Below are 280,720 nucleotides of genomic sequence, written 5' to 3' on the forward strand. Positions count from 1 at the left end.
CTCCCTATGCCGAGGCTCTGGTAGCAGCCTTGCCAGCAGAGAAAATATTCGTTAGGAAAAGAAGCTAAAGTGATGGATGGAGTCAGGGTCCAGCCAGGGTTTGGGAAGAGGCGGTACAGGGGGTATCGATTGCAGTTCTCAGGAGGAGAGAGACGGATCAGCAGAGATGCTGCAAACACCAGCAGCCTCGGGGCCACCCCAGTTCCGGGCTTGGCTCTGGCTCGGAGATAGCCTTCTGTCATCCTGACAGGTGATCTTGGTCAGCTCAGCTAGGTCCTCCCAAACCCAGATAACGCCACTCCAACCCTCTGCTCTGCATCAGGGCAGTGTGGGTTTCCCACACAGGAGGCACCACCCGCGAGTTGAGGACCCTCCCCCACTCCAAGCCTTGTGTCCTTCAGCACATCCTACAGATCCCCTCCCTTTGCCCTTCTGATTCACAGCGCCCACCTCCCTGCACCTACCCTATTCGATCTACATGGAAGCGAAGTCGCTTCGTGGCCGCCAGCCCGGGAAGGGGCGCCAGCCAGCTGGCGGACGCACGGCTTAAAGGGGCATCTTGGGCAGAGAGAGGTTTGGTACTGGGGTTTGTGTGCAGGGAACTTAAGAGAGTGGACTGGCAGCACAAAGAATGTGTTCACTAGGGTTAGGAGCGGAGATCCTAGGGCTTTGGTCTCTTTTTCCTCGGCAGTTGTGCATTTTGGAGGGGCTCTCGCGGCAAGCTCAGTAGGCAACCTCACTACCTCTAAGACTACATTTCCCAGAAGGCTGTGCGGGAGGGAGAGTGAGGGACAGGCGACCGATGCTGCGCTTGCGCAAAGAGTGAGCTGGAAAGGTGGGAGGGAGAGGGGAGGCGTGCCCGCGGCAGAGATGGGGGGAGGGGGCCGCGCGGCGGCGGCGCCGGGGCGGGCGCGCGTCCGCGGCGGTGATGGCGGTGCGTGAACGCGCGGCGGCAGCAATGGCCGCTCTGGAGCGGCGGGTGCCGAGTCTCGATGACTTCGCGGGACAGAGCTGGAGCTCGTGGGTGGAGCGGGCCGAGCTGCCCGTGGCCGACGGTGAGTGAAGCTCCCCTAGAGTCTGAAGACCCCATCACTGTCTCCCCTCCCCCTCTCCGGGCCCCCGCCAGCAGAGGGGAGCCGCCGACGGGAGCCGCCGTCCGGCTCCCCGGCCCCCCAAACAAAGGACCCGCCGGGTCCTAGTGCCCGCCCGTTCCGTCACCTTCGCGCCTCCGGGTCCTAGCGCCGGCTCCCCGCCAGCAGCCCACCCTGCCCACCTCTGCCTCTGCCGTTGCTCAATACTTGCCCCCGCATCTGCTTGCCTTTATGTTTTTTCTTGCATGCTGTCCTCCAGCTTCCGCCCTTCTTTGCACCTGCCTCGAGCTTTCCCCATTCGCAACAGTCCTCTCCACGTGTTTCCCACGCACCCCACTTCTGTGCCCCCCTCCCAACCCCCCTTGTTCCTTCGCCTTCTGCCCCACACCTTCTGCTCCTTTTCGGCGTTTGCCTGTCGGCTGCAGTGCCACTGGACTCCCGCCTCCTCCGCATTAGTTCGTCGGTCCATCCATCTATCCATCCTCCCTTCCTCCCTCCTTCCGTCCATCCATCCATGCCTCCAACCCTACGTCCTTTCCCGGGCCTCTTGCCCTGCCTCCTGGGTTCTCTCCCCTGACTCCCGCCTTCTGTAGGCCCCTGAGTGCTTTTGGTGAGCGGGCTGACAGCCCCTTCTCCTGATCTTTGTCTCCTGGGCCCCAGGGGGCATCTGGCCTCGTGGCCTTTGGGGTGACAGCAGGCATCGCGCCCCTGAAGAAGTTTGCAAGTGAGAAGAGGTGGAGGAGGAGACCGCATGGAGCGGTCTCTGATGACACTTGTTCTCCTCTGAGACGTCCAACTCCCAGCTCAGTTCTGTCCATCACTGCGTTTTAACGGACTTCAGAGTGGGAGCTGCCCCTTGTCTCTGCATGCCTCACCCACCACCCCTCATATCTGGAGATTATATAAGACTGTCAGTATTCTTCTCATTCTAGAAAGGGCCACGTCTGTTAGTAGGTGTCAGAAGCAGACCTAAGTGGGAGCCTCAGGCCACCCCAGAACTGCCCCATGCTGGGTGGGCACGGATGGGGCCATTGTCAGGGTCTGGGTGCACTGAGAACCGGAAATGGAATCAGACGGGTTTGGTGACTCAGAATTGATTTTTTTTTCCAAGGGACAGGGAGGGGGCGTAGAGGAGGGAGGGGAGAGGAGTAAGGTAGGGGGATGGGGAAAGAGCTGCTTTGCACAGCTAAGATGTTTTTGTCATCAACCCAGAAACTGAGGTACAAGGGCAACCCTTGCCCAAACCCCCCCTTAAGAGGAAAAGGGCTTGCATAGCTGACCAAGGGAACTTTGAAGATACTGAAGGGCCCTAAGACAGCAGTTTCTCTGCTCTGTGGCCATCCTATCAGTGCAGGATCTGAGAAGCTGGGTGTAATTTTGACAATGCCATGGCACCCCAGGTGGAACAAAATTGGGGATGGGCGCCTGGGAGGGTATCTGTTTGGGATGCCACAGATGAGCAGAAAGGACCTGTCTGAGAAATCTCAAGAAGGGACTCAGGGATTAAGGACTGTTTCCCATTTAAATGGGGAAACAGGCCCAGAAAAGAGATAATTACCTATAGTCACTCAACTAGTCAGCAGTGGAATCCTGAACTGCACCTTGGAGTGAAGGATCCGTAAGAAAGATGTCTGGATCCCTCCTAATGGAGCCAGCTCATTCCAGAGGTAGCAGGTGAAGGAAGAATGGGCACTTGAGAAAGGTTCTCTAAGTGGTCCTGAGCACCAGGTGCTTGTCAAGAAGTGAGGGCTTCCTCCTGCTTGGCCCCAGGACCTGGTTGGATTGGAGATGGGGCTTCTGGGATGGGGGTGGTCCTTCTGAGTTGTGTTTCTCCTCCAGGGGCTGAGTTGGAGGAGAGTAACAAAAACCTGAAGAAGTTGGATGCCATGACCCTCATTAAAGAAGGTGGGAGTTGACACACATAAGGACTGGGGCGCAGGGCAGACAGGACCACCTTCCCCTCTTCCAGCACAACCCAGGAGGTGGCTGCCTAAAGCAGTAGGTCTGGGGAGTCTCACTTTGATAGGTTTGAGTCAGCCTATTCCCCTGGATCCTGTGACTTACTGAGGGAGATCCTAATCACTGGTGTTTGGTGCCCACTCACCTGAAAGCCTGCATTCTTAGGGACTGGTTAGATGGAACTCTGGAAGCTGGAAGCGTCCAGTATACAGCCTGTCATATCAGCTGGGAGGGGACGTGTCCTCCGAGTGGGGGGTGGGAGTGTTCTCTGATCTTACAGGGAAGCCCTGGTGTCCCCAGCCCCAGTGATAAGGGCTTCTGTCATTGCAGACATGTCCATCTTCGGGCACTGCCCTGCCCATGACGACTTCTATTTGGTTGTATGTAACCATTGCAGCCAAGTGGTGAAGCCTCAAGCTTTCCAGAAGCACTGCGGTGAGGGGAGCCCTAGGGAGGCGATAAGAGGGCACAGGGGAAGGTGGAGCATGGCCCTCAGAGGATAGGGCCTTTGGGGGGTCGTGGGTAACGGAGGGAGGCTTTGGGAATAGGAAGCTGGGGGCGGGGGGGCTTCAGAGATTGTGGTTGGTTGGGGTTGTTGTTTAAGCAAACTTCTAGCATCTGGAGGAGTGAAGTGCTAGCGTCTGGGAAGAGCTAAGGTTCAGGAAGCTGGGTCCTAGAATTTTGAGTCCTGAAGGCTCAAATTCAAATGGAAAGGAGGTAAATTTAAAATCCAAGCTTTGAAAATTCCAGATTGTCTGTTGTGAGTCTGTGAGCAGGTTTAGGAGGTTGGGGAAGGAGGCAGTTGATACCACTCACCTCGATTGCTCTCTCCACCTCCTGGTGACAGAAAGAAGACATGGGCCCCTCAGCAAGCTTTACGCCCGGGCCCCACCCCCACCTCCAGCCCCTGCCAGCTCTCAGAAATGCCATGTAGTGAATGGGCAGGGCCCAGCTTGTAGGGCCCCAGGTTCCACCAAAACCTCCTCCAGGGAGAAGGGCCAGGGGTCCCGGAGCCGTGGCCACCAGCCTCCTGAGAAGACCCAGAAGGACAGCCTCTGGTAAGGAAAGGCCGGAGACTCCCTGCGACAAGCCCTGACCCTGGCCCCGGGAGGGGTTGACACAGATGGAGGCAGCAGTGGCTATGGGCACTGCTCACCAGGGCAGGCAGCTAGCTCTCTCTGCGCCTCTCTAACTCCCGTTCCAGGGAATACGGGGTCCCCTTTTCCCATATTCTGCACCCCTGCAGGAGCCCACCCACGCTCCAGGGCTGGGAAGGGAGATGGCTCTGGGCTAGCGTCCGGGGCCCAGACCCAACCTCCCTACCTCCCAGCCTGCACCCTTTCTCCACGTATAGCCTTTTCGTGCCTGTGGTGAACCTGGAGAAGATGTCCAGTCTCCCAAAGCCCGATGGACACGGAATCAGGGTGGCCCCACCCTCTGCTTTCCTCAGCCAACCGGGTGGCCTCAACAAGGACTCCCCTGGAAAAAACCCCATGGCATCCCCTTCTAAAGAACTTCCTGGCAGAGAAGGCATCGAGATAACCCCCATCGAGGGTCCCAGTCAGCGGGCTGAAGGCAGCCCGTCTGAAAAGGAGCCTGGTGGGGCCAGGCTGCCCCCTAAAACCCACCGGAAGATGGCTCGTGAGTAGTCATGGTCTTGGGGGTCAGGAAGGTAGAGCGGGGACTGCTTTGGACTGCTTTGTCCTTGGGCATGATGGAGAGGGGGTCAGGAAAGAGTGGGCTTGGCCATCAGAAGGTGCCAGGGTACAGGAGCCCCTGGTCGTCCACTGACGTGGACATTCACTTGCTCTCTTGGAAGATTTTCTTCAGCCTGGTCTCCTGATTAAGGCTATGGGAGCCTGTGCCCAAGCAGGTGAAGGTATTCTTCCTCACCTTGGACTATTGGCTTTTACCACTTTTCTCACCTAGAACCTCCCATAGCTGGTTTCCCTGGCATCCCAGGTGCCTGTAGCTGCTTTTGTTTCTTCATACGTGTTGCCTTATTTGGGGCTTGGAGCCCACCAAAGGAGTGCCTGGGATGAGATGGTTCTTACACCCAGCAGAGAGCTGCTGATGCCCAGAGGAGTTTCTCTGGATGGCTGCAGCTCCAGACTTGAGGGCCAGAGGCTCTCCTGCCTTAGGCGCAGCTTTTCCCAGGCCTTTGGCATGAAGACGCCAGGCCCTCCCATGGGCCTCCTGGAAATGGCCTTGGGGTTCATGGGAACTGCTTTCCCCACAGGGAAGGAGTGCGACCTCAACAGGCAGTGTGGGGTAATAAATCCAGAGACCAAAAAGATCTGTACCCGCCTGCTGACCTGCAAGGTAACCCCTACTCCCTCTGCATAGTGAGGGAGGACAGCGCAGACGCAGGGCCCTGGGCAGGGAGAGGAAGTGAGATCTTATCCAAGATCGAGCTCGACGGATGGGGGTTAAGTCCAGACGAGGGAGGGGAGAGGAGGCTGCCCCCAGTGGGCCCAAGGTGGGGACAACAGGCAGGGGGTGGATTCCAGATCCCTCGCTGCAGAGGAGGGTTCTGGCCCTGTCAGGACCTGCAACAAAGACACACAAACACACCCGCAAACACACTCACACGCCCAGTCTCTCCGCTTGCCCAGGCCAGAGCACACCACTGCCCCTTACCTCTGCTCAGCTCACACCCACTCCCCACCCTCCACCCCGCTGTGTTCTAGATCCACTCGGTGCACCAGCGCCGGGAGGTCCAGGGCCGAGCCAAGGACTTTGACGTGCTGGTGGCAGAGCTGAAGGCCAACTCCCGCAAAGGGGAGTCTCCCAAGGAGAAGAGCCCGGGGCGCAAGGAGGCAGCTCTCGAGCGCCCCTCCCAGGAGCCCCCCTCCTCAGCCCAGGTTGTGGCAGCAGCGGCCGCTCCCAGCAGCCCCTTCTCTGCTCGTGCCAAGCAGACCTACTCATACTGTGCACTGCCCAGGTACGTCCAGCAGCCAGCGCCCCTCTTACCCGGGGACACTCGGCCCCAAGCCACCAGGGACCCCTGGAGACAGGCCCAGGGAGTGTCCAGGAAGCTGCTCCTCACGCCACCCTGAGTGTGGGGAGAGGGGCCACTGGCAGTGGTGTGGGAGTGGGTGACGCCCGTTCCTCACCCAGCATACTGCCGTGCCCCAGCCTCTCTGTAATGTTCCAAAACCCAGGAAAAAAACATTTTTCCAGCTGCTTCCAACAGGCCAAAAGTCGTACCTGGGGAGCTGAAAGGGTCAGAGTCCTGGGTGAGGCAGTCCTACTCTGTGTTTATTCACTGGGCCCTTCGTGTGCAGAGGCTGCGCTGGACCTGGGGGAGAGCCTGCCTTGCCGAAGGAGACACACACGCATCTCTGCCTGTAACACGAGGGGGCAGACACGAAACACAGGCTCAGCTCACAGACAGGCTCACAGGAATATGTGATGCAAGAGGGGGGTTGAGAAAATTGACTGGGCTGACCAGTTATACTCAGAAGATTTTCTGGAGGAGGCGAATCTGGAGCAGATTTTTCCCCTGAGGAGGCAGGGCCTGGGAAGTGAAGGGGCTGGGGAGAGAATCCCTTGGGAGCTGTGGCCCCTGATCTTTCTGGCTCTTACTCTGTGAGCTCCGTTGTTCCCTCCCTTCCTGTCCTCCTTCCTCTTTGTCTGATTGCCCAGCAGGGTGTCTGCCCTGGCTTTTTGAGCTTGGCGGGTTCAGGGACACCCCCACCCTGACCCACTCCCGTCACATCACCCTCACATCCCCTTTGGCCCTTCCAGGTCCCGGGCCTCCTCTGAGAGTGAGTTGGATGATGAAGGCCCTTGTGGTGGTGATGGGGATCCAGGCCTGTTTCCCTTCCCCCTGCCCCGGGGTGGTGCCCAGGCCTCCAGCGAGGAGAGTGAGGAGGAGGGGACATCTGATGACCTCCACCTCCCCACTGACTGCCATTATGCAACCCGGCCCCCTCGGCCACAGGCGGTAAGGACCCGGGGCAGGGACCTGGTGGGGAGAGGGAGCAGCCCTCCTGGCCCACAATGTGGGGAGGAGGTCAGATCCTGTGTACAGGTGCCCTCCCTGTATTTCAGGCCCCATTAACCATATACCTTCCTTCTGCATCCAGTTCTGCACCTTTGGGAGCCGGCTGGTGAGTCCAGGATGCTACGTGTTTAGCCGCCGGCTGGACCGGTTCTGCTCGGCACTGAGCTCCATGCTGGAACGGCACCTCAGCTCACACATGTGGAAGTGAGTCCCTGGACCCTAGAACTTCTCTCTCCAGGCCCCAGGCATACAGGGGCTTCAGAACCCCTGGTTCTTCATGCACACCTATAGATGTGGCTAGGCTGTTACCAGGAAGACCCCAGGTAGATTGAAAAGGTGGGGAAACTTGGCAGCCTAGAGCTGGGCTAAGGCAGGGCCTGAATGGGTCACCTGGGAGTGAATCTTAACTCTCACCTATCACTTCCAGTACCTTTTGGGTAAGTAGGGATAGGGTATGTCCAACCTGAGATTTAAAGTGAGATTTTTAAAGGGTCTGTATATTAGTTCATTCCTGCCTATCCCCGTGCCCTCTTGCTGTTCCTCAGTTCCAGCGTCTCCCAGCAGAGGGCAGCACTGCCAGCGCGCTGTGGGCCATTTCTAGGTGGGGTGGAAAAGACCGTTCTGTTACATGTTGGTGGGAAGGCCCTCTTGCTTGGCATCACAGTGGGGCTCTCTTCTTGCCACAGGAAGATCCCACCGGCGGCTGAGCCTCCGTCCCACCTTGTCGGCTCCCCGCCACCTGCTCCCCTGAGCCCATCCTCTACGGGCAGTTGCCCCCGCCTTCCAGGCCACCCCCCCAGACCCGCCTGCCCAGCCTCCACGCCCCCCGCCAAGGACAGCCTTGTCCCCAGCTACCCTGCAGGCTCCCCCAGCGTGGCAGCCGCCTGCAGCCAGGCGGAGTGCATGGGCGGGAGCCAGGCTATCACCTCACCACTGCCTGCCAACACACCGTCCCCGTCCTTCAGCAAGCTCCCGCCTTCCAAGGCCAGCAAGTCGTCCAAAGGCAAGGACGGACTTGAGGTAGAGGCTCCTTCTCGAAAGCGCAAGTTATCCCCTGGGCCCACCACTTTCAAACGGACCTGCATCCTGGAGCCCACTGGAAAAGGCAAACCCTCTGGCTGCCGCGGCCTCTCGGCCAAGACTAAAACAGCTCTGGGCATGGGGCTTAATGGGACGGTGGGGCCAAGAGTGAAGCGCGCAGGGCCCCTGGACTGTCGGGGCTCCCCTCATCAGCCCCCCACACCGGTCAAGGCTTCTCAGCTGGACAGCCAGGGAGCGGCTGGACACTCGGCCAAGGCTTTGCCGACCGCCTGCCTCTCTGAGGAGGAGGCGGCCAAGAAGCGGAAGAACCTGGCCACTTACTGCCGGCCGGTGAAGGCCAAGCACTGCCAGGCTGGTGCCCCTGCCGACGCGGCCTGCTCTGTGCGCCGCAAGAAGCCGGGTCCAGCCCTGGCCTTTGAGGAGACGTGTTCTACACTGAAGGTACCAGCCCAGCTCCCTGAAGAGCAGGGGCAGGGGAGGGGCAGGATGGATGAGGCTGGAGTGCACAGCAGGAACCTGACAAAAAGAGGTGCTTAAGTAAATGTTTGTGCAGGGACGGGAAGACTGGGGAAGTTGAGAGGGAGTTCCTGGGTCATCTTCTCTAGGGAGAGGTGACCCCAGCTTTTGCTTGGTGGGCCTTCCCCTATCCCCAGCCCCCTCCCTTGGGCTAGGGAGATGTTGCCTCTGCCTCTCCCCCTTCCCCCGCTTTTGCTTTAATCAAAGGGCCACTTTCTGAATTGTAGCCCTCACTCCAGGAACTGGAGCTACCTCTGTTCCCTGAAGGAAAGGAAGTTGGACTCCATGAGCTCTGATAAGAAAGGTTTGGGCAGTGGGGTTGAGCTTGGGTCCCTGAGCCGTGACCTAACACGCTGGGCACAAAGTGGGTGGGCTGGTCTTGTTCATTGGTTTTGCCTCCAGGCATCAGGGCATGAAAGGGCAGGGACCCAACTCAAGGTCCCCACATGCATGTCCGCCCACCTTGCACAGGTACCCACTGCCAGGTTTTCAGGTACAGGGCAAGCTCTCCAGGGTTTCTGGTAAAGCCAGCAGCCAGGTTTATTTGCCTTTTCTGATGGGAGCCCTGGAGTAGCATGCTATGAGCTGTCCACACGACCTTAGCTGGGAGGAACGTATTGCAGGTGGGAAGGGAGATGCCCTCCTGGTTTAGGCACTGGCCATATGCATACCAACACCTTTGGTGCTCATATGAGAGTAGTAAGTTTGACAGTTGCCCAGGGCCTGAGTGTGTGTTTGTCACACGTGCACATGGGTGATCTCCAGGCTGTCTCTGCTGGGCCAGCATTCATCTTCCCCCTTGCCCAGCTTTACTCACCAGACCAGCAGGAGGAAATCAAGCCTTAGCTTTTATGGCCCGCATAGTTCACTGGATAGGAGGAGAGGTAGACCCCCAGCTTGACCCTGTCTCTTGCCTCTTGTCTTCCTGCAGTCAAAAGCCCATTAACGAGAAAGTGCCTGCCCACTGCGATGGAGCCGCCAGCACCTCCTCCCCTCCAGATCCGGGCCCCAGGCTGCTGCCGCTTTTTATAACTTTATATTATTTTTTTTAAGAAAAAAAAAAACTCTTTAAAATACCTCAAGACTGTCTCCCTGTTCTGTTGCTGCTAAGAAAATATAAAAACAGAAACACAGAAAAGGAAGGAAAGAAATGTAACAAAATGAGTGTCCTTACTGTCCCCAGCTGCACCCCAGGAGGCTGAGATGATAGGCAGCCAGACTCCCATCACTTGCCTGCAAAAAAATCTCTTCTGCTCGTATCTTTTTGTCCTTTTCATCTGTGGAAATGGCTGAGGGTTGTATCACTGGGGGAGTCTTACCTTGAGGAGGCATGTGGCTCTGGGCGAGCAAGGGGACCACAGTCCCGTTGGGAAAGGAAACTTGATGGAGGAGGGGAGCCACACTTCTGGCTCTACTCTTGCATCTTTGCCGTGAAGGTCTGTGGGAGTCAGCCTGTGGCCCTTTTCTGGTCTTCCAGCAACCTGGGGCCTCCATCCTGTCTCTGAATTACTGCCTCAGTTTCTTCAGCTGTTCCTGCCCTTCCTGCCTCTTACTAGTAGTAGCCTTACTTTCTCAACCACTGGAGCTTGAGTTGGTAATTGCACTCAGGATGTCCCTGATTTCTGTGGGACAGCCTGTTTGGGTCTCTCTCTCCATGGCCTGTGGGTTTACCCTTAGGGAAGGGGTACAGCCTCTCCCAGATAGGCCTCTTTAAGCTGAACTACACCTTTTTGGGAGGCAGGAAGGGAAAAGGTATGATCACTTACAGAACTTCCCTTGGTGTGGGAGGCAGCAGGCCTGTGGGAGGCCCTAGTCCCTCAGGATCACCTGGCTCCCCAGGGCTGAGCAGATGGTGTGGAGGCGGCAAGGGCTGGAGTGCCCTAGTTTTTCCACTTGTCTCACTGGGGAATACAACTACTGTGCAGATAGGGAATACGACTGTTGCATGTCCCTCCTTTGGTCCTCAAACCTGAATTCACCAGGCACAGGGCACTAGTTTTTAGCCTTATCCTTTCCTTTCAGTCTCCTTGCTTTTAGGCAGGGAGGAATCTTATTCCCTTAACAAGCCAGAGGAAGGGGTGGCAGGAGAGAGTGGGCAACCAGGGAAACCCAGTATTTCTGAGAAACTGCTCAAAGCACTGGTTTCACACTCTTGCTTCAGTATAACCAGATTTGTGATTTGGGTGAAATCAGTTGTGGTAAATGTAGTTTCCACAGGCTGTTTGAGACATAAGCCCCATCAGCGCGTGCAGACCTAAAGATGGAAAAGAGTTTGGCAGAAGAAACAAGGTGGGCCCGGAGCCGGTCCGCCTCCTTCTGCCCTCGGGGCTCTCCAGGACCGATGCGCTTGCCCCCAGCCCCCAGAGGGCGCTGTGGACGAGCCGCCGCATCGCCGGCAGCGTCCTGGGGAGGAGCCTCTCCCGCAGCCACCGCCGCCTCCGCGATCGCAAACCCGGAAGACGTGCCCTGGCAGCTGGGAGTGTGCGGCGGCCCGGCACCGCCATGCAGTCCCTGGAAGTAGGTCTGGTTCCCACCCCACAGAGGGAGCCGAGACTGACCCGGTGGCTGCGGAGAGGCAGTGGGATCTTGGCGCACCTGGTTGCTTTGGGCTTCACCATCTTTCTGACTGTGCTGTCCCGGCCAGGAACCAGTGAGTGTGCGAGGCAAGGTGGGGCGGGGCCAGGGAAGGGGGCGGAGCCGAAATGCTGGAGGGGCAGCGCTTGGGAGAGCTGAGACGCGGGGAGTGGGGACCCTAGCAGTGGGTGGGCGGAAGGTGGAGGGGTAGTAAGGGTGTGGTGGGGCGTGGCCCTGGGGGTGGGTCCTGGAAGGGTGGGGCTTTGGGTGCTGCGAGGAGAGGAGACAACTGAAGCGAACTAAACTCCCTAGTTCATGGTAAGCAGAGCTTCTCATGGATGACAGAAGCAAAGGAGGGAGGCCAAGGTCTATTCTCGGACTGGGCTGGCAGCTGCGAGGTGCTGAATGGGGAACCCAGGCCAAACTGGTTATGTTTGTCCTGTTGGTTGCTCACCCTAAGGCACTTTGGCTGCTCCACTTTGCCCGGAATTCCTGATGACCGATTAAGGTTGGAGATACTACTCTCACCTTTCCCCTCTAGCCAGATGCTTTAGGCTCCAGCCAGCCATAGGGGTAGAAACAATGGTGCCCAGCCATCAGTCTGTTCTCTTTGATTCTTAGGTCTTTTCTCCTGGCACCCTGTATTCATGGCCTTGGCGGTGAGTTTGGGCTTCTTTCTGCAGGTGATTTGTTTGAATATGCCCCTAAGGAAGCATCCAGCCTTCAGAAGGCTTAGCCTTTCTGAGGCTCAGAGAGGTGGGGGAAAACGCACAGGGCCCCATCTTTCTCTGCAAACTATGAGATCAGGAAACATGGAGGGCTGGGCTGTAGGTAGTCAGCTGGTTTAAGGGGATGGGAGGGCATAGAAGATACCATTTTCTTCTCCACTACGGCCTCAAAGGAGGAAGTAGAAGGGGTGTTATCCAGTTGCTCCCTACCCAAAAGTTCAGGAGGAAATTTAACATTTGCTGTTCCATTGGTAATGGGAAATGAGGGTCATTGTCTGTGGAGGAGGTGAGGGGAGGCATGATGTCAGCCTAAATGATGAGACTTCCACTCAAGCATGGATTCCCAATTCTGCCCACAAATGATGACCTGTGAGGCGGGTGGTCCTGGTGAGACCCCTTTAGCCCCCACCCTTTGTCCTCCTTGTTTGGATGTATCAGGGTACCTCCTTTTTTTTACGGCTCCACGCTGGGCCTGAGGCTCACTGGCCCTCTCCTGTGTTCACAGTTCTGCCTCTGCATGGCTGAGGCCATCCTACTCTTCTCGCCTGAGCACTCCCCGTTTTTCTTCTGCTCCAGAAAGGCCCGGATCCGACTCCATTGGGCGGGGCAGACCCTAGTCATCCTCTTTGCAGCCCTGGGCCTGGGCTTCATCATCTCCAGCAGGACCCGCAGTGAGCTGCCCCACCTGGTGTCCTGGCACAGCTGGGTAGGGGCTCTGACACTGCTGGCCACTAGTGGTCAGGCACTGTGTGGGCTCTGCCTCCTCTGTCCCCGGTCAGCCAGGGTCTCAAGGGTGGCTCGCCTCAAGCTCTACCATCTGACATGCGGACTGGTGATCTACCTGATGGCTACAGTAACAGTGCTCCTGAGCATGCACTCCGTGTGGTTCCAGGCCCAGATCAAAGGTGCAACCTGGTACCTGTGCCTGGCGCTACCCCTGTATCCAGCCCTGGTAATCATGCACCAGATCTCTAGCTCCTACTTGCCAAGGAAGAAAATGGAAATGTGAATTCCTCCAAACTCTGAATCAAAATGGGACACTTGACTTGGACTTCAGTGGTTCCTTTGGTGACTTTCAGGGATCCACTTCAGAAGTGGTAGGGTTTTTGTATTTCTTAGCTGGGCTAGGGGCTGCAGAAACTCAAACCGACGTTGCTGACAGATGACTCAGTGGGCCAAAATGGGGAAACGTATGGGGTGCAAGTGAAAAAGGATGAGGAGCTTCATCCTGAAGCCTCCACTCTAGATGGGAGACAGAAGTGTTGGGTGGTGGTGGTGGTGATGGTACTGGCAGTCATTTCTTGCTTGCATGCCTGATGAAAAATTGGATTCCTGTAACAAGAATGACAGCTATGGCTCTCTGGGTCACTTTGAGAAAGCAGTGTAATGGAGAGAGCCAGTGGGTCTTGTTTACAGGGTATGGCCCTTGTAGGCTCTTTTGTGCGAACTTATGCGAGTCACATGTCTCAGGACCTCAGTTTCCTCATCTGTGTAATGAGTGATTGTTTCTAAACAATCTCTCCTAACATTCAGTGTCTGTCAAGTTGATGTCACAGAACACCCTCCTAGCTCTGAACCATTGGCTGGACCACTCAGCAGACTCAGGGTGTAATTCTTACATTCATTGTCCCCTTACCCCTCTGGAGGGACAGATCTGCTCTCGTGGCCTTTCAGGAATCTGTGCCAATTTGGCCCCTGCAGCAGGGGACACAGGGTCAGGTGCTGTGGGGAGAAGGGGCCCAGGTGAGGATCTCCAGAACATCAAGACAGTAAAGGCACTAGAGTCACTTTAAAACTTTTGGAGGAGCAGAAGGGCATTGGTTCAACCAAGCCTTGGCTCTTGGCTGGGCTTCTTAGCCCAACTAAGAACTTCCTTCAGCTCACCTCAGGATCTGGACTTGAGGGCCACAAGACATCCATTCTCAGTGGCAAAGTAGTCCTGAGCATCTCATGTTTTGCCCTTCTTAGGGCTCCTTGCCTTAGCACATAGCTTCGTGGAGCTATTCCAAAGCTTTTAGAACAAAATAAGAGCTGAGGAAATGGGACAGGGCTCTTCTGATCTAGAGAAAACAAAGTCTTCCTGGTTCCCCGTCTCCCTTCGTCAGCTAAGCTTTCTTCAGGTGTCTTCTCTTTCCAGCTCTTTGGCCCGGGAAGGGGCTGAATTTGGTGCCAGCTGGTAAATGAGGGCTGGGCTCTCTTCCCTGCAGAGACCCCTCCTTGTTCCAAACTGAAAATATCAATAGTTCCCCAGACTGCCCTCGGTAATAAGGGCTAGATGCTAGGTTGGTTAACTGTGGTCTGGCTCCGTTGGGGAGTTGGGACCTCCATAGGCCGTGGCAAAAACTGAAAATGGCTGAGCTAGGAAACTGGTGTTGAGGCAGGTAGAGAAAGCTCAGTGGGAACTCTGGGAGGCTTGGGTTGTAGGGCCTGGAGCTCTAGGTCCCGGGAGCAGGGGAGGTGTTCCTAGATAGCAATGTTTTGGATATCCCAGGTCTTTAGAAGATTCAAGATCTCCTCTCTGGGTGGCTTGGAAGCAAGGAGGTTGGTATGATTCAACAGTACAGGAGTGAGAACTGCAGGGGCAGAAGGGTCCTCTGGGCAGACCCTTGCTGGGATCCTCCTGGGTCAGGTGGCATCTCCTAGGAGCTCTCCTGACCCTGAGCATCTCAAGGGGGGCCCCTGATATGCAGAGGGTGATTGTTCCTGTCCCTTTCATTGCTCTCTCTCCCCTCTCCAACTCCTCAGTGTGTTCTGAACTTGGGAGAGATGGTTACTGGGGCTGCATGGAGGAGAGTCTCACTTAGGGTCGCTTTGATCAGGGAGTCCATCTCCTCTCGCCCACCACAGGCGGTTCTGGGAGTCTCACTGTGTCTACAGCAGGGTAGGAGGGCTGGATGAGGTTCACCAGCTTGCTCTGGGAGCCAAGCAGGCAACACCATAAAGCCTGAGCCTGCCTGAGGTGTTGTCTCCTCCCAGGTGGTGCGGGGGCTGGTGGGCGGGCAGGCGGGCTGACAGCCGGCAGTTTGCGTGGGCAGTGCCAGCTGATGTCTATTCCCAGCCCCGGGAGGAAGGGGGAAGTCATTTATATTCTGCAGGAGGAAGGGGTCCCAGCTGTCACCTCCCTGACCGGTAGGCCTGGGGGGCAGGGGCACAGAGCAGAGAGGGGGGCGCAGGTGGTCTCCTCCTGCTTAGCTGATCTGATTGCAGTATAGGGAGGAGGTCACCAGGAGGAGCCCTTCTTCCAGCTGGCCAGATGGTGGGAGGACTTCACTCCCCGCCTTTCTCCTTCCATCACCACCTGCTCTTTCATCCTGGGGCAGCAGCTGGACAACCATTAGACCTCAGTGCCAGGGCATTCTTCCTCCAGCTGGGATCTCGGTGGTTGATGGCTGCATACGCCTCCTGCTTGTGTGTTTCCTCCTCCCTACACCCTCTATCGCCCCCACCTCCCTGTATCTCCCCACCTGGGATATTATCTGGGCTCCTCGGGAGTGAGGTGGAAGCCTTGGGGGAAAAGCAAATGGCTGCCCTTCTGCCCTTGCCCCCTAACTAGGCAAAGCTGCTAGTAGCCAGCCTATTTTGCCTTTTAAAATAAAGCCAGGGTGTTCAAGTTTGTGTTTTTTTTTAAATTCCGTGTCATTTGCACAAATTTACATATCAGGCTAAGTCCTGATTCCAAATATGATTACATTCAAACTCAACCTTGAGGACATTAGAAATATGGATGGTTTTTGTTTCCAAATCCAAATGGTAACTGGATTACCATTCTGGGTTCAGATACCACCCCCAAGCCCCCATCTTTCCCATAGCCACCCCTTCCCCACCCCAGCACCCCACCCCCAGCTGGCGGTGGTGTTGAATGCTATCTCTTGCCAGCCTGTGCCTCCTCTGGCCCCTCCCTCTCACAGGGCAGACTATCCCTGCCCAGTCCCTGACACTGGCCTGTCCCTCCTTTCTCATTGTCCCCACCCTTCCACTGTCGGGCATGGCTGCTAGGGTCTTGTTTTTCAAACCTCACTGTGGGAGATCCAGGCATTCTCCCTGAGCCAGCTGGCTGCTATGCCGAGGCCTGTTCGGAGTTAATAATAATCATTAGCTGAACAGTGCTGGAGCCTTTCAGCTCCAGATCTCTGAGCACTTGCAGGCTGAGTCAGCCAGCCCTCACCTTCCCCCTCTTCCTGGGCTGCAGAGGGAGGAGGGGTCAGGAGTCTCACCTCCCAGCCAAGCCTTGAGGCTTCCTTTCTCTGGGAGTGGGCCCTGAGCATCCTTTGAGTAAGCTAAGGCCTCTTCACCTGACAGAGGTCAAGATGTAGGGAACACAGTGTATACTCTGCTGACACTGGTGGTGGCAGTGGTGGCTGTTGACCTTGAACCTCTAGTAGTCCTGCCCTTCCTTCTGTTGACCTGTCTTGGCCTCCAGGGGACACCCCTGACTCCCCCAGCATTTCTGGTGGCCTTCTGCGGGCTCAGGGAGCAGGGAGGCGTCTGGTTTAGTGCTCTCGCTGTTCCTGTGTCTGGTTGGCATAAAGAGCCTATGTATCATGAAACGAAAAGTGCATCGACATGGGAGCTAGGAAACGTGCAGCCTGGGTTCACCCAGCCCCTACCACTGGTGTGGCCACAGGCAAATCACTTACTGCTTGCTTGACCTATCTCACAGGGACATTGTGAGCGCTAGATGACAGAATGCATGTTAACAGGCACTGGGAAGTTCAAAGCATTAAACGGATGGAAACAGGTGGCATTATGTTCTTGTCCTTCTCTCTTTCACTCAGCCCGGCTCTGGATTTTTTGCTTCTTTTAGGGAGGCAATAAACAGTTATGGATAACGATGCTCAGGGGACCCAAGTCTCAGAGGGGGTGTGTTGCTGGCCATCCTCAGAAAACACAGACCTATCCTCCCAGATGCAAGGTCAGGAATGCCACCAAGGCCATGACTCTACGGAAGCTTGCCCTGAGTGCTGCCAGCTGGTGTTTTCAAGTCATGGGGCTGATGGCAAATCTGGGAGTCAGTGCAGTTATCCCCCAGTCCAGCCTGAAGTTCCTGGAGTTGGTGTTAGTCTGGAACTCCTGGTCACAAGTCTATCTAAATTTCTCCTACCTAACTCTGCTTTTCTGAGGGAAAGGTGGAGCAGACAAGCCATGAAGGGAGGCGCAACAGCAACGAACACAGCACTGCCACACCAACCCTCAGGTTTCCAGCCGTAGCCACAGGCTGCCTCAGGCCCTTACCCAGGCACGGGGTGGAGGTGAGGAGCTGTGAGACACGGCCCCTGGCTTGTTCACAGGTTTGTTTCTCCTACCTTGTTTCGGGCTCTTGGGGTAGAATCACAGTCCCTTCCTCCTCAAAGGGCTTTATTGGAATTAAAACACAGAGGCACACACACACCTGCCATGAAAGCATTTATGTTTAAATTAGGAGAAGGATACTTTCCATTCCATTGGTCTGAGAACAGCCAGCAGTCTGTCTGGAGTGGACACAGAGAGGCAGGCACCACAGTAGCACAGAGGCTTCAGTATTTGTTTTTAAATCATGGTGGGTTATTTATTTTTTTCTCCCTATCCTGGGATTTAGGAATGAAACACTAGTCAGGCATCGTGGTCATGGCCTCAGCAACTATCACCAGCAAAGGCACAGAGAAGACACAGCTGAAAGGCAGGAGGACAGTGTCCCAGAACTGCCCTGGAGGGTGGTTTGATGTCCACAGTCTCCAGCACTAGGCTAAGCTTAAAGCAGACAGAGTCCCTCCATTCCCTCCAGTGAGACCACTGTCACCATACCCACCCACCCAGCCACCCAGAAGGCTTGACTAAGTTACCAATGTGCAGGGAATAAGTCCCAATTTTTAATCTACCTGTTATCATCAGAATTCCCCAGATTTTTTAAAACCTCTGTTGAAAGCAGATTAAATAGCTACTTCAGGCTATTATTCTCTGGTACCAGAGGATTCAACTCTTTGTCTCACTGAGTATACATGGGGGGCCCCTGCCCCCCCTCCCTTTAAAGCAGGTTCCCACTTGATCTCACAGTGCTTTCTAAGGATGGCCAGGGCTGAGCTAGGCCTTTCTGCTTAGGTCCACACCCAAAGCAAACTATGGCCAAGTGAAGGAGCAGTGGGAGGTGAAGGGAAAACAAAGTTCTATCCAGCTACAGTGCTCCCCGACCTGCGTGCATGTTTGTATGCGTGTGCATACAACTCCCCCCCCCCCCGCCCCAACTTTGGTGTCAGTGACTCTCACCTTAGGTATGCCATTGCTGTAGGGCACCTAAAGGTTCCTGCAGGGCCCATGTCCTAAAAACTGGTTCTCTCCACGCCGTCTGTGATTCTGGGACCGTAATCAGGCCGCTGTCGACTAGAAGGCCTCGGGGCAGGCCTAAGTATCTTTACCACTTCATGTTTTCCACACAACAGTATAGAAGCCTGATGAAGGGTCTTGCCATAGCAGTCGCTTCAGCTTTCCTCTCTTAAGCCCCAGGAGAGGACGCATCCAGCAGAGGCTCACTGTAGCCAGACCAGAAAAGCTAACCATACTACTGCATGGGCCTTTGCCTTTTCTGCAGTGTAGGTGGGGAAAGTGAAGCTTCACCAGTGGTTGCCCAGGAGACAAGATAAGGGGTACAAGAGCTACAACTGCAGAAAGGGAAGGAGTTGAGAGATCAGATGGAAGAGAGATAGGCTGGCCAATCCACTGAACTCTTATTTTCTGTTCTAAAAGGTAACCGTCACAATAACCTTCTCCATTCTCCTGCAGTGGCACCTAAGAGCTGAAGAACTGCAAGACGTGGCAGACAAAATTGCACATCTTGGCCAGAATCTATGGAACTTCTTGGGAGGTTAGGGAGTGGGGGAGAAGGGGAGGGTTGAAGAGATGCAGCTGTGGATTCTTTGGGATGATGGAGAAAGGAGTATCAAAACTTTCCAGGTACAGAGACAGGGCTTGGCACAGGCCAAAATAGAGGGGGAGAACTCTCAGTAGTTCTCCAGACCTATTCTCTTTATCAGCTCATCCTCTTGATTAAACTCAGCTATACCAAAAAGTGCTTTGAAGAATACTATATAAATGTAGACTCTGCGGGTGCTCTGGTGTTCACATCTATCATTTCATTGACTGCCAAGTTTGATTTGTCTGGTGTGGCTGGCTGTGAGGTGTCTCCATCCCTCACCACTTTAGTTGTTCCTCATGAAGAGAAAAAAACAACTTTTCAGATAGAGGGAAACTGCCCTTTCGTCAAGATTTTATCAATGTAAGAAATTAGGTAATTATTCAAATTGGGATTCTTTTATGTTTTGGCTGTACTTCTCAACTTGTGGGATCTTAGTTCCCCTACCAGGGACTGAACTGGGGCCCCTGGCAGTGAAAGCTCCAAGTCCTAATCACTGGACCACCAGGGAATTCCCCAAATTCTGATTCCTTTAATTTCTTTTTTCCTTATACTGCTTCCTCTTCCCTTTTGGAATCTACCATGACAGTCCCCTTCCAGAAGTACTAAGAGACTAGCCAAAGAAACTGCATGTTCAGAGTTAGTAGAATCCAGTCCAATTTCTGGTAGGTTGTCTTCTGTACCAAGAAAGTGGGCCTGCATTTCTGTGTTCTATGCAATGCCTACTACACATTACACTGTCAATGAATATTAACCTGCCCATTAGATTAATATACTTTAAGCCAAACTATGATGGTTACCATCCACAACATGAACATACACTGGTAATAACCAAAATACTGTGAAATCGAGCTACTCTCTGTCATTTCTTTTAACCCAGCCCAACCATTTTTCCACGGTATAGTTTGTAGGCTTGATCCAGACTTTTAAGAGAATCCTTCAGGGAGGCAACCCTGCTCCCCAGGGATCCAGAAAGCCTTCATTATCTACAGGCTCTAGCCCCAAGTCAAGGAATCTCTAAACTCTCTCCTGCTAAAGCATCGGTGACATTTCTTTTGAGAATACCTATCAGGCTGGCAAACTATGGTCCACTGGCCAAAACCAACCTGCTGCCTGATTTAGTGTGGTCTGTGAGTTAAGAGTTTTTGCATTTTTAAATGGTTGAAAAAACTCAAATACATGTTACAATGATATGAAAATCACATTTCAATGTCCATAAATAAAGTGTAACTGGAACAGAGCCATGGTCATTCATTTGTGTACTGTCTATGGCTGCCTTCCTGCCACAACAACACAGCTGAGTAGCTGTAACAGAGACTATATCGAGCTGCAAATCCTAACATGTTTCCTGTCTGGCTCTTTACAGAAGAGGTTTGCAGACCCCTGGTCTATATTAATGCCTAGATGTGGATTCTGCCCATGCCCTTATAAGATCATTTAACTATTCTCCCCCTAGACAGGCCACACCCTTCTGAGGTACAATGAACCCCACCCACAGGCTGAAAAGATAAATAAACCAGTCACAGACTATGTCAGAACAGAGACTCAAGCCAGGTTTAATGATCATTGTCTAGTTTTCAGAGCCCAGAGGCTTTGAAAGTTTTGCCAGCCTGGGAGTACATAAGTGGAAGGACTAGGATCCTGGACACAGGGAGGCCTGCTTGCTTCACCAGCAGGGCTACAAGGAAGTACAGAGGTAAGGACACACGGAAAACTGCAATCAGCCGGCTCTACTCTCCCCAGGTGGGGTATACCTGCTCCTGGCTCCTTCCTAGGAGCTTCATAAATACAGGCAAAGAAAAAAAAATCACAAATAATCACACAGACAGACTGTAGAGCCCTGTCATACTCTGTCTCCAGGGACACCTGCTTCCTGGGAGACATGCCTGGTTTATGGGGGTGGGGGTGATCGCGCCACCTTTTCCTATAACCAGACTTGGCGGTTTCCTACGCAGGGTTCTAGTGAGCTTACAAGTGCTGAGTACCCGGTCCCCCAAGTAGAAAGCTACCTTTGGGTTCTATCAACCGAAACCACAGGATGAGGCTAATCAGTTCAGTCTCTTGGTGGGGCAGTCAGGCACATCTACCAGTCTCTCAAACTGGTAGGTACTGGCCAACATAGTGGATATGGTAGGGAGACTTAGATCCTCAAGGCCTTTTATCAATATTATGCCCTAAACTGGGTAGGACGTATGAAGAAAATGGCCCTCCTAGTCCTCAGGAACTCACCTAGAATGCCCCAGAAGACCTACTTCATTTGATATTCACTTTAAAGATTTTCAGAGTCCTATAGATGGTGCCTAGAGCGGAAGCTGCAGCATGGAGGTGAGATTTTCCCATCCCCTGACAGACAAGTCTGAGGAGGGAGTCCTGGTTCCTACAGCTTCAGTATCAGAATCTTCAAAAGTCTCCGGAATGTAACCAGACGACGTTTCCCTCCTGCGCCTGTCTTACCAGGGCAGTTAACATAGGAAGAGCAACTTACAGCTGCTTGGTCCCCTGCCAGTGTTCTGGGCCTGTCACTGACCTAGTTCTATATTTATTTCTCACATACATCATCTTTAATCCAAGGAAGTTTCCTGAGGAGTCTTAAGAGCCAGCTAGCTCTTCATCACCCCTTCTCTCAAGGTCTTCAACCTGTAGTTCTCCTAACTCCAGCCTTTGTGGAGGTTATTCAGTGCCATGGAGATGTGGGTGAAGCTTCAGGCAGTTCAGAAATCAAAAGTACACAAGTTTGTATTTGCTTGTATTTGTGGAGCCTGGCATGGTCACTGTCTCCTACAGGGCAAGAAAACCGTGTGCATGAAGTTGTGCACATAGATGGAAACCACTCTGGAAGTGGACCTTAGTGGGGACTGAAGAATCACTGTCCTGATGGAAGTCAAGGTGCTAGGGTGCATGCAGACCTATAAGCATGCATCCTTAAGAGCATGCAAGTACTTGAGGGAAATGCTGCACCTCTCTCGACAAAACTAGGTTACTAATAAAGGATGGACAGCAGCCTTGACATCCCAGGAACAGACTAGGGAAAGATGTTGAGTTCCAGTCCCTTCCCAAATCTTAATAAGCAGCAGGAGTTAGGCCCTCCTAGCAAGCAGCTTTCACCCGCAGGTAAATGACACTTCTTGGAACCTAAAGAGAGATCAGAAAACTAGAAGGTCTGGAGAACTTCTGATGGACAGGGAACTTGGTGGGAGAGAGGGGAGAGACTGAAAAGACCAACATCAGAGAACATTTCCACCTCTGCCCTCCTTGTCCCCTTGCCAAAACTCAGAGCAACCAACTCCCAGGGTCTGCAGTAGAGTCAAAGGAAGAAGTCAAAGGGAGTGGTCATCCTACACCCAAAGTATTCCACAACTGGTTGGAATGGAATGTTGGGCCTGTTCTTAAGTTCCTCTGGCCTGACAACCACAACTGTCAGACCTCTGGCTGAGAGGGTCTCCTTCTGAAAGTTTAGTACCACTGACTGTCTCTGTTACAGGATTGCCTGGAACCTTGTGGAGAGGGCAGACCTCTAAGCCACACTCCAAACTGCCATTCTTCCGTGACAGAGATCTCTGGCTTCCAGCTCCTCGGATGATGAGATCCCATGCTTTGGCTTTGCAGCGGGGGTGAGATCTCTAAGAGAGGACCAAGGTGCCTTTGTCAACATATAAGAGATACATACCCGGTCCCCTCCATCCCCGAGCCCAATCTAATCCATCTGGGGCCAGACTTTCCGGACTCCTTCCTTTACAGAGCAGCATATTAGGAAACACTCAGAATCAAACCTGATCAGGAGACTGAATGAAGAGATGGCATACACAGAAAATCAGGTAGGTCCAGCTGGATGCTACATAATAGAGGCTGATTTACCCTCCTCCCGCTAGTGCAAAGAGGCCCCCATCCCACGTCTGTGGCAGGCATCCATAGAACCTCTGCTTTCAGCACCCCCCACCCTGGTCTGACACACAGGTGCTGGGAATCAAATGCTAACCAAGGGTTTCACCAACCAGGGAATTAGCCAATCTGGAGTTTATCCCCCATCTACAAGTTCTGTGCTGGCCTCTAAACTGTGACATGGACCCCTCGGTTCATGCTGTAACCCTCTGTGCCACTGGTCCCAGGACAAGGCACAGATACCACATCTCACATTGTTGCCGTATCTGACAGGCAACAGGCCAGGCTCCTGCAAAGACCCATCCACCCAGGGCTCATCCAGAAAGAGGAAGGCATTACTGGGAAGTCTTACAATAGCTTTGGGGAGTGTTACTGATTGAGGTCTCAGCCTTTTCCCGACTCCTTTTTCCAAAGGTTTCCAATTTCCCCAGCTGTGAAATGTGACTTCCTGGCCAAAGATAATATAGCTTTTCCCCAACATGGCTCCTGCGGAAGCTCCCCCCAGCACACACAACATCACAGGTGTGGGTGGGCAGAGATAGGAAAAAGTGATTTTTTTTCCAAATGATTTTCTCTTAAGGAACTAGGGATGACCTCAAAAAAGTTTAGAGAGTCTGCTCTTCCTCCCACCCCTTCCTCATTCCCACCAGCTCAGACACACTCCTCTTCCTCCACCACACTGAGAACTGTCAGGGCTCTGGGTGGGGGTGTAGCATTTGCCTGAGGGTTAGTGCATCCACACTTGAAAATCATGGCAGCCACACCCTGCTTGGGGTCTTGCCTGCTGTTGTACCTGTGACCAATTCCCTTGAGTTTGGGGGGACCCACTCCCTTGGGCAGCTAGCCCTCTCTTCCATCCCCTCATATCCCTCAGGGGTGCATTACCTCTCCTGGGGCAGAATCTCCCCACCAACCCATCCTGCTCACACCACAATGGGCGTATCAGAGAAGACCGAGCTGACCGATTCCGGATCTGACATCCTCCGCTGGCCCTTGCCTGTTGCCTCGGGCACCGGCAGGGTATTGCCTGGCTTGAGCTTGCCGTTTTGACCCTGCCCGGGTCCAGCAGGTTCCAGGAAGGCCACCCGCCGGTCAAAACCATCATCCTTGTCCCCGCCAGCCATAGGATCGTGGTTGGGTGTGGTACTAAGCATGGAAGAACTGAGGCTGTCTCCTTGATGGCTGGAAGGCTTCTCTACACCTCGGCACCAGCAGCGGCAAGGGGTGAGGTACAGGTATATGAGGACCAGGACCACACTGAGGATACAGCCCACGAGGGTGGTATAGGCTGTGTTGAGGGTGTCGTGGTGTCCGTGCAAGGTGAAATTATATACTTTCAACTCCACAGACAGTGTCTCGTTGAAAGCCTCCCCCATGGCATAGCAGGTATACACACCCCCATCCTCGACCTGCACCCGCCGGAAATGAAGACTGCCATCCTTGGACACTGTCACTGTGCTGTTGGCCACCTCATCTAGCACCCGTTCATTGCTTGGTGTCACCCACACCTTGGTCATCCCCTGCTGCTTGGTGTCACACTTGATGGTCAAAGTGTCACCCAGATGGGCCTCCCAGGCACGTTCCTTGTACTCGCTGCAATTGAGGAAACTCAGATTGAAGACATTGTGCAGCTTCTTGGAGCTCATGCAGTACAGGTCCTCCTGAAAGTCCATCACGGAGCTCAGCTGCCGGTACTGCCAGTGGGAAAAGAGCTGATAGAGCTCACAGTCGCAGTGCAGGGGGTTGTTGTGCAGGTACAGCCCATTCTTGATCCAGGCGGGCAGCTTCTGCAGGTCGGGCAGTGGTAAATTCTTTAGCTTGTTGGAGGAGAGGTCCAGGAGTGTTAGTTTGGGTAGCTTGGCTCCTTCCTTGACCAGTTCTAGAGGGAAGCGGGAGATCTGGTTCTGGCTCAAGTAGAGTTTCTGCAGCTGGGCCATGTCATCGAAAGCGCAGCGGTCCACCGCCATGATGTGGTTATTGTAGAGCAGCAGCACCTCCAGTGCCTGCAGTTCACTGAACAGGAACTCATCCAGTGTACGCAGCTGGTTGGAGGAGAGGTCCAGGTAGCGCAGGTTGGGTACCGGGGAAAAGGCCTCAGAGGAGATGAAGTTCAGGTGGTTGTGGCTCAGCAGCAGGGAGTGCAGGTGGGTCAGGCGTGTGGGGGTCCACTCGGCCCGCAGGCGGCTCAGGTTGTTGTGGCTGAGGTCCAGGAGTGCGGTGTAGCTGGGCAAGGAGTGGGGCACGGTGGGCAGCTGCTGCTTGGAGCAGCTGAGGATGTTGCTGGCGCACAGGCAGGCGGCAGGACAACTAACCACGGGACGGCCAGCTCTGGCCACCTCAAAGAGGAGCAGGAACAGGGACAGCAGCAGGAGCCAGAGGCCTCGCAGGTCACACTGGGGTTGCATAGTGTCACTGGGGAGGGCGAGGAAGGCCACAAGGAAGATCTGGGAGGAAGTCACCCGGGCATGTTCTGGTGGGGTACAGAAGGGTCACTTTCACTTCAGGCTTAAGAGAGAGAGGATGGGTTTGTGGTCACCAGGGCCTCTGGAGGGAAGGACCGACTCTCCCTCCTTCCCCACGCCTCCCATCGCCCCACCCCCGTTGGGCCAGAAGAGAAAGGAAGAGACGCTGGGTAGTTACCAAGCACTGTGCAGGAGGTGGGCTCAAAATACTGGGGCCGAGGAGGAGGTGGGCACAAGGGCCTACTGGGCTGGGGTCACAGGAGTGGAGGATGGGGACCTCCCGGGGTGCCTGGAACTGTTGGGGTCACAGGGGTTGCAGGGCCCGGGTCTGCAGGCGGGGTCCGCAGGGCCTTTGGGGAGGAGCTGAAGGAAGGTCGACCGAGCACAGGCTGGGTAGGGCGAGTCCCGACTGGGTTGAGGGCCCCCAGGGCCTGTCGGGGCGGGCTCCCCCCAGGACCTCTGGTCACTGCACCTGCTCGGCGAGGACGTGTCTCAGCCCATGGCGGGTCCGGGAGCTCCGTCGCGGCCTCCCCCGGCGGCGCCTCACCGGCCGGCCTGCCGCGGCGCCCGCCTCACGCAGGGGCCCGCGCCCGGCCGCATCGCCTCCCGGGGGCTTGCGGGGCTCTGCTCCGCTCCCCCCGCGCCGCCGCCTCGACCGCTGCGCCGTCGGAGCCCCCAGACCGCGGGCCGCCGTGTCCGGGTCCGCGGGGCCGGCGCGCAGCGGTGCTGGGAACCGGAGGCACCGCGATCAGAGCGCAGGGAGCGGCGTGGGGGCAGCGAGCACCGCGCGCGCGCCCGTCGCCGCCGCCGAGGCTCGGGGCGCGTGCGCGCGGCGGGGGCGGGGCGCACGTGCGTGTGTTTGTTTCGGAGCCGGACGGGCGGCCGCGCGCCGCTCATTGCCTCCCGGGATGTGTCGGGACCTGGCGAAGAAAACTGTCTGGAGGGAGACTCTGGCCCCTGTTACTTCTTCCACCTTCTGGCACCCCCCCCTCACTCCCCCACCCTTCTACCTCCCAGAACCGCTCTCGGGAAACGTAGGTCTGAGTGAAGTGAATTCGCTGCAGCTGACTCCGGGCCAAGACGTGTCACATGTCTTCTAATTTAACAAATTAGAGAAATCTGGCTCAGCTCCCGGCTGTCAACGTTGGCGGGAAATTCATCAGTCACGTTATGAGGTCCCCCCTGCCCTCTCTCTAGGGCTGTGAAGTTCCAACGTTTGGGGGAAGGATTTGGAGAAGGGCCTTTCTTTTTCAGTCTTGATGCTACTGTTCCACGACCCTTGGGGTACCACTGAAAGGGTACAGCTCCACAGCCTACAAGCTGGGTGGGCAGGACTAGGGGTACGGAAGGATCTTTGATGCAAGCCTAGGCCCCAGGATCCGTCCCCACACTTCCCAGACACCCTGTGAAGCAATCAAACACCCTCTCCCTCCCTCCCTCCCTCTCTCTCTCTCTTTCACACACACACACACACACACACACACACACACCCCGACTTCATACAAACCAGGAACAAGCTTCCATTCCTGGAAACTCCAAAATCTTCCCAGCCTGGGGGAAGTCATTCATCCTTTAGGCCTGGCCATTTGCCCTCTTCCTAAACCAGTATCAGCTCTTTCCCCTCCCCTTATGGAGCAATTAACAGCATAGTTTCTTTCTCTCTTTTTTGTTAGTTATTTTATACATGTTAGCATATATATGTCAATCCCAATCTCCCAATTCATACCCCAGCATAGTTTCTCTGTAACTTAATCCTCAAAATGAAGGGGGTGGGAGCTTGTCTTCTTTAGAGTGGTCCCTGAAACAGCAAGAAGCTGTTAACCAGTGTGTGTTTTGGGGGGTCGGGCATGGGAAGAAGGGGATGTAAGAAGAACCTAGACCTAATAATTCAGGACTTTAGCTGTTCTTGAGAAATTACCTGAAGGAGATATCCCCTTTTTATTCTTGCTAGTTTCTTACAACAGCAAGAGCAAGACTGAAATTAATGTCACAATATATTAGCCTGCTAAGAGTTTTCAAAAGAAAGAATTTATATCTGCCACATGTTTTACCATGAATTTAAGGGAATATATTATCTCTTCAAGGGGTATTAGCATGTTAATTCTATGCACAGTGTGAAAAGGTCTTTCCTTTCATGTTTATTTCAGGCATCAGTGATAAGGTAGGGAGGGTATTCAGGGAGTGGGAAATTCTGAAATCACATTGCTGCAGTTCTCTATTGCTGCATAACAAATTGCCCCAAAACTCAGGGGTTTACTACAAGAATGTACATTTATTATATTTCACAGTTTCTGTTGGTCAGAGATTCAGGAGTGTCTTGAAAGGCAGTTCTGCCTTGGCAGTTGCAATCAAATGGAGCTACAGTCAATGGAAGGCTTGACTGGGGCTAGAGAATCAACTTCCACAGAGACTCAGTTACACGGCTCACTCATATGACTGGCTGGGTGTTGGCCAGAGGGCTTGGCACCTCTCCATAAAGGCCTCTCCATGAGACTGAGTGAAAGTCCTCACAGCATGGTAGTTGGCTTCCCTCAGAGCAAGAGATCCAAGAGAGAACAGGGCAGAAATCACAACAACCTAGCTTTCTGAGGTCACACCTCTCACCTCCACTTTGGTCACATGGACCAGCCCTGATTCAGTATGGGAGGAGACTACACAAAGGTAAGGATACCGGAAGGAGATGATCTTTGGGGGCTATCTTGGAGTCTGGCTATCACACACATCATCTCTGAAATCACATCAATTTTTCAGTTTTGAAAAATCTCAAACATACACAAGAGAAAATAGTACTATGAACTCCTGTATACCCATCATCCATATTCAGTAATTATCAAGGAAATTCCATCATTTTATTTTGTACAGGTATCCCTGAGAAACTCATGTTCTTCCCACCCCACCCCCACCCCCATATCCTGTACTAACTTTCCTTAGACCCAGTGTTCCAGGCTCTTTCCTTTCTCTCCCTTTCCCCTTTCTGCTATGTTTAAAGGATGGATAAGAGATAGATACAAAGAAAGAAGGCTCCTTATGCTGGACACCGGTCTCACATATAGGTATCTGCAATTTGAAGAGGTCACCGATATGGTTCTCAGTCAATCCTTTTTTTTTTTAATTTTCAGGTCATTCAGAAATAACCTTGCCATTTTCAAATTTTAATGTGCATGCAGATCACCTGGGGATATTGTTAACATGCAGATTCTGACTTCGTAGGTCTAGGGTGGGGCCTGAGATTCTGCATTTCCAGCAAGCTAATAACATGATGAAGACACTGCTGATCTACAGGCCACACTTTGAGTACCAAGGGTATAGGGCTGTGTGGTCCAAGTCAGTAGCCACTAGCTACATGTGGTGATTTAAATTAATTAAAATTAAATAACATTATAAATCACTTCCTTAGTTGTCCTAGCTGTGTTTCAAGTGCTCAGTAGCCACATTTGGCTAGCTACCCTTTTGAACATAATCATGGAAATTTCCACTGGACGGCACTGGTAGAAAGAATTGACTCATGATAACTCTCCCGCAGCTGCTTTCTAGACCGGAACAACCATCTATTAATTTACAACAATAAAGAGGACCTTGGCAGGATAAATAGCAACAGGTTATTTATAGTGGGTGTTTATTTCCTCTTGCTGGAATAGATCAACCCAGCTTCCCTAAATACAATTTGAAAGGTTGTTTGGTCAGCTCAGCATTTGAGCAGAAAAGGTTGGATGTGTCTACCAGGTTATGAGACTGGATAAATTGCTTTTCTCCATATTAGAAGTTTTTTTTTTTCTTTTTCAGTAATTAGTGCTGGCCACTTCCGCTGGAGAAAAATACCCTGTTAGGAAGCTACCTTTTGACTCCTTTCTAAAGATTTCAGTCAGCTGGCCATCCTTGTATTAGGACAATCTAGTCGAATTTGCTGGGCACACTTAGGTGCTCCTTTCTGTGATTCCATTTCATGTTGTATATATGTCCTTATAGAACTTCTCATTTACAATTCTGTTTACACATCTGCTTCCCCATTAGACTGTAAGCTCCTTGAGAGCAGATTTACCCTGGGTCTGGTTCCTAATAGGCATTAAAACATGTTTGTTGAATTAATTCATTCATTAATAATTTCATTAAATTAGCACATTCATTATGTTAGTCTCAGTGCCTGGTGTAGGGATGTTGAGCCACAAGCCTTGTAATTGCCCAGCCGCGAGACTGAAGAAAGAGCCTGAAGACAGTGACAGGGACATCAATGGTTTATTTGGTATGGGAGTTTTACATGTCTGAAGCAAAGAATGTCATGGAGCCACACCCCTGGTGTACAGCAGATGTCAGGCAGGACATGGCAACTATCTTCGCTGCTCAGGGGAGAAGAGGCCACCATTTACAGGGTGAATTGACAGCAGGTTGGCTCATCAATTACCAAGGAAACGAGCGGCTGGGTCTGGGGCAAGCACATAGGCAGCTACTGATTAAGCCCTGTAATTAAGAGGATTAGATAGTCATGTGAGTGAAGCAGGGCCTGGTTGAGCAGGGCATATACAGAGAGAGAGCAACAGAACAGCCATCTTGAATGGCCTGACCACGCAAGGGATAAGCACGGAGCATAGCGTTTGGTCTTGGAGAAGTCACAGCTGTATACCGGCTGTGTGACTTTGGGTATTTCACTTTATTTTACTAAATCTCATTCCATTATCTGTAACATGGGGATACTAATAGCATCTGAACTTATTTCATAGGATTATTTTGTGGATCAAATGAGCTAACAGTTGTGAAAGTGCCTTATTATGTATAAGTATTATCTTTTTAAAAACCGAGTTTTCTCCATGGAAGTTAGGAGATCCTCTGGTCTTGATGGCCACATATGTACAGATCACCTTGCACAACTGTCTGCCTTGTTCCCACATTCTAGGATATGTGTTTAGGACATTCACTCATATTTTCAAGCGCTCACTCTCTAGGCTATCTTTTATAATTTAAGAATATTTACAAATTTAAAATAAAAATTTAAGTTAAAAATTTTTAACTTAAAAAACATCCTGCATTTTGTGGTGAATTTCAGTGGTATTACTACTATCAGCACAGTCTTTGTAGTTTTTAGAGTACCGCCAAAAAGAGGGGGTTCCAAAATGAAGCTATTTCTGGGAGGGGTAGCAATAAAGATGACTGCGTTGTTAAGTATTGCTCAGAGGGTTGAAATTGAAGCCCTTACCACTGGGTTGAGCTCTTCCTATATCTAGCAGTTCACCTATGTTTCCATTTTTAGTTTGTCCCCGAAGGTGCTCACTCTGAAGGATTTCTGTTGCCATCCTCCCACCTCCACTCCATAAACCATCACTCATTTCACTGATCCTTTTAACCTTTTAACTTGCCTTTTAGCATGCTCACCCATTATCTACTGTCCAGGAGACAAATATGTCCTCAACTGACATCCATCCAACTCCCTTTTGGCCGCTCCTTACTCTTTTCCACCTCAACTCTGCACACTTTCTGGAAGCTTCACTTGACCCGCAGGAACCACAAGATGTGGATACTAACCAGGGACAGAAGAGGAGTCACTGCTGTGGGCGGAGGGGTGCCATTGACGCCTTCCGGTGTCTTGTTCAATCTGCAGGACATGCTTTTGGTCAGGGTTATTCTGCTTCCACAGAGATGATCATTCCTGATGGCTAACTCATGAACATTTTCTTGGCTTTTGACACCCACATATGGACATCTCAAAATAGTCCTGCACTGAGTCATCAGATACATGTGTCTTTGAACTATTGCTGACAAATAAATTCACGGCTCAAAATGTTATTTTAGCCTTTAGTGGTGGGGTTCCTCCACCTCAGTCAGCCTGCAGCTGACCGGACATCCCAGAGACGGAAGACTTTTGTTCCAAGGCATTGGGACGAATAAGACGAGCCTGGAGCTCCTGCCTGTGAGTCTGGATAACCAAGAGATCCTCCAAAAGGAGTCTGGTGTTTTTTAATTAAGAAGTTTTGTCAAAGTTTTGGTATTTTCTTTTCCTGTACAAGCAACCCTCTCTTTTGATTTTTTGTTTTGTTTGTTTGTTTGTTTGTTGAATGGACGGAGTTTATTTAATTAGGTTCTTTGTAAGACGTTTAGAACACTACTTTGTGAGGGTAAATTCCGTTTGTAAGAGCAAACACTGAGCGGAGGTAGCCCCGGGGCTGAGGAACAGTTTTGATTCTTCTCAGAATTTGTGAGTCCACAGCTTTCTGATCAAGCTTGCACTGCTCTGTAATTTCATATTTCTCTCTTTCTGTGTCGAAGATCTCACCTTCCTGGTGCCTGGGCTTACACAGCTTCTTCTCCTTGAAGTAAGCGTCAGTGAGACGTTCTGGGATTTTCACACCACTGATATCAATTTTGGTGGAGGTGGCAATGACAAATTTCTGGTGTGTTCTATGCAGAGGAACTTGATGGAGGGACAGAGGCCCAGTCACAAGCAGCAAGCCACTGTTCTGCTGCTTCAGGAAAATAACCCTCTTGCCTCTGTGGCGCCCAGGGAGGATGATGAGAATGGTCCCAGGAGTGATGCTGGCGCACGGTTTTCTCCCGTGCTTACTGAGGCGCTTTTTGCTGTGACTCAACAGCTTTCGAGGCACATCTTCGGTAGGATAACACCTAGGCATTTTGCGAAGTTTAACCGCCCGGGTACCACCATTCTTGTCACCACAACTGCTTTTGTGACAGTAGCAAGAACCTTCACCTTCTTTTACTTTTCAACCTTGGATTTAGCTGCTGGGTATTTCCTCTCGTACAAGGCCTTTCTGGAATGCATAGCCGATCGGGAATATCTGCCAATTCCTCTGACCAGGACAGGTTTTCAGCTGCAGTGGGGCTTCCCTTCCTTGACCTGCTTCCCCTTTTTAACCTTGCCACCAGCATCAGCCTTCTTGGCTTCAGGTTTTTTCTCCCTTGTATCTGGCTTCTCAGCCTTTTCACCTGCTATCTTGCAAGATGGGAAAAAACTTTTGATTTTGAAAGACTTTATATCTAAAATTTAAATTTAGCTAATGTGAGACTTCTAAGCTAGTTCATATCGTATGAATCCTTGACTAGCTTGTATTATATTTAGAGAGTTAATATTCCAGTTTAGGAACTCAGTGCTTTTATGATTTTGTAAAGGATTATAGTTAAACTAAATGTTAAACTTGTAGTTAAGGATTTTTCTCACTTATCTAAGGCCTTTTGACTAACTTGACTAACTCTTTGAATTAATAGATCTTTTTCCGCTAATCATACTTTTTGAATCCTTACCTATTCCATTTATGGTTTTTGTTTTGTTTTGTTTTGTTTTGCTTTTGGCTGGGCGGCATGCGGGATCTTAGTTCCCCAACCAGGGATCAAAGAAGTGCCTCCTGCAGTGGAAGCACAGAGTCTTAACCACTGGACCACCAGGGAAGTCCCTATTCATTTATGTTTGAAGTTTCTACTCTTTGACTACTTATACTCTTCTTAGCCTATTCTCAGGCTAATCATAATGTCAGCTGGTCTGGCCCTTACCTATGATGAGAGAAATTTAGACTGCTACTGCTAGAAGATACCTTAGCAGTCAAATTCACAAGCTGGGTAATGGCAGAACTGAGTCTACCTGGAAAAGGGGTGTAGCTTTGTGGTTAAGACCATAGCCTCTGGAGCCAGGCTCCTTGGGATCAAATCCTGGCTCTGCCACTCACTGGGCGACCTGAGCCAATTACTTAACCTGTAAAATGGCATAAAATATCTACCTAATGGGGTTGTTGTAAGTATTTAATAAGTCCATGTACCTAACAGAGCCTCTAGCATGTGGTAGGCACTCTGTAAATGTGGAGAGATAGGAGTGGGCTGTGCCCTTCATCCATGTTTAGGGTTCTTTTCAACACAGGGTTATTTTCGAGGAGTTCTTTTCCAGGAGTAGTGCAGAGCATATAGAACTGGGGAAAGCTGCCGAGGTTATGGGCATAGCAGAGTTCTAAGTGTTGATGGTTGGGAGACTAGGATTAGGAAGCCACAGTAGAGGCTGAAGGAGTGAGGCGGCCCAGGGCCAGGAACAGAGCAGTCAACTTACATGCATTTCATGAGGGTACACGCCAGACCAGCAGGAAGGGCAAGGTCTGGCTCCCCAGAACAGGCAGCAGTTCCTGTAGAAACATGGGCAGAGGAGCTCCTGCTGTACTCAGTTTGGGTCAGACGGTCACTGGCATATCAAGTTCAGTTCTGGGCAGCTCCATTACAGTCTGGAGCACCGCTGGAGGTAGCTGATGGAGCAGTACACAGTCCAGCAATATACGGTGATGCTTTCTCTCACAAATATCAGTTGAGCCCCTAGGGCAGGCCACTGTGTTATATGGCTTGGGGTGAGGCTGGGTGGAGCGAGATGTAAATGTGCTTTATAGAAACAGTTTCTTCCCTCTAGAACCTGTGTGGATTCTACTGAGTTTAACAAATCTCTATCAATTGCCTGTTATGTTCAGGCCTCTATGTAGGTGGTGTGGCCTTTGTGACCCAGCAGAAAGAGCACTGGACTGAGTGTTGAGAGAGCTGGATTCTAGTCTCACCCCTGACATCAACTGTCTGTATGGCTGTGGATACGTTACTCTGGGTCTCAGTTTTCTCCCAGATTAAAATGCACGTTGATACCTGTCCTATTTAAAGTATAAATTTCAGAGCCTCTGATCCACGGAATCAGAATTTTTACGGGAGACGTCTCAGAGGCATTTCGATCATCAAGGCAGTTGGGAAACACTACCCTATAGGCCATGTTCTCTCTGTGTGGGCTTCAGACTACCTACATCAGAATCTCCAAGGAACTTGTTCAAACAATGGATTTCAAGGCCCACCCCAGACTTGCTTAGAACCTCTGGAGGTGGGGGCTTGGGAATCTGTATTTAAGGTGAAGCCAGGTGATTCTTAGTATCCAAGCCCCAAACTTGAGAACCACTATTCTAGGATTTTTGTGAGGATTTAATGAGAATGTGTGTGAATACTTACTTTGGTAGTCATATATGAAGGATACCTTAGCAATGAGGACCCTTTACTTTGGGAGGAAGTCATAATAACCACTTCTGAAAGTTGAAGGGTTGTATATTAGCCAGAATCTTTGGAATTGCAAAGAAGAGTCATACCTAATAGGTTTCAGGAAGAGAAGTTTATTGCAGGACCGCACGGAAGTGTATCGTGACTAGGGAGTTGCCTTATTAGCTGTAGTCACTATGAGCCCAGTGCCTCCAAGGCTTGGAAAATTGAAAAAGTGGTTTGAAATGGCAGAAAGAGGCTTGCAATCGAAAAGTTACCCATCTTCTGTGGGTACCACCAGGATGTTTATTTCCCCAAGGGCCTTTGAGTGAGTCAAATTGCTACCATCCAACATGGAGTACTCTTTTGATCAGAATTCCTATCAAGCTCTTTCCTTTGGGCTCCTGTGTGCCCCACCCATACGTGGTTAACGTCACTATGTGAATTAATCCCCACCTAATCATCTGTGGTTAGAGTAGCAGAGCTAGTTTTGCACAAGATATGTAACAACTTGGGGATGTGCTTTCTTTGGAAAAGTAAGGAGGGAAAAATCCAAAAAGTAAGCATTTTTGTGGACTTGATTTGTCTAGTACACATATCATGAGGAAGAGGGAGTAAACAAATGAAGTGTGGCCCTAGAATCTGGTAATACAGACTCCTTTGTGCAACTGTGGATTCCCTGCCCCTAAGCACATGTGTGTGTGTGCAGACACATACACGATTTTACACACATTTCTTGGGGGCAGGGATCTCATAAGGCTTCTCCATGGAATACTAGATTGAAGACCTCTGTTCTTCTAGGCCTCTGAAGGGCAGACCTGTTCTACAGGGTAGAAGTATCAGAAAAGCAGATTTCCATTCCCTGTCCAGCAACATCTTCAAACATTTCAACTGTCCAATAATGAATCTTTTCCATCTTGAGGTAATGAACTTCTCATCACAGGAAGCATTCAAGCAGGGGCTGGATGACTGTTCTTCTCAGATGTCCCTTCATCTGTTTGTTCATTCATTCTATCACACATACCCCCAGTCACATCTAGCAAGAACTCCTGTGAGTGTTTAGGAGCAGAAATGTGAAATACAAAGGTGGGCACATAAGAAGCTCTGGGGACTTCCCTGGTGGTCCAGTGGTAAAGATTCCACCTTGCAATGCAGGGGATAAGGGTTCAATCCCTGGTCGGGGAACTAAGATTCTACATGCCTCTGGGCAGCTAAACCTGCGTACCACAACTACCGAGCTCGCCTCAGTAGTGCCTCAATGAGAGAGCCCCGCGTGCTGCAAACTACAGAGCCCATGCACTCTGGAGCCCGTGCACCACAGCTAGAGAGAGAAAACCTGCATGCCACAACTAGAGAGGAGCCCGCCTGCCGCAGTGAAAGATCCCACGTGCCACAACTAAGACCTGATGCAGCCCCCCAAAATAAAACAATTAAAAAAAAAAAAACTAAAAAAAAGAAGCTGTGTCTGTTCTCAAGTGTCATTGTTTGGTGAAGGAAACTGAGACACAGAGGGTCACAATGCATGGTGACAGGTGCTATAAGAGCCTGTGTATAAAGGGCTTAGGAGGCCAGAGAAGAGAAGGGGGCAAACTTGTGGAGGAGTCCTGTGTAGGACCCAAGGTTGGCCAGATGACCCCTAAGTTCTCTTCCAACTCTGGGGTCCTATGCACCGGTGGGGCTAAGAAGTGGATTGGGAGGGCTTTGTCCACGCCCTCCATACAGATGTGTGATATGTGTAAAAAAAAAACCCAACGTACTTGCTATACAAATACAGCTTTAGTACAAATCTTCCAGTTCCCTCACTCACTGCCTTCCAACCAAACAGCAGCCTCTTAGCCTGCCCTGTACAGAAATTCTGGAACTGCTACTGATTCTAAGGTTCTATATTTTGCAAAGTTAGCAAGTCATAGGTCTGAGCCCTTCCCAGAGGTTGTTATTTGGGTCGAGTATCTTTGAACTACTATTTGGGCTGAAAAGGCAGGGATTGCCGATAAGAATGGGCTGGTGAGGATGAGGAAGGGGCCAGGAGGGAGTGCAGTTGAGCACGTCCTCAAACCCAGAGGCATCTCCCCATGGTTGTTCCAACAACTTTGAGGTTTGAAAGCATTTCCTTCCCTCCAGGTTTTCCTCATTTTCTTTGCCTGAGTCCACAGACGACAGTACACCCGCCCTCTCTCCCTCCCACCAAGGTCACCACTCAGCGGGCTTTGATAAATGTCATCTTTTTTCTGAAAGTCGCCTTGGAAAAAGGCAATTTGACTGCAGTGAGGCAGAACAGGGAGCTGAACGCCAGCCGCCCTTTATCGACCAGAGCCCAATCCCAAGAACAAAACGAAGTGGAGTGTAGCGCTGCTGCCGGGGCTCCCGGGGCTCCCCGGGCTCCCCAGCTGCCTCTCCCCAGGGATCTGTGCACTGTGCAGGGGTCGGCAGCGCCTGGGCCCTGTAGTCGGGGCTCTTCCTCCCTCTTTTCGTCTCCCCAGCCCTTTGTCTTCTGCTACTTGTTTCCTGGCTGGTAACTAAAGGTCCCTGAGAACCCCCACAGCTCTGGGGGCGGGAGCCCTCTCCACTGTGCAAGCAGTGGGCTGCTGATTAGTGCAGGGAATAAATAACAGCAAGCTAATTATCTCCTGATTGCGGCTTGCCTCACTAACAAGGCCGGGCTGGAGTGGTGATGCGGCAGTTGATGCTATTCCAAGCATGCTTCTGGGTTCGGGGAAATTTCCATGCCTTTCCAGTCTGGAGACACTTTCCCTTCCCAGATGTTCTGGAGTTCTAAGTGGAGATGTTCTCACTCCTGCTTCACCTTGGAATTGAGCGACTCACCCCAGACAGACTGTTTGTGTCAGACCCTGGTGGGTGATGGGAGCTGGCTTCTTGAAGGAGGGAAAGACTTTCAGGGAGGCTTGGGGGTTGGCCAAGGTCATGGAGAGATGTGTCCTCAGGGACCACGCTCTCCAGCACTTAGTATCCTAATTACATCTGCTTCTTCAACTGCTTGAACTGAGCGCTTCCCATCAGACCTGCGGCAAAGTAGAAAAGTGCTAAGAGCACTGTTCTGGGGTCTCGTCCTAGGCCTGATTACCTCTGTGACCTTGGACGTGCTCCTTAATCACTCAGGTCCTCAATTCTCTCTCTATGAAATAACAGTTAGGCATATTTCTATGAAATGAAGGCTAGGCAAACCTTGAGGCTTTGCCCAACTCTAGAAATATGACTTTGTGACTCTACTTGGAAATTTAGACTGTGATATTGAGAAAGCTTCCAAGGCCTCTCATGCCCACATCTCCAGCCTGAATTTTCCTTTCCCCCATATTATTGCATTGTTCCCACCTTCCCCACCCACTTGATCTGATTTCTCTAACTCTCTTGGTCTTGAAAACTTGTCTTGCCTGGAGAGAGGAAGGCAAGGAACACCCTCTTCAGGAAGATGTAAGTTTCTAGCAGTCTGAACTGCGCTGACATGGATGTAGAGGTGACCAGGAACTGCTGCTGACCTCCTGTGTCAGAGGAAGAAGTCAACTTGTCCCCCAAGTCTTTTGGACCACCCTCAGACTTCAGGCCCTGTCACCACCACCACACCAACCACAGAGTTCACTTGTGGGAAATTGAAGGGCTGTCCCCTTTTACCGGGGAGACCGGCTTCTACAGGGTGAGCAAGTCTCTTGCCAGAGGTCAGGTGTTAAGCAAACTAGGTGTTTTCATCTGATGAAGATGAATCCATGAACCAGCAAATGTGGGCCACAGTCCCCTTGGGATAGAAAGTGGGTCTAGTTTCATGCTTGGGCTAAGGAGGAAAATGTTACTTTTAACTTGATCTGATCTGATGGGAAGAACCCTCAGGTAGGGATCAGAAGATGGTCACATTCAACATAATGATTTATCACTTCTAAAGGGTAAACTTGGGCAATTCACTTACTTTCTGTATTAGTTAGGGTGAGCTAACTGACGTGGCTAATATCCCCCAAGTCTCAGTGGCTCACCACAATACAAGTCGACATCACCTTCACATAGGAGTTTAATGCAGATATTCAGCTGAAGGCCTTCCACAGGGTGATACAGGGACCTAGAACTGCCCATCTTGTGGCTCTGCTAACTGCTACAGGCTTTGGACTCCTCTGCTGGATCCTGTGTATTCAGTCAGCAGATGGGGACTGCAGACGGGGAGCCTGCAGAGTTGTGTCAAAGGTTTTAAGGGTCTAGAAGTAGTATTCATCACTTCTGCCCACATTCTGCGGGCCAGAACTCAGTCATATGACCACAACTGATTGCAGGGGAGGCTGGGAAATGTAGTCAAGCTTCCACCCAGGAGGTAAAAGGAAATGGTTTGGTAAACAACTATTCTCTGACATACCTTCTTTGAAAAGTTGTTCCTGAAATTATCAGTAGGGCAAAGGATCTCTACTTTGTCATCTTTACAAAGTTAGAATGAATATAAAATAAGAAAACAGATTATGCGAGAGCTTTAAAAATGTAGAATGAAGAACACACATATAATCTGTTTTTCAGATTAATCTAGAAATAACTTCATAAATACTGGCTCTATTACTCTGTCAGAAACATTAAAGATGCTCTGCTATTAGAACAGGTATCTTTAGGTTATACGGTGTGTCTGAATGACCGTGTAATTGATTTCAATATGTGACAAAGAGAAACTTCAATGAATCCAATCCTTTAAAAAAATTATAGAATGTGCCCTTCCTCTCTTCTTTGCCTTTGATATAGATGGAGGATTCAGCCAGCATAGCTGGTGTGGTCAGTGAGACTGGGGTCAAAATTTGGCCAGTGCAACCAGCATGTTTGGTAAGCCTGGGGCAGAGAAGATGGCCTGTATGGTTAGGATATTGATTGCAAGTAGAGGACTTGAGAAAATAGATAATATATTGAAGATAATGGGAGTCATATTTCTCATGGTTAGTGAAAGGAGTTACATTTATGGAAAGGAAATAAACCATCAGAATTGGGGTAATTAGTTTGAATCCAAGTTTTAAACAGATAAATAGATGTAGGTGTGTGAGTGTGTGCATGTGTACATATATGTTTCTAGCTCCATCTGTTGAGAGGTCCTATAGGCAATGATACCCAAATAGCAGTGAACACACCAATCACTCAGATCTTTGTTTCTAAATATTATTTTCCACTAAAAAGAACCAGGACTGATCAGCGTAGAAATTACTAGATGAACCTAGAGCATCTTGTGCTAGAAAGTAAGGAAGTGCTCAAAGAATGATGGGAACAAAAGGGTACATAATCCAGATTGAAGTGATACCTGCAGGCCAAGTCTGGGACAATTTAGGCATCAAAGTAAATACTTTTAATATTAGTATCCAGTATAATAACCCACTGAATAAAACAGGAATGGTTGAGTTATTACAGATATAAATAAATACGTGGTGAGAAGGGAAGGCACTACCTTACATTAGAATGCCAATTGATAAATACAGAAAAGAGATGAAATTAGAAAATTACCATTTGGCAACCATCATAGTAATAAATGACTTAGGCAAGAATCATCAATGGGTGCTACATCCTGTGGGTGCAAATTTGGTCAGGAACCCAATAGTTATATGGTTTCAATGTATCTCCTCACAAGTCCTGATTAATTGATAAGCATTCAATACTTATAATTGAATTTACGGTGGAGAAACTTGGCTAACATAATCTTAACCAACTGATAAAAGTTAACATCCCTGAAACGGGACAAATCAACATTGTGTGTCTCTTTGGAGATGAACTGAGAACACAGCATCATTTCTCTAGCATTCCTGACAAAAATGCATAACCTGAATCCACTCATAAGGCAACATCAGCCAAACCCAAACTGCGGGACATTTTACTAAATAACTGGACTGTAGCCTTCAAAAATACCATGATCACCAGCCTCAGATAATAGTATGCGTCTCCTAAGAGTGCCACGTGGCTTAAATAGTAATGTATGTGACAGTCTTTCATCAATTTATATTTACTAATATAAATCATTAGTAGTATCTTTCTCCCAGAAAACTACAGCTGATGAATGCAAAATTGTCCCTTCAGTCCTGACATTTCTCTCAGTTCTTCAACCAGTTACCATCGCAACGTTGTTATTCTGAGAGAGAGTACTCCCTTCATGGGCTGAGAACTGCGGAGGCCCAGCACCCAGGAAGGCGGACAGTTGATGGCAAAGTCGCGGACTGCCGTGGTGAGTGCGCCTGTGTCCCTGTGTGCGCAGGCGCATGCGTGCGCTCGCATCCTGCATGCTTCAATTCTGGGCGCTTTCTCTGTGAGCGGAGGGACCCTGTGGGGACTCATGAATGCTGTTATAGATTCATAAACATCTGCTGGTGGGGCCTGGGTAATCCCTTCTAGAAGGAAAGGCCCTTTGCTTCTGTCATTCCCGACTAAAGTACTTGTGTGCACAGTGTGGAGATAAAAACCACTCTCTGGCAACTTAGCAATCAGGGTCCTAATGCCGCACATCATAGAGGCGCTGACAGACAGCAGTGTGGGGTAAAGAAAATCATCATTCCTGTTGTGTACATTTTCCGAAGCCTCTCACAGACATCCGCCCCCCCCCCCCACCTCCGTGAGCCTTAAAGCTACAGCAACCTGTGTAGCAAATACTGCTCTCTGCACCTTGTCACAGATCAGGAAAGTCTAAAAACGATCAGAGAGACCAGGTCTCGCCCCAGTCCACGAGGCTAACAAAGGGCACCCATGTGGCACCCATGTGACACCCAGCCAGGACTCCGCTCATCGCGGACACTCTGACGGGAGGTGGCTCAGCGTTGGTGGCTCTCTAGCTCTCTTCCCAGCCTCAGGGAGGCTGATTCCTGTGCCCTTGGCTTCTCGGAGCTCTTCTGCCACAAGATCCCCACCCGAAGCAGCCTGTGCTAGGGTTCCCCCTCCAGGCTGTCTGGCCACCACCCCTTCCCCCTACATTCTGGCTGGAACCACAGGGGTTCAGCATCTCAGCCCCTGCTGCTTAAGGCTGTCACTCCCTGTTCTGGAGTCAAAGGAGAAGACAATGAGAATGAGACCATCCCTCCGATGGCCCCAGGAAGCTGGCCCCAGGAACTCATCTGTGTGCCCATTCTGATTCTGAGGCCAGTTGCTGTGTCATCTTCAAGTCCATGTAGACATTTCTTTCCTCACAACGCCAGCAGAAGGAGCAACACAATTTCTTCCAGTGTGCTCTATCCCTGTGAGTCAGGCTAGAGGAAGTTCAGCAAAGCCAGGTTATCACCAGACTCCCTCTGCCCTCAGCACCTCTCGGACCCAGACAGACAGATGGATCAACATCAGACACAACAGAGCCCAGCTGGTCTCTGCTTGATCAGATCCCTTGGTTGCAGCTGCTCCCAACCTGACGGAGGCTCATGGGAGAAGGGGCTGCTTTTGGCAGCAGTGATGACCAACCTGCATTCCGCCTGCTGAGAGGCCTGAGAAAGAGGGTGCACTCTGGGTCTGTTAGGGATTGGTTGGTTGGATTTGTCAGGACGTGTTGGATGGGTCAAGGGTGATAAACGAGACCTTGATCAGCGGCTTTTGGAACGTAGAGCCAAGGCCCTGTAGTGGAACAGCACCAACACTGATCACCTGGGAGTTGGCAAACCCAGTCTCAAATCTGCTCTAACAAGCTGACTGTCCTCGAGCAGATTGCTTCTGCTCAGTTTCTTCTTCCATAACGTGAGGAATACATTTTAAGGGCCCTCTGTCCTTTGTGCCCTTACTAGTTACCAGTCTGCTGGCTCTTTGGGGCTGGAGCCCAGCTTAGAAGTAACTCAAGCCTGTAGTTCAGGCCTTCTGACTCCCAGGCTCAATTCGCTGCTGATTCTGGAAACAGAGGCTAGGGTGAGACGTTTGGGGAGCAGAGGGCGTGGCACATCCTGGCCTCTGTTCAGCCCCATAGGGGAACTGCCCAGGACACCAGTAGCTGGACCCATGGCGGTGCTGGGGTGGGGTGGCATGGAGGCAGGATGGAAGGGAGCCCAGAATTTCCCGCAACTCTACTGGTGGCCTGAGGACATGTGACTGAGAGTCCCCAGGGCTGCTTTAGAACTCACACAGAACAAACAGGAAAGGAACAGAGAGAACTGAAGTGAAGCACTGATGGTAGTTGGCCAGGCATAGAGAGCTTAAGGCATGTTAGGGTTTGCTTTCTCTCTCTGTAAGCTGAGAGGTGTGGCTTGGGGTATTTCGGAGGCCTGGACACTTCCTAACCCCATATGAAAAAGCCAGCTCATTAAATGAAGCTGAACTCCCCTCTGAGAGTGGGCCTCCTGGGGTTAGGCCTTGTGTGGGCAGTTTTCCTCCTGTCTTAAGTCCCGCCCAGCTGACCTGCCTCCCTCCCTCCTACTACCACCTGCCATTCCCCAAGCTTCCGAGATCCCCTCCCATCTCCCCACCCCACAGGAAACCAAACCCGGCTAAGCCCAGGGGCACAGAGAGGTAGGCCCAGGGCCAGCAGAAACAGCTGCCTTAGGTGTCATCTTGCTGTGGGGGTGGGGAGGAGCTGCACTTTTAAGGTCTCTTCTGAGACCAGCATGGGTAACCTGAACCTCTTTCTTGCCCTTCTAATCCTCTGAGAGAGAAGACTCAGAGGGTCCCCACAGGCCAGATCAGGGTCAGGTCAGTCTGTATCTCCAGCCTCCGGGCTGGAAGGAGCTGAACTTTGTGTGTGAATTCCAAAGAGCTCGGCTCACAGGCAGGCAGCCCCAGAGAGAAACACAGCCCAGAGCTCGGAAGGAGGCAGCCACCAGGCGCTTCCCCCACAGACAGATGGGGTATTGATCCTGCTGGCATGCCCCCTCCCTCTCTCCACTTCATGGCACAGCTAATGGCCTGGAAAAAACTGGCCAGCTGTTCCCCAGCTGTGACATAATGAGCTCAGGGACGATCAATGCCCGTTCCGGTCTCTAATTAGGCCGGGGAGCTGGCTGGGGTGAGAGTGTGGCCTGTTTCCTGAGGGCACCACTTCCACTCCAGTCCCCAGCTGCTGTCTGCTGGCGGCCACCTGGGCCCATACATCTGTGCCCTGGAGGAGGCAGCAGGGCCATCGAGCGGCGCTGGGGAGTCTTCGGACCCAGAGCTCCTTCTCTAGCGGCGGAAGTAGGGACTCCATAGCCATGTTAGTGGGGTGGATAGGCCGGTGGGGAGGACCTGGCCTACACACGACGCTCCAGACCCCCAGCTTCCTGTTACATCCTGTTTCTGCCTGGGTCTGCCACTCTGTACAATGGCCGTCAATCCCAACCCTCCAACTCCCCGCCCTGGAGACCCTGCGTAGGACCCTCCCCACCACTTGTCCTGGATACCCAAGGCTGGGGCTCCAAGGAAGAAGCTGGTAGCAGTTTGGCTCCTAGCCCAGCCTCCTTCTGCTATTTATACCCTCAGTCCAGGGAGGGATGGATCAGATTCTCAGTGTACTTACTGCAGAGGAGGAAGTGAGGGTGGAGAGAGAGATGGGAAACGAAAGGTGTATGCTGAGGCAAAGAAACAGAGAGGTAGGGGAGCAGAGGCCCAGGGCAAAGAGGCTCTGAGACTTGGAGAGTTCTGAGAACAGGCTAGGGAGAGCAGATAAGACAGATCAAAGGAGGGAAGGCAAATAAGAGACAGAAAAGTGAGAAATGGGGCCATCAGGGAAGAAAGAGAAGATGGGATACAAGAAGCAGGACACATCCTGTGCTGGATAGAGTCAGGCCTCAGGTCCCGGATCGGATACCCCATCAGGAAGCTGAAGTGCTGGGCAGAGTGTGCCCAGGGGCCTGGTGTGAAATGACAGGAGTCAGGAGACACTGTCTGGGGACAAAGAGGCACAGGGAACAGGGCTGGTCCAGAGTGATAGTGGGTAAGTGGGGAGTCTAGAAATGGGAAGGTAAAGCAGGGACCCTCCCCTAGATTCAAGGCTGAGAGGTCTGTTTCTGGGGATGAGGGTATGGGCTGGAAGCAGGAGTCAGAGCAATGTGGGGAGAAGGGGAGGAGGTGACTGTTGTGGGGTTTGGAGTGAAAAGGTTAAGCGAAGGGGTCTAAGCTTTCTGCAGCCTCTGTTTTGGAACTGTCCAATCTGGCCCTGTGGCTTTTTGGGTAGCCTGAGCCTGGGAGGGGGCACTGTTCAGCCAGCCTCCAGCCCTCCTACCATTCACACAGTCACACAGAAACCAATCAGATGGAGCCCAAACCAATCTTTCTGGAGCCCAGCTGACCCCGGTCATCCCTTCCTGGGTCCCTTCCAGTCCTAGGACTGAATCTCTTTCTGTGGTTCCCAGAGGAATGGCCTGGCTTGTGGAGAGCAGAAGTGCCCACTGCTCTTTCCTGCACGCACCCCCTTTCCCCCAGGCCCTGAATCTCTGGAGCTGCCAGGGCCCTGGAGAGAGAAGCCACTTGAGGACAACAGCTGTGACTCAGACTCAAAATCTAGAGCTGCAAAGGACCTTAGAGAACATCTACAGGTCTAGTCCAAACCTCATTTGGAGCTTGGGCTCAGAGAAACGAGGAGAGTAGTCCCAAGTGCACTGCTCACTTATGCAGGTGCAGTCTCTGGACTCTGAGTTCAGTGTTCCTTCCAGAATGCCAGCCTGCCCATCTCTTCCTACTCATCTCCTAGGAGTAAGAGGGATTTTCTCTTGGAAGCCTTGGCCCTCTTGCCTGGCCCTCCAAGCCATGACTGTGGGAGGTCAAAAAGGTGAAAACTTGAGGCCCACAGGACAGCAAGTCCCCCAGGAGGAATAAAGCCCGGTGAGCGTTTGGAACTGAGAAGCCTCTACCTGGAAACTGCCGTTGACACTTTGCAGCTCTGTGAACAACACTGTCCCCTTGTGGCTGCTGACTGTCAGGGTGGCCTAGAGGCCTTGAAATGCAGCAATTGGTGTCTTCTCTCCTGCCCAGGTCCTCATCATTCAGGGTCTCCTGCCCCCAGGGCTGATTTAGACCCTCCGGGCCTACCCTTCCAGGCTAGGCCATTGCAGAGACCAAGCTTTCACACACCATTCTCCAACAGAGTCCTCAGGTAGGTGGTCGAGGGCTGACCATCGGGCCCACTTCCATCCCAAGGGGCCACTCACAGGCCATCTCTCAATCCCTAAGGAGCCCTGGGTCTGGGAGTCTGGCCCTTCCTTGGACGTAGGGGCATGAGTGTTGAATGGGGGAGGGGGGTCCTGTTTTTAGGTGGGTCAGGAATGCAGGGAGAAGACTTTGAAGGAAAGAAAACTGTCTGGGAAAGAAGCCACAGGGCCCGTATCCCTGTGCCCAGCTGTGCCCAGCCTGGAGAAGGAAGGAAGGGTCAAGTTATCCCAGGGCTCAGCTGGGCTGGTGGGGCCGAGTACACATCACTTAGGGGGAGCTGTCCCAGAGATGTAGAGCAGGGGCGCCCCCTAGAGTCGGAGACCAGGCACTGCTGGTACCCCAAGTTGGGGAAACCCAGCTCAGCTCTTTGTTCTTAGGTCAGAGCCAAGGAACTGGCAGTGAGCTGGGCAGCTGGGAAGCCCACACTGGAATGAGCAGCTGGGTGGTTCAGTGTGCCCTGTCCCTGAAGATCAGGCTGGGCAGCTTCTTATGACACCATGAATCTAGAAGGGAGAATTTCCAGGCACTCAAGTTACCATTCCACCCTTCGTCTCCCCCACAGAATGCATATGCAGGTCACGTGTGAGAGGCCCACCTGGGATGCATGGCTACCATTTGGTCTCTCTGCCACTTCATCTCTAACTGCCCCGTTCCTCTGAGTTCACTGTTGTATGTTCACAGGCACTATCTCTTTGATAACCTATGTGTTTTTTCTCCTCTCTCTAGGCCTGAATGATAAGGAAAAATCCCAGCCTTGAGTTCAACCCCTCACTCTGGAACTTGTGGGTTCAGTAAATGCTTATCAACAGACTCACTAAAAGACCAGAAATGGGCACATTTGTGGCCCTATGTTTCCCTGCTCAAAACATTTTTCTGTGGTAATTTTTTTCAGTCTGGCTTACCAGGCCTTCACAGCCCAGCCAATCTACTTCTCTATTCTCACTCCTTCCCTACACATGGGTTATTTTTCAGTCAAATTGGGCAACATATCATGCCCTGATATTCTATAAACCTGCCTGTCTCCATGTTTTTGCTAGACCTGCTCCTTCTACCTGAGCTACTCCCCTCCTCTCCTCTTTCAACTGCTCACAGTTTAAATTCTACCCCTCCTTTAAGATCCATGCCACTTCCTTCAGGAAGCCTTCCCAGATTTCCTGAGGGAGTGGTTCACTTTTTCCTTTGAATCTACACAGCACTTTGACTCTCCTTTGCAGGTTATAACCTGCTTCATCTCCATTCTAGATTGTAAGCACCAAGAGGGCAATGTTTGTACTTGTTTCACCTTTTTTCTTACTCCCTAAACAGAGCTTTGCATATAGTAGTTGCCCAGTAAACATTTCTTGACATGTGACATGAAGTGACATGAAGCCTGCAGTTTGGGCTGCTGGGAGCTGCAGGAGGTGGGAATAGGATGCTCTGAGGCTTCAGGTGACGATAGCAGTGTGCTCAAAATTGGGAGGCAAGGACTCTACAGGGAGGTGAGTGGGGAGTCTGGGCCTTCTTAGACCCTTGCCTGAGGAGGAGTAGCACTTTACTGAAGAAAACAGGCAGGTGGGAGGGCCTTGGAGATGTGGTGGGTTGAGGAAAGGGGCCTGATACTGGGGAAACTTCAGGTTTGCCCCAGTGCCAGGTATGACAGACCCCCAACTATCCTTGGTGACAGGCAAAAAAAAAGGGGTGTGGGTAGAAATCTGAAGGCTTAGATTCTGGTCACTTCTCCTTCGCCCTCTAGGTGTATAGCCTTGGGCAAGTTACTTCCTGTCTCTGGGCCTAATCATCTGTAAAATAGTTATCTGACCTCCTATGACCCTTGCAGCTCTGCTATTCTGACTCCAGGTGGAGGTTCTGAAGTAGAGGGGTAATGATTTATGGGGATTTGTACCTGACCTGCCTCAGGCCTGAGCACCAGGAATGACTCCATCTAGGTCCTGGACCAGAGAAGGTGACAGAGTCCAAAGCCATGAAGAAGGAGGCATGTGACCTGAGTCAGCTGTGGCCTGACTCAGAGGATGTGGAGGTGGGCAGCAGGGAGAGACCACACTCCCAACTCAGGGTAAGTAAAGTGTCTGGTTATCAGGCTCCAGGGAAGAGTTTTCAGGGACTCCCACTTTCCTTCACTGTGCTACCCTGTCCTCTTCCTTGTCCCATCCCTAGATTCAGTAAATAGAGATCTGGGATTTAAATCCCAGCTGCTTAGCTGTGTGGCTCTGAGAAAATCACTTAAACTCTCTGAGCCTCAGTTTCCACATGTGTAAATGGGGTTATTGAAACTAACTCAGGGGACTTCCCTGGTGATCCAGTGGTTAAGAATCTGCCTTTCAATGCAGGGGGTGCGGTTGGATCTCTGGTCAGGGAACTAAGATTCCCACGTGCCACGGGGCAACTAAGCCTGCATGCTGCAACTACAAGCCACAACTAGAGAGCCTACGTGCCGCAACTACAGAGCCCACATGCTCTGGAGCCCGTGCAGCCACAACTAGAGACGCCTGCGCGCTGCCACAAAGAGCCCTCACACCGCACTGAAAGATCCCGCATGCCACCACGAAGATCCCACGTGCTGCAACTAAGACATGATGCAGCCAAAAATAAAATAAACAAATAATATTTTTTAAAAAAGAAACTAATTCAAAGAATTGTTGTGAAATTTCTCCTGTGAAAGTGCCTAGTTCTGGGGCTACTGCTACATCTCCCTCCCTCTGGAGTCTGGAAAAGGACAACTGATACAGATCGGCCCTCAAGCCGCAGGGCAAATGGTTAATGGTGCTTTGCAGGTACACCAGGGATGGGGTGGGGCATGTGGAGGGGCAGGCCAATGCTGAGGAGGTTGGATGGGAGGAAGAAGAAGAGGAGTATTGCCCAAGCAGCCCCTGATGCTAGTGAGGAAAAGTCACTCTCCCCGGAGACCTATTTATTGTGCAATTATCAAAGGCCCAGCAGCTTTATGGGAATTTTTCTTTAGGGGTCTAGCACTGAGCCCCAGCTGGTGGGTGGAGGTATAGGCAGCATGGGGAAGGCTCCCCGGTCTCATGGCAGGCCTGGCCTGCACATGCACTGTGGGTGTTCCTGTCACTCTTTTGAGCCCGGTTCATCCAAGGCCCCCAGTTTCTAATCTGGTTGGGAAGGATTTATTTTTGGGTCCCTGTAACCTAGCAATGGGCTCACATGACCAGTGGCAGCTGCAGGCTGAATATACTGTCGGATCTTGGCTCCTGGCAGGGGGTGTAGGCCAGACTGTGGGGGAATAAAGGGAATGGAAAGGCTTTCACCTCTGCTTTCCTCCGACTCCCTCCTCAGCCCCTCAGCTTGGCCATAGATGGTGGGCAGGGGGCTGGCTGCCTGGGGAGCAGGCATGGCTGGTGCTGGCACAGGGCCTCTGGACAGCCGGGAGCTGAGCTGCGGTGGGGAGGTCCCAGCTGTGAGCCTGTTCTCCACGTGGGGAGGGTTGGGTGTTCATGTGGATGGTGGTGGGTGCAGGGAGGGCGCCAGGTTGGCATCCTGGGGGGCGAGGCCAGCCTTTGTCGTGGGATCTCAGGGACACCCCTGATCAATGCTGGAATCCCAACATCAAGCTTCTTCCCTTTGTTCCCTATTAAATTGTTCATATTCCTGGGAGAGAGAACACATTAAGCTGCTATCGGTGTAAATGTATTTATCAGCCTCTTTCCTGAGAGCAGGTTTTGACAGATGCAGAGAGAGCAGAAGAGGAGGGCAGTGGGTGCCACTAAGCAGGCGAGGGGCTACAGGGAGGCAGCTGTGGGCACATAAAGAGCGCTCAAGAGACCACTGAATACATGGATGGACGAATGAAAGATAAACTTGGTCCACTTCTAGGTCTCATCTTGAGGGGGCAGGAAAGAATGGAAGGGGGTAGACATAGCCCGGTCAAGAGGTGCTGGTGGGCAAGGATGGGGCAGGGCTGCACCAAGGAGGAAGTCTGGGATGGAGAAATCAGACCTCAGCACCAAGGGCCCCACCACAATCCTGAGAAGAGGGGTAGCCCTGCCTCCAACCTGTAATAGGAGCCCACTCCTGGGTATGCATGCAGCATGGCGGGCCATGGATCTCTGATGTGCTTCTCCACCTTGGCCTCCCCACCCCTTCCATTGTGCTAAGCTCTAAAAGGAGGGATTGGCAGGGTAGGGTGGGGAGAAGTAATGTCAATAGCTACTCCAAACCCTGATTGAGTTCATTTAATGAGGTACTGCATAAACAGTGCCTCCCCAGATTGGGCCCTCAAGAACTATATCATCATCATCGTTGTTATTATTATTATTGTGATTTATCAGCTGCCTCCAGGCCAGGATAGGCAGTTTTTCTTCCCCTTCCTCCTCTCCTGAGCCAAGATGACTTCCAGCAACTGAGAAGATGCTCCAGGATCCATTGCCTCCTTGCAACCATCATTCCCAAAGGCTCTCTGGGAGGGGCCTCAGGACCTGGAGACTTTGCACGCTGGCCACCACACCAATGGTCTGACCAGCCAGGGTAATGTACTAGCTCCCCCAAGCCTGAGAAGCAGGCTATGTATTTCAGGTTTCTATCCTTATTAGATAAGCTAGGAATTAAAGAATTTTGTCCATTTTATAGATAGAAAGATTGAGGCACAGATGGCCAACTCACAGGCTAAGGTCTTACTATCAACCAATAGAGTAAAGCCCAGTTAGAACAAAGGATTCCTGACCAATCCAGTGCTCTTTCTTTTTTCTTCTTTTTTTGGCCACACTGCGCAGCTTGCAGGATCTTATTTCCCCGACCAGGGATCGTACCTGGGCCCTCGCCATGAGAGTGCCGAGTCCTAACCACTGGACTGCCAGGGAATTCCCTCCAGTGCTCTTTCTATCATCCTGTTCTGATGAGCCCGCGTTCTCTCTGTTCTTTGGGAATCCTTGGAAGGGGGCCATGTCAGTCTGAGCTGGGCCCCTGCAGGAATGATGTGGGTGCTGCTCAGGGAGAGGCTCTACCTGATCCCAGAGGGTTTGACTAATGCCAGGATGATCTTGCCAACAGGATAGCACAAGCTTTGATAAAAATCACTTTGCTGTCTTCGGGTTCTAATTTGACATTTTAATTAGATTTGCCTGTACTCAGGTATATCTAATTTTGTTTTAGGCTGTTTCCTGGAAGGTAGTGGCCATTTCTCTGGAATTGGCTTTAGGGCCTCAGCCCAGAGTTTCATGTCAGGCCTCCAGAGAAGCCATGGGGGCAGGGGGGAAGGAGTAAATGTTTTGGCTTCAAACAAATCCGGGTTCAAATACTGGCTCTGGTATTTGCTAGCTATGTGACCTGGGCAAAGTCACTTCACCCTGGTACCCTTTTCCTCATCTGTAAAATACAGCGAATAATGGCTGCCTCATAGAACTGGTATGAGGATTGAAGGTCTTGTATGTAAAGGGGCTGGCACTCGTAAGAGCTCAAGAAAGGGTGGCTGGGGGACTTTCCTGGTGGTCCAGCGATTAAGAATCCACCCGCCAAAAAAAAAAAAAAAAGTCTACCTGCCAATACAGGGGACGCAGTTTCGATCCCTGGTCTGGCAAGATCCCACATGCCACAGGGCAGCTAAGCCTGTGCACCACAACTACTGAAAACCACATGCTCTAGATTCTGAGCGCTGCAACTACTAAGCCCACGCACTGCAACTAGTTAAGCCCGCGTGCCTAGAGCCCGTGCTCTGCAACAAGAGAAGCCACCGCAATGAGAGGCCCGCACCACGATGAAGAGTAGACCCCGCTTGCGGCAACTAGAGAAAGCCCGTGCGCAGCAACAAAGACCAAGCACAGTAAAAAAAAAAAAAAAAAAAAAATTAATTAATTAATTAATTAATTAAAAAAAAAGAAAGGGTGGCTGCTGGGATAGTGGAGATACAGTGTCAGGTCTGGGCTGGTCGTGGCCTCTTTGTTGTTGACCTGGGGCCTGGAGCAGCCACCTTGCCCCATCTGAGTTCTCTGGGTAATTCATTGTTCTTATGGCTTTTGCCATTGGGTCTGGTAAACAATTCCAGAATTCCCTTCCTTCCCTTTTAGAGACAAAGAAGTTCCTGTATAGGTGAGTCTCAGGGAAGAGGGCTCTGGAGTAGGTAGATATCATGCCTGAATTCCTTGTCTAGGCTCATGGCTCTGCCATACTGGCTTTGGGCAATCTCTTCACCTCTCTGGGCCTCAGAAATAAGGATGCCTTGGCCTGTAGGATGTCTTACAACTCTACAATGTTAGGATCCTATCCTTGGGTGTCAGTCCTAATCCTGGGAGAACTGTTTTCTTCATAGTTGGTGGGAAGCCATGCCTCTTCATCTCACCTCCAAAGGCTCATCACTTGGCCTTGGACCTTCTGCTGATAATGTCCCCCAGCTCTGTTCGGTCCCATAGATCCAGACCAATCAGAGCCTTTCTGAGTAGCCGCCTCCCACTCTGCCTTCAGGGAGCAGGGCTGTGCTGGTACCACAGGGTGGCTTATGAGGATGTTCAATCTCCCACCTCCACCAGCTCCCACAGCCCAACACCACATAAATATACAATCTAAGAAGACAATAGGAATGCACTTTTTGAGGGGCAAGTGCAGGGTTAGGACAAGGCCCTTAGCTCCCCTTCAAACCCTATGCCACTCCTAAACCTGTCCTCTCTATACATGCGGCACTTCCAAAGGAGCCAAACTTTGGGCCATGCCCTAAAGCCGCGGTCCCTGTCAGACCTGACCCTGGGGCCCTGAGTCTGCACTAACTGGCCTGCTACAAAAGCATATTGGTTCTGATGTCACAGAACCATGCAATGGCAGGGCTGTCAGGAAACTCAGGGATCATCTGTCCTATATTCCCTTTGAGTAAACAAGAAACCAAGGCCAGAAATGGCAAGTGACTGGCCCAAGGTCACACAGTTAGTAACTGCCAGAGCCAGGCCTTAAACCTGGATTTTCTGACTCTTGAGTGCTTTTTTTAAGTCATCAGGCTGGCCAGGAGGGTCTCCCCTGCCTGCCATCACCTGGTCCCACTAGGCTTTTGAGTTACTACTTCAGCAGCCTGAGAGGAATGGGAGGGGCTGGGCCCACTCCTGGGCGCCTTGCCTGGGGGCACTGGTGCCTGGCTCCTGGCTCCAGAAGTGGCTCCAGGGGGATGGGTGGGAAGCAGGAGGCCATTAGGACCCAGAAGCTCTCAGAGCATCCTGCTCTGCCGGCTGCCTCTCACTGATCACTGCAGTGGTTCAGGCTTCAGCAGCCTTGGAGAAGCATCAGCTGAGAGGAGCTATCACATGGGAGCCGGGAACTGCTTAGCAAAGGTAGGAGTTGCCGACTAGGCCAGGAATGGGGGCCAGAGCCAGGCCTGGTGGTGAATGCTGAGGTACCCTACAGAAGGGTATAGCTCACCCTATCTTATGGTGGGCAGTTTTGCCAGGGGATGGGCCCCCAGGTAACCCAAAGGCAATATTGGGGTGTGGGCATCTCTGAAGCCTAGAGATGGGGGTTGATCTCCTGCCAGCAGGAGTACCCACATCCTGCAGGCAGACAGGGTTCCCCATCTATCTTGCTCCATGTCATAGAAATGGGTCCCCTACATCCTAAGAATGGGTCCTTTGGCATCCAGGCCAATGGGCAACTCTGTGTCCTGGGTGTGGGCAACTCTGCTGGAGAGAGGTGCTGGAGCCCCTGAAAATCTTCCCTGGCTTAGGAGGGGGACACTCGTGTCTGAAGGAAGGCCAGGCTTGGGTCCTTGGGATGGAAGCTCTGTATCTAAGAAACAGGTGCACGTGAACACCTCTATGGCCTTGGGCTGGGCACTTATATACATCTTGCATCCTGAGACAAGGCTATTTGTAACTTGACCATGCCCCTGCTAGAGGCCTAGACCTCAGCCTCTAGGGTGGCAAAGCCTTCCAGGTACTGAGAGGTCCTGGAGGTGAGGAGAGGGTTGCTGGAAGGGAGCAGGGGGAGGAAAAGATCATCCGAGAAGGCCCTATGATATGAACTAGGAGTGGAGTGAGGCTCCCTGGGCTTTCCCTGTGAAACCGTTACCCCACATCCCTCCCAGCCTTTACCCTGGATCATTCGCGAGGAAGTGCTGGGGAGCAGGTATATTGGCTCTTCTGTTAGGAGGTAAATGGGAATCGTGGAATTTAGGAATCAGTGCGGAGATACCGGCAAGGCTGAGGGGGCTGTGAAAAAGAGAAATGTCCAATGCCTTCTTGCCTAGGGCTCCATCATGGCTGCACAGCACCCCTCCAACTCCACGTGGAAACCATGTCTGCTTCCTGCAGTCTGGGACCCTGGGTGAGCCCTGCTGGCAGACTCTTGATGTCCGTACAGACATGGTGGGCATTGACTCCTTTAGCTCCCAAGGCTTCAGAGTCACGTCTTCTGGGCCCCACTCCCAGGAAGAAGGGATGAGGGCGTCATGGCATAAAGAGTAAGGGGCAAGGTTGCCTCCCCTGGTGTTTCTTCCCGCATTCATTTTTTTCTGGCAGATTGTCTTATGAGAAGTATCTCCACTTCTGAGCCCTCTCTTCACCTTCTCTGCAGACCCTGCATCTATGTGAAATGAGCTGTCTGTTATCCCTGGGGAGAGGCACATCTCTAGGTAGTTGGCCAAAGTTAGGGCTGCCTCAAGTCCAGGAGCCCGAGTTACTTTTTCCAGAAGAGAGGCCCCTGGCTGGCACACAGCTGATGGACTGAGAGTTCTTGGAGGATGTCCTAGGGGGCAGGGATTCAACAGATCAATAAGAGTTTGATTCAGGTCATAAAATTGTATTGAGCACCTATAGCATTAATGGCATGCTAGAAGTTAAATTAGCGCAAGGTTGGTGGTAATGCCAAAAACCAAGGGTGATTGTAAGGCTGTAGCTATGGAGGGGCAAGGGGACCCATCTGCCCCAAGTGGACCTCTTTATCGCAGTCAGAGAAATGATGGGCTTTTAACTGAGCAGCCACTAGGCCCTCCGTAGCCCAGGAACTCACTGAGCCATCAAATGTTATCATATACGGGAAACTTGGAGGTCGTCCAGTCCAACCCTCCAATTTTACAGATGAGGAAACTGACCCAGGAAACTTCTGACTTGTCTGCAGAAAGCCCATCAGGCTTTGCATGTCCATAGTTTGCCTCTAATTCTGATACCTTAGTACATTATGCTGAGGGAATCTGGACTGCAAGAATGGCATATGGAAATCAAAAAAATGAAAATTATAGCTGACCTTTGAACAATGTGAGGGTTAGCGGCGCTGACCCTTTGAGCAGTGGAAGATCCAGGTATAATCTATAGTTGGCCTTCCTTCTCGCAATTCTTCCGAATCCGCAGTTCCGCATCTGCAGATTCAACCAACCGCTGATGGGATCCTGTAGTACTGTAGTATTTACTATTGAAAAAAAAATAGGCACGTAAGTGGACTCCTGCAATGCAAACTTATGTTGTTCAAGGGTCAACTGTACACTGGACAACGTACTTCAATTCTGTGCAAACTCAGCATGCATAATGAGACACATGAAACAGCTGTGAGCAGGAGAAATGAGAGACGCTGAACCCCCAGACTTCTTCCAGTTTTCCTCTCTGCTTTATGCTCACCCACCTCCACCCCCCCATACCTCTTACACAGATGCCTACTCCTCCCCCTTTCTCTGGGACTGTGGTAACAGTCCAGGAACAGAAGGGTTTTAGCCAGGGGTCCTGTGATGGTCAGCACCAATGACCCGAGATCCGGGGCCCTGGGGAGTCGGAGGTTAGGAGCAGATCCTCTCCCACCTGTGGGGGTACATTGACCTTGGGAAGTTAATGAGTGGTTGGAGAAGGGCAGCTTTCATATGATTTATGCCCTTCTGGCTTTAGGAGCAGTGGAGGCCGGATGAACTGACCTCGCAGTTTCCTTCCAGCTGGGATGTTTTCTTTTCACTGGTCCTTCTCAACACTCCCAAAGTGGCAGTTCTTTTGTCTTGGGGGTGGTGATGTCAGAGCAAACTAAAGCATAGTCCTTCCCCTTTTCAGGTGATCTCTTTCCAGTGGTAGTCCCTGTACAGTGAGAGACATTTTTAGAGACGACTCAAATTCAACAACTATTTACTGAGTGCCTATTATGTTGCAGCCACTGTGGAGGGCACCATCAAGCGCATCACGGCACCATGGGCTGGACAACTGGCCCTGGAGCCAGGCCTCCCGGATGCGTACCTGGACCTTGCCACTTACTAGCTGTGTGACCTTTGGTGAGTTACTTTGTCTTTGTAGGCCCCAGTTTTAGTGATGGCGATAAGAATAGTATCTACCTCATAGGGTTGCGTAAGGATTAAAATAAGTTAATATACGTAGAGTGTTTAGAACAGGGCCTGGCATGCTGAAAGCACCATGTATATGTTACTGCTTATTAGTAGTACTTTTATTAATAAATCCTGCAGCATCTGGCAAACACAATTGTGAAACAGGTATTATTCCTTTCATTTTACAGATGCCTTTATGAGGAAACTGAAGTTCAGAAGAGTTGCAGAGTTAGTAGTTCCCAGACCTGGGACTGGAAACCAGATCTTGTGCTCCTTCTTCTCCCCAGCTGGCTCCTGCCATTCTGAGGAGATAAGAAATCAGGAAATTTACATAAACAACCTTAAAACTGGGGCATTATCCTGGAGCTCAGCAGGACCCTGGGAAAGGCAGAGAGAGATTTAGAGTCTCTGGATAACAGTCCTTGGAAGGGGAGAAGGGTGTGGAGAAGAGAGGAAAGGAAGTGGAAAAGGAGCTGGAGACGACTCAGAAGATGGAGTGTTGAGTGGGTGAGGCTCTCGCGTCTCTCACCCTCCTGCTTCTTTGCAGTTACCAAGGTGGACCCAGAGCTGCCTCCTGAGCCCTGTCATTGGCCTTGAAGCCTGGCAATAAGAGCCTGCCTGAGAGACTCCAGCAGAAGGCGCTCTCTCCCCAACTGACCTCCCCGCCCCAACAAAATTGGGAAGCCTGGGCCTGGGCTTGCCAACCCAGGGTCACTGGACTAGGATGGGGGATGGGCCTGTGACAGGAGGTGCCCTGGGTGTCCTCTTTCGGCCCCATGGAGTCCTCGCCCATTCCCCCATCCTCAGGGAACTCTTCCACTCTGGGGAGGGTCCCTCAAACCCCAGGTCCCTCTACTGCCAGTGGGGTCCCGGAGGTGGGGCTGCGGGACGTGGCTTCAGAATCTGTGGCCCTTTTCTTTATGCTCCTGCTGGACTTGACCGCTGTGGCTGGCAATGCTGCTGTGATGGCCGTTATCGCCAAGACACCCGCCCTTCGAAAATTTGTCTTTGTCTTCCACCTCTGCCTGGTGGACCTGCTGGCTGCCCTGACCCTCATGCCCCTGGCCATGCTCTCCAGCTCCGCCCTCTTTGACCATGACCTCTTTGGGGAGGTTGCCTGCCGCCTCTACTTGTTCCTGAGCGTATGCTTTGTTAGCCTGGCCATTCTCTCGGTGTCGGCCATCAACGTGGAGCGCTACTATTATGTGGTCCACCCCATGCGCTACGAGGTGCGCATGACGCTGGGGCTGGTGGCCTCTGTCCTGGTGGGTGTGTGGGTAAAGGCCTTGGCCATGGCTTCTGTGCCAGTGTTGGGAAGGGTCTCCTTGGAGGAGGGAGCTCCCAGCGTCCCCCTAGGCTGCTCACTCCAATGGAGCCACAGTGCCTACTGCCAGCTTTTTGTGGTGGTCTTTGCTGTCCTTTACTTCTTGTTGCCCCTGCTCCTCATCCTAGTGGTCTACTGCAGCATGTTCCGGGTGGCCCGAGTGGCTGCCATGCAGCACGGACCGCTGCCCACGTGGATGGAGACCCCCCGGCAACGCTCCGAGTCTCTCAGCAGCCGCTCCACTATGGTCACCAGCTCGGGGGCCCCCCAGACCACCCCGCACCGGACGTTTGGGGGAGGGAAGGCAGCAGTGGTCCTCCTGGCCGTGGGGGGACAGTTCCTGCTCTGTTGGTTGCCCTACTTTTCTTTTCACCTCTACATCGCCCTGAGTGCTCAGCCCATTTCGATGGGGCAGGTGGAGAATGTGGTGACCTGGATTGGCTACTTCTGCTTCACTTCCAACCCTTTCTTCTATGGATGTCTCAATCGGCAGATCCGGGGGGAGCTCAGCAAGCAGTTTGTCTGCTTCTTCAAGCAGGCTCCAGAGGAGGAGCTGAGGCTGCCTAGCCGGGAGGGCTCCATTGAGGAGAACTTCCTGCAGTTTCTTCAGGGCACTGGCTGTCCGACGGAGTCCTGGGTTTCCCGACCTGTACCCAGCCCCAAGCAGGAGGCACCTGCTGTTGACTTTCGAATCCCAGGCCAGATAGCTGAGGAGACCTCTGAGTTCCTGGAGCAACAACTCACCAGCGACATCATCATGTCGGACAGCTACCTCCGTCCTGCCCCCTCACCACGGCTGGAGTCATGATGGGCGGCTGGACACTTGGAGATAGGGCTGGGGCCGTTATGAATGCAAGGAACTCCTTGTGGGATCACCTTTTCCCAGCTAGCTGGGGCTGGGGTCTCTGCACACAGCTTTTGCTTAGTGTTTTCTGAGTCAGGAACAGAGCCAACTGGATGGATATGTGGCAAAAGCCTTGGACACGGCTATGATCCTTGACTACTGGGGGAGGGAACCTGCTGAGATGGTGACGGGAGTAAAGGGTCAAGAAGGTGAGATGATGCCTTTCAACCAATGAACTTTCCATGCCTCAGGAAGCAGGGAAACTCTATGGGTAGGAGTTGGAAGATATAGGGCAACAGACCAGGCTTGGAGTTATTCTGGGGACCCTTTAGGATCTTTTATTTTTCAGTGTAATTGTCCAGGGTAGAAACTGCACCCAAGCAAGGTTAGAAAATGACCCATGTCTTCTCATTTCCTTTCTAAGTTTAAAAAGAACTAAATTACAGCCAACGGTTTCCGTTCGAGTTGATAGATCTTTTTCTAGTTTTAAACCTGAGGTTTCCTTAAAGTGAGAGGACCAGCTGGGTATTATTCCTTTCTTGAATTTGGTCAGAGCAAGGGGAAATAGCAATCAGGGCACACGGAGTAGAAGACGGGAAAGCTGACTGTAGCTCTCTCTCCCACCTTCCAGGAACAGCCGTTCTGCTGTGTTTTTCTGTTTCTCTCTTGGACATGGGAGATCAAGTTTGGGACTTGATCTTAGCAGAGGCAAGAATAAAGCAGGATGGTTCTTTCTCCTTGTCTTTAGGATGAAGAAGTGGAAAGATTTGGGGTTGGATGGCTGAAGGTGGGGGTTAGCAATTGAATCGCTAAGGTGGTTGGATACAGAGAGGCCTGTAATAACCCTGACCAATAATACTGCAAATCTTTTTTTTTCCAGAACTGGCCTCCCTGATCTCTCTCCTCATGGCAGTGACCCATCGCCAGCCCCCTGGACAATCGGGTACAAGAGACTAAGGTTGGGAATGGGAAAGGTGGGGTTTCCATGGTTCATTAAATGCCTCCCTACTCCCATTCGTCGCTCTCAAAATTAGCTTCAGTGACAAAGACTTAAATCTCTCTCCTATTTGCAGCCCTGGGTTGGGGAGGGGGTACAGGAGCTGGGCTCAACTGTTCACTGATTGAGACTGTAGGAACTGTGTTGGGTGGTATTGGTGGTGGTATATTCAAGGGAGGCGGAATAATTGCAAACTGGACAGGACACCCATCTGAGACTACCTGTCCATCCACTTCCCTCAGTTAAATCAGGTAATATTAAAGAGTCGAGGCAGCACCAGATGGTGGTGTGATCTGTATTTGAACAAATTCCTGGCTTACTGAGCATCAAAGGGAAAGATGGGTTGGTGGGAGAGGGATAGCTTCCCCTCCAAACAGTTAATAAATAATCTTTATTATAAAAAGTTATGCTGATATCAACATTGACTCCTTCAGTTCAACTCAGTGCATAATAGTTGAATACTCCATTCTCTGGGACTCACACAGAGGATTTAGAGTCACTGCCTTCAAGGAGTTCACAGTCTAATTTGATCAGGTACCTTGTATTTTGACAGAGCATTTTACATGTGGTAAAGCACCATGGAATGTGTTAGAGAAATGTATTGAGGAATATGTTCATGGTTCTAACTTCTGAGAGTTCAGCCCATTACAGAAAGATGCCTACATGGAGGCTTCCTGCAGATTCCAAAGTGTGGGGGTTGTAGATGAAACTCTAGTTGAAGAAAATAATTTATTAAATGAAACTGGCCATCTTTTCCTCCTTAAATCTAGGAAATTTTCCAGGTTTCTGTCTTCCTACTGCTAGACTTACTCTTGTCCAGTGCCTATTACATTGAGGAAATCCCTTAGGTAATATATACACCAAGGAGAGTCTTTTGTGATTGAAAAGCATGTTCTCCTCCTCTCTCTCCTCCCTTTTAACATAGATTCATAAGGGAGGAATCTCATTCCTAGATAGGGGGAAAACTTCCAAACATCAGCGATGAGCTAGTAGACCCTAAGCATTGCCAGCAGATGGCAGTGTGAGTCCAGTGGAAATAGGAAAGAGGCTTATAGGTGGGGAGGGGGAGGGGGGCATTAAACATTGCCTGGCAGCCATTTTGTTAATTTATTTTGCCTTTTCCTTTGACTTTGCTCTCCAACCCTTCTTTCACATACATCAAAGGAGAAAATCTTAAGTGCAAGAATATGGCTAATTCAGGCTGAAATTTCCTGACACTGTGATCTCACTGGTGTTTATTACAGAATTTGACATATACTGGTTCATTTGCCATTTATTTTTCCCTGAGTGGCCCATGAAGGAAATAAAAATTTCTCTACTATGCGCAGAACTTTCCCAACAATTTATCATGACCACCTTCCAGGGGTTTTCTAGTCACCAGGATCACTTGGTAAAGTTCCATATGTAATTCTTAGCTGTGAAAGCCGTTCCTGGACAAAATCTGACCTCTAAATCCACCGAAGAAATCAACAGGTTGAGAAAGCCGTGTTCTCAAGTTATTTTTTTCCTGCACCCTGATGGTGTTAGGGTAACTCTTAATCCTAGGTGAAAAACCTTCTGTTGTCAGGTCTCCCAGGTAACATCTTATAGTAGCATTGTAGAAAAGGAGTGCATTTGGAGTTAGATCTACTTACTGTGTGAACTTGGGAAAGATGCTTAATTTCTCTGAGCCTATTTCCTCATCTGTAAAAATGGGGATAATATTACCTACCTCACAGGGTTGTTGTGAGGAATAAAAGAGAGGACACATGGAAGCACCTAGCCATACCTGGCAAATAGGTACTCAATAAATATTGGTTTTTCCTCCCTTTCCTCTTGCCCTTTTCCCCCATAAGTATTGACTACGAGAAAGCAGTCCCTTTTATTCTTTTTTTAATAAATTTATTTATTTATTTATTTATTTATTTAATTAATTGGCTGTGTTGGGTCTTCGTTGCTGCACACGGGCTTTCTCTAGTCGTGGCGAGCGGGGGCTACTCCTTATTGTGGTGCGTGGGCTTGTCATTGCGCTGGCCTCTCTTGTTACAGAGCACAGGCTCTAGGCGCATGGACTTCAGTAGTTTGTGGCTCACCAGCTCTATAGCGCAGACTCAACAGTTGTGGTGCACGGGCTTAGTTGCTCGGAGGCATGTGGTATCTTCCTGGGGCAGGGATCAAACCCCTGTCCCCTGCATTGGCAGGCAGATTCTTACCCACTGCGCCACCTAGGAAGTCCAGTCCTTTTTATTCTAACAGTCACTTGGAAAAGAGTAGGAGACTTTGAACTTTTAAGAACTGGCATTGATAAATTATGGTGGATGAGGTTGTTTAAGGTGGCTCTCAAGAAATCCCTCTAATGATCATCAATCAACACATAGACCTTTCTGTTGGGACCTTATATTCTAAGATTTAGGTTCTGTTAGGGTAATAATATTAAATCATAGGGAAAGGTTCTGGGGGCTACAAGAGTACCCCTCCCTAGGATATATGTTGAGAATGTTTGTGGGGCTATTTGGAAGTAAAGGTAATTTAGGACTACTTTCACCGTAGTATCCAGGATTATGAGTAAAAAGGCTATCAGTTTGGGGGCTTCCATAGGGGATTTATCAATTTTCAGGTGATGCTACAGCTGAAAGGCAAATTTTACTAGAACTTCCCTTTTCGTGTGATACCACAACAAGAAATTTTAATAGGAGATTCACAAGGATGCACTGGTTTGTTCTAGGGTGTGGAACTTTGGTTGACGGTAGAAGTCGTAAGCCCTTAACGCAGGACGATATGTGAGCGCTAAAACTGGCTTATGTTGGGGAAAGGCAGCACGGAAATTTTATGGAGAAACTACACTCTTACCTTTCAAGTAACTTAAGATCTGTTAGCGATTCCGAGTGACCCTTTACCAACACAGTGGCTGCGCAACTCTCAAGCCCACTGGATACATTTTGAGAGCAGGAGGCGGTGGGCCAAGAGGAGAGGGCAGAAAAGGATCGATAAAGTCCCAGGCGTGGTCGGTCTTACTTATTTCAGATGTGGAGCGTGGCCGGGGCCCAGGCTCTGTACTTCTCATCCTACAGATCTGGCTGAAACGACGCCTGCAGAGAAAGCGTCCTACGCTTGGGCATGGGCCCCAGAGCTCCACAGCCAGAGTTCAGCTGGGTTTTTTGGCCAGTGAGAAATTCCCAGCAGAAATTCCCGAGCGGTCTGCGGGCTTTTATTTGGGAATTCCCATTCCCCACGCCAATCTGAAGCCGGCTGTGTGAACTCGGGAGGGTGCCTTGAGCCAGAGAAACCAGTCACTGATTTTTCTACACTTATCCAAAAAAGGCAGCCGAAAAGGTGAAAGGGGACTAACATCGAGCGGCGCCCAGCGAGCTCGACAGGGCGGCCCTACACCACGCAACTGCTACTCGGCCTCCCAGTCCGTCTCCGTACTTCCGCTTTCGGTTGCGCCTCCTTTACCCCAGCGAGAGAGGTCCGAAGAGTAACGGCCGCGGGCGTTGCCGGAAGTGTCGTAAAACGCCGGATATCCGGTTCCTCTGGGCGCTCAGGGAGCTGACGGAGAGGGCCGCCGCCCAGCAGTAGACGCTGTCTCAGCCCGCCGAGCCGCAGTTTCCGCGGTGTGTGAGTGAGCCCGGGCCCAGTCCCCTGTCCCACCGCCGCCATGGGCTGCACGTTGAGCGCCGAAGACAAGGCGGCGGTGGAGCGAAGCAAGATGATCGACCGCAACTTGCGGGAGGACGGAGAGAAAGCGGCCAAAGAAGTGAAGCTGCTGCTACTCGGTGAGGGGCTGGGGGCGGGGCTGGTGGGGTGTTCCAGAGGGCCCAGGCACTTGGGAGCCCTGAGGGGGGTCAGGCCGGGCTGGAGGAGAGGAGCCCGAAGAATCTGGAGGGCGTGACGGACGTGGGGCGGGGTGTGGGGTTGGTGGCTGAGGCCGGAGGGCGTGATGAGGGGGTGGGGTTTGGGGGTTGTAGGAATTAGGCTGGAGAGAGGGTGTGCCTCCATGCTGGAATTGCATTTAGCGAATAGAGCTCGGAAGTATGGTCCCGTAGGACACTGAGACTCTATTAGGAATATGGGAAAAGCTCATAAAGGAAGAGCTGATGTTAGGAAAGGTTTTGCAAGGGAGGGATTGGAGAGAGTTGGTAGCGAGGACGGGAGAGTGTGTTGGGTTTGTATAATGGCTTGTGAGTTTGGACTGTGGTGGTACTTTATGACAGGTTAGAGCTGGGAGGCTTGAATGATATAAATGGGGGGGGGGGCTGGGACAGAGTGGTCACATTAGGACCCTGTTATTTATTAGAGAGTGGGCATTTTGAACTGTTGGTAAGGTGGAGGAACCCTGGGTTATCCAGGAACATGAAGGTGTGTGGTTGAGATAAATGACAAGTTCTCAGGTATAAGGGAAAAGAGTTTGGGTGCAGAGGCTGTGTGTGCTTATCCACATTTTTCTATTATTTTTATTCTCTTAAGGTTTTATAACTGATTCCCTTGTGTTTGTAAAGGGGGAGATGGTGTGAGCTGAGGAAATTTGACTGGCTTGTTTGAGGTTTGTGGCATAAGACGTGATGATGACAATAGATTACACAGTGGGAGTTGCTGAATAGTTGCTAGGAATGATGTGCAGTGGGACTGCAGGTATCTTAGGATAAATTATGGAATTGGACATATTTACTGTAAAAGGTGTGGCAGTGACAGACTTCTCGTGAGCTGTGTTATTTTTTTTTTTTGCTTTATTCAAACTAAAAATATTGGCTTTAGGAATTACAGTTTATTCTACTTGACATTCGTTTTAAGTAGCTTTTACGCACAGTCAGATGCATTTTATTCAGCTTGGTTAATTTTAGAATTTTTGAGAGACTGGTTTGTAGAGGCTCAGTAAACCATATAAAGTACCCTGGCATCCGCTTACCAATAAATTCAACCATGTTTCTTCACTGTTAGTATTTTCTAGGGATCTGTTAGGGAAGAATAAGTAGCCATAATGGTTTCTGTAAGCGATAGAACTTTACTTTTTAAAACAATTAATTTTGGGGAAAAAGAAGTCACTTGAGGAGAAGTGCCAAATTTTTATGGTGTAAAACTCCAGAGGATGGAATGCACCACGGTAGCCCAGGGTTTATTTTGTACTCCAGTGTGTTCTGGGTGCCTGTGCTAGTCTTTTCATGTTAACGTGTTTGATGGTTTGTAGATTAGAGAAGCCCTGGTAACAGCTTTTTGGATAAAGAGGGAAAATTATGCATTGGAGCTTGAGCTTTCAGTTTGAATACCTGATCTTACAGAAGGTATGAAATAAAATTGAAATTCCAGACTGCCACTCTCCATATAACAGGTATCGTTTTGTGAACGAGCATGGTGCCTGGTACATAGTAGGTGCTTCTTAAGTATATACTGTTAACCGGCCTGTGCCACCTGATTTTGCACATTGCTCCTTGGGGCCTTTCAGCTGTTTGATATAAACCGTAATACTCAAGGCATTAGGATTGTCTCTGTTGATCGATTGGTTATGAAAGTAAAGGTGTATTTTCATCTTGTGATTTACGTTCATTATCAGAGAACCCCTTAGGACATTAGCTTATTGTGATACAGGATTTTATAAATAGTGTATTTAATTAAAAGCAAAATTAAGCATATGATCATTTAGGGAACTTCAAAAGCAGTAAGTAAAAAATCAAAGTACTAAAACATTTGCTTCTACTTTTTATCAATTTCATTGTTTTAAGTAAGATTTTTTTATGTTCTTGAGCAAGTTAAATCAACAAATTAAAATAGGTTACAGACAGAGATGCTCTTGCTTGAACTATAACATAACATATATGAAATTAAAGATATCTTCCTTGCTATTTCTGTAAGCAAAATGCACCCATCACAGTATACAAATAATTTTCTTCTTGCTGTAGAATATCTCCTTTGACGTACATGCAAGTCATTTTTACTTCATCACTGTAAAACTATCAAACTTGGTCTAAGTTGAGATCTATTTACTTACTTTTGTCTCTCCTGGCACATGATAGGTGTTGATTAAATATTACTGTATTTCCTTCCTGCGGGGATGTAATTTGGCATAGTGATTAACAACGTGGCTCTGAAGTCAGACTGTTTCAAATTCTAATTTCCAGTTACCAGCTATAACCTTGGGAAAGTTGTTTACTCAGTTTCTCTCTGCCTCAGTTTCCTCATATTTAAAATGGAAAAAATAGAGGTACTTCATAGGGTTGTTGTGAGGATTAAATATTATAATAATGTGAAGTAGAACATAGCCTGGCAAAAAGTATTAGTGTAATGAATATTAGCCATTATTATTATTCTATCAAAATGATTGTTATAGATTAAAGGTACTATAGAAATTAAGATAAATTAAGCAAGAATAAAGTATTATAATTTTTTGGTTACCTTTAGTTTAAGTTTCTTTTAGATGTGTTATTGAGAAACTCTTGGTATACCAAATTAGTGTTGAATCATAATATTCTATAGAAAAACAACATTGTTATGCAGGGCTTCCTAACCAGAGTGTAGTGTATGTAGGAAGGCATACAGTGTGCTGTTTGCAAATAAATGTTTTATGGTTTTGAAATTTAAATCATTTTTGTGAATTTATGATTTTAAATCATTTTATGATTAACTTTACAAAATTTTACAGCAGTTGGAATGATATTTGAACATTTTTGGTGTAATTCCACCAGTAAACTTTCTGAATTTGGCAATTGAAAATATTTGATCTGAAAGGTTTATACCAATAGTATTTAATATCATCTCTAATATTTTGTATTTTTCATGTCATAATTTTATAATATAAAGAAAATATATTTTTTTTCACCAAGTCCCTCCAGCTTACCTCAGTAAGCTTTACAAGTGTTATCATTTTAAGCATGCGATATGATGTGACCAAAGTTGGGAATCACTGGTATAATGGATAAGAGCACTGCTTTTGGAGTCACATAAAACTGAGTTCAAGTCCCACCTCCATTTACTAACTGTGAGACACACAGCATGTAACTTAACCACGTAAATCTTAATTTTCACAGATATAAAGTGGGAATGTGATGCTTATTTCAAAAGATCAAATGAGATAATGTATGTAAAATTCTTAGCAGATATTCACTGTTATTACAATGATGTTTGGAAACTTATTTTAGCTACTTTTTTCAAGGGTGTTTCAGACAGATAAGTGGTTATTTTTCAAATAGTAATGTAACCTTTTCAAAGATCTTCAAGGAATTTTAATATAACTTTTGTGGTAAAAGGAATTAAACATTATCATTTAGTTTTGTAAGTTATTGAATGATCTGTTCCTGTGCTATCTCTGTCCATTTCTTGGTAGTTCCTCTTAGCAGATCTTGAGAAAACTTTGTTATACAAAATGAGGTTAATGCTTTGTTCTTTAGGATTTGGCTGGTAGTGGTATGGCAGAAATTAAGTTGCATGCAGAAAATTGGAACCATCTAATTCACTTAAACCCTATATTCTGTAATTGATTATTTACATTTAAGTATCAGCATGTTACTGGCTGAATATGCTTATTATTGAAAATAAGACTGTCCTTTGATAAATATGCTATTATATTATACTCTTATAGGATGATATTCTTTATAGTGTTTGCTATTTATTTGGCATAAAATTCATGGACAGTTATTAGATTTCTTGTGTGGGTGCATCTCATGCCTGGGCAAAAGAAACTGGCATAAAAAAATAGAAATTCATACTGCAAAAATAGATTTGCTTCTTTTAAGTACTTATTATTTTTTGTCTTTTTTTGCATTCATCACTTCTGCAGTCTGAAAGTGTGGTATCCTTTTCAGGAATTGTAATATTGTAATCTTGCCTGAGTATGCTAATTCTGTAGTAAGTACAGGGATGACCACAGAGTTGGGTGCTTAACTAGATTTGACAGGGCACGTAACTTTTTAATTGGGGCTGCAACTGTGTGTCTTTAAAAATAATTTTTAGCCTGTTAAACGTATTTGCACTATTACAAAAAGCCTTTTAGTTTTGGGGCAGTTGTCTTTGATAAAAGTAGTTCATTCTTTTAGATAAGGTTGGTAAAACCTCAAGCACTGTGCTCTTTACTCTGTCCCTCCCCCATGGTGCTGAGCTGCTTCATCCTCTAGTTGCTTGGAAAGGAAAAGGGAGTGGATGAGTCTCTGCAGTTATTCCCTCTTTTTTCCCAACCCTCCCTCTCTCACAGCATCTTCCACATCATGCCTTTTTTTTTTTTTTTTTTAAACCTGTGGTGTATACACCCCTTCGGGCTTCAGAAGATCCATGAACTTTCTAAAATTATTAGCAAAATTTGTGGTTACATGTGTTTTTCTAGAGAGAAGAGCCATATTTTCATTAAGTTCTTCTTCCATGATACTGCTTAACCTCCTTAAAGTCCTTCATCTGTGGACCAGGAAAATCAGTAGCTGGGCAAAAATGGAATGTTCATAATACAAAAGAAAAAAGTGAAAAGTCTTTTTACCTCTTTAAAAGGTTTTTACTTGGAATTTTTGAGAAAACTGTTTTCTGTACTTCAGGTGGCTCCTCTTTCTCTAGTTCCTCAGTGAATTAATGAACTACTCACTGCTACTTGCCTCAAGTCAACGTACCCAGTACAGAACTTGCCTCCCCTCCTCACTTCTCTCCCCCAAATCCACTTGTGGTGGACTTTTCTGTTCAGGCATTGTCATTCTCAAAATCATCTACACTGAAAACTGAACTTGTTTTTTTAACTCTTTTCTTGCTCTCATCCGTACAAACAGTCAGTTGCCAAGTTCTATGACTCAGTTGTTACCAGATTTTTGTATTTCATGGACCAGTAAAATTATTTTTTTTATTGTTGACTGACTTAGGATTCCAACATTTTATTTTTCTTAGTAAATACATTTTTAAATATCCCAAGCTCCATCTGTTATGATTACTATTTTAGTTCCCTTTCCTCCATGAAACCTTTTTGATGTTCTGAATTGAATATGATCTGTCCCTCTTTCTGAAACCTCATAGTACTTTTTACGCTATCATCTACCTTGTATTATGGTTATTTGTATACTTAGCAACTCCTAACTATATGTGGTCCTTGAGGGCCGAGAAAACTAGGTATTTGTCATCTTTATATCTGCTGCAGCACCTAATATAATGCTAAGCTCTTTTGTCTGTAAGGAATAGAAACTCATTCATACTTGTTTCCAGTCAAGGAGGGCTTTGTTAAAAGGACCGGCAGGCACTTCATAGGCATCAGACATCCAAGGATAGGTAAGAAATGAAATACAACCAGGTTGAATGCACGTGGAATGTAATACATGTCCCCTCCCCTCATTTCTCCTAGAGTAGACTGGTTACTTGCTCTGCTTTATTGGTAAGTCACCTCTTCAGATCAGCTTTCTCTGCTCCCTTAGAGGACTTATTTGTCCCTACCCCCAGTCTTTAACTTTGACTTATTCTGATACCTCTGGCTCTCACACTGCCTAACCTGATAGTTCAGGTACTTCATGTCATCTGACTCAGGTTCCCAGGATTCGCATTCCAGGTTCCTGGGAAGGAATATTAGATTGGCCCATCCTTCACAGGTGCCTACCACAGTCTAGTCACCTGTGGTGGAAATATGGCAGGGGTTGTGGGGTATCATGAGTTTCATAAGGCTGTCCCTTTCAGGAAATAGGTGGGTGGTTCTCTATTAAAAAGGCATGGGTAGGGATTTCCCTGGTGGTCCAGTGGGTAAGACTGCGCACTCCCAATGCAGGAGGCCTGGGTTCGATCCCTGGTCCGGGAACTAGATCCTGCATGCATGCCACAACTAAGAGTCTACATGCTGCAACTAAGAAGTCCGCATGCTGCAACAAAGATCGTGTGTGCTGCAGCTAAGACCAGGCGCAGCCTAAATTAATAAATAAATGAATGGCATGGCATGGCTAGACAGTTAACGTTTAATAGATGACAGTGCCCCCCACCTAGTAGACACTCATTATATAAATTGAACTTAATGGAATGAGATGGAAATATTGAAGAACTAAACATATCATTGCTTTAGTTTTTCTTTAATTCACAAGAGCATGCCTGCTAATTCTCAATAAGTTGTCGTTTTGTATGATTGAGAGATGTCATTAAATTCAACTTGAGGTAGGTGCAGGATTTTAAACTCCCATTATCAACACATGCAACTCAGAATAGTAAGTCACCTGAATTTAATTACCTTCAATTTTAATTCAGGAATTAATTTTCTTAAATGCACATAATCAGTTCAGGGTCTATGCTTCATTGTCCCTGCTTTTTTCTGGCTAATTTCTCCCTCTATTTATGAGTATCAGAAAATTGTCCAAAGCTAAGGGAAGAGGTAAAATGGACCATTTTACTCCTTGTTAATAACCTTGCTAAGAGGTTTTTGTTAGGGAGTAGATAAAAACATTGGGCAAAGAGATTGCTCATAGATTTTACTTATCCATGCTGTGTCTTCTCCTTCTATTTAGTTTAGTTTTGTTTATTGAGGGGTGGGGCTTGTCGGGGGAAATGGGGAGGAAAAGATGCTTTAGGAGCTAGATATTGGCAGTAAAGACCAAAAAATTAAAATGTGGGTCTCATAAGAATTGTCTAGAACAGCAGACATAAATTTGTTCAGATTACTGAAGTTTGTTTTAAAATTTGTTTTGTAGTCAGCAGAATACAGTAGACTAGCACTAATAAAATCCACCTATTTGAACTAGTAACTCAAATTCAGAAATAGGAGATACCATGTAACGTGGGGCAAAGAGCAGAGACTGAAAACTGGGCGAGCAGTCCTAACTTCTCAGCTTCATTTTCCTTTTTCTGTACAATGAGATCTGACCTCAGGCGTCCCTTGTCTGTGAAGTTAATATTATCAACTAGGTGAAATATTTTAGCAAATTGTAAAGAGGGCGTTTTTTGTGTTATTTCTCTTGTTCTTGAGTTTGACTGACAGTAGTTTAACATAATAAAGCTGTTTAGGAAGATAGTTAAAAACTGAAGTTAAAAACCTGAAAGACATAAATTCACAAAGTACCCATATATAAATGTTCAAGAGAATATAAGGAAATTCTTCTAGTATTTGATTTCACCACCAATTTTAATTATCTTCATTTTGGTAGAATTCTTTATCAGTGTTGAGCAAGTTAGAGTGATCTTTAAGCCTTTATCTATCCAGGCTATCCTTTTACCTGCTTAGCAATCATCTGTATCATTTCTGTAATTCAAGCTGCTTGAACTAAATAACATTGTGTTAGGATCACTGTTTAACTGTTCTAGTTTTGATACAGTGCTGTATATAAATGAAGTATACTATTTGCAATGTCTTACTAGTAAGTGATAACAGAAATTAACATATCTGATAAGAACCAAGCAAAGAAAGGATACCAAAAAGGCCAAATAATTCGTTTGACTTATACCTGAATAACGACCTAGGTGATCTTAGAAACAATTTTTAGGAGGATACAGTCTTTTTTTCTTTTTCTTCTTTTTCTTTTTGGCCACGCTGCCCGGCTTGTGGGATCTTAGTTACTCAACTAGGGATTGAACCCGGGCCCACTGCAGTGAAAGCACAGAGTCCTAACCACTGGACAGCCAGGGAATTCCCGGATATAGTTTTTAGACATGAATTTCTTTTGATTTCTAAGTTAGGCTTGGAAGAAACTTAAAATTTAAGACTGTTAAGGATTAGCTGAGATTTACTGTATACATTGTTCCATTACTATTTTGCTGCTAGACTCACATCTAATTTTCAAATGGGTAAGTGTTTTAATGTTCATACAAAAGTCTTTTAGTTTTTTGAATGATGTTAGTATTTTACATCTCAAAAAGTTTTCGTTGCTTAAGTTAAAAGTAGATAGTACTCTAATTTTTTTCTAGCTGCTCATGTAAATCTACAGCTGGCATGTCAGGCATGACTCACCAGGATTAAAAAATACACTACTTGTATATTTAAATTGTTCTTATATCTCCTGCTTTTATTTATGTGGCCTGCTGTTAACACTTACAGTAGTAAGTGATAAAGGGTGATAAAGGGACAGTTTAAAAAATCAGACCTCTTTAAAATTAGCAGGGTAGCTTGATTCTTGTCATGTTGTAATTAGTCTTCCTGTAATGATTGATTGTGCAACCTCTTTACACTGGGTCACATACTCAAAATTTCCTTTATCCTTTCAAATTGGATTTTAAAACTAAAATAGTATTCCATTGAATTCTAAGAAGTTATGAAAATGTTACATTGTGTTTGGATTTCTGTTTTAGTCATGTATTGATATCCCTAGTTTTTATGTTTTTATTTAATGGAGAGTGTTGTATATATTGTGATATGACCTTGGAACTTACCAGTATGACTTCAGAATCATTAGGTTAAAAATATTTTAAAATCAGTTGAGAAACAGCAGAACTCTTTAGTGACTGCTCTTGAGCTAATGTGGAAATAAATTTTGCCCAGGACCTTGGATGTTATATTTTACACATTATAGAAGGGTTGTTTTAAAGTGAGATACCTTTGATAGAACATTTCCCCCTCTATTTCCTGCATTTAGAACATGGGAATCATTAACTGCAAAACAAGGCTCTGTTTGAGATAATGATATAAATACTACAATGATTTATGTAGATAATGTAGTTCTGATATATGTGACATGATAGCACAGTCCTAACCTTTCTATGCAAGTTATTTCAGTATCGTTACATATTTCTGAAAATAAAAATTGAACTACTTCAGTTTAATGATGTAAATCTTTTTCACCATTTTGCAACATTAATAAATCCTCACGTATTTTGGTTCATTTCAGATTATTAAAAATAATTTCCTTCCTTCCTCTACTTCTAAGAAGAGAAGTATATTTCTTATTCCTTTACTTTTGTTATTATGGTTGCAGTTAAAATCCACATTCATGTTCTCATTGGTATTTGTAGTTCTTTCAACTTTTTCTAGACTACTTAAAAGTTTTTTAGTAAGCTTTTTGTTTTGGAATAATTTTAGATTTGTAGAAAAGCCACAAAAATAATGCATAGAGTTCCTGTATACTGTTCATCTGATTTCCCTTAGTGTTGTTGTGTTACATGGCTGTGATATATTTGTCACTACTAAGAGATTAATACTGGTCCATTAAAGTTAGCTAAATTTTACACTTTATTTGAATTTCAGCAGTTTTTCCATTAATGTTCTGCTCCAGGATCCAATCTAGGACACTGCATTGCATTTAGTCGAGGCTACATTTTATTAAGCTTTTCAGTTTTCAGTGTTCAGAAGGAGGCTCATTTATTGACTTATTTATGATTAGGTATCTCTGATTGTCTTATATGTACACAGGTACTTTCCTAGCTTGGAGATATGAATGAGAAATAGACATAACCCTTAAGCAGTTCAGGTTGTGGAGATACACAAGTAAACAGTGGTAGTGGAATGTGGTTACAGAAAGAGTAGCCAGTTTTGGAAGGAGGAGGAGGAGGAGGAAGAGACAGGAAAGTCCTTGTAGAGGAGGTAACATTTGAAATGGACCTTGAAGAATAAATAAGAACTCTTAAGGCAGAGACTGAAGAGGAGCACATCCAGAGGGAATAGTACGTACAAAGACTCAGAAATATGAGTGAACAAATAGATTTGCCCTGGAATAAAGGGTTGCCATGGAGGAGTGTAGGAGGTAAGGCTGGAAAAGTATGTGGGGGGATTTGGAGAGTATTGATTTGAAGTTTTAGTAGCTGTATTTTAAAAAGCCACATTTTGTTATAGATCGATAGATATAGATATAATTGGGGGGAAATCATCTAGAGACTTTGCATTCTCCTTCTTCGTATTACCTGTCTTTTTTGCCATGCTGCTACTAATAAATGCTATAATAAAGGTTAGTAGAAGGAAATACATATATGAATCCAGACTTTTTTGGGTTTTGACTTGCATAATTGGTAAGCATTTATACAGTAAAGGAAATTGAAATTGTAAGCATCCTTAGGGATGTAGAACTGAATTTGAATTGAAACAATTGAAATTGTAGGCAACTGAATTTATAATATTTTGTTATTGGTGAATTTTTAAAGTTGGTATTAATTTACATTCAATTCACTAGGCATGTAGTAGGTGCTGTTTACTGCCATCAGTGTTTGCGACTTATGTACGGATATGATTCTGATATTTTTAAATGTAAAAATTCGATGAGTGGATTTAACATTACAGTTAACTTTGTAGGACATCTCCACTACATATGAATTATTTGTATGGGTTAAATGTGTATTTTACATTTCTATTTCAAGAGAATTTTGAGGCAGAGCTAGTAAGAAATGTACCTATTCAAAAATAGTTTTCAGTCAGGTCATATGTACATACCATGTAATAGCATTAACACCACAGTGACGTTTTGTTGCTCTGCTTTTAAAGAAGTAAAAGGAAAATTACTCACCAGAAGCCAAAATTAGAACATTGCGGCAGCCAGATGATGATCCCTCTTCTTGCTCACAAGTGACTGATCCCTTAAGCATTCTTTTTATATTCTACAAAAGTGAAGAAGAAATCTCACTTCTCCCTTTTAATTGTCCAGTTGCCCAATGAGAACACATGATCTTTAGCAACATTTGAGTTACCTTGTTCATATTCTTAAGTGAAAAGATTTTGAGGAGAGCTGCTTGGCTAAGTGAGCTGCTCCCCATTTAATCAAGCCAGCATCTTCCTTAGGTGACTTACGAATGTTAAAATGGCTATTAGCTTTCTACTTTATGGTTTATAAGGCATGTAAAATGATAGGATCATGTCCATGAAAGATGTGAAACTGAACAAACCATACACTACTACTGTGTAAGCTGGACATATTTTGGTTGATAGGGATTTTTAAAAATTCCTCCCCCTCCCTGATTGCATATTTACCTTCTAGAAATATTTAATGAAAAATTAATTGATATTGGGGAGGAACACATAGGTTACTTCAGAGATAACTGGTAAGGTTTAATTTTTTATATTGGATGATAGGTACACAGATGTTTGTTTTGTCACACACATGTCATAAATATCCCTTTTTGTATTCAGTATTTAATTGAAACAACTTAAAAAGTTTTAAAGGCCAAAAAAGGGTAATTGGTTCTAATTAAAGCCAGTTCCATTCAAGGTGGGTTTTGTTGTTTTTTTTGTTTTGTTTTATTTTGTTTGGTCAAAGGAATAGAAAAGTCACTCATAATATCTCAAAGAGTTGGAGAGGGGGGAATTATTGTTAGAATAGAGATAGGTTTTATGAGAATGCAGGAAGAGCTGAAGAATCGGGCTGCAGAAACTGAGGTAGCTCTGGCATTGGCCCAGGCTATTGTCTCTGCCTTTCTTCTGTTTCTGTCTTTCTTATTGTCATTATTCACTGTTTCTGCCCCTTTTTACTTTCTTGTCTTTACTTGTTCTCCTTTGTCTCTTCCTCTCTTTTTTTGTCTCCTTGGTCCCATGCATTCTCTCTTTCCTTACTCATTTTCTGTCTCATCTTTTGTGTGGACTCTCCTCTCATGACAGCTCTAAGTCTCTAGGTGCATTTGTCTATTCTGTTTTCTCTCCAGGTCAGCTTCCTCTGAATCCTTTCCTTTATGGTGTTGATGTGCATGAAGCTCTATAATGGTAGCCTAGGTTTTCACACATTGTGACCTTGTAGTTTAGGATGACTTTTTCTGTGTCTTCTAGTGCAGATTCCTCAGATTATCTAATTGGTCCTACTCTTCTTTTGGAGCTGGGTCACACAAGGTGTAGGCCCTCTGTCAGCCTGTGACTGGGTGACTCCTGTGTCAGGTATTTACTCATTATCAAGTCACAGAGAGGGGCATGGCCCAGATCCTGTAGCTGCCCCCCACTGCAGCCCCCATGAAATAGGGTTTTCTCCAGAAGGAGTTATGGTAGGCAGTACTCTAATATAGCAATTAAGTTTTATCAAAAATTTGATTGGTATGTGATTGCTTCCTAGAAAAATCTTTTTCTGAGAAGAGACCCATTATCTTTGTCCCAATCATAACCTCACTGCCACCTTTTATTGTTAACATATTCATTCATTCATTCACTGAAGAAATATTTGATGAGCACTCACAACGTTTCTTACACTCTTTCAGGTATTAGGATACAGAGTGCACAGGACAGATTCATAGCAGTTAATTTCACTGAAGCAGATGGTGGGCACAAGGGAGCTGGGACAGGGTTTGAGAGTAAGGTTTAGAGGGGAATAGGAGGCTTGTGAGTGAGTCCAAATTTATTGTCAGGTGTAGTTGTGAGGTGAGAGTTGAAGGCATAACCAGGAATGGGTGTGGGCTGACTAAAGATAGCAGAGGAATGGAAATCTTCTGTTTCTGTTAACTGCCCACATCAAAAATTCCATCTGTTGCAGCTGGCATTTGCAAAATGTAATTAGGCAACCACTGAATCTCATAGAAACTCAAGCCATTCATCCCACATTTATTGTGTGTCTGTTCTGTCCTAGATTGTGCTCTAGATTGGGGGTAGAGGCACAAAAAGAAGACACTGTTTTGTGCTTTCGAGGAGTGTGCTTTTGAGCTTAGGACTAGTGGATACTAAACAGGCACTGACCCAAATAATTAAAATAATTTTTATTTTTTATTTTTTTTAAGTTTATTTATTTCTTTATTGGCTACGTTGGGTCTTCGTTGCTGCTCACGGGCTTTCTCTAGTTGTGACGAGCAGGGGCTACTCTTTGTTGCAGTGCACAGGCTCCTCACTGCAGTGGCTTCTTTTGTTGTGGAGCATCGGCTCTAGACGCGCGGGCTTCAGTAGTTGTGGCTTTTGGGCTTTAGAGCGTAGGCTCAGTAGTTGTGGCGTGTGCGGGCTTAATTGCCCTGCAGCATGTGAGATCTTCCTGGACCAGGGATTGAACCCGTGTCTCCTGCATTGGCAGGTGGATTCTTAACCACTGCACCACCAGGGAAGTCCCTAATTAAAATAATTTGACCAAGTGTTAGGGTTGTGGTGTTTGACATTAGCCTGTAGGGTCAGGTTGAACCTGGTCAGAGTCTCCTTGAGAGAGAATTACATAAATGTGGTTTTCAGGTTGTACTGAAAAGTTTCATTACAATTTTAATAAAAATCAAGAAAACCCATTAGCAATTTATGAGATTAGGAGCTGGAAAGGGAGTAAAAAAAAAATTTTTTTTTTTGAGTAGCCAGAGCTGGCTAGAGATAAAATGAGGTGAGGTGACTGGGAAAGACAGATTGGGACTTAATTTTGGAAATTAACCTCTGGGACTAATGCTGAAAGGGAATAATCTGTGCCAGCCAACAGAGCGAGAGTATTAATTGTGTTCAGAAGGAATGGGGGAGGCTTCAGCAAAGAGTTGAAGTTTGAATTAAGTAGGGTTTTCAAGAATGTTTAAATGCAGAGGCTTGGCATGCTTAGAGGGACATCGGGCTGGGTGAAAAAATTATTCTGATATTTTAGGTTAAGGAAACTTGCTCATTTCACAAGAAAAATAGATTTAACTATTAATAGATCACACGAGATCATAGATTCCTAAACTTATTTGTGTTTGAAGTCTCAGTGTCTAGCAGTGCCAGGCAGTGCAAAATATGTTTGTGCTTTTTTGTTTTTTTTAAAAGGCTGAAGAACAATTTTTGTTTGCTCTGTGACATTTTTCCCATCTGTAATTTTGCTGTCCATTTCTTTCTGAATTAGGAAGCTGAGAGCTGGGTTTTTGTGTTAAGTATATTACCTTGAAAAGCATTTTGGATGAAATGTCATTTTTTACCTTAATCTGAATTTTTATTCTGTTAGCTACGTGTGCCTGAATAGAAAGGAATCATAGGGAACAATAGATTATCTTATTATTGGAAATAGCATGAACTGTGCTCCTGTGATCTTTAGTTACAGATATTCACTTTTTTTTTAATAATAACTTGAATGTTTTGCTAGTTTGAGACTGTATAAAATATAGAATATCCTTGAGCATGAATATAGGAACTTGGCTGCCAAACAATTCTTACTTCCTTGCTGTTGCTCCTCTCTTTCTTTCTGCTGTTTGTCCCTTCTTGATCAGGAGTGCGTAGTTGGAGAACATGCTGATTTGATCACTGTATGATGGTAGTGTTGTGGATTGTTGGATTAATAGGAAGATGTGGAGCCATGGTTTGATCTGAAGCCTCTGTGTGTCAAAATTAGAGAATTAGTCTGCCTTTAGTATTATAATAATTACAGTCATCAAATATTAGAGTACAGCCATAAAGCACATCTAGGCCAGAGTCCTTCATATTTTATGTATAAGGAGACTGGCATTAAATTAGGTGATTTGCCCAAGGTCACAAGCTAGTCATGGCAGAGCTAGGACCAGTCTCTCCTCCTCCTCCTCCTCCTCCTCCATAGAGTTTGTGACAACGTGGTATCCTTAACAAAAAAATCTTTTTAAGTGCCTGAGTTGTAAATGAAAGGTGAAAATAAGTTAGAAAAATCAAATTTACTGACTCAGCTTTCAGTCTGCTGTGGGAGAGAGGCTGCCATATGTCTGGTTATGGAGACCTGTAGAGAGACCATGAGCGTATCTTGCTCTAGCACTGGCTAGAGGGTTATCCAAAAATAGTGGCATATTGGGGGCTGTGCAGACCTCTAGGAAAGGGGGTGTGCTGTAGTTATTATTCTGGGCTTTTAGAAGTTTCACAGTTTCTCCCCAGAAACAAGTATTTAAAAGGAAAAGGAGATGTTTCAAGTGCCACTGGAGTAACTACTAGTACATGAGGTAGTGGTGCAGAGACCTGTGGGGAAACTTAAAGGGAAAGCTGCAGAGGTACAGATGGGTGAGAAGTGTGGGAGAAAGGTGGCAGACAAGAGTATCTAGGGCTGAAATAGTTTTAAGGAAGAAAGTGTTTTTGTTCTTCAGGGGCAGAGAAAATGACTAATGCTTTGATGTAGTTTGCTGTAGTTTTTAGGTTATAAGTTGCTGTTTATGTGTGTGAATCCAGGTTCTATCTATCGTATTGTGATTGTGAGACAGCAGCTAAGCAGTTATGCCATTTCTACTGAGGTTTTGAACCAACATCAGTATCCAAGAAGTTTTTATTAAATTAAACTCTTTGGGCCTTAACATTAGTTGGTGGTACTCGGAACAGAGAAAACAGCATTCACAAATAATGGCTGGTTAACATTTATTGAATACCTAGTATGTGCTAGGCACTGTTCTAAGAATCTCCTATTGACCTCTGTTTTACAGATGAGGAAATTCATTATGCCTGATGACACAGAAGTGTGAAAAGAGCATAATATACTCATGTACCTTCTTTGGGCTGGCTTTCAGTTTTGTTTTAGTTATATGAAAGAGAAAAAAGAGGAGGCATCAGGTGACATGGTGTTTTTGAGTATCAGCCATCTTTCAGGGTTAATTTTTAAATCAGTGTGTATGTGAGCCGAATGTGTCTATTCATATATAATTATTTATACTAGGAATTCACTGGCCTTAAAAAAAATCTTGCAAAGAAATCATCACCATCTCTTATTTTTCACACCCATAATGCAGTATATGTTTAGGAAGAAATAGGTGGGCCTGTGATATGGTACTTGCTTTCAAGGAGTTCTTTAAAAATAAAATTTATAATATATTTAGGTAAATACAGTGATTCATAGTAGAGTATATATTGGTAAATTGTTTTTTGTCTAACAGTGTTGGTGATTATGTGTGCTAACTCGTACACACATTTCTTTTTTGTTATATTTGACTGTTTATAACATGATTTTCTAAATTAATTCTGTTCCTTTATTCTCTGCAGATTGCCTTGTTTCTTTTTCTTGGGGGGGTTGGGGGCACCATGTGCTATGTGGAATCTTTGTTCCCTGACCAGGGATGGAACCTGTGCCCCCTGCAGTGAAAGCTTGGAGTCTTAACCACTGGACCATCAGGGAAGTCCCTGCTTTGTTTCTTTTATTGAGAACAAGACCATCTAACTCAGCCGCTTATCTTCCTTTTCTCTCAAAAATCTCTGTAGCTTCAACTGTCATCCTTTCTTCCTATTATAGGATGTCCTTTAGATACATATTGTTTTAAGGATAAATCTTTTAAGTCAAACTGATCCATCCTGTCTCTGGAAACTTTCAGACTTTTCTTCCCTATATATCCTGTTACCTGCCCAGTTCCACCCTTTCTACCTACAAAGTCATCTTCAGTTCCCTCCTCTCCAAGCCATAGAGTCTGTCTTTGCAATTCCTTCATGTCTACTCCATTCTTTATATCCTTACTATTGAAGATTGAAGATAGGCAAATGAATCTCTCCTTAAACTTGTGATGAATTTTGAAGGAAGATATGTAAAAAGATGTAGATAAAATTAGAAAGTTTCAGACACCACATGTGTATTGGGAGAGGAAGGTGAGACAAGGGAAGCAGTTTGGGGGAAACCTGAATCAGTTTGGGGAAAACCTAAGAGTGAGAAGTTATTAGAACTAACTTACTACTGAAGCAGTGGAGCACAGAGGATTGAGGTAAAGATAAAGAGTTCAGACCTAATAAGAAAGGGTTGTAGAAAATGTTAGAAGAATATGGAGAATTATTAGATAAACTGATTTTTTTAAAATAATGCCATTTGGAGATGATGAGAAGAAAGAGGGGCTTTGAGCTAGAAGTTTGAGAAAATTACAGCAGTAGCATACAATAGGAGTAACGTCAGGCTCAGACATGTGAGGAGTTGAAAGGATTAATTTGAGAAATACATGAGAAGAAGATTTTGTTACAGCTTGATGTAAGGAGAGAAGAGTGAGAGGGTTCCAGATGACTGTTAGATTTCGTACTTGGAAGAAAGGTAAGATGGTGGCACTTTCCATAGTGATCTAGAAGCTGAATGGGTCAAAGGCTTGGTTTAAAGCGGTTTGTTCTTTATTTGTATGAAATGCCATGGAACACCCACTAAAACAAACCCTGTACTTAGTTCTGTGATTAGTAGAGGTGCTTTCTTTTAAAAGGTAGAACTGGATGCCTTAATAAAAACTTGGGTGAATATATGTTGTGTGATAATAAAGAGGACAAACTGACGTTTCATCAGAGAGTCTTGGAAAGACATGAGCGAGATAGAGCAGCATTTTTTTTTTTTAAATCACCTTCAGAGGGTAGAACTTAATGAGATGGGTAGAAATTGATTCTGAGATTAATACTTATTATTTCACTCAAAATAATCCAACATCAGTGGTAGAAATGCTGTTTTCAGTATATGAAAGAATGATGCACATTACTTCGTAGTTAATTTTATGGTTGTTGCTAACTTGGGGTAATCTGGGAATTGTGTGTTTTAGACTATTGAAAATGTAACTGTTATGCTTTTGTATTCTCTTCCCCAAAATTGAATCATTAGGGTGTTTTTTTTTTTAGATATTCATGGGAGAAATCACTTCTAATACTATCAGTTATTGGAAAGTTCTTTGTGTGCTACTTGAATATTAGCTATTTTAGTGCTGCCCCTGATTATCAGTTAAGTGATAAGAACAGAGACAAAATCATATATGTGTTCCTTTTGATTCTGTAAAAATATAGATGTCTGGAATTTTAAAATTATTTGAACTTTATTTCAACTAACATTTTTGGTTAATAGACTTGAGAAATATTAATAAAGCGTTATGATTATTAAACAGTAGTCACTCATCTGTTCACCAGTATTTATCTATGTAACCAATTTAGGTCAGGCACAGTTCTAGGCTCTGGGAATAGAAGGATGAATAAACGTTCATGGAGCTTATGTTTTGTGGAGAAGATAGGAGATGAACAAATCTGTAATGTGAAGAAGTGATATGTGCTTTGAAAAATATAACATAGTAAGGGGAGAGAATGTGATCAGGTGGGGGCTATTTAGATAGATTAGTCAGGGAAGGCTGTTTTGAAGGAAGCAGAAACCTGGGTGAAGGAGATCGTGCAAAAACTTATTCCAGGCAGAGGGAATGGTAAATGTGAAGATCATGAGTCAGGATCTAGATCATTGAGAACCAGTTTGGTACGTTGGAGGAAAAGCAAGAAAGCTGGTCTGACAAGTGCAGACAACAAAGTGGAGAATAATAGGAGTTGAGGGTGACAGGGTAGGCAGGGGCCAGAGGATGGGCCTTATTGTCAGTGAATTTTGTTTTGAGCATAATTGGACACCATAGCAGAGTTTTGGGGAAGAGTTGTGATCTGATTCACATTTTACAAAATTCATTCCAGCTACTGAGTGGACAGCTGACCATAGGAAAGGCGAGGTCTGAAGCATTGGACCATTTAGGAAGCTTTTGCAGTGTTCTAGGCCTGTGGCTTCCAGTGTGCTCATGATCAGCCATCGTGGTGCAAGAAGAAACTGTTAGAGCTATATTTATATTTATTTTTAAAAATTGAACTTTACTAATTCAGTATACATATTGCTCCTGGCATCCACATTCCATCTGTATGTTAGCTGCATGTCACTATCAGTTTTGGCCTGAGCAGCTGGGTGAATGCTGATGTCTTTTACTGAGATGAGAAAACATGGTGGAGCAGGGTTTGAAGGTAAGGGTAGGGAAGCAGTAACTCAGTTTGGGCATTTTAAGTTTGAGATGTCTACTAGAAATAGGAGATTTATCAGCTAAGTGATTTAGATATATGAGTCTGGAGCCAAGGTTAGAAACCAGGGTTTAGCTTAGAGATCTAAATTTGGGAATCATTAGCATAGAGGCAGTATACAAGAACTTTGGAGCCAGCCTGTGTGAATGCAAATTTCAGCCATGCCACTTACTATGTTATGGTGGACAAGTTAATTTGACATCTCTCTATAAAATGGGGATAGTAATAATGTCTACCTCACGGGGTTATTGTGAGGATTAAATGAGTTAACACAAGCAAAGTGTTTAGAACAGTATCTGGCATGTAGTACTCACTAGATGATAGCTGTTATCCGTTTATGAGTGATGTTTAAAACCATGAGGTTAGATGAGATGACCTAGAGAATGAATGTAGATAGAGAAAAGGTCCAAGGAAGGAGCTCTGAAGCAATACAACCTTTAGAATTCAGAGACAGGAGGGAGGACACTGAGAAGGAGTGGGGTAGGAGTCACACCAGTAGGATGTGGGGTGTAGAAGCTTGCCTAGTGAAGAAATATTTCAAGAGAAGTCATCAACTTGGACAAATTCTGCTTGAGAGTTTGAGTAAGATGAGGACTGAGAATTGACCATTGGATTTGCTAAGAGGAAAGTTGTTGGAGACCTTGAGAAGTGGGTTCGGTAGAGTAGTGTATATGAACACCTGATTGGAGTGTGTTATGGAGAGAATTGGTTGGTACAGAATTGGAAAACATGTATATGTAGATAACTCAGAGGGGTTTCGCTATAAAGAGGGAGAAAAAAAATGGAGTGGTAGCTAGAGGAAGATTTGTGGAGTCAAGGAAAGATGGGAAGTGGGTGTGTTTGTGTTGATTTTAAGATGGAAGATAGTATCGCAAGTTTGTATACTGATGAGAGTGACCCAGTGGGTAGAGAAAACTCGATGATATTTGAGTCACATGGGATCATTGTAGCAGCCAAGACCTTCAGTAGGTTTGAGGTGGATAAGTGCACAATTGGAGGTGGTTAGTCTTAGACACTGGCAGAGATAGTTCATCCACTGATGAAGGTAGAGATGAATGGAGGTGCAGATAGATTGGTGAGTTTGGTTATGGAAAAATGAGATAATCTTTTCAGAGTGCTTTGCTTTTTCCAGTAAGAGGGAGGCAGGATCATTAGTTGAGAGTCAGAGTGGGAAGGGGTTTGTGAGGTTTGAGAGAGAGGAGGAGATATCAGATAGGCATTTTGGAAGGTTGGGAGAATGAATTGACTAGGGAAGTGTGGATGGAATGTCAAGGAGTTCAGGGGGCCGGTCTGACATTTGTGTTTGTTAAAGTGATTCCAGCTGGGTGAGGAGGGAAATGTGGTCTTGAGGGGGTATACAGCAGAAAAATGATAGGGACAATGCCTCCTCTGCTTCTGTTTTGAACTCTTTAGTCTCATGGCTGAGAGGATTGCTGCTTCTCGGGTCCATGGATATCAACAGAAGAATTAATAAAAGTGAAAAAGCCAAAAGATAATCATTTCATTTTTGCCTGTGTTCAGTGCCTATATCATGCATGATGTTTCATGTAGAGGAGGAGTTCCTAGAGGTGTTTATGTTGCTATATCTCCTTTATAGTACCTACTTTACACAAATGGTATCAAGATGGCTCTGGGGCACTTTCAGTGATTTATATTTGGTTGCTGAGTTATATAAAGAAAGTAAAATCTCTAATGGAGAAGCTTTGTAGTTTTTCCTGATAGATGGAAAACCTCACCAAAGTTTTCCTGAGGATCTGTGGTTTCCGTTAATCTAGAATTATCACTTATGTTGATTTCATACTTTTGAGCTGGATTACAGATGAATTCAAAGTCTGGTTTTCTTTTCTTTCAGGTGCTGGAGAATCTGGTAAAAGCACCATCGTGAAACAGATGAAGTAAGCTGAAACATGGTCTTTTGTAAAACTACGTTTCTTCATAATGCATAAAAGTCCATTGTGTCTTTTCATTTCAGGTCCATGGTAATGATTTGTGGTTTTCTTCTTTTTAAAGAATCATTCATGAGGATGGCTATTCAGAGGAAGAATGTAAACAGTATAAAGTAGTTGTCTACAGCAATACTATACAGTCCATCATTGCAATTATAAGAGCCATGGGACGGCTAAAGATTGACTTTGGGGAAGCTGCCAGAGCAGTAAGTGTTTTGCATTTCCTCTTTACTTGCTCTTTTTCAGTAGATGCAGTTAAGCAAAATTTGCTTCATGTGTTAGGAAAGTAAATGTAAGCAACAAGATAAGATGTTAGCAGAGTACTGTCTGCTCATTTGAGACCTGTTAGCAATCTGCTTTAGGAGATATTAGATTACTACCATAAAGATAAGTCTAGGAAATAGGATTCTGTGTATATACTGTAAGTTTTTGTGGTAACTGTTTTAGTCACTTGCTGCTTTTACAGCACTATTGACTTTTATAGTAGTAAATGGTAGTAAATTGAAATAATCTAAAAAAGGTTGTCATGATATGTAGCTCTGATTTCTGAGGTGTAGAGATTAAAGGCAGATATCGGTCTCCCACAGTAAACTTGGTGCGGACCTGAACACTAAGTCGATTTTAGAGGCAGTTTTCCGGTATTCAAGAAGACTGTATCCGTATACTACATCGTACTGTAAACTATAGAATTGGATTATACCATGTCCTATTTTAATTCTTGCACATGTTAGATATTCAAAAGTTGCGTTAATTGATTATAATACTTAGTGGGCACTGAATGTCTAATTTGTAAATTAGGATGTTTGATGCAGGGAATTTTTTATATCATCATCAGCTAAATTCCAAGAGAAGGCTGGGAATGTATAGAATACTTTCCTAGAACTAAGGGAGTCATCAGCTGTGTTCAGTGTCATACTTAGGTGCTATGGGCAATGAAAGGAAGTGACTTGGGGAGACTGCCTGGAAAGGCAAAGCCTGTATGTCTGTGAAGTAGCTTAAGAGCTCTTCTAAGCAACTCTCAACTTCTTAAATGCAAATTAATATTCAGTAATTAAGTGGGGAAATTGTTGGAGGGAAAAATAATAAAAGGATGGTTATAATTGGATAGTATTATGTTAGGAAATCTAGCGGTGCCATAAAGGAAAGGGAGCTAAAGTAAGGGTTGTAAAATGATTGGAGAGAAGAGGAGCAAAAGAAGTGAAGAGGAATATGTGGGGCATGACTTCTACATTTTTGTAAAAAGGTTCCATATCACAAACATTAGAGACTATTTTTCTGAGCCTCTGAACAGGAAAAATGTGATAGCTAAGGTAAGAATAAACAAAGTATTTTAGTCTTATTCCTTTCTATCCCTTCTCTCATCTGCCTTTGTTCCCCATACCCTCTTTCTACCAGCTCTTTTTTGTGTTCTTATTTTCTTCCTCTCTTTTTTCATTCCATCCTATCACCCAACTCTTTCTCTGTTGTACTTGCTGTATCCAATAGCTGGTTAGTAATGCTGTATTTATTCTCTTCCCTCTCTTTGTTGGCTTTTTCTCCTTCTCAGTTATTTACTTATTCTCTTAGTTTCCTCCTTTTTTATTTCTTACCCTCTGTCTGACCTCCTTTCTACCTCTTGGCCATCCCTCCTCTTTTCCTTTCTTTCCAGTATCAAATTAGTTGTTATTAATCTTGGAGTCCTATCATTCCTGTGTCACCAGATGCAGTTGACATATTCTGTCTTAGTCTGTTCAGGCTGCTGTAATAAAATACCACAGATTCAGTAGCTTATAAACAACAGAAATTTATTCCTCACACTTCTGAAGGCTGCAAGCCTGAGATCTGGGTGCCAGCATGGGTTGGTTAGGGCCCTCTTCCAGGTTGCAGACTTCTTGCTGTGTCCTCACTTGGCAGGAGGGGAAGGGATCACTCTGTGGTCTCTTTTATAAGGGCACTAATCCCACTCATGAGGGCACCACGCCAATGATCTAAGCATCTCCCAGAGGCTCTATCTCCTAAAACATCACTTGGACCTTAGGATTTCAACGTAGGAGTTTGAGAGGGACACAAACATTCACACCATAGTATCCCTCCTCCTTTCATTTCTTTCCTTTATCAAATCAATATCATTAATCTCTGGGTCCTAACACTGCTGTGTTACCAGATACAGTTGACCTTATTAATTCCTCTCAGGCCTCCTGAGTCATTTAGCCCTCCAGCATCTATTCATCCTAATCTACAACCTCATATAATTTTTTGAAGTTTCTCTTTTTTTCTTTCATACGTAAGGATTTATGTTTATAGCTCCTCTCTTATCTTTCTCTGGTTTTTTATAGTTGGCTGGAGAGTCAGTGGAAAAGCATAGAGCTGAGTGTGGGATAGGTTGCTTTCTCATATCTGCTTAAGGGTGGAGGTATGCAGTTCACTGTAAAGAGGGCCCTCTTTATAGACCTATAAAAGAGGGTTTATTCTGGGTAAGCAGGAGTAGGTCTGTGGAAGGGATTAAGTGGTAAGGGAAAAATACTGCATCCTAAAACTTTACGAAGTCAGGATAGCAAAAATATGTAGCAATAGCTCTCTCTCTATTTTAAAGTTTCTAAAATTAGAATCATGGTATTTAAAAAAAAAGTAATACTCATTGAGGTTTTGAATACTTGCATGAGTATAGGTCAAATTTCAGAACCAAGGGACTATAAAGTCTTTAAATGTTAAATAAAGCACCATACTGTATAAATAGAAGGACATGCCCACTGTTGAGTATGTTACCAATTTGTAATTTTCAGCTTTTCTCATTTGTTCCTTTATTTAAAATTTTTATCTCTGAAAAGAGAAGAGGGGAATATAGATATTAGATGAAGTTTCTTTGAGAGGATTGGGTCTAACGTATTGCTAGGAAGAATACTGGAAAGCATCTCAAAGGAAGAATATTACTCAGCAAAATCCATTAATGCTGAGGACCCGGAGTTTGGCAGAATTAATTGGAGTGCACTGTGCTTAGTTTTGGTTTGTTGTGCTTGGGTTGATGCACAAGTTTTGGGCATATACAAGTCTTAGGAGTTTTTGTTTGTGATTTCACCTATGGTCTGAAATGCTTTTTGCTTGCTAGTTTATTGTCTGATGACTACTCGTAATACAGTTGATTGCTCCCCGTCCCCCTTTACTTCTGCTTTACCCAGTATATGTTTTTTTTAGTAGTTGCATTTTTATAGTTATTTGGAAATCTGAGGCAGGTAAATATTAGATTTGAGGTGGGAAAATCATCCCATGAAACCAATGTTTATTTTTAAAGTACCTGACAAGCAGGGCTGGGTAGAATAAAGCAAAGCAATCACAATTCTCATAGCCCTTTCTGTCCTGTATACCTCTCACATATCTTAGTTTTAAAAACTACAAGCACTTATAAAGCTATGTCTGTGACTCACAGTTTTGATCAAATCTCCCTGTTACTTTCTTTTTTTCCTTCTGCTTGTCTTCTTCTCTTATTTAGTTATTTATTTATTTTTTTCTGGCCACACTGCACGGCATGAGGGATCTTAGTTCCCCGACCAGGGATTGAACCCGTGTACCCTGCATTGGGAGCGCAGAGTCTTTACCATGGGACCGCCAGGGAAGTCCCTTCCTCTCTCTTATTTAGAGGATTATTATACCTTTGGGGAACCTAGAGACTGTTTGAATTCTTCCCTTAGGGATTTGTTTCCTCCACTAGACTTCCAGACTTCTTAAATGCTTCAGTCTCTTCTTCCTGTTCCTCTGTCTGAAATTAAAAGGGGAAAAAGAGAACACTGATTCCTTAAACTTGATTAATGTTTTACTCCCTTTGATGTGTTTAGACTTTACCTCTTATGTGCTAGTATTTTCATTTCTATTTTTATTGTAGGCTTCCTTTAACAGAATAAGAATGGGTTACATGTGCCTGTCTCACAGACCAGTTTTTTTCTGTCAAAAAAAAATCATGAGTAACCAGGATGGAGGTTTGTAGGACAGTCAGAAGAGATCTTTTCAGGGGATGGTGGTGTGTGAAGTGGGAGTGGGAGTGAAATCATTCTTCAGCTCAGTTCTGCACTTCTAACTATAGTGATGTGAGAAGGGGGACAGACTTCATTGTAAATTCTGTCAGACTGCACTCTGTCAGAGACCCAGGAAAGGGTCTCTTTAATATCTCTTTTAAGTAATATAACATATAATGTATATCTGTGTGTGTGTTAAAAAGACTCTTAGTCTGTAAGAAATGGAGAATCATCTCTCTCTCTCCTTTAACTGCTTTCTTTAGGATGATGCCCGGCAATTATTTGTTTTAGCTGGCAGTGCTGAGGAAGGAGTCATGACCCCAGAATTAGCAGGAGTGATTAAACGGTTATGGAGAGATGGTGGTGTGCAAGCTTGCTTCAGCAGATCCAGGGAATATCAGCTCAATGATTCTGCTTCATAGTAAGTAGTTTTTCTCTGTGAAACTAAAACAGAAAGTAACTTGGTAAGCCTAGAGAAAGTTCAGTGCCCATTCTTAAGGAAATATTCAAGGAACAGACACTCTGAGAATTCTGTGGGATCCCCTCATAAAGATTGTTTCAGTTTAGGGTTATGGAGCCTTTGGCCATTGTGTATGACTTGGAGAAAAATATTTCCTCTTGGAATGTAAATGGGAGACTTGGCATCATGAAAGTAACTCTGGTCATTTACAGTAAACAAATGAAAGAGGAGAGATCTATTGCAGCTGAATCCTGGATCTCTTCCAACTCAGCAAATTCCCTTTGCATAAGGGCTTTGCATTGATTGCCAGCTAGCAAGGGAAATCAAAATTGTGATATCCCTTTTATGCACACAGTTGGTGGGCTGCTCTGTGGAGTTCTCTGATCCTAGTCACCACTTATAAAGTAGACTTTGTATAAAAAGAGAGTGTTGAGTCTTGGGATGAAGTTGAAGCATCCTTATTAAGGAAATTAGAGTGTTACATAGTTTTAGAGAATTTATAATTAATACTTCTGTTAAGCTATTTATTATATGTTGTCCTATATTGCTTCTTTTTTTTTTTAAAGCTCTTTATTGGAATATAATTGCTTTACACTTTTGTACCAGCTTTTGAGGTACACCAAAGTGAATCTGTTGTTTCTTTTACAGTGCATTTGTTTATAAGATCTATATTCAGAATGTGTTTTTTTTTCTTAATGTGCTTTTGGGGGGGCTTATTGAATTCTTGTTACCTATATCCATCTCTGTACTGAATGAAGACATTTGTAAGCATTAAGGTATTTTCTCCAGTATTATATTTTCCTACTTTTCCTATCATTCCAGCTTAAATTGTTATAAGAAGAAATTAAATGATATTTGAAAAACTTAGCTTGTTTTTTAAATGAAAACTTGACTTTAGAAACATTTCAGGATTCTTGCCCATTTCTTAATAATATTTTTTAGTTGCAGATATTGGTAGTTTAAATAATTCTCCTAGTAGTCATCAATACTAGATTATAATTTTTTTTAACATACATTCAGTAAGCTCTGCATCCTCTAACTACACCTGAAGACACGTGATTTATAGGTTTTTTTTTCATAATTGTTGATCTAAGCTTGACTGATTCCTTAACATTAATGATGGTACTTAGTTTTATAGAAGATCATTAATGATTCACTTATTATGGCATCACCTATTAAAAAAAATCTTTGGGAACACTGAAATTGTGAAGAATTTAATTTAGCTTTGAAGCAGTCTAAATTATTTCACTGGACAAATGAAGTTTTTTTGGAGGTATTGTTTTTGGCTTAGATTAAAAAAAATAAACCTATAACTTTTCTGTTTCATGAATGAAAACAGGAAATACTCATTCTTATTGAGCTTAGTAGTTCTTTTTAATTTTAGTAATTCAAACAGCATTTTCTAATGTCCTAACAAATGTTTAGACATACAAATGACCCATTAACTTTAAATGTCTGAGGGCTTTTGTTTTGGTTAGGTTTTGGTACTGTGCAATGCAGAGTTGATTTGGTTAGGTTTGGTACTGTGCAATACTGCAATTCTGCCGAAGTCAAGCTCCGGCGGGTCCAGGAGTACCCAAGGGATGAGGGGCGTCGGCGAAAGGAAGAGACGGGGAGGCCTGTGTCGGCTATGCAGGATCTCTCTTTATTGTCAGAGCTTTGTGTGTTTATAGAGTAAACATATCTCAGAAAAAATCTTTTATGGCAGAGCATATCTTCCCTCAGCATCTACCAGTTTCTTTCTTTCGTCAGTTTTGGCTTGCAAACCTTGTGACTCAGAGGTAAACATATGTAAATAACTTCTTAACCTTATATCTAAGCAAACTATAGCCCTTAGCACCATACCTATGCCTAATGTCTACGTCTATACTTATGCCTGGTGCAATCATGAGCATTACAAAAAGAGCCACCCCTCCCTTCTCTCCAGCATTTAGTAGCCTGAGGTGCCCGCCTTTTCCACCAAGGAGTGGTGGGAGGGGACTTGGTGGGGCAGACACGGAGGAAGAATGTGTCAAACCCTGGTTCTTTCCTGGGGACTTAGAAACAGGGAGGGGAAGTGGCTGGTAAGCGTAGTATTACAAAGAAACAAAGAACAGAATGTAAAATGGGTGGAGATGGTCTGGGGTCTGTCCTTGCAGAGCGGTGGCCTTGCAATCCTCCTGCTCCGAAATGCCCTTCCAAGGAGTTCTTGCCTTGCGGTCCTCCTTGGAGCCTGGTGACCTTGTCACAGCATTGGCTTGTCCAGACGGCTCCCGACACAATTCAGTATTAAATTTCAGGAATCTTTCTTTATTAAGAATAGCATTTCCATGTATGTTTGTTTTTAACTGGCTTTCACCATTTAGTTTTGGTAGAATTAAAACCATTTTTATATAGTGTATATGGAACCTACTTTAATTATCCTATGCTAGGTTCACATTTTTTTCTCGTTTCTGTGATACTGAAGATCTGATTTGTTCTGCTACTTTAGTGACAAGTTCAGAATCTGCTTTTGGCAACGAACTGGTTTAGTCTGTTGACTTGTGCACATGGTTGGCTGCACTAGGTGAAAATAAATGTGTATTTTACTTACTTAGTTACCTAAATGATTTGGATAGAATATCCCAAACCAACTACATTCCAACTCAGCAAGATGTTCTGCGGACAAGAGTGAAGACCACAGGCATTGTGGAAACACATTTCACTTTCAAAGACCTATACTTCAAGTAAGTCATTAGCCTTTTTCTAGATATGCCAAGCACAAGTATCTTTCCTTTAGTTAGTGTCTCTTAATTAAGGTAAAATTTCTCTAGGCAATATTCTTTGATTTAGAAACTTATAATTGTATTCATCAGCCATTATTTGACTGTTTTAACTGAATGGGGGCCCAAAAGTTTCTTCTTTCTCCAAATAGCATCAAATATTTTTTCTATCTGGAGGAATTTAAACGAAAATTAAATTGTAACTTATGTATCAATAAAAGTAATCATATAGTTACCAATTTATTTTATTTTTAATTTTATTCTTTTCAGCTGCTTTTTTATTGGAATCGCCAAAACAGGTATTGAATGTTTGTTGTTTAGAAGGGTAACAACAGTACTAAAAGGATAGAAAGCTAGTATTTTGGTTTAGTTTCTGTGGCTTTGTTCTGGCGTTTTGATATTAAAATAGAAATGCTTATCTCACCAGTGTCAGTCCTTTCTTATTGGATCACACTTCTCTTTAAGTTTCCTAGAATGAAGCTAATACTGTCATGGCCTTTGATTTGTGCACGGTATTATGCACAACATAGTCCCTAAGACAGTGCAGAATGGGATAGTGATCTAGGGGTGGAGAGGTATTTTGTGGAGGTATGATGACATTAAACAGTTGTTTTAGAGAGAGAAAATTCTAGTATTCTGATGCAGGGGATTTTCTCATCAGCATTAGTAATTCTAGAACGGGCTTCAGCTTGTCTCTGTGTTAATGATCTTTTGTAAATAATAGAACTTTTTGGTTCCTGTTTCTGCTTTTGTGACCTTTGAGATTAGGAGTAAACTTTCCCCCTTCAATATATGATGTCCTTTTTAGGTACTTCATTATGCTTGTATATAGAATGTGATAGTTACATGCAAATATAATTAACTTCTAACTCGGATTCTCTGTTTTATTTTCTGTAAAGAAAATTTCTTCATAGGATTTGCAAAGTCCACACAGGGTTTAGGTATTACTAGATACCAGTTGAGGTCTTGAAATCTTAATACACCAAAACAGATTTGAAAACCGTTGGAGAAAAATAGCAGTTCAGCTGAATATTTTTAGAATAGAGGAGCTGTTTATCATAGTACTGATGAATTTGTTTAACAAGAATAGCAGTCTCCATTGATTATCACCCATGAAACCATAAGAAAGACGTGTTTCTTTGTGTGCTATAAGATTAGTAACCCATTTATAATTATATGTCATGACCTTTATTTATTTAGTGTGGGAAAACTTTCTTGTTGATGTCATAGATTGGTCTTTAGTTAGGTAAATCCAGTTGGTCTTCTTATGTCAGGATCAATAGCCACATCTAATTAAGGTACTGCACCCACTTTATTGTTGGCTTGTAGATATCTTGTTATGAAGTACTATCACTTCTTCCTTTTCCTCTTCTCTCTAGGCAAAACCACTATCCATTTATTCAAACATTTATTGAGCATCTACTATATGCAAGGCATTGTGTAATTGCTTACTTGCCTCTCAGTTTTGAGGTAATGTTTATAAAATGTTGATCTGTTAGTGAATGATACTATAAATGTTAATATGTGTGAAAAGCCCACTTTGGGAACTTCAGAATGTTCTACCAGTTTTTTGGACTTTATAGAAAGAAATGCTGGAGCAGACTGAAATTATTGATGTACCAGTGTGTATCTGACCTTGAAAGGTCCATGGTGAAATATGTGATGTTAGCTTTCCTAAAACCTCTAATATGACCTTGTATTAGAACCAACTTGTGATTGCCTCATTCCAGGTGTCAGGACTAAAGGTTGAGAAGAATTGGGTAAGATCAGCCAAAAGAAAAAGTTGGGTCATGAAGAGATGACTATTCTCTTTCAAACATATATTGAGTAATTATTCAACTATCTCTTATTTCTCCCAGTCTCTAGGGGGAAAATTCTCTGGAAATAGACCCTTAGTCACTGTAGATCTGACACACTGAACCAGCTTGGCAGAGTTTAACGTTAAAACATTTTATCATTGTCATCAAACATGTATCTTAAGAGTAGCTAACCATTTGTATGCATACCTCCTCAGACCCTAGTACCAGTTAAAAGACAAAGCAGTGCAGGTCCTCCTTTTACTATAGAAGGACACTGCTGACAGAAGTTCAGCAGTTGATTCAGGATATCAAGTAAGCCCCCCAGAAGGGAGTAGCAGACTAAAAACTAATCTGAAGTGGAACATAAACTGTGTGAGCAGTTGAGACTTTGTTATTATTAATTAGGTTAAATAATACTTGGAGTTGAGAATTATTAGTTTTGTGTTTAGATATTGGGTCCTTAAGAGTCCTCCCATAAAATATAATTTACTTTTTTCCATAATTAATCTCTAAAATGTTTTCCTTAAAGTAAAAAAAAAAATGTATCTCAATTATACCTCAATTAAAAAAAGAAAAACAAAAAGTAAGGAAAACAAAGTTTTGAAACACTGTAGTTAAGGAAACAGAATGCAGTGTGGGGATTAAAATTTTTTCATTGTTCTTTTGTTTTTAAGTAAAGAGATAAACCATTTTGAGAGGTAGAATAGTGTTGTGGGTACCAGCTTGGGTGCTGGAGTTAGAGTTCCAGTCCCCATTTGTTAGTCGTATTCCCTTGGACAAATTATTTAACATATCTGTGCCTCAGTTTCTTCATCTGTAAAATGCAGGTGATAGTACTGACAGGAGTGTCATGAGGGTTAAATGAGTTAATATACTTTAAGATGTTTACGGTAGTGTCTGGCAAATGTTAGTTATTATAGTTACTATCTTAAGTTGTATTGTTCAGCTCTTCATTTTTCCTGTCTTTTTTTCCCTCCTTTAATCCATTTCAGTGCTTAGTCTGCTGATTTTTGGCACGTCTGACAGCTTTGATAGTGAGGAGGCTCAACTTTTTATCTAAAATGAGAATTTTGATTGTTCCTAAATTTTATTTTCACATATTGTTCTCTCTTACGTTTAACCACAGATAATTATTTTTACCACATTTTATCTGCTCCTTGTTTGTCTTTTCTATTGTAAATGGGGTTTTGCATATGCAACAGTGGGAAGTTCCCTAACCATTTCAGTTTAGGGGGGTGTGTGTGCGTGACCTTGCTGAAATTGTGCTTTCTTTCCCCATACTCAGGATGTTTGATGTAGGTGGCCAAAGATCAGAACGAAAAAAGTGGATTCACTGTTTTGAGGGAGTGACAGCAATTATCTTCTGTGTGGCCCTCAGTGATTATGACCTTGTTCTGGCTGAAGATGAGGAGATGGTATGTTGGAGCTTCTGGAAAATAAAAGACCTGTCTAATGCAGGCAGGAAATGGGAAATAACTCTCAGGAAGATTTTGTGCATCCATTTACTCATTGAACCAGAACTTAACATCCTTAATTTTTCTCCTCATCAGTGAGATTGGATTTTAAGAATATTCATCCATGCCCTATTAACCTTAGGAGATGTGACAGCACATTGAGTGTGTGGGCAGGATTAAGTCCTCTTGTTAGGCAATCCTTATTCCCAGCCCTCAACCTCCAAAAATTATAAAAATGAGGACTGACTCAGCTTTTGTGTTGTCAGTGTCTTACTTGTTTCCATGATTGCCCGTCAGTGCTTTTAAAACTTCTTGGTCTGGGATTTCCCTGGTGGTCCAGTGGTTAGAACTTCACGTTTCCACTGCAGGGGGCATGGGTTTGATCCCCAGTCGGGGAACTAAGATCCTGCATGCCCAGTGGCACTGCCAAAAAAAAAAACGCCTTTTTTCTGTTTTTCATTAACAGTTAATCTACTTTTGCTTTTTGCTTCTGACCTGTCACCCTTTGTTTCTTTTTCAGAACCGAATGCATGAAAGCATGAAACTGTTTGATAGCATTTGTAACAACAAATGGTTTACAGACACTTCCATCATTCTGTTCCTTAACAAGAAAGATCTTTTTGAGGAAAAAATAAAGAGGAGTCCATTAACTATCTGTTATCCAGAATACACAGGTAAGGGATCATGAAAGATTTTGTTGGAGATACACCTCTTGGATCAAAACTTTAGTGACCTTCCTACAACTGTCTTTGGTTTGAACATTGTGTGTGTCTCCTTATGGAGAGTGTTCACTGGTAGTGGTATCAACACGAAGCATGTGATTAAGACCCCTTAAGCCTAAAGTGTTATTCCAGACATAATCAAGTTTACATGTTTATTTTATATTTCTGTCCTCATTTTTTTTAGACAAAGTTAAAAATCAAAATTTGGTATAAATATATTTACAAAGTACAAGGATAAGGTGCAGTTATTACACTCAAGAAACTGACATTAGTTGTAGAAATAGAGGGAGATACACATGTAAAGAATTTTATTTTAGAATAAAATGTTCTATTAATAGAAGAGCAGAAGTGCTTACCTCAATGGGATCAGTGTAATCTTTTTCTAGAGGAAATGACACTTGGAGTGAGATAGTAAGAGAATGAACTAGAAATCATCAGGCAGATGGGGGAATAAAAACATTGTAGGAAGAGGAAATAGCATATATGAAAATATGGAGTTAAAAATGACATGATTTGTTCTGAAACCTAGGAGGAATTTGGTATTGCTGGAGCTTAAAGTGGTGAGAAGGAGTGGTTGGAGAATTGGGCAAGGATGCTCGTGGAGTGCGTTGTATCCCATGCTGAGACAGGGGGGTGCTTACATGATGTAGTAGAAACTGATTTAGAAAGATTATGCAATAGATAGCGATAGATAGCTATAAAAATAGATAGTAGGGGAGTTGAATTAGTAAGGACTCTCTTAGGGTACAAGTAGAAACTTTTGGTGAAGGTACAGGGATATATCGTAGAAGTCAAGGACAAGAATGCAGACAATTCTCAAGAATGCAATTAGAATTAGGAAGTATTTGTCAAGAACCCTGGAAGCACTTCTTTTCCCATTCTTTCCTCTCTGTGTCTTCTCTATTCTTCTTTCTCTGCTTACCATCTTTCTCTGTTGCTCAGTTTATGTGATAAAAGATGGCCCTGGCACAGTTTCTATATCTCCTCCATTTAAAAGACCAGGCTGGACTGGGATTGGTTGGCCAAAGGTTCAGATTCCTAAGAGAGAGAGATTCTGGCTAAGGTTAAGTCAGCCAAAAACCCTTAGCTCAATCAGTCGAGGTTAGGGACACAAAGGTCATGTGCCACTATGACCTTTACATCAGAATTGAGTATTTCGAGGAAAGGGTACCTCTTGTTAACTGAGCAGACACTGTAAATGCTTTATATAATAAGCATTTATTATATAAATGCTTATAAATGTGAAAGGGTGTAGCTAGGGTAAGGAAGTGGGAAGAGTCAAAGGTATTCCCAGAGTTCTGTCCTAATTGGGTGCCAGTACTGTGATCCGAATTCATATTTAAGAATGTGTTGATTTTGAGGTATCTGTGGAACATCCTAATAGAAATATCTAACAGATAGTTATATATGTGGCATTGGAGCTTGGGGAGAGGTTACAGATTAGTAACAGATACTGATTTGGGATCAGGTGTAAATACAACATGGAAATGGATGAGGTGACCTAGGGTGATGATATAGAATGAGGAGAGAAAAGAATAGAATGAGAGTGAATAGCAGCCTTTATTGGCAGGAGAGAAAGAAATGTTTGTATAGGATACAAAGAGAAGCTACAAAGAGAAGAGTCTGGAAAGCCAAAGTATCCAAAACTAAGAAGAGTTTACATAGTGAGGCGTGGTCAACAATGTCATATGCAGATAAGTAAATACATTTTGAAAAAATGGCCTCTGGAGTTAGCAGTCTGGAGATCATTGACTGTTATGGAGAGCATATCAGTGGAATGATGAGAGTAGAGCCAGGACCAGTGAGTTACTGAGTGGGAAATGAAGAAATGAAGACAAGTGTAGCTTCCTCTTGAGCAGCTTAGATTACAGGAGAGGGAGAGATCTTTAAATGTTTATAGGCTTAACAGATGGCCAACAAACACATGAAACATCACTAATCATCAGAGAAATGCAAGTCAAAGCCACAATGAGGTATCACCTCACACCTATCAGAATGGCCATCATCACAAAATCTGGAAACAACAAATGTTGGAGACGGTGTGGAGAAAAGGGAACTCTCCTGCACTGTTGGTGGGAATGTAAGTTGGTACAGCCACTATGGAAAACAATTTGGAGGTTCCTTAAAAAACTACAAATAGAACTACCATATGATCCAGTAATCCCACTACTGGGCATATACCCAAAGAAAACCATAATCCCAAAAGAAACATGTACCATAATATTTATTGCAGCTCTATTTACAATAGCCGGGACATGGAAGCAACCAAAATGCCCATCAACAAATGAATGGATAAAGAAGATGTGGTATATGTATACAATGGAATATTACTCAGCTATAAAAAGGGATGAGATGGAGCTATATGTAATGAGGTGGATAGACCTATAGTCTGTCATACAGAGTGAAGTAAGTCAGAAAGAGAAAGACAAATATTGTATGCTAACTCACATATACGGAATCTAAAAATGGTACTGATGAACTCAGTGACAAGAACAAGGACAGAGATGCAGAGAATGGACTGGAGAACTCGAGGTTTGGGAGGGGGCAGGGGGTGAAGGGGAAGCTGAGACGAAGCGAGAAAGTAACACAGACATATGTATACTACCAACTGTAAAATAGATAGCCAGTGGGAAGTTGTTGTATAACAAAGGGAGTTCAACTTGAGGATGGAAGATGCCTTAGAGGACTGGGATGGGGAGGGTGGGGACTCGAGGGAGGGAGGGAATACAGGGATATGTGTATAAAAACAGATGATTGAACTTGGTGTACCCCCCAAAAAAATAATAAATAAATAAATTAAGTAATTAAAAAAATGTTTATAGGCTTAGAGGTAAGATCATAAAGCAAAAGAGAAGTTATAAAAAGTGGATGTAATTGACGGAGCAAGATTTGTAAGCAGGTGGGAAAAGAAGGAATCAAGAGTCTAGGATGAATGGATAAACAAATTGGTATATCCACACAATGGAATATTATTTAGCTATAAAAAGGAATAAAGTACTGATAATGCTACAACTTTGATGAACGCCATAAACTTTATACTAAATGAAAGAAGCCAAACAGAAAACGTTACATTTGTGTGATCCCCTTTATATGATATATCCCAAATAGGCAAATCCATAGACGCAGAAAGCAGATTGGTTGGTGGTTGTCAGGAAATTGGCACAAGGGGAATGAGGAATGATTACTTAATAGGAATGGGATGTTTTTCTGGGGTGGTGGTGGAAAAGTTTGAAACTAAAGAGAGGTGGTGATTGTATGACATGTGACTATACTAATGCCACTGTATTGTAAACTTATTGCATGTTATGTGAATTTCACTTCAATTTTAAAAAAAAGAGCAGTTGAATTTTGAACCAGAAGGAAGACATCTCTAAGACCAAGGGTGCAAATAAGTGCAGCTGTAGATAGCTTTTTAAGTAAGGTGGTGGGCTGAAAAGTTGAGACATAGTTTAAAGCCCTGTGGCCTCTGTTTTCTCAGGGAGTTAGGAAATGTGGTCATCTGTTCAGAGTGAGAAGGGAGGTGAGAGTTGGGTAAGTTTATAGAAAGTAGTCAAGATTTAGAATGGGAGAACAATCTTTTTTGTTTTTTTTTTTTTTGAAAGTCAGGTTTTTTTTTTTTATTTAATACAGTCTAATCAAATAGTAACAGCAGTAAATAAATGCTTTGAAAAACAGGCAGGTATCCCCCTGTATCTGGAAGAAAATTAAGTCAAAGTATTCTACATGGTAGAAGGGAGGCAATTGCTAATGTCCATGGTTAGACCACTTCAAAATTTCTTTCTTTTTTTTTTTTTAAACAATAAACTGCATATATTTAGAGTGTACAATTTGGTATTCTAAAGCCGTTTCCAAAAAAAATCACTGGCAACAGGTTGTGGGACACAGCTACTTCAAAGGGTAAAATGTCTCTATCTATGTGGTTTTATTAACAGAGATTGAGTTGCATCTGTATAGCATGGCATTCTTGTCTGTAGCCTTAAAGGAAAAGAAGTCTTTTGCATTTGCACCAGTTTGAAATATTTCTGAAATAAGGCTCCCTTGAAATGGATTACTACAGTACTCATTCACATGAGAGAGTTCATACCTGTAGTAAAAAGACAAATACAGGATTTCATGGTCACTTTTTTTGGTTGATTTGGTTAATTGCATAAAATGAAGGATGAATACTCACAAGCGTATCTGTTTAACAAATCTCCTAAGTACATCAGGATGCATAATATCAAATGTCCTAAAACAAACTCTGATCACCAGGCATACAAAAATGAAGTTAAGCCTGTGTCAGTTTGGCTCCTTCTACTTCTTCGGCACTCCTAAGTGGAGCTCTTTCTCTACTACTAGTGCTGGGACCTTCCACCTAACAGAAAGGAACCTCAGAAAAGCAAAAAGTTCTGATAAAATGTTCCATCAGCCTTTACTGGGGACGTTTTAACTTAAAAAGATCAACTGATCTTGGTCAGCCTTAGGAAGGGAAGCATCACTCAGGTGAAAATATTTGGGGGAACTTTAAATACCTAGCTACCTCGCCACTCGTTTAAATTAGATTGACTTCATCTGTTCTTAGAATTCAGCGTAGTTACCCAGAGCCGCTACTCAAGTTTTGGTTCTCTTTTACATAGCTGCATTCGGAGATACTCTATAGGAGGCATGTTTAGAAAAAGAGAAAGGCTTATACCTGGAATTTATATTCTTCCAAGTAATCTTTTCGTCTTGTTGGTAAAGGCAGTCCCCAGGTGGTACCGGTACATTTGTTAATGGTGAGTCTGCAGAGATGCTGCAGAGCTGGTGCTGATGTGTAGAGCAGTTTGGTCAGATAAAGGTGAACAGTGCTGTTCCTGGGGGCTTCTGGGCCCATCCACTTATCCTTGCGCATCTGAACATAGTAGTCGATCAGAGGAACCACCCTGTCAAATTGTTTAAGCTTGGACTTGACACATATGATAGAGTCCAATCTAAATTTCCCATCTTGATATTCCGTGCGAAGATTAGTTGGTTCAGCTGATGTTTTCACATATTGTTAGTCGGTAGTCTGAATGCGAACTGTCTCTAATCAAGAAAGTTCCTTCTGGTGCCTGTTTTAATTTCTCTTTGGCTTCCTTAACAGTCATACTTCCCCAGTACCAACCTGTGTGACTAAGTTCACGCAGGGCCCTTGCCAGATGCTCCGCCTCTGGGGATGGCTCTTCCGCAGACCCCAAGGTCCCCCACTGGCTCTGCATCCCTTCCGCGCCATTCCCAGAGGACTCGAGGCACCACAGGGTCATGGGAGAAGGGTCACCTTGGTAAAGACAGGTGGCCGCCCAAGCTGGGGTGAGAGAGGGGCATGCATCCTTCTTAGAAGTCAGTGGGAACCCTAAAACGATTCCCTGAAGGGTCCCTGAAATGGTAGGGGAGGGGATGGGGAGCTGCTGGTTCTTCCTCCCTGGGTCCTGGTGCACGGATGGCAAAAGCTGCTGCAGGCGCGGTCACACACAGTTTGCCTGCAAAGAGAAAGTGGAGGGTTGGGTCAGTTTGAACTGGACCCCTGCGGCCGGGATGTGGGTGGAGGGACAGAGATGTGGAAAATCCCGGGGACTCCTCCACAACCTGCACCATTTAACCCAGAGCATCCAGTTACTGCCCTGGCCCGCTCTAGAGAAAGAAGGATCAGAAAAATCTTACTTAAGACAAGTGAAGGATTGACATTAATGTTTCAGCTGGGAATCTTCACACATAACAAAGAGTCCTCAGTATCATATCCATTTTTGGGTGGGAGGCGGAGTGAACTTAAAAGTCTGTCTTCCACTGACTTCATTCTTCTCAAGGATTCTCACAGTCTTCATTTCCCAAGTATCAGTATCTGTTCCTACCAGACAAAAATCATGTTTCAGTCATCTGTCTCCTTTAATTTACAGAGGTTCTGCACATCTCAGTAAATCTATTTCAGGCACCTACCAAGCTGTCTTCCTGCCGTTAAATATTGTTTAAATAGTAGTTTCTTTCTTAAGCTTTTCTTTGTTATTTAGTCTTCTTTATATACTTTCATGTTGGTTTTTTTGTCATGCTTAATGTCACTAAAAATAGCGCCAAGTTCACAGGAATGACTGTGTGTTGTCTTTGTTGATTTTCCCTGGCTCTGCAGCCAGTTTCTAAGGCTGTTCTGAAAACTCAAAAGTAGACGGAGATTGTGTAGGAAGCAGGTGATTGAGTGTTAATTACAAATGTTGTTGAAATAGGGTTTACTTTCTGGTCCCCCTCTTTGAAGAAATAACAGATTTATTGAGATATAATTCATATACCATAAAATTCACCATTTAAAAGTATACAATTCAGGCCCCTTTCCCTTTTGCATCTACTGGTTTACCTTTAGTTATTTAAACTATTTCTGTAAGGCGCTGAGGCTAAGCTCCGTTAAAACTGGAATGATTTTAAAAAGAAGCATGACTTACCTTTTTGGATTGTTTATTTCAACATCACTCTAAGGAGCACAAGCTCTCTGACCTTTTAAACGATTGTGTTCTTCTAGAAATGCATCCTCCTACTTCCCTAATTTCCTTTTATACTCTCTAGACTTTTTAGCTAAAAATTCTAAATGAAAGAGAAAGAGAAACTTAAAAATTTTGCTTTCCTGAATCTTTGTGATAATTTTGTTTTACTTATAATGAGATTCTTCACTCAAGAAAAACATAGTGATTATAGAAAAATAGAAATCTATTTATTTAAATTGGGTTATATTCCCTCTCTGCATAAGTAAGTGGTGATGGCGTGACTTACTTGAGTCCAGACAGGTGTTATAATTTGAACTGAGAATGTTGGGTGTTTGCCTCAGGTTCCAATACATATGAAGAAGCAGCTGCTTACATTCAGTGCCAGTTTGAAGATCTGAACAGAAGAAAAGATACGAAGGAGATCTACACCCACTTCACCTGTGCCACAGACACCAAGAATGTGCAGTTTGTTTTTGATGCTGTTACAGATGTCATCATTAAAAACAACTTAAAGGAGTGTGGACTTTATTGAAGAGTGTGGATGTTAATAAAAGGTAAAACCTTGAACAATTTGGTTGTAGTGCTGTAGTGATATCTCTTGACTTTGTAAACTTTTTCTAATTACAAATGTTCTTCTTTTCTAGTTATTACAGTGTGGAGTGTTGAGACCAGACTTCTTTTGCTGTCTCATTGGGCAGCTACAAGCATGAACGGGACCAGGGAATGGCAGCGGCATGCAGAATCTTAGCACTCTTTAGCACAATCTTCTGTATTAGGGAACTCTTAATTGACACGAGATGCTAAAGTCAGACATTGGAATTGAAACAGCTGTAAAGTATGATTTGATCATCAAGACATCACTTGGATTTCACAATCTCGAATGTTTAGGGCAGATATGAAGTTAAGGTGCTGCATTCCAGAACTTCAATATGTAGCTTCCTCTTTTTTTTTTTCTTTTTGACAAACCATCAGTAGTTCATTTTATAAGTTTTTTTTTTCATCAAAGGAAGAAAACTTCACTAAATTTTCTTTGTGAAAGAATCTTTATTAAAACACAAACAATATTAACTATGCACATGATGTGACCAGATCATCTTGAAAATATTCCTCTTAGTAGGAACTCTTTGTTTTTAACTCTTGGTATGGTCAGAATATAGTATTTCCATAGTTACTTAATTCTTTACAGTTATTGGGGCTCTAATTATAACTTTTTTGGATGAAATTTATGTTACTATCCTGTTCAAAATACCATTATGGTTTCTGAATGGTAATTACATTGATGAGTTCTATAATAAGATTCTAGTTCTCTTTTTTTAAGCTTGTGGTTGAAGGTTAACCTGGTTTATGCTGATTACCAAATTACTAGATAAATTACTAGATAATGTCAGCTTCTTGGATAGAGACGCACCCAAGGCGGCTGCGAAATGCAACTTGCTAAATTCCAAACAGAACCAGTGACTTTGCTGCTACATGTCTGCTAAATTGACCACTTTGATTCTTGCTTGTTTTGCCTCAGTCATAGGGAGTTCTGTAAAAGGTGCCCCTTGTTTTCCATCTTCCATTGGCCTTTTCTGTTGGAAAACATCTAAAGTGTATTAATAACAGTGCATGCTTTTACTTTGTAAATGTGGTGCCAAATCCCTGTTCGCCATTGTTTTTATTGTAGCATTGTTAATTGTAGTAATCCTTAGTACCTTTTTTTGCTGAAATTACTGATTTGGGGACTTTTTTCCACTTTGTCGTGTGTACAGATTCTAATCTGTTATAGTTGGCAGCAGTATTAAAATGGTGAGTAAAGAGTCCAGGTTTGTTCCTGTTTGTAACTAGTCCTTTCTGGAAATATTTTCTTCTGTTGTTTTTTGCCCCTGCTGAGTGTGCTTAGGCCTTTGTTTGAGAATGGGTGTAGGTAGAAGGGTTCCCTGAAGGTCTTAGTCTTTTGGTATAATAGTATTGTTGAATCTTGGCCTGACTGAAGGTGCTATGTCATATCTGTGTAAGTGATATGCAGTCAAAACCCATTTTCCAGATTTACATTTTGGTTGTGTGGAGAGCTCTATTCACCTCAGCCTGTAGGTCCTTTTGTACAACATACAGCAAATGTCATTAAATATCGAATGGTCCATTAGGGGAAGGCAAATGAAGAGACTGCATTTTGAGCATTCCAGATAAGTAGTTTGAGCAGTGCCTTTTGGGGTCCAGTCTTTTTGGATTGGATTCTATTTCATCTTTTGATGTGACCTTTCACTAGCTTATATAAAAAAAAAATGGCGGTCATCAAAGCTGGTTCAGAAAGCAAGCCACAGCACTTCAGTGCCTTTATTGGTAGGTTTTTTTTTTCTTTCTTTCTTGGGAAAAGTATAACTATGCAGATGGTATAACTGTATTATCTAACAATTTTTTTTAGGATTGGCAAAACTAGATCTAAAAGAAAAAAAAATTATCAGCTTCAATTGGTGATTGACTTTGGCCCACAGTGTAAATAGGGATAGTTCTTGTTCATTTTGAATATATCTTTTCCTTATTGTGTTCTGTGATACAGGATCATCTGGAAATGAGAACCAGTGGAATGTTGGTTTAACTGTAGTCTTTCTATAGTCTGGGCTAATGGTATTGTTGATAACCCAAAATAAGAGAGAACCCAAAAAAGTTAATTAATACTTTGAAATGCATTTTGTATTTTCATTCAATGCATCTATCTATGTTAATTTTTTAGCCCTTTTTTTAATGAAAAATAGTAGTTCTCTACTTTTTTGCCTCTAGACCATTTACATTTGTCCTATGTTTACATGAGGATCACTCCCCACCCCCCCCATCCTAAATAATGTATCAAAATGCACATTCCTTGAGGACACAGGGACACAGTTTCAAGTCACTGGTTTTCAAATATGCTTTAAGTCAGAATCACCTGGATCCATCTCAGAGATTGACTCTTGGCTGGTGGGCTGGTATCCTATAATTTTAAAAAGGTGATTCTGATCATCAGCCTTATAAATCACTATTGTATTTTGAATTAAAAGATCCTTTCTTACAGCAGAGCCAGAATGTGGGGATGAAATAGCATATCTACTAGCCTGGAGAAAAAGGATTGATATTTGTAATCAAAGAAATGAAAAATTGCCTGTGTCTTTTTGGTGGAGAATATTGGAGATTTGTGATGGATCATGTTTCAGAATTTAAATGGCCAGGCTTTGGGCCATTTAAGAAATCAGCACATCTAAGAAAATTAAATTTTAACAAATGAAGAACAGTAAATAGATGCTGGCAGGGAGGACTGTAACAGTAGCTTTATTTTATTGGCAGTCACATCTCCACCTGATTAAAACCCTGGGCTGTAGACTTGCCATCCATTAGGCTCTATGTAAAGAGGAAGAAGTATTCTGCTCCTTAATGGCCATTCTTCCCTAATCTTATAATTTGAGCCCTGCAACAGATTTCACCTCCTGGCCTGAAAATTCCAAGAACTTTTACAGTTATTCATAAGTGGATCTTGAAATGTCATTTTCATCTTGGACAGTTTGAATTCTAAACCTCTAGTTCAGTGTATCATATTTACAGGTTGTTATTTTTCACAAGGTGCTGCATTCTAAGAATAGACAGACCAAATTTTTAAAAACTGTTTTCGTGCCTTGTTTATTTTTTGTTCTCTTATGTATTCTATTCGTGTTTTATTATGTGCACATTTTGGAGTATTTAAAAATAACTGCTGGTTCTTCTGATTTATTTGCCCACCTTACATTCTGGCCACTGTTCTCTGATTTGTAGCTGTGACTTTCTTTGGACATTGCTTGCCCGACCTGACTATAGTTACTTTTTATATTTATCCATTTGCTTAGAATAGTTCTGGAGTTTCCTGTTGCAGAGCTCCTTGCTGTATTGGCAGTTACATATAAAGGAAAGTTAGTCTCTCTTCCAATTAAAAAACCTGCTTTTGATTTGATTTTTCCCCCTTCTAGATGCTCAAAAAACAACAGCCCTCTACTCACTGATACAAACCTAAACTAATAATTACCTTTGCTCTTATTACCTATGAAATCTTTCATATATGATACTGATTTTAAGAACAAGATTATCTCAGTCTCCCAATATTGCCAGATAATTTTTGTGTTCCAGTTTTAGGCTTCAAAGTACAAATCGGAGATCTGACCTGGACCAGCCACAGCTCTCCATATAACTTTATGGCTAGCCAAGCACAAGAGAAAACCAGGCTGCTTAGAGGCCTGGAACTGAAAGTTACTCTTGTTATCAACTATCAGAAACTAAAAGATTGAAGTGAGACATACTGGAGAACTAACTTCCAGGATGGTCAAGATCCTTGTTCCTTTACCTTTGTTTAGATTTTAAATCCCCACTCCCACCCCCCGGTTTTCTCATAACCTTTTATGAGTTACTTCTGCTGAGGAGAGCATATTTCAGAACAAATCAGGGCAGGACAGGTTTTTTCTGATACTGTGTCAGGCCTGCACCTGGCTTTACTCAAGTCTTCTCAGATAAAAGATAATGTGGAATATTATGCAGCACTAGATACCTGAGGTGCAAGATTAACATACAGATTCTCTGGCTAAACTGTACTCAGTTAAAATGTCTGAGCCAGGTCCTGGGCATATGTATGTTTTAAATAAATTCCTCAGGTGGTTCTGATGCAGCTAACCTGGACCAACATTTGGGGACAACTGAATAGACCTTATATTAAAGATCAACACAAATAGTAGACAGCCTCAAAATTGCTAGTGAATGAGTTATTTTTTACTTACCACTGAGCACAGAGCACCTTCTGTACATGACTTAAAGTGCCTTTCACCCAAAAAATTAGTATGAGGACTGTTTGGTCAAAGAACGTCTCAACATTTAAAGAGTATTTAGTTTTTATACAAAATTAAGACAAAACAAGAAACTTGGGGTTTCCAAACATTTATTTTGTTTATTTCACTCCATTTATTTATTTAGTGAAAATTGAAAGATACACCAAAGTAAAGATAAAATCCTATGACAAAGGTAACTATGTAATAACATGAAAATTCATTTACAGATGGTAGATAAAGAGCAAAGCTAGCTACAGAATGAGAGTCTTTTTGAGAGGGTTTGGGAAGGGGTAGGTAAGGGGAATGATTGAGGAGTCAAACATAATGTAAAATCTTTGATTGCCCAGTGATGTATGTTTTCCCTTCCTGAAATCTAGTGGGAATCAACATAGTAGTAGAAATAATCAAATATTAATAAATTACTTCTGGGATATACCCTCTCAATGTGTTAGCAATCACTAAGCTATAAGGTCTTTGACAGCTGGAATATTAAATGCTGTACAACCTGGTTTATTTATCCTATCTTCTTATCCGCCGCCCTGGCCCCCCGGCCCTATTCCTTTGGGTTATCCAAACATTTTTACCGAGAGCCTTGTTTATATGTAAGAGAGAATCCCAGTAGACATCACAAATCATAAGAAATTACCTGTTTTTTTCTAACTGTTCATCCTTGCTTATGTAAGATGAAGGTCCTAAGACCTCTCAGAATCTTATGAGGTTGGAGAGTTGCTTAATATGCTGGGTTCTGGTCTTTTCCCTGCTTCCAGCTAGCCTATGAAATCTTTCAGTCTTATATCCCTCATCTAAAGACAGTCTAAATTATTCCTTCCAGCTATGATATTCTATGGTTCCGATCAAATAGAAATAACATATTTAATAGTGTTTTGTAAATATTCTTTATGATACTCAAGATTGTACTCCTGCAAAAAAAAAAGTAACCTCCTAAGACAATACCAACAAATGTATTTGTTGTAGCTGGTTGTCTTTTCTCAGCATCACTTTTCCCATATTCATTTTGAAAACCTGAAATGAACTACAAATTACTACAAAGTCAACTACAAATTATATTTTGTGAAACAGGGTGAAAAGGTCTTTGTTTTGCATTTGAATCCAGTTCTTTATTTTCTATTCAAACTGGTGCTGACTTTTCCATGACCAAAGGGCAGAAAAGTTCCTGTAAGCTCACAGACATGTCTTCACGCTTTTACCTAGCAGGATCACCAGAGGCTCTGGCACATTTGCAGTCCCTGGCCCAACACTGAAGCCCTGCTGGAATCTGTGCTCCGGGGGCTGTGCCGGGTAGAGAGGGCAGTGGGAGGTAAGAGCTCTTCACCCTTCACCACCTTCTCCACCCAGCATGGCCGGCACACTTTGGTCTACGGCACATCTCCAAGTTATAGAGTGGTTTTTGAATGCTGTTATTTTTCATCTTGGGGATGGGGCCACCCAGATTTGGACTATTTGGGGTACATGTAAGTGAACTTTTTATCAGAGTAGGAATTGTTACAAGTAAATGTGTCTTTTATATTGTTTTTAGACTGAATTTTTGTGCTTCTTTTATCCATCCTTTAATTGACAGAAACATAAAAGCACATTTCTGATTATATTTTTTCCATTTTTTTAAAGTGGTAAAATATACATAACATAAAATTTGCCATTTTAATTATTTTTAAGTATATAGTTCAGTAGTATTAAGTACATTCACATTATTATACAACATCACCACCATCCATCTCCAGAACTTTTTTCATCTCCCCAAACTGAAACTACCCATTACATAACTCCCCATTTCCATCCTACTTTGTTTTTGTAAATTTGACTACTTTAGATACCTCATATAAGTGAAATCATACTGTATTTGTCCTTTTGTGTCAGTCATATTTTTGTAAGAAAAAAAAAGAAAAGCAACTGTCATCAGATTTATATGAAATGGAACAATTTACATTTGGCTTACTTTCATCAGTGTCTAATCACGCAATGCAAGGGAAGTGTGTTACGGTCCCTGCCCTCTAAGGATAAGAACAGGAAATTATACCTTCAACAAACAAAGCTATTTATACTTTTATTATTTTATGCTAATTTCACCTTCCATTTTTGAGACCAATTTGTATTTAGTTTGGAAATGATTTTGTTAAATATCTATGATTTAGAGGTGGCATAATTTAAAAATAACCAAGAACTTGTTTGGGAATAGAAGGAGAATGAGAAAATTGACTTTGACATTATATTGTATGGTGGGCTGTTGGTGTCATGGTACATGTAGAAAGACCACTGGCTTTGGATTCAGAAGACCTGTTTTGAAGTTCTAGTTCTGCTACTTCCTAGCAGTGTGAGCTTGATGAAGACCCTCCACATCCCTTGGCCTCAATTTCTTATCTATAAATTGCTAGTGATGGGCCTGGAATATTTTAAGTTTCTTCTAGCTTTATCATTCTGACTTAAGATTGAGGTACATGAAAATAGGATTTAGTATTAGTTTCTGACCTGCCTTGTTGCAAAAAGGAATTTCTGAAGACAAAATTTAACAGTATAGTGTAAATTTAAAATGAAGCAAAAGAAGACAGATATAGACACCAGAGTGAGTATATGACATAATTTTGGTTTTAAACTTTCTAGCAGCTGTTTTGTGCGAAGAGAACTTTTCATGCACACAATCAGAATGTCCATGAGATAAAAATAAGCCAGTTGGGTAGGAGAAACACCAATGCAGTTATCTCTAACAGTGTAAGGTTTGGAAATCATCTCTGGGCCTGACAAATGATTAAGCTGTGGTAAGGATTTAATGCCTTTTTTGGAAGCCTATCCAGAACATTTGAAGTGAAGTCCTCTTAGCTTTTCTCAAAGAAGAGCCCAGTGTTGGCTAAGAGCTTTAGGAAATTATTTTGACTTTGTTCTAAGGAACAGGTGAATGGATGACCAAGGCCTCCACTTTTTATTCTGTGTAGACTCACCAGAAGAGTTAGCTTGAAAATGTTATAAGAGGAATAACCAGATCCTAACTTGAGTAAAGCAGCTGTAGAAGTGTTGCTTTTAAGTACTGCTGCTTCCCTGTCCAGTCTCTAAGATAAACTTTTTGCAAGGTGCATATAGGGTGGCTTATGTGAATTTGCTTATAAACCAGTTAAAAGTTGGAATGTCTGCCAGAGCAAAAGGAAACTAAAATACAACCATGTTTTATTCTGCTGGAGATTGTTCTACCAGAAGACCTGTCCCACTGGCTCTGTTTTCATGCTAGTAGTGTAGGGCAGGTTCTGTATGAACATCAATAACCAAGGAGCCTGGGTTGGTCTTTTATAATTTGGCCCGTAACCAATTCCTGCCTGTAGTCAAAGATCAAGGAAAAGTTAATAAAAGAAGCAAACAATCTGGCATGATTTGGGAGTAGGTTGGGCCACCGTACTTGAAGGTGGAATAAATGGGAAAAATTATATTTAGGCACTGAATAAATAAGATCATAGCCGTAGCAAAGATTCTTAACCTGGGGCTTCAGAACTCCAAAGATAAAACTGGGTTCAGTATGTTGGTTTCATTTGTAATTCTCTGAATTTTATTTTATGCATTTTAAAATTCTCTGAGAAGAGGTCCATAGGTTTCATCAGATTGTCAGAGGGATCTATGACACCAAAAAAAAAAAAAAAAAAAAAAAAGACTCAGAATCCCTGTATGTTGAGTTAAAGGTAAGAGGTTAGTTATCATTGGAGCATGCCCTTTGGAATAGTCCCTGAACAGTGCTTGGATGCAAGAAGTCTTGCCCAGATTTTTCTCTTCAGTTTAAGTTTTTTAATCAGCAGTGGGCAGAGTGACTTTCCTTATTTCTCTGGTAATTTTCCCAAGTTGGTTTCCTTTCAAGGAATCAAAAAGACTATTAAATGAATCCATTTTTAACAGCTGCAAATGTATTCTTCAGTGTATTTCAATCTCATATGGCTCTCTAGTATCAATATTGCTAGTAGTAGCCTAAGTGTGAATGTGTGTTTCTGGCAAAGAGCAGATTTTCATTTTAATTGACACTTTCTTTTATATACTAAATCTTGGATGCCAAGTGGTTTCCTCAATAGTAGTTGTAAATGCTAAATCTGTACTTCACCACTTCCTGTCAAGATAAATACAAGCTTTGTTTCTCCTCAAAGGAGTTCAAGGAATTTAATTGTTGGGCTGTTTGGGGAGATGTTGTTTTCAGCCAGGCATCACATGTACCCAACTGCAAAGATTTTCAGTGCCTAATGCAAAATCAGCAGGCTTTTTTGTTCTCCTGAAACATGTAGCAGTTGAAATGAGGATTTTAGGATTGCTCACTTACTCTAAATTCTGTGATAGAGAAGTGGCAGCAATAAAATCATTAATACTCCAAGTGGGAGTGTGTTCTGTCCTCCACGTTTATTCAGAAAGTGTCTTGTATAGCTGAGAAAGTTACTTATAGGGGATAAATATCCTTATACTTATAGACATATAGGGAACACAGTCTTTTTGGCAGTTTGGGAGCAGAGGGATAATCTGTGCTTAATAAAAATCATTTTGGGGAATTCCAGTGGTTAGGACTCCGCTATTTCACTGCCAAGGGCCCGGGTTCAGTTGCTGGCCAGGGAACTGAGATCCTGCAAGCCATGCCATGTGGCAAAAAAAAAAAAAAAAAAAAGTCATTTTTGGATGTGTGTCTTAGAAGCTAACAAACTCACATCCTCTGTCCAGTGATTCAGGTCTCTGAGCTAAGGCACATAAAGATCTATTAGTAAAAAGAGGTGGTAGGTTTATTGAGGTTCTGTTTTTAATTAGTTTTTTTTGCAGACTGCAGGGAAGGTTTGCTCTTTTGTTTGGGATAATTCATCTAAAAACTTGGTGTTGAATTTCATACATGGGAGCTTTTATGTAGGATTTCTTTTGTCACTAAGCACACAGCTTTTATGTGCCTTCCCTTCCTTCAGTTATGTTTGTGATCATTAGAATAATCCTGTGAAGTAGCAGAGAAGTTGTCTTCATTTTATAGATGAGGAACTCAAGGCTCAGAGAAAAGAAATATTTACATTTTTGTAGTAAGTTGCAGAACCAATACTGGAACCTGGGTCTTCTGACCCCTGGCCTTGCATTCTTTAAACTGCATTAGCTATCCCACTTTAAAAAGAACGTATGAGACACAGTTGCAGTCATACATACTCCCTCTCCAAGGGAGAATGGATTCATTCTTCTTGTCATGGTATATTGACCTAAAATTTTCTGCTTGAAATTACCCAGATTCTGAGCCTGTTTATAGCACAAATTCTTGAGGAATGATGAGAATTAGAAGAGTCCGCAGTCCTTGAGGTTTTCTTTGATGATAATATCTGTAACTGCATCAAATACAAATTTGACATTCTGTGTGTCTGTAGCACAGGTCATGTGACTGTAGATTTCTTTGACATCTTTTCTCATGTTGAGGTCAAGGAATTGGCTCTTGATATAATTCCCTGCATCCTCATAGGAGTTGTTCCCTGGTTTTCCAGAAAAATAGTGAAGAAGTGGGATAAATTAACCCTTCTTAGTTTCTCACTTACTTTTTAAGTGACTGACTTGATCCTTGAAATGTTGTGTTAGACAACTGTGGTTGGGGGCCTATCTTTGGAGGGAGGGTCCTCTCCTCTGTTGCACTCCAGTGTTTCCCACTTGAGCAAAGAAATTGAGGAGAGAGATGTCTCTGTGTCTCCACTGTTAATTTCTGGCAGGTATCATTTGAACAGTCAGTGGCTTTCCTGCATCTAATGTCTACTCTTCCAGAGACAACTGAATTTAAACCTCTAACTGAATGCTCAAGTTTCTTAGGTTAGACATCCAGATATCACTTGGACATCATAAAGCTCATAAGAGGAAGTGAACATTAAAGAAGTAAGGGATCATCAATTCAGCAAAGCAAAGGAGTTACACTTACTACTCCTTAAAGGCAAGTTCCCTTATGTCTCCTTGATATAGGAAATGAGGCAATCACCCATCGTTACTAGGAAAGAATTGTCTCCAGCCCTTGCAACTTACCATCATACTCTGGGAAACAAATGCTGAGATGGACTTTCTTGATTTTTTCCTCAAAGAGATCCTTCTTGTTGAGAAAGAGGACGATGGAAGTAGCCGCAAAGAACTTGTGGTTACATATGCTGTTGAACAGGTGCAATGACTCATGCATACGATTCTAGAAAGAGGAAACACCATCAGAGATATCAGGTTGGGCTTATGGGATACCTGTCTACTTCCTGTTCTTGCTCCCCTTGAAGAGACCAGTGTTCCAAATGTATAAGGAAAGATAGGGAACAACTTAGTTCTTTTTAGTGTGGTAGAGTAGAGCCAAAGAAATCTGACTTCCTTCTAATCCTCTTTATATCACAGCCGTATCATTTGGGAGAAATTACTGAGCTTTTTTTTAAAGATTTTTTTTGATGTGGACTTTTTTTTTAAGTCTTTATTGAACTTGTTACAATATTGCTTCTGTTTTATGTTTTGGTTTTTTGGCCGCGAGGCATGTGGGATCTTAGCTCTCCAACCAGGGATCGAACCTTCACACCCTGCATTGGAAGGCGAAATCTTATCCATTGGACCGCCAGGGAAGTCCCTATTGAGCTTTCTGAGTCTCAGTTTCACTATCTCATAGGATTATTATCAAAGTTAAATGAGATCATATATGTATAGTGTCCATGATAGTAGCTGGCGTATAGGTGTACAATAAATGTTATGCAGATCTTTGGCAGCCAGGGCACAGTTAAGGACTTTGATATTCTTATTGGCTGATGATTCAGGGTTGAAAATGAAGGCCAAGTAGGAGGACTTTGACAGGTGTCTGTTACAGAGTCCCAGATCTCAGTTTGGGCAGGAACATAATAGGGATTGTTTGGCCCTGGTGCCAAATGGTAAGGGCTAAAGAGTTTCCCAGTGCCACACCATAAGCACTTCTGCCTTATTTCCTTCTCTGATTGCCGCTTTCAATGAGTGAGAAGTAGTGCTATAATCTGCAGAGTCCAGAGGTTACCCAGTGCTCCAAACCAGCCTATTGTTAGGGAGGTCTTTAGGGTCTTGAAGTGTGATATTAGCTGACTTGGGCTCAATATTTTCACCTAATTAAGAAAACAAATTTAATTTGTAGCCTTTTCTCATGGCTCATATTCCTACAAAACCCTTTAACCTTGTAGACTTCAAGGTTAAAGAGGAAGAGATCTTGGAAAATGAATGGCCCTCTAAGAGATTTTGATAAGATATTCAGAGTGCTCTGATGTGAACTTGAACTACTAAGGAGAAGAGAGAACTGGAGCAGGGGATAGGAGGATAGAAGCTTTATCTACTATCAGTAAACTGTGGGCCTCCTTTTGTGGAGCAGATGGTTATGTGAAGTTGGCATTTTCCATGCGTTTGACATCCTCTAAAACTCGGAAGGTACTTGGATGGGCTGACACTGTCCTGCAGGGTTCCTGTCTTTTAAAACTCTACAGGCTCGGACTTCCTAGGTGGTGCAGTGGTTAAGAATCCACCTGCCAATGCAGGGGATAAGGGTTCGAGCCCTGCTCTGGGAAGATTCCACATGCTGCGGAACAACTAAGGCTGTGAGCCACAGCTGTTGAGCCCATGTGCCACAACTATTGAAGCCTATGTACCTGGAGCCCATGCTCCTCAACAAGAGAAGCCACTGCGTTGAGGGGCCTGCGCACCACAGTGAAGAGTAGCCCCCCCCCCCCCCGCTCTCAGCAACTAGAGAAAGCCTGTGTGCAGCAAAGAAGACCCAACACAGCCAATAAATAAATAAAACAAATAAATAAAATTAAAAAAAAAAAAACTCTACAGGCTCAAGAGAACCACCCTTAGGTAGTTCTCCAGCTGCCAACTTAAGTGGCATGTGAGAAACCTGGTTTGCCAGCCTCTCCGTAGTCCTGTTGACACTGAGTATATATTTAGGCTTCCAAGTGAGGTTAGTAGTTCAACCCCTCTATCATGTTGCACAAGATACACATCAGACATTGTTTTTTCTGCTCTATCATTTTTATCTCTTATCCTGTACTTCCATAGGCAGCCTGGGAGAGTATTAAATGTAGCTGCTTTGCTTAGCCGAGTTAATGATTACTTATCCCTTTAACACTCAGTTTCCCTTATGAGCTTTTTGATGTTCTAAGTGATACTTGGATGTCTAATCTAAGATCAAGCTCTCAGTAAATCTGGAGCTCTAACGCGCTAACCTAGAACCTTCAGAAGAAGAGGTTTTTCTAGAATTATTTGCCTGAGACATTGATTGGTCTGCTAGAAGACTGCTAGGCTATTAGTGTTAGCTGAGATCACCCAAGCTGGGGCATTGGAGTGACACAAGGCTTAGAGGAAGGGTCATGGGGGAACTATCTATCCAAGCTGCTTGGTGCAAATATCACTCACCACTTCGTCATCTTCCACCAACACCATATCATAGGCACTGAGGGCTGCACAGAAAATGATGCAGGTGACTCCCTCAAAGCAGTGGATCCACTTCTTTCTCTCTGATCTCTGCCCTCCCACATCAAACATCCTGAGAGGAGAAACACCTGTTCTCAAACGTATACCCAACGTATGACCCACATGCACTTGGTGTTTATCCCAGAGAGGTGGCCACTTTGGGGCCAGTTAGCAGTGAGATGGGAAGTGGAGAGGAAAGGGGGAGAAGTAGCAGTAATTCAGACTAGGCTTTAGTGAAGGCCAAGAAGCATACCTTTTTCTGGGTATCTGACATGTTCCTAGGGAACCATGTACTCACCTGAAGTTCAAGTCTTTGACAGAAAACTTGGTTTCAATGATGCCTGTGGTTTTGACTCTGGATCGTAGCACATCTTGCTCATTAGGGAGGTAGTCAGGGGCTGTAATTCGGTCTAATTGATTCAGATAGCTGGAGAAAAGTGATTGGCATTGATGATATTAAATTTTCCACAGCCAAAGTCAAGAAAGGTGAAGGGTCTTAGTGAAAGGCATATAACTAACTTGGTGATAGAACCAGCACTAGGATCCATGTTGTTAAATCTAGGAGTCTTTCCTTCAAACCCTCGTGTCCTTACAAAAGGAAGTGTGGGGTGGGCTGAGGGACAAGCCCATTTGAGGCAGGGGTCTGTCCCATTAAAGTCAAGTCTTCCTTGTGTTTCACCTGACTACAAGGTTTTCTAGACCCTTGAATGAGACTTGGTGGTTTAAATGGGTGCCAAAAGTTCCATTAAGAAGCAGGAGTAGGGTAGGATGAATTGGGAGATAGGGATTGACATATATACACTAATATGTATAAAATAGGCAACTAATAAGAACCTGCTGTGTAGCACAGGGAACTCCGTTGTACAGGAGAAACTAACACGACATTGTAAAACAACTATACCTCGATTAAAAAAAAAGAGTAGCCCAGGGAATTCTGGCATTAGTGAAAATTAATAAACATCATAGAAAACAGCGAAAAAAAGAAAAACAAAAAGAAAAAAAGAAGCAGGAGTGGATTAAAAGAGATTTTGGAAACATATGAGACACGAACCAGTGCAATGCATGGACCTTGTTTATATCCTGAATCAAGTTGAGGGGAAAACATTTGAGATAATTGGGGAAACTTGAATGAACACTGACTTGGGTATTTGATGACAGTAAGGAATGATTAAATATTTAGGTGTGATGATTATGTTGTGATTCTTTTTTTAAAGAATCTTTATTTTTTAGAGATATATAATAAAATTTTTAGGATGAAATGCTATATCCGGAGTTTACTTCAAAATAATCCAGTGGGGAATGGAGATGAAATGAAACAAGAGTGGCCATCAGTTGGTAACAGTTGAAGCCAGGTGATTGATTGTATTATTCTGCTTTTGTATATAATTGACAGTTACCAATTAAAAAGAAAAAAAAAGGAAGGCAGATGTGAAGTGAGATGATTGAGAGAAAGTGGGAAGGGAAATTAACTGTATGCCAGGCATTTTCACATTTAAGATCTCATTTAACCTCATAATGCTTCAAGTTTCTCATCCCATTTAACAGATGAAGGAAAAATCCAAAAGAGTTAAATAACTTGTCTAGGACAAGAGGCATTGTGGTGTATTATAAAAACATTCTGCTTTGTGGTCAAATAGACCTGGACTTAAGTCCAGTCTCTGCCATTTATCTGTATGACTTTGGGCAAGTTGATTTACTTCTCTGAACCTCAGTTGTTTCATCTGTAAATGGGACTAGTAAAAAATACTATCTACCATAAAGGCATATTGTGCAGATTAAATGAGAAGGTGTACCTAATGCACTGAGCAGTTCCTAGGCCTGAGTGAGAGTGTGAGTGAGTGAGTGCTCCAGGAATAGTAAATGATAACTTTATTATAAGATCAGGTGATAGAACAGGGGCTAAATCCGGGTCTGTTTGACTCTGAAGCTCATGCCGTTCTATGATACCATGCTGTCTGAGGTAGGTTGATAAACTCTGTGTACCTTATCTTTTGGGCACAAACTTTGCAAAGTTGGTGCGCTCTAATCCTTGACTAACTTCCTTTGGTTTACCCTGGCAGTTTGTGTCCTGTGCCCTAGCACCTTGACATAAGATGCTATGGGTGAAGGAGACTTTCATTTTAGGTTAGTGGCTTAAGTAGAGCCTGTGTTGCCAGCTAGAAAATTCAGCCCTGAAAGGGCCATGATGAATCATGCCTCTTAGGAGAATGTGTGGCAGAACTGCAGGGCTGTGTTAGTGTTCGTGATTCTGAAAGGAGAGGCTATGTGTTTGACTTAAGAAGACAGGCTGACGGCTGTTAAACAGAGTGGTGGGAACTGTGGCAAATGTCCCAGTCTAAAGCATTAAACTCAAAGCATAGTAAAACACTGCTCAAGCCTAACAAGACAGGTATACAGGCTGAATTCAGTCCTTGGGTCTCCAGCTTTCAGTGCCTGAAATTTTTGGCTGGCTGCGATTTCCCCTAGAAGGTTACTGTCGCCTCATCCCACCCCCTCCCCAGTCAGAGACTTACTAAGATGCCGAGTCATTGAGCTGGTACTCTGCAGCTCTGTCAAAGCAGGCTTGCACCCCACCATCCTTCCACAACTTCCTGATGACCTCCACTAGCTCGGGAGGCATGGTGCCCTCCTCAATGGAGTCAGCCAGGTTGTTGAGCTGTCGCCCATCATCCTGTAAGGCAGAAACCAGTATGAGAATTACACAGGAGTAATGGCTTTCCAGGAGGCTTTTGGGAATTGTGCTGAAAAGGGAAGCATTTTGCATTGCTACCAAAGCCTCGGGTGGAGGCAGTGTCCAGCAAAGATTCTAGGTAAACACACTGATTAATTTTTGAGGGTGCTTCTGAGATGTAGAGGGTGGCAATACATTCAGCCCTGGGAGGCCTAGTGAATAACAGAGGTCCCAGGGGTTCCTCTGTGGTGTTTCCGTCTTCCATCCTTAGTCCAAATATGAGTGTCCCGCCACAAAATGTGAGTCCTCTGCTGTATGGAGATTGGAATTTTAAAGGCCAGATTGACCATGAAATGGACAAGATGGTAGACAGGAACCAATCACCTTTGTTCTTTCAATGATTCAAATTAGGAAAAGGACAACACTGGAACTAGGGATTTAGCTTATAAAAGTTCCACGCCCAGGGCAAGGAACCCAAGGGGAACAATTTAAATGGTAAAATAAGACAAAAAGGTAGAGGAAGCTGAGAGCAGATTTTTTAATAAACATTTATTATAAAGGTAGGAACTGCATGCTTTGCTAGGACTGGAGTAAAAAGATCTGAACCTTAGCAAGTGGGATTTTAGTTACGTAAACATTTTTCTGACCCACGTTTCCTCATAGCTTGTTGGCCACTGGTCTGTTCTCATTAGCCTTTCTTTCCACCCTTAACCACATACCATTAACCACGTACCGCACAGCTCGCTTCAGCATAGTCAATGCCCAGTGTGGGCATGGCCCGGATGATAGCCAAGATGGACTGCAGCACATTCCCGTAGATGATGGCCTTGTACTCCAGGCATTCTTCTGGCGAATAGCCATCCTGATGAATGATCCTACAAGGAGTAGACACCCAGCCCTTAGTTGGACCTGAGTAACCAGACCTAAGGGATTGGGAATCTGGGAGAATTTAAAGGGTCATAAGAACCCAATCTCTATTCCTACTGCTGTCCCAAAGTGGAGAGTGAGGGACATGGGGCATGCAGATGAGGGACACTGGGAATAAGGTGGTTTATATTCTTTACATCGGAGTTCCTTAAGGCTAAAGAGCCCTTTATCTTCCGTGCCTTCACTGGCTCTACTGACTTCTTCACCCTACCTCAGTCCTCTGGGGCTTTGTTCCTACTCACTTCATCTGTTTGACGATAGTGCTCTTTCCTGACTCCCCAGCACCTGCAGGGAGAAATGCTTATGCTTCAGATTTCCACCGGTTCTCCCCAGCCCTCCAGTAGACGGCCTGTGAGAAGTCTAAGCCACTGCTCACGTGGGAGCCTTGCTAGGGGAGAACATACAGGGATGATTGCTGCCTCATTTTCTGCCAGGCTTGAGCTCAGGCCATTTGATCTGGAATTGGAGAATTTCTCACCCTCTGCACTACTGACATTTTTTGAGCTGGATGATTTTTTTCTGTGGAGGGCTGTCCTGTGCACTGTAGGGTGTTTAGCAGCACTGTTGCCACTACCCACTAGAGGCCAATAGCACTCCACTCTTCCAGCTGGGGCAACCAAAAATGTTCCCCACATTTCCAAATGGCTTGTGGTGGGGCTGGGGGTGTGCAAAATCTTATTGAGAACCACTGATAGATTCAGGGGAATTCCTTTAACACATTTCTACTCTGCCTATTTTTACTCAGGAGAGTGACCTTGGGATAGGATTGGAGAAAGCTGGATCACTTCACTGAAACATTGTTTTTTCATTATCTTGCTGTTTCCATTATTGACTAAAATGTTCTTGTAACCTCAGTCACACTCCACTCTCCCTCCATCAAAAACCTGTATACCCTTCAGTCCTTTCCTCCAGTCTGTACTATCCCTGACACCTTAACCCCCTCCCACTTATCCTGTGCTTGGTCCCTCTAAGCTTCTTATCCTGAATGTAGAAGAAAGCTGCTTAGGCTTAAAAGCTCTCTCAGTGGCCTTGCCATCTCTCTCCCCTCCTGGGCTCCCTGGAGTCTGCTTACAGAGGTGTGCTCTTTAGTGTGTCCTTAAGGCTGTGCCACAGATCAGCTGAAGAAAAAGAGGCACCTTAGCTTGGGGCTCTAGTTCCCAGGCTCCTCATGGACTTGGAAACCCAGCCCAGCTAGTTGTCTTCTGCTATAAAGATCCTACCTGCTCCAGCTTGCCTACCTCTGTACCATTATTGGGGTTTGTTTTTAAGCCAGGTGCCCCAAACTCTGTTGTCTTGGTTGTATTTACAGCCATGATCAATTTCTGACTGACTGAGGTGCTTTTCTTTTTTCAGCACAAACCTGTGATCTGCTTAGGAGCTCATCAAGCTGATGAGCCTCCCATCTGGGAGGGGCTTTATAGGCAGCTACTGAATAGAAAGCCAGGAAAGGACTTCTGTAAAGACTCCATTCCTCCCTACTCAGGGCTGCCCACTTCTAATATTTTTACAAGTTTTTTTACTGAAAGCAAGGAGAAGGAACCAGTATACTTGATAAGAACCAGTAGGCCTATCCCTGGGACTACGTGACACTGAGTCCCGTGTCCTCTTCTGAGTCCTTGACTCACAGTTCTCCGGCTACAGATTTGGTGAGTGTCTGCAATCCCAGAGTTCATGGTATTTCCTAAGCTGTTAAGTTTGGTTAGATTTGGAGATGGGTGGGTCTATCCTGGCCCTTACGCTATTCCTGGTTCAAGGAAGAGCAGAACAATTCCAGAGTAACTTTGGCGTTCTGCATCTCATGGGGGTGGCTGTGCTTAGCCCCAGAGCTCCTGATCCCCTAGCCTGAGACTGGATGGGGAGAGGAAAAATGACCTACCATCCCTCCTCCCCACACGGTGGGTAGAACCCACCTACCATCCAGGATAAGCAGGAAGGAGCAGTTCCTTCTCCTTCTCTGGCTCATCTTCCCATCTCGCTCACCCAGCAATAGCAGCTTGACAGTCTTGGCTTCCTTGTCAGCATCCTCCTGCAGCTTCTTTTCTAGCTCTTTGGACCTCTTGGCCAGTTCTTTGTCCTCAGCACTGACTCCACTTCCCATCTTTCTGCTGTCTCCTCCTCGGCGCCTTCCTCCGGCCCTTAAGCTTCTCCTCTGGGGTTTCCTATCTGAGAGATGGAAGATAAGGAAAAAGTAAATTGGGATCAAGTTTCAGTTTCTTAGTCCTCCTAAAAAGCCAGTCTACTGGGGGCTGGGTGAGGGAGTGGGCTCTATGTTCTTGTACTCTGCCTGTCTTGCCTGAGACTCCCTACCCCAGCCAGAGACCTGCTTAGTCTAGGGATTGTAGCCTTTATACCTAGCAATGTGATCGGTTAAGCCAATTAAGAGCTCAGTATGACAAAGGGCAAAGACTCAAGCGTTTCTGTAACTAGGGAAATGATGTGCTGGATTCTGACACAGAAGGATAGGATGCAGATACTGGAACTCTCTGGAATATGATCATGGTTGCCTCATCCTTTTGAGGGGCTGATCCCCTAAAAGTCTCTTCCCTCCTAGATTCACTTGCGTCTTAGAGCAAGAGATTAGAGGCACAGACAGAGGAAGCTCTCCCCATGTTGAGACTCCAGATTACACGGCTTCAAGGCATCAAAGCACACCCTTGCATCACAGCAGGCCAGTTCTGGCAAGGAATTTTTGTTTGGGGTTTGTCCCTTTTTGGAAAGATTAGAAATGTTTCATCCAGGTCCTGCAGTGGCTGCTGCACCAGGAAGCTATTAGCATCATTCCTTTATGTGGGCTCATCTCTTTATACATATTCCTGTTATTGAAACCTGATGACTTCATAATTATCTGTTTTACAAATGGGTTTCCCCCAGACTGAATTCCTCCTCCCTGGAGATCAGGTACCAAATCTGATTCATCTTTGAATCCTTTAGACCTTGTGGTTTATTAGTGGATCCTCAGTGAAGGTTTGATGAATGAAGGAAGGATGGGAAAAGAGTATATGGTAGAGAGAATGGGGCTGCTTACCCATCAAAGCCACCTGTGGCCCAGTTTCACTTGGTGCGTGAACTTTGCTGGTGTTTAGTGTGGGAGGTTTGTGCTGCTTCACATAACAAAGTGCTTCTTGGGAAATTGGACTTTAGCCTCTGGTTCCTCAAAGGTCAGGGCAGCCCTCCTTCTGGCTCTCAACCCAGCTGCCCCTTCCCAGGGAGAAATGAGAGTGCAGCCTAGAAATTGCCTCACAGACATATCGAAACCTCTCTCCATTGGTCATTCTCTATGACAATTATTTCAGTTTACTTAAATGAATTGCTTGTGAAAGCTCCTCAGAGGGACCTACTTTAGAATGTTGTTACCCAAAATGTGGTGCAAGGCCCAACACAGATCATCTGGGAGCTTCTTAGAAATGCAGACTCTTAGGCCTTAACACAGCCCTTCTGATTCAGAACTTGCATTTTAACAGGATCACAGGTGACTCTAAGGATACTAAAGATTGGAAACCTCTGCCATAGGGAGTACTAGAGAATTGTATTTTTCCTCAAACTGGCCAACTCATAAGAATTACCTGGGATGCTTGTTTCTGTATTTCATCAAATCTTAGATGGCACTGATTGGAAGATCATTCTGATTTCAAAGATGTTAATATGTATATGTTTTCAAAAGAGTGCGTTTTAGAATCAATAAGTTCCAGTAATAGTGCCAATTCCAGAACCTGAGAAACTATATTCTAAACTAATACAGTTTGAAAACCCTGATCTAGAACAGTGGTTCTCAGCTTTTGGTGTATATTGGAATTTACACAGAGAACTTTTTAAAAAATACTGATTTAAGTGGTCTGAGGTGCAGTCCAGGCATGAAGAGTTTAAAATTTTCCCAGGTGATTCTAATGTGTAGCCAACGTACGGAAACACTGAGCTCAAAGGGTTTAACTTGTTCTTTCCTTTTAGAGTGGAATTGCACAGCAGTGGCCAGGTAGACTGAGAAAGCAGGAGGTAGAACCTAGGTCTCCTGCCTACCAGGTACCCTGAGCCATCGCTGATTATATTCCTCCTTCCCGCCGCCTCTTGGCTGCATATACAGGTATTTGGCCGAGGAGCCCAGACTCTCAGGGCTGATGGAGAAGTAGGCAGCCGCCAAGGTACCTTCCATGGTGATCATCTTTTCCCCCAAATTGACAGGTGCTTATTGACTTAAAGGAAAACAGGACAGTCTTTGAAATTGTGACTGTCTTGGAACCTTGGCTATAAAGTTTCAGTAATTATACCTCACCGGCCCTGCCTAACATACCCACAATATTGGTAACTTATACCTAGGCCAGAGCTGTGCTGCCGCCTGCACTGTCCAGAGCAAGGAACTGCCAGGAACTGTGCTAGACTGTTTACGTGGCTCATCTCAGTGAATTCTCACACAAACTACAAGGTAAGTGCTCTTGTCCCCAAATTACAGACCAGATAACTGAGACTTGAAGGTTAAGTAGCTTGTTCAAGGTCATATAGCTTAGTAAACAAACCAGGCAATCTTTCTTTCCACTACCCCACAAAAGCAGCCAGTGAAAGAACATTGGGCAAAACAGACGTGCAAATGTATGAGCTCAATAACAGCAGCACTTGCATTGTTAAAGGAACCACTAACTTCTTTCACACGTGGGGAAAATGTTTGAGCTTGTTCCTTTTCAGATACCACCCTTGCAAACTTCTGTGCTGCTTCTGCTTGTTTCCTAGCTTGCTGGGCTCCCAATTCCCACTACTAAGCTGAGTAGGGGAACTCCTGGCCCTCGCGTGCCCTCTAATTGCACAGACCTGCTACTATGCATGGACCGTCTTGATGCCTCCTACCTCCTGTCTTCAGCTCCTGTACCTTTCCTGTGGCTATTCTCCTTTATTATTGCATTTGGGTTTAGTGTCCTGGTGGATTAGGTAAAGCATGTAGGTGCTATTCCCATTTTAGAGGTGAGTGAACTGAAGCACAGAAAGGCGATCCTCGTGTTAATAAACGAGTTAGTATTAGAATCAGCTAGAGCTCAGGTGTTCTAGTTCATAGCCCTTATAACCAAAAAAAATTTTTTTAGCTTTTTTAGCAATGGACTTTATTGTTTGAATATTTGCATAACCAAATGATTTTGAATGAAAGAAAAAAAATCACCATTTTCCAACTAATTTAGTCCTGCTTCCCGAGTTAAAGGGAAATCTCAGGATCTATCTCTGACGCAGTGGTAGGGATTGCGGGTAAAGCCTTGCCTCGGCTGAAGTTTGGGGCTTCCTTCCTTCCAGTCCAAAGGAAGAGGTGGTATAAATTAACAGAGACACAATTTAGTTAAAGGAACACTGTGCTAATGCTAGAGAATTCAGAGCTGTTTAAAACCTAGCCTCCACCCCCGGTAGGAAAGTCAATTATACACGCATCTCACTGTCAGAATGATAAATTCTACAGTAGAAGAAGGGAGGGAAAATTGTAAAATAAACGGACTTTCAGCAGAGAAGTAGGACAACACAGAAATGGGGAGTAGGCATTTGGAGGAGAGGAAGGAGCCTGAGAAAAATCTTGGAGGCATGAGGTACAGAGTGCATTCAGAGAAGACTGGGCAGCTTGATGTGATTGCACTGGAGTAGAAGAGTGAAAAGTACATGGAAGGGAGGGGCTGTGAGATGAGAAGAGGAAAGGAAAATTGGGGCTAGCCAGTGAAGGGCCGTGAATGACAAAGGGTTTGGCTAAAACCCATTGAAGACTTATAAACAAGTATGGTTGGATACAGCTGCATGGTGAGATAAACAATGCTGGCTGACTGGGTTGGGGGCTGGCTGCCTGGCAGAAGGTGAGAAAAAGAGCTGAACAGCTTGATTCTAGAAGGATCTAGGCATAAGGTATGAAACTTGGGAAACTGTCATAGCCAGTGATCTTTTTGAGGCGGCAGGTGTTCTCTCCTGAATCTGTTATCTGCTGAGAGTGGTCTGGCCTCGGTAGGCGGCTGACATCACAAGTGAGCGTCAGATGAGAAGCTAAGAGAAGAGGTTCTTCAGAGACTTAAGGAGTGCGTTGTCAGTGAGGGCCTGGGACTCAGGGAGGGCCAATCCAGGAACCATCTTGGGTACAGGCTAGGAGGTGAGGAGGCTGGTTTCAAGCTAGGGAAGATCCCAGAGGCTCAAAGACAAATTAAGTCCCCAACATGAAAACAGCTAGAGGTCAGAGAGGATGACTCACTCCTTCATTTCCCAAACTGTTCTGCATAGACAATGAAACCCTACTAAGATTCTTGCTGATGTTGTGTAGGTGGGGAGAATGATGTTTAGCTGTAATCAGTGCAGACTTCCTAGCAGGCACAGTATACCAAATGGCCTAGAAATAGGGGAGGGTTATAGGGTGAAGGGTGTGTTGCAGATGGGACTAGGGAGGAGCACGAAGGGACTAGTGAACTGGTTTGCCTAGATAGGGTGGAATTGCCACATATGGGCTTGTTAAGTAGTTAAACAGGTAGGTAGGTCTGGATTAAGGGGGAATCCTAAAAAGACTGGGCCCAATGCAAGACACCACCCCTTAAAACTATGTCAAAATTTGCATTGTATCAGAATATAGGTGACATTCTACATGGTTACCTGGTACTTGATTTTTCCTTTATTTTTAATTTGTTTTTTGAGATTTATTTTATTATTCATTGTTGAGAGCCCAACAGCCTCAAAATTCCTGAAGGCCCCAAGACCAATTTAGTCTGGGGTTAAGACACAGGAGAGTCTTAACTAGGTGGGGTGTGGAGGCTGCTAGAGATTTTCATAGACTTTTGTTGCCTTGATTATAAAAATAATGTATATAAGTATAAAATGCAAATAAGTATAAAGTAGAAAATAAATATAGCCCATAATTCCACCATTTACAGATAATCATTTGTTAAACTTTTTCATGTGTTTATTTTCTATGCATATATGTCACATAATTAGGGCTATACTGTATGTATAGATTTTTGCATCCATTTTTTCACCTAACTTTACTTTGTAAACATTTTCACCTAAGAAATTCTTCAAGAACAATCTTTAATGGTTGTATTTCATTGTATGCATATAATTTAAACATTTTCCTATTATTGGACCTTTAAGTTTCCAACCTTTCTATGTGATAAACATTGCAGTTATGAACAATTTTGTGCATATTTTTCTTGCAGCTCTTTTTAGAAGAACAATTTTCTGGAAGTGGAATTACTGGGTCAAATAATATGAACCTTATTAAGACTCTTGATTATATGTTGCCAAATGGCTTTCAGAAATATTACATCAATGTTTACGACCACCAGTAGGATAGGTGTGTGTCCCTTCTCACTAACTGCACCCTTGCCTGCTTTAGGATTTTTTTTCCCTTTAATCTTTGCTAATTTGATGGGTAAGCATGGTATCTCCTTGTTCTCTTTTTAGTTTTATTGATTCTTTGTGAGGTGAACTTTCCCCCCCTCCATGTTTATGGAGGCCATGGTTTTGTAGTTTGTCCAGGGTGAAGAGCAATAGGCAGGGATCAATGGAGGCAACACCAGATCCAGGTAGAGAATAGGGGTCAGGGTCCACAATCCAGCCTGGGGAGGAGGTGGGAAGGCAGAGTTTGGGAAGGAATTTGGCTGTGGGGGTGGTGAGAACTGGGAGGAGGTGGACAAACAGCATTAGTACAACCGAGTTTGGTGGGGGGAGGGCAAAGGGCTCCCACAAGATGGAGAAATAGGAAAAAGACTCGTAGCTGCTAATACACTTAATTATGTTCAGTGAAGTTATAGGGTCTTTCCCCCACAGGTTTCCTTTAAGTAAGATTCCCTGCCACTGATTGGGTGGGGTATCCGCAGTCCCCAAAATAGCCCAACGCACCTTCTTTATAAGCTACAAGGTGAATCAACCTCTGAGAGTGTCAACAGGAGACCAAGGCCAAGGACACGGCAATGGTAATACAGAACTGATAATATGAAACATTACTGAGCAGTAACTACAGGCCAGGCATTTAACTTATATTAGTTCATTTATCCTAACTACCATATAAAGTAGGGTGTCTTACTCTCATTTTATAGAAGAAATAGAAGCATAGAGAAGGGATTTCCCTGGTGGCATAGCGGTTAAAACTTGTACTTCCAATGCAGGGGGCACAGGTTCGATCCCTGGGCAGGGAACTAGATCCCACATGCATACTGCAACCAAGAGTTTGCATGCCACAACTAAGGAGCTGTCTAGAAGCAACTAAGGAGCTAAGATCCAGCACAATCAAATAAATAAAAATAACTTTAAGAAAAAAAAAATAGAAGCACAGAGAAGTTAACAACACTCCCAACAGCAGTCAGGAAATACGTGGAGTCTGGAATTGAATCCAGGCATCCTGGCTACAGAGCCTAAGCTTTTGACCAACAAATACAGAAATAAAAGTGGGAAGGGGAGCCAGAATTGCAGGGCACGTCCTGCCTAGCTAGGCCTGCCCGCGTAAGAAAACAGACACCTAGAGTAAGAATGCCGGGAAGGACTTTTACTAAGAGAGAATCCTGGGACAATAATAGTAGCTATCTTTCATTGGGTACTGGCTTTGGGCCAGGCATCGCGCGAGGTGCTTAACGTTTAATCCTCACAACAACCCCTTTGAGTGAGGTACTGCGATTACCCCATCTCACTTCTACTGGTGAGGAAGCTGACGCACAGAGCTTGCCCAAGACGCTGCCGGGCAGATGCTGAGCGGCGGCTGCCCACGTGGCGCCTGGGAAGAGTAGACATGGCGGGGGCGGGGCCGGCTTGGCGGGGGCGGGGCCGGCAGGGGCGGGGCCGCGGACCCGGAGGCGCCGGAGGCTGCGGAGGAGCGCGCCGGCGCAGGCGAGGTTTTGGTGGGCTCGCACCTGTTGCGTGACCCCCCCCCCCCCCCCCCACAGCCCAGCTACCGGAGTCAGACCCCGAATACCCAGAAAGTGTGGAGGGAAGTCCAGATGAGTTCCGGGTCCCGCTCTCTGGGGAGCACGTGGCCTACCCGCCTTCCGAGGGCGGGGCTGGGGGTTGCGGCTCCGGGGTCTACAAGACCAGTGCAGCCGCCCAGGTCGGCGGGGGTCCGCCTCCCGCCAGCCAGCAATATTGAAAGACTGCCTTACTTCTCCCATCTCGGTGCCAGGGCCTGGGCCCTTGGAGCGACTTGGCAGAGTCTGGACCCCGGCCCTCCTCCCCTCCCTCGCGACCCGGCTTCCCGGCGGTGCAGACCCTGGCGAGCAGACTCCCTGGTACTTTTCAGGGCTCGGGCAGCATGGCCTCAGGTGAGTGTGTATGCGTGTGTAGGGGGACAAGGTCTCTGGGACAGAGAAGTGCAGTGGCCACGGTGACAACAGGGTGGGCACAGCCTACAGACCTAGGGAAGGCGACCAGCTCCTCCTGGGGAGCGCCCGGAGAGCAGAGCCTGAATGAGGAAAGACACAAAAGTCAGAAGCCGCTGGGGTCTCTTTCTGGACCCTAGAGAAACCCCTGCCTCCTGGCCTCCCTGCCTTCCTGGAGAGTAGCTTCTGTGGACAGTGGAATTTTCCCAAGACAGGCTCCTCCCTACTGGGCTGGGATTCTCAGTTCCACCCTATCCTCCCAGAGCTGGGCTACCCCCGGGGCTGGGGGTCAGAGGAGGGAAAAAGGGGACTCTGCCCCAGAGGGGCTGGGTTTTCACGGAGTCCGATGGCCCTGAGAGGAAAGTGTTCTGAGCTCGGGGGAGCTTTCGCTGGATCCCTCTCTATATTATTTTCTTCTCCCAGGCTGGCTGGACCAGTTAGCCTGGACTTTGACTCTTTTGCTCCAGAGCCCTCGCAAGGGGCAAGGGCTCCTGGGGGGTTAGTGGAGTGCTGGGGTTGCCTGTCCCCATCCTGTTTCCTCATCTCCATCCCCAGGACCAGCTGTCATCAGTCGAGTCACTCCTGGGACTGAGGAAAGGAGGGGAGGGATAAGGGGAGGGGATGGAGGCCCCCCTCCTGAGGTTGCCTAGACAACATCAGAAATCGTGGCCAGGGCCTCTTCCGCCTGCGGGGCCTCTGCTTCCTGCATCAGTCACTCCCGCTGGGGGCGGAGCGGAGGAAGGGGTTGGATGTGGCAGAGCCAGGCCCAGCTGGTGCGGCCCAGACTCCCCCCGCGGTCTCCGTGGCCCGAGCCATGGCATCCTATTCATCTGGCCCCGGCAAACCTAAGGCCAAATATCCCTTTAAGAAGCGGGCCAGCCTGCAGGTTTCCTCTGCAGTACCAGGTGAGTGTGTGCTTCCTGGCCTCGGGCTGGGTCTGCCTCCCCACCTCTCGCCCAGGCCACTGGTTCCTTAAGGAGGGGGGCTTCTCCTGCACCTTCTCTGCGGTGGTGCCCCTGTGTCCTCCTCCCAGGGACAGCTGGCTTGGGAGGTGGTGTGGGGAGGGAGGTGGGGTAGAGGGTGACAGGTTTCTGTGTCGGGGATGCTGCCTCTCTAAGGAGGAGTGGGCGTGGGTGTGGGTGCAGCAAGAGTGTATTTGCACACGTGTCAGCGTGTGGATGTGCTAAGACTGTTTGCGTGTGGAGTGTGTGTGAATGGAGTGGGGGATGTGTGGGGCGGACTGGCCACACTGCTGGCGACTGTGTATTTATCAGGCAGGCTCAGGCTGTCCTCCTGCAGTTAGGTTCTCTTTCTAGGATCCCAGATCTCGAACCCTGTAACTAGGGGTCCGACCTTAGGGTACACCTATTGCCACCTGACATCCAGGGTCTGAGGGCTCAACTGTATCTGTTGTTTGCAGTTTGTTCATTCTTGGTCTGTCTTGTGAGCTTCCTTAGAAGTACAGGGTGTCCTTGGGGTGGGGCCGTGCAGGGGCTCAGGCTGGGACCACTGCCCGCCTGCGTGTGCTCCTGCACCCTTTGGTTCAGCTCCCACTCCAGTAGGCATCTCTGCACCACTTGCGCTGGCAGCTTGGTGTGGCTGTGCCCATCTCCCTGAGGGCTCGGCTGCCTGGGTCTGTGCTTGCTGAGGGTTATCTACCTGCCATCTGCTGCTCCCAGGCCTGTGGCTAAGGGAAGACCACCCCCACTTTGGTGATCAGGTCAAGTCAGTGTCCCTGACTGCTACCGCCAGCAGCTGTCTGTACTTGTAGCCAGATTTTTCTTATGCTACTGGAGATGCTGGCCTGAGTTCTGTATTGGCCTGAGGGTCTGTGTTCTCTGTGCCCAGGTCTGTGCCTCCAGAGGGTGTGTCCCCTGGGCCTAGACCTGTACACCTTTGGATGGTCACATGGTGGGAGCGTCTGCTATTTGTGGGTCAAAGCCTTGGGTACCTCTCTACCCGCTAAGGCAGCCTTGGCAGTGAGTGAGGGGCTCTGGTCAAGTGAGTAGACAGGTTGGCAAAAATCTTGGAGTTGGTGGGAATGGGTGGGGAGTAGCCCCCTCTGGCTTTTGGCCACCCCTCCTCGTGCCCCATGCCGTGTATATGGGGGAGGTGGGGGGGTGAGGGGGTGCTGTGGTACAGACCCTGGGAGAAGCTGGGTCTTCTAGACCTGGCCTCAGGGAGTGTGGAGGTTACTGCCTTTCTGTCACCTCTAGTGAAACCTGGCAGCCCTGTGCAGTGGCCTGGCAGGTTGGGGGGATGGCTTTGCCTGCTAGAACCTGTCCTGGTCGCCCCAGCATTTCTGTGGAGACCTTGGGTCACCCTGCTAGGAGAGGTGGTTGAGATTAGGGCCTTTAAATCTGTTCTGCTGACCTGTTACAGACCAGCCCTGGAGGTCTATGGTTGGCTTCTCTGGAGCGGGTTAGAAGTGGGGAGGATCTGTGTAGGATCAAGGTTCTTGGGCAAAGCAAGGACCTTGGGCTCTGTCTTACACTCTGATGGCAGAGCAGGTGCCCATCTTTCCTTCCTCTTTCTGTGCGCTGCCCTCTTCCGAGTAAGAGTTAGTTGTCCCCACCCTGCCAGTTCTGTTCTCTTCACACCCTCACTGCTCATTGCCTTGGCCTACAGTGGGCCCAGAAGCTCCCGCTGCCCCCCAATGGGTGGTACTGCATGTGGGAAGTATTTGGAGGGTCCCAGGAGTTCATAATCACAGATGATGGTGTTTTCCAGAACACTTACAGAGCCATATCTCTGTGTGCCTTACGGCAGCTGTGACTAGGCAGGGCAGGACCCCTTATCACCCCATTATAGGGCGACTTGAATCCTCCAGAAGGTAGAGACTTGCCAATAATTGGGAACAGAGTCAGACTCAAGTCCTCCACATTCTAGTGCCACTTCTCCTGAACCTCTCCTCCTGGGCAGTTTGTCCCCAATGATAGGCTTGGACAGATGTCAGAGGTCTAGGGGGCTGTGAACCAGACCCCCAGGCAGCAGGGAAGCTCAGTAACTGGTCCCTTCCTGGACTGAGCCTCTCCCCCGCTGCCAGCCAGCTCCTCTCTCCAGCAGAGGCCCTGCCTCTCCCGAGGGACCCCATAGTCAGGGGCCCAGAGGACAGTTGTGAGCAAAACAAGGCCACTGGGCAGAGGAAGCTGGCCTGGGCTGTTGGGTATGGAGATGAGAGGGCTGCTCACGCCCTCCTACCCTTTGGCGAGCCAGGCCCTACACACGATCCCCTAGCGCATTGCATTTTAAGGAGGCTTGTCCCTACCCTGCCAGCCCGCCCTGCCCATATCGGCCTGCCCTGCTCCTCCCCCTTGGGGGCCCCACTCTAGGCTGGGCCCTGGCGCTGTAGAGGTTAAGGCCTTGTTCAGTGTGAGGGTTCCTCTTATCTCTCAACTCTACTACTCCTTCCCTTGATTTCTGGGCTCTCCTGAGCTTCCCCAGCCCCCTGATCAGGTCTCCCCTGCATGCAGCTGCACTTGGTACAGCCCGTGCCGGCCCCTGAGCTGTCCTGGGGGACAGGCTACAGCTCTACTCAGCAAAGAGGCGGGCAAGGGGGCGCAGGGCTGCCGGCTGGCGCTGCCTGACTCTGCAGGTAGGGCCCAGGTAGGCACCAGGGTGAGGGGGAGCTAGGTCCTGGATCTGGGGGGCACCCCCCTTCTTTTTGTCCAGCCTTGGGACAGGACTCTGGGATATCGGGAAGTGGGCCCAGAGACGTCAAGGCTCACCACCTGAGTCGAGCCTCCAGTTCATCCCTGAGCCACAGTGGAGAGGGAAAAGGAGGGTGCTGGAGGGGAGTGCCCACCCTCCCAGAGCTGGCTGGGAGAGCTTCCTGCTGGGGGAGGGCGGGGTTGGGAGCCCAGGAAGGGTTCTTTGGGGGTGGGCTGGGAACTCAGGCAGCCTCTCTAGGTTATCAGCGTCAAGGCCTTTAGTGCCAACCTGCTCGTGGAAGCTGAGGAATTCTTCCCTCTATGGAGAGAGACTCTGGCTTCTGATACTTCCTTCCCCAGGCCCTCTCTAGGGCCTCCGGTCCAGATCCTGGGGCCTCTGAGTGGCGCAGACTGTTTGTGGCAGCTCCCTTTGGAGGGGCAGCCAGCAGTAGGAGGGGCAGGCTGGAGCCAGGCCACATCTTGGCAGCCCTGGGGTCCTGGAGGAGAGGGCAGGTCTCCAGGGAGGAGGTAGGGTTCCTGCTGCCAACCAGGTCCTTCACTTCCTCTCCTCCTCTTCCCTCGAAGGCTGGTCCCCAGGTCAGAGCAGAGTGACCGCTGTGGCTTCGCCAGGCTCTGTAGGTCCAGTGTGTCAGGCCCAGGCCCTGGCCCTCCAGAGGCAGAGTCTGGTCCTGGACTGCCTAGCCTGGAAGCTGTGCGCTGGGCATCGCTGGTGTGGCCTTCATGAGCACCTGGAGAGAGGGAGTGTGTGTATGTGTGTGCACATGGACACACGGGTGCCTGCCTGTAGCAGGTACTCACATGGAGGTTCTTTCAGGCCTGATGGAGTGGCCCCTCGTCCAGGATTCGGATTTTTATTCCTGAGCTGAATGAATCCGCTCGTTCTAGGGGCAGACTTGCGTCCCCACCCCTGAGCCTGGAGTGAGTGAAGGGTCCCTGTGCCCGACGGCGGGTGAGGTCCGCGCGCAGGCTCACTCCTCTGCCTCTGAGGCGGCACGGGCCTCTCTCCGGGGCTGGCCTGGGCCAGGCAGGGGCCCAGGGCTTCCAGCGCACCCAGGCCCTGCCCTCCACCCTCTGACACGGCGTCACTGTCTCCACAGAGGCTCGGGGGGGGCTGGGGGCCCCTCCGCTGCAGCCTGCCCGGTCCCTGCCGGGCCCTGCCCCCTGCCTCAAGCACTTCCCGCTCGACCTGCGCACGTCTATGGATGGCAAATGCAAGGAGATCGCCGAGGTATCGCCTGGCACCGCACCGCCCTCTGTCCCCCCGCCGCGCCCCCCACGCCCGGCCCCGCTCCCCGCACCCCTCCACCTCCGCCGTCCCCTTACGTCACGCTTGGCTGTGCCCTGAGCCCCGGCCTGTCCCAGGCGCCCCGGCTCCCGGGCCCTCACCCCATCCCCAGACCCGGACCGCAGGGCCACACCGGTCCTCCCTTCCCTCCTCCCAGGAGCTGTTCAGCCGCTCCCTGGCTGAGAGTGAGCTCCGTAGCGCCCCTTACGAGTTCCCCGAGGAGAGCCCCATCGAGCAGCTGGAGGAGCGGCGGCAGCGCCTGGAGAGGCAGATCAGCCAGGATGTCAAGTGAGCCTCCAGCCTCAGAGCCGGGCTGGCCCCCTCGGGGGGCACAGGCAGGGGGCACGGGGTGGGGGCATGGGGTGGGGGCACAGGTAGGGGCCATGGGATGAGGGGCACAGGCAGGGGGCACAGGCAGGGGGCATGGAGTTGGGGCACAGGCAGGGGGCATGGGGTGGGTGCACAGGCAGGGGGCACGGGGTGGGGGCACAGGCAGAGGCCATGGGGTGGGGGCACAGGCAGGGGGCCATGGAGTGGGGGCACAGGCAGGGGGCACGGGGTGAGGGGCACAGGCAGGGGCACGGGGTGGGGGCACGCAGACAGCGTGGGGTTGGAGGGAGGAGCATCAGGTCGTCTGCCCAGCACCCCTCTGTCTCCATCCGGACGCTTTCAGAGCCCCACCTCTGTTCTCCTCTGAGCAGTCCTCCCTCTGGGGCCCCCTGGGGAGGCGGCACAGAGCAGTGGTGAGAAGCATAGGCTTTGGAGTCAGGCTGCTGGCTCTGGTTCCGTCTTCTGCCCACCAGCGTGCCCTGCAACATGTTGCTTAACTTCTGGGTGTGCTTCCTCATCTCTGTTGTGGGGCAAGAGCAGCACCCGCGTAGGTACAGGGTCCTGCAGCCCTGCAAGGACCACAGGTGACCGCACGTGCACGGCACCTAGTCCAGTGCAGGGACCTGGGAGCGCAGGCCTCGTCATCTGCCTCACCTCTCACTCCTCTCACCCCCAGGCTTGAGCCGGACATCCTGCTGCGGGCCAGGCAAGATTTCCTGAAGACGGACAGTGACTCGGACCTCCAGTGAGGAGGGCAGAGGGGTGTGGGTGTGGGGATGCGGGGCTGGGGCCTGTCCCCCTGCTGCCTCCAGCCCTTCCCTTGTACCCTCCGCCTGTAGGCTCTACAAGGAGCAGGGTGAGGGACAGGGCGACCGGGGCCTGCGGGAGCGTGATGTGGTGCTGGAGCGGGAGTTTCAGCGGGTCACCATCTCTGGGGAGGAGAAGTGTGGGGTGAGTGTCCCCACCCCCTGGGTCCTGGTGGGCTCCCCCCTCCTGGGGAGCTGGGGCTGGAGGCCAGAGAGGGCCTCTCTCTTTCTGAAAGCTGGAGGGGCAGAGGGTCTGGCTGGGAGCTCGTTGCTGTGCCGAGAACAGAGTGATCTGAGTGTTTCTGGAGTCGAGGCCCAGGGAAGAGGTGAGAGTGAGCCGGGTCTGGGACTGAGGAGAGGGATCCCATGTCCCCGTCTCCAGGTGCCATTCACAGACCTGTTGGATGCAGCCAAGAGCGTGGTGCGGGCTCTCTTCATCCGGGAGAAGTACATGGCCCTGTCACTTCAGAGCTTCTGCCCCACCACCCGCCGGTACCTGCAGCAGCTGGCGGAGAAGCCTCTGGAGACACGGACCTACGAGCAGGGCCCCGACACCCCTGTGTCCGCTGGTGGGACCCCCCATCCCTGTCCTACTCCAAGTGCCCGGGCATCCCAGGCTCCCCGCGCTTGGTGCCCAGGAACCTCAGCCTGCCTGCTTCTTCCCACACCCGAGTTCATTCCAGCCTCTTGGTTTGCAGGGGGTGGAGGCAGGGGCAGGGGCTGTCCTGCTGGGGCCTCTGGGCTGGGCAGAGGGTGGCCTGGAAGAGCCCTGGCCCTGACTCCGCCCTGCTCCCCGCCACAGATGCCCCGGTGCACCCCCCCGCGCTGGAGCAGCACCCGTACGAGCACTGTGAGCCGAGCACCATGCCGGTGGACCTGGGCTTGGGTCTGCGCATGGTGCGGGGTGTGGTTCACGTCTACACCCACAGGGAACCCGATGAGCAGTAAGAGGGGTGTGGGGTGTGCTGCAGGGGACAGCTGTGGGGGGTGCACCGGCTTGGGAGGGCCCACAGGGCCTGGTCTGCTCTGCTCACTCAAGCTCCCCCTACACACCAGTTGCTCAGAGGTGGAGCTGCCGTACCCCGACCTGCAGGAATTCGTGGCAGATGTCAACGTGCTGATGACTCTGATTATTAATGGTCCCATGTGAGTCTACGCCTGTCCCAGACACTCGGCTCCCCTCTTCCAGCCCCAGCCCTGTCCCAGACACCTGTCACCCAGTCTCTCACCCTCTCATAGTCACCGAGGCCTAGACTTTCCTGTCACCTGCCGCCCCCTCGGCAGCCTCAGTCCTGCACCCTCCTGCCTCCTCCCTCTGCTCTCCACCCAGGCCCTCCCAGGTGCCTCCCTGCGGGCCTAAGCCCCTACCTGTTTCTCCTCCTGCCCAGAAAGTCATTCTGTTACCGCCGGCTGCAGTACCTGAGCTCCAAGTTCCAGATGCACGTGCTGCTCAATGAGATGAAGGAGCTGGCCGCCCAGAAGAAGGTGCCACACCGAGACTTCTACAACATCCGCAAGGTGAGCCCTCACCCCCCAGTCTGACCCTGCACCTCTGCCCAGCCTCCCGCTCCCAGGCTTTGACCCCCACCCAGCTTCCAGTTGGGAGGGTCCGCTCCCGTCCCACCGCCCAGACCACAGACTGTCCCAGCCTCCCGTGGACCCAGCAGTCCCCGTTCCCCACCAGGTGGATACGCATATCCATGCCTCCTCCTGCATGAACCAGAAGCACCTGCTGCGCTTCATCAAGCGGGCGATGAAGCGGCACCTGGAGGAGATCGTGCACGTGGAGCAGGGCCGCGAGCAGACACTGCGAGAGGTCTTCGAGAGCATGAACCTCACGGCCTACGACCTGAGTGTGGACACCCTGGACGTGCACGCGGTCTGTTCCGGCGGCGCAGGGGCTGGGGGGCTCGGCCAGCGTGCCGGCCGGGGGTTGGGGGTGACCTGGGCCTGCCCTTCTCCCCCAGGACAGGAACACCTTCCATCGCTTTGACAAGTTCAATGCCAAATACAACCCTATTGGGGAGTCTGTCCTCCGAGAGATCTTTATCAAGACCGACAACAGGGTTTCTGGGAAGTACTTTGCTCATATCATCAAGGTGAGGAGGAGGGGCTGCCGGGGCCCATGCACGGGGAGGGGCGGCATCAGCCTGCTGCAGCCCTGCCCAACGGAGCGAGAGCCTGGGGAGCTGGGGGCTTGCCTGGGTGGGTGGGCAGGGTGGGTGAGGGGCATGAGGAGGTCTGACTGAGCACACCTGGTGGGCGCGAAGACAGGGACGGCTGAGAAGCCTGAGGGTGACCGTTGCTCCACACGTGTCACTCAGGAGGTGATGTCAGACCTGGAGGAGAGCAAGTACCAGAACGCGGAGCTGCGGCTCTCCATTTACGGGCGCTCGAGGGACGAGTGGGACAAGCTGGCGCGCTGGGCCGTCATGCACCGCGTACACTCCCCCAATGTGCGCTGGCTCGTGCAGGTGCCCCGCCTCTTGTGAGTGTCCCTTGGAGTGGGAGGGAACGAGGGAGGCAGAGGTCAAGGGGCCAGGGCCTGCCTCCTGCCCTCCTGGGGTGGCTGACCACCCCGTCCTGGCCAAGCCCTCGGAACAGGAGGGACTCCCTGGTTCCGCTCACAGTCTGTCCAGCCTGCCCCACCCAATATGACTTAAAAGTGCTTCTGTGATTCTGCCCTGACGTGCACACACATGTGTGCATACGTCTCACCTGCAGTGATGTGTACCGTACCAAGGGCCAGCTGGCCAACTTCCAGGAGATGCTGGAGAACATCTTCCTGCCGTTGTTCGAGGCCACCATCCACCCTGCCAGCCACCCGGAGCTGCACCTCTTCTTGGAGCATGTGAGGGGCGGCCGACGGCTGGGTGTGGGGAGGACGCTGCCTCAGGCCTGGCTGCAGCTCTGGACCTGACCCCCAGGGTCTCGTGCCAGGTGGACGGCTTTGACAGCGTGGATGATGAGTCCAAGCCTGAGAACCACATATTCAACCTGGAGAGCCCCCTCCCCGAGGCTTGGGTGGAGGAGGACAACCCACCCTATGCCTACTACCTGTACTACACCTTCGCCAACATGGCCATGCTGAACCACCTGCGCAGGTGCCTGCCCCTGGGCTCCGCGGGTGCCGCGTCTCTGCCCTCCCTGCTGGGTCTCAGCCAGCAGTCCTTACTCTGGGCCCGCCCTGGGCTGGGGCATCAGAGCCCCGACCCACCTCTCGGCCCCCAGTCTTGGATCCGATGGGTTCTCTGCCCTTGGAGCTCCATGGCTCAGCCCTCGCAGCCAAGAATCTTCTACCCCTGCCCCTTGGTCCTAGGCCCGCAAAGTCACCGGGTGGGGGCTCAGGAGCCCGGGCGAACCCGGCTTGGGACCTGATGCCATCTTCATGCCCCTCAGGCAGAGGGGCTTCCACACCTTTGTGCTGAGGCCGCACTGCGGGGAGGCTGGGCCCATCCACCACCTGGTGTCGGCTTTCATGCTGGCTGAGAACATCTCGCACGGGCTGCTTCTGCGCAAGGTCAGGCTCTGCACCCCAGCCTCCCCTCCCAGTGGTTCCCCTCCTCCCAGCCCTGCAGGCCTCTTCAGCAGCTGATCCTCCTCCCCAGCATGGACCCCAGCCCTCCCCACTGAGGCCCCCACTTGGATTCTGGCTGTAACCGACCCTCTGCAATTCAGGCCCAACCTGGACTGCCCCCCACCCCCCACTGTGACCTGTACCCCCAACAACCAGGTGTCCCCCCCCCAGCTTGGAGGCCACCTGACAGGCCCGCCCTCCCTGTTGCCCGCCCAGGCCCCGGTCCTGCAGTACCTGTATTACCTGGCCCAGATCGGCATCGCCATGTCCCCACTGAGCAACAACAGCCTCTTCCTCAGCTACCACCGGAACCCGCTCCCCGAGTACCTGTCCCGCGGCCTCATGGTCTCACTGTCCACCGACGACCCCCTTCAGTTCCACTTCACCAAGGTCAGCACACGGAGGGCAGCCAGGCAGGCAGGTGTTGGGGGACACCAAGGCCACCCAGACAGAGGGGTCTCGGGGCTGGTGCTGCCCTCTGCTGGTGGAGTGCAGCATGCCTTGTGGCAAGGCCACGGGAGGGGCGGGCGGCAGGTCCGGGGCACCTGCCTGAGGGCACCTGGCCTGTGCAGGAGCCACTGATGGAGGAGTACAGCATCGCCACCCAGGTGTGGAAGCTCAGCTCCTGTGACATGTGCGAGCTGGCACGTAACAGCGTGCTCATGAGCGGCTTCTCCCACAAGGTACCGCACCCCCTTGGCATCCCCTCTCCTCCCCTGCTCTGCATTTGGGAAGGTCCCAGGGGTCCTGGCATCCCCTCTCCTCCCCTGCTCTGCATTTGGGAAGGCCCCACAGGTCCTGGCATCCCCTCTCCTCCCCTGCTCTGCATTTGGGAAGGTCCCAGGGGTCCTGGCCCCTCAGAGCTGGCTGCAGCCCTGCCCACTATCCTACCCCTGCAGGTGAAGAGCCACTGGCTGGGACCCAACTATACCAAGGAGGGCCCCGAGGGCAACGACATCCGCCGCACCAACGTGCCGGACATCCGTGTGGGCTACCGCTACGAGACCCTGTGCCAGGAGCTGGCGCTTATCACGCAGGCCGTGCAGAGCGAGATGCTGGAGACCATCCCAGAGGAGGCGGGCATCACCATGAGCCCGGGGCCTCAGTGAGCCCCACCTGTGCGGTGCCTCTGCATCTCAGCAGCTTGACCACGTTGTCCTCAGACCCCTCCCACTCTGTTGTGGTCTCTGCATGTGTCTGTCCTTCTTTGTTCTGTGCTGCATGTCTCTACCTGTACCTGTCCCTGTGCCGCCCCAGGGAGAGTGGTGCCCAGGAGCTGCTTTGCCCTGATCTTGGCTCAGGTGGCACCTGATGGCCCACGTTTGAGGTCTGCCCTGCCGGTGGCCCTGTCCCAGGATCCTCTGAAGCCTGGCTGTCCTGTGGGCGTCTAAGTGTCCACAAGAGCTAGGGATGGTTGTGGGGGGCTGGCCCCTCTAGGCCTTGGGGTCCTGCTTGGGCAAATCTGAGCTTTGGCTGGGCTCGAGTTTAGGCCCCTGTCTTTTTTATGTGGCTGAGGGGCTGTCAGGTGTGGCCTCTACACGTATGTCATGGGCATGGGCTGCCAGGGGTCTGTGGAGCTGTAGCTCTGCGGCAGGTAGAATTGGCTGAGTCACAACCCTGACTGCCTGGACTCAGGCCCCGGAGGTGCTGGACCACCGCCTCTACCAGGTTGCTGCCCAGCAGCTTTCTCTGTCCTTCCTCTGGTCCGTGTGCTCCTCTCCGTGGTGGGGAGGCAGCCACCCTGTGCTGTGTCTGGAGCCACTGCAGCTGGAGGGTCCTGGATCTGCCACCAGCCCTGAGGGTAGTATCCCCGCTATGGTCCCCAGAGTTTTGATCAGACCTGGATCCCACCTGGTCCCCTGTGTTGTGTTGTGGACCGAGGCCTTTGCTGTGAAATGCAGTTTCATACAATCCCATCTTTCCTAGTGCATGAGAAATAAAGATTATTTAAATAATGAGGCAGGTGGGGTCTCTGTTTGGAGAGGGAGAGCCGTGGTGGACGGTGGTGAGGTCGGGTCGAGGAGCATTGTGGATGGAGGTGCAGCAGATTCTGAGGGGAGTGAATGGGCTTGACTGAGTGTGTTTAATGCACGTGGAAACTGACAAAGGAAGTGGGGTGGGAGGAGAGGCCTATTGGGGACCCATCTGCTGCTCGTAGGCACTCATCCACCCCACCCCCTCTGAAATGGACACTTGGCCCCAGGTCTGGGGCACATCCCTGTCACATCAGTTTGGGGAGTAGCATCCCCTTTCCACCTACTTTCACCTCACATCCAGCCTCTTAGGACACCCTAGTAGATATGGGAATATGTGACTATAAGCAAACCTGGGGCCAGTGGTTCTGAAATTCTGGGAACATCAGGCTCTTCTGGGGAGCTTGTTTAAAATGCCATTTCCGGGTCCTACCTTCCGAGATTCTGATTCAGTAGGTGGGAGGCATAGTGCAGAAACCCGCAAGCTCCCAGCAGATTCTCTTGCAGGGGTTGGAGCAAGCCTCTGTCTTCTGAATCCAGACTTAACCAACTTGGCTTCAGTCCCAAACATACGTGATTTTTGGAGCACTTCCTTGGGCTCAGAGGTTGCTGTAATCTGTTGCCTGTGTAAGGAGGAGAGTGGAATGTGCCCTGCTCTGTGCAAGGTCTTGGGTTGGCGTTAGAGAAGCTGTTTGCTGCCACTGCTGCTGAGTGGAGAGAAAGATGGGCTGGCCGCTTCAGAAACAATTAGCCCTAGAACAGCTTGAGCCTTTGTAACTGAGGGCCTGGTGAGAGAGCAGGAGGCTGGCTTCCTCCCTACTTCTAGTCAGCTTGCTCTGCTCCAGCCCTGACTCTCTTCCTGCATCTGCATCTCACCCGGGGCCTCTGGGCAGAAGCTCCCCTGATGCGCTGCCTCCTGAGGGCTACTAGCCAGGCTCACTCCTGGCCAAGACCCAGGGTCCTGTCTTCAGAAGGCATCTCTAGCCAATTTGTTCTAGCCATTTACATTGTGTAGAGCAGAATGTTAGAGCTGGAGGATGAGCAAGAGATTGTACAAGTCTGGCTGGTTTCTGGTTGGGGAAAAAGGCTCAGGAGATGCAGTTGGCTGGTGGCAGAGTCTAGGCTGGAGCCAGGGGAGCTTGGGGTCCAGGGTTCCCCACCCCACACTGGGCCTGCATCTGCCCAAGGGAGAATGCTTTAACAGGCTGAAGGGAACTTACTTTTCCAGCAGATAAATGTATTTAATAGTAAAAACATGCTGTGTCTTCATTTGTAAAACAAGGAAGGAGGATTAGATCTTTCTAGAAGGTTCCTTAAAGGCAAGAACTGCCTGCACTTAGGATAGCAAAGTCTTCTTATTTATTCATTGAATTTGTCATATAATAGAATCCTTCATTCCACTTGCTTGTCCCTTGTACATTCTTCTCAGTGTTCTGAGGCCTAGCTGTAAGAATATTACCAATTTAAAAAGTTTCTTAGCAACCCCCTCACAATTTGTTTTTTAAATATTTATTTATTTGGTTGTGCTGGGTCTTTAGTTGCGGCACGTGGGCTCCTTAGTTACGGCATGCATGTGGGATCTAGTTCCCTGACCAGGGATCAAACCCAGGCCCCCTGCATTGGGAGCATGGAGTCTTAACCACTGCATCACCAGGGAAGTCCCCCCACTATTTTTTTTTAAATAACTTGCTTCTGGATTTTTTGCTTCTCAGAAATGTCTCTTTTAAACATTTATTGAGAGCAAATAATTTTAAAACAGGCCTTAATACTTTTTTCTAACTGAAAATAATAATTTTCATTAAAAAAATTTGGGAAATATAGAAAAATGGGAAGAAGAAAAAAACCCACTCATAATCCACCAATTTTGACAAATATTTGATCAACTTCTGTATGAGAAACATTTATATGTTTAAAATATATTTTATATATTTACATATTTCTTTAAGTTCTTTTTTAAAAGGCATTTTGAGTTGAGATCATAAATACATGTATACTTTTATATTTTAAAAATATTTTAATGTCTGCACATTTCATTAATATTTTCATATTCTTTATAAATTTTAATTACTGTACACTGTCCCATGGTGAGCCTCACCATAATTTACCATCATGACTCTGTTGAGAATAACCATGGCCTAAATGTCGTGGCTACCAGTGTCTGCTCTGGCACCAGGCCACTGGGGTTTGAATTTTGGCTCCACTGCTTACTGGCTGTGTGACCTTGGGCAAGTTACTTCCCCTCTCTGTGCCTCCACAGCCTTACTGATTTCATAGGGATAATAATAGCACTTTCCTCACAGGTTGATTTTGGATTCATTGAGTCTCTGGATATAAAGCACTAAGTACTCAATAAATAATAGATATTATTATCTTTGCATATGAGGCTTTACAGATTATTCCTAATCTAGATGATCGTGAATGAGATGACCAGGTCCAAGATATTTATCCCTATCTATTACCTATCTATTACCTGTCTGTCTGTCTGTCTATCTATCGATCTATCGATCTTACTGCTTCTTGATAGAATGATGCAACATGTGTAAACTGAAGTTAAAGTCCTTTCCCCTCCCTCTTACCTCCCTGACGCCTCCTGTGAGGTCTTACTCCTTCTCTTACTTGGAATCATGTTGTGCCCTTTCTCGTGGCCTGCTTGGGAGGTGTGTGTGGGAGTCTTTGTGAAAAGGCTTCCCTCGTCTCCCTCCTTCCTCCATGGTCAGGATCCAAGGCTTCTGCCTCTTGAGTGGAGAAGGGAGTGGAGTGGATGGCAGAAGGAATTAAAAAAACTGGTCTGCTCTGAAAGGCCCCAAACAGAGTGCAATAAAGCAGGCAAGTCAACTTGTCTCGGCCAGTCTGCCTTGAATGGGGCTGGCCCTGAATGAAGTTTATGCTGGGCAACTGTCCCTTGTCAGTCACAAAACAGTGTGGCTGGGCAGGCTGCGCCAGCCACATCACACCCTGCCCTGCCCTGCTTCACCTCCTGGTGCCCCGTCCTGGGGGACTTGAGGGGAGCAGGGGGGCAGCTGGCTGTGCCCCCAGATGGGAGGGGCTCGTAACGCTTGGTTAGGATGACAGTGATCCTAATTTCCAAACCTTACATGAGAACATTCGCCCCATCAAAGCACTGCCTCATTCATAAATGTATTTATATGGAACTCCAATAAAGAGTTAAGCCTTAAATCACACTTAATCCAACATTTGGCAAATCGTTTTGTTTTCAAAATGAGAATAAAGTTGCCCAAATTAGGATGCCCTGGACCATTTGGGATGGGATGCTCTTGCAACTGGACCTGCAGGGACGGCCCATGTGTCTGGAGATGGGGAGGAGCCAAGTGTCCTGGTTTCGTGAGCAATCCCATTCTATGCAGGGGCCAGGGTGGGCTTCCAAAGGCCCAGGACATGTTGGAAACTTGAAAGAAAAATTTGGGGGGCTGCAAAATATGAAAAAGTGTCAAAATTGCTAAATATTTAACTAAATGCCTTCAGAAAGTAACATGTCAACTTGAATATTTGTTAAGTTTGGTATCCATACAAATGTCATTATATCTGAAAACAATTTGTAAGTTGGGTTTTTGGCAAGAGTTCCAGAATATGCAGGGTGATTGAAGAAAAATCGTAGCCAATAGTAAATTGAATGAATTCCTCAGAGTCAAGTTATTTCAAGAGCAAATTCATGAAAATCCTTTTATATTTCAAGCTAAGAGGGTTATATTTAATAAGGAATGCAGATGCCATTTTAATGTTTGTTGCGATGAGGGTGGGCCCTCCAAGAATCCGATGCAGGGTCTGGAAAGGAAGGGCTGGAAGCACCCTGCCCTGTAGTCCTGCTCTGGGCGGGGATCAGCTTCGCTCTGATCTAGCCTGGCCCCCTTTGCCTTCCTGCCTCCCTGATGAGGCTGGGCAGATGCAGAGCACCTGTTACTGCCACAGGCATCTTCTCTGGACCTGGGCAGGACCACGTGTGCCTGGCGTTTGTCTCCATTTTGCAGCTGAGAAGCTGACTTGGATTTGAAACCTGAGTGTTCCACTTATTAGTTGGGCGAGTCCCCACTCCTCCCTGACTTCCTGGGTTTGGGGGTGACAACCCATTCTCAGTCTGCATTTTCCACATTGGGTAAATACCTCTTGGGCACCCGGCACTGGGCTGAGCACTTTACAAGTGTGAGTGCATTTCGTGTGCCTAAGGACTCTGCATACTAGCTCTCATCATGATCCCCCCCTTAGAAAACTGAGGGTCAGGGAGGTTAAAGGAACTTATCCAAGGTAACCCTGCTGGCAAATGGCAGAGCTGGGTTTTGAACCTAGAACTGTCTAACTGCAAAGTCCTTGTTCCTCCTACTCAGCGATGGTCCCTGAGGTAGCCCTGTGAGTGCTGCATGCCTGGTGGGGGTGGGTCTCTGTAGGATTGGGTGCTCAGGGAAGGGACAGTGTCTGACTCTGGTGAGCAGAGGGACCAGCATGGGTAAGGCCAGAGGTAGAAAGGCCACAGGGTCGGGGTGGGGGGGTTCCTGTAGCATCCCAGGTGCGAGTGATGAGGATGGAAGGTGGCAGTGGGGATGGAGGGACATTTTCTGGCAGTTAAGACCAGTGGTTAAGAAAGGGGTGGCAAAAAAAAGGGGGGGGGTGGCAGGATTGGCTGCAGTGGCTGGCACAGCCTGATGAAAGACTGAGTATGTAAATGCCCTGAGGCGGATGTGTACTCCAGTAGGCCACAAGCCCCACCCCTCCCTGATGTCTTTCAGGGGGCCCAATCCATACACTGCCAGGGAGGTATCCAACTTTGTGATCCCTGGGTTAAAATCACTGTTTCATGGTGCAGCTCTTTCACTTTATTAGCTGTGATCTTGGGTGAATTGTATGAACTCTGAACTTCAGTTCTCTTATCGATAAGATGGCGATACCAAGGTCTCCTGCATTGGTTGTTGTGGACATTAAATACCGTAAATAAAGCTCTTAGCAGAGTGATCAGCACACAGAAACCCCTCATGCTCATGTGAAACTTATGAAACCTTAATGCCCTTCTTGCTTCCTGTCTCCATCTCCCCACCCACCCTTCCTTCTCCCTAGCAGACTGTGGAGTCTGATTCTCGCTGCTGCTTTTGCTCATATCCCAGAGTTAGCAAAGATATTTGCTGGGCGAGAGGCACATGCTGGGGCAGAGGTGGGGGGAGGGGAGCAGAAGAGAGGGGAGGCCCCTTGGCCGTACTCACTGAGGGCCTTGGTGGGTGAACATCTTAGCAGATGTCAAGATGGAGATGGAGATGCTATTCAAAAGGCTGCTGGGGGAGGCAACCCAGCAGGCCCGATCTTCAATCCATCACAGGGTCTGCAGATGACCAGTACACAGGACCTGATCCCCTCTGACCCAGCTCACAGGAGATGAGCAACAGACCAGGCAAGCTACTCACCAACTTATAACGGAATCAAAACACCAAGCAGAGGATTTTCTCAAAAGTCAATCAGAAATGGCTTGGTGAGTAGTGAGATGGAACCAGGGTTTTGTTTTGTTTTGTTTTTTAAATTTATTTGGTTGCACCAGGTCTTAGTTGTGGCAGGCAGTCTCCTTAGTTGCTGCACGTGGGCTCCTTAGTTGTGGCATGCAGACTCTTAGTTGCAGCATGCATGTGGGATCTAGTTCCCTGACCAGTGACCGCCTCCTGCATTGGGAGCATGGAGTCTTAACCACTGCGCCACCAGGGAAGTCCCGGAACCAGGGTTCTGAGCAGCCTCTCTTGGCCCTGCACCTCCTTCTCCTCTGCATCTGTGTGCATCCAAGACAAGTTCCTTGGTGAGCAGAGTGTAGAGGAGATTTCAGCTTCCACTTGTCCACCCGCAACCCCAGACTGGTAGACCTATGCAGTTTCCAACATGTCCACACGGTGGCGGTACTAAGATCCTTGTGAGAACCCCACAGGCTTCTGCCAGCTGCTCCTGGCTCTGAGGCTGGGCTGGGGCACCCTCTCCAGGCACCCATGCCAATGCCTCATGCAGTGGGTACCTGTAGGGCCCCACCCCACTAGCCCAGTAGGCAGACTGGCTCACCTAGGAATCCTCCCCATGAGATGTGGCTTAAGCTAAGCCAGGAATCCCCCAGGAGGAGAGCTGCTGCTCTGGGGACAGCTGGTGTCGACCCCCTTTCTCCTGGGCAGGATTCTAATCCTTTTTTTTTTTTTTTAGGTTTTGTTTCGTTTTTTTTATTGTGGATCATTTTTTAAAGTCTTTATTGATTTTGTTACAATATTGCTTCTGTTTTATGTTTTGGTTTTTTGGCCTCCAGGCATGTGGGATCTTAGCTTCCTGACCAGGGATGGAACCTGCACCCCCTGCATTGGAAGGCAAAGTTCCAAACACTGGACCGCCAGGGAAGTCCCAGGGTTCGACTCCTTTTGCTGTGCTGTTCTAGACCCCGCTCCACCCCTTTCTCTCGTTACCACATTCTTCTTTCAGCTCTGTGGGCTACATGTGGTTAGGCCCCCTCTCCTTTTACATTCAGCAGATCCTGACTGGGTTTCCTGGGTTTCTCCTGTAAGCCTCAGAGCTTGCGGAAGGCCCATGTGTCCCTGCCATGTACCGGCTGCACCCCAGTCCTAGTGGAGCAGACAGGCTCCTTGCTGAGAGCGCTGGCAGAGGCCCATTTGGGCTGTGATGGTCATGGGGGAGGAAGCTCTGGGCTCCAAGGAGGAGATGGGCTTTGACCGGGCTCTGCAAGGATGACGAGGACCTGCATGGAGGAGGGGGAGGGAGGAGTGCGTCCTGGGGCTGACTGGGGGCATCTCCCCCTCATCCTCGGATGCGGGGTCTGTGTCCTGAAGGCCACAGGGGCAGTGCCTCCCTGGGGGGGGACCTGCAGGGGTCTCCTTGCCCCTCGGAGACAGGGGCTGAGTCAGCTGGCATGGGAGGCTTGTTCAGTATTTTGTTTCCCGTGGGTGCTCTGCATATAGCTCTGGCAGGGACTTTGGGGCCCTGAATTCAGCCATCATGGGTGATGATAACAGCTAACATTTATTAAGCACTTTCCATATGCCACACACTGTTTTAGGAACTTTACATGTATGATCTCATTTATCTTCAAATCAGCCCTATGAAGTAGGCCCTATTATTATTGCCATTTACAGAGGAAAATGGCACAGAGCCGTTAAGTAAACGTCCCAGGGTCACACAGTTATGAAATGGTGGACCCAGGAGGCCTACCCAGGAGGTCTGGCTCCAGAGGCAGTGCTCTGCCTGGTGTGCCCCACTGCCTTCTTCCTCTGGCTTCTGTGAATGGGGTGGTTAAGCAGCCCATGATGGCTGGGCGGGGTAGGGGCTGGTCCCTCAGACTGTAGGATGTGGTTGTGGCCCTGGGACCTGAATAACCACCCCTACCCTCTGGGATGGCAGCCGGGGGCTACCCTGTTTCCGTAACCCAGTTAAAGTTAGAGTCAACGCTTTGTCCCCATTTTCTGTCTCATACTTGCCAAGTCAAAGCCCCATCCCCTGGACTCCTTGTGAATGTCCCACCTATATACCTCCTCTGGCCCCTAGGGTCTTCCTTTGATTTCCTTACTGCCTCCTGGATACTGAGCAAAACTGTTTTTCTCCCAGGGACTACTTACCACTTGTATGGCTATGATAGATACCGTCCTAAGTGTAACCCTCCTTCAAGACCTGGGAAAAGCAGAATGCCTTCTACCCCCTCCTGCCCTGAGTCAAAGAGAAACTAATATCATCACTTAACACAAAAATGGGGGTCAGGAAAGGATGGTCTTTTATTTTAATTTTTTTTATTTTTTTTTGGGGGGGGGTACACCAGGTTCAATCATCTGTTTCCATACACACATCCCCGTACTCCCTCCCTTCCCCAACCACCCCCCTCGAGTCCCCCCCACCCTCCCTGCCCCAGTCCTCCAAGGCATCTTCCATCCTCGAGCTGGACTCCCTTTGTTATACAACAACTTCCCACTGACTATTTTACAGTTGGTAGTATATATATGTCTGTGCTACTCTCTCGCTTCGTCTCAGTTTCCCCTTCACCCCCCGCCCCCTCCCATACCTCGAGTTCTCCAGTCCATTCTAAGGATGGTCTTTTAAATAACTGGATATGCATGTGGAAACAATGTCAACTTCAGCCTCACACTGTATACAGAAGTCAATTCCACGTGTCTTGAAGATCTGCTTTTATGTGAAAGTATAGAGGGACATCTTGATGACCCTGGAGTGCAAAGATTTCTTAGACAGGAGACAAAAAGCACTAATCATGGAGGAAAAAAATGGTAAATGAGATTTATATTAAGATTAAGAAATTCTGTTTATCAAAAGCCACAGGATGAGAGCAGAAAATAAAGGCATCCAGACTAAAGCATTCCTACAAAGCAATAAGAAAAAGGCAACCACAGAAAATAGAGAGTTGGGAGATTGGGATTGCCATAGACACATTACTAATAAGAAAAAAAATGTCAAATTGTACACTTTAAATATATGTAGTTTACTGTATGTCAAAAAAAAAAGGTCATTGAAACTAAGAGTTGGTCTTCTGAAAAGATTTTTAAAAAAGGAAATAAACAGTTTTAATACTCTGTTATCATAATTGCCAAACAAATAAGCAACTGGCAAATCTAAGCACTTTAAAATGAAAAAAAGAAAAAAGAAAATAAACAGAGGTCTTGGTCACGCATTTCACAGAAGAGGACATCTAAATGACCAATAAACACACAAAGAGGTGTTCATTTGCCATCAGGGAAATCTAAATTAAGGCCTCAAACTGCTACTACCAGACACCCACCAAATTGGCCAAAAGGAAAGAGCTTGATGACACTAAGTGTTGATGAGGCTGTGGAGCCACCGGAACTCTCTTGTTGGTGGGAGTATCAATGAGTACAGCTATGGAAGACTGTTTGGTAGTATCTGGCAAAGCAGAACATAGGCACGTCCTGTGACCAGAAACCCTACTCCCACGTAGAATGTCATAGCAACACCATCTATGTAGCTCAGCAAGGAGTCTGCTCAATGCTGGTCAACTGTAGAATAAATAAATGGATGTAGCAGAGTTGCACAAAGGAATGCTAGACAGCAAGGGAAATGAACAAACCACAGTCACACACAAACAGGGAGGAACATCACACAAGCAGTGCTGTTGGAAGAAGCCAGACGCAAGCATACAGCATATGCTATGTGATTCCATTTAAGTAAACCTCAAACCAGGCCAAAGTTCTCTATGGTATTAAAAGTCAGACTAGTGGTAACCCCTGGGGGCAGTACAGACTTTTAGGGCTGTTTGGGAGAGTTAATGCCCTATTTTTATCTGGGTGCAGGTTATCCAGAGTGCTGATTGTGTGAAAATACATCTAACTGTCCAGTTGTAACTTGTGTACTTTTCCTATACGTATTTAATACGCCAATAAGAAGTTAAAAACCAAAATCACAGGTAAGGGTGGGCTAGCCCACAGAGCTGTCCCGGGAACTCTGGTGATTGAGTCAGGGCGTTCTCACGCACGGGACTAGGTAGAGCCTGCAAAGGAGACTTGGGTTCCATGGTCAGGTCCCTGGTACTAAGGTGGGAGACACAACGATGGCCCTCTGACCCAGAGGGGATTTGCCACAACCTGGGGCTCATCTTGATGCAGTGGATAGGGGAGATTTGGAGGCCTCTTGCGGAGTCAGGGTTGGGTTTGGCATGGGTGGCTAGAGCGGAGGCAGTGAGGGCCAGTGGAGAGTGACAAACCGGCATTTTTTTCCTGCTTCCAAACTTCAGGCTTTGTGTTTGCCAGCCTTGCCTATTCTATCCACAAAACAGCCATGCCATTATTTTCTTACAATTGATTTTGAATTAATTTACTTGAAAAATCAGTCTCAGTGCAACTTCACAACCACTAGGATGGCTATAATTACAAGAAAAGAAAGAAGGAAGGAAGGAAGGAAGGAAGGAAGGAAGGAAGGAAGGAAGGAAGAGAAAGAAAGAAAAGAAAAGGAGAAAGAAAGAAAAACGAGAGGTTGAAACCCTCATATATTGCTGGTGGGAATGTAAAATTGTGCAGCCACTGTGGGAAACAGTTTGGTGGTTCCTCAAAAAGTGAATCATAGGGACTTCCCTGGTGGTCCAGTGGTTAAGAACCCATGCTTCCAATGCAGGGGGCACGGGTTCCACCCCTGGTCCGGCGGGGAACTAAGATCCCACAAGCTACGCTGTGCACCCGAAAAAAAATAAAAAAGTGAATCATAGAATTGCCATCAGACCCAGCAATTCCATTCCTAGGTATACACTCAAAAGAATTGAAAACTGATATTTAAATAAATACATGAACATATATGTTCATAGCAGCACTGTTCACAATAACCTAAAGGTAAAAATAGCCCAAAGGTCCATCAGCAGATGAAGGGATAAACAACATTGGTATATCCATGCAATGGGATATTATCCAGCCGTAAAAAGGAATGGAGTCCTGATCCAAGCGACAACACGGATGAACCTTGAAAATTGTATGCTAAGTGAAAGAAGCCGGATACAATAGGTCGTATACTTTATGACCCCATTTATATGAAATATTCAGAACAGGTGAATCCATAGGGATGAGAAAGCAGATTGGTGGTTGCCTGGGGCTGAGGAAGAGGGAGAACGGGAAGCAGCTGCTTAAGAGGCATGTGGCTTCCTTTTCGGGTGATAAAAACCTTTGGCACTAGATAGATGTAGCGGCTACACAACCCTGTAAATGCACTAACTGCCACGGAATTGCTCATCTTAAAACGTTTACTTTTATGTTAGGTGAATTTCACCTCAACATCAAACAAATGTGAGAAGAAACAACCAGCCTTGGTTTTCTTACTGGTAAAAAGAGGCGAACACCACTACTTACTTCATGGGAGGTGGTAAGGAATAAAACAGTATGTGCAAAGTGGTTGTCTTCAGCTCTCCAATAAAAGGTGGCCATTGTTCTCTGAATGCCACTTCCTAGGGTGGCACCTGGGACGCCCCAGTCTCCCTGCTGGCCCCTGGGCGCTGTGGCTTACATTCCCGGGCCAAACCCCCGAAGAGCTCTAGCTGCGAGGTGGCGCCCAATGGGCTGCCGCTCTCATGTGGACAAAGCTGTGCCCCTTACAGGAGCGGTGGAGCTGATGGGGAGCAGGTGAGGGTTCTGTGGGAGGGGCTGAAGCTGGGCATTCGCTAGGCAGGAGGGAAGGCGTGGCCTTTCCCCGCCTGGGACCTGCACATTTGGCCACCAGGGGGAGCTACTGGAGCTGTCCTCTGGGGAATGGGCTGGGGACCGGGCCTTGCAGAGCACTAGACACTTAAACTTGCAAACATCCTGGTAACCATGCAGTCTACTAAGTGTGAGTTATGTCGGGGTTCACCAGTCTTCTCCCATTGCTGATGATGGGGTTCGGGCAGGCTGCACCAAGATGTGGCCCTCTGGCATGTGGATTGTTTTGATCTGAAAACAAGCAAGGCCCAAAAGACTCAGGAAGAACCTTTGAACTTCCCTCTTACTGCCTAAAAGAATTTAAGATAGAAGGTCTGCCCCAGGAATGAACTAACTATTGTACTGTATGAATTAGGTGTGCTAGACAGGGAGGAACCCAGCAAAGCCCTCTTGATCAGTCCTCTCTGTCCCATTGTTTTGGCTGGCCCAGCAAACATTTGTTTATCAAACATTAATGTTTTTTTATCTTCCTGTGAATTACCTTACTTACTTTTGAAGTCTCAGACTCCTACCATATCCTTCTCTTTGGTCCAGAGTGTATGTATATGTGTGTGTGGGTATGTGTGTGTGTGTGTGTGTGAGTACGTGTATGTGTGTGTGTGTGAGTACGTGTATGTGTGTGTGTATGTATTTCACCTTGCCTTGCTGTCTTTGAAATTCTTCATATTAATGTGGATTGCCTGTGTGCACATAATAAATTTGTTTTTCTCCAGTTAATCTGCCTTATGCCTGCCAGAAGAACTAAGAGGCGAAAGAGGGGGACATCCACCTCCCCCACACTGACCCGTGGCCAAACGATCCCTCTCCTCTCCTTCTCTTGCTTGTACCCCAAATAGAGTAGAGGGGTTGCTGTGCCTTCCATAGGGAGGGGGGTGAGCTCGGAGTGGACATCAGGCGCTGCCACACCCAGGTACTCACTAATGGCCTTGCCTCTGCCTTCAGGGCCGGGCCAACGCTGAGAGGAAGGCTGAGTGTGGCAAGGCTCCGACCCAGGACCTGGTGGGTTGGGGTTGGTCTCCTTGCTGGAGGTTCAGGGATCTGGGGGATCCGAGGTGTGTCTGACTCCTCTGTGTCATGAAGCCATAGCCTTTTCTTCTCTCCCAGCCACTTCTGCATGAGCCTGCATCACCTCTGCTTCATGTTTAATTGGGCAGTTCTCAGCCAGGCTGGAGTTGGCCAGGCATCCCAGATTGCCCATTGAGACCACAGCTCTCATTGCCCCTCCTCTGGGGGTGTCCCCAACCCCTGATGCTCTACTAATGGCAGAACTCCCTGAACCAGACCACCACCACCACCACCACCACCACCATCATTACTTAGAGATTCCTGCTTTTCCCACCCCAGGTCAGTCCTCCTGAATGCAGACAAGGCCCAGTTGCAGTCTCTGGAGCCAAGCCTGCAATCTGCTTCGTGCTCTTGCCAGACCAATGTGTTGCCACGGTCAACTGAAAGAAAAACACACGGTGCAAGAGTTGTAAGTTTTATTCAGGGTATTACTGAGGACTATAGCTCAAGAGACAGTTGCTCAGTAGCTCTGAGTAAACTTCTCTGAAGAGGTAGGGAGAGAAGCCAGTTTATGTGTGATTTTTAGCTAGGGAATATGTGCAGTCAGGCATACATCTGGGTGAAAGATTACCACTAGTCATAAAGGACAGATATCTCAAGTGAAGGATTTTAGTGCTTTTCTGTGTATGGGAAGGTGCAAGAATCTGGGGTCATTAAAATTTTTCCTGTGATACACATCTAACTATCTACGGGCCTGCTTATCCAAAGCACAGAGCATCCTGTTATTGTCTTCATTTCCTCCATCCAAAGCACAGTGTGCCCTGTTGGTCAGCGACTGCAGTAGGTGAATGTTTGCAGAACTGGGTGATGAGCAGTGCTCTCTGTTCTTTGCTTACAGTTTCTCCCCTTTTGGTCATAAATTCAACCAAGGTTTGGAAGGCATTTCATGACCAATTTGTCCCATGGTGCTAGGAAGGCTCATTCCTAGGTCAGATGGGGATTTTGTTGACAGGCCACTCGATGTGTTATGACTGGACTGGGCCCTTCAGTGTAAAAGTCTCTGGACCACTTGTCTTACTGTTATGGTTCAGGACATGATTCTGCCTTGTTGCTTCTTCCCATACCAATCATTGTAATCTTGTATGGAACTATATATTTAGTCAATCATTTCAAGTCACTTAGTCATCATTATTTTTGTCAGAAGCTCACTTACACATTGGAAAATACAAGAAACAACAATCTTGTAAAATAGGCAGAATACAAGTAATATACTAGTAATAATAATAAGGTCCGTAAGTAAAAATTTAAGTCAAAAACTCCCATTAGGTGTGGCCCAGTATATCCCCGGTTAGCTGACCCAGTCCGTTCTGCACCAGCTGCTATCTGGAAGGGTAATGATATATTAGTATTGTTCATAAGGCACTCAGCCCAACTTCCTACTGTTATTAGGCTAATTATCCTTAGTATGATTTAACGGTTTCCAACATAAGGAAACCTTCAGCCCTATGTAACTAATTCTTATTGATCTCGATCTTCTGTTAATAGTTTTAGGAAGCCATCAGGTTCTCCACTGGAGTTCTGTAATTTCTAACCCAGTTCAGTGGTGTGATCTAAAAGTTATCAGAAACCACTACTTGTCAAAAAGTTCTTTCTATGAGTTGTCTTGAAGATAAAGCATTTTGTAAAAGCATCACAGCAAAACAATAGCTATCTGTAAATGACAAGACAAAATGGCATGGTTAAAGATCTGATTATGATGCAATTGACAAAGAAATTTGGCTATTTCTGTGACATGACATTTTAAGATAATAACTAGAATTGTGACTGATAACACTATACCAGGACATATGGAAATTTTGTATAATTCCTAGAGCATTTATATTAATAACATTTATCCATGCAATATAACCTAAGAAGGTTTATTATCACTCATTTGACAATGCTTCCCATATAATTTAATATACCAAATAAGCCTAATTAGTTTAATATCTTTCTTTGAGATATTTGAGATATTTCAGAGCCCTGCTGAAGTCTAAAGGACTTCATTTAGAATTTGAATTGGGGAAGTTTGTCAAAGATATCAAAAGATTTTAAAACACTTGGCCAAATAGAATCACAGGCCACTGTGAAACAATGCTTATTCATTTAACCAAAGTGAAAAAAAAGATTTCAAAGGCAAACACAGAAAGTTACAACGGGTTACTTAAAAGGTGAAGAAACTTTACAATCTGTTATCAAAAGCAGATTGATATTACAAGAAAACTTTGCTCTCTAACAGAGAAAACCAACTTCTAGTTTTGCACCATCTTACTTTTAGTATTAAAATTCATTCATTTAACTAAATTTATTTTAAACTTAGCCAGTCCTGACCATGCATAAAACTCCTTTCTCAGGGTTTCTTCCACAAACCTTTAACAACTTTCAACTTTCTTCCCACCCCTGCCCCTCAATGCGGCTTGTGGGATCTTAGTTCCCAGACCAGGGATGGGACCAGGACCTCGGCAGTGAGAGCGTGGAGTCCCAACCACTGGACCGCCAGGGAGCTTCCCTACAACTCTCTTTATTACCTTCAGATTTTGTCCTGTGTCTTCCCTTTCTCTCTCTTTTTAACCTTTCTTTAGAACAAAATTACTTTTTTTCCCTTAACAAAACGCATTTCTATTCCTTATACCCTTCTTTCCTCTCATACCAAGAAGTTTCCTTATTAATTTTAGTAGTTTTAATCACAGATATTAATTAGAATTCTAAACCTTTAAAAAACTTAATTTCTAGTGAAAACTAAGAATTAACCGATTATAAACTGCCTTCCACATCAGCAGTCTGCAGATTGGCAAACTTATGAACACATTCCACAGCCTACAGAAACACACATTTCCTCACAACATAATTCATTTCCTCAATGTGGTACAAGATGTGTGTCCAATAAACCCAAACGTCTTTCTTTTTTTTCCTCTAGTGAGAAGACAAACGTAGGAAAACTTAGACTTGCTTAGCAATTAATGCTTAAGTGTTTTATCTTATTTTGGAAATAATCTAGACAGTCAATGAATTCCCATAATTTAATTGAATGTAGCAAAACTCTAAAGTTTCAAGTTACTAAAAAAATTTGGAGAAATTATTTTTAAGTAGACATACCATAAAACATTATTCTTCAAAGTTTACCTAAAAGCTCTTATGTCATTTGCATTTAATTTACTTATGAAAATATCATCATACCAGGTTACTTTTCTTGTTGACAGATTATGTTACAGAGAACGTGAACTTATTTCACTATTGGTAAACCTAGGTAGAATAAAAGTTTTACATTTACTGTTGATAACTCTGCAGATAGGCCTATTTAATTAAACCAACAAATTTGTTTTTATTTACTAAGGATTAATCCTAGATCACATGATCTTAAAAGAATTTGGGTTAGTTTCTTTTACATTTAGAAATATTTAATTAGGACTTCCCTGGTGGTCCAGTGGTTAAGATGCTACACTTCCACTGCAGGGAGCATGGGTTCCATCCCTGGTGAGGGAAGTTCCACATGCCATGTGGTGTGGCAAAAAAATAAATAAATAAATAAGAAGAAGAATTAAAAGAAGAAGAAGAATTCATAAGCATTTACTTTTAAGCCAATTAAATAGAGCTGCTTTACAAATTAATTTTGGCAATACTGTCTGGAGTTAGAAACATCATATCTATAACATATACAAGACATAATAGACAGACACAGAGATCCCATAGCTTTCATTTTAAGGCTTTAGTTATGAATCAGGTATAATACAAAACTCACTCGTTTATAAATAACAGTTGGAATAAGTTAAGTCTACTTGCCTGAGTTTAAAAAGGCCTCTTTTCCCCTCTCAGTCTCAGGAATTGGAGATGGTCAAGATAAGAGCATCCTGAGAAGACCTGGAGAAACGTGACATCTCAAAGGCACAGGGAGATAAATGTAATTTCCTCCCAGAAGGACTTTTGTTCCCTTAGGGTCAGAACTTTAGAAAGATGTTTTTTCAAGCTGGCTTTCTCTAGCTGCATACACACACACACACACACACACACACACACACACACACACACACACACACACACAATTTGGAGCCCTATCTTGACCATTTCAGGGTGAGATCTCCTTTAGTTCCCATTTAAGTAAGTACTTCTAAGCATTATAAGCTCTGTACATACATAAAACCTGGCTGGGGTGTTAGTCAGGGTTTGACAGTCTGGCGCCCCTTTTTCTTTTAATTTGAAGCCTTTGTTTCCCATTTCAGGGTTGGTTTGCTAGGATAAAATTACCATTGAAAATTGTGTGGCAGGCTGGTGTGCTCTTCGCGGCTTTTCTTTGTCTGGCTTCTCCCTCCGGCAGTCTAAAACCACGGCGGGTGTTCAGATGGCCAATCCTTATGTGTGTGTCCCTCAGACAAGAGATTTTTAAATCAATGAGTGGTTTTTCCCTCTGGGACCACTGCCCCATATGAGGACTCACCTCCACCACTCTCAGTTGCCTGAGAAAGCCGCATCCAGCCAGGAGGAGCTCTGTCCCTCATCTTCAGAGCTAAAAGCTCTCATATGATATCTTCACTTTTATTCCAACAAACTCTGTTAAAGTAGCTAATTAAAGAAAAAAACCAGGTCAGCCCCCTGCCTAATCACCCAGTCCAAACCCTCTCAGTGTCTTTCAACTGAGAATGCAGGTGCCTCTTCCTGGACTGCCTTAAGTTCAGAGAAACCATCTCCTCATAGTGGGGAGTTTACCAACCATCAAATAAAATTCAGGATCATCAACCAAGATGTGAGAGCTGAGGCCAGGAGAGACTTATCCAGTCATCTGGACTCGCTGAGGAGGTGGATGGACATAAGGAGACCTGCTGGTACCAAGGCTCTGGATCCTTGTAAAGTTCAGGTGAAGGAGAGAAGTTTGCTCTGGGTCCCTTTGTGGTCACCAAAACTGTTACCCAAACTAAAGATGCACAACATAAGATCTGTGAGTTTCTTTCATTCAGCACCTTGCTGAGGACTGTAGCCCAGAAGACAGTCGCTCAGTAGCTTGGAGTAGACTAATCCAAAAAGGCAGAGGGAGAAGCTAGTTTATATGTGATTTTTAGCTAGGGAATACGTGCAGTCAAGCATACATCTTGGCAAAAGATTACTGCTAGTCACAAAGAACAAATATCTCAAGCTAATGATTTCAGTGCTTTCCTTTGTATGGGAAGGTGCAAGAACCTGGGGTCATTAAAATTCTTCTTGAGATACACATCTAAGAGGCCTGCTTGTCCAAAGCACAGGGCATCCTGTTATTACAGTCATTTCCTCTGTCTGGAGCACAGAAGGCTTCGTCCTGTTACGGCCTTAATTTCCTCTGTCTGCAGCACGGAGTGCACTATCAGTCAGCCACGGTGGGGTAATCCTTGCAGAACTGGGTAATGAGCAGTGGTCTCTGTTCTTTGTTTACACCTCCCCCACTTGGCCCCACCCTTTCTCTGACACTTTCTTTGTACTTAGAAGGTCACTGATCTTATCATGGTGTGCAAAAGTCCAAAGTTTCGATACAATGGGTCTTCTGCAGCCCAATGGGGTTTTTGCACCCCAACGCCCTGTTTTGAATCTTTCCAGCACATTCCTTCTGGCTTATGGTGTCTCTTGGGTGTATCAGTTGCCTTGTTTACACCACTTCAAGTGTTTATAGGATCTACTTACATTGACCTATTCTGGCCTTGTGAAGTTGCATTTCTTGCTGATAAGGAATACAAGGGACATTGTTACCGTGATAACGGCTACTCTGTGCACTGAGGCCGAATAGAAATACGGAGACAGAGAATGTGGGGGAAGAGAGATGGATTTATTTTTCTGCCAGGCAGAAGGGAAGACACAGCAGGCTAGTGCCTCAAGAACTGTGTCGTCATCCCGTTCCCCCCCACCCCCGCTCTCCCCCCCACGCCGCCCCCTCCTGCCCCACTCTGCTCAGGAGTCCAGGAAGATTTTATTATACATGGTGCTCGAAGTCTGGGTAAATAAGAGTCCAGGTGGTGAGAGGATCTTGCACTCTTTTTTCCTTTGCATTATTTCAAAATAATCATAGCTGGCATCAAGCTACACGGTAACTGGGGTCCGGCAGTCTGTTAATTGTCTGTTTGCCTCCAGTTTATCGGCTGCAGACCTTCTTTCTAAAATGCAAAAAAACAAAAACAAAAAAAACTACAGAGGATGATTTGTTACAATAGTCCTACAGAATGCAGGTGCTAAGTTGGAATTGGGTTAGGGAGTGAGAGGCAGGATGTAACTCGCACAGAGTTAAGGGTGATAGGTGTCAGCCTGTAATTTGTGTAGTATCAGGGAGTTAACTTTGTGAAGTAAAAATCTAGTTACTACAGATCAGTGACAGCTAAAGTAAAACAAGGAATGATTAACTCTTTCAGGCCAGGTTGTCCTTCTCCTCTAGCCTGTTGGAAGTTCTCTTTGTTTTCAAGAGGAAAAAGGAACAATCGCTTCTATTTGCATTGTAACAATATGAAGCATTCTGAGAAACACCCACTGTGCTTGGTGTGTGAGGGCCTTTTGCTTACTGCCAAGTTTGTCTAGTATCAGCTCCCACAGTGCTTGGAAACAGTCTTGGATTGTTGTGGGATCTTGAGGTCCTGTGGTTTCACTCTGCAGCCTTTTCAGGCAGTGTGGTGTCCCGGGTAGAACTGGGGCTTGGGGTTGGCTGGACTGAGTCAAAAATACTTCAGTGACTTTACTAGCTGTGTGTCCTTGGGCAAGTTACTTAATTTCTCTGAGACTTAGTTTCCTCATGCATAAAATGGGGAAAGAAATACGTAATTTAAAAAAGACGATTTGAGAATTCAGTAAGAAAGTATATGTAGTAGATGTGATTGGCACTCAGGAAATATTGGCTGGGATTATTAGTCAATGCAAACAGGCCCCTCCTTTAAAAAGGAAGACAGCTCTTTTCTAAACACCTTTATCTGCCAAGAAGTTATTGTTCCCCAAGACATCCGGGAGCAGAGGCCAGCGGAGAGGGGTATTTCAAGGTGCAGGGGAGAGGGGCTGCCTCGTGGCGCTAGGGACCTGCACCCTCAGACAAAAGTAGGAGAAAGGCCATTTCTGCTGGTTTGAGGAGCTGAGCCCACCGTCTGGGCAGGGTGAGGCAGAGGCAGTGTTGTTCTGAGAAATTAGGTGAAAAGCCTGCAGCCAAATGTGGGATCAAAACTCAGAGAATAACAGCGCTTTGGGGGCCTTAGATGAGAACTCAGGCCCCAGTCTTACGACAGTGGCTGCAGGCCCCACAGGCAGCGAGCCAGGCCCAGCCCAAGGATGACACACACTCACGGAACATTTGCCACGTGCAAGGCACTGTTCTGAGTGCTTTTCACGTGTTAGCAAATTCAGTTCCCCAAGCCAGCCCCGTGAATGAGTTTTGTGAAATCTGAACTTTGTCTATTTTGTTCACTATTGAATTTTACAAGAGTTCCTGCCACATAGTTGATACCTGCTAAAAATCTGGTGAATGAAAAAAAATCCTGTGAGTTTTGTAAACAGCTCTGGAATCGGAGGAGGATATTCAAGTATGCAGAGAGATTAAGTAACTTGCCCAAGATTCCCCAGCCGGTAAAGGGCCAAGTCAGGATTGGAACCCAGGCCACGATGAGAAGCTGCCTGAAAGCCTCTGGATTCCCAGTCTCCCCACTCCCTGTTTTCATAGAATGTCTGACCAGTTTCTTTTCCTTCTTGTGATCTGCTAACTTGGAGCTTTTCCTACCTTGGCTATCTGTAGATTTTTGTAAACTCAGGAGAGTTACCTTTGGGGCACTTAGCTTCACATACCCTTGATTTCCCATTTTTACAGAACACAACATTCCTATATTTCAATAGAGGGTCTAGTTTACAAGTTTTCAAATTCTAGTTTTTCCCGATGACGAGGGTGTTGCAGGGAATTAGATCTCCACAGTTGAAGGCTGGTGGATTTGCACCCAGCTAGAAGTCCTTCTGGACTGTCCACGTGTGTTCTGCACATTCAGTGAGGATGTGAGAAATGGGGAATGTGGAGCCTATACCAAAGTCAGAATTAATTTATGGACTAGGGACTCAATTCCATAGTTAGCTTGACACCACCCCTGCCCACCGCAGGCAACATTTGTATCCTAACTTAGGCGATATTTCCTGACTTAGGCTAGCTGACAACAGGAACCTATATTAGGGAAGGTATTCAACGTATAGGATCCTGGCCTATCAACTAACGACACCCTTCACCTTATGGCACACTGGCCAATCAATGAGTGGCATTCTCCTAGCAGGAATTTGCTTTGTCTTGGGATTATAAAAGTTGGCTGCGAGCCCACGGAAGGGTCGAAAGGGTCGGCTCTCCCTGGTCTGCCAGGAAGTCGTCCCACTGTCTTTGCAGCATCCCTTCTCTCTAATAAACTCTGTCTTCCTTACATTCTGCCTTGTGTCTGGAAATTCTTTTCCAACCTGCGCTCGAGCCACAACAGACGTGATGGTGTCTGAACCTGCCCTTCCTTCTGGGCAGCCTGTGAGGGTGTTACCAAGTCTAAGCGTGTACTGCTCATCATATGACAGGCCAATAAATCAAGAGGGGCAAGATTTATTCGGAAAGCCAGCAAACTGAGAAGGTGGTCTCGAAGAACTGATGAGGAAATTGAAAATTCCTCTCCTCTATCTTGCAAAGGCCTGCTCGCCACTCTCAGTTAAACAGTAAAATGAATTACTAAGAGTGATCAGATAAGGGAAGGATGTCTGGCTCTCAGGCACCCACCCCAAGCCTTTGTTTGAGACCCTTTGCACATAGACTTGTTAAGTGACCATTAACTTCAACCTGCAACCAATGTGAGAATGCAAGTAGGGACCTTAGTCCTGATAGGAATGGAATGTCCGGCTCCTACAAGTTCCTGTTAGGACCCCCTACTATGTGTGTAACCCCTGGCAACTCCCGTGCTCTGTAACTGCCCAGGACCTATAGTAATTTGTAGCCAATCAGTTCGTACCAATTATAGCTGTATGTTTTAACCTATATAAGGAGAAGACTCCCCTGAAACGGGGCCCCAGAATTTTGGAGCGTTAGCTCGTCTGGGTCCGCCGGCTTAATAAACCTGAGTTCTTCAACTCTCCGAGTGTTGTGCTTGGTTTCTCGTGGGATCAGTTTTTTTCTGCAACAGAACCATCCTGCCTGAGTTAGAATTCAGACTTTTAAAAAAAAATTATTTACTTATTTATTCATTTATTGGCTGTGTTGGGTCTTTGTTGCTGCGCACAGGCTTTCTCTAGTTGCGAAGAGAGGGGGTACTCTTTGTTGTGGTGCACGGGCTCTAGGCACACAGGCTTCAGTAGTTGTGGCAAATGGGCTCAACAGTTGTGGCTTGCAGGCTCTAGAACACAGGCTCAGTAGATGTGGCACACGGGGGGCTCAGTTGCTCTGCGGCGGGTGGGGGGGTCTTTCTGCAGCAGGGCTCAAACCCGTGTCCCCTGCATTGGCAGGTGGATTCTTAACCACTGCGACACCAGGGAAGTCCCACAATTCAGACTTCTTTTATACTAAAAGGGGAGGGAGTAAAGTCCTGGTTCCAGGCAGCTGGAGGGGATGTGTTAGTTTCATCCTCCCTTCAGTCATTCACAGTGGACCTGATCAGGATGTTTCCTGTGAGCTAAACAAAGATATTTTAGCTTAATGTTCATTACCTGGGAGGCAGGGTTCCCAGGGATAGGCCACTATGTATAATTTAACCTTACATGTGACATTCCTTTAGTGATTAACTTGTAGTAGAATACAAAGTTTCTTCCCTATTACAAGGGGTCATCTGTTTGAGAAGAAACTGGGAAAGAAATCAAGGACAAGCTGGGAAGAGAGCAGCTACCTGTGTGGCTGGGTGTCCAGCTCACTTTGGGGCTCTTCTGCTCCCCGCCTCTCCGCCTTGTCCCTCCTCTCCCTCCACACGCGTCTCCCTGTTTCTGCTCCTGCCTCAGCCCCAGAAGCGCTTATTCTCTGGTTCTGGAGCCCGGAGGGCTTTGAGCGTGGTCCTGCCCAGCTTGGGGCTCTTCCCTCCAGTCTGGGGCTCCCAACCCTCAGGGCACATTAGCAGTACTTGTGGGCCTGGAATACATACATGCAGGTGCCCTGTACCACTACCCTCCCCAGATTCAAATTCAGGAGGTCTAGGGGAGAGTCAAGGGACGTGTATTCACAGGCTCTGTCCACCAGTGATTCTGATGTGGGCCTTGATTGCTCTTCGATTTTGCCAGGTTTCCTTAACTTGGGGTTATATGAAAAAGAAATGAAAGGATGGATTTAGAGTTACTGTGCTGATTCTGTGAAAAGAGCTAATGCACTCAGGAGGCTTACTTGGAATTTCCCCCCAACTTTATTGAAATAGATATAATTGACACATACCATTGCATAAGTGTAAGTCATACAATGTAAAATAATTACCACAACAAGGTTAGTTAACACATTCATCACCTCACGTGGTTACTATTTGTGTGCAGTGTGTGGTGAGAACATCTAAGATCTCTCTCATCAACTTTCTTATTTGTTTATTTATTTGGCTGTGCTGGGTATTGGTTGCAGTGTGTGGGATGTTTAGTTGCGGCATAAGAACTCCTAGCTGCGGTATGTGGGATCCAGTTCCCTGACCAGGGATCGAACCCAGGCCCCCTGCATTGGGAGCATGGAGTCCCAGCCACTGGACCACCAGGGACGTCCCCTTAGCAGCTTTCGATGTACGATGCAGTGTTGTTTACTATGGTCACCATGCTGTACATCAGGTCCCTGAAACTTGTTCCTCTTAGAGCTGTCAGTTTGTACACTTCGACCAACATCACCTCCCAGCTCCTGGCAGCCACTAATCTATTCTGTTTCTGTGAATCTGGTGTTTTTAGATTCCACACATAAGTGAGATCATATAGTATTTGTCTTTCTCTGTCTGACATTTCAAGTTGCTTAATGGTCAAAGTCCATCCACTTTGTCACAAATGGCAGCATTTCCTTTTCCTTTTTTTTTTCTTTTAAATTTATTTATTTTTATTTATTGGCTGCGTTGGGTCTCCGTTGTTGTGCGGGCTTTAGTTGCGGGGAGCGGGGGCTACTCTTTGTTGCGGTGCATGGCTTCTCATTGTGGTGGCTTTTCTTGTGCAGCACAGGCTCTAGGTGCACAGGCTTCGGTAGCTGTGGAGCATGGGCTCAGTAGTTGTGGCCCTCAGGCTTAATTGCTCCGAGGCATGTGGGATCTTCCCAGACCAGGGATTGGACCCATACCCCCTGCATTGGCAGGTGGATTCTTAACCACTGTGCTACCAGGGAAGTCCCGCCTTTTCCTTCTTTTTAAGGTTGAATAATATTCCCGTGTGTGTGTGGGGGGGGGGTGCGTACCACATTTTCTTTATCTATTCATCTGTTGATGGACACTTAGGTTGTTTCCATATCTTGGTTATTGTGAATAATGCTGCAGTCAAAATGGGAGTGCAGGTATCTCTTTGAGATAGTGATCTCATTTCTTTCAAATAAATACCCAGATGTGGGATTACTGGATCATATGCTAGTTCTATTTTTAACTTTCTGAGGAACCTCCGTATTGTTTTCTGCAGCCGCTATACCAATTTACATTCCCACCAACAGTGTTCAAGGGTCCCCTTTTCTCTATATCCTCATCAGTATTTGCTATATCTTATCTTTTTGATAATAGCCATTTTAACAGGTGTGAGGTGATATTTCACTGTGGTGTCAATTTGCATTAGTGATCTTGAGTACCTTTTCATGTACCTGCTCATCATTTGTATATTGTCTTTGGGAAAAATGTCTATTCAGGTCCTTTACCCATTTTTTAATTAGGTTTTTTGGGGTTTTTGCTACTGAGTTGTATGAGTTCCCTATATGTTTGGGATGTTATGCTCTTATCAGATATACGGGTTAGAAATACTTCCTCCCATTCTGTGGGTAGCATTTTCATTTTATTGATTGTTTCTTATCCCAACTACTTGGGATATTGTAACCTGTATGTCTCCATTCTGACTACACCGAGATAACACTTCATTTTTACACTGTTTTTTGAACAGCAGGAGCCTCTCCGACCCAAGTGCCAGATCATATATACTCTCTTTCTGCCGGTTGCCCAGAGCACTGCTCCATGTGTGTCCCTGTTCCCCTGCTCTGACCCCAGTGTGATGGCCTCGAGCCAGGCACAGCTGTCTCCTGTGGTGACATCCTTGATACCCCTGTGTTTCCACTTCAGAGCCTGGAGCTGAAAGCAGGTGGGACGCAGTTAACAAGACTTTCCTCTAGGTGTGAGGACGGCGGGAGGAGTCACCACCGTTGCCCTCACTGTCATCACCACCTTCACAGCCAGCGCTGTGGGCCAGGCGGCTCCAACCGCTTCACGTCATTTCCTCCTCACAGTGACCCTCTGAGGTAGGTCCCGTCATTATCCCCATTGAACAGATGAGGAAACTAATCTCTCAACATCAGGCAGCAAAGCCAAAGAAGCTAGTGGTGTCTCTAGGGGGGTTTACTGGTCGCAGCCACAGGCACAAACCTCACTGAGAGTCCCATGTAACTCCCAGAAGACCTTAAACGGGAGATGCAAATTCAGCCTCTATCTACATGGACTTCTGGGCTCCCCACACCTGAGATTCCAGGTCAAATTGCCTCCCTCCCCACTCCATCCCTCCCCCGTCCTTCTCATCCAGTTGAGACAAGCCTCTCTGACCATTAGTGAGAACAAGTATCCCCTTTAGGGAAATCCTCTCCCTTCCTCACTTCAAGGTGTGGTTTGACCCCAAAGACCCATATTTGACAGGGGTCAACGTTCACCATTACTTTCCTCAAGGTTTGGGTTGGGGCTTAAGTAAGCACTAAAGAGGGGCATCCCAGCCCAGCTCTGAGGCCCTCACCCTGTCTGGGACATAAAAACTAGCCATAAGATTAAAGTGTAAGCACCTACTAACCCCCAAATTATGCAGATGAAGGAGGGCATGCATCGCACATTAAGCAAAATGATCTCTTTAGATAAACAGGACAATTTCTCTTGGCAGTTCTTTTGTTTTGGTCTTCAAAGTCTCTTTAAAATGCTTCACCAAAAGCTGAAGTTCACGCAATGGAGTGATTTGCCAATTTTGGTTTACGTTTTGACGTTAAACCATCAACAAAAAAGTGGGAAAGGAATTAGAATACCATCAGGAGCTAATTCTGATTAATGTTTAAAGAGGATGATTAGGGAGACAGTTTCTCACGCTTTGTAATTGCTTTAGCTAAAGAATATTTCAGGGAGGCAATTTTTGAGTCTGAATTACATTTAGAAGCTAGCTTTCTAATACCAATCACAGAAAGTGGACAGTTGGGGCTTTTGTTTTATTTTAAGGTGCCTTTCAAATGAACATTTTGTCCATCTTAAAATTCCCCAAGAGTGGCCAGTGTCATTTCAAACCGTCTGGTGAAACTGTGCCAGTTAGAAAGATCCACAGGAATGAGCATGATAGTGGGAAAGAATGAAGCAGGCAGGTGTTTGGCTTGGAGGGGGGCGCATGGAACATCCCCCGTGAGAACTGTAGTGTGACCATCCATAGGAACGTTCAGTGTGACCTGCATCTCCGGGCCTTGCTCAAAGACCAAGCATCACCCAACCAGGGCTGGATGAGCGCTCCTGATTCCAGGCAGACAGAACTAAGGTGGCTTCTAAGAGGAGGGAAAGATAAAAAGACACTGGTTACTAAGCATAATTTTAATTTGTCCTTATTTCTTCAAATGCCAGTAAAGTAACAGAATATGGATGCTAATGCATGTATGTTTGTTTCGGCTTTCTCAAAATGTTTACATGCTATGAAATAAAGGCTCATAGAAAACAGCTGAGTGGGACTCCCTTGGTGGTTAAGAATCCGCCTGCCAATGCAGGGGACACAGGTTCGATCCCTGGTCCGGGAAGATCCCATATGCCTTGGAGCAACTAAGCCCGTCTCCACAACAAGAAAAGCCACCACAATGAGAAGCCGTGCACTGCAACAAAGAGTAGCCCCTGCTCTCTGCAACTAGAGAAAGCCTGTCCGCAGCAGTGAAGACCCAACGCAGCCAAAAATAAAGAAATAAATAAATTTATACAAACAACAAAACGGCTGTATGGTTTCTAAACTTTCCTCTGAGTTTCTCTTGTGTCTAAAAACAAGAGAAAATATTGGTTACTCTATTAAAGATAACGATTAGTGTAGATGGTTAATTGTCCTGGATAAAGTAATTGCAGAGAGACATAGGTATGTATACAGAGTAAGAGGTGATTTTCTCTTTATTTAGAAAAAATATTATAATTTATTCAAATGATAAATTTACTATGACACATTTAATATACTGAGAAGTTAATATATTTAAAGCTATATTTAAAAGCTATTTTATATTTATATATCTACATATGCCTAAATACATTCAAATAAAGGAATATTAATAGGTCCTTTACTAGAATCTGTTACAAAAATAATGTACCAGAGGAGTAAAATTAGAATTCAGATCTTCCATGTAAAATGACTAAATTAATTTATGCCCAGATTAGCAGAGGTTCTTTTTGTTTTTTACCAAATGATTCTCATAGATTTTAATGCTTTTCTTATACTCTTAAATCATTTTGTTGGAAATTCCCTTGGTTTGCCCTTACCTAATTTTATTTGTTTGTATTTTAAAATTCTATCACAGACCTAAATTCACCCTTAAAATGTAGACCAGTCCAGAAACTGTCAGCTCCAAAGACTAAAATAATTGCCCTCACCTGGGCCTGCCAGCTGGTTAAAAAGTAAAAGAACAAGCGTGTATACTAATAGTATATGCGCTTTTGGGGTAGTCTGCAAATTTGGAATTCTTTAGAAATGAAAAGTTTTCTAATTTTGACAAAACATATAAAAATTGGACAAGTTAAAAAAAAACTTTTAGCTGATTTGCTGTTACCTAAAGAAATAGCTATAATAAAAGTAGAACTTCATTTAAAGCACCAAGACCCACAATCTCCTGGTAATGCTTCAGCTGACCATTTTGCTACATAAGCAGTGGTAACCATGACAATTGCTCCTGTAATTGTATAGAAAAGAGAGGCCTTGGAGGAATTCAAGCACTTTACCTTTCGGTTTGGAGACATATTACAAGGATTGAAAGTCATCTTGTTTCTGATAATTGCCTATTTTACTGATGTATCATGTCCTGAGTCTTAAATGTGATTGCACAGCCATTGTCACATCGGATAGTTCAACCACTCATCCTGGAACAGAAGGAGAGGAAAAGATTAACTTCAGTTTAACTACAGACTACACTCAATGCACACTCTTCTGCTCTTAGCAAAATTTCTGGAGGAAATCTGGATTTCCTGAATTAACTTCCTATGGTCTGACTTTGTCTGTCCTTGGCCTAAAGATTGGGGGTGGGGGTGGTGCTGAGAAAGAAAGCAAGCAGTCCTTGGTGTCCAGAACTGACCTGACATTCGCAGCAAGATCTCAATGTTGTTGCAAGCTGCTCTGATGCTCACAGCAGGACGCTGTTCTCTTCTTGGACAAGTAGCCCCACAGAATAACAACCTCACAGTTACTCTGAGATCATGATAAAATGAAAACAAGATCACTCCATAATTTTACCTAATCACAGACAGAAAGAAGGTCACCTGTTACCCACAAAATACCCAATCACAGAATCGCCCCCCACCCTGCCCCGCAACTTTCTGACAGCCTTAAATCTAGAGGTAGCTCCTCCTTCCTTGGACTTCTCCCAGATTAGCCAGCCAGAACCCAAATGCCCTGGTAGAGTCTTTCTCACACTCTCCCTGAGACGCTCTGTGGGTCCGAGTGTTCTCCCTGGCTGCAAGGATCAATAAACTCACCTTGTTATTACAGCTGTGTTCCTGGTGGTCTCTGGCTGGAAGGCAGTGACAGTGCCTACCATTTAAAATTCTTGGCACATTTATTAAAACAGGTCTGTGTCTGGTGATGTATGTTGTTCAGTGTTGCTTTCTTTTATAACAGTTGTACTTCTTAGGTGCCCGTGTCTCTCTCTCTCTCTCACTCTGGTCTCTCCCTCTTTGCAAGAGGCATTTCAAGAGACATACAAAGACATATAAAATTTTTAAAAGGGAGATAATTGGGAAAAAAGTACCATAAAAGGAAGAGAAATAGTGCTGAGTCAGAGGCCAGATTGTTGCCAAATCTGACTCCCTGTGCGCCGATGCTGAATAAAAACACGGAGACAGAGAATTGAAAGATAAGAAATAGAGAGGCTTTTTATTTTCTCTGCCACGCAAAGGGAAAACTCAGTAGGCTAGCGCCTCAAGAACTATGCCCCTCTCCTTGGGGAATCAGAGAAGATTTTATACGTGGGGCTTGCAGTCTGGGGTATATGATAAGTATGAAAAGTAGTGAAGGTCTTGCATTTTTTTTCTGCTGCAAATTGATGGCCAAAGCTGGCATCAGGCAGCACAGCAACCGGGTCTGGTGTCCCTGAAGTTATTGGCCCATGACCTTCTTTCTGAAGTGAAGAGCACTACAAGGGAGAAGGGGGAGAAGAAATGCCAAGTGCAAAGTGTAATTTGTATGGGGTCAGAGAGTAATCACCTTCGTGAAGGACAAGTCTAGCTACAAGTGTTTGTTAGTATAAACAGCTGAAGAATGACCAACATTGTTTACCTCTTTCAGGCCTGTTTATGTTGTTTCCCCAGCCTGTTCATTTTTTCCTTGTTTTTTCCTGGTTATCAGGAGAGGAAAAAAACCCTCATTTCTATTATTGTTGGCAACAAGACTAACACAGAATGAACAATGTGAGGCCTTGTGTTCTTTCCAGATGACAAAACTTGGCTGTAAATTTCCTAGAAGTAAAGGCAAAGAGTGAAGTACAATTTGTTATGCAATTCTACGTCTATACAATTTTAAAGATGAACAAGTGGCTTGGGAAAAGTGCCCCTGTTCTGGTAATGACCCCTTAGAGGAACGTTTCCTGCAGGATCCTCTTTTGGTGAATACTATCCACATTCTTCACAAGGGAAAATCCAATGACAGGTTTCCGGAGGCTATTTCTTGCAGCATCCTTCTGAAGAACTGGTTTAGGATCCACCAAGATGAGGACTGCCTTCTCCTCCTGGCCATGCTGTACGTGGCCTCTCGTGATCACAATGTGCGGGGCATCACAGGGCTCCCTGCCACGAGGGCCAGCGCCCCCCCGCCCTCTCCCGGAGGTGCAGTTCTTCCACCGTCCGGATGACCCACGGCCAGCTGTGTCCACTGGGCTTTGAGGAGTGCCCAGTCCCTGTTGTGTCCAGGCCTCTGCAGGACACCCTGGGCAGCTCACGGAGGCAGAGGACTGTTACTTTTCTCAGCAGGCACTGCGGGCTGCAGGCCACAGCCAGTCACACATCCCTCACTTCTTCCTGGGCTCTGAGCTACAGGGTTTGCCCTCTTCTCTGATGTAAACACACAAAAATAGAGGGACTTAAACCCCTTCAGGTTGTTTCTTTGTTGAAGATCTATAATAAGCAATCTGGGAAGGGACACATAGGTCTCTGAGTACCTTTCATAAGAACAGTAACCCGTAGCCACAGGCTAGGGGTCACTTCTGCTTCGCACAGCAGGAGCACATGTTTCATGGTGATGTCATAGGGTCTCCAGTCCCGTAAAGGGGACGTTCCCCAGGCTCTGCCGTAACAGCAGGCAGATGTCAAAATGCCAAAGCTCTATTCTGTTAAAGTCGTTCTTTGAGAGGCCCCAGAAGTGTGGTCAAGGTTAAGATGGTGAATTTTATGTTATATGTATTTTACCTCTATTAAAAACAAAACTGGCGACTTCCCTGGTGGTGCAGTGGTTAAGAATCCACCTGCTAAGGCAGGGGACACAGGTTTGATCCCTGGTCCAGGAAGATTCACATGCCGCAGAGTAACTAAGCCCAGGGGCCACAATTACGGAGCCTATGCTCTAGAGCCCGTGAGCCACAACTACTGAAGCCCATGCGCCTAGAACCCGTGCTCCACAACAAGAGAAACCACCGCAATGAGAAGCCAGTGCACCCCAAGGAAGAGTAGCCCCCACTCACCACAACTAGAGAAAGCCCATGTGCAGCAACAAAGACACAATTCAGCCAATAAATACATAAATAAATACATAAATAAATAAATTTATACATAAAAAAACAAACAGGTGGTCTAAAGACTCACTTTCGGAAAGCCTGTTTTAATCCAGTGTTACAACCTAAAGTATTTAAAGGAATGAATGAAGTGTAGAAATAATATAAATAATGTTATTTCTTGCAGCAGAGCATTTGAAAATTATCAAGTGGCAGAGAGTTCAGACTGACATCTTCTGACAAAATCATGGGAGTGTGGATATTCCGTGTTTCTGATAACGAGACAGCATGTTGGGTGAAGCAACTATTCAACCCTGGTCCACAAGAGAATCACCCAGGGAGCTTTTAAAACTACAAGATGCCACCACATTTAGGGATTCATACTTCATTGGTCGGGGATGGGGCCCAGTATTTTTTAAAAAGTTCTTCATGTGATTCTTGTGCAGAGAAGTTTGAGAATGATTGCTTTTGAGTTGGCAGAGCTTCAGGAAAGGCTAATTTTTTTTTTCTTAAATAAAAGTTAAGCAACACAACCAGGGCATGTGCCTGGATTAGAGGACCAGGGATTGCCTGTGTCTCTCTGATATAGTTTTCCTCTTCTTGTTCTTAGTCAAATCCACTTAAATGACACCCTTCTTTGCGTATGCTATAATTGAGTATAACCCTTTCGCGTCTGCAGATCCCTGTCACTTGATTTGCATAGCGCCTTGTGAGATAGGATGGGTATAAGAATCCTTATTTGCCAGGTGAAGGAAGTCTCCCTCATTCAGCCTGAAGGCCCCAATTCACCAACTAGCCACCTGGTGTAGGCGAGGGATGAGACAGAGATGCCTCACGGATGGCCTATGTCCTGAAATCCTGTGACACAGCCCGCGGTCACTAGCTTGGGTGGGTGTTCCCCACACTACTGTGACCCTTGGCCGTTTGGTCCACTAAAGGAACCAATGCCATTCCACGGCTGCACTGGAGTGTTCTTTTAGGCCCTGCACACACTTTGCATAATAAAACATTAATGGAATACACAGGTCTGCTCTGAGAAACAGACTGTAACCCCAAAAAATGTCAGAATGGAGGAAAAAAGTGTACAGACTCTATTTTATCAGTTGTAAGGTGCACTGTTATTTTATGGACAAATACGAAGTTTTAGAAACCCTACCACGTACACAGCAAAATGCTGATGACTGTAAGACATCCTGATTTTAGAGATGTTAGAATGTGGAAAAAAATAAGCGGATCTTAGAATCAATAAAATGGGTGCGTCTCACCATTTCCTCTTTTTATGCTCTGTAACGAATGTGATCCACATTTTCCCAGGGCCCAGTAGCCCAGCGTTAAAAGGGGGTCGCTGACGCCAAGCGCATTTTATGAGCACTGTGGCCTCCGCATCTCCATCATTCCTGGGCGTCTCCGCAACATGTCTGCCTTCCCACTTGGCTCTGTTGCAGCCCCATCCGTGAGGCTGCTGGCGGTTCTGAGGGATGCCCTCCCCAGGCAGCCTCTGAAAGCGCTTTAGCTCAGCGTGCCGGCAGTCCCTGGAAGGCTCAGATCAGTAGAGTTTTCAGTGCTCATTTCAAACGCCACATCCGAGAAGTGGAATCCCCCCCCACTGCCACCCCCCACCCCGGCCCGTCATCAACAGTAAGAAAGTATATACATCGCCATGTTAATGAAGGCAAGTTTTTGGAATTTTTTAATCTCAAGCCAAGATCCCTGCACTACCTTAAGACATAGGGTGTAGCTCACATCATTACGTGCACGTTGAAATGGATAGATGGACTTCAGGACCCAGTAGTTGCTCTTGATTTTGGAGCCCAAGGAAAGCAGCACTAACGTGCCCTCAAGCTGAGGGAGGCCTAAGTGTGGGGGCAGAGGGGCACCTCTGCCACTGTCTTTGCTGTCTTCAGCTGCCTCCTTGATCTTGGGCTGTGGCTGCCAGTGGGGGGGTGAGCTGAAGAGATATGCCTCCTCTTTGACTCCCACCCCCCGCAGCTCCTGGAAAGTGCCCATTGTGTCGTTCTGGTTCTGTGTCCTGCTCAGAATGGCGACACCCACATCAGAGCGCACCTTCCAAGATGCCACTCATGGGACTTCCCAGGTGGCCCAGGGGTTAAGAATCCGCCTGCCAATGCCGGGGACATGGGTTCAAGCCCTGCTCCGGGAAGATCCCACATGCTGCAGAGCAACTAAGCCCATGCGCCACAACTACTAAGCCTGTTCTCTAGAGCCTGAGAGCCACAACTACTGAGCCCATGTGCCACAACTACTGAAGCCCTCACACCTAGAGCCTGTGTTCTGCAAGCAATGAAGAGTAGTCCCGGCTTGTTGCAACTAGAGAAAGCTGGCAAGCGCAGCAACAAAGACCCGATGCAGCCAATAAATAAATACATAAATACATAAATAAGTAAATAAGCCACCCATGCTTGGCTCGCTCAGACTTTCCTGACCGTTCTCTCCCACATTCAGACTGTCCTCCGGATGCTGCCATGCCGGGTGGCCCTGCTTTGCGGATTTCCTCATGCTCTCCACCAGCGCCACCCAGTGGAAATACTGATGGTCCCTGACTTACGATGACTGGACTTTATGATGGCGTGAAAGACACACGCATCCAGTGGAAACTGTGCTTTGAATCTTGAACTTTGCTGTCTTCTTGGGCTGGCGATATGCGGTATGACACCCTCTTGTGATGCTGGGCCGAACGGCCAGTCAGCAGCTCCCAGGCAGATGCCCAATCTCGGGGGTAAACAACCGATGCACTTACCATCATTCGGTGCCAACCATTCTGCGTTTCACTTTTGGCACAGTATTCAAATAAATTACTTAATTATAAAATAGGCTTTGTGTTAGATGATTTTGCCCAACTGTAGGCTAACGTCAGTGCTCTGAGCACATTTAAGGTAGGCTAGGTGTATAAATGCATTTTCAATTTACAATGGGTTTATGGGGACGCAATCTCTCCAAAGTAGAGGAAGATTAGTATGATCTAGCCACCTGTTCAAGTGTTCCAATAGCCTCATTAAAAAGTAAAAACAAAATAACTTTAATAATATGTTTTATTTAACCCAATATATCCAAAATATTAAAATTTCAACATGTAAATCAACTTAAAATGATTAAGGAGATATTTTACAAGCTTTTTTGTCCCTACTAAGTCTTTGAAATCTGATGCATATTTTATATTTAGAGCACATCTCAATTCAGCTCCTAAGTTTTCACTGGAAATACTTAACCTGTATCTAGATTTCAAAACATTTACAGTTGAAAAAATTGATTCACATACACAAATTACCCCAAATATGCCTAAAAGATGTCAGTGGCTGAATTGAGTATCAATTAAAAAAATAAGCTGATTAAAATTAAATAAAATGAAGATTTGAGTTCCTCAGTTGCACTGGCCACACTTCAAGCTCTCGGTGGCCACACGTGGCTGGTGGATCCCATATGGCACAGTGCAATTCTAAACCATAGGCTTCCTGAGGGTATCAATTGCTTGCATTCTCGGAGTAGGATACTGAGCCCAGCAGGTAGAGGTAACAAAATGTTTGTTGAATGCGTCACTAACAGATGTGGGACTTTTAAAAAAGGGAAAAACAAGAGGATAACAACATGCTTATAGCTCCAAGTCTGCCTGGATCAGTGCAGTTCCCTAGGGCATTTCTCTGGAATACACCTCTGTCACCTAAACCCTTTTAGATTTTAGAGAACCTTCTCCCCAACACCAATCCAGCTCCTGTTTCCACCCTCTCATTTGGCTTCTAAGAGCTTCCAGAGCTTGGCTTTTCAAATCCCTGGGGTTGAGAGGTAGAAACAGACTTCACTTCTTCCCCAGATGTTTCTAGTTAGAGGCTCTGCCTCTCCCAGGTCTCAGAGCACCTGGCAGGCAGGTAGGAAGGAGTGGGTGGAGCCACCCTGGCAGCCCCTTGAAGGGCCACCCAGGAAGAGTTTTGTGCTCCAGCCGTAGCTAAGGCCAGTGGAAGCTCCCATCCTATCAACGATGGCCCCTCAGGGACAAGGGAGCAGAGAAGACCAGGACGTATCCTCTGGGTCAGCCTCTGCAGAGGGGAGCCCAGTGGATGTTTAGGTCCTTTCTTCCAAGCCAGAATGTTCTTCTTGGAAGAAGGGTGGAGGACAAAAAGATGGGAGGATCGTTAACTCCATCAAGGTCAGTGTGGGAGGAAGTGGTGTGAAGGTTTTAGTGTTAGAACACGAGGTCATGTTAATCTCTCCAGGTTCTGAGCCTCTCTTGTAATTTGCACAGGCATGTTCTGAGCCCCTTTGTTCTTCTAGGGTCCCTCCTGTGTTTGCAGCTATTAAGGAGCTGTAAGCCTCCTCCTGAAACAGAAGAATATTGTAGAGATGCAGTGAGTGACAGGGCCTCCTGAGGAACAGGGGACAGTTGGGTGACAGTGAGGGGAGTGCAGCAGAAAAAGCATAGACCTTGTAGAGAGCCAGGGACAGGCTGCACTGCAGTCTTTCCTAGCTATGTGAGCATGAGAAAGTAGCTTAACCTCAGCATGCCTCAGTTTCCCCTTTCAGTTGCAAAGAAGTTGGAAGAAAAACTGAGATTTAGTTCACAGATGCTGTCTTCTTTGTCACTATTAACCCCACAGAGCACAGCTGTCACTTGCCTCCCTGGGCAGTCTGTGTCTTCAGTGACAGTGCTCTGACGGATTCCAGACCTTGAGTCAGGCTCTTCTCTTTCCTTACACTCAGGGTCTAAAAGAGACTCTCTGCTTTCAGAAAGCCAGCTGCTCCTTTCAGCCCAGGGCAGAACTGACCCTGGAGCCCTGGAGAGTTCCAGGTGTCCTTTAAGGCCTCAGCTGCCCACTTCTCTTCAGTAAGTTTCCTTGCACTTGCCCTAATTGGATGTTCTCTTTTGCTGTCAGGGTCATTGAAGGGTAGCACTCTTGTCCAGTGAATAGGTCCCCAACTTAGGAGTGGACTTGGGGCAAATCCTGTGGTTGCCTTTGCTCTGAAGAGCCCAAATGGACCTCTCACCTTCTATACTTAACCCTGAGGTTGCTTTCCACTGCCCTGCCTGCAAAGTACCACCCTGGTGTGGAGGCCTCATGGCCAGCTGGGTTCCTCACTGTTCTCAGCTGCAGCGGCTGGCCTGGTCCCAGCCTCAGACATGTCTGATTGCCGGGTAAAGCCTGGCCAACACCTGTTATGTCTTGCCTTTTTCCCTCCTGGCTACCTGGACTCACCAAATGGCCTTGCTGCTTCCAGGAGATTTAAAGGACCAGTGCCATGGTTTTCTCCTTCTTCACGTTTCACTTTTTCTCCTTTTGGTAACCAGACATTTAAGGTCTAAGACATTCAAAAGCAACCATATATATGGGGGAATTTAGAAAGACGCCACACAGACCTTACATGCACATCTCAAACTGATCCCTGGCACAGAGACACCATATAACAGTTGAAACACAAGCACACATACACACACACATACACTGCAGCAAATTCTGGAGAAGGGGGAGAATCTAATTTCCAGAGATACCGCATTATAAGATTCACATATCCATTAAAAAAAAAAATCACAAGGCATACAAGAAACAGGAAAGTTTGGCCCAAGGGGATGGTGGTGGTGGTGGTAAGTCAATGGAAGCCAACAGTCTTAAAGATGCTCAAAGAGCTAAAAGAAGATATGGACAAAGTTAAGAAAACAATGAATGAACAAAATGGAAATTTCAAAAAAGATAGAAAACAAAAAGGAACCCAAAATAAATTTCAATAACTAAAATGAAAAACTCACTGGAAGGACTCAAAGGAAGATGCAAGAAGGAAGAAGAAAGAGGGAACTTGAAGACAAGATCATCGAAATGGTTGAGTTTGAGGAACAGAAAAAAAAAGATAGAAGAAAAGTGGACAGAACCTAAGGGACCTGTGGAACACCATGGAGTAGACTAACATACACATTGTGGGAGTCCCAGAAGGAGATGAGAGAGAGAAAGGGACTGAAAGACTTTTGAAGAAATGATGGCTGAAAACTTACCAAATCTGATTAAATACATGAATATAAACATTCAATAAGCTCATGGAACTCTGAGCAGGATAAAGTCAAAGAGATGCACACCAAGACATATTATAATCAAACTATTAAAAGACAAAGACGGGGGGAGTCAAGGAAGGGAGGGAATATGGGGATATGTGTATAAAAACAGATGATTGAACCTGGTGTACCCCCCAAAAAATAAAAAAATTAAAAAAAAAAAAAGACAAAGACAAAGAGAAGATCTTAAAAGCAGCAAGAAAGAAGCAACTCCTCACAGACAAGAGAGCTCCAAAAAGATTATTATCAGATTTCTCTTAGAACCCTTGGAAGACAGAGCAGTAGGTTGATATACTCAAAGTGATAAAGGAAAGAAAAACCCGTCAACCAAGAATCCTATATCTGACAAAACTGTCCTTCAATTATTAGGTAGAAATTAAGACATTCCCAGATAAGTGAAAGCTGAGAGAGTTTGTTACCACTAGACCTCCCCTGCAAGAAATGCTCAAAGGAGTCCTTCAGATTGCAATGAAGGGACACTAGAGAATTATGTGAAACCATGTGAAGAAATAAAGACTCTTGGAAAAGTAAATATATGGTTAATGATAAAAGCTAGTACTATGGTAAGTTTGTTTTATAACTCTCTTTTTGTTTTCTACATAATTTAAGAGACTAGTCCATTAAAAAAGAATTATTAGTCTATGTTTTTGGACACACATGCATAAAGATTTATTTTGTGACATCAACGATCAAAGAGAGGGGACAGAGATGTATAAGAGCAAAGTGTTTGAATTCTATTCGAATTAAGCTGGTATAAATTCAGAGTGTTGTAATTATAGGATGTTAAATGTAATCCCCAATGGTAACTACAAGGAAAAATAGCTGTAAATATACACAAATAAAAATAAGAAGGAGGACTTCCTAGGTGGCGCAGTGGTAAAGAATCCGCCTGCCAATGCAAGGGACACAGGTTCGAGCCCTGCCCTGGGAAGATTCCACATGCCACGGAGCAACTAAGCCTGTGCGCCACAACTTGTTGAGCCTGTGCTCTAGAGCCTGTGAGCCACAGCTACTGAGTCCATGTGCCGCAACTACTGAAGCCCACGTGCCTAGGGCCCGTGCTCCACAACAAGAGAAGCCACTACAATGAGGAGCCTGTGCACCACAATGAAGAGTAGCCCCCACTCGCAGCAACTAGAGAAAGCCCGTGTGCAGCAACGAAGACCCAACGCAGCCAATAAATAAATAAAAATAAATAAGTTAATAAAAAAAAAACTACTCTTAAAAAAAAAAAGAAGGAAAATAAAAAGTTTCATGGCAAAAAAATCAACTCCACACAAAAGATAGTCATGCAGGAAACGAGGGAGAAAAAACTATAAGGCAAATAGAGGACAAATAGCAAAATGATAGAAGTAAGTCTCTCATCAATAATTTATTTAAATGTAAATGAATTAAACTCTCCAATCAAAAGACAGAGATAGGCAGAATGCATTAATAAAAAAACATGATTGAACTACCTGCTATCTACAAGAGACACACGTTAGATCAAAGGCACAGATATGCTGAAAATGAAAGGATGGAAAAAGATATTCCAAGTGAATAGTAACCAAAAGAGAGCAGGGCTATACTATCAGACAAAATAGACTTTAAATCAAAAATTGTTATAAGAGAAAAATAAGAACATTCTATATTAGAGAGTGTTCAACAAAGCAAGAAGATATACAAATTATAAACATTTACACACCTAATAACAGATCAAAAACTGACAGAATTGAAGAGAGAAATAGTTCTACAATAATAGTTGGAGATTTAAATGCCATGCCATCATGCTTTCAATAATGGACAGGACAACCAGACAGAAGATAAGTAAGGAACTAGAGGACTTGAACAAGATAATAAATGAAGTAGATTCAGCAGACATGTTAGAACATTCAACCCAACAGCAATAGTAGAGTATACTATACTATTATACTCTACAACAAGAATAGCATACACATTCTTCTCAAGTGCACATGGGACAATCTCCAAGACATATGAGGCCACAAATACAGCATTGAGAATTTAAAAAATTGGTATCATATCAACTATCTACTTCAACCACAATGGGATGAAGTTAGAAATCAATAACACAAGGAAATTGGAAAATGCACACATTTGTGGAAATTAAACAAAACATTTTAAACAATCAGTCAAATAAGAAATCACAGGGGACATTAGAAAATACTTAGAGAGGAGTGAAAATGAAAACACAGCATGCCAACACTTATGGAATACAGCAAAAGCACGGTTAAGGGGGAAATTTATGGCTAGAAATGCCTACATTAAAAATAAGAGGACCTCAAATAAACATCCTAACTTTATACATTAAGGAACTAGGAAAGGAAGAAGAAAGGAAATAATAAAGATTATGGCAGAGATGAATAAAAAAGAGAATAGAAAAACAATAAAGAAAATCAATGAAAATGTTAAAAGAAATTTCTTTGAAAAGTTTAACAAAATTAACAAAATTGACAAGCCTTTAGTTAGACTGACTGAGAAAAAAGGGAAAAGATGCACATTACTAAATCAGAAATGAAAGATGCGACAGGACGACTGATTCTACAGAAGTAAAACTATTGTAACAGAATACTACAAACAACCATATATCAACAAACTGGATAATCTAGACAAAATAAACATGTTCCTAGAGACATAAAACGTATTAGGACTGAGACATGTAGAAATAGAATTCCACATATTATATATTTTAATTCCTTTCTAGATTCTTGAAGCCTTAGTTTGTATTTATTTATTCTTAAAACTACAGACATGTAGAAAATTTATTTTCTATATTCCACTATCACAGAATCTTATAAATTATGATTTTTATTTTCTATTCAGATTACAAAATATTCTTTATATCCTGGATTACCAAAATTTACCCAGACAATATTTTTAAAAACTTTTTAAAATTTACTAAAAAGTAGGACACATTTTAATACTACTTTTGGTATTTATTTAATGTATTGTTTTGTATTCTGAGGCTATTTGATACAGAACTTTTTTTTAAAAGGGAATGATTGAGTAGAGAAAGTCGATCAATTTTATTTAAAGTCCCAAGTAGGAGACTTTTTTAAAAAATAAGTTTATTTATTGGCTGCGCTGGGTCTTCACTGCCGCACACGGGCTTTCTCTAAGTGGAGAGCAGGGGCTATTCTTCATTGTGGTGCGCAAGCTACTCATTGTGATGGCCTCTCTTGTTGCTGAGCATGGGCTCTAGGCTCGAGGGCTTCAGTAGTTGTGGCACACGGGCTCAATAGTTGTGGCGCATGGGCTTAGTTGCTCTGCGGCATGTGGTATCTTCCTGGGGCAGGGATCGAACCCATGTCCCCTGAATTGGCAGGCAGACTCTTAACCAATGCACCACCTAGGAAGTCCCTTATATAGAATTTTTAACTTACTTTGAGAGTTCAGAATGTCATCAGTAGAGCTGGAAGGAGGAATGCAGTTCAGAGTTAGACTAGAGGTCAAATTCTCAATTGGATATTGGACACAATGTGTTCTGATGTCCTGCACAGTGTTCTCTAAAATACTAGAATTTGTCAACATCTACAGTCAGGAGAGAGCATATGTAAATCCAGAATATGTGGCCACACTGGCACTGAATTTCAGCGAGGCAATCACTGGCTTCATCACGCCCTTCAGCCCACTCTCCAGTTTCCCGGATCCCCAGTGTCCCCTGGTGCCGTTCACACATCCACTGCACCCACCGATGTGACCCCTGGGCCTGGGGGGCTGAGTCTGAGAGCCTTCCCTCCTCCTCCTCCTGCAGAACTGTCCTCTTCCTCCTGATGGGGCCACCTGTGCTCTGGGTCCATCCCTGTGTCCTCAGTTCCTTGTCCTACCAGGCACTGCCTCTTTCTTCTGCCTTCAACCTCCCTCCATCTCACTGTGCCCCAGTGTTTGAACATTTAAAATCTCTTCTATATTTTAAAATCTCTCCTTGTATTTCCCAGCTGACTTCCAACCTTCAAAACAAACAAACAAACAAAAAACCCAAGAATGACGGAATGGATGAATACTAAGGAATATTTTAAATATTATTCTGTGTAATGTTAGTTTAAGAAACATTTTCTCAGTGGAATCGGGTCATATTTCTTTTCCAAGATAAAGAGGTCTAAAACTCAGAATGACAACTCCTTTATAGTATGAAAAATATAACTATTAAGTGGGACAGCACTTCTGTGTGAACATAGCCACCATTGCCTCTCTGTGGGCAAAATGACAAGGGAATCTACCTGATCCTGAGCTGCATCCTGAGTTTGGACCCTAACCTGGAGCCTGAGGACTGGCAAGGTCAGAATGGCTGGGAAGCATCTGCCACAGTGACTGAGCTCTCCTGGTTTCCAGTGACACTGTCTCCCAGCTCCCCAGCTGAGCAGAGATGTACAGACTCTGATTTAACAGGGAATAGAGAAAGTCCGTCTTCCTCAAACCTCCACTCCATACTTTATATTGGTCGTCTGAAACCTTTACTGCATACTGAATTCATACCTTTCTATCCTTCTAAAGTGTTAGCTAATTTTAAACTTATTTTTCTGTAATATACCAACCTTGTACTTTAACTCGTAAAATCCATTTGTTTTAAAGAGTTCCTCTCACCTCTTTTCGTATACCCATTACCTTGTGATGTACTTTAAAGAAGGGAAAAGGAAACACAGGCCAACTTTGTCCTGTTCTCCTAATTTTGTAAATTTATTTATTTATTGGCTGTGTTGGGTCTTCGTTGCTGCACATGGGCTTTCTCTAGTTGCTGAGAGCAGGGGCTACTCTTCATTGTGGCGCGCAGGCTCCTCATTGTAGTGGCTTCTCTTGTTGCAGAGCACAGGCTCTAGGCATGTGGGCTTCAACAGTTGCAGCACACGGGCTCAACAGTTGTGGCTCATGGGCTCTAGAGCACAGGCTTAATAGTTGTGGCGCACGGGCTTAGTTGCTCCGCGGCATATGGAATCTTCCCAAAGCAGGGCTGGAACCCGTGTCCCCTGCATTGGCAGGCAGATTCTTCACCACTGCACCATCTACGAAATCCCTGTTCTCCTAATTTTGAAATAGTGTTCAGCCTTCAAGTTGGCAGGTGGGACATTGTTCTTGAGGAGGCTGTATCACAGAGTGTCATCAAAGGCCACCTGAGCCACCCTCTTCTACACAAAACCACGCTATGGGTCAGGAGCCAGGATCAGGGCCCGAAGCCGTGGACCTGGGCCCACTCTGACTGTGGTTCTGTGTGGTGTCCTCCAGGCTCCTTGCTGGCCACCCCTTTGGCCCCCCTTGCAGCAAGAGAGGCTCCTGGCCGCTCAAAGGACAGCCCTTACCCCCTCACTCCTATCCCTCTGTGACCACCACAATCCGGGTCACTGACCCAGTCAACGTGAGGGATATCTAGCTGGCTGTCGGGATGTCTCTGGACTGCACCTGGATATCTTCTCTGCTGGGCCTGGATCTGAATTGAGTCACTGTTGAGGCCATAAACCGACCTGATCAATTTACCCTTGATCGTTATCATTCCTCTGCCCACGACGGAAGGGATAGGTCCTCCATAGTCCCTGAAAGGACAGCACCGACTTTTTCTGTTTCCTTTTTCTACACTTTGTCCTGGGTGTTTCTGGTATCCCACTGAGAGTCTGTTCTAGAAGATACGCGGCTGTCAGGGATTACGGGGGCGCTTTAGGATTGCTTGGAGTCCTGATGTCCTGTGTCAGCGCCTCCTTTAAAGTTTCAATTTGAGGGACACCACTCTTTAGCCTTAACTTGGCAGTCACAGCCTCCCAGAGCCCGCGGGAACTTGGCAGCCCGGGAGCAAGCCTGAGCGATTCCTGGGAGGGCAGGGGAGAGAGAAGATCCGTGCTCTTGTTACGATTTAGGCTTGTTTCCCGAGCGCACTGCCAGCTCCCCAGATTCAGCTGAGATCTGACTGCGGCCGGGAGCCAGGCCGCCCTCAGCATCCCGGAGTTCAGAGCTCGGCTTCCGAGTCCCCGCGGCTGGAGGAGGAAATGGACTATTTCCACTGCCCTGGGTGCAGACGCCACGCCAAACCCTCACGGGTGCCCTGCGTCCCAGGAGGCCTCGGAGTGTTGGGTAGCAGTAGGGAGCGGGACGGAGAGAGGCGAGGGGGCGTGGCCTCACTCAGGCCCCACCCAGGCTTGACTCAGGCACCCGGATGAACTTCCACCTCGCCAGTGCCGAGCGGGTGCCGCGATCCACGCAGCTTGACCATGGCAATGATCCTGGGCTACTGGGACATCCGCGGGGTGAGGGGGGTGCCACGGGGCGGATGGGATGGAGGTGGATATGCTAGGTAGGTGGGGAGCGGTTCGGCAGGAACTTTTTGTGCTGGGCTGGCTGCAGCAGAGCCCCTTCCCTCCTCCCCTTCGGGGGTGTGTGTGTGGGGGTGTGTGTGTGTGTGTGTGTGTGTGTGTGTGTGTGTGTGTGTGTGTGTGTGTGTGTGTGTGTGTGTGTGTGTGTGTGTGTGTGTTGGGGGAGGGGGGGAGGGTTTGGAGTGTGGAGGGAACCTGGAGCAGAGAGAGACACTCTCCTCTGTCCCCGCCCTCTCTCCCAGCTGGCTCACGCCATCCGCCTGCTCCTGGAGTACACGGGCTCAGACTATGAGGAGAAGAAGTACACGATGGGGGACGGTAATGGCATCCTAGTCATCCTCTTCTGACTTCTGCCCAACTCATGCCAAGCAGCCAGTGTTCTGGCCACTGTTGCTCATTTCTGCACCCTCCAGCACCCGGAGCAGGGACCTGCCCCTTCCGGAACCGGTGGTGGGGGCAGCTGGCCCCCAGGGCAGGACATGAGAGCCTGTGGCTGGGTCCCTGTGGCAGCCCTGGGTTCGCCTGAGTGCTTGCTCAAGCCTGTTGTAAGCATTACTCGTATAGTTTCAGGAAGCTTCTAATTGTGCTTTCCCTGCAAAGCTGGCATGTGAGACTTGGTTCAGATTCCAGATCCACCTGTTCAGGGGGCGTCTTGCCTCTGACTCCTTGGTAGATCCCCCTGGGAAGAAGGGATGGACTTTGGGGAGGTTTGTTTCACTGCATCTTCTTTACCACAGCTCCCGACTATGACAGAAGCCAGTGGCTGAGTGAAAAATTCAAGCTGGGCCTGGACTTCCCCAATGTAGGTGCAGGGCCTGGGCTGCTGTGGGGGAAAGTGGACGTGTCTGTATCCATCTCCTTTCCCAGCTTAAGGGTTTTAGGATCCGATGTCTTCTGCTCAGCGTCTCAGCTGCCTGGTTCTCTTCACTGTTTTTCCATGATGCTCTATGTTCCAGCTCATCCCTTCATTTTACAGCATATTATTTAGTGTCTCCATGGGCCAGGCTCTGTGAGTGCCAGGTTTCCTGTCTGCCCTTGCTCAAGGGAGGGGTGCAGGGGAGCCTGGTGGCCCAGCCGACCTGGCCCTGTTGTTCTTCCAGCTGCCCTACTTAATTGACGGGGCTCACAGGCTCACCCAGAGCAAGGCCATCCTTCGCTACATTGCTCGCAAGCACAACATGTGTGAGTGGGGCTGGGGCAGGGGCAGGGGCACCGTTGGCCATGCCCTGGGCTGGGTGGGGGTGGGATGCCGAGGGTGAGTCTCTGTTGTGTGGTCACAGGTGGGGAGACAGAGGAGGAGAAGATTCGCATGGACGTATTGGAGAACCAGGTTATGGACACTGCTAATGACTTGGCCAGGATCTGCTACAGCCCTGACTTCGTGAGTCCCCTACCACTTCTCTGGGCTGGACATGGTTTGAAAGAAGACCAAATTCTTCTGTCCCTTCTGCACAGGTCCTTTTGTAATTTGACCTCCTTGGAGCTACTGATCCACCAAGCTGGTCTATATGGAGTGCCCTCAGTGACCCTCATAACCCTGATGCAGGATGTAGAAACTCTGACTCAGTTTCCCCCAGTCTTAGGATAGAATCCAGCCTCCCAGGGTGGACATTCAGTTGCTGGACAGATGTTTACATTGTTCACCCAGCCCCTCCTCCTCCGCATGTCAGGCTGTAAATGCATGTGCCCAGGAGGCAGCCCAGGGTCAGACTTTGTTCCTCTGCCTCCTCCCTTTCAGCCTCTCAAATTCTCCCCAGCTGTCCACAAACTGCTCAGGCATCCACAGCTCTTCTGTCCCTTCTTTCCTGAGTCATGTTAGTGTTGATGTGCCTGAGGTGTGAGGCCTGAGCTCTGCCAGTTCTCTCAGCACTGCTGCTCTGACCCTTGGCAGGTGTTGGGAGCTGAGTGGTGACAGGTTCAGGGACCGTGTGGTTTTGCCCTTTGCCTTCCATCGTCTGTCACAGATGGGGGTTGGTACCGGGTGGGAGTCTCATGAACACAGGTGGATAACATCCTAGCTGGGCACCAACCCAGGTGCAGTCGGGGGATGTGGCTGCTCACCTGGCGGCTGGGATCAGGCACAGCCCTGGGAGGCCTGCTGTCTGCCAGGGAGTCTGTGTCTGAGGACAGTGACAGCTGTTTTGTGCCTCAGGAGAAACTGAAGCCTGGTTACTTGAAGGAGATTCCTGAAAGGATGAAGCTCTTCTCAGAGTTTCTGGGGAAGCGGCCTTGGTTTGCAGGGGACAAGGTAAAGGGGATGGGTTTGGGGTCAGAGAGCTGTCCCTTTTCCCCAGGTTCAGAGTCTGGTGCCCATGCATGCTTTGCCTTTCTGCAGCTCACCTACGTGGATTTCCTGGCTTATGACGTCCTTGACCTGTACCGCATATTTGAGCCCAAGTGCCTGGATGAATTTCCAAACCTGAAAGACTTCCTCACCCGTTTTGAGGTGATTCCATTGACCACCCCCCCCCCCCAGTATTTATATCTCTTTTCTCTTCCTTCTTCTCCCTGATGCTTTCCTAGTTTGAACTACAATGAAGAGTAAGTACCATTTATTGAGAACTTGGTTTATGCCAGAATCTCTAATCAGCATTTGACATTATTACGTCAGATTTAATCTTTCTAACATTCCTACCTGGTAAAAGAATGATCACCTCCATTTTACAGATAAGGAATTACGATGAAAGGCGAAGTAATTTCTGAAGATCACAGAGCCCGTACATGCGGTGCTGGTGTCCCAGTCAGAGCATCTGGCTTCTATGGGCAGCTGTCTGTGGCTCTCCCTTTCCTGTTTCAAAAAGGAAACTCAAGTCCTTTTCTTGTCTGGCTTCATAGCTCTAGAAAGTGTGGATGAAGCAGAACCTTCAGGAGCCTGCGTGCAGCTGGCGTTAGTAGAACTGAGACACAGTAGGATTGATCTCAGGTATCAAAGATACAGACAGTATTTTCTCCTGATCTCAGAGGGCTCTGCAGCTATTGGCTCCCTCTTTGGTGTTGTACTGAGATTTCTAGAAACGTGATTGGTGCTGGGATTTTCTTACATGTGTAGGTGCCTTCTTAGGAGGAGTTTATCTTGAAGTCTCTGTGGTGGGCAGTTTCCTTCCATCCCTCCTTCCTTCCAGTAACCCAAGATTCCCTCTCAGAGATGGGATGTACATTTATGTTTAGTCACATTCACTGATGTGACCTTCCCCTCTATATGAGGCACTGTGTCAGCCACAGGGAGGATGCAGAAGTAACACAGCCCTGGAACCCGCCCTCTGGGGCTCAGTGCAGCTGGTATGTGTGGAACCACTTTGGTGCTGGAGGAGCACAGCCTGACCTCACCTCCCAGTGCATCATCAGTCACCCTCAGTCAAGCAGGTGGAGAGCAACAAAATCTGCTTTGTGACAGATTTGGGAATTTGAAGCTCTAGTCCAATAGGTTTTTCAACCTACAATCTGTTTCCCATTCCCACTTTTCATCAGGAAATCTGCTTTCTCAGCTAGTTCTCATCAGCACTGGTTCTGGTCCAGGCTGATCAGCCTTGGGGATTATTCAAGAGCTGGGATGACCACCTGGCAGGGAGGATGGGGACACATGTGGGCTGCAGTGGGCCTGTTGGGGCCTGTGCTGTTGGGTACAGGCAGCCCCAGGATGTTTGAATCCTTGGAACTATGGGGCACTGTCTGTCTTGGGAAGATAGTGCACAGAGACACCTGAGTGTCTCACTGCCTAGTTGGCTGCGTTAGGTCTGGGGATGAGGTAGGTTGGGGCCCAGTGAGACTGGGCTCAGGTCCCAGGCCAGGCAGTTGGATTCTTTCCTTTAAGTGGTATAATTAGAGTCTGGTACTGGGCTTCATACTCTCCTATCGCCTCGCATCCAGGTTTTGCTGAGTCATTGCATAATAACTGGTCTCTTTTGCAAGTTGTTCATTTTCTGAGCCTCTTTGTTGTGCTAGGGGGCCCTATGTTGGCAAAGCCTGGAGACTCTCTCTGAAAAAGGAGAATGTGTGCAGTGGGAAGGACAAGTCCTCCTATGGGGAGATGGGGAGGAGAGCACAGAATTGGAGAGAGCTGGGCTGCGTTCCAGGCCTGTCACTTATTAGTTGCGTGAGTGTGAGGAAGGTGCTTAACCTCTGTATATCTCAGTTTCCCTTCAGATAAAGGAGACACTAGAACCTACCTTTAGGTTAGTTGCACGGAGGTTCTAAACTGTCAGGCACACCTCTGATGTATGGAGGGTTTGGGTCTAGATGCCCACAATAGAGTGAATAGGGCAGTAAAACAAGTCACATGACTCTTGGTTTCTTGGGGCATGGAAAAGTTGTTTACACTATACTGTGGCCTATAAAATGTGCAATATCATTATGTCTTAAAAAATGTACTTACCTTAATCTCAAAATACTTTATTGCTGGGAACTCCGTGGCAGTCCAGTGGTTAGGACTCTGCACTTTCACTGCCCTGGGGCCCAGGTTTGATCCCTCTTCGGGGAACTAAGATCCCACAAGCCACGATCAAGAAAAAAACAAAAAACAGAAACTTTATTGTTGAAAAATGCTGACCATCAGCTGAGCCGTCAATGAGTTTAATCTTTTTGCCACAGTAACATCAAAGACCACAAATCACCATAACAAACATAATCATAATGAAAAAAAAAATAGAAATATTGGGAAAATCACCAAATGTGACAGAGTCAGGAAGTGAGCAAATGTGGTTGGAAAAATGGCATCTATTTACTTGCTTAATGCAGGATTAACAAAGCTTCAAGTTGTAAAACATGCAAAATCTGTGAATCACAGTAATTCGAAGTGAGATGGAATGAGGGGTGCCTGTATATCATCCTCTCTGGTGCATAGACAGCACCTAGCACAGTATGTCCTCCATGGTGGTGGGTCTTAGTAGGATATCACATTAGTTACAGGAAATTGAAGAGGTAACTTACTGGAACTAGGGACCCCAGAAGGACTGCTTTTTGCCAAATACTTCACCCCACAAGGAAGAGATGTACCAGGATTCCCAACTCAGAGTCTGGAGTGGGGCTGCTCGAGCCCCAGTGGGGCAGCTGACCCTAAGGTCTGACCTTCTTTTTCCCACCCTCAGGGCCTGAAGAAAATCTCCGCCTACATGAAGTCCAGCCGCTTCCTCCCACACCCTGTGTATTCAAAGATAGCCGTGTGGGGCAACAAGTAGTGCCCTGGAAGGCGGGAGATGGAGTGAGGAGCCAGTGCTGTGCTTGCTGTGCCAGGGCCCTGGAGAACAGCTGGACCTCCCCGCACCCCAGGACCAGATGTCTTGTTTTCTCCTCCTTTCTTTCCATTTGCCCCCACTCAGGCCTTATTTGGCCCCTAACCCTTTCCCAATCCCATTCATCCAGGATCTTTGCAGCTCTACAGCACCCCACGCTTCTTCAGTGAAGTGACCCCCTGATGTTATCCTTTCTGCTTTGAAGCCAACCAGACTATCCTTCCTTGCTGTGGTTGCTTCTGCTGTGAGTGGCTTCCCCAGACCGCTGGCCTGTAGGGCTCAGGCCTGAGCTCCCAGCACTTCCCTGAAGACCAGAATTGGCCTGGTGTGCGGGCCCTGGTCCCCCAGCATGGTCCCTGCCCAGCCCTGCTGATCACCAATAAAGCCTTAGTCACACCTGCTGTGTCTTACCGTTTTCCCTCCTGGCCACCTGACCTCTCCAACTGACCCTGCTGCTTCCCAGGTGACACTGGCAGTGTCTGGGTGTGTGGGGATCCTGTCTGGTAGTAAGGTGTTCGGAGACTTCTTGTTCCCATTTCCAAGGCCCTTGGAGCAGGAATCCTTAGCGGGCTCCCTGTAGAAGGGAGGCCTCTTTCTGAGCCTCCAACTCTCATTCATTCCTCCTGCATTATCAAGAGCTCATGGCTTCGTGGAGCTGTGTGTCTTAGTGAGTAGGGCCCAGGGAGGTGGGAATGGCTAGTGGGGAGAACAGGATTCTATTTCCCTTCCAGTTGTCTGGCTTCATCACATCTGTAATGTCTCAAGGTCCTGTCTGCACTCTTTTCTCTGATGCCTTCAAAGTGCACTCTGTAGGCTGCCACACAGCTGTCGTTCAGGACCTTCTTTCTTGGTTTACTTCCTCATTTTCTTAGGTACCCGGGAGATACATTTCTTTAGTCCTTGTATACCTGAAGATGTGTTGTTAGTGTACATTGAACTAATATTTAGGTTGGGTGTAGAATTCTAGGGTGAAGACCTTCAGGTCTCTGATGGAATTACAGCTTCTAGAATTCAGCATTGTTCATGAAAAGGGTGATGACATTTTGCCCTGAATCTCTGGTAGATAGCCATTTTTTTTTTTTTTTTTTTTTTTTTTTTGGTCACTCTGGCTAGTTTCCCTGACCATGGATTGAACCTAGGCCCTTGGCAGTGAAAGTGAGGATTCCTAATCACTGGACCACCAGGGCATTCCCCATGTGGGTTGTTTTTTTTTTTTTAAGATTTTCTGTTTTTTCTTTCCTTTGTGAGGTATCCAAATCCTGAATCTACATGGGGATCTAGCTTTATTTTCCTGCTTCAGGGAAATAAAGCTCTGGGCTATAGACCTCAGTTTGGCTCAAAGAAAGCTCTTTTGTATTCCTATCATAGATTGGTTTATTGATTAATTCTGTCAATAGGAATGATAGAATTAATCAATAAGCCAATCTATAATAGGAATGAATACAAAAGAGCTTTCTCTGAGCCAAACTGGGGACTATAGCCCAGGAGACACAGATGGAAAAAGCACTTGAATTGTGTTCCATGGGATTACAAATTAGAGAAGGCTTATGAAGGCAGAAACCACAAAATTACATGTTTATCAAGAATTACAATTGGAGCTAGCAAAAAAAGGCTACTTGTTAAGCAAAGATTAGTTGGGATCTGAAGTGGTTGCATAGTTACAAGCGCAGACCTTGAGGCCGTAAGGCTGCAGCTGGCAGAGCTAGGAGATATTGTTTTGAGAACAGTTGGAGTTGTCCTGGAGTCTGATACAGTTCAGAAAATTCAAATTCTCAGTGATGCAGCAATGTGTCCAAAGTCACATCTAAAATGGCCATCAGCCTTCATTTTGGATGCCTGAACCACAGTTGCTCCATTTTGATCTTTAAATACATTATTTTTGTTAGTGGGTAAAGCAGATGTACAATGCATGTTTGATAGGGCACAAAACAAGCTGTTCTAATTAGCGTAAAGTTTAACTTAAATCATGTACAAGCCAGAATGACTTCCCTATACCTCAATACACGAAACTTTCTCCCATCATTCCCTCTCTTGATTCCAAAACTTCTGATTGAAAGCACTGATGATCAACATATTTGTCCCTAGATAACAGGGTGGTGGCTGCTTGCCCCGAATCCACCATGTCCCTCAGTGCTAGGCTTCTTCTTCTTCTTTTTTTTTTTTCATGTTCCTGATTTTATTTTATTTTATTTTTTTTAATTTATTTATTTATTTTTTTTGAGGTACACCAAGTTCAATCATCTGTATTTATACACATATTCCCGTATTCCCTCCCTCCCTCGACTCCCCCCCACCCTCCCTGTCGCAGTCCTCTAAGGCATCATCCATCCTCGAGTTGAACTCCCTTTGTTATACAGCAACTTAGGCTTCTTATTATTAATATACATAGATTTGTCTAGTTATCCATGTTAGGAAGAAACTGATCAGACATAGTGTGCAAGCATAGATGTATACGCTGATTGGGGTAGTATTTTATAGAATATTATTCTATAAAATATTATATCAATTTGTTACTCAAACATTGTACTTGTGCTTTTAGTAGTAGACTTAAAAGAAGTAGTGATATGTGTCATGACTATCTCTACTGTGTGACAACTTCACTAGAAAATTTTCTTTCCATCGTGAGTACTGGGATAAAAGTATAGTTTAAAGTGAGACAATAACTTTCCATTTTGATAGGAAGATGAACATCCGGTAAACAGTTCAATTGAACTAGTAGGATGGTCTTATAGGCCTGGTGCAGATTTTTGGGTCAGCTGTTTACCACTGCTGTGGTCTTCTTCTGGTCTTGGCTTGATAATGTTTGCCTTAGTCACTTGAAGCCGGATGTCTGAAACAGTGGTCAAAGTCCATTCAGGTGGAGGGGCCTTTTAAAAATGAGAGATGTGAGTCCATGAGTTTATGCCTTTTAATTTGGCACTTCATGGATTAGATAATAATATCTGATAAGGTCTTATTAAAGCTTCTTATTATAACTTATTATAGGTCAACAATTACAAATCTTTTATTTGATGTCTTTTCCAATAAACAGTGTCTCCAGGTTGTACTCCATGATCCTTAAGGTCTTTGTCTCCCAGGAGCTTGCCGTAAAAGGAATTAGCTACCAATTTTTCATTTTTTAAAATTGCCTCAATAAGAACCTGACAATAATGTAATATGTCTCCCTTGAGCCATGTGAGAAAGTTGCCAAAAATATTATTTTTCCCATAAAACCATTTTCTCAGATGCCCCTTGAGTTAAAGAATGTACATGCTGGATTAATGGCTCTTGTGCTCCAAGAGACACTGAAGTTTTTGGTTTTTTTAATCGGATCCAAACCATATTTATGTGATGGAGTCAAAATTCCTCCTTTTTGTTGACATATTCTTTTCTCTTCTTCAGTGACAATTTCTTCAGCCTGTAGAAGGAAACCTTTTACTAGGTCAACACGGTTAGCAGAGAGCCATGAGCATTCTTGATTTGGGGCAGGATGAGTACTTAAAGCTGCCTGTTTGGCTGCAGCATCAGCAAACTGATTTCCTTTAGCTTCCGTTGTGTCAGGTTTGGAATGCCCTGATGTTTTAGTAATTGCTAACTGTTTGAGCAGTTGATAACTGTTTGAGCATTTACTAACTTTGTAAACTGTTTTCCATTTTTTGTAGATTGTCCTGAAGAGGTTAAAACCTTTGTTTCTATAGCATTCCAAAGTCATATGCATATAGCAACTGTCAGTATAAATATTTGTTATCTGGTCTTTAGCTAGTTGCCAAACTCAAATTAAAGCAATTAATTTGGCTTGTGCTGACTTGTTTCTGGTGAATAAGAGCTTTCGATTATGTCCATTGTGGACGTTACTGCATATCCAGCTTATAATGTCCCTGCTCCTTCTTTAAGCAGGACCCATCTGTAAATCAGATTAGATCAGCATTATCAATAGGTATGTCTTGTAAGTCATTCCTAGGAGTAAGAAGATAGTTGCAGGCTTAAGGTTATTGTGTTGAAGTAAGGTAGTAGTAGGTGCGGAAAGCAACAGTACTGCATACAGAGAAGTGCTGAGTGTGGTGAGGCTTTAGAAGTGATTCAGCTGAGTGTGAAACATAAATAGATAAAGCTGCCTGCTTGGCTGCAGCAGAACTGTTTGGCTCCATTACCATTTTTTTAGTAGCCTTGCATAAGAGAGCCAGTGCTGAAATAGTGCTCAAAGTGGAGATTCTTTTTCTATTGAGAGTCTGCATGCTGCAACTAAGACCTAGTGCAGCCAAAATAAATAAATAAATAAATAAAATTAAGGGGAAAAAAAAGCAAGTCGTCCACAAGTATTTTTTGTAAAAGCAACAGAGGAAGAAAATAATTGTCTGTAAATGACGAAAGACTTAAAAATGCCCATAGTTAGAGACCTGCTTGTAATGCAATTGTCAAGGAAATTTGGTTAGTTCTGTGACATACAGCATTTTGAGATAAAAACTACAATATGACTGACAACATACCAGGACAGTTCAAATTTGGGGAATTTCATGTAATTTCTAGAATATTTACATTAATAACATTTACTCATACAATATAATCTAAGAAGGTTTATTGCCACTCATTTGACAATGCTTCCCATATAATTTAACATACTAAGCCTTGTTAGTTTAATATTTGTCTTTGAGATGTGTCAGGGGCCCTCTGAAACATCTCCAAATTAGCTAAAGGTCAAAATAACTTCATTTAGAATTATATTTGTGGAAGTTTATTAAAGATATTAAAGTGTTTTAAACACTGGCTAAGTAGGAGCATAGTCATTTAACAATGACTTAAAAATGGCCATAGTTGAAACAATGCCTAGTCATTTAATCAAAGTGACAATAAAAGATTTCAAAAGCAAATACAGAAAGTTACAACAGATTACTTAAAGGGTAAGGAAACTTTACAACGTGTTATCAAAAGCAGATCAATATTCCAAGAAAAATTTTTTCTCTTATTAGAGAGACTCAAATTCTAGTTTTGTTCCACCTTACATTTAATATTAAAGTTCATTCACCCAATTAAATTCAATCTAAACTTAGCCAGTCCTGACCACACATAAAACTCTTTTCTCAGGGTTCCTTTTCAACAAACCTTCCACCACTTTCTATATACATATTATTTTGTCCCCCCTGCTTTTTGTACATTTAGGAATAACCAGCTTCAGAACAAAATCTTTCCTAACAACAAAAACAACAATACAAATCTCCATTCTTCATGCCTTCTCTTATCATCAACATACACTCTTTATATATACAGTGTTTTTTTTTCCTTTCTAGAAACATATATCATTTCATAGTACATCTCTCAATAAAGAACAAAATATACTTATTGATACTCTCAAACATATTTTGTGTCTGTAATAAGAGGTAAAAAGGTAAACATAAGACTTCTTTATTTTTTATTGGAGTATAGTTGCTTTACACTGTTGTGTTAGTTTCTACTGTACACCAAAGTGAATCAGCTATATGTATACATATATACCCTCTTTTTTGGATTTCCTTCCCATTTAGGTCACCACAGAGCACCGAGTAGAGTTCCCTGTGCTATACAGTAGGTTCTCAGTTATCTATCTAATACACAGTAGTGTATGTATGTCAATCCCAATATCCCAATTCATCCCACCCTCCCCCTTTCCCTCTTGGTATCCATACATTTATTCTCTACGTCTGTGTCTCTATTTCTGCTTTGCAAATAAGTTCATTTATACTATTTTTCTAAGTTCCACATATATGTGTTAGTATACAATATTTGTTTTTCTCATTCTGATTTACTTCACTCTGTATAACAGTCTCTAGGTCCATCCATGTCTCTGCAAATGACACAAGACAGACTTCTTAGCAAGTGATGTTTCAATATTTTATCTTAATTAAAAATGACCTAGATATTCAATGAGTGTCCATCATTTAACTTAATTTAGTGAAACTATAAAGTTGCAAGTTACCACAAATCTGGAGAAACTATTTTTAAGTAGGTATACCATAAAACATAATTATGCTAAAGAGTTCACCTAAAAAGTGTTATCCCATTTATCTCTTTTATTATGTCATAGCAAGTTATTTTTCTTGTTGACAGGTTTGGTAACAGAAATATCATGAACTTATTGACTTTCAGTAAACCTGGGTATAATAAAAGTGTTATACTTAATGTCAGTGACTCTAAAGACATGGCTGTATTAATTAACAACAACTTAAATTTGTTTTCAATCATTAAGCATTAATCATAGATCATGTGATCCTTTAAAAATTTGGGGCAATTTCTTTTACATTTAGAAATATTTTATTTGCAAGCACTTACTTTTAAGTCAATTAAATAGAGCTCTTTTACTAATTAATAATGCCATCCTGATGTAGAAACATATCATATTTATAATGTTCACAGACAAGCATACACCCAGATAGACACAGATATCTCATAGTTTTATTTTTTTAATTTTTAATTTTTTAAAATTTACTGATTTATTTATTATTGGCAGCATTGGGTCTTTGTTGCTGTGTGGGCTTTCTCAAGTTGTGGCGAGCAGGGGCTACTCTTTGTTGTGGTGTGCAGGCTTCTTATTGCAGTGGTTTCTCTTGTTGCAGAGCACGGGTTCTAGGAGTGTGGGCTTCAGTAGTTGCGGCACATGGGCTCAGTAGTTGTGGCTCGCGGGCCCCAGAGCACAGGTTCAGTGGTTGTGGTGCATGGGCTTAGTTGCATGTGGAGTCTTCTTGGCCCAGGGATCGAACCTATGTCCCCTGCATTGGCAGGCAGATTCTTAACCACTGTGCCACCAGGGAAGTCCTCATAGTTTTATTTAACTTAGGCATGAATCAAGTATTACAATGTAAACTCACTAATTTATAAGTAACAGTTGGAATAATTTGTTTACTTCCTTGAATTTCAAAAAAAGGCCTATAACCCTTCCTCTTTTTTCCCCTTCATTTTTAGGTTCTACTGATTGACCCAAGGCTGTAGTTTCAGGCAATGTGGGCTGTGTTTACAAGTCTCAAGACATGATAAGAGTTATAACTGCAAGCTTTCTCCCAGGAGCACTTTTGTTCCCTCAAACAATCCTGGAAAGATGTTTTTCTCCAATTTCATACACAAAGCCAGTTTTGGAATGTTGAAAGAGCTCTATCCTGGCCAATTTGGGGCAAGATAAGTACTTGCAAGTATTGGCTCTGTACCAATTATACACAAAACCAGCTGGAGTTCCAGTGGGTGGCTGCCTGCCTGGGAGCTGATAGGCTCCAGTAGCACAATTTCTCAGAACTCCCAGAAGCAGCTTAAGAGTGCTGTAAAGCTGGGGGAGGGGAGAGGGCTCAGGAGGCCCAAGCTTGGTACTGAGTGCTGGTCCAAAGTAGACTCCAGACAACCTCAGGTGGATTTTTCAGATATCTTGTTGACTATGCTAAGCAATGTCCATGGAAATAATCAATAATCCAATCTATAATAGAAATAGAAAAGAATTTTATTAGAGCCAAACTGGGGAATGTAGCCCAGGAGATACAGATTCAAGAAGCACTTGAACTGTGTTCCACCGGACTGCAAAATAGGGGAGGCTTATAAAGGTAAAAAATCCACAAAATTACGTAAGTTGTTTCTCAAGAGTTATAATCAAAGCTGGCAAGAAGTAAGGGTACTTGTTAAGTAAGGATTGGTTGGGGTCCAAAATGGTTGCCTGGTTATAAGGGGAGACCTTGAGAACATAAGGTTGCAGCTGTCAGGGCTGGAGTTGTCTTGGAGTCTGATACAGTTCAGAAAAGTCAAGTTCTCAGCTATGCAAGAATGTATCTGAAATTACATCCACAATGGCCATCAGTCTCCATTTTGGATGCCTGAACCACAGTTACTCCATTTTGATCTTTAAATGTATTCTTATCTTTAAAGGTTAAAGCAGATGTACAATACATATTTGACAGGCCACAAAATAGACTGTTCTATTTGATATAATGTTTAAGCTAAATCATAAAAGCCATAGTGACTTTCCCATACCTCAATAAGTGAAAATTTCTTCCATCACACCCCGCCATAAATGTTCTAAGCATAAGTTTTCTCACCATGATTCACCAGTCATGATTCATCTCTTGGCATTGTATTACTGGAGGTAATTGCAAATAACACTATCCAGTGGTCTGCTTAAGAGGAAGTTTCTAAGTAGCTCAGGAGTACCCAGACCATGCCACCATAAATAGTTGCTGATTTTGTGGGTCTGGTATTCAGGCAAGGCTCACCTAGGAGAAAATACTACAAATCAATAAAGGACGTTTATCTAAAAATCATATATCTAAAAATACAATCCAATGAAGAAAGGCCCAAGTCTTGAATGGGCATTTCCAAAAAGAGAATATCCAAAAGGCCAATAAGTATATGAAAATGTTCTTAGCATCATTAGATATTGGAGAAGTTAAGAACTCAGATCTTATTACATACTCACATAGGCTAAAATTAAAAGGACTGAAAATAGTTCTTTTTTTCAAACTTTATTTTTTAAACTGAAGTATAGTTGATTTACAATGCTGTGCCAATCTCTACTGTATAGCAAAGTGACTCAGTTATACACATAATAGTTATACACATTCTATTTTGAATATTCTTTTCCATTATAGTTTATCATAGGATATTGAATATAGTTCCTTGTGCTGTGCAGTAGGACCTTGTTGTTTATCCATCCTATATATATATAATAGTTTACATCTGCTAATTCCACACTCTCAGTCCTTCCATCCCTCCAATCCCCCTTGGCAATCACAAATCTGTTCTCTATGCCTGTGAGTCTGATTCTGTTTTGCAGATAGGTTCATTTGTGCCATATTTTAGGTTCCACACATAAGCGATATCATATGGTATTTGTCTTTGTCTTTCTGACTTACTTCACTGAGTATGATAATCTCTAGCTACATCCATGTTGCTGTAAATGGCATTATTTCATTCTTTTTTATGGCTAAGTAGTACTCCATTGTATATGTATACCACATCTTCTTTATCCATTCATCTATCAATGGATATTTAGGGTGTTTTTGGCTACTGGGAATTGTGCTGCTATGAACATGGGGTGCAGGTATCTTTTTCAATTACAGTTTTGTCCGGATATATGCCCAGGAGTGGGATTGTTGGATCATATGGTAATTCTATTTTTAGTTTTTTGAGGAACCTCCACACCATTTTCCACAGTGGCTGCATCAACTTACATTCCCAACAGTGTAGGAGGGTTCCCTTTTCTCCACAGCCTCTCCAGCATTTGTTATTTGTAGACCTTTTTTTTTTTTTAAAAGATTTATTTATTTATTTATTTATTTATTGGCTGTGTTGGGTCTTTGTTGCTGCTTGTGGGCTTTCTCTAGTTGTGGTGAATGGGGGCTACTCTTTGTTGCGGTGCTAGGGCTTCTCATTGAGGTGGATTCTCTTGCTGCAGAGCAGGGGTTCTAGGTGTGCAGGCTGCAGTAGTTGTGGCACACGGTCTCTAGAGCGCAGGTTCAGTAGTTGTGGCTTAGTTGCTCCACGGCATGTGGGATCTTCCCAGACCAGGGATTGAACCCATGTGCCCTGCATTGACAGTCAGATTCTTAACCACTGTGCCACCAGGGAAGTCCCTGTAGACTTTTTAATGATGGCCATTCTGACTGGTGTGAGGTGGTACCTCATGGTAGTTTTGATTTGCATTTCTCTAATAATTAGTGATGTTGAACATCTTTTCATGTGCCTACTGGCCATCTGTATGGCTTCTTTGGAGAAATGTCTATTAAGGTCTTCTACCCATTTTTTGATTGGGTTGTTTGCTTTTTGGTTGTTGAGTTGTATGAGCTATTTGTATATTTTGGAGATTAAGCCCTTTTCTGTCTCATCATTTGCAAATATTTTCTCCCATTCCGTAGGTTATCTTTTCATTTTTTTTCTTTCTTTTTTTTTTTTTAATGGTTTCCTTTGCTGTGCAAAAGCTTGTAAGTTTGATTAGGTCCCATTTGTTTATTTTTGTTTCTATTTCTTTTGCCTTGGGAGACTGACCTAAGAAAACATTGGTACAATTTATGTCAGAGAAGGTTTTGCCTAGGCTCTCTTCTAGGAGTTTTATGGTGTCATGTCTTATGTTTAGATCTTCGAGCCATTTTGAGTTTATTTTTGTGAATGGTGTGAGGGTGTGTTATAACTTCAGTTGTTATTTACATTCAGCTGTCCAACTTTCCCAGCACCACTTGCTGAAGAGACAGGACCAATAATAGTCCTTGAATCTTGGAATAACTGGAAATGTCATTCAATGACATTCATTTCAGCCTTATCTACCAGAACTAAATATACATCTGCCCTATGCCCCCAGAACCCCATTCCCTTGATATATACCAATAAGGGTGTGTGCTTATGTCTTGCAAAGACATGTACCATAATGTTCAAAGCAGCTTTATTTGAAAGAACCAAGAACTGGCCACTTTCCAAATGTCTATCAATGTGAGAATGGACACACAAACTGTGATATGTTATTATAAGCCCATTATTCATATGATGGGATACTATACAATGTACATACTACAATGAAAATAAAAGGGCTACTGCGACACACAACAACATGGATGATTCTTACAGACATAATGTGGACAAAAGGTTGTAGACACAAAAAGTACCTACTAGATCGCTCCATTTACATGATCAGCAGGTGAAATGAGTCCAAGGTGATAGAGGTCAGCTGAATGGTGAGCTTGTGTGTGTGTGGGGTCCTCGTGGAAGAGATTGTGTAATGCTGTTCTCTGTCTTGATCTGGGTGGTGATTCCATAAAAGTATATATACTTAAAACCCCATAGAGTTGTACACTTAAGATGGTGCGCTTTACTGCATGTGATATACATAAACATTGTCTTGTTACATTGCTTATGTTTCCTTTATCATCTGTCTTTCCTCATAGGATATAAATACCATGAGGGCAGGGATATTTGTCTCTTCTTTTTTAAAAAATATTTATTTATTTATCTATTTATTTAATTTTTGGCTGTGTCAGGTCTTCCTTGTGGCATGTGGGATCCTTCGTTGCCACACGTGGGCTCTTCGCTGAGGCGCGTGGGCTTCTCTCTAGTTGTGACGTGGGGGTTTTCTAACTCTAGTTGTGGCATGCAGGCTCCAGAGCACGTGGGCTCTGTAGTTTGTGGCACTCGAGCTCTCTAGTTGAGGCGTGCAAGCTCAGTATTTGCAGTACACGGGCTTGGTTGCCCTGAAGAATATGGGATCTTAGTTCCCCAATCAGGGATCAAACCGGCGTCCCCTACATTGCAGGACAGATTCTGTACCATCGGGCCACCAGGGAAGTCCCTATTTATCTCTTCTTGTTCCTGGTGTTACAGGTGTTTGCAGCAGAACAGTGTACACCTAGAACAGCACCTGGAAGATAGTGGGTGCTGAATGAATAGTTATTAAGCTAATGGTATTTACTTTTAGTGGGATCATTTCAAATATTCATTTGATTTTTATTTATGCCTACTTCTTTGGGTAGGTGAATAGCTGTGTACATACAGCCTTAGATTCTTCGTCTTTCTCTTAACATTTCCCTTAAAAATCTCTACCTATTGGCCGTACACATGTGCACATACTACTGAATATTTACCGGATGTGTCTCATTCCTTCCAGTAGATAAAGTGTAATTTGCCTAGTGAGTCGCACACTACTGGAGCATGTGGGGTTTTCTAATTTTTTGCCTTTCTTTGCAACACTGATCGTCTTAAGCTGGTTTGTTTCCTTTATTTGGTAGACCCCAAGCAGATACTAGAAGGCAAAGGGTAAGAATGGTTTTAAGCTTTGATAGTTGATTATTTTCTTGCTCTGCAGAGAGAGGCATTTACTTGATGGTGCCCCAACAAGGCACGTGGACCTCTTTCTCCAGAACCTTAGGCACTTGGGGCTCCACAATTTCATCTTATGCTAGTTTTGTGGGCTCGTCATCACACCTTGCAGTTTTCCACCTCTATGTTTTGCTAATTGTTTATTGGCTGTGCGTGTTTCCACCTGATGAGTGAATCCCTGTCTAGGAATCTCCCTGTGTCCAACACTGTTTGACCCCATGACTTACTCAATTCCTGGATCATGGTTAAAAGATGAGGTGGTGACAGTCAAAACCTTTTTTTATAGGCTCAGTGGAACTAATTGTGGTTCTATTTTGTGCTTTTTACCATATAGGAAATAAATACATAAATTGATTACAATAATCAGTGAATATGTTCGTAAAACTAATCATAATATAAAAAGTGAAAGCATCCCATTTTTGGGGAAGACTTCTTCATTATCAGACTGGACTGGCTGAGATGCCTTATAATACAACTCTAAGTAGGTTTGGGGAGAAGAAGTCCTCTTTTCCCACTGGTCAGTTTCCTTGATCCTAAGGACTCTTTTAAGGCCTTTAAATGGCAAGTCATGTGTCTGCTTGCATGTTTTGCCCATTTGATGTGCATGAGTGTCTCTGGGAGGCCTTGAGTGGTAGGTAACATGTAGAAAATGAGCTTGTTTCTATGGTGACTTCCATTACCAGTATCCATGTGTGTGGCAGTCATTAGGTGCTGACATATTCAACTTTTGACCACCCTATAAGGGTGTTAAAAACAGAGAGGATTCCAGTCTAGACACTGTGAGTTGGCTGTGTCATCCTTAGTAGAAATAACCCCCAGAGAAAATTCAGGGATATCTTGAAGCAAAAGGACAGATTTAGTCTCAATGTTTGCAAACTTAGGAGAGTCGGCCTTTGGCTGGAACCAAAAGTATGTTGATGGCGGGGGAGATAGGGAGTGAGTGATTTTTGTAAACAGAAACCACAGAAGCCACAGTTTGGGAGACTTGTAATGGGATAGGATGGTCCTTGCAGCCACAAGTCCTGGCAAGTTTTCAATGATTGGCTGTCATCAGAGCTTCCTGTGAGGGGCTTTTTTAGGTAGGACCCTTAGCAGAAACAGTCCTTATAGATTTTGTTTGTGGTTTTTCTAAGCAAACAGAGTGCATGACTGACCCCCAGGTCTGTCACTGACACTCCACTTTCTTTTGGGTCCTTGTTAGCCACATGGGGTCTGTTTTTTTATGTGTCTTTCTTTGTGGGTTTTTCTTAATTTTCCTTTCTTTAGGCGATGTTATTTTATTTTTACAGCAGTGACTTGTACGAACTTTCCATATATCCTTCTCAGTCACGTGCATAGTATTCTTTTTTTTTCTTCTTCAACTTTTCCCCTTGCTTCTCAGGACCAGGTCAGTTCCCAGCAGGGTCCCCAGAAGCTTGGCCAGCCAACCCCAGCCTTTCATCTTTGGCAAAATGGGGTTGATCCACCTATGTTCCAGGGCCACCCTATTGGCGCCAGTGCTGGAAGGTGGCCTCCAAACTGTCACAGTAGCTGTGGACCCCAGCACCTGGCTGTGGGGAGCATGGCTGTCCGGACTTCTCCTGAGTGCTCCAATGCTTTTCAGGCATGGGGTGTCCTGGTGACTACCTGACCCAGCACCCCCAGCCTAGTGGGCACCTAAGTAGGGCTCACATGCGCTGCCGTGTGAGAGCCACACAAAAGATGGACCTCAAAATTGCCCCCTAGGGGATACCTTTTACAATCCATTCAGTTCTTTGAATCTAGCCAGGTAAGCAGCTCCTGGAGAATTGCTATCCTGGTGCAGGTCAGTGCTACAGCCCTGGAACAAAGCTCAGGGAGCTCCGAGGCAGCCGGCTGTCTGACAAGAGTGACCCCACTCCTCACCGAGTTCCCTGGAGGGCCAGGCTGCCAGCCCAGTACCACGTTCTCTGCCCCGCTGTCATGCTCTTGTCCTGATCTGCTGCCCGGTGCCTGCAGCAGCAGCCCCCAGAACAAGACAGTTTCCAGGTCGTCCCTGCAGACAGCCCTCCCTGCCAGCTGGTCTGGTGGCCAGGGTTGCGGGTGCTGTGGTGTCCTCCTGCCAGGACAGTGTTTTTCCACTTGCAGCTTTTGCCCTGTGGTCATAGGCTAGAGTTTCTTCACCTCAACACTGCTGACAGTTTGGATGCATAATTCTAGACTGCGGGGGGCTGTCCTATGCATAGTGAGGTGTTTAGCAGCTTCCCCAATGCCTAATCCACTAGATGCCAGTAGCACGTCCCAGTCGTGACAATCACAAATGTCTACAGACATTGAAAATATCCCCTGAGGGACAAAATTGGCCCCAGTGGAAGACAACTGATGCGGTAGATGGAGACTAGCATTAAAAAATCAGAATGCAACAGAATAGAGAGCCCAGAGATAAACCCATGCACATATGGGCACCTGATCTTTGATAAAAGAGGCAAGTATATACAATGGAGAAAAGACAGCCTCTTCAATGAGTGGTGCTGGGAAAATTGGACAGCTACATGTAAAAGAATGAAATTAGAACACTTCCTAAAACCATACACAAAAATAAACTCAAAATGGAGTAAAGACCTAAATGTAAGGCCAGACACTATAAAATTCTTAGAAGAAAACATAGAACACTCTGACATAAATCAAAGCAAGATCCTTTTTGACCCACCTCCTAGAATAACGGAAATAAAGTCAAAAATAAACAAATGGGACTTAATGAAACTTAAAAGCTTTTGCACAGTGAAAGAAACCATAAATAAGACAAGAAGACAGCCCTCTGAATGGGAGAAGATATTTGCCAATGAAGCAAGGACAAAGGATTAATCTCCAAAACATACAAGCAACTCATGCAGCTTAATACCAAAAAAGCAAATAACCCAATCCAAAAATGGGCGGAAGACCTAAATAGACATTTCTCCAAACAAGACATGCAGATGGCCAACAAACACATGAAAAGATGTTCAACATCACTAATCATTAGAGAAATGCAAATCAAAGCCACAATGAAGTATCACCTCACACCGGTCAGAATGGCCATCATCAAAAAATGTGGAAACAATAAATGCTGGAGAGGGTGCAGAGAAAAGGGAACCCTCCTGCACTGTTGGTGGGAATGCAAATTGCTACAGCCACTATGGAGAACAGTATGGAGGTTCCTTAAAAAAACTAAAAATAGACCTACCATATGACCCAGCAACCCCACTACTGGGGATATACCCTGAGAAAACCATAATCCAAAAAGAAGCATGTACCACAATGATCATTGCAGCACTATTTACAATAGCCAGGTTGTGGAAGCAACCTAAATGCCCACCAACAGATGAAGGGAGAAAGAAGGTGTGGCACATATATACAATGGAATATTACTCAGCCATAAAAAAGGATGAAATTGAGTTATTTGTAGTGAGGTGGATGGACCTAGAGTCTGTCATACAGAGTGAAGTAAGCCAGAAAGAGAAAAACAAATACTGTATGCTAACGCATATATATGGAATCTAAAAAAATGGTACTGATGAACCCAGTGACAGGGCAGGAATTAAGATGCAGATGTAGAGCACGGACTTGAGGCATCCTCAAGTGCCTGGGGGGCGGGGAGGCGAAGGGGAAGCTGGGACGAAGTAAGAGGGTAGCATTGACATATATACACTACCAAATGTAAAATAGATAGCTAGTGGGAAGCTGCTGCATAATACAGGGAGATCAACTTGATGATTGGTGATGACTTAGAGGGGTGGGATAGGGAGAGTGGGAAGGAATTGCGGGAGGAAGGGTATATGCAGATACATGTATAAATACAGCTGATTCACTTTGTTGTACAGCAGAAACTGGCACAATAGTATAAAGCAATTATACTCCAATAAAGAGCTTTAAAAATAATCAGAGTGCAACGCATTTGATAAGGTAAGCCTTCCTTGATGAAAGTTCTATTTTTTTAATAATATATCCACGTATGTCCTGGATCATGTGGTAAATTCTTTTTTTAAGGTTTGATGTCTCAGACGTTTAGAACTTTTCAAATAGGACGAAGAACTAGTGTGGACCCCGGATGCTAACTGTCCACCCTTGCTTTCTCCTCCCTCTCCCCTCCCGCTCCCTCCTTCTTCTCTCTGTTTCTCAGATGCTCCCCGTGAGCGCAGGGGCCTTCATGCCAGAACACCACACTCTGTGCTCTGAGCTGTGATTGCTGATGTTTGGATTTAGGTTCATAAGTGACAGAGGTTTATAATCATCCTCACCCGTCTTGTCCTTTCCAGGTTAGGGCATTCAGGCCACACTTGTCTATCATTTGTGACAATTCATGCAATGCATTCCTTTTCTGAAAGTTTTGAAAATTTATCCATAAAATTCTCAAGGACCAAGTGTCCTTTTGTGTTATTATTTTTCTTTATGATGTTATTACATCACTCAGGGTCTTTATTACTTTAACACGTTTTGACATGTTTGTGTTTGTTCTGTTTGGTTGTAACATTCATTAACCATTACCTGAGAGAAATTTTCCCCAGTTTTAGAAATTATTTGACTGATTTGTAGGTTTGTTTTTCTCAGTCCTGATTGTTACTAACTTGTAATGACCTTTTGTTTTTGTTGTTAGACTAATGCTATATTTATTTACTAATATTTACAGATAATTAACTAAGGGTTTTATAAACACATTTGTTTAAACGTGAAATTTTTCTTCTGTGTCTTTTTTTTTATAAATTTATTTATTTATGTATTTATTTATTTTATTGACTGTGTTGGGTCTTTGTTGCTGCACATGGGCTTTCTCTAGTTGTGGCGAGCGGGGGCTACCCTTCATTGTGGTGTGCGGGCTTCTCATTGCGGTGGCCTCTCTTGTTGCAAACCATGGGGTTCTAGGCGCTTGGGCTTCAGTAGTTGTGGCACATGGGCTCAATAGTTGTGGCTCACGGGCTCTAGAGCGCAGGCTCAATAGTTGTGGCGCACAGGCTTAGTTGCTCCACAGCATGTGGTATCTTCCTGGGGCAGGGATTGAACCTGTGTTCCCTGCATTGGCAGGCAGATTCTTACCCACTGCGCCACCTAGGAAGTCCTCTTCTGTGTCTTATTTTCCATAATTTTCACCTTGAACTTGGTTCCTTTTCTAAGTTCTTGCAACCCTAGTTTGTCTGTCTTTCCTTATTCAAAATAATATAAGCAAGTAGAAAAATTCTGTCTGATATACAATTTGGCAATATCTTGTGAATGGTTATTTTTATTTCCTTATTTTCAGATTAAAAACTGTTCTTTATGTCATGGATATCCTAAGCTTACACAGACAATATTTACAAGTCTTAAAAATTTTAACAAGAAGTAGGACCCATTTAATTCTACCTTTTGTATTTATTTATACTCTATAATTTTGTATTCTGAGGCTATTTCATATAGAATTTCTGTTAATTTACTGGAGAGTTCCAAAGGTCAGCAGTAGAGCTGGAGGGAATTATGGAACGCCATGCAGAAGAGAGACCAGAGGCTGGACTTCTTGACTGGATGTTGGACACAGTGTGTTTTGATGTTCTGCACAGTATTCTCTAAAATATGAGAACTTGTCAAAATTTACAATCAAGAGACAGCACATGTAAACCCAGAAGATGTGGCCACATTGGCACTGAATTTCAGCGAGGCAACCACTGGCCCCTAGTGCCTTTCACACACCCACTGCACCCAACAGTGTGACCCCTGGGCCTGGGGGGCTGAGTCTGAGAGCCTGCTTGGCCAGCCCTTCTCCTCCTCCTCCTTCAGAATTGTCCTCTTCCTCCTGAAGGGGCCACCTGTGCTCTGGGCCCATCCCTGTGTCCTCAGTTCCTTGTCCTACCACCCACTGTGTCTTTCTCCTGCCTACAACCTCCCTCCCTCTCAGTGCCCCTCAGTGTTTGAACACTTAAAGTCTCTTCCATCTTTAAAAGTTTCTCCCTGTGTTTCCCAGCTGACTTCCAGCCTTCATAACCCAGGATTGTGTCACTCATGGTGCTGCTATATGACAGGATCTCAATGATTGTTTTTTCAATAAAGGAACAATGGTTAATAAGTGCTAATATTACAGTATCTGCTGTACCTACTTTAAATGTTATTATTCTGTTTAAAGTTAGTTTAAAAAAGCCATTTTCTCATTGGAGTCTAGTCATGTTTCTGTTCTAAGCTCAAGGTGTGTAAAACTCAGAATAGCAATCCCTTAATGTGTTAGGAAATGTGTAACTATTAAGAGGGGGCAGCACTTTTTTGTGTGCATGGTCAACATCGCCTCCCTGTGGGCAAACCTCCCTGGCAATTCACCTGACCCTGAGCTACATCCTCAGTCTGGACCCAGGTATGAGCCCTGAGGACTGGCAGGGCTGGGAGCATCCACAGTGACTGATCTCTCCTGGTCTCCTTGCTCCTCAACTTAGCAGAAATGTGAAGACTCTGAGTCTGTGATTTAATGTGAATTAGATAGTCTATCTGTTTCTTCAAGCCTTACTCCATATTTTATCTTGGTGGTTTGAAACCTTTATTGAATACTGGGTTCATACCTGTTTACCCAAAGAAAGTGTTACCTAATTTTAACTGATTTTTCTAGTGCATCAACCTTGCATTTTAACTTGTAAACCCATTTGTTTTTTTAAAAGTTCTTCTCATCTATTTTCACATATCCACTAATTTGTAATATCCTTTAAACAAAAGGAACCAAAGACCAACCTATGTCCTGTTCTGCTAATTTTGAAATAGTCTTCAGCCTTCAAAGAGGAAGGCTGACAGGTAGAACCTTGCTCTTTTGGAGGTTGTAGCACAAGTCACAGATCACAGAGTAACTTCAAAGGACACCTGAGCCATCCTCTCATACATAAAACCACACGTGGGTCAGGAGCCAGGATGAGGGCTGGAATCTGTGCACCTGGGCCACCAAGGGTCTGACTGTGGTCCTGTGGGCCATCCTGTCCTCCAGGTTCCTGCCTGCCACCCGCTCTGGCTACTCACTGCTGCAGGGGAGGTGCCTGACTACTCAGAGGACAGCTCCCCTCCTCAGTCACATTCCCTCTGTGACCACCACTCTACCCATCACTGTATCCATGTGAGTGACATCTAGCTGGCTGTCAGGATATCTCTGGATTGCACTTTGGTATCTTCTTTGCTGGGCCTGGTTCTGGATTTACATTCACAACCTAGGCCATAAACTACTTGATTACTTTACATTTGATCATTAGCACTTTAGACATGGCAGAAGGGCTGGGTCCTCCACAGTCCCTGGAGAAAAGCACCGAGACCACATGTCCCTTTTCTGTCCCTTGACCTGGATGATTCTTGGGTCCCAGTGATAGTCTTTCTTTTTTTTTTTTTTTTTTTTTTTTGGGCACACGGGCTTAGTTGCTCCGCGGCATGTGGGATCTTCCCGGAGCCGGGATCGAACCCGTGACCTCTGCATTGGCAGGCGGACTCTTATCCACTGCGCCACCTAGGAAGCCCCCCAGTGATAGTCTTTCTTCCAAGACTTGAGGCTGTTAGGGATCATAACTTGTGGGGGGAGATTTAGGATTGCCTGGAGTCCAGGTCTTCCTGTGACAGGTGTCAATTAAACTCTCGATTTCACGGGCACCCGTCTTTGGCCTTAACTTGGCAGTCAGAGCCCCCCCAGAGCCCGCAGCAACTCTTGAAGCGCGAGGAGCAAAGCTGAGTGGTGCCTGAAAGGGAAGGGAGGAGAGGGGAGGAGAGGGGAGGGGAGGAGAGGGGAGGAGAGCCTTGCCCTTCTTATGGTTCTGCCTTGTTTCCCGAGCGAACTGCGAACTCCACCGACTTAGCAGAGGTCTGACTGGGAGCCAGCCCGACGCAGGGGGCCCTTGGCGTCAAACAGCCCAGACCCTGGCTCTGGAGACCGCTGTGGCTCAGAGGATTAAATACATCTCATTCCAGGCGGCCTGTGGCTGCATCTGGCAAAAGCCTTGCTGAGTTGGTAGGGCTTGCTGGGGGCGGGGCCGAGAAGAGAGGGGCGTGCTCCCGGCCCCGCCTTCACGGCCGGGTCAGAGGATCAGATTCCAGCCTAGCTCTTGCGAAGCGTCTCCGCTCAGCACAGAAACCAGCACCATGCCCATGATCCTGGGTTACTGGGACATCCGCGGGGTGAGCGAGGGTCCACCAGGGCGGGGAGGATGGAGGCGGGCGGGCTGAGGGTGGGAAATACTGCGCCGCTGGGAATTGGTTCCACCAGAAGCTTCCTCTTCAGAGCTTGCTGGAGCCAAACCCAAAGTCCCATCGCTCTGCCCTTCCTTCTCACGTGGGCTTGCGTGGGGGGGGAGTGGGGGTGGTGGGGTGGTGTTGAGAGTCTGGGAGAGGACCTGGAGCACAGAAAGTCGCGGTTAAACCTCACGTCTGCCCTCTGCCCCCGCCCTCTCTCCCAGCTGGCTCACGCCATCCGCCTGCTCCTGGAGTACACGGGCTCAGACTATGAGGAGAAGAAGTACACGATGGGGGACGGTAATGGCATCTTAGCCATGTCCTGACTTCTGCCCAGATCATGCTCATTTGGTGCCTAGCAACCCATGTCCTGGTCCCTGTTATTTGTATCCCTGCCCTCCAGCAGCTGGAGCAGGGACCTGCCCCTTCCCGAACCCTTTGCGGGTGCAGCTGGCCTCCAAAGCAGGACATGAGAGCTGATAGCTGGGCCCCTGTATCAGTCATTGGCATGGGCTCCCCTCAGTGCTTACCTGAACCCTTTGTAAGGATTACTCTTGTAGTTTTAGGAAGTTTCTAAGTTTGCTTCCCCCAAAGCCCCACGTGGGACTTAGTGGTTCACATTCCAGGTCCACCTGTTCAGGGGGCGTCTTGCCTCTGACTCCTTGGTAGGTTACCCCGGGAGGGAGGGTTGGATTCTGGGGAGGTTTGTTTCACTGCATCTTCTTTACCCCAGCCCCGGACTATGACAGAAGCCAGTGGCTGAGTGAAAAATTCAAGCTGGGCCTGGACTTCCCCAATGTAGGTGCAGGGCCTGGGCTGCTGTGGGGGGAAGTGGACGGTGTCTCCTTCCATCTCCTTTCCCAGGTTAGGGGTTTTATTTTCTGATGCCTCCTGCTCAGCGTCTCAGCTGCCTGGTTCTCTTCACTGCCTTTCCATGATGCTCTATGTTCCAGCTCATCCCTTCATTTTACGGCATATTATTTAGTGTCTCCATGGCCCAGGCTCTGTGAGTGCCAGGTTTCATGTCTGCCCTTGCTCAAGGGAGGGGTGCAGGGGAGCCTGGTGGCCCAGCCGACCTGGTCCTGTTGTTCTTCCAGCTGCCTTACTTAATTGACGGGGCTCACAGGCTCATCCAGAGCAACGCCATCCTTCGCTACATTGCTCGCAAGCACAACATGTGTGAGTGGGGCTGGGGCAGGGGCAGGGGCACCGTTGGCCATGCCCTGGGCTGGGTTGGGGTGGGATGCCGAGGGTGAGTCTCTGTTGTGCGGTCACAGGTGGGGAGACAGAGGAGGAGAAGATTCGCATGGATGTGTTGGAGAACCAGGTTATGGATGTCCGTTTGTACCTGGCCAGGATCTGCTACAGCCCTGACTTTGTGAGTCCCCTCCCACTGGGGTGGGCAGGGTTTGAAATGCTGGCCAGGGTCGCATCTATAGTGGTCCTTTTCTCTTTGAATTCCTTGGAGCTACAGATCCACCAAGACATTCCTTTGGAAACTCTGACTCAGTTTCCCCCAGTCTTAGGATAGAATCCAGCCTCCCAGGGTGGACATTCAGTTGCTAGATGGGGTGTTTTCCTCATTAGCCCAGCACCTCCGCCTCGGCATCGCAAGCCATAAACACATGTGCCCAGTAGGCAGCCCAGGGTCAGACTTTGTTCCTCTCCCTCCTCCCTTTCAGCCTCTCAAATTCTCCCCAATTGTCCAGAAACTGCTCAGGCAACCACACCATTTCTGTCACCCACACTGGAACTTAGAACTTCTTTCCTGAGTCATGTTAGTGTTGATGTGCCTGCGGTGTGAGGCCTGAGCTCTGCCAGGTCTCTCAGCACTGCTGCTCTGACCCTTGGCAGGTGTTGGGAGCTGAGTGGTGACAGGTTCAGGGACCGTGTGGTTTTGCCCTTTGCCTTCCATCGTCTGTCACAGATGGGGGGTGGTACCGGGTGGGAGTCTCATGAACACAGGTGGATAACATCCTAGCTGGGCACCAACCCAGGTGCAGTCGGGGGATGTGGCTGCTCACCTGGCGGCTGGGATCAGGCACAGCCCTGGGAGGCCTGCTGTCTGCCAGGGAGTCTGTGTCTGAGGACAGTGACAGCTGTTTTGTGCCTCAGGAGAAACTGAAGCCTGGTTGCTTGAAGGAGATCCCTGAAATAATGAAGCTCTTCTCAGAGTTTCTGGGGAAGCGGCCTTGGTTTGCAGGGGACACGGTAAGGGGGACAGCTTTGGGAGACAGAGAGCTACCCTCTTCCCCAGGTTCAGAGTCTGGTGCCCATGCATGCTTTGCCTTTCTGCAGCTCACCTACGTGGATTTCCTGGCTTATGACGCCCTTGACCTGTACCGCATATTTGAGCCCAAGTGCCTGGATGAATTTCCAAACCTGAAAGACTTCATTTCCCGTTTTGAGGTGATTCCCCTCCCTCAAGTATTTATATGTCTGGTCTCTTCCCTCTTCTTGTGCAGCTTTCCTAGTTGGAAGTACAATGAAGGGTCACTAGCATTTATGGAGAACTTAGTTTATGCCTGGATGTCTGTCCAGCATCTGACATATATTGTGTCAAATTTAATCTTTCTAACATTCCTACCTGATAGAAGAGTGATCACCTCCATTTTACAAATAAGGAATTACAGTGGAAGGATAAGTAATTTCTGAAGGTCACAGCTCCCGTACAGGCTGTGCTGGGCTCCCAGTCGGCGCATCTGGCTTCTATGGGCAGCTGTCAGTGGCTCTCCCTTTCCTGTTTGGAAAAGACAGCTCAGGTCCTTTTCTTGTCTGGATTCACAGCTCTAGAGAGTGTGGATGAAGCAGAACCTTCTGGAGTTTGTATGCAGCTGGCATTAGTGGAACTGAGACACCGTAGAATTGATCTTAGGTATCAAAGATACGGAGAATATTTTCTCCTGATCTCAGAGGGCTCTGCAGCAGTTGAATCACCGCCTGTTGTACTGAGACTCTCCGGACTGTAGTTGGTGCTGGGATTTGAGTACATACATAGGTGTTCTGTGGGAGGTTGCTATCTCCAGGGCCTTTTACGGTGGGCACTTTCCTTCCCTTTGGTCTCCCTTCCAGTATCCCAAGATTGTGTCTCAGAGGTGGGGTAGTACATTTATGTTTATTCACATTCACTGATGTGACCCTCCCCTCTGTATGAGGCACTGTGTCAGCCACAGGGAGGATGCAGAAGTAACACAGCTCTGGCGCCCGCCCTCTGGGGCTCAGTGCAGCTGGAGAACTACAGGAACCCCGAACTGTGTGGTGTACATGGAATCACCTTGGTGCCGGAGGAGCACAGCCTGACCTCACCTCCCAGCTCATCATTGGTCACCCTTCATCAACCAAATGGCGAGCAACAAAGTTTGCTTTATGGCAGACTTGGGAATTTGAAGCTCTAGTCCAGTAGTTTTCTCAGCCTGCACTCTGTTTCCTGTTTCCACTCCCCATCATGAACTCTGCTTTCTCAGCTGGTTCTCATCAGCTCTGGTTGTGGTTCAGGCTTACTGCCCTTGAGAATTTTGCAAGAGTTGGGATGACTGCCCAGCAGGGAGGACGGAGAGAGATGTGGGCTGCAGTGTGTGGCCTGTTGGGGCCTGCCTGTGCTGTTGGGTACAGGCAGCCCCAGGATGTTTGAATCCTTGGAACTATGGGGCACTGTCTGTCTTGGGAAGATGGTGCACAGACACACCTGAGTGCCTCACTGTCTAGTTGGCTGCAGCAGGACTGGGGATGAGGTAGGTTGGGTCCAGTGAGACTGGGCTCCGATCCCAGGCCAGCAGTTTGACTCTGTCCTTTAAGTGAAATCGTAGAGTCGGGCCTGGCCTTGCTGCTCCACACCCTCCTATCACCTTTCATCCATGTTTTGCTGAGTCATTGGCTGAGATCTGGTCTCTCCTGCAAGTTGTTTGGGCATTTTCTGAACCCCTTTGTTTTGCTAGATGTCCATCCCTCTGTGGGAAAACCCTGGAAACCGATGAGCCTTTTCTGAAAAAGAGAACATTTTTGCAGAATGAGAAGAACACATATTCCTATGATGAGATGTCGACTGGGAAAAAACCCCACAATTTAAGAGCAGTGGGTTTCAGTGTTATTTGGGGACCTTCCTGAGGAGTGTAGCCCAGGAGACAGGCTGTTAGCTCAGGGGAACAGCTCTGAAGAGGCAAGATAGGAGACAGTAGGTGTATGAATTTTTGGTTGGGAAATACATGTATTCAAGCATGCATCTTGGTAAAAGATTAGTGCTAATTATCAAAAAACCAATATCTCAAGTTAAAGATTGTAGTGCTTTTCTATGTGTCAGAAGATGCATGAATCTGGGGTCACTGAGATTCTTTGATCAGCATCCTAACTCTCTAGGGACCCCCATACCCAAAGCACAGAATGTTTCATGCTGGTTTTCTCCATCCTGAATCCCCCCAGGGTGCATGTCAGTGGGTGACTGCAGTGGGTGGCCGTGTATCCCTTTCTAGAACCGATAATGAGGGAGACTCTTTAGGCTTCTTACTATCCGTGGGAAAGACTTAAGATTTGTATTCATTCTTGACAGATTCTTAATGAGGCTGCGAATTAGATTTGGGGTGAAGGAGGCTTTCCAACCATTTGAGTTTTAAAAGGCCTCTTTTCCTTTATTGTTCCCCTTTGGTTTCGGGTTCTACCTTATTAAGTTAATCTGGCTCAGTCTCAGGTCCTTGTGGGCTGTATTTTCATCTCTGATATGTGGAGTTTGGCAAGACAAACCAGTTGTTTTTAACTCCCGACAGAATTGGGCTGCCACCTAAATGAAATGAAAACATTGATTTGCCCAATCACATTTTCTTTACAACTGCTTTTTTATATCAGCAGGGGAATTTTCATCTAAACTGGAAATCAAAAGCTTTCTACATGCTAGAACTTTAGGGATCCGTGTATCATGGCTTCACATGTTTGCAGAAGGCCCTCCTTCTGAGCACAAGTCAGACACAGACTAGTTTACCCAAGGGACAAGCAAACTAAACAAACAAAACCCCTAAACCCAAACTCCATTATTGCTTGAATATGGATATCCCTGAATATTAGACCCCAGTTTTTACCTCAGAATGTGTGGGCTCAGGTACCCTATAGGGTTCCTTTATGATGTTTAATCAACATTGCCTGAGAGGCAGATTATATGCCCTGTCTTCTACTAGGCAGGGGAGCATTCCCCAGTGAGACACGGTGCACATCCCCACAACGTAATCAGTTAAAAGAGATGTAAGCATCTTACATAAAACCTGTTCAAGGACACCAATTTTTAATACACTTTCATCTCAATTCTGTCAACTCTTATGCCTTTAACTGCAGCCCTCGTCAGGACCGTGTTAACAAGATTTGGTCTTATAAGGAGTCCCAGAAACTTTCCTTTGTATTCCCTGGCCATTTCACCCATTCCTGTTTAAAAGTCTTTGAGGTCCCCGGTGAGGGGTGGAGCCGAGGGACCCAGACCTTTTTGTGAGTCTTTAACTGCATTGATTGGCCTGTGGCCCCAAGCAATGGCTGGTCAGGTACCTCAGTGTAATATTTTTACCTTCTTGTCTTTAAAATTTTTCTAACCTGGGGTAAATAGAGTGGACTTGTTTGGGGCCCTTTAAGATTTGGAGGACCGATAAGGGGTCTTTTTGGCCCATGCAAAACATCCTCTTTCATAACGTTGTATCAAAACCTTTGTTTTAATGCCATCAAAGTCTGTTTCATTTATCCCATCTCTTAATAACTATCTAAAGATTCCCATCCTATAGGGACCAGTCCCTTTAAAATTTCCACATTGTTAGGAAGAAATCGCTTTTAAACTAAGGGAATTCTTAAGGTTAGCCATTATTTTTCGTCGTATCCACCTTTTAGTTTGGCCTTTCCATAGGTACCAATAAAACATCTGTTTACAATGAGAGGTCTTTAAAAATTTTCCAATGTAAAGGATCCATTGTTAGGATTCTTAGTTGTGATTCAAACCAATAAGATGCACGAGGCATCCCCACAAGAGAGTACAAAGGATGCAGGCTTCACAAGAACCAGAAAGTTTACTCCCAAATACAGTCTAAGAAAGTTAAGGCCTCTGTTGTACAGCGAGACTCAAGGAAGGTTGAGACAATAAAGGGCCTTTAGAGACGGGGACTCCTTATGACACATTTCCCTAAAGCTGGCATAACGAGACAAAGAGTCTGCTCAGAATCCCAGTCTATTTGACTGGCTGTCCAAGGTACACCATATGTGTACCTTCTCAGTTGTAGGGACTAAGCTCTCAAAGCACAGTAGAAGATGCTTAACAAGGTCAGGTAGAATTTACATCTCAGAAGTCCAGGAGGGTGATGCAGGGTCCTCCTAGAAGGGCTTTTGTTCCTTTTTGTCAGAATTTTCGGGAAAAAAACAGTTTTTGAAAATTTTTTTGCCAAAACAATCACAATTTTCCCAAGCTTTCTGAATGATTGTTGCTTTCTGTGAGGAATCCATTTAGGTGGTATACAAAGGAAGTTCAGAGAGAGAGGGATAGCATGATGGAGGGCAGTGCAGTGGGTACTTAGAGGACAAGGCAGGAGCGGTGGAGAGCAGGGCCAGCTGCAGGGGCCTTTTGAAAATTCTGATAGAATTTCAAACAATGTTCTGTTGGTTTCCTGCACGTCGGTTATTTTGTTATTTCCTCTTTTAGAACCTTCTAAATGCCAACTGACATAAAGATTCCATTCAGTCTGTTTGGTATTGTAGACCGCTTCTCTAGCCAGGTAGACACACAGAAAACCACACGTTTGGAATGTCGAAAGAAATCTGTTTTGGCCATTTTCAGATGAGATCTCCTTTGATATAGTCTCCCTGATTAAAGTAAGTACTTGAAGCATAAGCACTGTAACTGTTGTACCTGAACCTGGTTGTGGTGTTAGTCACAGGTTAGCAATCTCTCACCTCCTTCTTGTTTTGTTTGGAAACCTTTGTTTTCCATTTCAGAGACTGTTTGTCAGGATAAATGGCTATTGGTAACTGTGTGTGGTGGGCCAGTGAGCTTGCCTCTCCTAGGTGTCACCCTAGAGTCATTTCAGGCCTTTTACGTGTCTCAGTTTCTCCGTCTGACAGTCTAAACCCTCCGTTGGCACTAGGAATACTGGATGGGCAAACCTTTGTGTTGTTTCCCTGGATGGGCGAGTTACTTTCATTTGGAGTGGATTTTCCTATGGGACTGCTGTGTGGTAAGAGGACTGGCCTCCACCACTCCTGCAAGTTTCTCAGTTGCCTAAGAAAGCTGTACCTGGCCAGGAAGAGCTCTGTCTCTTGTGTTTGGAGCTAAGAGGTCTCATATGGTATCTACACTAAAGCCCAACCAACTCTGTTAAAGTAGTCAATTCAAGGAAAGATGCTAGCCAGCCCCTTACCGATGCATGCAGACTGAACCTTCCCAGTGTCTCTCACCTGGGTACTTTCTCAGGATCTCTGAACTGAGAAGTCCAGGTACCCTTTTCATCCATTGCAGAATAAAACTCAGGATCATGAACTAAGATGTAAAACTGAGATCAGCAGAGACTCAGCCAAATTTGTAGGGACACGTAGAGTGGTGGACCGGCAGCAGGGGCGTTGCTTGTACCAAGGCGCCAGATCCTTGTAAGGTTTTGGTGAGGGGAAGTACCAAAACTGTCCACTTGAAGGTAAAGCCCACACAGTGTAAGAGTACTGAGTTTCCCTTTTACTTGGGGACCTGCCTGACAACTATAGCCCTGGAGACAGCCTCTCAGTAGCTCTGAGGAGCTGCTCTCAAGTGGTAGGGGAGGAAGTCTGGGAAATAGGAATAGCCCACTATATATCTTGGTAAAAGATTAGTGCTAATCACCAAAAACCAGGCATCTCAAATTAGTGATTTTAGTGCTTTTCTATGTGTGGAAAGATGCACAAATGTGGGGGTGATTGGAGCTCTTCCTTAGATACGCGTAGTAACTGACTAGGGGTTATGTATCCAAAGCGCAGAATGTTTCATCTTGCTTTTTTCCATCCTGAATTCCCCTCTGGGCACACTGTTGGTGGGCACCTGCCCCGACTGGTGACTTAACTCTTTGTATCAGTGGAGGATGAGCAAGCCTCCTTGTTCTTTGTTTTCAGCTGTGAGGCAGGGAGTGCAGCAGGAGCTCTGAATGGAGAGGGAGAGCAAGCCCGGCTCCCTTCCAGCCGTGTTACCTGTGAGCTGTGAGAGCATGAGGGAGGTGCTTACCCTCCGTGTGCCTCAGTTTCCCTTCTGATAAAGGTGACAGGAGACCCTATCTTGTAGGCTAGTCATGTAGAGATTCTAAACCTATATCACCATCTCTGGTGGATATACAGCACATATACAGTGCAGGGTCTCCTACAGTGTATGCTCAGTCTTAGTAAGATGCCAGATGGACCACAGGGAGCTGGAAGAGTTAAGTCTGCAGAACTGGGCCCCCCGAAGACTGTCTTCTGCCAGGCATGGAAGAGCTGTACCAGGTCCCAAGGCTGGGGAGTGCTGCATGAGCCCCAGTGGAGCAGCAGACCTGAGGCCTGGCCTTCTTTTTCCCACCCTCAGGGCCTGAAGAAGATCTCTGCCTACATGAAGTCCCATCGCTTCCTCCCAGGCCCTCTGTTTCTAAAGCTTGCCGTGTGGGGCAACAAGTAGTGCCCTGTACCCAGGAGATGGGAGTGGGAGCCAGTGCCCTGGAGACCAGGTGGACTTCCCTGCACACAGAACTGTCTTTTTCCTTCTCCTTCTATTCACTCTAGATGCCTTCTTGACACCTTCTCTCCCTCCCAGTGCCCTTTTCATCCATCCTCTGAAGATTCATTTCCCCACATTTCTACAGCAAAGTTAGTCCCTGACCTCATGTTATCCTTCCTGCACTAAGGCCAGCCAGACGTCCCTTCCCTTCCACGGTTGCTTCTGCTGTGAGGAGCCCAACCAGACCCCTGGCCCATAGAGCTCTGCTCTGAGCTCCCAGCACTGCCCTGAAGACCAGAACTGGCCTGGTGTGCAGCCCTGCTTCCCAGTGTGGTTCCTGCCCCGCCCTGTCTGAGCCCCAGTAAAGCCTTAATCATCTGTGCTGTGTTGTCTTATTCTCTCCTGGCTTTCTGAAGCCACGACCAACTGTGTTGGATGTTGGGGAGACGGGGGGCGGGGGTCTACTTTTCTTCCTATTGTCCACTGCAGGGCTCCACGGATGGGTGTGTGTGTGTGTGTGTGTGTGTGTGTGTGTGTGTGTGTGTTGGGGGTGTGGGACAGGTAGGATTATAGTATTGCTTGCTCATTTCTGTCTCCACTTCATTGACCTCTGTGCCTTTGCATGGGGTCTCTACAGGAGGGGGGCCCCTCTGTGCCTGGTTCCCTCTTTGATTCAGCATTCATGGGATGCCCTCTGTCAGCCTGTAGTGCTCTGTGTCATGGTTCAGGGGGCTCTTGGATGGTGGGGAAGGGGTTTGAGTAGTCTACTGATGGTGTGAATGCTGGTGTACCACCTTCAGTCAGCCTTTCCTGGCAGCTTCTGCTGCTTTAGACACCCTTCATCTGTGTTCTTAGAACATTCCTCAATGAAATCTACTCCCACTGTTTTTTTTTTAAGCTCTTTATTGGAATATAATTGCTTTACACTGTTGTGCCAGTTTTTGCTGTACACCAAAGTGAATCAGCTGTATTTATACATATATGCCCACATCCCCTCCCTCCCACGACTTCCTCCCACCCTCCCTATCCCATCGCTCTAAGTCATCGCCCATCATCAAGTTGATCTCCCTGTTTTATACAGCAGCTTCCTACTAGCTATCTGTTTTACATTTGGTAGTGTATATATGTCAGTGCTATTCTCTCGCTTCTTCCCAGCTTCCCCTTTGCCCTCCTCCCCTTGTCCTCAAGAACTTTCTCTACATCTGCATCTTTATTCTTTCCCTGTCACTGGGTTCATCAGTACCATTTTTTTAGATTCCATATATATGAGTTAGCATACAATATTTGTTTTTCTCTTTCTGGATTACTTTGCTCTGTATGGCAGGCTCTAGGTCTGTCCACCTCTCTACAAATAACTCAATTTCATTCCTTTTTATGGCTGCCTAATATTCCATTGTGTATATGTACCATGTCTTCTTTATCCATTCATCTGTTGATGGGCATTTAGGTTGCTTCCATGTCCTGGGTATTGTAAATAGTGCTGCAATGAACATTGTGGTACATGCTTCTTTCTGGATTATGGTTTTCTCAAGGTATATGCCCAGTAGTGGGATTGTTGGGTCATATGGTAGCTCTATTTTTAGGTTTTTAAGAAACCTCCATACTGTTTTTTATAGTGGCTGTACCAACTTGCATTCCCACCAACAGTGCAGGAGGGTTCCCTTTTCTCTGCACCCTCTCCAGCATTTATTGTTTCTAGATTTTTTGATGATGGCCATTCTGATTGGAGTGAGGTGATACCTCATTGTGGCTTTGACTTGCATTTCCCTAATGATTAGTGATGTTGAGCATCTTTTCGTGTGTGTTTGTTAGCCATCTACATGTCTTCTTTGGAGAAATGTCTGTTTAGGTCTTCCGCCCATTTTTGGATTGGGTTATTTGTTTTTTTGGTATTAAGCTGAATGAGCTGCTTGTATATTTTACCCCCACTATATTACAATCGTTTTGCTTGTTTTCCTCTCTAACTCGACCATAAAGTCATTGAGGAGAGAATCCATGTCTTATAGACTTTGTATCCTCATACCTATTACACCGCCTGACGAACAGTAAATGTTCAATAAACACTGGAAATGTGAAGGAATTATTTCTAGTTAAAACACTGGCAGGACTTCCCTGGTTGCACAGTGGTTAAGAATCCACCTGCCAATGCAGGGGACATGGGTTCGATCCTGGCCAGGGGAGATCCCACATGCGGCAGAGCAAGTAAGCCCATGAGCCACAACTACTGAGCCTGTGCTCTAGAGCCCACAAGCCATAACTGCTGAGCCTGAGTGCTGCAACTGCTGATGCCCTCAAGCCTAGAGCCCATGCTCTGCAACAAGAGAAGCCACTGAAATGAGAAGCCCTCGCACCGCAACGAAGAGTAGTCCCTGCTTACCACAACTAGAGAAAGCCCACACCCAGCAACGAAGACCCAAAAGCAGCTAAAAATAAATAAATAAATAAATAAATAAATAAATAAATAAATAAAATGTTAAAAAAAAAAAAATCTTGCAAAACCCTGGCAAACTCTGCACCCATTATATGGATTTAGAGCTCTGGATATGGTTACCTCAGCCACTTGTGATAAAGAATACATTTCAGAAGATTTAAAGTCCACATTTGCAGGGAAAAGCCATTAGCTCTCTCTAACTTCAGCATGTAGTAGGCTGTAGCTGCCCCTTGCATAATTTGACCTGAAACGGGCAGGCCTAGTGTAGCCACTGTGTGCACTCAGGAGGCGGTGTGGCCATTGATGTTAGCATACCTGCAAAGTGTAGGACTCATCAGATAACAATATGATTAGCAGGTTCCTCAAAGAGTGGCTGGTGGTGCAGTTGGGCCTTCTTAAGGCTTGGCCTCCAGTCTTAGCTGAAAACTGGGGAGCTTTGGAGAAGAGTCTTTTGGGTGTTTTTCCAGATGATCATTCCCTGCAGTTACTAAAGAAAAAGGGACCAGTATGAATAATGTGAAAGTTCTTTAAAAACAAATGATGGGACTTCCCGGGTTGTCCAATGGTTAAGACTTCTCCTTCCAATGCAGGGGTGCAGGTTTGATTCCTGGTCGGGGACCAAGATCCCACATGCTTCCTGGTCAAGAAAACAAAACATAAAAGAGGAGCAATATTGTGACAAATTCAATAAAGACTTTAAAAATGGTCTACATCCAAAAAATTCTTAAAAAAAGCAAAAAAGAAATGACTTTAAAAAAGTCAAGCTGGTAACATAAGAAAGTCCAGTAAACTAAAAGTTAATGAAACTGATAAGTCAGTAAATATTTTTGGCTCTGCTGGCCCTATAATCTCTTATCACTGGAGTGTGAAAGCAGCCATAGACAATACATAAACGGATGGATGGGACTGTATTTCAAAAGAACTTCAGAAACAGGTGGCCTTAGTTTCCCTACTCATGATTTAGAGGCTCAAGTTAAAAGGGCATAGCTGTATTAAAGCTTAAATCTTAGATTTTAAATGTAAAAGGTGATCATCAAGGAAAAAAAAGAGTAAAATAACTCAATCCTTAAAAAAAAAAGAGGGAATATGTGATAATGAGTTTGGTTGCAAATGAAGGTTTTTAACCTTTGTGGTCAAAATTTAAAAAGGTAAAGACATACATTTTAAAGTCTGGGGTAGAAGCAGTAGAATGTATGTACTTCGGACTGAGGCAACCAAAAAAGATGATTTTCTTGTGGTTGGGATCTGGCAGATTTCTCAAGACTTGGGATTCTTTGGCACCTCTTGGCGGTGCTCCTGTGCCATTCAATGTGGACCTCTGGAACGAGAAAACAAGACACATTCTGAGAACGTGGCTGCCTGTATTGGTGTCTCCTGCATGGACCTATAATCACCTGCTGTTAATTACAAGTTCCATGCCTAGTATTCCTCCATTATCACTGTATCAGCAGAGAAAGATGAAGCTGATAGAGACCCCAAGCCAGCAGCCTACAGAAAATGGAAGTTTATGCTTCTTTCATGTCCTATGGGGAATGGTCCAGGCTATTGAGGCAGCTCTGCTCCATGAAGTTATTTAGGAACTCAGGCTCCTTCCATCCTGTAGCTCTGCCATTCGCAAGGTTGCGTCCTCATTTCCTTGGTTGCAGCTATATCACGAGTATGGGAAAGAAAGCAGAGCAAACCCAAGAAAGCAACTTCCCATTGTACAAGTAAGGCATAAGTTACAAACATCACAACTGATCACATTTCATTTTACCTAGTCCCAACTTTACCTAGTCACAAGGGTAGACATGTATGTCAACAGAAGAATAGATCTGGTAGCCAGTTGCAGTCTCTCCTGCACCCAGGGAAGTGAGGATAAAGGTTAAACCCAAGACAAGAAGAAACCTTGGGTTGAAGCCAGTGGTTTGAAGCAGGTAGGACAGAGACTAAAGTATTAAAGATAAGATCTTTATCTTCAGGTAGACCTAAGGGGAGTGGCATACCCTTTAGTGTTCCTTGTTGCTGAAACAGGAAAATAATTGTTTAGAGCTATCAGGTAGCTCATTGAATCCCTGGGAGGGCTAGGGAGTTGGCATTGGAAGCTGGGTAGCTAGGAAGTGTGCCTAACCACACGTGGGACTGTCTTAAGACAACCTCACAGCCATTGCTGGGCACAGACACGGGAGCTCCTACCCCTGACGTGTGGCACCAGATGTGAAAATCTCACCGCTGCTGCCTTCAAAATCCTGATCCCTCCACCACTGCCTGCGTCAGATGACAAATTCTCATGGCCTGCTTCTTTAGAACTGAGGTCCTGTACCGCCACGTGCAGTTAACAGAGCCTGGGTCACACGGCCTGTGTCGCAGCCACAAGGGAGGCTGGAAGAGCGAGTCAGTTAGGATTAAATTTTGCTATATATATAGCTAAATAATAACAGTGGCTTAAATAGGACAGAAGTTTATTTCTCATGTGAAAAAAGATCTGGAGGTAGATAGTTAAGCATTGGGAATGTTTATGACAGCTTCTTAACTTCATCATCCTCAGCAGGTGTTTTCCATTCTCTGTGTCACCTCATAGATACAAAATGGCTGCTAAAGCCATCACATCTGTGTTCCAAACAGCAGGAGGGAGAAAGAGGAATGGGAGTTGCTCTTTCCCTCTTACAGAAACTTCCTAGCAGTAACATACAACACTTCTATTTATATCTCACTGGCTTATAACTTAATCATTCTGGAAATGACATCTTCTGCCTGGGAAGTAACATGCCCAGCAGAAGCAGAGATTCTGTGACAACAGAAGATGGGGAGATGGGATATTGAGAGTCAACTAGCAGTCTTCTGCCTTGGGGAGGTGGGACCTATAAAGTGAGAAATTCTCCACCGATATGAAGGACATTCAAAAGATGCGGAGGATAGATGCCTAACGGAAACATATTCTTTTCCACATGTGCATCTCCAAACAATCATCACTACAGCCACCACCACAAGATACTCGTGCCTAACAGAATGCAACCATCCATGTACAAATGAAACCACATCCACCCTCTTTCAGCCAAAACAGGAAAAACTTAAAGTGTCTTCAGCTACTACATCTAGTTCCAAGTTTGGCATCTCGGGATAACATTCAGACTGATAGTTTGAAAATGACAGACTGAAGCATAATGTCAGTGACTCCCAATTCATCCCATATGAAATAGGGAGTGGGAGGTGGAATAAAGGGGAAATTAGGTGAGCTCTATGATTTAATAGAAAACAGCATGCATGCACTCAGATTTGCAGATAAGCTGTTTTGCATTTATCTGCAATGCTTATAGGACACCCTTCTTTGGTGAGAGGCTTCCAAAGAGATGCTGCATAATGAGGCTTTTATACTAAACATTAATATTCTGGATCAGCTCTTGTGTCCATCCCTCTGGTGACCCCACTGTCAGGCTCACTGTCACCCCACTTTATTAGTCTACCACTTGATTGATGACAGACACACAGAGACCAGACTGCTCTACATGGTAACGCGAGACTTGGAAGCAAAGAAGAGCATCTAGTCCCGGTGGATTCCAGAACAAGCCTTTCAGAACATGCCCATTGTCCTATTCCTACTTAATCAGATCTGGCTTTTCCCAGACTCTCCTTGGTGGGGTAGCCACACAATCCCCTGATAAAGCACAGTCCTGTCTAAAAGGCCCAACAGCCATTCTCCATTTCCTACATTCTCCTACTTTTCTTCCCATTTTAAACATAATTTTGGGAGGAAGCAGATAGGATTTCAGTCACAGTTCAAAAAAAATCTGCTAGTACAACTGGAAACATTACACCACAGAAGATAAAATACAGATCTATCCTCATTTCCCTTCAAACTTCTCACACAACCTGAACATTATCCTGTTTGTCCTATTCCCACCTTTCCCCACCACTGTGAACATACCCTTCTAATGACAATAACCTCAGGTTGGCCCTCTGGCTCCATGTGTCCTCTGCACAGCAGCACTTATTATTTGAAATTCAAACACACACACATCTATTTAATCTTTTCTTCTGGATTTAAATCTCACGGGTGAAGCACCTATAATTATTTCTATTGAAAATTCCCCCCAAACACTAGGAGCTCATGCCTGTTGGTCCTCAGCAATGTTTCATGACAATTTGGCCTAAGCAAGGAGCAGGCCAGACCACAAAATCTCATCACCCACCCTCCAGCCTCAGAATTCTCTGCTGATCCCCGGGACCTCCCTGAACCTGAACTTCTGCGCTGACTCCAAGCACTTCTGCCATCTGCTTCACGAACAGGGCATTCTGTATTGTGTTCTGTCTCCCAACCGGAACAGAGAGAAATTTTTAAAGTTCCTTGCAAGCATTAAGCACTTTTCTGAAGCAAACTCTTCTTTTCTCCTTCCATTCTCATTAGAAAGAAGGGAATCAGTGCATTATTGTGAGTGTCTACTTTGTGTCAGGCTCAATACGAGCTCCAACACACAAACAAAAAATTTGCTTAAATCACAGCCTCTGCTCTCAGGCAATGTATAGTTTAGTGGCAGAGACAGACATTTAAACCAGCAACTAGAGTTCAGTGTGGTAAGTCCTGATGAAGGAAAACACTGAATCCTATAGGAACAGGGATTTAAAGTCAGTGCATTTAAACTAGCTGGGGGTGGTGGAGGAATGTTGGTCAGGATCAGCCGAATCTCAGTGGCTTAATGCATATCTATTTCCTGCTCATGCCTCATGTCCATTGTGGTCAACCGGCCCTGGTTTTCATGGTCTGTCAGAGACCCAGACTGACGGAGGTTTCCGCTTGGCACCTGCTCTCAGATGACAGCAGTCCGAAGCAGATATGGCCACTCCCACACTGGCTCTTACAGCTTCTGCCTGGAAAACGTGTAATTTCCACTGCATTTAATTGGCCAAAGCAAGGTGAAACGTTACACACAAGTTCAAGAGGGTAGTGAAGCTTCCCTGATAGGAAAAAATTAGAAATCTTTGGTGACCGTCTAATATTTCCCACAGGGGTTATCAGCTGTGGCTCCCCCCAGGCAGGGGCTTCCCAGCTTACCTTAGACAATGAACAGGCACTAGGTGGGCTTCGTTGGCCAGAGCAAAAGCATTCCAGGCAGAGGGAACAGAAAGTCCAAAAGCATGAAGATAAAAGAGAACATGGTACTTTTAGATAACTTACAAATTTATATAACATTCATCCATTCTAAATGCTTCAGAAATACTGGCTTACTCCTTACAAGGTCCCAGTGAGGGAGGGTTCATTTGTTACAGAAGGCACAGAGGCACGGGAGGTTTACTGCAGCAGAGCCAGGATCCAATCCCAGGCAGCCTGACTCTAGAGTCTAGGGAATTCCAAAAAGCTAGAACCCAGGGCTCCAGGGCAGGGAAAGGGCAGGCACCTGCCAAGAGATGTAGCTGGAAAGGAAGCAGAGATTAGACGATGAAGGATTTTGTAAAATGGAGAAGACTATCTTTTCCCCAAGGCTTAAGAAGCCATTAACCATATTCAAGCGGGGGGGGGGGGGGGGTGTGTGTGACATGAGCAAACTTGCACATTAGAAAAATCACGGGCTAAATGTCACCTCGTTCCCTCTCCACTACCACCCACCCGAACTCCTTAAATCCCTTTGTACCCATGTGGCTCATTGTGCCACCTAGTCCTGCAGCTGAAGGATAAGGAAAATGCAATTTCTGTACCAAGTCCAGGTGTTTTCATAAGCCCTTAAACTACCTTAAAAGGCAGATCCATGTCTATGTACATCGGAGTCCTCCACTCCACCCACCCCATCCATGAAATAACTCTACAAATTTCTCTTGAATTGTATAAGTTAGTTTCTTCTGAACTGGAAATGTCTTAATCCAGTTGCTCAACAATGAATACAAATGAAGTTCCCTAATACTTTACTTTTGGGGGACCTATTCTACCAAATTCAATTCAGCTCTCACAAGTTTTTTGTTTTAAAAAGTTCCTATTGATGCTACCTGCACAAACCCATCACTAGTGTAATAGTTTCACAACACTTGTGCGATCTCTGTACCTCTGGGATGATAGGGTGTCCACGTCCCTTCTTTGCTTGAAGGCAGCCATTGTAAGAGCTGGCCTGTCCTAGAGTGAGGGGCGGTTGGGGCCTGGGGGAGTCACACCTCCTGTGACTCCCTCCTCCTGGGGGAGTCACTCCTCAGTGGCCTTCTCTGCTCTCTTGGTTTTGGATAACCGTCAAATGGACTTTGCCTAAGAAACATAATAACCAAAAGAATTTGGAGCGTGTGGTTTTTCTATAGCCTGGAATTCACATGCAATACTTTTAAAACCTCCCCTTTGCAACTGCCGTGGTGCTCTCTTCAGTCATCACTTTTTCCCAGGATTCTTTTCTCAGGGGACTGTAGGGCCAATTTCCCATTTCCTTGCCTCTTCCCTGTGGCGAACAAACTCTAAAATGGCCCTCATAAACCCACCTTCTGGTACGCACACTCTTGTGAAATCCTCTCCCCTTGAGTGTGGGAAGGACCTATGATTTCTTCTAATAAACTGCAGCAAAGGAAATGGGATGTCATTTCCCTGATTACATTACACAGGACTGTAGTGTCCCTCTTTGCAGGAGACTCTTTCTACCTCACTGGGTTTCAGGAAGCAAGGTCATCACTGTTGGGTCATAAGATATGATTTGAATTTTAGAAGATAATGACAAATTTTCCTCCAAAGTAGCTACACCAATTTACAAGTTCACCAGCAAGAAATCCTTGTCAATTTCCCAAGCTTTGCCAACACTTTATAAACTTCAAATTTTTCATCTGAAAAATGGTCCTCTTACTGGTATAATTTGCAGTTTCTTGCATTATAAACAACTTTTTAACCTTTTTTGGGGGGGGCTATCAATATGTCTATTTCCATAAATAATCTGTTCATACATTTTAGTCCATTTTTAAAAAACTGAGTTGCCTCAATGAGAGGCAACCTCACACAGGCATCAAAAAGGCTGCAAATAGGGACTTCCCTGGTGGCGCAGTGGTTAAGAATCCACCTGCCAATGGAGGGGGACACAGGTTCGATCCCTGGTCCAGGAAGATGCACACACATGCCATGGAGCAACTAAGCCCGTGTGCCACAATTACTGAGCCTGTGCTTTAGAGGCTGTGAGCCACAACTACTGAGCCCATGTGCCACAACTACTGAGCCCACCTGCCACAACTACTGAAGCCCATGCGCTCAAGAGCCCATTCTCCACAAGAGAAGCCACTGCAATGAGAAACCCGTGCACCACAGTGAAGAGTAGCCCCCGCTCACCTCAACTAGAGAAAGTCTGTGTGTAGCAATGAAGACCCAATGCAGCCAAATAAATGATTTTAAATAAAAGAAACTTTAACCAAAAAAAAAGGTTAAAAATAATAAGTGCTGGAGAGGATGTGGAGAAAAGGGAACCTTCCTACACTGTTAGTGGGAATATAAATTGGTATAGCCACTATGGAGAAAAGTATAGAGCTTCCTTAAAAAACTAAAAATGGAGTTACCATATGATCCAACAATCCCACTCCTGGGCATATATCTGGAAAACATGAAAACTCCAATTCGAAAAGATACATGCACCCCAATGTTCCTAGCAGGACTATTTACAACAGCCAAGACACAGAAGCAACCTAAATATCCGCTGACAGAAGAATGGATAAAGAAGATGTGGTACATATACACAATGGAATATTAGCCATAAAAAAAGTGAAATAATGCCATTTGCAGCAATGTGGATGGACCTAGAGATTTTCATAGGAAGTGAAGTAAGTCAGAGAAAGACAAATACCATATGATATCACTTATATGTGGAATTTTTTTAAAAAAACGATACAAATGAACATATTTACAAAACAGAAATAGATTTACAGACATAGAAAATAAACTTACTGTTACCAAAGGGGAAAGGCAGGAGGATAAATTAGGAGTTTGGGACTAACAGACACACACTACTGTAATATAAAATAAACAATAAGGACCGACTACATAGCACAGGGAACTATGTCATCTAAAAAATTTTCCTAAGTTGCCTTAATGATTGAAGCGTTCTTTATATAGTCTCTATACTGGTCCTTTATCTCACTTGCCATTTAATTTTGCTTAGTTGTCCCTCATCAAAAAACTTTTTTACAATTTGGAATGTTAAATTTGTAAATCTTTCCCTTCATAGCTTTTAAGATGTCGTATTTAGAGAAAGTTTTCCTACCCTGTGATCATAAATTTTCATACATTTTCATTAATACTTCTAGAGCTTTGTGTTTAACCTTGGGCCTTAAGCTCCAGATGAGTTAATTTTAGTGAATGGTATGAGGTACGGGTCTATTATTTTTAATTGCCAAGTAAATGTCCCAATCCTATATACCAGGTAGTCCACCAGTTTGAAATATCACCTTTATCATGTATATAAGGGTCTATTTCTGAACTCCAGTTCTGTTGAGTCCACAGAACCACACAGTTTTACTTGGTATCTTCACCAGGTCTTCACAGGGGCTACAGCCTCATTTAATACATTTGTTATCTACAGCTGTGCAATCTCACCTTTATCTCTAGTACTCTCAAGGGCTGGGCAAGAACCTCTAGCCCTTGAACTCAGGTGTGGGGTGGGAGAATGTCAACGTTGCTGTGATTGAATTCACATGTCCTTACTCTCCTTCGACTTTTACTCCCAAGAGAAATCAAGTTGGACACCAGTAGCCTTAAGTGTTATTTATTGGAAAGAGCAGAGAAGAGAGAGTACAGATCCCCTAGGGACGGGATGGGACAAAACAAACAGTGCAAGTCTGCCTGCTGCTCAGCACAGTCTCTTGTTGCCCCACTGGGCCATCTTGTTGTTGATAGGCATCTTAATGAAGCGGTCAGACTGCATGTAGGCAGCTATTTTCTCCAAAGCCTGAAGGGAAAGCACACCAAACCTTATAAAGACAGTAACGCAGTCCAAAAGACCCATTCCAAAACAGCAACACTCACATGCTATCTGACCCCCCCCGCTCCCCCCCCCAATGCCCCTCACCCCCACCATTTCTTGCAGACAGTGCCTTCAAGGTATAGAAGCCAGGGCCTTCCCAAGACTTAAAGGTTTAGGGGCGTTCAACCATTGATCCCTTTAGGCAAAAACTGGTGTTGGGCAAGAATCTACAGCAATGGGGTCCCTTGGGGCCCAGGGGAGCCTGTGTTTTTGTAAGAGAAAGGTGCAGGGAGCATCACCTCAAAACGGCACATGAAAGCCTTCAGATTTGGAAATTCATCCAGGCACCTGGGCTCAAAGATACGGTTTTGATCTAAGACATCATAGGTGAGGAAATCCACAAAGGTGACCTAGAAGGACAATAAGATTGTCAGGTCTGGGGAGTTCATTAACACCTGCAGAGACAGAAAGGGATCCCCTCCCTTTCCTTTCTTCCTACCTTGTCCCCTGCAAACCATGAGTATTTCCCCAGGAACAAGGAGAACTGTTTCAGTTGTCCAGGTAGCTGTTCCAAGTACTGAGGCTTCAGTTTTTCCTGGGAGAGAGGTAAAAGGGAAGTGAGAATAGCTGTCACCATCTACATGTGAATCGGGGCATGGGCAGTGACAGACACTTAGTGGGCCCTTCTCCAGGTGCTTTCATCTCACTGCCTTCAGGTAGGGGTGGCAGGATGGAAAGGAGAGATTTGGAAAGGAAGAGAGGCCAACGCCAGACTTATGTGACAAACAAACCCCCCAGAAATAAGAGTTCTGTTTCCTATTCTGACAGATTTGGTGGGAAGGTAGCAGCAGCAGAATGGAGAATTCACCCTTGGGTTCCTAAATGCTCCTTTTTCTCGATGCCTTCCTGCTCAGGAAACTCACGTGGTCAGGGTTGTAGCAGAGTTGTACCAACTGCATGCGAAAATCCATTATTTGGTTCTCCATGATGTCCACGCGGATCTTTTCTTCTTCAGTCTCACCACCTGCAGGCCAAATGACAAAAAATCACCCTTGGCCTTATCCACCCCCAGGTGAGCAGCCCTCACGTCACCAGCCCTACCCCACTCACACATATTGTGCTTGCGGGCGATGTAGCGCAAGATGGCATTGCTCTGGGTGATCCTGTTCTTACCGTCCATGAGATAGGGCAGCTGGAAGGAAAAGGACAGGCCAAATGAACAACGTGATTCTTGCCTCTCTGCCTCTCTTCCTGGGAAAGATAAGACTTGCAGGAAGTGAACAGTAGAGAGAAGATGCTGTGTTAGAGAAAGTGAAAGAAGAAAGTAAGTAAAAGGGAGCAACTGGGTCCACACCTGACTCTAGACAGGGGTGATTAATCTGTGTGGGTATGTGACCGTGCATGCCATGGACCCTTTCTTAGAATAAGGTTTTTAAATCCATAAAGCAAATTACATATATTTATGCAATTTATATAATATTAAAAGAACAAAACTGTAAGAGTAATATGTACATATGAACGCATTAAATAATGAGAACATGTAACTATCATACTTTCAAAGTATGGTAAGTGTAAATAATACTAACAAAATCTGCAACCCAATTTCTACTAGTGACAAAGTCACAGGCATGGCTAATAACCAAGGTCACTTATTGCCTACATTCACAACAAAAGGAATTGTTAACTTTTAGTTAGTGCTCAGTGGAAATGAAAATGTAATTTTCTTCCCCATCCAAGTTCAAGGATCCCTGAATTCTATCTGTTCTATCCAGGTTAAGAGCCTTTATTCTAGATCTCCCTAGAACAGAGAGGAAAGGAGCAAGGATATACTTGAAGGCCTTCTCTTCTGCCCCCTCTTCTCCTAAAACCACCTACGTTAGGAAAGTCCAGGTCTAGTTTGAATTTCACATCCAGCCACTGGCTTTTATCATAGTCGGGAGCTGTAAGAGAGAGAATAAAGCGGGATCCAACCTCCTTAATGTTCCACCTGAGGAGAGTGGACAGATCTAAAGACACATCCTAATTCCAGTACCTCACACACCCAGGCCCCCAAAGCTTAACGGTTACCCGTGAAGTGTTAAGACAGGGTTGGGCGATGGCGGAAGGAGAATCCCCGGCTCTCTTTCCACACTGGTCACAGCAGAGAGCTCCCAGGTAACTGGGGCAGAAGTCCCCCCCCCTTGGCGTGATGCCACCCGCAGGGCACAGGAGGACAGGGGCAGTTGGAGGGCCTGCTCGGCTGAGCGCGGCGTCGCGCTGGCACCCAGAGCGGCATTACCTCCTCCGCAGGTGTACCGTTTCTCTTCATAGGCGGTATCCGTGAACTCCAGGAGCATGCGGATGGCATGCGCCAGCTGGGGGGTACAAAAGCTCCGGGTCAGCAGCCGCGCAGCCCCCACCCGCACCCCAAGCCCCGCCCTGCAACGCCCCCGCCCCCTCCGGCCCAGGGCTGCCGCGACACTCCACGCCGCCCAGGGGGTCGTTAAGCGGCTCCCGGGACCCACCCCGGCGGGCTGGCTGCCCTCAGCCCCTCTCCCCCAGGCCGGCGTTTCCAGGGGCGGGGCGGGGCGGGGGTCGGCCTCCGCAGCCCGGGAGCTCGGCTGGGGACGGCCGCGCAGCGTGGAGCGCCGCGGCGTAGCAGGTCTGGCCCCCGACGAGAACCCCTTCTCTCGGAGACCACTGACCAACGAGCCCCCGGCCACCTCCGCGTCGGTCTCCCACACCAAGCGGCTTGGCCGTTGAGACGGCACTCACCCCGCGGATGTCCCAGTAACCCAAAACCATAGCCGATCTAGACGACATCTCGCTCCCGGTTGCCTGCCTTCGCCGACGGTGGGGGGGGAAGGGCGGCAATGCGAGGGGCTTTATAGCGGACGCAAGTAGGTGGGGCCAACGTGAGCGCCCTGACTCCGCCCCCACCGTCCTCCTCCCCTCCCTCCGTGCGTCCGCGCGGCCACGCGCAGGCGCGACTTGCGCAGCCCTTGGGGCTGGGGGTGCCGCGCGCCGAGGCTGGGTGGGGCAGGAGCGTGGTGCGGCCCCGGGTTTGGGTCTCTGCGCTCTCCGTACATGAAGCCGCACTCTGTTTGTTTAATAGTGCCAGTTAAGATGGGATGAGGCCTGGGAGGGGGCGGGGGGTGAAGGGGAAGCTGAGACGAAGCGAGAGAGTAGCACAGACATATATATACTACCAACTGTAAAATAGATAGCCAGTGGGAAGTTGTTGTATAACAAAGGGTGTTCAACTCGAGGATGGAAGATGCCTTAGAGGACTGGGAGGGGGAGGATGAGGGGGACTCGAGGGAGGGTGGTGGGGGAGTCGAGGGAGGGAGGGAATACGGGGATATGTGTATAAAAACAGATGATTGAACTTGGTGTACCCCCCCCAAAAAAAATAATAAATAAATTAAAAAAAAAAAAGATGGGATGAGGCCTAACAGCCCAGGCGGTGAGGGCCCTGAGTATCCTGGGAGAGTGGGATTCATGCCACAAATATTTATCTAGCGGGGCTGGGTGGGTTGGGGGGGAGGTGGGCAAGCACCAAGAGTCAACTGAGACTGACTACCAGGGAGTCTGGTCTTTGACGTGTGCATTGAGGGTGGATGAGGAAGTGTTCCGAGCTGCCCTGAAGGTGTCTGGCCTGGCCTCTATAGCACAGCTACTTAGAACATAGCCTGGGCGTGGGAAATCACATTTCCTCCTTAGTGTGGCTAAAGCAAAGATGAGACCTTTTTTTTTTTTTTCTTTAAGCACTTTATTGGAGTATAATTGCTTTACACTGTTGTGCCAGTTTCTGCTGTACAACAAAGTGAATCATCTGTATTTATACATATATCCCCATATCTCCTCCTTCCCACGACTTCTTCCCACTCTCCCTATCCCACCCCTCTAAGACATCACCCATCATTGAGTTGATCTCCCTGTGTAATGTAGCAGCTTCCCACTAGCTAGCTCTTTTACATTTGGTAGTGTATATATGTCAATGCTACTCTCTCACTTCATGCCAGCTTCCCCTTCGCCCTCCACCCCATGTCCTCAAGTCCATTCTCTACATCTGCATCTTTATTCTTGCCCTGTCACTGGGTTCATCAGTACCATGTTTTTAGATTCCACATATATGAGTTAGCATACAGTATCTGTTTTTCTCTTTCTGGCTTACTTCGCTCTGTATGACAGACTCTAGGTCCAAAAGGTGAGACTTTTTAAAAGGACAGTTCACTAAAAGAAGAAAGGAAAAAAGTACAAACACATTGGGACACATGAATTTATAATGCCTGGATTTTTCCTCCTAAGATAACAGGCCAGTCACAAACTAGCTTGGGCATAAGACTAACATTTATTGAACACCTATGATGTGCTAGTCAATAGTCTCGGTATTTCATGTATGTTAGCTAATTTATTCCAATTTAAGCTTCACAACGACTTTGTTAAGTAGGTTTTATGCCCATTTTATAGAAGATTAGCTAGGCCTGGAGAGGTTGGGTGCATTGCCTTTCTAAGTTCAAGTTTCCATGGATGGCCTGGGGTTCAAACTTAGGTCTGTCTAATAGCCCAACTTGTGCTAGTTCCTCAGCACTTTGATATCCAGACAGTCTCAACTCATCTCAGTCCTTACTGGGAAATCTGGGGAGCACTGGGCTAAAACACTTTTTCATCCAGTTCTGGGGGGTTTCTCTCTTTCTAGGACTCCTTCAGCTCCATGAAGTCCCAGAAGACAGTGCATCAATATCTTCTATCCCCATCCCCCAAATTAACTTTTCTGGTTTGACAGTCAAACCTTAAGGGACTCATCTTTGTTCTGTTTTGGAGGGAAAATGTTTGCTTTCTTATTCAGTGTTACCAGCTAAGAGAGATGATTTTCTGAGGCCAGGAACTTAAGGAAATGACACAGGCAGTCGAAAAATAGGATATTCTGGCAGTGTTAGGGTCATGGACGAATTCAACTAAGAGAGACTTGACGGGACTTCTTAGGTGGTGCAGTGGTTGAGAATCCGCCTGCCAACGCAGGGGACACGGGTTCGAGCTCTGCTCTGGGAAGATTCCACATGCCACGTAGCAACTAAGCCAGTGTGCCACAACCATTGAGCCTGTACTCTAGAGCCCGTGAGTCACAACTGTTGAGCCCATGTGCCACAACTACTGAAGCGCACGTGCCTAGAGCCCATGCTCTGCAACGAGAAGCCACTACAATGAGGAGCCCGCACCCCACAACGAAGAGTAGCCCCTGCTTGCAGCAACTAGAGAAAGCCCGTGAGCAGCAACGAAGACCCAACACAGCCAGTAAATAAATATACATATATAAATATATATATATATATAGTGAGAGAGAGACTTGATGGAATATCTTAAGGGGCCCTTAGTCCACACGTACATGGAGGCTTATCTGTAGACTAAGCCAATGAAAGTACAGCTTCTGTTATGTAGGGAGGGGAGTCTGTGACCGTTCTGAGATTAAAGAAGGCGAAGCATCCTAAATATTAGAAGCCACAGACAGTCCAGACTCTTCACTCATTGTTTGAGAAAAAAGGGAGCCAGAGATTGCAGTGACTTGCCAGAGCTCACACAGCCAGTCCAATGTTCGTGTCAGATATTCCCTGTGCTCTGCCACTAAGAGACAAGCTGGGGAGGGGCTCAGAGCTAGCTCATCCAGCAGGAGGGGACGGAAGCACTAACAGAGAAAGGTGCCAAGTAGAGCCTGGCCCCCCCGACAAGCTGTTAGTGCTTCTCTGAATCATCAGCTAGGATCGCTGATCAAAACCTACCTCTGTCAGCCCTAGTCCTCCTCGCTCCTGCGAAGTGTTGTGCCCTCACCTGTGCTGGGCACCTTGGAATATACTGGGAGAAATGTACACAGAAGGATAAAGATGTCAAGCACAGCCTTGTTTTGGAGTTTGTTTAGAAAGTAAGGAGCGTTTGGGCCATAATTCTCAAATTCTAACTCAGGTCCAGTGAATTCCCACTCACACTCAAACAGTCTGGCCCAGCGACTTCCCTGGTGGTCCAGCGGTTAAGACTCCACGCTCCCAATGTGGGGGGCCCGGGTTCAATTCCTGGTTGGGTAACTATATCCTGAATGCTGCAACTAAGAGCCTGCATGCCACGACTGAAAAAAAAAAAAAAGATCCCGCACACTGCAATGAAAATCCCGCGTGCGGCAACTAAGACCCAGCGCAGCCAAATACAAAACAAAACAAAACAAAACAAAACAAAAACAGTCTGGCCCAGTGATGGAATAGGGCTGCTGCTGTTTAATGCCCAGTGTTGCAGCTCTTCCTGACTCCCTGCCTTTGGCCTCCATCAGGGCCAGAGGAAGCTGCAAGAGAGGCGCATGACAAATTTGAAGATACTTTTATTGGGGAGCAGAGGGGCTAAACAGAGTCCTGACAAATCTAGGTTTAAGGATTCCAGGCTCAGGAAAGAGATGGCAACTGGGGAGAGCTCTCAACACAGTGAGAAGGGGCACGATTTATCTCAGCCTCGGGGCTTGCTCATCCTCTTTGCTGTATGAGCTGGGGTGTGGGGTTTGCTGCAACTTGGAGGCCTGAAAGAGGAATTCTCCGGGCTCTAAAGAGTATCAGATCTGCCATCTTGCTTGTGAGAAAGTCTTGGTCTGGAGATGTCTGCGTTGCTGCCTAAGGGCTCATCTGAGGAAAGGAAAGGTAGAGGTGAGTCTGGTGCCAGGTGAGGGACTCCAGAGCTCATGCCAGCAATCAGCTAGGAGCGTCAAGGAGTCCCTGAGCACCTGAAGTCAAGCCCTTGGGGGACTGTCCTGTGCCAGACCTGCCACATTGAGTGCCACCCCAGCCACACTGAGTGCCACCCCAGGATTGGGCCTGCTGGCTTGTCCACCTGGCACTCTCACTCAGGGAGCACCCCACATCTCCAGCGGGCATCAGGACCCCAGGGTGTCCTCACCCCCAGCATCCTTCTGACAGCCTCCAGCCGTGCCAGGACGCGTGGGGCCTCCAGTGGACACCGCATCTGTAGCTCCCCAGGTCTCACGTGAAGCAGCTGGCTCCCCGTCATAGCCCCGAGGGTTTTCACCGTGCTGGGAACACAGGCAGCAGAAACTATCAGCAGTGGGGCGGAAGGACCTGGGCCTGCCTACCTGGGTGGAGAAGGGGCTGTTGGGGCTTGGAGGCTGGGGTGATAGGAGAGTTCACGGAAAGGGTAGCTGGAGGTCAGGGAGCAAGATAAACATATTGGCTTAAGCCAATTTCATAACTCCTGGGACTGAAGGGAGAAGCGCCCTGAAAGAGACTCTTGTGTTGGAGGGGGTGCCTGGTGATTATCTGAGCCCTTTACAAAGGTAAAGCCATGGGGCTTGGCACTCACACAGTGGAGAAATTCTCTGCCTGCAGCCAGGCTGTGACCTCCTCAGGCTTTGAGCTAAGTCGAAGCATTGGAGCCTAGAATCAGGGGGAGTCGGGGTCAGAGGCCATCTCATCTCAGAGCCACCCACAGCGCCCATCATCTGGGTCCCGTCTCTGGGCTTCTATCAAATCACTAGTCTCACTCCATGGTTTCTTGATCTGACCGGCACAAGGCTTGTTCTCTGCTCTGGCCCCATGAGAAACTCAGCAGACAGGAAGCGTGTGATGAAACTGATTAGACTGAACCAGGACCATCTCCTCCACTTGTCATTGAATCCTCCCTGCCCCCACCTCTGACTCAGGCTTTATAGTTTCTGAATAGTCTAGGCTGGGTAGTACCCAAGGCGGGGAATGGCTCTGGCTCCCGGGGGCCCCCAACTGTAGGGGCTCCAGGATGTTGCTGGGGATGTAGCCGCTCCGTCCCATCTCATTCTTCACGAGCCACCACCGCTTGCTCTTGTCCAGAACCTGCCAAGAGTCACTACATCAGTGATCCGAGCCTCTGTCCAGCTGGCCTTCCCCCTCCCCCACCAGGCTGTCTCCCTCCTGGCCCTTCCCCACCTTCCTTCTCCCCCTCTAGGCCACCCACTCCATGCTCCCAGTAGCTCCGACCAACCACCAACCTCCACCTCCTTTTCTCAGCTCAAGTCTATGCCTTACCTCCAGTACCTCTCCCTGGACCACAGTCAGTTCCTGTGGGTTCCTAGCTTCAAACTCATATAGGACTTGCATCTTCAGGGCTGGCTTGACAGGTCCAGGTCTGGAGGACACAATGGAGCAATGGTTGTGTGTCTCTTCTTGAGCAAAGTGTGAGGTGCTCCCTAACCTAGGGCTTTCCCCCCTATCCCCAGAGACAAAGTCAGAATGGCTGGAGAGTGCGGCCTCAGAGATTGGGCCCCTGTCTCAGCCTCAGAGCCCCTTGGAGTCTAGCAGTGACTTCTGGGTTTTCACAGAGTTTAAGCGCAAGTCGTTGTTAACTGGGTTTGGGGGTGGGTTTCTATAGGCAGAAGGGGCCTGAAATGTTGTTGATTTCTCAAGACTCTTCCAGCAGTGGAATTTTCTGTGTCTGAGCTCTCCATTGAGCACTGTATACTCAGGTTGTGGGAAATCAGAGGCATGTGTGGGGAGTATTGAAAGAAGAAGTTTTTCACCTAGGAAGGTGAAAAACTGCCTTTTCACCCAAGATAGGGGAGGGATGTGCTTGTACATGTATGTGTCTGGCTAAAAGAAAGCCCAGAGGTCAGTGAGGTGTAGAATACACAGACCCACAGGATCAGCCCTGTCCCTCCCTCCCCAGAACCGTACGGTCCTGATGAAGCCCAGGGCATACCGGAGGGAAGTAGAGTCTTCGTATCTGGAGGGTGCCTGTAGGAGCAGAACAGGGTAAGAGCAGGATGCCAGCCAGCGTGGTGGTAGGGAGCTGGGGTGTGAGACCACAGACCCGCTTGCACACAGCCACCGCATATCCCCTCACCTGTCTGCCCACCACACCGAACCCACCTGCCACTTAGGTGTCACGTGACCATGGTTTGAACTGAGAGATGGAAACTAGCCAGAGACTAGGGCACTGTGCTAAGCTCCCCTCACCTGGTAGAAAAGTTCTGGAGGCTGCCAACCATCATAGAATGTGGGTTGGTAAGGCAGGGGCTCACTGCCTGTCCAGCTGGCCCTGGGGAAAGAACAAAGCTGAGCCCACTGTGTGCCAGGCTGTGGGATGTGGAGAGGGCAGAGGAGACAGGGCCTAGCCTGGGGAATCTTTTAGGTAATGGAGGATGTGACCCACGCGCACAGATCAAAGGCCCCAGGACGCCCACATAGGAGTGAACAGCTAAGCATGCACAAATCCCATGCTGCAGGTATCCATGGGCCAGCCTCACCTCTGCCCATGAAAGTGCAGACATATCAATGCCATAAGAGATGGGTACTTTATCTCACTGATGGGGGCTTTGAATGAGAGTAGTAGAAGTGGAGAGTGTTAGGGCTAGAAGACGCCCTCGGGGTCTAACCTGTTTTTAGTGCCCCGGCAGCAGATCTCTTTCTTTCCAGCGGGTGAGTGTGTGGAACTCCCCCTTGTGATCACAGCAGAAGCTCTGGCTGGCTCTAGGGTGGGGGCTGGTACTTGCCACTCAGCCTTCCCGCTCCCCTCCCCTCGCCCATTACCCAGGATGCAGGAGGAGCAGCGCTGTTGGTGGTTTCCAGGCTTGCTCTGCTTGCCTGCCTAAGGAATGCCAAGTCCCCTCCTTGAGGGTGTCCCCTCCCTGCTTCACGCAGGCAGAGGTGAGTGCTTCCTCTTTGCACTGATGCTGAACTCCAGACACCCTGGGTCATTGCTCTGCTCACGCTGAACTGCAACTGATTCTCACGTGTCTGTGTTTCTTACTAGTTGAACTCCTCCAGAGCTGCATCCAGAGTCCAGTGCACGAGACAGAGGAAGCAGCTAATAGACATTTATTCGATGGGGACAAATACATTCTTCTCCTTTCGGAATCTTTTTTATTGGCTCCTTTTCTTTGCCCTAAAAACATGCCCAAGTCTTCCCATGACTCTGTTACTATGCCTTTTAAGCTGTCGTTCTATTACCTTATTTTTGTCAAATTTTTTGAGGATGTGTCCTATGCCCTGCCTACATTTCCTTACCTCTGGTTCTTTCATTATTCCTTGCAAACTGACTTTTACCTCTGCATTTACTCTTTTGAAACTAGTTCTTCTAAAGTCCTGAGAATCTCCTGATCCAATGGACTTGTATGGTCTATATCCTTCTGGATTACCATGGAATTTAGTGTTATTTATAGTTTGGGGTCAATTTGCCTAAAATCAAATAACCTGAATAAAATTTGCCTGAAATTTTACTCTTTTGAGCGTTTTTTTCATCTCTTTAGTTATTCTATTTTCTGTGTTTCTGTCATTTCATTTCACTCATTCATTCATTTTTGGCTATTTTAAGAGCTGAGAAAACATCTTAGGGCACATCTGACTTAATTTTATATTTAAAATAACGAATAGAGACAGAAAATAGAATAGAGGTTACCGGGGGCTGAGAAAAGAGAGGAATGGGTAGAGAGTTTCGGGTGACTGTTTAATGGGTACAGAGTTTCTGTTTGGGATGCAGGAAAGTTGTGGAAATGGATAGTGGTGATGGTTGCACAACATTGTTAATGTACTTAATGGCATTGAATTATACACTTTAAAATACTTAAAATAAATTTTATCCTCTGTATATCCTATTTTTTATTGTGATTAAAGAAATAGATTGCATTAAGTTATAATTTATATCTTTAGATGAACTGGACACAAAAATCCTCTAATGGGGCTGAATTAGAAAAAAATTGCTTGTTAGGCAAAAGGACTCCTAGAACCACTGGCTTTTCCCCCAGTTGGTTTCTCTTTCTGAAACCCTCTTCTCTCTTGGTCTTCATGCTTCTGCTTCTTTGTTTCTCTTTTTAACTCTCTAGAATTTCTCTTTGCCTCCTTAACCCTGTTTCCTTTCGCCACCTGGAAGTTTCCCTGCCCTCTCTCATGGGGAGAGCAGACCATGCTTGTTAAAGTGAGCTCTGGGGCTCCCACGGCAGGGCCCCAGCTATCACTTCTGTGCTGACTGTTCTCAAACACACACAGCCAGGTGGGACCTCTCCCCCGAAGACCGGGCCATCCTGTCTCTGCAGAATTTTCCACTGACAACTCAGCTCAGCATATCCAAGCTGGTTGCATCCCCCCCACCCCGCACAGCTCTCATCCGTTTGGCCTTGATGCCCAACTGCCCATCTCACCGGTTCCACCCACGTGGAGTATCTCTTTCTCTCCTAGCTCCTCCGCTGCAAAGGTAACATCGCTGCAACTACGGATGTTACCTTTGCAGCATCTCTTACTTCAGTAATTGTTAAAATCTGAGCTGTTGAGACAACGTTTTCAATTTGTCCTTGACAAAAATGAGAAAAATTTTAGAAGTTTGCCAACTCTCCTTTCTTGGGAAGAGCTGTTCTTTTTTCTGAGATAACGCTTTCCTCTGGTGGTAGGTGATGGTCGGTTTTTTGTTTTTTGTTTTTTTTAATTGTACTTAGCCTAATTAAAAGTTGGGAGGGCTTCCTAGGTGGCGCAGTGGTTAAGAATCTGCCTGCCAATGCAGAGGTCACGGGTTCGATCCCAGCTCCAGGAAGATCCCACATGCCACGGAGCAACTAAGCCCGTGTGCCAAAAAAAAAAAAAAAAAAAAAAAAAAAGTTGGGAACTCCAGGTAGAGTTCCCCAGTTTGTTTTGAGATATTTCATAGAATAGAGGTTACCAGGGGCTGGGAAGTGGGAGGAATGGGTACAGAGTTTTGTTTGTTTAATGGGTACAGAATTTGTATTTGTTTTTTGTTTGTTGGGTTCTTTTTGTTTTTTGTTTTTAGTAGTACTCATAGCTATGATTTATTACAGCAAGAGGATACAAAGCAAATCAGCAAAGGGAGAATGTGCATGGGGTGAAGTCCAGGGGAAACCAGGTGCAGGCTTCCAGAGTCCTCTCCCACAGGAGTCGCACTGAATAGGCTTAATTCCCACAGCAGTGAGCTATGACGATACCTGTGAACCGTCTACCAGAGCAGCTCCCCTGAGCCAGGGCGTTCAGGGCTCCCTAGTGGGAGTCAGTGATGTGGGCACCTTTTGCCTAGCACATACCAGAATTCCAGACCCCCAGCAGGAAAGCTGGTTGGTTCAGCATAGATCATATTGTTTGCATGGGCAGTTTAGGCTCAGTAAACCATTCTTACCAGGGACTGCTGAAAACCCTCCCCACGTCCACGTTTCCAGACACCAGCCCACGGTTGCCCTTGTAAGCAGGCCTTTCTAGGATGGCAGTCTCAGGCCTGCTATGTTAGCCCTGTTCTAAATAGGGGTATCATTTTTGATTGGGTGTTCTGGATTTTTATTAGAAATGAAATATAGACTCATGAAAAATTCAAATAGTTTAGAAATATGTAAACTAAAAGTATCCTCTTCCACTCCTGCCCTACCTTTTCATGAATTCCCATCCTGATGATACAGACCTACTGGTACATCTTTTTAAATTGAAATGAATTGCGTTCCACGTAGTCCTCTCTAATTTTTCACTTACCATTATAGCTTGGCCATCTTTCCACGTGAGTACATATCCACTTCTTTTCTCTTCTTAAACAACTGTTGGTACGTCGCTACAGAGTTTCTACTTGTTTTAAGGTACAATGTAGAGCCTGCCACCTCCCGCCCTATGTGTCCTGCCCTATGCCCCCGTGTCTCTTGCCTCCAATTCATTCGGGCCTTTTTGTCACTTACTGGCTGGTGGTCCAGGCTATGCCCAGTGCCTTCCAGACGTTACTGTCAGGTAGGCTTAGACAGGATTGCAGCAGGTTGATGGCCTTGGTGGTGAGGAGGGGTGAGATCACTTGGGCTGTTAGGCCAGGCTCAGGGCACTGCGCGAGGATCTGGGGAGGGATGGATGGTGTCAGGAAGCCAGACAGGAGTGGGAAAGGGCCCAGAGTCCCCTGCTTCCCAATTTTGCAGTGCCACATTGCCCCAGGCCTGCTCCTTCCTGACCCCACTGGTTTTCTTGGCTCCAACCCTGGCCCATCTAGTCTGCTGAGGGGTGTTTGCTGTGCACAATGGGGATGCTGTCCTGGGGTCAAGGAGGAGAGTGTGCTGGGGTGAGCACGGGGCAGACCCATAGCCTCCCTCTGCCCCCCACCTCCCACCCTGGCCTCCGTCTCATCTTAACTTCTGCCTTCCCCTCTGCACCACCCTGTCCTCCCCCGACTCACGAAGTTCAGAGTTTGGAAGATGCGGTGTACTAACTCAGGGGCACTTGGATTCTGCAGCCTGGCGGCCAGTTTTCCCTGAGGACACAGGGCAAAGCCTGTCACCACCCTTCCTCCCACCCCACCTCACCAGGACCCCAGGGCCCCATAATTGTTCTGGCCTTGTTGGGGAACCTGGCATTTCTCCCAAAGTCCCAAGAGTAGGGAGGGGTGGCTCCAGGGGAAGAAGCTTGGGATGTCCATGAGACCAGAGAGGAGGGGATTGCTGGGGGCGGGGCGGGGGGGGGGGCCAGCTGGAGACCTTGTGGGGTCACACACCAGGAGGTTGAAGCTGTACTTCATCTTCTGGAAGCAGTCGATGTAATGTGCCTCTGTTATCCCTGTAGAGAGAAGTGGGAAGGTGGTGGGTCACAGATCATCCTAAGACTTTCCCCCCCAACTCCTCTTCCCTGGCTTTCAGCACTCACCCCCCTGATTCTTTTTCCTTTTCTTCCCCTGTCTCTTCTTACGGCTGGTCTTTGACTGGGCCTCTCTCAGCTTTCCCACAAACAGCTCGATGTCGCTTAGGACGTGGTTCAGTACCTCCTGGACCACAAACAACCCGTGGCCTGAGTGGCCCATCCTGGAACTCCCAACCCTGCCCCCCGCGCCCCCCAACAACCACCACAAGCCTGAGCCTCAGGTCCAGCTCAGGATCTGAGCAAGCTTCTGTGTCCTTCCTCAGCCCAGGCCAAGCCTTGGCCATCCTGGGACCTGGCTCCTTGGGGTGAGGGAGATGATTGGTGTCCTCCCTTCAGAAAGGACCAAAAATCCTCAATAAGCCCAAGACAATCTGCAGTTACCTTATCCCATTCTGAGTCCTCGGGGGATGGGGACCTCCTTGGAGGAGGCAGAGGGAAGTCTCTTGACTCTCGCACGCTGGAGCGGGGCCTCGGGGGTGGTGCGTCTGCAGTGGAAGGGGACCGTGGCCCAGAACTTCTTTGATCTTTGATGGGAATCCTCTCCTCCCGGTGGCCCATATGCCTAAACTTACTGTGCTCTGGGGTCGTCCAGTGATGCTGTTCTGGAGGGGGTCCATTCTCCAGAGGAGGTACCTGCTCCTTAGGGAGTGGCCTTTCTGGAGGAAACTCCCTCCATCTGTCCTGGCCTGGGCGAAGGGCTCTGAATCTGCTGAGCACATGGTGGGGACACTGCTTTGACAGGCTTCTTGGGACAGAGGCTCTGCCCATACTTCTGTCGCAGGACCCAAGGGTCCCACCACCTCTTTCTAGAAGCCCGACCAGCCCTGCTCCCTGGTCTCCATCTGACCTCTTCCTGACTCTCCCCTGTCTCATCTGCCTGCCCTCTGGGACCAGTTGGTCTCATGACAGCCTCTGAGGACAGTCTCCAGTGTCCCCTGAGCCCAGCCCCACCCCCTTCCCCATGCCCATCTGTGCCCTGTTTCAGCCTGGTCCCTCCCCAGGTCAATGCCTATGTTATTGGGCCACAGGCTCTTGGGCTTCCCTGAATGTGGGGCAGGATCTGGCCCACGCAGACCTGAGCTCTGAGGTTCTGCAGGTGGGCTGGGACAGAGGCTGCCTACCTTTGCTCTAGCTCCTCCTCCAGAGCCTTCTGCAGGCTGGTCTTCAGTCGCTCTGCCTGTAGGAAGCAGCAATCAGACAGGCTGGGCGGGGGGTGGGGGTGGGGGTCAGGGAGGAGTTGGGGGGGTGGTGGTTGTTGGATCCCTCACCTACTCACCCCAACTTCGTGGCACTGGAAGAGCAGAGTGCTAGTGCCTCGCAGGCCAGAATCCTGCACGGTAATGGACAGGATAGAGTTGTAGGAGCAGGTGTTGAGTGCCACATCCATGACCTTGATGCTGTCCAGGCGGTAAGACTCCAGCTCCTCCTGGGCCAGGCAGAGAGGTCAGCTATGAGGTCACTGAGAGCTGGGCTGGCTCCTGAGAGCTCCTGTCCTGGGTTGCTCCACCCTTCTAGTGGCCTGGGATGGCGTGTCATCTCCCCTGACCCCTGTGCCTCTGTTCCTAGTTTCTTCCTAATCCTGGGTATGTCTTGCGTGTGGGGAGGGGTGGCTGCCTTGTGGGGCATGGAGGGATGGCGTTCATGCCTGGTGCTTGCTTTCCCACAGCCTAGGTTAGCTATTATCCCTTGCGGGGAATGGTGGAAGGCTGACCTTGGTCTCAATGTCCAGCAGCTGGAGCCAGCCATCCCTTATCTGCAGGAGCAAGTCCTGGCTCCACACCCGGCCCTGAGCATCCATCTCCTGAAGCTTCTGCAGGGCATCCTTGGGCTCCTGGACTCTCTGCATCCCCAGCTTACATGTCATCAGGTGCTGAAGGGAGAGGAGGAGATGCAGGATTGGGAGAAGGTTTGGAGAGGGGGATCACTTGTGGGAATGGACAGGACTAGGGGTGGGGGAAAGGCAGCAGAGGAGGAAGACATGTCCCTGGCCGCCTTGTTGGGTAGGTCCCAGGCAGTCCCCATAAAGCAGCCTTCAAGGGCCAGTATGAGGGCCAGAGGCAGTCAGGTTAGGATGGGGTCCCCAAGTCGGGGTCTGATGGGCTGTAGGAGGGGGTATAGGACTCTGGAGGAAGGACAGTCATGCCTTTAACAGTCCAGGCCAGCTGAGGAGGCTAGATCCTGGTAGATGTGGGCTTCAACTACCCAACAAATAAGTCTGAACTTCTTTGGGTGGGATATATATAGGATGCTCAAATTTTGTCCTCATCTTCCTTTGCCCTCTTTGGGAATCACTATCTTAGGCTGGTCCGTCTCCTCCTTGCCCTAGCGGTCCTGTCTCTGTGACTTTGCTCCTGCTGTTCCCCACGCCCAGAAGGCGTGTCCCACTTCTGCTAATCCATCACCTCCTAGTCTCTCAGGAAGAAGTCAAGCCCTTCTTCTCCCTGATTCTTGTCTAGAGAGGTCCGTACTGACCTCAGTCTCCACTCAGGCCCTTGCCCCTGCTAGTCTGATCATTCCAGCCGTGTTTTTATCCTTGAGGAGCCGCCTCCCTTCTCCTATCCAAACACTGCCTTCACAAGTCTCAGTCCTGCCCCGCTCCCTCCCCACCAGGCCCTTGTTGAGGGGATGCCGTCTGCCTCCTGCCCCTTTTTTTTTTTTTTTTTTTTTTTTTCTGGCCCACGGGCTTAGTTGCTCCGCGGCATGTGGGATCTTCCTGGAGCTGGGATCGAACCCGTGACCTCTGCATTGGCAGGCGGATTCTTAACCACTGCACCACCTAGGAAGCCCGTGCCTCCTGCCCCTTGATCCTACCCTGCCCTCTGCATAGCTCCCAGCTCCTCACTCGGTTCACACAGGAGGCATATTTGGGAGCTCTGACATCATGAGCAAAAGCCCTGGCATCATGGACTTGCGTCCTCTTGCTCTTGCCTGCTAGACCTAACTGAAGCCAGTGCCCAGCCCCACCCCCTCCACAAAGCCCTGTACTCCTGGCCCCAACACAGCTGGCTAGGAAGTCTGACCTCTGCCCAGATGGTTACTCCAGCATCCCTCCCTGCTTCTTTTCTAGAAGGGCCCTACATCTGCTGCTGCCCAGGGGCGGTTTCTACCCCAGACCTTCAGCCTGACCTGGTGTCTGCTCTTCTCTGCCACACCCTTCCAGTCTGAGCTTTCACTGTGGTGTCAACAACTCTCCAGGCAACTAGATCTGGCAGTGCCAGTGTTGTCTTCCCAGACAAGGCCAGAGCCTCCAATCCGGGCTCCAAGCTGCGCACACCTGCTGGGAGCTCAAGCCCAGAAAGCTCCCCTCTCAGACAGTGGTCCTTTCAAGTCCTTGCACGGGGACTGCTGACCTCACACATTCCTTCCTCCAGCTGTGCCAGGTCTTGGGCAAAGAGCAGGTTCCTGGGGCAGGGGGTGGACTGGGAGGCAGGCGGGGGTGGGTTGGGGTGGTGGCAGGTACCTCCTGACCCATCCCTCTGCTATTTTTCCTGCCCGGGCATAGGACGTCCACCAGCTCCGTCTCTAGCCTGGCTCCCCTGCCGAGGCCCAGCCGCCCCATCTTCCTCCCTTGCATTTAGCAGATGCTCCGTTAGGCTTGCTGGACCTGAGCCCACGTGCCCTGGCTAGGTCAGGCCATTGGCTTCTGCGGCAGGGACTTATCTCAGACGTCTGTCTTTTGTCAGGGCAGTAGGCACGTGGGAAAACTTGGGTTGAATCAGGAAACTGCCTGGGGCCCCTGGGTTACTCACCTCCACCCTGTGCTGCAAGCGGGTGGGCTCTGAGGTGAGATTCTGCAAGTACTCCTTCCGGTGCACTGCCATGGCAGGAGGCAAGGGGGTGGGGGCAGAAGAAGGAGGTTAGATGCACAGCTCTAGGGGTGGTCAGCGTGGGGAGGGAGAAAACGGAGGGCAGGGGTTAAGGCAGCTCCGTGGGAGGGGAGGGGAGACGGCACTGGAGGGACAGCTTACTGTAAATGGCTCTGCTGCTGGGCCGGGACATGTTGACGCTACGGAGATGACTCCCTAGAACCCAAAATGAACAGAAGAGACAGCGATCGGTGCTGGGGAGAGGCCCACCAGGGAAGAGGTGGGTGGGAGAGCTGCTGTTGCAGCCCATCCCTGACCTGGGTCTGAGGCTTGGACCACAGGTCTTTCTGGATCCATCTCCAGCCACGCCCTCCATCTTGGCTGGGCCTTGGAGGCCCCCAGGGGGAGCTCCCAGCTTCCCATTATTTGGCCAATAAAGCTCATTTCAATGGGCCCAGGAAAGGCGTGTGGACAGGCACTTGGGACAAGATCCCACCCTGGGTTTGAGTGTAAAAGATGCCAGATGGGTGTGCCTAACTTCTGGAGGGAAAGCATTAGGGTCAGCAGCCTTCCCTACCAAAGCAAGCCTCCTGTCCAAGTCTGTTTCAGTTCTGCAAATTGGGAGGAGGCCTATGTTGGCTCTTGTGCTGGGGACCCGCTCAGGAGGGGTGTGTGTGTGTACATATGCACTCGCATGCCTGTGCATGTTTATAATGGGGCTCTGTGGGACGTGTCGGTGATTGCACTTTGCTGAATGTCTTACTAAATCTTCTGTCTCTTTGCCTTTCCATACTCTGAACCTCTGCCCAGAGTCCCTCCCCAAACAACCCTTTAAATTCCAGCTCAAGGGAATAGATGTTTTTCCAAAGAAGACATACAGGCCAGCAGGCACATGAAAAGATGCTCAACATCACTAATTATTAGAGAAATGCAAGTCAAAATCACAGTGAGGCATCACCTCACACCTGTCAGGATGGCTGTTATCAAAAAAGAAAGAAAGAAAAACCATTGGTAAAGAAGTGAAGAAAAGGGAATCCGTGTGCCCTGTTGGAAAGGATTTAAAATGGTGCCGCCACCATGTAAAATGGTATGGAGACTCCTCAAAAAATTAAGAATAGAGCTACCATATGATCCAGCAGTCCCACTTCTCGTTATTTATCCAAAGAATATGAAATGCACACCCCTATGCTCATGGTGGCATTTACAATAGCCAAGATATGGAAACAACCTAAGTGCACATCAACAGCTGAATGGATAAAGAAGACATAGCATATACAATGGAATACTAGTCAGCCTCAAAAAAAGATGAAATCTTGCCATTTGCAATAACATGCACGGACCTGAAGGCTATTTTGCTAAATGAAATAAGACAGACGGAGAAAGACAAGTATCATATGATTCCACTCTTATGTGGAATATAAGAAGCAAACAGACAAAACAAAACAAATGAACAGACCAAACCAAATGAAAATGTAGGTACAGAGAACAGAGTAGTGGTTACCAGAGGGGAAGGGGCAGGAGGCAGGGTGAAACGGGTAAAGAGGTCACTGCGTGGTGACAGATGGAAATTAAATTTTTGGTGGGAAGCATGCTGCAGCGTGTACAGAAGTAGACATATAATGTTGCACCCATGAAACTTATGTAATGTTATAAACCAATAAAAAAAAATACATCTAAATAAATAAATAAACAGATGCCAGTTTAAGGATCACATCCTCAGGGAAGCCCTCCTTGACCACGCCCTCCACGCTGCCCGTCGTCCTAATACTACACCAAACCTTGTACGCTCCGCTCTAACAACAGCAGCCACTCTGGTTAGTGCGGTGAGCCTAGTGCCAGGTGCTTTGTGAACCTCATATCATTTCATTTTCACATCGCTTATACTTCCTTGGCCTTATGTGCTGAGCCCTGTTCTACAGATGTTAGCTCAATAAACTCATTTAATCCTCAAAACAACCTTGCTGGGTGGGTACTGCTATTATCTCATTTACCAGATGACGATGCTAAGGTTCAAAGAAGGTAACAGGCCTGAAATCACAAGTAAGTATTTGATAGAGAATGAACCCAGCTGTGTCTGACTGCAAACTCCATGCTTCAGCTGTTTATGTATATGCCTCTGTCACCGGGCTGTGACCTCCTGAGAACAGACTTATCTTGCCACTGCTGTCGCCGCAGTGCCTGCCTGGCATAGAGGGGGTCTAGAATACGTATATGCTGAAGCGGAATGGAGGTAAATGAGGTGTGCGCGTACGTGCAGGGTGGGGTGGGAGTTAGCTGAGTGTGTGGGTCAAGGGTATGTGTTCTTTTAATGATGTATGTATGCATCATGAATAGGGTGTCCTTTCTGTGGGTGTCTGTGCATCCGCGTGGTGCATCTGAGCTGTACAGAAACCCTGGAACATCCTGGGCAAAGTGTCAGAGAGCAGCCCACACCCTTGTTACTAGGACTGTTATGAAAACAGCCGAAGATATGATAAGATGACTCAGTGCCGAGGAAAGGAATTGCTAGTAAACAATTAAGGGATTGTGGCTGGGTCTCTGTCTTCCTTGCTTGGGAGGACCCCTTTCCTCGCCAAGGGTAAGGGGTACTAAAAGCTGCTCCCCCTCTCCCAAGCTGCACCTCTCAGGCTGCAACACTTCCTGCTTCTAGATCCGGAAGACAAAGAAGAGAAAATGAACTACATTTCTCTTAGTACCCCTCCCTTCCCACCAGCCTCCTCACACGAGGATGGGCCCTGTGGGTCTCTGGGGGCAGGTCCAGGGAAACATCTGCTGCTCAAGATCTTGACGATGAGGCAGGGGGTGGGGAGGATCCCCCAAGTGGGGGGTGGGGGTGGGGGGATGAAAGGTCGGGGGTGGAAGAGTGGGGCCTGACTTTGGTCTGCCTTGCTCCTGGGAGGGGGGATCTGTGGCAGCCCAGTTTCCCCATTTATCCCCCAATTTTAGGGACCTGGAGCAGGGAAGGAGTCTGTGTCTGCATCGCAGACCCTGGGAGAAGCAGCCCAGAGATGCGGCTGGAGCCCTGCCTCCCCCTGCCCTGCTTCCTTACCGGCTAACCCTCGGCTGAGTCCCAAGCTCTTCTTAGGGCTGCTCCTCCTGGCTACATCTGAGAACGGGCAGGAGACCCTGGCTGGGAAGCCACTGAGTTGCCCCCACTGCCCTGGGATCCCCTGCGGCTTGGCTGGGCCCTGATCTTCCCAAGGGCCAGGCCCTTACCCGGGTTCCAGTGAGGCCTGGTGGCTGGTCCCCCCGAACGGGCAGTTGTTTGAGCTGGCGGTCCGGTGCTGGTGGTGGCAAAGCACTGGCTCTTCCGCTAATGGTGCAGCCGCAGGCAGAGGCCCTGCAATCATGCGAGCCCTGACGGAGCTGGTGAGGCCGTGAGGCAGCCACACCTGTGCTCTTTGGACTCTGATGGGTGGGGAGACCTCCTAGGTCACCACGTGCCCAGCGCCAAAGCCTGGGCCTGTGGCCGTGCCTGCGCTGACGGGTGTTCCGAGCTTCGCCGGAGACCCGTGCTTCCCAGCTTCCTCCTCTGCTTGCCTCTGCTTTCGTGTGTGGCCCCCATCTTCCCCGTCCCTTTGGGTATCTCCTCTGAGGCCTCAGGTCCGCATCAGGCACTAGGGCTGGGACCAGAAGGAGAGGGCACCCACGGCTCGGGAGAGTCTGGCTTCTGCAGTGACTGGAGGTGGGCGCCAGGCTTGAGGGCAGCTGTGGGCTGGCACGTGTGCCTGTGTGTGCGGAGCCTGTGGGCGCGTGATCGTGTGTGCCCAGGTGGTGCCTGCGAGCGGGGTGTGGAGCTTGTGAGGGCAGATGAGGGCTGGGGACGGGGACTCCCAGGCCATCAGGTGGAGGGCTCAGAGTTCTTCCCAGTAGGGCGCACCTCATCCTGCCCTTTCTTCTTGGCCCTCCGATCCAGCAGGGAGCCCGCTCGCTCATCATTCTTGCTCTTCCCCTCTCTTTCCTTCCCCACACAGCCCCACGCCCTCAGACCTCTGGCTGAGCCTGGGTGGTTTCAGCAGAAATGGGAAACTGAGGTTTGCCTCTGCCCCTATTCATGAACCCACCTGGTCCTCGTGCTGCATTGTATTTAAAGGCCTTCCTCCTTGGCACCCCGGCTGCCTGCCCTCCGGGGGCTCACCGTCTGACAAGGCGGGTAGGGTGTGAACAGCGAGCGAGGCAGGAGGGGAGAGGAGGAGGGACATGCCCACGTTCACGTGGTGGTGAGTCTCGTGGGCAGAGCCTCGGGCCCTTCAGGGGGAGGATGTGTGCTGCAGAGCCCTCTGATCTGAGAGCAGAGCCTGTGTCCAGCACTCCCACCCCCGGCTTCCTTGGGGCCATTCCAGGAAATCGCAGCCTCTTTCCCTGCCCCCACCCCAGCCAACACCTCCCTGGATGGCCTGGAGTCCAGGATGGGATGCCGGCCAGGCGCCTTCCCCACCTGAGAGAGTCCACTGGGCAGCCAGCTGCAGGGGCCCGGGGATCAGGTGGTAGCTGGGCTAGCCCCCAGCCGTGGCCTCGTGCAACCAGCTCTCCTGACCTCCCTGGCTGTTCTGTTGCCTGGGTCTCAGCCTCTAGGTCCTTCAGCTTCTTTTAGGGTAGGACAGCCTGCCCCTTCGTTGCCTCCCCCAATCCCAGCCCAGCCCTGGCCCAGGTGCCCAGCCAAGACGGTGTCTCTGCCCAGCTCAGGCCAGGCCCTGTCCTTCCCACAGGCCTCTCCCCACATTGGTGTTCAGGGGCGAGCACAGCGGGTACTCTCACGGAGGACAGGGGTGGAGGCTGGGGGCAGGGCGCAGCCCACTGCAGAGACCCATGTGAAATCTTCAGGGGAGAAACGAGGAGCTCCATCGGCATCCTCAGCGTCTTGCATCTGCAGAGCCCTGGAGGAGTGCCCTTGGGAGCCGTGTGGGTCTCCTCAGACAGGAGCCCTTCGTAGCTTGGGCGGGGCTGGGCCTGGGGCTTCTTCAGTGCCAGGCATTGTGGAACCACTCCAGGGAAGCGGGCATTAGGAAGGATGGAGAGGCCAGGCCCCTTGCCCCTGGGGGCTGGGGGGGCCAAACGGATGCTTCTGCACAAAGAAAACTCCAGGTGTCAAAGCAATTCTTCGACAACGTAATCCTGGCTGAGGCACCGGGCGCCAGGACTCAGACGCGAGGAGGAGGGATTAGGAATTCATTCACTCATTCATTCACTCATTCATTCACTCATTCACTTACACATTCACTCCACGGCTACATATACGGAGGGCTGCCTGTCGACCAGGCACCGTGCTACATGCGAAGGGACACCTTGGAACTCAGCTTGAGTTCAGTATCCCTCTCCAAACCACTCAGCCTCTCCTCCCACGTTCCCCGCTCAGCAAAGGCACCAGCACCAGCCAAGCATCCAAGCAGGGCACTGCGGCCATCCCAAGTCCTCCCCCAGCCCCTGTACCTGGCCCATCACCCATCCCGTGGGTCCCATCTCCTTCGCAAGCTCCTGCAGATCCATCTTCCTCCCACCCCACTGCTGCGGTCTGAGTCCCGCCCCTGGTCAAACTGTCTGCCTGCGATGGCGATGCAGTCTCCTACCCTCCCTCCTTCCAGGCGTGTTCTTATCCGTCCCCCTCCTCCTTGTAGACAGGGCGTCTTCCTTAACTGGAAATTCCATCATCCACTCCTCTGTCTAAAACCCATTACTAACTCCCCACCGATCTCAGGATAAAATCCAAATTCCTTATCATGGCACTTAAAAAAAAAGACGCATAAATGTATTAAAACATGAAAGATATCTAACGGTTTATTGGATAAATTCATATGAACTCCAGGAAACCTAGGAGTCCCAGGAATTCCATTTCAAAGGATTTAGAAAGAATTCCTTCTAAAAGCTTTCAATATTACTTTCTCTGTTAAACTGGGATTTGAATCACTTTGGGCATCCTTTCACCCCTGAACCATCGCTTTGATAAATTAGTCAGCAGTAGTGCGTGAGATGGTGGCTAGATGAGAGACTCACAGCCTCTCTTACTCAAAAGTAGCGAACAGTGCCGCAGTTCCTACTGAATGGGGTAGGAGCTTCAGGAACGTGAGATTCCTGCCTCTGAGTGTGGCCCCATCTCTCCCTACTTCCTGCCACTTGTACTTTACACTCAGCTTAGAGAATGATTCGTGACTCCTAGGCACGTCATGCCTTGGTCCCTAGCTACCTGCCGTTCTCTCTGCCCATGGGAAACACCCACTATCCTTCGTGTCTATCCCGAAGCTCTGCATCTTCTGGAAGCCTTTCCACTGCCCAAGACTGGTGGGGACTCTGGCCTTGGGTTCCCAGACACCTTGTACACACGTCCCTCCACTACTGCATGTGTCACATTGAGGGGCATGTCCCCATCAGACTGGAATCCTTGAGATCCCAGGGTAGTTTTTTTGCCACAGTCTAGGGGAGAGAAGGACCTGTGAACGAATACATGCACTGTGGCCCCCCAGGCACAAAGGACCACACTCTGGGGGCATCAGGGAAGACGTCCCAGAAGAAGGGATGCTGGGGCCAGTGCTTAAAAAGCATGTAGGAGTTTGGCCCAGCCATGAAGTAGGAAGGGAATGCCAGGTGGAGAGAGTAAAAGTCCTATTGGATGGACGGGTGAGATGGAGTGGTAGAAACCGGGACTGGCCTCTCAGGCTCAGAGCGTGTGCGTGCAAGCATGTGTGTGTGTGTGTGTGTGTGTGACTGTGGCAGGGAGGTGGTGGCAGGTGATGGGGATATGTGTGTTTTTATCACCTGGTGGTAAGTGGAGTCACTGAATGGTTTTGCATAAAGGTGTGGCAAGGATGTCACTGATCCCTGCCTCATGGGAGGGCCATGCCACTTGCTGGTTCTCAGGGCATAGAGAGAGTCTGCTGAGGAATGGGGGGTAGGAATGGACCCAGGTGCATAGGTTTTAGGCTGAAGGGGCCAAGGAGCCCCTCCAGGCTACCCTGGCCCTGCCCGGGAAGCAGGCCTGGGCTTCTCGGAAATTCCAGAGCAGATCCTGGTCAGTAGAGAGGCACTGTGGAGGGGTCTGGGGAAAGAGAGCTCTCTTTTCATGAAGGGCAGTGAGGGAGGTAGGCCAGCACTCTGGTATTTGGGGAGACAGGCCTGTTTGTTGCTGAAAGGCCTCCAGGGTTGAGGTACCAGCGAGGAGCACCTCAGGCTCATGGAACTGGATGCCAGAGCAGGGTCCAGCGCGAGCTCTGGCTGGCACCCTGCACGGACGAGGCACGGCCTCCATGCCAGGTCGGGGGCTGGGGCCTGAGTCACGGTGGTCATGGCCAGGGGCTGATGCCTGGCCTCAGGGCTGCTGGAGAGGCACAGAGACAGACCGCATCACCGCCGCTGCTGCCTCAGTGCTCGCACGCAGGGCAAGTGGCTTCTATGATCCAGGTGGAGGAGTAAACAAGAGCGATGCTGTCCCTGCACTTGGAGCTTACATTCCAGGGGTAGAAGAGGCAAACAGATATAGAGTGGGGTCCAGGGTTAGTGGAGGGCCTGACGTCGCTGGGAGAGAACGGGCCTGAGCCCGCTGGGGCTCCTGCACACACAGCCTCTGACCTGGTTCCCTGGGGCAACTCTGTGGTGCTCCCCACCTCCTCCTCCCCTCCCCACAAAAGCAGAGGAAGGAAAGGGGTCTAGCAGCAGGAGGAGGCTGGGAGGAGGTGATTAGAGGGCAAATGGTCAATTATGTGGGGCCAGTGTGGTGTCGGAGGATTAAGTTTTCAGGAAAGAAGGCTGGGCCTTAGGTGCTCCTGGAAACAGCCCCGTCCAGGGACTGGGAGACTGGGGTTGGAATCTCAGGCCCACCGCCATTTGCCTAGCTCATCCTGAGCTCCTCAGTCTCCTAAACTCCCAAGCCCAAAGCCAGTTCTCAGGCTTTGTTTCTCCTTGCTTCTCCTAACTGTCCCTGGCTGCAGGATGTTCTTCTAGATGGCAATCTAGATGACATTCTCAGTGCCCCTCCCCCCACACGTGGGCAATTGCTTCCGCCTCCATCCAGCCTTGGATCGATTGCCTGTCTCCCACACATGCCTCCTCCTCCCACCCCTCCATCCTGCATCCACCCCAGATTCCAGGGAAGTAGGTGATCCCAGGGGCTCAGCTTCATCCAGACAGCCCTGGCAGAAAGGCCCTCAGGAATGTCTGGAAGGCCCATCACCAGAGGTCTGGACCTTGGACTGTGATTCAGAGCAGGTTTCCTGAAAAGCCAGGGTGGAGAGGAACCATGGGCCAGGCTGGGGAGGACTACTTAGGAAGGAGCAGCCTTTGGTGATCTCAAAGGTGATCTCAGCCTTAAGGGCAGCCTGAAGAAGGGCTTGCCCTTGGTGATCTCAAGGGAGCGGACGGACATGGGCCCAGATCACTGTCCCAAGAGGGACAGCACCCTGGGTCGCCCTCCCTGGGCGTGGCCTAGCCACCTGCCATGGGTGTGCAGGGGAGGGGGCTCAACCAGCGCCTCCATCGTGCACTTCTGCTCCTGTCTCCATTTCAATCCACTGCCCAAGGCGACCACCATGCAGCCATTCAAAACCTTGTGTAATAGTCTATTTGGTGAGAAGAAACATGTACCACAATGCTCATTGCAGCACTATTGACAATAGCCAGGACATGGAAGCAACCTAAATGCCCATCAACAGATGAATAGATAAAGAAGATGTGGCACATATATACAATGGAATATTACTCAGCCATAAAAAGGAATGAAATTGAGTTATTTGTCGTGAGGTGGATGGACCTAGAGTCTGTCATACAGAGTGAAGTCAACCAGAAAGAAAAAACAAATACCGTATGCTAACTCATATATATGGAATCTAAAAAAATGGTACAGATGAACCCAGTGACAGGGCAAGAATAAAGAAGTAGATGTAGAGAATGGACTTGAGGACACAGGGCAGGGACTTGAGGACACAGGGTGGTGCGTGGTGAAGGGGAAGCAAGGACGAAGTGAGAGAGTAGCATTGACATATATACATTACCAAATGTAAAATAGATGGCTAATGGGAAGCTGGTGCATGACACAGGGATATCAACTTGATGATGGGTGATGACTTAGAGGGCTGGGATAGGGAGGGAGTTGTGGAAGAGAGGGGATATGGGGATATATGTATAAATACAGCCTGATTCACTTTGTTGTGCAGCAAAAACTGGCACAACAGTGTAAAGCAATTATATTCCAATAAAGAGCTTAATAAAAAAGTCTATTTGGTGATTTGGGGAAAGTTTATGGTGCAGCGTTAGATGGAAACAGCAGGCCACACAATGGTAGATGCCGTAAAATTCTAGTTTTGTGAAAGAAACAAAAAAATACATAAATTGAAATCATATAAATGAAAACAGGAAATATCTAAACAAAACTTGTAATCACATAAATCAAAACAGAAAATATTACAATCGTGGAAATCTAAATATAAAAAATGTTCATGATGGAACATTAGATGGAAAAAAGCTTGTTACAAAATGGTAATACTCAATTTTGTAAAAAAGAAAAATTGTAATCATGAAAATCTAAACATAGAAATAAATGTCAGGGGGCTTCCCTGGTGGCGTAGTGGTTAAGAATCCACCTGCCAATGCAGGGGACATGGGTTCGATCCCTGGTCCGGGAAGATCCCACATACCGCAGAGTAACTAAGCCCATGTGCCACAACTACTGAGCCTGAGAGCCACAACTACTGAAGGCCATGCGCCTAGAGCCTGTGCTCCGCGACAAGAAAAGCCACTGCAATGAGAAGCCTGTGCACCGCAACAAAGAGTAGCCCCTGCTCGCCGCAACTAAAGAAAGCCCGTGCATGCAACAATGAAGACACAACACAGCAGGAAAGAAAGAGAGAGAGGAAGAAGGGAAGGAAGGAAGGAAGGAAGGAAGGAAGGAAGGAAGGAAGGAAGGAAGGAAGGAAGGAAGGAAAATGTCAGCATGTGAATCTAAACATGTATTCAGCATCCATTCTGTGACAGGCACCTATCTATGGAGTGCTCACAACAACCCTTTGAAGGAGGTTCTGTTATTTTCATCTCCAAGTTAGGTATGAAGAAACCGAGGCACAGAGAGGTGAGAGGTGCTTCATCCTGGGTAATTCAGCCTGGAGATGGCATGAGTGCCATTTGAACCTAGGCAGCTTGGCTTGAAGAACAGTTACTAAAGGAAACAATGTCAGTTATCTTTAGGGCTTTGGGGGCGGGGGAGGCCTCTATGCGGTTTCTTCTTCCTGCTTTTCTGTATTTTCCAACTTTTCCCCAGGGAGTACCTTGCTTTTGCAATCACTGTCTCTGCACTCCCTCTCCATCCCACACAAAATAAATGGAAAAATTTAAAGTAACAAAACGAGACAAAAACGTCCCAGGAAAGTGCTCTGGGACTCCGTCCTGCCCGGGGTGGCTGCTGGAGGGTGAGCTCAGTGCCCCTGCCCGGGAGGCCAGTGGGAGGGTTCAGCCCTCCTCTCTGTGCTATGTGGTCCCTGAGGGTCCCAAAGGCCTTGGACTGTGGCCCTGAGGAATCTCAGGTCTCTCCACCGAGGCCACCCAGTGCTTGGGCTGGGGCCAGGCGACACCCTGGTTGGCCCTGAGAGGTGCTGGACAGGCTGTGCTGTTCTTCCCTGAGCCTTGGGGAGGGAGAGGGGGATGGGGGAGGGGTGGGAGCGTAGAGCCAGCTGAGCTTCATTGGCCCTCACACCCCCGCCACATACTCCTACCCCGCAATGTTCCTCCACACGAAGCAAGGTTCCCTCCTGTAGCATCCCAGCTGCTGTTGGGACCCTCTTAGTGACCAGGCCCTCGTAACTTCACCAGCAATGCAGGCCATGTGGGACCCTACACAGGCCAGAGCAAGGGCCTCGGAGCCAGAAACACTCGCTTGGAACCCTAACTCTGGCTCTTAGCTGTGTGACCTTGGAACCCGAGTTCTCTGAGCTTCAGGTTCATTATCAAAAGGGCTGATGATGACTGTTAAGGATTACACAAGACAGCATAGGCCACATGTCTGGAGCAGGGGAGGCGCTCCGTACATATTCTCCCCAGCACTGGCCTCCCCGTAAGTTCTTCTCGCTGCTCCCAGCTCTCCCTGCAGAGCCACGCAGAGTAGACCCAATACCTCCAAGGTGTCTCTTCGCAGGAAGGCCTTCCCCAAACTCCCTCAGCCACCCCAGGATAGCACGGTGCCAGGCAGGCTGCCACCGCGGCCTCTCTAGAGCACTGTCTCAGATACCTGGCTCCATGGGAATCCCTGGGAAGCCTGATGGAACATACAAAGTCCTAGACTCCACCCATGGAGAGTCCAGGAACGAGTCCCAGAATCCAAAGTTTTATAATCTCTCCAGTGGTGCTGATGGGAGCCAGTTAGCAGTGTCCTGCCTTAAGTGTGTCGCCCAGAAGAGACCAGCGCCTGGCTGCCGCCTGACCAGCTCTGACCTGAGAGGCTGTCCTTCTGGCTGTTTCCCACCCTCCCCACTCAGCCCCCTGGGTGAGCCCCGTGGGGTGTGCGTGTGCCCCCGACAGGCCGCATCCTTCCAGGGAAGCATCCCACCACGCTCTGCTCTGAAACTGGACAGCGGCTCAGGACAGGAACCCCGGCCCACCCAACTCTGACCCAGAATATTTGTCCAAAGAGAGGCCTGAGCGACAGCCTTGCGGGGCTCCCAGAATGAGCCTGCCGGGCCTGGTCTGTGGCTGCACGGCCCTCCCCAGCAGGCTGGTGGGGCCCTAGCCCTGTGGAAAGAGCACGGAACTCTGGCCACCGAAGACCCTGCCCTGAGAGGCTGCCCTGGGTTCCAGGACAAGCCCTCGAGGGAGGGGCTCGCTGTGGGACAGCCAGCGGGGGCTGCCCCTCGGCTTGGCCTGTGACTGGGATCCAGAGGCCTGCAGAGAGGATCCTGGGCCTCTCCAGCCCTGAGGCTGACCGCGTCCTGGGGAGAGTGTGGACAGTTGCCGGACCCCGGGGGGAGCTGAGCCCTAGAAGGGCAGTGGCCTCTGTGACTCAGGGCAGGCACCCACTGTAGCTGGCCCTTCAGTCCTCTCAGAATGTGGTCCTCTCTGCTGGCGGGGACCTCAGAGAGACCCACCACCCCTTAATTCCTGGCTGCCTAGAACACTCCCCCGGAGAGCGTGCTCACAGTCAAGGCAGTCCCTGTTCCAGCCAGCCAGACCTGACCATTAGAACATTCCTCCTTAGGCCAGCGTCAGGCCTGCATTCCTGGAACATCCACCTGGTGTGCCCCCTCCCCCCCTCTTTAAGGCAAGTTCTTCACATGTTAAGAGATAGTATCACGCTGCTTAAATCGTCCTAAGTGCCTGAACCCCTGGATTCAAACTTGACTCTGCCTCAGTTTCTTCATCTGCGAAATGGAGACAACCATGGCCACTACGTATTGAATGCCTGCCCTGGCCTGGCGCTGTGCGAAGCGTGTCACGTGGGGTTTCCTGACTCTTGGCCAGCCTCCTAGTCCAGCTCCAGGCTGGCTGGGAAGAGGTGTGAGCTCCCTCTGCTGGCCAGTAGGTGACGTGCAGCCAGGAAAGGTGAGGACATGGTGGAATCATAGGCGGTTGTGGTGGGTGGGACCTCAAAGGTGGCATGGCCCTGCCTGGTATTTTACAGACAAGGAAACCGAGGCCAGGGCTGCCGCCTCATTGGATGAAGTTTGCCTGCGTGGCCCCTGGCTTGGGGAGCGTGCCTGCACCCCGTCCCCCGCAGGGGAGCTAGGCAGTTCAGTCCTAATGGGCTCCCTGACTCCTCTACCAGCCGCCCCCACCCACTGTTTATACCACCCTCCTCACTTCTCTGGGGCTGCCCAGAGGACGGGCAGGAGCCCATGTGGTGGGGAGGACACGGCCGGGCGCAGACACAGGGCAGAGCCTGAGACTCCCGCTATGCCTTTCCACCTGCAAGCTGCAGTCCCAAGGAAGGTCCTGAGGGGCAAGGCAGGGGTCAGGAGGGGTGGGTTGTGGCGTCCGTCCAGAGAACAGCATCCCTGGAGAGGACAGAAGCCCCACAGGGCTGGTCTCCCAGTCTGTGCCCCTCAGAGACACAAGTGGGGGCTTCAGGGACACCTATGTCTTGTCTGGATTTGCTCATCTACCTGTTAACAAAATTGGCAGCTGAGGCCCAAGGGGGCTTCCAGTTAGGCACACTAGCAGACTTGGAAGATTCTGGAAACTTTGCAGCTTCTCTATGCTTGCCGTTTATAAGAGTGGCTTTCACTTATTGCACATCTCTTTGCCAGGAGCTGTGTGATGTGTTTTATGGGTATTATTCTTTTTTCTTTCAATAATGCTACAACGTAGGTATTATTTAAGCCATTTCACCATTGGGGAAACTGAGGCTTGGAGATGTAAGGCTATGGTCACATATCTTGAAGAGCTAGAATAGGAATCCACGTCCTCTGATGTGAATTCCTTTCCACGAACCACACTGCCTCTGGTTGGTTCTCGCCTCCCTGTCCCTCAGTGATGAGCTACAGGACCTCTAAAATGAGCAGGACCTTCCATCTCCACCTTCCTCCTCTCTCTTACCCATTACCCCTGGGCGAGTAGAGCCACTCCTGAAGCTTGAGCCATGGTCTGGGAGATGCCTCCGCCAGTGGCTCAGGCCGGTCTCTCTGCACCTCTGACCCAGCTCTCCATCTCTTGGTTAGCTTTGGCCCATGTCCTCCAAACATTTTAAGCTCACCATGCTCCAAAGTGAGCCTGCTGCTTCACCTGTGTCCTCATCTTAGCCTGTGGTCCCACCATCCACTCCCCACATCCAGTCACTGAGTCCTGTGTTTCTCTTGTTTATGACTCCAGAATCTGCTTGCAGTTTTCCATCCCTGATGTTACTGCCTAATCCAGACATTCCCCCTCTCCCCACCCCCCGCCAACCTTTACTCCACCACAGCCTCACAAACCGTCCACTTGTCTCCTCCCCAGGGATTCTCCCTGCTGATGCGTCCGCACCTCCGCCCAACAGATCTTCCTAAAATTCAGATCTACCCACATCACTTCCCTGCCTATAAATCCTTCAGTTACTCCCATTGCTTTAAGGGGAAAAAAACCTCAAACTCCTCAGCTTTACCCGTGGCACTTGGGATCTGCTTTCTTCCTCCTCTTCCATTCACACCCATCCCACTCTAAACCCACCTGCAAAGAAGTACTCGGAAATCCAGACCTTGCTGCAGCTTCTGCCTCCCCACCTTTCTTGACTGGCTAACGCCTATTCCTCCTTCCCATCTCACCTCCAACATTGCATTGTCCTGGAAGGCTCCCTGGTTCCCCCTTGCCTCTCAGCTGGTTCAGGGGTTGTGGTCTGAGAGGACACACCACTTCTTATATCTCTGTCAGAAACCTTATGCAAGATATTGGTGAAGACCTTAATTATCTCTTCTACTAGACAAGGAAATACTTGAGGACAGGGTTTTGTGTCTTTTCCATGTAATACCCACAACCAAGCCAGTGCCTGCCACCTAACAGAGGACCACGGAGTAAATGAGTGGGTGAGTGAGCGACTGAATGAAGGTAGACAGGAACCAGGAGTTAGGAGAACAGACGTGGCTGGAAGAGGAGGGAGGCCCCCGGATGCTGCTCTGAGGAGGGGGTCCGCGTCCCTCGACATACTTCTCCCACGTCTGGCTGCGTGTCAGGGGCCTCTCTCTGACAACTGGCGCTGCCCAAATACTAGTTCTGTGAGGGCAAAGTAGCCTGGAGGGTGATCGGGGACCTACACTTAAAACTGAGGCCACCCTTGCTCTCCCGAGGGACCTTACCAGCCTCCTCAAGGCTCTTGGGACTGATGCGAGAAATGGAACATGAGGTGCCGGGATTGATCACCTTCCCCACCCAGCACTGATTATGTACCAACTGCGTGCAGGGCCCTGTGCTGAACCCCTGAGCTTGTGCACGTTCCAATGTGACCATCCTTTGGTCTGGTTACAGATGAGGCTAGGGTGGGCACAAGTCACAAGGGACAGGAGTGAGCTCTGGCCGAGTGCCGGAGGACAGATACGGCAGGTGAGGGCGTCTGGAGCTGGGGCAGTCAGCCAGGAGGTGAGACTTGACCACATCTTAAAGCAGAGAGAACAGACCAGGGCATTGCTGGAAGGGGGATAGCCTGCATCGAGGCTGGAGGTCAGGACACACTGGCGAGTGTATTCTAGGGTTAAAGAACAGATGCTTTACCTGGGGCCAGAGTTTGGGGAGGGAGTGGTGGGAAATCAGCTTGGAAAGAGACATTGGAACCAGATCCTGGATGACGTTGCCTGGCCAAGGGGTTTAGACTTGAACAGTAAGTAAGGTCGAATGGTGAGACCCACAGGGTAGTGGGAGGGTTGGGGCTGGGGTGGTCTTTGTCTTCGGGAACAATACCGTGCAGTGTGGCCCGGCAGCCCCAGCACTTTCCCCTGCCTCATCGGCTGAGGGCCCGTTTTCTTTGAGGCCGGCAGGGGGCAGGACAGACCCATGTTGTTTCCTTAGCCCAGGTCTGGGGTGGGATGGCCCTTCTGGGAGTGGGGAGGAGCACCAGGCCCAGAGGGAACAGGCCAGCTGTGCACAGCTGTGTGTGTGTGTTGGGGTGGGCGGTGGGGGCAGGCCACCTCCTTCCCTCAAATGGCCAGTGTGTGGCCACCGAAGGTGCCAGGTCAGGTGACAGCCCTGGTTGGGCACCCACCCTTCTAGGGCATATGCCCCCCCCCAACATCCAGCTCTCCAGCTGTACCCTCTGCTTTTGGTATCCTCAGCCCTTCCCCCTAAAAAGGGAGCCCCAGCATCATGAGGTATCTGAATTGGGCCCCTCAGGGTACCCCAGCTTCTTTGGAATCAAACGAAATCCAGGGAAGCATCTAGGGAGAAGGAAGTTCCATTTCCCTGCTCACTCCCTTCCGCAAAGAGGAGGAGGGAAGGTTGTCAGGACAAGTGGAAGTCATTCACGTGGGCATCTGACAAAGATTTACGCAGTGGCCTCTGTGTTAGAGACAGGGACGCAAAGATGGGAGGGCAGCATCCCGTCAAGGCAGCATCCCGGCCCAGAGCCCCCAGTGCACACGGCCAAAGACTCCCACGACTTAGCTGGGAAGGGCTGAGGGGCTATGAACAAAGTGCCCAGATGCCCTGAGGAGGAGAGGATGCTTCTGCTCATGGAGGGCTGCAGACCTTTTGACAAAGGAGGTGACACTGGAGCTAGGCCTTGAGACACATGTAAGATTTTGCTAGATGGAGAAGAAGGAAGGGCATCCTGGAGGGAACCAGCAGAGCAAAGGCACAGAGATAAGGCTGTGTTCAGAGATCACTGATGAACAGATATACAGTAGTTACATATGCTCCTCACCAGCCCCAGGCTGTATGGAGATATAATTGACATGTAACATTGTGTAAATTTAGGATGTACAACATAATGAATTGATGTATGTATATACTGCAAAATGATTACCACAAAAAGGTAGTTAACTATATGCTTATGTGGCAATCATCGTGCTATAATATTTATTTATATTATGTTTCTAATTCTCACATCATCCCTCAAGGTGCCACCATCCCCACTTTATGGATGAAGAGACTAATTGTCAGGGAAGCAAAGTGACAGCCCTAGTAAGAAACGTAGGAGCTGACATCCCAGTCAAGGGCCATGTGAGCCTCCTCTGCCTCCGTAGGACTGGAGTCAAGGTGGGGGTGGGTGGGTTGGAGGAATCTCACAAAGACCAGAATACTCCTCCTCCTCCAGAGGACCCCACCTTGGCCCCGGCATCTCTGGCCAGGCTGTGAGATCTTCCAGTCAAAAACCTGTTCTCAAACTGCCATCTATTTGTGGGCCTTTTCACTTTTTGTTTTCCTTTTAGAAAAGTTCTTGTGCAAATTCCGTTCTTGTGGGTCAGAGATTTTGTCCAGGCCTGGGTCAGACAGAAAGAGAAGGAGGAGCCCCCGGGGCGTAGGGAGAGGAGGAGGGCCTGGGCCAGACCTCAGGGCAAGTCGGCCTGCCCCTCCAAGGCTTGTGCTGGTATCTAAGGGCTGGCTTCTCTCCCCAGGCTCCCTTTGTCTCCCCTGCCTCAGTGGGGAGGAGGTGCTGAGAGAGCAGACCTCTCTCCGCAGACCTCCTCTTCCAGATGAGAGAGAGGCCTGCTCCTACAGGGCTCCCCTCCTCTGCCAAGGACCCTCCAAGCCTCCCCTCTGGGCCTTGGGATAGCCATCCTCCCATCCTCTGATGGTCCCTTCTTAAATATCACCCAGTGCTTCTAAACTGGGGGGTCTCATCTTTTCCTTGCCAAGGGCCCCTTAAAAAATCAATTTATATACATATGTTGAATCATTATGTTGTATACCTGAAATTAATGTTATATGTCAATTATACTCAATAAAAAAATCATTAAAAATTACAAACATTTTGACAAATAATGTAAGATCAGAGGAAGGCATATAAAAATTAAAAGCATTTGACCCACCCTTGCTATTTCCCTCATCCTAGTCCCCAGGGAACTGCTCTTAACAGTTTCTTGTCTATCCCTAAGACATGTTCCTTATAAATAAGCATGTAGAGCTACACGTCACTATGTTTTGTTAGAAATACAAACAAACCGCATTTTAACCATAATTATTTTACAGCTTACTTTTTCCATTTAATGTCATATCTTGGGCATCCTTTTCATGTCAACATCTGTATATCTACCCATGTTTTGTAATGAGTGCAAAGTCCATTGTAAAGACTCGAGTAGCCAGCTCTTTTCTGATGGACATTTAAGCTGCTTCCAGTTTTTACTATTACAAACAGCGCTGAGACGAACAACTGTATTTGCAGATGATTACCAGCTGATTAAAATGTGAATATACGTTCCCAAATCACCCTCCCAAAACACCAATAGTGTATGAGAATACCCATTTTCTTGCATCTGCACTAATATGTTTTATCAAACTTTTAAATCTTTGTGGATTTGATAGGTGAAAAATAATATCTCATTAAAAAAAATAAAGCGCCGTTAAGGGTGAGGTGGAGCAGATCTTCCTACATGTGTTGGCTATTTGAGTTTCTTCTCTTTTTGAGAATCCCATGTTATTGGCCTTTGACCATTTTGAGGGAGGGCTATGCATCTTTTTCTCATTGATTTGTAGCAGCTCTTTGCATGTTAAAGGAATACGTATCTAAGATCCTTTTTATTATCCACTACATACTCCACGTTTGGAAAAAATGAGTTAAATAGTGATTGTTAACCTATTACTTCTTTCTCCATTTTCTCAATCTGATTCTGGTATGCAGACCCTCAGAATGTTTATCAGCATGAGATGGTCTGCATTGAGTTGATATAATTCCAGCCAAAAGCAGAGCCTTAGACTTTTTGTTAATCCCAGAAATCTCACTATGGCTAAATGTAGGCTGTCTGATGGCTTTCTGAAGTATTTTAGGTGGCTTGGGGAACCCTAGGATCTGGGGCCCTAGCGTGGGAGCCACAGCCACAGCGTCGGCCCTTTTAGCGCGGCTCTCCTGAGCAGCAGTGTGGTCTGCACCTGTGCGCATCCCTCGGTCCAGCTGTGGATTCTTATGTTCTGGTGAGTGGGCTGAGTGTTTGCATATTTTTCCCTTTGTTTATAGGCACTTAGGGGTGTGGGTCCCTCTTCCCTTCAGCAGAAAGTCCCTGAGGCAGGACTGAGCCTGTCCCTAGGCCAGGCCCAGTGGAACTTTACTGGTGCTGCATCCTGGGGATGGAGGAGGAGGTGGAGGAGGGGAGCAGGAAGAGGCTCCCAGCTGGCCCCAACCCCTCTGGCCGCTCCATTTCCTTGGGGGAATCTCCCCAGAGCCATGTCCCATTCCCTTGAGTGGGGGTGTGTAGAGACCCCGGGCAGGATGAGAGCTGGTTTGCAGAGCCTCAGATTGGGGAGTGGGGGTGGGGGTCAGGGTGGGAGCAGGTGGCGAGGGGAGGCCCTGGGCAGGGAGAGGTGGTTCTCCTCTTCTCTTCTGGGCACACCCCCCCCCCCAATCTAAAGGTGGTTTCACTGGGGTGGCACTGTTCCCTCCTGGTCCTGGGGTGTGTGTGGGAGGGTGGCTCTGAGATCCCAGTGGGAGCAGGGGCTGGGGGTGGGCAGGGGTGGCGGGCAGAGCAGAGAAGGTGAATCCTGGTGGAGCCTTGCAGCTGACTTAGAAGCCTCCAGGTTTGTGTGTTTGTTTAACCCAGGGCTGACTTTTGCAAGACGGCCACATTCCTGGGGACGGGTGAGGGAGGTGATGGATGGGGTTGGCTGTGGTAGTGGCAGCAGCAGGAGGCAGAGGCGGAGGGAGCCAAGAAGAACCCGAGCTGACACGCGGGAGCCCCAGACTCCCAGAGCTGTGGCAGGCGCCGGGGGGCGGGGGGACGGGTGGTCCTGCGGAAGCCAGCATCCACTCCCCAGGGCTGGAGAAGGAGAGGCTCTCCAGCCTCTTCCAGGGCGAGAGGGCTTCTCTGCCTGGTGAGCAGACCCGAGGCGGGGAGAGGGCAGAGCCAGGGCTGGGCCAGAGGCAGGTCTATCCGAGTTCTGTCCTGGAAATGCTCCTGAGGCATGTGACTCACCCCCTGGAGCCCGAGCTTCCTCCTGAAAACAGGGCTAGGAGGTAGCTTATAGATAGGGCCTGGCTCCGCTCTCCTTACACCTCCTTATCTCCTGGGCTCCCTCAGCCAGTGAGGCCTGGACCCACACGGAGTCTCTGAGGAGGCCGTGAGGAAGCACTGCCCCGTCTTCCACACAGTTTACTTTGGTCTGCAGAAAATTATCTCGCTGAGTGCATACATGAATCTACCGTGGCGGCGAATCGGAACACAGGCTGCTCCTGTGTGCAGCGCGACTCAGTAGGTATATTAGCTTCTATTTCCCTTTCATGCCTGTGGCAGCCAGGGACGGTGTAAGCAGATAGGGTCAGGGGTCCTGGAGACAGAGAACCAGGTATGCCTTTCTTGACAGAAGAGAAGCTATTTTGGCCTAAGCCATTTTGGGATCGAAGTCTGAGGACAATAACTGCTCTTGAACAGGTGTCCGTAATGAACGATCTTAAGGGAAGTAGGGGAATGCAGGAGCAAAGGGAACGCCGTCGAGAAACAATAGTTCAGGGTTAAAACAGGGTCCCAGTTCCTCCTCAAGGACACACATTACAATCTGATACAGTCTTTGAGTTCTGCAGGAACTAAGCACTGCCCCTCCCCCCCCCCACCGGAGGAAGACAGAATGATAACGTTGAACCTCCTGACTTCAGTGAACGAAAGCGTGGACTCTGTTGACCTTTGCCCCAATTCTATGCTGAATTCTCTGCTCAAGCCCCTTCATCAATAGGCACGTTCCCTTAGCTTAAAACTTCCCTAATTTGCTATTTGGGGAGACACTGCTTTGGGAAAGATCCCCAGTGTTCTCCTAGTTGCTGCAAGTAATAATAAATCCTTCCTTCTCCTGATCTTTGGCTTGCTTGTATCTTTTGGTCCGACACCTACCAAGAGGTGAACCCAGTTTTCCGGTAACAATGATACTCGGGACATGGTGGAGAAGAACGCAGCTTCGGAGTCAAAGCCAGAACCAGACGGGTGAGGAGGGGGCCGGCCTCGCCGGAGCTGGCTTCGTGGGCTGGTTCCGCATCTGCAAATGGGGCCTGGCAGGACCCACTGCTCCTGTGAGGATCAGGTCCCTCTGGCGTGCAGTGCTCGGCGCAGGACCGAGAAGGGCCCTTCTCCCTCTCCCAGCCAGGCGCTGCCCGCCTGAGTCTGGCTCAGAGAAGAAATCTGACTCTAGGCTGGTTGTTCTCAGCCAGAACCTGTGCGGGTCCTGAGATCCCCCTCAGCTCTCACGTCTGATACCTGAATCTACTGATAGCTCGGGGTCTGAGCTGTCCAGCTCCATGATCAATTTAGCGGGCTGGGTTCAAAGAGTAGGCCTAGGCTGAGAACTCAGGACGCAGCTGCTTTGCGGGGAGGAGAGGTGGATCCTTTGGGGTGTCAGAAAAGGCCTAGAACGGGAAGGACACATGGGGCCCCCAGCTGGAGATGAGGGAGGAGGTGCTTGAGGGTCGTTGACATGGGACATGTGTGCGTGTGTGTAGCGGTGTGCGTGTGTGTCTGTGTGTGGTTTTGTGTGTGTATATCTTTAAAAACAACATGTGTCCCATTTCCCTGTTTTTCTAGAGCGGGCCTGATTGGGACAGGGTCTGTCCTGGAGCTGAGCCCACCGTCTGTGGTGCAACACAGAGAGCAGGGAGGTGCGCTGGGACAGCTTCGGTCCTCGGGCTGCGGGGGCACGGGGGGCTGCTTGCTCTGCCTGGGATGGGCAGCAGGAGGCGCCACCTCCAAGGTGGCCTTGAGCCTACACTGAATAATGGGTGGGCATCATCAAGGTCCCCACGGTGGGGACAGGCACCCTGGCCCGAGGTACGGAAAAGCCTGGGCTGTCGGAGAACTAGAGGGAGCGTGGTAGGGCCAGACCTTGGGGACAAAGAAGTGGAGACAGACAGATGGAGATGCTCATCTGGAGGGTCCCTTCTCCGAGGTTTCTGAGGACTGGTGGAGGAGTTTGGATTTCAGTCCAAGGCAGGGGTCACCCGCTCAGCTGCCTGCCAGGCTGGGATTGGGGGTGGGGGCGTGAGGATCCCTGTACGGGAGGCGGCTCCGCAGAGGGCAGGTCTTCTCCACCAGGTGGGTCAGTAGACCCCATCGACATGTCGCCCAGTGTTCAGAGAAGCTGGGAACCCAGACTTTTATGTGGGCACTTTTATTTTTAGATGTTACTAATTAATTCCAATTGAACACATAACAAAACAAAAACACACACTCAGGCCACACAGGAAAGTTCTGCGATCTAGATTTGGCTCAGTGGCTGCTGGCATGACCCCAGCCTGCAGTGGAAGGTGAGGCACCCGAGGTTCTGAGTGGGAGTGAGGGAGTCAGAGCCAGCGTGCTGTGGGGGCATCTTGGAGACCGTCGTAAAGAGGGCAGGGTGCAGGGAGGCCAAGAGACCAGCTGAGAAGCCGAGAGGAAAACCTCCTTCCTCTTTATTCATTCATTTACAGAATGCGGAGGGGGCACCTGTTCCATGCAGGTGCTGTTCTAGGCAGTGCTGCTAAGGGGACACCCAGAGGTGGAGCTCCATCCTAGTTAAGCATATTACAGGCACCCTGGGGCTCTGGCACTCAAGGTTGCACACTGGTGTCTTAGTTTTCCTGGTTCTTAAGCCTTCCTAAGCCTCATGTCCCCACCTGCTGGCGGAGGTCTAGGTAACTCTCCTGTTCCCACCCAGGCATCCTTTCGTGTCTCTGTGGACCCCAGGGTTATACTTTGGGTCTCAGGCCAAAACCGTCATCGGCAGAGCCTCCATCCCAGCCTCTTTTCTGGATTGTGCCTCCTCTCCAGTCGTAGCTCTCTTCCCTGCTGGAGTTTATCACTTATCACTGCCTCTTTTGGAACTCACACAGGTTCTCTGAAAGGTCCCCTTTGCCGTATGGCTCTGCCCTCCACACTCATCCTCCAGCGTCTAGATCCCAGAGGGAGAGGAGCCTCTTTCCTAGTTCCCTGGTCTTCTCATCAGCAGGAAAGCAGCAGAGCTTTTACTCTGGACCTGAGCAGGCACGCGGGCTTCATGCATCTAGCTGAGCAGCCAGCCAGGCCTGTGCTAGTCTAGGAGTGCCCACATGAGACCTCGTCCCTGTCCTCAAGGCAGTCCCAGGAGAGGAGAGGAAGGCCTGTCTACCACCAACAAAAGCCACTTAATGCCTGAGAGATGGTCCCCATGAGCCAATGAGGACTGTGGGAGAGCAGAGACCCAATTCTTAGTGACGGGCACTTGACCTTCATCGACTCGTGGAATCTCACCACAACCCATTTAGGTCAGCCTTGTTATTGTACCATTTTACAGGTGAGCAGACTGAGGCTCAGAAGCGAGTCACCAGCCTGAGATGGCATAGCTGTCAATAGCGACAGCCCTTTGTTTTGACCCCAGGGTGGTTGACTGACAAGCCCACATCCTTCATGTGTTTGAGGCATGCCACTCGGGCTTGGGGGTCGGCTGAGGCCAGCCTGAGGTGGTGGTGGAGGCCATTTCAGGGGTGGGGTGGGAGAGCTGGGGGCCTGCTGGGACACAGCCCCAGTAGCATCTGCTGGACTTTGTCTGGAAATGGGAGTACTGCAAGCTGCCTGATGCTTTATTTGTGGGAGAGCCTGGCTGCTGGAACACAGCCCCAGTAGCATCTGCTGGACTTTGTCTGGAAATGGGAGTACTGCAAGCTGCCTGATGCTTTATTTGTGGGAGAGCCTGGCTGCTGGAAGGGTCTGGCAGCGCCCGCACCCTCCTCAGGCCCTTGCCCGGCCCTCTCTCCAGTCTCTGAGTCCAGGGCACATGCCTGTCCCTTCTCCTTCTACACAGAGGATGAGCACTGGACTAGGAGCCAGGGTCCAGGAACTCACCCGTGACCTGGACTCTGGGCTTGTGAAACGGGCATAAGCCCTGACTACCCTGCAGGGACTTAGTAGAGATCCAAAAATTGACGATTACAGAAGGAAACTGCTAGAAAAACTTTGAGGTGTGATTCATTCATTCATTCACCAGGTATTTATTGAGCACACACTCTGTGCCAGGCCGTGCACTGGATTTTAGGGATACAGTCCCCAGAAAGACAGACATAGTTCTTACCTGCAGGGGGCTTCGGGCCTAGAGGGGAGGCAGGCACGAAACAGCGGCACAAATACACACGTACAGAATGAGTCGTGCCCTACAAGATTAACAGGGGTGAGAAGTGAAATATTTCCCACCCTGTCAATAAACAAAGGATGCCACAGTCATCTACAACTGTAGCCCTCCAAGTGAGCGGAGGTAACTCAAGGCTGAAAAGAATGCCTGTCATTTACCAGCCAACAGACTGCACGTCGCTCCCTGTGGTGAGCCCAGGGGTAACTCAGGATGGGTCAGGATACTGGCCCAGACAGCTGAGGTGCACATCAAAGGAATGATTTCAGAAGCCCAGACTTTGCATCTTCCCATACAGAGAATAGCGCTAAATTCCTTCACTTGAGATATCTGGTTTTCTTTAACAGTCATCTCTTGAGGTTCCAGGCCACCTGTCCTTTGTTACCTTTGTTGCAAAAATCCTATATATCCTGGCTCCTCCCCTCGCCTCCTCGGAGCAGTTTCTCAGAGCTATCTGAAACGCGGACTCCCGGGCTGCTGTCCTCATTTTGCCCCAAATAAAACTTACTCACAACCTTCATGTCGTGGATATATTTTTAAGTTGACAGGGACCAAACGTGGGGTCAGGGAGGTTTTCCTGAGGAAATGGGATTTAAGCTGAAGGATGCAGCTGGTCAGCCGTGTACGGGGCAGGGAAGGGCCCCTAGGTACAGGGCTTGAGTACGAAGCCCTGGAGTGGGGAGCAAGACAGAGGCTTGTGACAGGATGTGGGGGGGGGGGGGGGAGGGGAAACTGACAGCTGGTTTAGGCACCAGCTTGCAAAAGGGAGCTAGCGAGGGAGTTTAAGTGACCTGACAACAATAAACCTTATCTCCCACCCTTGTCTCCTTGTCCTGGGTCCCTGGAGCCTTCTTTGCCCTCTGTGTCCACTCTGTGTGATGCGAGACTGGGCTTGGGGAGGAGGTCTCAGCCCCCTGCCCCCTTCCTGAACCAAGGGGCAGCTGATTGAAAGCAGATGCCTTGCCCCGATGCAGCCCCGGCGAGAGCGGTGAGCCTGGCTCCCCACTGCTGACCTCAGACCTGCACTGCTGGCATGTCCAGGCCGCAGACTCTCTGTCAGCAAAGCCGCATCCGTCCTGCACAGAGACGGTCACTGTGGCTGCCCACACCCCCAACCCAGCAATTTCCCTGCCACGGTGAGAAACCTCCTGTGCTCCTGGGCCAAGGCCCAGCCTCCTCTAATTGGGTCTGGAGCCCCGGCTGGAGGAGGGAGAGATGCCAAGAAGGTTCTTAGAAAGGCACGATCCTGGGAGAGGTCCTGGCACCCTGACCTGGTTCTTCGGCACACCTGTACCAGCGTCATGCCAAGTGGGGCACCATATTCCTATGTGCCCTGGGCTGGGCTCTGTGCTAAATGCTTCACATCCTCCCACTGAATCCTCCCAAACAGTTCCCCGAGGTCCCTGCTGCTGACAAGGTGCATGACTGAGGCTCAGAGAGGGTACGTGTCTCACATCTGGTAGATGGCAGAGCTGGGGTTCGGACCCAGGTTACTGGTCTCTAAAGGCCATGACTCCAGTGGTCTAGTGGGCCCTGGCCATTCCTGTCCCCATCAGGTACTCCCTGTGTCAGCTGCTCCTGAGAGAGCCCAGCTCAGCTCCAGGCTGCTCAAGGCCCAGCGGCCCCTGGAGATCTCAGCACAGGGCACTGAGATGGGCCCAGAGAGCAGCCTGCGTGCTGGACGCTGGAGCAGCCTTTGGGAGGTGGGAGCGCCTCCCTTGAGCAGCCTGAGCTCTGGGCACTGTCAAGGGCAGGATGCTTGCTGTTGATTCACAGTTTGAGCCATGCCCAGCAGTCCCTTCAGTGAGGGGAGTTGTGATTTGGATGGTTGCCTCTGGATCCCGCTGGGAGCACGTCCCACGCACCTCCCCTTCTGAGGCTGCTGCCTCCACTGGGTCCTGCCCTCACGCTCCCCAACCCCTACTGTGCACCGGGAGGAATTCAGGGATCTCCCAGAGATGCCTCCTGGGTCTTTCAGCAAACCTAGTGCCACTCAGACTGCCCCTTGCTGTTAGGCCTCCCTAGAAATGCATCCTCTTTCCTCTGCTCCCACAAGGCTGCCCACCCCTCCCGCAGACCCATCTGCTCCCCCAGTACCCTGGTTTCCCTGGTCCATTTCCCCCTCTTTTGCCCAACCCAGCATCTCTGCTTGATCCCCTCCTTCAGACAGGTCTGTTTGCTCTCAGTCGGTCGGTCAGGCAGGCAGTCAACAAGCATTCATTGAGCCATATGGACAAATTGGCAAGAGCTCAGGCGCTGGAGCCAGCTGCCAGGGACACCGGAGCGCAACCCTCTCGGCCCCTGTCCCAGGAGCTCACATCTGGCGCTCCTGGTGCATGAAGAGAAAAGGCTCCACTACTGCCCTGGCCTCTAGTTTCTCGCCACTGTCTGGTTACTGAGAAGAAAATGATCTGCAGGATGCCCCATGGAGACCACGTTTTCCTCTGCTCGGTGTGGGAGTTACCTTGGTGGTCTGTGGGCAGGTGAATCAGCACTGAGGCTAACCGTGGAGGGTGGCCGAGGCGTGCGGCTTTCTGGGGACTTTCAGACACAGGGAGTAGCGAGAGTGTTTGTGCTTTAGGGTCTGGAAAGGAGAAGCAGCCCCAACCCCAGCACGGATCCTGGGGAAGGAACTCCAATCTGTGGGGAGCAGACCCGGGAGCCCTGCAGACCTAGCACGGGAATGGCAGTATGTGGACATGAACAGCATGAGTGTGGGATATGACTAGGAGCAGGGCTGGGGGCACTGTGGGCCAGACCTGCAGTTACCCCCCTGGAAGATCCACGTGGCCTGTGGGGCGCTGGGTGGCACAGGACCAGCTTCTCCTCTGACCATGTGAGAACAGAGTCAGCAGGCAGTGGGGACTGGTCAGAGGTCCAGTGCTCCTGGCCCCTTCTGGGGAGTTGGACCCTCCGCCACCGCCTTTGGAGCACGTGAGAATTCTTGGACAATTCCAAGGGAGAGGAAGCGACAAGAAGAAGGTATAGATTTCCTTCAAGTGTAGCAGATTGGGTCTGGATGGTTTCAATTAAAATTCCAAAATCAAAGAAATGCAACAGGATATGCATCCCAATTTTCTGTTGCCATCCATAGTGGTTACTAAAGCAGCAGCTTCTATATCCCAAGAGCTTACAGTGTGCCGGGTGTGTGCCAAAGCTTCCACATACGTCACTCTCTTTAATCCTCAAAACAAAGTAGGTGCTTTTTATCACCATTTTACACAGGAGGACACTGAAGCACAGAGAGGTTAATCAACTTGCCCAAAGGCACACAGCTGACAGAGCCGTGAACTGGGCTTATAATCCACATTACCTCTCACTCCAAAGTCCTTCAACCACAGCTCCCACCCTACATCTGCGTCTAGGGGTTCCCTGCATCTGTGGGGGCTCAGGAGATCTGGGCCTGCAGGCAGGAGCCCTGGGGTCTGTAGGCCCCGGGGCCTAACATGATGCAGCCACTGTCAGGTGCCTGTCTCCCACAGCAGCTGGATTCCATCACAGTGTGGATGGCTGTCTTTAGAAAGTAACCTTCTCCTGGGCTGCAAAGGAACAGGGTGACCACAGCCAGCGAACCCTGGGGCCCCTGGAGTTCCTATTGCCCGCCCGGCAGGGTTTCACAAACCCGTTGACGTTGACAGGGCAGCCTGTGTGGAGAGAGCAGGAAGCCTGGGGGCCCTGTGGTCTGCCAGCATTGCTCAGAGTTTCCTGGGCTGAGCTCTTCCTGCAGGGCCCTCTTCAGGGCTCTGCCAGGCCAGCACCCCCTGTCCTGAGACCTTCCTTGGCCCTGTCTGGCTCTGAGAGACAAAGCCTACTGACCCCAGGTCTCTGAAGGGCCAGGAAGGCCCTGTCCTCTGGGCACTGAGCCTTGGGGGAGCTTTGAGACTCTAGCATTGGCCTCAGGGTGTCTGAAGTTTCCTGGGGACTGCAAGCTGGGGCAGGGACAGTGCTACCTGCAGTCAGAATTCCCAGCCTCCACGCTCAGCTCCAACGCAGACTAGAGTTGCGACCTCTGGCAGGTGTCTTACCTCCCTGAGCCCGCTTCCCTCGTCTGCCTCACAGGGGTATAAAACCCTTGTCAAACAGGCAAATGTTCCGCAAGTGTTAGTGGCCCTCACTGGCTGTGGCTTGACCTTAGGACCCATTAGTCCTCCCTTGTAGAAACTGCCAAGTCTGAATTTACAGGTTCCTACAGAAAAGGGGAAAAGCATTCTAGGTAGAGGACAGCCTGAGCAAACACTCAGAGTCAGGAACACACATCATGCACGTGCGCGCACACACTCACGCGTTGAGCTCTTTGTGCCAGGCACGGTCTTAAATATTTTACACACATGAACTGATTTATCTCTTGTAATATACCTATAAAGTAGATATTAGCTTGCCCCCATTTTACACATGAGGCAATGGAGGCCCAGAGAGGTAAAGTAACTTGCTCAAGTTCACACAGCAGAAAGTGGGGAAGCAAGATTGTAACCCAAGCAGTCCGTGATGAGAACACGAGTGGAGGCAAGGGCAGTGGGCCTGGAAAAGACAGGAGAGACTTTTCAGGGATTCGGGTGCATCTACCTTGTCCTCTGTGGTAGGGCCAGTGCCTAGTACAGTGCCTGGCACACAGTGGGTACTCAAAGGTGTTCCTGAAACCTAGGCTCTGCATAGGTGAGGCTGGCTTGCTTATCTGGGGATACTGAACTTTTGCATGATCAGGGGATGCTGGACTTGCTGGGCGGGGGGCAGTATGGGCCCAGGGCTGAAGGCTAGACTGTCTCACTGCCTCTTCGGCTTGAGATTTGGTCCCTGACCAGGCCTTCCTGGGGCAGTAGGGCTCCTTCTCAGTGGGGCCACTGGACCCTCACCGCTGGACCCCCATGCCCACAGTGGACAGGCAGGAATTTTAAATAGCTCCTCAATCCACCTCTGGGCCTCTCCCCTCAGGCCCTGCCTCTCCTCCCTTCCCTCAGGCACTGGCACTCTAGCTACTTCTCTTCCTGTGAGATGTTCTTCGATCCTGGGAGCTCAGGGTGTAGGGTGGGCCAGAGCTCTGGGGGGGACACACACAGACTTGGAGGAGTATGTCTGCAGCCAGCAGAGGCTGCTGAGAGACTGGCCTGTGTGTGGGGCTGGAGAGCTGGGAGGCTGGTGAGAAAGGAAGTTTCCGTACTCTGTGGCACTCAGACCCCACCAGGAATGTGGCTTTGGGCCAGGATCCCTCTGGGCAAGAAAGGATGACTCGGCAGAAACAGCATCCTGACCCCACAGGATAACTGGAGCCGCTGCATTAGGGGTTGGTGCCAAGTAGCAGGGCTGGCGGATTCATGACCCCTCCACCTCAGCCTTCATCTCCACCCTCCCCCGAGCCCACCTTTAGATGCCCTTCTCTGGGCTGGGGTTTTAAGACACTCAGAGTAACAGCTTTCAGACAGACCGGAGAGGGGGACCCCAGCTCTTCCCACTCCAAGAGATGGAATTGAGAAATGGTGCGGAGGAAGCAGTCTGCCACTGAGGCCCCAGGTCTGGCCCCAGCATGATTCAGGGCGGGGGGCACTGGGCAGTGGAGGGAGCTGGCCCGGGCCGGGCATCGGGGAATTCCAGCCCCGCAGAGCCAATTGGAAGCACATGTGTTTGGACAGGCATGGACACTCACAAAACTGCTTCTCCATTCCTTGAATCCAGCTTCTGAAAAACAAAGTATCTATCACCAGGAACCCTGGGAGATGTGCCCCCTTGCCACCAGAAGCCTTCGTGGCACAGACCAGTCACTACTAGGGACTATAATGGCCCTATACTTGGTGCCAGCCTTCTGCCCACTTGCACCCCAGGTCCTGAGCAGAAGTGGGTGATGGTGGTGGTAAAAATGAGGACTGTGTTATAGCCCCAGCCGTTGTTGCTGTTAGGATTCATCAAGTGTTTCCCATATGCACTGCTAAGCAGTTTTACCTGTTTAATCTCACGCATTCCTCATAAATACCCTACGAAGTAGGCATGTACTGATCTCCTAATTTTAAGAAAGGAAACAGCTCTGCTGAAGATTACCTTGCCTGAGATCACCCAGGTGCTGAGTGGAAGAGTCCGCTTCCAAGTCTGGGATCTTAATGATTTGCCTGATTTGTGACCCCTTTCTTCTGCCCCCTGGGGGAAAGAGGAAGGCAGAGTACTTGCGGCTGTGCCCCACCCCGGGTGCCACGCAATGACAGAGGGTCACCGGGGTTGGCCCATGGAAACACGGACCCCTTTCTGGGAGCCGTTGCAACACTTGGCGGTTTCCTGCGCAAAGCAACACGGGTGCCTGGGGTCTGGCGAGCCGTGAGGATCCTGGGATGTGGGGCTAGAGAGACGCATCTGCCCCTTGACTTACTAGCTGTGTGGCTTTGACACTGTACTCTGTCCCTCTGACCTTGGCTCCTTCACCTGTAAAATGAGAAGGAACAACACAACAACTTGTGCTCCGTTACCTGTCCAGGGAGATAAAATGTAGACCGTAATGCCCCTGCAGCCAGGGGAGCCTGCCAGACAGCAAGCAGAGGGGCTGGTGGAGGGGTTAAGAGGGGGGTGGAGGGGTTAAGAGGGGAGGAGGTGGGCGGGGCCGATGTCACACTGCTTAGCTCCCTGGTCAGCAAAGAGGAGGGCAGAGGTCAGGAGTTCCTTTTTTTTTTTTTTTCATCTTTATTGGAGTATAATTGCTTTACAACGTTGTGTTAGTTTCTGCTGTACATCAAAGTGAATCAGCTATATGTATACATATATCCCCACATCCCCTCCCTCTTGAGCCTCCCTCCCACCATCCCAATCCTACTCCTCTGTGTCACAAAGCATCAAGCTGATCTCTCTGTGCTCTGCAGCAGCTTCCCACTAGCCATCTATTTCACATTTGGTAGTGTGTATATGTCAATGCTACTCTCTCACTTTGTCCCAGCTTCCCCTTCCCTCCTGTGTCCTCAAGCTCATTCTCTACATCTGAGTCTCTATTCCTGCCCTGCCACTAGGTTCATCAGTACCATTTTTCTAGATGACAGCTGCTTTGCACGAATTTATCTGCCTCATAGAGATTACCTGGAGGTGAGGACCTGTCGGGAGCCGTCTGGACAAGCCAATGCTGTGACAAGGTCCCCAGGCTCCAAGGAGGACCGCAAGGCGAGAACTCCTTGGAAGGGCATTTCGGAGCAGGAGGATCGCAAGGCGACTTCTCCGCAAGGACAGGCCCCAGACCATCTCCACCCATTGTACGTTCTGCTCTTTGTTTCTTTGTGATACTGTGCTTACCACCCACTTCCCCTCCCTGTTTCTATGTCCCCAGGAAAGAACCAGGGTTTGACACATTCTTTCTCCGTGTCTGCCCCACCAAGTCCCCTCCCACCACCCCTTCCTGGAGAAGGCGGGCACCTCAGGCTACTAAATGCTGGAGAAAAGGGAGGGGTGGCTCTTTTTGTAATGCTTATGATTGCTGCAGGCATAAGTATAGACGTAGACATTAGGCATAGGTATGGGTGCTAAGGGCTATCGTTTGCTTAGATATAAGAAGTAATTTACATATGCTTACCTCAGAGTCACAAGGTTTCCTATGGGTACTAAGGGCTATAGTTTGCTTAGATATAAGATTAAGAAGTTATTTACATATGCTTATCTCAGAGTTACAGGGTTTGCAAGCCGAACCTGATGAAAGAAAGAAACTGGTAGATGCTGAGGGACAATATGCTCTGCCATAAAAGATGTTTTCTGAGATATGTTCACTATATAAACACACAAAGCTCTGACAATAAATGGAGAGATCCTGCATAGCTGACACAGGCCTCCCCGTCTCCTCCTTGCGCCGACGCCACTCATCCCTTGGGTACTCCTGGACCCGCCGGAGCTGGACTTCGGCAAGGACCCACAGCAGAATGACTGCATCTTCCCAGGAAAATCCCACGGGCAGAACTGGTCTAGACACCAGATGACCATCAGTTCCTTGCAAGTGCCCTGTGTGCTGACTTCCCTGTTGATGGAATCTCTTGTCCTGCTATAACGTGGGCTTCTGTTAGTTGACTGGTTCCTGTTGCCCCAGCAACCGAGCAATAGTGGAGGTAGCTGCAAACAGCTGTTAAATCACTTAATCAATTGTGGCACACAGGCACTGTGCCAAACAGGGGTGGTTACAGCTATGCCAGACCTAGTCACTGCCTGCAACTTCATGTGGCTAAGATGGTCATAAACATGCACAGAACAGGAAATAATAGGCCCCCAACATATACATCTTGGTTGATTGATTTCAGAATCACGAAGACATTATATTCTATCCCTTACATTTTTATCCCTGAGTTTATTTTGTTATATTCAAGACCTTGGCAAACCAGTAATTTCCATAGAATGTGTATGGCCAGGCTACCCGCAGTCACCCCATCAGCTCTTCATAAGGATTTATCAATAACAACATACCCGTTCTGTTTGGGCTGTTATTATGGTTCTATTCGGAAACATCCTGTAGTGGTTTGGAAACATCATTTGGTTTATAATCTCTTAGCAACAGAACTTGAGGGCTAAAGGCCGTTGTAACTCCAAGCGAGATGCTTGTACCTCGTGCGTGGGCAAACAAACCCACAGCAGCCACGTCGGAGCACGCTCTGATTATGGGTTTCATTGTTTTAGGTCATTGAACGTCACCAGCACCCACCACCAGCCAAGCTTGCTTTGTTATACGCCTGAGAGCAAGTGCGGTGGCGGCCACGCACCCGGGGCCTGGGAGGACTTTCAGTCACCAGGTGCCCAAGGCCATCATCACAGCCGCGTCTCCTCCTGGTACAGGTCCCAGAGTGTGTGTCTGACTGGGAAGAGGAGGAGGGCAGGAGCAGTGGCCCCTCATCTGCACATCATGTCCTCACAACCCCTCTGTGCAGCAGTGTCAGGGCAGTCCTGCCGTGTGACAGCCAAGGAAGCGGCAGCTCAAGCAGGTGAAGCCACCAGCCATGGTTACAGATTAGCAGAGGGAGAGGCAGGATTGGAATGCAGACCTCTCCAAGCCCCCAGCCTCCACCCTTTCCTTCTTTCCACCCTTCTTTCCTTCATTTCTTCTTTTCCTTTTTTAAAAATAGTTAATATTCTTAGTTCAAGGGCTCCTATTGCAAACATTAAACCAAGCAGAGGCTTTGATTCTGTGAGTCTAAATTCGCACATCTAGGAAGGGAAAAGCAAACTGTGATCCATGTACATGGATGAAAACCAAAGGATCATGGCTAATCACATTGGAGTTTTTGTTTTTGGCTGTGTCGCACAGCACATGGGATCTTAGTTCCCCAACCAGGGATCAAACTGGTGCCTCCTGTAGTGGAAGCGAGCAGTCCTAACCACTGGATTGCCAAGGAATCCCCTCACTTTGGAGTTTTAAAATTTCTGCAGCCTAGAACCCAGAAGCCACAGGTCTTATAGGTCCTTCTGGATGTCCCGCAGGGTATCTACACTTTTCTTGAGAAAGCTTATCAGCCTTCAGCTTCTGGTTGATAACACTGGTTAAGCCCCAAGCATTAAGGATACATGAACAGCTCAGGAAGACTTCATTCTCAATGCCGTGCACCAGATGAATCCTGGATAGATTTTTCACCATGAATTCAATGAGATCAGTCACATTTCATCCAATAGACCAGTTGGTTATTCCTTTAGCTTGGTGATTTCACAGGCACTTTCCACCACTGTCTTACACACTTCCTTCCAATTTTCACTATTGTTGTTTCACTATTGTCTTTCCCATTTCTGGACTCAGTTTCCAGAGAAAAACGCCTGCCACATATACTCCACTCCAAACAGCCACATTTGTGTTGCCATGTTGTCCCCAAATCCAGCCATGACAGCTGCTGGATGAATGCCAGGTTTTCAGCTGTAAAATAGTGAAACCTAGCAGAATCCACATTTGCCACCCACTTTCAATCACATGGTGCTTAAGTAATCCGCTTAGTTTCCAGGTAACATATGTGAGAATATCCACTGGGTTGGAAACCACAATTATGATGCAACCAGGACCGGACTTGATGACCTGAGGAATAATGAACTTGAAGACAACATTCCTCTGCACCAGACTGAGATGACTCTCCCTCTTGCTGGTGGACGCCTTGCAGTTACCCTCACAATCTCCGAACTGGCCGTCACAGAGTAATCTGTATCTGCCACGATTTTAGCTGTCTGAAGAAAGAAGTTCCCATGCTACAGAGGCATCATTTCTACTTTGTGTTTATCTTTCCAAGAATTCACAAGGGCAAGTTCATCAGCCAGGGACTTTCTCAGAATGCTGATGTCACATGCCATACCTACTTGTCCAACACCCACTACAATGATTTTATTGTTTGGGGCTGTTTCCTGTCCTGCGATCAGTGCAATCAGTTTTTCCTTAAGAATTGCCATTGTGCACAGGAGAGAGAAGGCTCTGGGGATAGTCGTAATAGTCGTGCAAAGGATAAAATGGCAGCCATGGGCCCAGCATCTTCTCTTTCTGCTCGTCTTGGTCACAAATCCAAGTCCATAGGGGCAGCTAGGCCTTCACTAGATGTGCGATCTCCACAAGGCTGTTCTCCAGAGTGTAGCACATGAGGGCCATTGCCACACACCAGTGCCATGGGTCAAAGACACACACACAGTGTGTACCTCCTGGAGCCACTGACCCCAGCGTTCACAGGCAGTGTGGGGCCCGCCTGCCACGGGGGCTCATAACCCCCTTTTTATTTTGGCCTCTCCCCAAGGCTGAGATGATGGTTCTCCATCTGCATCAGGTAGGAACAAAAATTAAAATAATAGCTACCACGTATTGCTCTGAGCCAGGAACTTGATTTATATGCCTCTATTTACTCCTTAAAACCTTATAAGGACATTTACAGATCAGGAAATTGAGGGTCAGAGTAGTTGAATGACTTACCATAAGTTGCATACAACAGGTTCTTTTGGTGACACCCACAGTCACCCTCTTCCCCTTCCCACAGCTCGGTTACTCATGAGCAGAGGTGGATTTACCGAGAAACCCTGATGCTTATGCTCTGGCCCTCCTTACTCACATTCGCCCCTTCCGAGCCCTAGAACTCTATTCATATGGCCACATATTTTGTGAAACTTGAAAAAATAAGATCTTTTAATAATTATCTTCTAGAGGAGAGCATCCCTCAGGTTCCACAGAACCTGGATCACCCTGTTCACGAGTGTGTGTATGCCTTAAACATCCAACCTGGAAACTTGCCTCATCTTTCTGTGTCCTTTCCCTGCTTTATTTGTGTCCTTGGCACTTTCGCTAACACACGGTGTCCTTTATGTACTTATTGTGTTTACTGCACATCCTAGGCACCACTCACTAAGTGTTTTTGAGTGAATGAAGGCAGCCATTGCCCTTATACATAAAGCCGTCCTGTGCAGTAGGTTGTTTCCATATTATAGACAAAGATGTGAAGATGAGACAAAGGACTTGCTTAAAGACACCCGGCAACAAATCCAATCCCCATGCTTCTGCTCTGAGCTACCTTTGGACTTGGCCATGTCTAGGTTTCCTCTGACCATGACATCATAACTTACTCACAGGCCAGATATCTCACTGGTATTTCATCCTTGACTCCTCCCTATCTCAAGCTCCCTCTACCTCCAAATCCTATCAAGCACCTCCCAAATATCTCTCAGACCCAATCACCTCTCTCTACTGCCCCCACCATAGACAGGGTCTTCATCAGCTTCCTGGTGGTCTCCCTGCTCCCAGTCTCTTCCCTCCCACAGCTTACAGAGGCTGACCTGATCAAGTCACTCTCCTGCTGGAGCTACCCCAGGGAATTTTATTTCTTAGAGGTCAGATTTATAATCCTTAGCCTGACCCACAAGGCCCACGTTGGTTTTTATTTTTTCCAGTTCCTCAAACTCACCATCTCCTTCCTGACTCAGAGCCTTTGCACAGGCTCCACCCACCTTCAGTGCCAGAACATTCTTCCTGGCCTCCCTCCCTATCATCCTACTTAATTTCTACTCACCCTTTCAGGTCTCAAAGCAGCATCACTTCCTCAGGGCTACATGCCATGTCCACCCACCCTGGGTGAGCGCCCCTGGGACTTGATTTTACAGCTCCCTGTATATCCCTGCTAAGAACTGATTACAACTGTCATTAAATAACCAATTGTATTCTCTTGAGGGGGTTTGACTGTTGTTGTGACTCTTCCCTCCACCCTCCTCCCCAGACCAGGTATACCTTGCTCACTGCTATATCTTTGTGTTGTGTTGTGTTGTTTGTTTCATATTGGAGTATCGTTGGTTAACAACGTTGTGTTAGTTCCAGGTGTACAGCATGTATTGTTTGTTTGGCTTAAGGGATAAAGACTTGTATTCCTTTCTCACATGTAACCCTCAAGGTGAGTGTCTCTTATCAGCTGGCAGCAGTGCTCCACGTGGTCCCTTGGGGACCCAGGTTCCTTCCATCCTGTGGCTCTGTCATTCCTAGGAGTTGTCATCTGCACAGCTGAGGCTGGGTCATCACCACATCTGGGCTGGAGCCAGCAGGAAGGGGGAAGAGTTTTCTAGGTTTTGGTTTAGCTCCAGTTATCTATTACTGAATAACAAGCCACTCCAAAATAGTGCTATAAAACATCAACTATTCCATCATCCTCATTGATTCTGTGGGTCTGTGAGGAATGCTGGGGATTTTGGACAGAATTCAGGGAGGATGGCTTGTCTCTCTGCTCTACAATGTCTGGAGCCTCAGCTGGGAGACTCAGATGACTCAGGGTGACTCAAATGGTTAGGGGCTGAATTGTCTGGAGGCATCGTCACTCACCTGCTGCTTGGCTAGAAGGCTGAGCTCAGCAGGGCTTGTTCCAGGGCACTGACAGGTGGCCTAAATTGGTGGCCTCAGGGAAGTTGGACTTCTTTTATGGAGACTCAGGGCGCTAAGAGCGAGTGTTCCCATAAGGCAGAAGCTGCCTAGCCTTCTATGCCCTAGTCTTAGAAATCACTCACTTCCCACTTTCCTCTTGGGTGAAGACTTCCCAGGTTCAAGTGGAGAGGTCATAGACACCCACTGCTTGGCAGGTAGAGAGTCAAAGACTTTGTGTCATATTTTAAAACCATTATATCAGAGGGGCTAATGCCGGCTTTACTCACATCCCCCTGGGGAGAATGTAGTCATGTGGCCCCTTCTAAATGCACAGGGCTGGGACACGCTGTCCCTAGCCAGGCAGCCATGTGCCCAGCTTCGAGTCCGTTATAATGAAAGAGGGAGAATGGATTTGGGTAGACCATCTGCAGTCTGCCACAGTCTACTCTGGCTACCAAATTTGTGTGTACCCCTCTTCCCACATGCAACACACGTCTCCTCAGGGAAAAACCAAAGTTCCAGCGACTGAATGCACTGCTGCCTCTTTGTTAAATGACTGGCTGATTGGATGTCTGCAGAGCCTCTGTGTTCACCCATCCATTATGGATGGTCTATGTCTTAACCTAGAGCCTCCATGTCAGTTAGTTCTAACTGGGGAGGCAAAATCAGGTAGCTGTGGCCTGTTAGGGATGAAGAGAAATCTGCTTTCCCTTGAGCTCAGTACCTATCTATTTACAGAGCAGGAACATCAGTAAATGTTAATGGAAAAGAATATCTATCTCACTCCACATCTAAAATGAATTCCATATGGATCAAAGATTCAAATGTAAAAAGTAAGCCCACAAAATGCTAGGGTTGGACTTCCCTGGT

The 280,720-nt window shown here is 47.2% G+C and overlaps 11 protein-coding genes, 2 long non-coding RNA genes and 3 pseudogenes across 29 annotated transcripts; 8 read left to right on the forward strand and 8 right to left on the reverse strand.

The window, feature by feature from the left end:
* Positions 1–856: 856 nt before the first annotated feature.
* On the forward strand, positions 857–10,136 carry ATXN7L2 (ataxin 7 like 2). 4 transcript variants are annotated; one of them, XM_057725589.1, is made up of 11 exons: positions 857–1,055; positions 2,931–2,996; positions 3,381–3,485; positions 3,898–4,108; positions 4,405–4,691; positions 5,290–5,372; positions 5,741–5,994; positions 6,801–6,999; positions 7,142–7,263; positions 7,746–8,629; positions 9,548–10,136. In XM_057725589.1, the coding sequence occupies exons 1-11, from the start codon at positions 929–931 to the stop codon at positions 9,646–9,648; spliced, it is 2,439 nt and encodes an 812-aa protein (XP_057581572.1). In that variant the 5' UTR covers positions 857–928; the 3' UTR covers positions 9,649–10,136. The 4 variants fall into 4 exon arrangements, with proteins under 4 accessions (XP_057581572.1, XP_057581728.1, XP_057581649.1 ...); XM_057725745.1 differs by having other exon boundaries at positions 7,746–8,541; positions 9,548–9,684; XM_057725666.1 differs by lacking the exon at positions 3,381–3,485.
* Positions 10,137–11,068: 932 nt separating this feature from the next.
* LOC130848126 (probable transmembrane reductase CYB561D1) lies at positions 11,069–20,060 on the forward strand. Of its 6 annotated transcripts, none has more exons than XM_057726312.1 (5): positions 11,069–11,266; positions 11,812–11,873; positions 12,424–12,624; positions 17,045–17,206; positions 18,636–20,060. In XM_057726312.1, exons 1-5 carry the CDS (start codon positions 11,119–11,121, stop codon positions 18,756–18,758), a joined length of 696 nt encoding a protein of 231 aa, XP_057582295.1. In that variant the 5' UTR covers positions 11,069–11,118; the 3' UTR covers positions 18,759–20,060. The 6 variants fall into 6 exon arrangements, with proteins under 6 accessions (XP_057582295.1, XP_057582477.1, XP_057582203.1 ...); XM_057726494.1 differs by having other exon boundaries at positions 18,672–20,060; XM_057726220.1 differs by having other exon boundaries at positions 17,045–18,734.
* A 281-nt stretch (positions 20,061–20,341) lies between these two features.
* On the reverse strand, positions 20,342–25,771 carry AMIGO1 (adhesion molecule with Ig like domain 1). Of its 2 annotated transcripts, XM_057726005.1 has the most exons (3): positions 25,615–25,771; positions 23,566–25,150; positions 20,342–22,421 (listed from the first exon to the last, which is right to left on the reverse strand). In XM_057726005.1, the coding sequence occupies exon 2, from the start codon at positions 25,083–25,085 to the stop codon at positions 23,604–23,606; it is 1,482 nt and encodes a 493-aa protein (XP_057581988.1). In that variant the 5' UTR covers positions 25,086–25,150; positions 25,615–25,771; the 3' UTR covers positions 20,342–22,421; positions 23,566–23,603. The 2 variants fall into 2 exon arrangements, with proteins under 2 accessions (XP_057581988.1, XP_057581913.1); XM_057725930.1 differs by having other exon boundaries at positions 20,342–25,185.
* Positions 25,772–31,225: 5,454 nt separating this feature from the next.
* Positions 31,226–31,923, reverse strand: LOC130859452 (60S ribosomal protein L6-like; annotated as a pseudogene).
* A 24,221-nt stretch (positions 31,924–56,144) lies between these two features.
* GPR61 (G protein-coupled receptor 61) lies at positions 56,145–57,609 on the forward strand. The gene has a single exon (XM_057749283.1). The coding sequence runs from the start codon at positions 56,160–56,162 to the stop codon at positions 57,513–57,515; it is 1,356 nt and encodes a 451-aa protein (XP_057605266.1). The 5' UTR covers positions 56,145–56,159; the 3' UTR covers positions 57,516–57,609.
* A 106-nt stretch (positions 57,610–57,715) lies between these two features.
* Positions 57,716–61,984, forward strand: LOC130860714 (uncharacterized). The gene is made up of 3 exons (XR_009055516.1): positions 57,716–57,760; positions 58,432–58,509; positions 61,849–61,984. It is a non-coding gene; the product is annotated as an uncharacterized LOC130860714 (long non-coding RNA).
* Positions 61,985–62,045: 61 nt separating this feature from the next.
* GNAI3 (G protein subunit alpha i3) lies at positions 62,046–102,377 on the forward strand. Its single transcript, XM_057726711.1, has 9 exons — positions 62,046–62,303; positions 82,830–82,872; positions 82,988–83,129; positions 87,173–87,330; positions 89,946–90,074; positions 93,195–93,324; positions 93,884–94,037; positions 100,891–101,103; positions 101,194–102,377. The coding sequence occupies exons 1-8, from the start codon at positions 62,186–62,188 to the stop codon at positions 101,079–101,081; spliced, it is 1,065 nt and encodes a 354-aa protein (XP_057582694.1). The 5' UTR covers positions 62,046–62,185; the 3' UTR covers positions 101,082–101,103; positions 101,194–102,377.
* LOC130848360 (suppressor of cytokine signaling 2-like) lies at positions 98,752–99,346 on the reverse strand (annotated as a pseudogene).
* An 8,115-nt stretch (positions 102,378–110,492) lies between the features above and the next one.
* Positions 110,493–119,532, reverse strand: GNAT2 (G protein subunit alpha transducin 2). Its single transcript, XM_057726931.1, has 8 exons — positions 119,354–119,532; positions 117,616–117,658; positions 117,180–117,321; positions 116,289–116,446; positions 114,074–114,202; positions 113,719–113,848; positions 111,349–111,502; positions 110,493–110,813 (listed from the first exon to the last, which is right to left on the reverse strand). The coding sequence occupies exons 1-8, from the start codon at positions 119,469–119,471 to the stop codon at positions 110,623–110,625; spliced, it is 1,065 nt and encodes a 354-aa protein (XP_057582914.1). The 5' UTR covers positions 119,472–119,532; the 3' UTR covers positions 110,493–110,622.
* A 6,650-nt stretch (positions 119,533–126,182) lies between these two features.
* AMPD2 (adenosine monophosphate deaminase 2) lies at positions 126,183–138,292 on the forward strand. 7 transcript variants are annotated; one of them, XM_057727098.1, is made up of 18 exons: positions 126,183–126,615; positions 131,441–131,571; positions 131,786–131,916; positions 132,635–132,703; positions 132,798–132,909; positions 133,147–133,333; positions 133,567–133,708; positions 133,821–133,910; positions 134,153–134,282; positions 134,449–134,643; positions 134,732–134,863; positions 135,089–135,252; positions 135,489–135,615; positions 135,705–135,868; positions 136,164–136,284; positions 136,558–136,731; positions 136,914–137,024; positions 137,241–138,292. In XM_057727098.1, exons 1-18 carry the CDS (start codon positions 126,606–126,608, stop codon positions 137,448–137,450), a joined length of 2,400 nt encoding a protein of 799 aa, XP_057583081.1. In that variant the 5' UTR covers positions 126,183–126,605; the 3' UTR covers positions 137,451–138,292. The 7 variants fall into 7 exon arrangements, 5 of the variants coding, with proteins under 5 accessions (XP_057583081.1, XP_057583032.1, XP_057583182.1 ...); XM_057727005.1 differs by lacking the exon at positions 126,183–126,615 and adding an exon at positions 126,631–127,577 and having other exon boundaries at positions 137,241–138,054; XM_057727246.1 differs by lacking the exons at positions 126,183–126,615; positions 131,441–131,571 and adding an exon at positions 126,631–127,577 and having other exon boundaries at positions 137,241–138,054.
* A 25,529-nt stretch (positions 138,293–163,821) lies between these two features.
* Positions 163,822–166,039, reverse strand: LOC130848915 (uncharacterized). Its single transcript, XR_009052634.1, has 3 exons — positions 165,924–166,039; positions 165,574–165,711; positions 163,822–164,153 (listed from the first exon to the last, which is right to left on the reverse strand). It is a non-coding gene; the product is annotated as an uncharacterized LOC130848915 (long non-coding RNA).
* A 14,653-nt stretch (positions 166,040–180,692) lies between these two features.
* LOC130848952 (glutathione S-transferase Mu 1-like) lies at positions 180,693–186,514 on the forward strand. The gene is made up of 8 exons (XM_057727459.1): positions 180,693–180,824; positions 181,133–181,208; positions 181,628–181,692; positions 181,991–182,072; positions 182,171–182,271; positions 183,043–183,138; positions 183,226–183,336; positions 185,975–186,514. Exons 1-8 carry the CDS (start codon positions 180,789–180,791, stop codon positions 186,062–186,064), a joined length of 657 nt encoding a protein of 218 aa, XP_057583442.1. The 5' UTR covers positions 180,693–180,788; the 3' UTR covers positions 186,065–186,514.
* A 19,349-nt stretch (positions 186,515–205,863) lies between these two features.
* Positions 205,864–215,090, forward strand: LOC130849014 (glutathione S-transferase Mu 1). Of its 2 annotated transcripts, none has more exons than XM_057727580.1 (8): positions 205,864–205,996; positions 206,275–206,350; positions 206,784–206,914; positions 207,148–207,229; positions 207,328–207,428; positions 208,166–208,261; positions 208,349–208,459; positions 214,581–215,090. In XM_057727580.1, the coding sequence occupies exons 1-8, from the start codon at positions 205,961–205,963 to the stop codon at positions 214,668–214,670; spliced, it is 723 nt and encodes a 240-aa protein (XP_057583563.1). In that variant the 5' UTR covers positions 205,864–205,960; the 3' UTR covers positions 214,671–215,090. The 2 variants fall into 2 exon arrangements, with proteins under 2 accessions (XP_057583563.1, XP_057583639.1); XM_057727656.1 differs by having other exon boundaries at positions 206,784–206,848.
* A 10,718-nt stretch (positions 215,091–225,808) lies between these two features.
* On the reverse strand, positions 225,809–228,915 carry GSTM3 (glutathione S-transferase mu 3). The gene is made up of 8 exons (XM_057728179.1): positions 228,777–228,915; positions 228,301–228,376; positions 227,898–227,962; positions 227,133–227,214; positions 226,946–227,046; positions 226,522–226,617; positions 226,322–226,432; positions 225,809–226,007 (listed from the first exon to the last, which is right to left on the reverse strand). The coding sequence occupies exons 1-8, from the start codon at positions 228,822–228,824 to the stop codon at positions 225,909–225,911; spliced, it is 678 nt and encodes a 225-aa protein (XP_057584162.1). The 5' UTR covers positions 228,825–228,915; the 3' UTR covers positions 225,809–225,908.
* Positions 228,916–232,281: 3,366 nt separating this feature from the next.
* Positions 232,282–243,634, reverse strand: EPS8L3 (EPS8 like 3). The gene is made up of 18 exons (XM_057728061.1): positions 243,589–243,634; positions 243,370–243,434; positions 241,332–241,490; positions 240,897–241,046; positions 240,742–240,797; positions 240,193–240,326; positions 240,002–240,105; positions 239,627–239,744; positions 239,478–239,539; positions 239,163–239,237; positions 238,681–238,829; positions 234,980–235,061; positions 234,723–234,757; positions 234,053–234,152; positions 233,732–233,860; positions 233,355–233,428; positions 232,935–233,067; positions 232,282–232,663 (listed from the first exon to the last, which is right to left on the reverse strand). Exons 1-18 carry the CDS (start codon positions 243,617–243,619, stop codon positions 232,652–232,654), a joined length of 1,668 nt encoding a protein of 555 aa, XP_057584044.1. The 5' UTR covers positions 243,620–243,634; the 3' UTR covers positions 232,282–232,651.
* A 33,108-nt stretch (positions 243,635–276,742) lies between these two features.
* On the reverse strand, positions 276,743–277,419 carry LOC130831946 (L-lactate dehydrogenase B chain-like; annotated as a pseudogene).
* Positions 277,420–280,720: the final 3,301 nt, after the last annotated feature.

Source organism: Hippopotamus amphibius, chromosome 1 (genome assembly GCF_030028045.1).
Source record: "Hippopotamus amphibius kiboko isolate mHipAmp2 chromosome 1, mHipAmp2.hap2, whole genome shotgun sequence".
NCBI lineage: Eukaryota > Metazoa > Chordata > Mammalia > Artiodactyla > Hippopotamidae > Hippopotamus > Hippopotamus amphibius.

Excerpts from the sequence above, each read along its gene's own strand:
- GNAT2 (XM_057726931.1), bottom strand. The coding sequence starts at position 119,471 with ATGGGAAGTGGAGTCAGTGCTGAGGACAAAGAACTGGCCAAGAGGTCC. Across the intron at positions 113,849-114,073 it reads GTCAAAGACTTGAACTTCAG|GATGTTTGATGTGGGAGGGC; the intron begins GTGAGTACATGG and ends TTCTCCTCTCAG. Across the intron at positions 111,503-113,718 it reads TGGTGGAAGATGACGAAGTG|AATCGTATGCATGAGTCATT; the intron begins GTGAGTGATATT and ends TCCTCTTTCTAG.
- LOC130848126 (XM_057726132.1), top strand. The coding sequence starts at position 11,119 with ATGCAGTCCCTGGAAGTAGGTCTGGTTCCCACCCCACAGAGGGAGCCG. Across the intron at positions 11,267-11,811 it reads GCTGTCCCGGCCAGGAACCA|GTCTTTTCTCCTGGCACCCT; the intron begins GTGAGTGTGCGA and ends TTTGATTCTTAG. Across the intron at positions 11,874-12,423 it reads GTTTGGGCTTCTTTCTGCAG|TTCTGCCTCTGCATGGCTGA; the intron begins GTGATTTGTTTG and ends CTGTGTTCACAG.
- ATXN7L2 (XM_057725589.1), top strand. The coding sequence starts at position 929 with ATGGCGGTGCGTGAACGCGCGGCGGCAGCAATGGCCGCTCTGGAGCGG. Across the intron at positions 2,997-3,380 it reads CATGACCCTCATTAAAGAAG|ACATGTCCATCTTCGGGCAC; the intron begins GTGGGAGTTGAC and ends CTGTCATTGCAG. Across the intron at positions 5,995-6,800 it reads TCATACTGTGCACTGCCCAG|GTCCCGGGCCTCCTCTGAGA; the intron begins GTACGTCCAGCA and ends TGGCCCTTCCAG.
- GPR61 (XM_057749283.1), top strand. The coding sequence starts at position 56,160 with ATGGAGTCCTCGCCCATTCCCCCATCCTCAGGGAACTCTTCCACTCTG.
- GSTM3 (XM_057728179.1), bottom strand. The coding sequence starts at position 228,824 with ATGTCGTCTAGATCGGCTATGGTTTTGGGTTACTGGGACATCCGCGGG. Across the intron at positions 226,618-226,945 it reads TCTGCTACAACCCTGACCAC|GAAAAACTGAAGCCTCAGTA; the intron begins GTGAGTTTCCTG and ends CCTCTCTCCCAG. Across the intron at positions 226,433-226,521 it reads CATGGTTTGCAGGGGACAAG|GTCACCTTTGTGGATTTCCT; the intron begins GTAGGAAGAAAG and ends TTGTCCTTCTAG.
- AMIGO1 (XM_057726005.1), bottom strand. The coding sequence starts at position 25,085 with ATGCAACCCCAGTGTGACCTGCGAGGCCTCTGGCTCCTGCTGCTGTCC.
- LOC130848952 (XM_057727459.1), top strand. The coding sequence starts at position 180,789 with ATGGCAATGATCCTGGGCTACTGGGACATCCGCGGG. Across the intron at positions 181,693-181,990 it reads TGGGCCTGGACTTCCCCAAT|CTGCCCTACTTAATTGACGG; the intron begins GTAGGTGCAGGG and ends TTGTTCTTCCAG. Across the intron at positions 183,139-183,225 it reads CTTGGTTTGCAGGGGACAAG|CTCACCTACGTGGATTTCCT; the intron begins GTAAAGGGGATG and ends GCCTTTCTGCAG.
- EPS8L3 (XM_057728061.1), bottom strand. The coding sequence starts at position 243,619 with ATGTCCCGGCCCAGCAGCAGAGCCATTTACA. Across the intron at positions 241,491-243,369 it reads GCTTGCAGCACAGGGTGGAG|CACCTGATGACATGTAAGCT; the intron begins GTGAGTAACCCA and ends CTCTCCCTTCAG. Across the intron at positions 241,047-241,331 it reads TGCTGGACATTGAGACCAAG|GAGGAGCTGGAGTCTTACCG; the intron begins GTCAGCCTTCCA and ends TGCCTGGCCCAG.
- GNAI3 (XM_057726711.1), top strand. The coding sequence starts at position 62,186 with ATGGGCTGCACGTTGAGCGCCGAAGACAAGGCGGCGGTGGAGCGAAGC. Across the intron at positions 90,075-93,194 it reads TTCAAAGACCTATACTTCAA|GATGTTTGATGTAGGTGGCC; the intron begins GTAAGTCATTAG and ends CCCCATACTCAG. Across the intron at positions 94,038-100,890 it reads CTGTTATCCAGAATACACAG|GTTCCAATACATATGAAGAA; the intron begins GTAAGGGATCAT and ends TGTTTGCCTCAG.
- AMPD2 (XM_057727005.1), top strand. The coding sequence starts at position 127,487 with ATGGCATCCTATTCATCTGGCCCCGGCAAACCTAAGGCCAAATATCCC. Across the intron at positions 132,704-132,797 it reads GACAGTGACTCGGACCTCCA|GCTCTACAAGGAGCAGGGTG; the intron begins GTGAGGAGGGCA and ends CTCCGCCTGTAG. Across the intron at positions 133,911-134,152 it reads CTGATTATTAATGGTCCCAT|AAAGTCATTCTGTTACCGCC; the intron begins GTGAGTCTACGC and ends CCTCCTGCCCAG.
- LOC130849014 (XM_057727580.1), top strand. The coding sequence starts at position 205,961 with ATGCCCATGATCCTGGGTTACTGGGACATCCGCGGG. Across the intron at positions 206,351-206,783 it reads GAAGTACACGATGGGGGACG|CCCCGGACTATGACAGAAGC; the intron begins GTAATGGCATCT and ends TCTTTACCCCAG. Across the intron at positions 207,429-208,165 it reads TCTGCTACAGCCCTGACTTT|GAGAAACTGAAGCCTGGTTG; the intron begins GTGAGTCCCCTC and ends TTTGTGCCTCAG.